Source organism: Seriola aureovittata, chromosome 24 (genome assembly GCF_021018895.1).
Source record: "Seriola aureovittata isolate HTS-2021-v1 ecotype China chromosome 24, ASM2101889v1, whole genome shotgun sequence".
NCBI lineage: Eukaryota > Metazoa > Chordata > Actinopteri > Carangiformes > Carangidae > Seriola > Seriola aureovittata.
In genome coordinates this window covers 6,122,687-6,411,044 of record NC_079387.1, presented here as the reverse complement: position 1 = coordinate 6,411,044, position 288,358 = coordinate 6,122,687, and the positions used below count along the sequence as shown (strand labels likewise).

Here is a 288,358-nt window from a genome sequence, read left to right as displayed (position 1 = left end):
ACTACTTTAGCAGGAATTGTAATGTCTATGGCATTCAAGGTCATTCCTTTAAAACTGTAACTAGTAAAACAGATTTGAAGTTATTGGATAAACTTCCTGAGGCCACGAGAGGTAGTGTCATCAAGCTAATAAGTCACTATTTCTGACATTCCAGGTATACTACGGTCCCAAACTTTCACCGGGCTCTAACTTGGACTTTTAAGTCGAATCATCTAAAGAACTGTATTTGTGGGTTTAATCGTTATACTAACATCGGGGAAAGAGCTGCTTAGAAAACAGGTTGCAAAACAAAATTTAAAAAAAACCCAGAAAATTAAATCTAATGTTCTTTTAGTTACAAGGCAACAGCATGATGGTGCAATTTCACAGAGGCCGAGGGTCATGATGATGTGGCCAGTGGGCAATCCGTCTGGACTGCTTTCTTGTAAACACAAGGGTTAATGGGTTTGTGGCCACACACGCTTACACCCCACTCACACAGACACATACACTACAACTTTGGTCAATGGGGCACTACATCTCAAACTTTGAAAGCATGATAAGACACACTCCTGCCCAGTGATCCATTTATGACCATCCAGATCAAGATTGACAAATAGCTGTCATCTAACCGTATCATTGTTTCATTAGTCACCAGAGACAGTTCAAAGAAAGAGTTTTGAAGATCTAAACTGGGTACCATCAGATAGGCTTGGTAATGAGGCCTATCTGAAGTAGTGTCTGGCAAACAGCCAGTAAGACTACAGTGAGCAAATAAGACACAGTGGGAGAAGAGTTTGAGACAGTAACCAGATGCTTTTAAAGCGTTCTTAACAAACTGCTCAGTTCCTTTGATTGAAGTTTCCTTTATATAATTAAAGAAAGTCTCTCCTACACAGAGTTACTCCTCCATTTCAAACTTTGGAAACAATGGTCGCCCTCAACCTACACACACAGCCCTTGACCTTCTGCAAAACCTCATCCACCTACCCCAAACTGCTCCCGTTTACCTCATTTCCCAGAAATCTTTGTGTTCGGTCACGGGCCACGAGCGGTAAAATATAAACAGAGTGCTTTGTGATGAGTCACAGGGAGTTCCATTGTCATAGCAACTTGCCACTGCAGCAGCAGCAGCAGCAGCTACAGTACTCATAAAGATAGCCAAGAAGCAAAGAAGAGAAAAATACCAGCATTTGTACTGTTAGTTAACATATCCCACAAGTATTTAATTTATGGGTTGCCATCGAAATCAATCTCGTGATTTAGATATTAAATGTGTTTATTTAAAGAGTAAATGCACTTCTGGAAAGCCAACTGGCTACTTTAATGGTGCACATACGATATACTTTTTGACTGTTTGTCCAGGAAAAGTTGAGATTGACACTGTGAGTAAATATTTGGTTTAAATTGAGAGAATTAACTTGTAAGGCAATTACATGGATAATAAAAGATTATGTGTATTTAAAACTATTCTCTAATGTAGGTGTATCCCACTCTGGGTGGCCTATAGCTTCAGGATCGCTCTCCATTAGAAACAACTCTGTGGGTATTGCAAGTGCTTCGCTAGGCTAACATCAAAGGCTTCCATAAGTCAGCTGGTGCTTGGCTTGCTGCTCATCAGACTGGCACAGACTGAGCTTGAACTTCAGAGGCTCTGGCCTCGGTTTCACAAAGAAAGCAATGATGTCAAGATTTCTGGACACATTGCAACATCACACCACTTTGAGGCTTGAGACGAGCTAAAAGCTCTGCTGAAATTTGGAGATGGAGGTGCGATCATAAATCAGAATTCCCTCACACTCTCTCACTCCTGACTAACTTCTAACTGCCTCTTTTTCTCTTCTCCTCTCTCTCTCAGCCTCTCTCGGCCAGAGACGGCACATTTTAAACCCATTAGTGATTGGCCTGCCAGCTGTACATCAGCAGAAAACCATAAATTGTTTTATTGGATGAAGTTTCTGCAAAGTGATGAGCTCAGCGTTACTGTTTCCCGGTATACCACTAGCTTATTGTGTGTGTGAAAGCGTGCCTCTTGTCAAATATTTAAGAAAAAAATTGTGGTTATTTCCAAGACTTTTGACGTTTGCATAATGTCCCTTGTGCATTTGTCACACCTTTCTCCAAATCTGTGTCAGTAGGCTAGGAGCTTTATAGCATTTAGATTAAAATTCTTACACAAATATTTGACTTCTTATTTGTGTGCTTGCAAGAGACCATCCATTATTTCTCTAGACATGTGCTTATTAAGCATGAATATCACTACAGTTCTCAGTAAACGTCTGTGCACCTTAGCTACCTTCTGTGCAAAAAAATGACTGCTTTATAGCATCTCAGCTGCATCTCTCCCCTGCTGCGGGCTGTCTCTCCATCTTTATCTCTGCGCCTGCTCGAAGAAGGAGCAGCTTGTGTGAAGCTGTTGACATTACTACCCATCTCCCACCACCACTCCACCCCCCAACCTCCCTACTCTCACCAGCCCCTCCAAATCACACAACTGTGTGCAGTGCAAACACTTTGGGCCCCCTCGGACTGTGTTGCCAGGGTAACCAAGACCACAACCAGGTATACCTACCATCCTCCTGCTGGCGGTCAGCCCACAGCCCCTCTCTGTGAGTCAGACGCTCTGTAAACGATGCCTCCTTGAGGTCACCATATGTACATGCTGTGTCCAGTAATGTCACGGGCCATGGAGAAAGGGGTCATTGATGTTCACGAGAGGACATGGGGTGTGACAATGGGGGATTTGGGGGGCTCCCCCCTCTCCCTCCCCCTCCCCCTCCACCTTGTTGTTGGTGTTTTCCCTCGTCACCTTGGAAATAGGATTCCTCAAAGATGGGAAAGCTCCAGACCCTTACCCACCTCCTTATTTACACACACCATGTGTCCACTCCTCTGTGGAATAACATTTTGGTGCGTCAGCAGGACTGTGGGCTCCAGGGAGGAATGTTTTCTTGGAGGACAGGTGCGTCACACCTGTATGGCCTGCAGTGTGGACAGGAAATACTCATTCCATTCCCAACCCCCACCTCTCACCCCCCCACCCCCCACTCCCCAACTCTGCAGACCCCACAGTTACTGGTTAGTGGCCACTTTCCATAATAAGAGGCCCTAAATAAAAACCATTTGAGGGTAGTGGGTGTGAACTGGAATATAAAATGAATGTTGCCATTAGTGGACTGTGTATGCCATTCATGGATGTGGAACAATACACAGAGAGATGGAAAAGTACAATTAATTATGCCCAATCTAGCAGACCTAAGATGTCAATGATCAACTTAAACCATTCCATATGAAGGTGCTTTAAAAGCAGACTAAGTCATTTTTGAAAGCAGAACAAAATAACACATGAAATGAAAAGTTTAATTTATAAGCAATAAAATGGATCCTTGCTAATTTCAGTACACTCAGGGGTTTTGCAGCTACAGCCTTATTTGGTCTGGTATGATTTTACTAATGTTAGCAAACTTTAGCTAGATATATCTGTGTAACTGACATTTCTGAGTCAGTTTGTTGACTGTATTACTCTTCTGTATTTGCTCTGCAATGCTACATTTTAGCATTTTAAGATTTGTTGCAGCTTTAAAGCGCCATGATCAAATGGTTTCGCAGGTTGCAGCCTTATTGATCTGGCACGACCGTTAGCTTATGTTGGCTAACATTTGTTAGCATTAGTAAGATCTTGCAAAAATTACATGGGTCAAGATCTCTTTCATTATATTTTCTAGCTTGCACAATGAACCTATCAAGAAACAAACATTTAATTTCCTACATGAAAATTGGCTATAAATGAACTGTTATCAATTGTCATCTTCGTTTTTATTTTAGTGAGGACCATTTCGAACTAAATGGTGAGTAATTTACTACGGCCATTTAAAGCTTCCCGGTTATCAGTAGAAAGAATAATAATTTGTAAGAAAAAGAATAAACTAAGTGCACTTTTTTCATTTTCTTTCTAATCATCAATCTAATCCTTGCTTTCCAGTCAGCCTTGTTTATGCACATAAACAATAATGATTTGCCTCTTCAGAAAAAATTGATTCAGTCCTAAGTTTCCATACCAATCTTTTAAGGTGGCCTTGATAGAGTGTTTTCACAATGATTTAGATTTGTGGATTTTGAAGACTGGGTCAGAGTTTGAACTTGCACATACAATCCTTCATTCTTACATGGACTTTCACTTATGTCCAATTAAGGCCGTACCTATAGACTTACAGTAGTATTGACTGCTAACAACTGTCTGACTTCTCCTGTCTCCTGGAGTGTCTCCACATAGCCGATTTGCATCATTTAAAATAAGTAGGTGGGTGACGGTGAAGGTCTGTGATGGGGGGGGGGATTTTTGCCACTGAGGGTGCAGCGTTGAGCCTGTTCTACCACTTATCCTTCCAGAATGTGATCCAAGAAATACAAACTAAACTGCACTTAAAATACTTCATGAAAGACATTATTCTTATCCCGAGGTGACGTCTATTTCAAGGCAAATTCATAAAATATGAATACTATGGGAGCTTTAAATCTGTGTAAATCTGTTAAAATGGATGCTTAGGAATTCTCCTTTAGTGTTATTGCTGAAGTGTGGGGTAGAACTGCAACTATAAATCAGTTGTTCTTCTCATTTTGCTACCATAAGTCTTTAATCATTTAATTAAATAACCACCAATAATACCACCCTAATGGCTTTGCATTTTGAGTAGTATGGACTTTATGTCAAAGTAAAGCCATATTCTCCTGCATTATGTCTTTCTACTCTTAAAAAGGCAGTGTTTCCTTGGTGCAGCTTGAGGTGAACCCATCCTTTTAGGGTATGTAGACACAGAGAGATGTTCCTTCAAAATCATAACACGTTTGTGTGCTGGGATGGATGCATACAGAGAGAGAGAGAGAGCCGGGAGTAGGTAATGAATCAGCTGAGATTTATGAGAAGCATACGTACAATCTGGAGCGGAGCAGTTTGTGATTTAGGAGTGCAGAAAGAAAGTAACTCTGATCTGTTCCTCATCAATACATGATTACATCTCCCTCCACTCCACAAACAGTACAATATGTGTAGCCCCTCCACATTTCATAATCTTCTCCCTCTCTCTCACACACATAGTGCTGACGGTCAGTCATTTCTTTGACGTGGATGGAGAATGGTGGAGGGGGCTGAGGGATGCCTGGGAGTGATAACATGATTACTGCAAAGCAGAACAAGATCAAACTGTACTTGTAGAGGGAAAAAACAAAGAGGAACACCAAGGGTGAGGGGAGCAGGCTGAATAAAGAGTAAAAGTGATAAAGAGTGAACAAGTGAGAGAAGATGGTTAGAGAATCTCACCACAGAGAGGGAGAAAGGCATAAAAGGAAAAAGAAGAAAAAGATGAAGGCAGGCAGTCGAAGGGAATGTGGTGTTGGAAAAAAAGCTGACCACAACACATGCGATTGCACATTACATGTCCGAGAACACGCCTGAAATATGGGCACTGAACTCACTGGAGACATAACAACTGCTGGACGTCAAATCCACAGCGCCGAAACACACTGACACATGAACACAACCATATGTCGAAGTTAGACGGGAGAAAACAATGTGCCGCTCGCCACGAGATATGCAGCTGAGGCGGTTAGGTAACCAAAGGTCAACCGCAGCTTTCATGTCTGATTTGTCACACGGTTAGTCATAATCTCACACGCATGTAAATGATTATTGCCCAATGAAGAGACATTCGGTGATGTCAGAGGCGTAAGTTGGTGACGTGGAACTATATGGCTGGAGTCAGGCAGTCAACACTTGACGGCAAACTGCTGGGAAGAGGCAGATGGATTTTGTAATGGTGTTTGCTTTCCTCCAAATTATCGAGGGTGGTAGTAATTAAAACAAGGAGTTTTCCTTTTTTTGAGGGAAAGAATTAAGGTGATAGACATAATGTTTTTATTGTTATGTTTTTGTTTGTGCATCTTCTGTTGATTGTGCAATCCAGAGAGGTCTCAAAGGAATAATCTTCTGATTTGGGAATATTTACATGGACAGGAAGGCAGCTGCAAGACAACTCAACACAAAAGAACAAATGAGTATCACAAAGAGAAGAGCATCATCAAATGAGGCTCATTGCTTCACAATTAACTCTCCAACAATGCACCCAGAGCATAAACACACACAGTAAAACACGAAACCACAAGACTGTGTGCCAGCGAGGCCTCATCCCAACAGTGACGGCTGCTAGTGTTTTTAAAGGAGCTCAGTGCCGCTAACTGTCAATGGCGCGTTAAACAAGAACAGTTATCAGGGTTAAATCTCAAGCTGAAATGGAGGGGAAAGGAGTCCTTGAGATCCAAGGGAAGAGTATAAACGACAGGGAGAGGAGGAAATGGTGTTCCAAGCTTAAAAAAGGGAGTCACATTTTTCTTTTACTGTCCTCATGCTTCTAATTATTAATGAGTCGGATCACTGGAAGACAATGTGAGACGTTGAGAAAGAGATTTTCTGTCACAGAATTTAATTATGCTTAGCACGACTTTTGCACCATGGTTGTTGCTATATAAAAATAAACAACTGTCTTTGTATTTTAAATAATTACCATAATAAGCCAGAGTTAGTTTTGCTTTGTGGGAAATGGTGATTAATTAATGGTGATAATAATAAATTCATAATACAAGTTATTTTTTATGGTATTTACAGATAGTTTATGAGACTGCAAAGCTGCTTTAATTAGTTTTTTGTGTCAACAATTCTTCCCATCACTACTTGTATGTGAAACAAGTAATTTTTACAGATCAACCCACAGATAATCGTCACCCAACTCAGCAGTTTCCCTCAGCTCTGCAGAGCATGGATGAAGTTAGCAGCTAGTTAGTAGAGAGTTTTAAGGTACTTCACTTGAAAATTTCCAATTTTATGCTACTGTATGAAATTGAAATGTGAAGACTCTTTGCCCTTTTTTTTGCCTGTAATTATACAATATGTTGACCCCCATACTGTATGTTTACAGTATTTATTTAGTGCTGTGGGTCGATTAACCTCTTAAAAATGCCACAGTAACGTTCATAGTCATGGATTTCAAAAATGCCTGTGAAGTTTTGAAACATTTTCATTGTTGATTTGCCCCTTGTCATACCCCGCTGCATTTATTTATAGTAGAGTGTGCCTAATCTAGCATGAAGACTTAATCCAGATGTAGGATTATCTGGAGGAAATGTGTTGTAATTCTCACAATCTCCACTGCCATCTCAAGGCAAACACTCGCCTCGAGCATACATTTTCTCTTAGGTCAGGTTCTGTGTATGTAAAGCTACTGAGAATAGGACTGGCCGTCTCGGGTCACTGGTCAGGTAACATGGCAGCAATTTACACTATAGTTTAAGGACAAATACCTCTGGTTTGAGTTACAATGTATGTTAGGCTCTCATACCATGTGTGCAGACACGTGTGAATGTAAGATATATGTTAGCCGTTAAAATGTCTTAACACCAGAAATTCACTTCTGATTGAAGAGAGTCCTGAATATCTGATTCTAATGAAGTTGTAATAATCAGAAGGTTTATTGATGACTAAGAAAGAGACAGTTTGTCCCAGCTGCTATTCTGTGATATGACAGAGAGGCAGCATCATGGACTTGGAACTGCAGAAGTATTGAGCTGTTGAAGGAGTACGCCAAACTCACCTGATATATGACACAACAGTATCGGTACCAAAATGACCTCTGGTAGACGGTAGATAGTACATGATATGTAATGTAATTGTAGCTGAGTAGTATTATTATAAAAGAAAAATAGCAGGTCTAGGGGGTGTTTAATATCATACCGCATATTCCCAGCATCCTGTATTGGATGGGCAGTTATTATATAGAGGCTACACCAAAACAAGTTCTGATAATAAATCATGCTGTATCATTAACCTGTTGTGTTCACACTTTAATCACTCATGATTCATCTAAGACAGTCCAACCTATATATCTCCCAGACTTTTGTACCACCAGTACTATCAACCTGCCATATGTTTATCTGCTTTGACAGAATTAGGATCAAAGTTTTCTCCAATTCCCTCCCTCTACTTAGCAGAAATCAGCAACTGTTAGCATGCTAACACACTAAACTGAGATGTTAAACATTATACCTTCTTAACATCAGCATGTTAACATGCTGATGATAACATTTAGCTCACTGTGCCTTAGTACAGCATCACTACAAACAAAATATTGGCATTTTGTTTCAGATGTCTATACAAAAACAAAGCCAAAGCCACAAGAACAATTGTGAGAGGTGATATGTCTGAGTGATTTGATGAAGTTTGATGATAAACATCTTCCATGTAAAGGAGCTGACCTCTGTGTCAGTTTTAGGCCTGTTCACCTTAAGAGCAGCTTTAAACCTTCTGCTTACAATCAACAGTCTTGCGACATCTATATTACGTGAAATAGCAGAAATGCTTTGGTTCTCAGTGATAGAGTGGTAATTCACTGATTGGAGCTGCTAGGAAAAACTGTGCCAAAGCACACGCAAGAACACACACACTTAGAGGTAATCATTATAAGAGCTGAAACCCTTACTGCTAAAATAAACAAATTACACCACTACAGCCACTTCCGCTCAGAAGGCCGTAACGGAAATGCATCAAGCTGAGCGGGGCAACAGCCCCACAAATTAATGACTCATTTATTCCAGCTCTCCCTCCAGTGACGTGCATTTGTCTTGTTGATGATCGCTGGTTCTGTCCAGGAATTATGTCGTCATGATGTGGTGCGCAACATAAAAAAACGATCCAGTGGCATTTCCAGTCAAGTGTTTTGCTTCAGTTTCCCCTGAATAAAAGTGCACTGTGAGAAATGTTAACCTCAAGACAAACAGTAGAAATCTTTTTGTTTCCCTTGTATTTTACAAAAAATACGACTCTGAGAAGACTAAACGGTGTGTTAAGATTAAGGTGGTATTTTTTCATTATAAAGTTTGCATTGTGTAAGTGCCGAATCCTAAAATGGTGACACCCTCGAGAGAAGAAAGATATATGAATATAAGGCAGGCTAAGTGTTGCATCAGTTTGGCAGCAAATAATTCATCATTACTGGTGAAATACAGAGAAATCTTGAAAGTCCAGATTTTGCCAGTTTCAGTCTCGCGCTCTCTTTCCCATCCTCTTTGATTTGCTGAGGGGTATTTGACAGCAGGTCGACAGGGTCGGCTACAGACGTGGTCAGGGTGGTGCGGAGGGTCGTGATGATGTCCATATAGACTTCCCAGCACTCGAGGAGGCAGTGTGGCGCCACGTTCAAAGTGTTCGCTTGTTGGTGTGGAATGTTTGGCGGGCGAGGTGAGTCCGTTTGAAGTGTGTGTATGTGTGTGTGTGTGTGTGTGTGTTTCACCGAGTAAAAATAGCCGGTGCAGGTCCAGGTGGGCGTGTCTGTTTGACACCACAGTGGCCTGGGTTATGTGCATACTGGCCAGACATACTGGCCTTGCAGCCAGGTGCACCAGCCAGCTCGCAGGAGGGATCATGGGAAACAGTTTAGATACAGATGGCACATCCAGGGCACAGCTACCTGCTGGACGCTTATCAGTCTCACCCACATCTGTTAACATCACACAGGGAGCGAGTCAAAGTCTGCCAAATACGTAAAATTCAACATGGCTAACGTTCTTCCAGGATGGCACACATACCTTTTTTATTTTTACCTCAACAAATTTTACTATTACCATTTTTTAAGGCTCATCTTTAACTGTTTAACTTGTTTTTATTGTTCATCTTTGATCCAGTACTTTACTTGTTATGTGAAGGATTTTGGATGTGAAAGATATTTTCATTTTAAATAGTTACATAATAACTCCAATGCACATTTGAATTTCTAAGTCAAGTCAATATGAACAAAGTCTTAATTTATCTCGAGAACAAAGAATGACCAGAAAGCATGGGCTTAGGTTGCACACAGGTACTATAAACTCAGGGGGAATCGAGCCTATCCCTGGGCAGAAGTGAGCAGTGAGGAGCTGATGGGAGAGGAGCAGTGTTAGGCAAACAGTAGCTTGGTATCCAGGTAACGCCAGGGGAAAGGGGTCGACAGGGACTGTGAGGCCCTGCTGCTACAGGATGATTTCATGTGGAACCCCTTGTTAACGAAGGACAGTTACCATGGGTTCATTCCACACTAATAACCACACATTGTATTCCCACATACTGCATGCACGCACATTCACACAAACATGCACGAACATGTGTACTGATGCAAACACGTGCGCGGGCTCTGCTGATACAAATATGCACGTCTCAATCCCGCAAACCCCTCGAGTCATATCTAGGTGCCTCATTGAAAACAAACAGTCCAGGCCATTCAATTGGCAGATTCAAATTTACCTTGGACAGCAGCTGTTTGAGCTGCGCCAACTTTAGCACTTTGTCATGAGAATCGTCAACATGGCTCAAAAAGAATACAAGAAGCAGCATTCTCTATCTGCCTCTTGTGTGTGTGTGTGTGTGTGTGTGTGTGTGTGCGCACGCACGTACGTCTAAACGCTGGCGTGAGTGTGGGTGTGTTGGAGTGTGTGAACAGTCGACAGGCCCACTGGGCAATGCACACCAGTTTCTGGGAAGGGGTGGACCTGGAGTGTAGGCTCTGTATGTATAGTACATATAGCCACACAGGCTAACTCACTGTGCAAGCACATACACTTGTATCTGTATGTAAGTGTTTGCATGTGTCTTTGAATGCATGCTCACATGCATGCATGGGTATCTCTTTTGCCTTTTTATGGTACTTTTAATACGCTTTAATTTAATTGAATTTTTTATGTATCTACTGTTTATTGATCATAAGAAAACAATAGAAAAGTAATAAGTGTTATACCAGCATATTTAAACTGTAAATATATATTCAGGGAGGTTTTCAATACTTTATGTCAGCAGTCTAATCCCTGCACAGAGCATTGTGTGGGCTAGCATTAAATGGGAACACTATGTCAGTAGCAGAGCTTGAGCTTATCGTTGTTGTATAAACTTGGAGAAGTACATCATTTGCTTGACTGAACTTTTGGACAGAACCAATCCAGGATTTACTCTTTGACCTCAGATAGTGCATGGCTCCGTATTTTTAATCCCACCGACCAATTATGCTTGTTCATGCTCTATTGTGCTTGCACACACAAACAAAGGCATGTACACAAATACAAGCACAGACTCAGTGGAAGCTTATCACTGTCATCTAAGTGACTCTGAAATTTCACAGAGCTTCACCTGGTGCAGTGACATCACAGCTGTGCGGTGTCTGTCTGTGTATATAACACATCTGGGGTCAAAAGGTCAAACAGTAGTTCCCAGCTCTAATGCTAAGTACCAAGTGGCCCAGTTGCCAAAGAGGGGTTCCAGTTTTCTTAGGTCAAGGGTCAGAGGTCAAACATCTTGATTACATCATCTTGGGCAGATGCTCCTCCAACCACCCAAAACACACTCGCATAACATTTAACTGTCTCCATGGTGACGCTGTGTCCGTGCACACAGCGTACAATCACACATACTTTCCAAGTACCTTGTTAAAGCAGCAGTGCTACCCCATACCTCCATTACTACCATCGTGCGCTCTGAAAACAATAAGGATGGAAGGGGCCCATCTCCATTTGAGCCTTTACCATGGCAACACCAGCATTTGTCCGCTAAGCATACCAAAACATTTGGCTGAAATTCCTGCCACATTCCTCCTGCCAATCAAAGAGAAGAGAAGCAGAAATTACAGAAAGAGAGAATAGTATGAAATATCTCCAATGGTTCGTGCTTTGGTTTATTGATGGAAAACACTGCAGTTTCAAACATTTCACAGATTTATTTTGGCAACGTAGGCGTTTATCATGTATCCCATAAAATATGTGTTTATGTATGTAACCAGCTGGGTTGGGGTGAGGGTAAGATGAGTTGTAAATGGATACGTTAAAACAAATGGCATAAAAATAACACGAAAAGGGTGATGTAAAAGGGGCCCAAATGGCTTATTCATTGCCTCAACCTAAATAATATAAAACTTTATTCACACTATCACTATTTATCCAAGAACTTCCTCCTGAACCTGAAAGACCATCCCATCCCAACTCAAGGTCATTTTACAGTGTGTGATGAAAGCACGATGAAAGAGTTCAAAGGTTACGGTGTTGCAGTCCAGGGGTCAGGAGCTGCTGGGAAATGGGATGGGCAAACCGCTGTCGGACATCTCGGCGCTACTACTCTTCGCACATTCCTCCCGTGCCACTTTCTGTCCATCATGATAGACGTTGGGAATGTGAAAAAGGGAGTTGTTGCTATCTCCATGGCAACAGGGGTATGATGTCAAAACACTGAAGCGTCAGATGCCACATTTTGCCTGTGGACGTCTACCTTCAACCAGTGATGTTTGAAATTCAAACAAGCGGACTTTGTTTCAGTCTCCATTTGAATTGTAAATTTTCTATCAACTTGTCGCTTTAGATCTACATCTCCATCTTCTCAGCAGTTATTGGGACTTGTCTGCTCAGGAACCATGAGGATCAAACTAGCCCAGACATGTTTCATAGCATGTGTGTTGTTATTATATGTAGCATTCATTACCTTGTAGTAAACTCATTGGACAGGAGTGGTCTATGTGCCAACTATAAAAAAAATCACTGGGTCAAAATTTGGGTGAATACTCCACCAACACAATTCTGTGTTAACTTTATCCAGTACCAGTGAGTGCAAACTCCCACAAGACAATGGGTTGTTGTTGTTGTTGTTGTTGTTGTTGTTGTTTTTGTAGTGTTGTTTTTGACATTACTTTGTCATTTTGGACAAATATTAATACATTTGAGCTTGTTGTGTCTAACATTGGATGGAAATAACCATATGTTAGCTTATGTATATAACAGTAATAGCAAAAGTAACATTGAGTCAAAACAACTCATTGTTATGATGTTAAGTTATCCTGATGTTGCATTGATACTATGCCAACCCAAAGTAGATCAATTTTCATTTGTGTCTCTAAAGAGCCAGAATACGTCTGTGTAGAGATGTTTCTGTTTTGCTCATGTTCAATGCAAAAGTGAATTGACATGTAGCCCAGCGTGTCTGCTGCCTTTTGCGCTTGAACTTTTCCATATCTCCTTGTGCTGGAGGTGATGGAGGTCTGGTCTTAAGCCAGCACTATAGAATATGCAGCCACACCAACTCAATGTGTTACTCCCTGGTCACTGCTTATTAAGCAGACATGGTAAAATCTAGCAGGGCCCTAGCAAAGTCAAGGTAAGGCCCTTGACTCCCGAGGGAGCCATCCATGCTGCAACAGTTTAGACCGTCATCCACTAAAGCCATATGTTTTTTTTTTTTTTATCTCCCGCTGATGAGGGACTAGAGGAGCTCAGAAAGACAAGGAGGAAGAGAGCTCCTTTGAGCGTCAGGAGACGAGTTGGGAGGAGATGAAAGGAGGAGCGAGGAAGAAAGAGGGGCCACACGTTCATCAGTCTCAGCCTCCGTGATCACAGGGCCCCGCGGCAAAACCACCGAACAATGGCCCCTGTGTGTACGCGTTATATGTGTGTGTGTATCATCTCAGATAAGGCAGCCGACTCTCCGTTTCTCCTCATCTCCTCTCTCTTCTGCCTCTTTCCTCCTCCTCTTTTCTCTTTGTCTCCCGTGCTTCAGAGGCCTCTCCCGAGATGAAAGGGAGAGGAGATAAGGGCAGGTAGGAGAGTGCAGGAAGGGAAAAACAGCAGAGAGGGAAGTGATAAGGAGGGAAACAATGAAGGCTTTGATAGCATGTGAGCTACTGTTTGCATAAGTGTGTGTGTGTGTGTGTATGTATATATTTGGGCATGTAACTGCAACTATATGCCCTGCAGAGATGTGAATAATCTTATATTTTGGAGGCAGAGACCCTGTTCTTTCACCTATAGCAGGTTAAAGCTGCATTAATGAATTGATAGGTGAAGGAGAGGTGAAGATATGAAAACGTGACTTCCTGTCGACCCCTCGCTTTATCCCTATTAGCCTCTTTTTCCCTTTTTTTTTTATTAGCACTCACTCATCCTTTTAAGCCAGTATTTGTCTTTTAGCCAGTTATTACCTTGCACAAGAAGAATCCAGCTAACACACACACATTAACTCACCTGTTTCTCCCATTTGAGGCGCTGCAGCCGTTTAGCTGCCCTGGCCTTCCTCTCGTGTCCCCACTGGGTGTGGTTTTCCAATCTGTCCTGCTTTAGTCATTACAGCCTCACCCACCCAAACTCAGGCCAAACATCCACCTGCCACCACCTTGTGTTAGGATGTGTGTGGGTTTTTTGGCCTCACATGTGTGAGAAGATGCCCGACTTTCCCAGAAGGGTCATTAAAATTTTATCTCATTCGAATGTGAGTGAGAAGGAGTGAGCGTGGGTGATTGAATGTATGTGTGTAGGAGGAAGAATGCCTGGGATTCACAAAAGCTACAGCTGCTGGCCAAAAGTTTGAAAAAAGAAGGTGGAATTGAACAAAACAACCGAAGAGGAGGCTCGTCATAATCACATTTCCTTGACTAATGCTCAAATCCACGTGATGATGTGTACATCCCTAAGTCTGGTTTGTTCAAGAAGACAATGGCATCTCTATTATATTAGCGTGTGTGTGTGTGTGTGTGTGTGTGTGTGTGTGTGTGTGTGTGTGTGTGCGTTACAGGTGGGATACACACTGCTAGACATTCCTGAGGATATGGAGGCAGAGGAGCCTCAGGGTTAGAGCTGACTCTGGGAGATGAGGAGAGTGCACAATGTTCTTTAACAGATATTTACTCATATGGAATAAAGGGAAATGACGGCTGATGTGAAGAAATAAGCAATTTAACTTTTTCAAAAGTTCCTCCCTTTAAAACTGTAAACAACACAACCCGTAAGCACAGATTCCTCTCCTTCTGTTTTGTTTTACTCTGCTAAACTTTGAGTTCAGTGACAGAGAATAAAGGGGGAGAAACACACACTCAGGCTGAGTGGTGAAAGCAAAGTAAAGCAAGGCCTCTGGACTAAATTTTCACCACTGGCTGCCCTACTTTCAGGCATCAAGCTCCTTTTTGCCTCCTGGTGTTTGCTGACCTGCACAGCAGTGTTCACTGCCTTTGTGCAAAGCAAACCCCTGCAGCTCCTCTACTGGCCTGCAGGAGGCAGCATGAGCAAAGAGATGCTGCATGATGCTGGCTGTCAGTGTTTGGTTGCTGTTGAGCAGGTGGCGCTCTCTGCGTAGGAGCGATAGTGGTAGTTTGTCTGCAGTTTGGCTGATTGGAGGAAATATATAGAATTTCTAGCATCATTTTACCCTCAGTAGTAGTATAATAAAGCATATTTGTTCAGCAGAAAAGTTATATACACACATAATAGACATGATATATGTGTGTTAGTTATACCTTAATATCTGCTTTAGTGCGACCTAAAATCTGCAGCTCTTTAGCAATGAATGTACAAACTCGGATGGAGGTTCATACCAGGCGAGGACATCAAGCTGTGGTGTGAATGGATTCATTTGAAATAAAACATATTTTTATCAGGTGATAAATGAGCATCTATACCTTGGTTTTTAGGAGGTTTCCAGTACTGTATGTGCAGTTTAGGCCACACACAGCTGCATGAGGGGAATAAGATTTACAGCGCATCAAAGAAAACCTGGTATGATTCAACCTAATGAATCAGATCAGTGCTAAGCAGCTCCAGCTGTTACCTGCATCTCTGCCCAAAGTGGCTATCGATGCATTTACCAATTCAATTTATCCTTAATCTATGTGTGGGACTCGTATGATAGAGCTCAACCACCAAATGAAATTAAGTAAAATGCCACAGTTAAATCACACTTTCATGCCAGATAAGATCAAATTTCTTTATAGGAATTATTCTTATATGAGGCCCAACGTTTGGTACTTCATTGAATTTTCTGGTTTCACTCACTCGATTGCACCCTTAAGTTGCAGAAGTGCAGCCGTTACTGTCTCCATGAAATATGCTCTCTCCTTTAGTAGCATGACTTCTTTCCTCTTCCTTCTCTGCCGTTCTTCTCATATCTATCATTCCTGATCATCCTCAGCCTTACTGTTGCTAACTCTGTGACCTTCCTTCCCTCCATCCTCCCAAAGCCAGAGACTCTTCCTGTGTGAACTCTTCTGTTCTTTTATCAGCGCCTCTTCCTATTGTCCTATCTTCTGCGCTGTCTGCTTTTGCTCTGAATTTGACTTTCTGGAAGCTCTGCACTCCTATGGACTTGTTTTCTCTCAGTTTAATGTGCATATTTCACTACAGAAGACAATAGGTCAAATTTAGCCTAATTAAACACAGACACCTTAAAAGTGTCCCTCAACATGTGAAAAACACATTGTTTATCTTTTCAGCAGTAAGAGCGAGGTTTGTTTGGTAAGAAATAGACTACAAATGAAATTAGCACATTAAATTCTAAAGCATCCATCTCTTTCTGTTCTGGTGTGACCTGCTGGTTGAGTCATATGAGGACGTCTTGGCAGCAGATCCCATTTCCAGCCCAGTTTCTTCTTAGAGACATAAATTCTCATGTGGCAAACAAACACTGCAAAGTACTAACATTGCATTCAGCGATCACTCAAGCTCACTGATTGTACACATGTAGGCTGAGCCATAAAGTAGGTTAAACTTCCAATGAAGGTAAAATTTAAACTATGCTCTCTTGAGTTTGATGTGTGCTGCAACTGTTGTCTGGTTTATACAAATGTTAAACAATGAAAGCAACAATATCATGCACTTTCTTCACTGTTTGTCAGTTCAAAATATCGAAAGGTGAAAGGCCTGGGAGTTGCATTAAAAGTATCTAGTTTATTAATTGTATGCACTTTCATCATCTGTCACGGCAAACACTTTGTTAAGTGGGGGACTCAGCCCACTGACGAGCTGAGCATCGGACAATGCTAACAAGCTCCCTGCAAAATAGATCTGCTGACAGCTGCACTATGTGACCAGTATGTGGTTTGTGAGACATGCTGGCTCTTAGTGTGATTTATTTGAAGAATGCAAGAGTTCATTGAGTGCTTTTGCATCATGATTACACTAATAAAACTTTTGTCTTGCGCTGATGACGGACAGAGGAGGAGAAGAAAGAGGAAAGGGAAGATAAAAGAGGGAGAGGAAGGGAAGAAATCATTTTCGGGCACACACAGGGGTTCTTAATCTCTTTGTAGATTAATGCAAACAGGAGACAAAGAGAGGTTTAACCTCAGCTGACTGAACTCATTGGACTTCCTGTGACTGCTGCCTCACTGGCCTAGTGACAGACATACACTCTGCAGACTTTGGTGTGGACTTTCCACTGTTTTGCATGCCAGCGCACACATGCAAACCAGCAAGAATGGATCAGGATACAATTAGCCTGCATCAGAAGAGCTTTATTCATGGCGGTAGGTTTAGCACACAAATGCAAACTGCTTGTTGACTCCAAACATTTCGCACTTCTGCCTGATCATTTCTGTGGTATTTCTGCCATGTTGAGCAAGCAACACCTAACAACACTTTATTTTGTTCCCTGGTGCTTCATCCACATGGCTTATCTAATGTGTTAAAAAATAGTTTTCCCAGGGCTAACTGTCAGATGCTCACCACATGTTAATGTTAAAAAAAGAGAGTTTTTCCATCCCTGGCCTATAGGTGGAGCTCTTCACATATACACATACAAAATGATAAAGGAGGTGTGAGAATGGCAAGGTCAAGGGAAGAAAGAAAGAAGGATATAATACACACACACACACACTTCCTTTGGTCTTCCATTTTTGACCTCACTCCACACTCACAATCCATCATCTGATATTAACCACTGCCTCATCTTGGCCACAGAAACCCGTAGAGAAAGTCTTACAGTATCACTTTTTGTTTGGAGCCTACAATGGCCCAAAGAGTCATGAAAGCTCATCATTGTGCATTGTGATGACTGTCAAGAGACACCACTCCACTGAGCACGCCACTCAGGCCTACAGCATAATGCTGTGTCTCATCACCGTCCCACAGTTCATCACGGTGACGTAGCCTTGCAGCGCTGGAGCAGTCCACAGCCGTGATGTATTCCTCAGTAAGTCATGCCAACGTCTCCCGTGTGACACCCGCCTCTGGGTGTCCATTATCTGTTGGGGTGATGACAGTGTCCCTCCTTCCCCTCCCAGGGGACCAGTGACATAATGGGAATCCCCGCCATGCCAAGACAGGATGACCCAAAAGCTGACATCAGACAGCAAAGAGGGAGCAGAGGAGGATGAATGAGATTCCCTCTTGGTTGTCATGGTGCTGTCCAAGTGGGTGGAAAGGTTTACAGTGATTTCCTTAGATTTTAAGACATGTGACAAACGATTAATGATGGCAGGAGGATGCCAGAATCCCTTTTTTACTCTTAGAGCCCCAATACTGATAAATAGGGCTGTAATCAACATTTCATTATCAATTAATCTGGCATCATTTCCTCTAATAATGTTCATCTTTAAAAAGTCAGAAGTGAGTAAATTATAATTTCCTAGACCCAAAATAGACATATTTAAATGATTTGTGTTTTTTCAAGTCGGAAAAGAAAATATATTCTATTTAGAATAAAATAAAACAGAGAAAAGCAGCAAGTGATGATATGGGGAAAGTTGCTCTTGAAGTCAACAGAAGCAGGAAAAGTCGCAAATAATGTCCGTAAAACTTTCACTGTGGCTGCACGTCACCTCTGCACAGCAAGTGTGTTGTTGTCTGTTTGCTTCTTTGTTCTTCTCGTTTTGAATGTGGTCGGCACAAGTGGAAGTGATTGGGTCAGCGATACCACTGACTAATGCAACAGTTGTCAAAATAGAAGTGTGAGAATTTGGCAGTGTTTCAGATTTGGAGAGGGACACACTAGGTAATTGAGGATGGACCTTAGGCAGGCTACTCAGTCAATATGATGGCTTTGTCCTTTTTGGACTCTCAGTTATTAATGCAGTTATTTTAGGACCTTAGATTACATTTCGGCACACATGACATCAGTTTCTCAATGTACCCAGTGATCAGAAGATGCAATGCTGTAAAAGTTGACCAAATATTCAACATTAAGAAAGTCAGGCAGACATGAGTTTTTGGAGGTGAAATAGTTTGGCCGTAGTTTATGTTGGTGTGATGGATTGCATTCTTCTAAGGTATTGATGTAATATCGTCCACACCCGCCTTGTGTTTTGCAACGTACTTTAAAGAGTAAGAGGAAGAGAAACACAGACTGACTTCTGCTTTTTGGGATTATAAACCCAAAGTTTGGGCACTCTGTTTTTAAAGAAAGCCCACACAGACACATCTACACACAGAATCACTGCGTGATGTATGGATGAAAGTGAACCGCATCTTGTTGTGAAGGGCATGTAAAACACCCTGGCACGCAGATTCCATCTGTTGCAGTGCCAACAAATACGCAGTCATATACATGAGACATGACCCTCAGACATAAACATCCCTCTATGCACACACCCCACCTCAGTCACACTCACACACACTGAAGCGGAAGAGAGCAGCAGTGTGAGGAGTGGGCTGCCTTGGCATTGAGAGCAGCAGCTGTGAAAACAGGCAGTATGTGATGTCAGAGCAGCTAGGGACTGGGTAGCAAGGCCACTTTGAAGTGTTTTGGGCTTTAAGGCAGTCTTGAGAGAGGGAGGTGGATTTCCAAAGTCCAAAGAGTGTGTGTGTGTGTGTGTGTGTGTGTGTGTGTGTGTGTGTGTGTGTGTGTGTGTGTGTGTGTGTGTGTGTCAGACACAAGATGGCAATATGAGGAGTCAAGTGAGCCTAATCTCTCCAGACAAAAAGAGAGAGGGAAAAAATATTGGAGGTGAAGAAAAGTATTTCTAGGTAAATTCCCTGCATTGCGATGGACAGTTTGACCTCCAGACAGGTCCCGAGTGCTGCAGGTGCAATGTTACCCTCTCCCCCCCTTCCCTTCCTCTCTCACTCTCTCCATCCCTTCATCACCCCCACCCCCCCTCCTTGTGCAGGGAAAGCACAGCGGAGGGCAGCGGGGGCACAGTGCCAGATGTGCCAAGTCATACCAGCAGACAGGCTCAGGATCAAAGAGCAGGGGGTCCAGGAGGGGAAGTATATGTGTGTGTGTGTGTGTGAGTGTGTGTGTGTGCTCAGTAAGAGCAGGTGGGAGTTTGGAAGGAAGAAATGCAGCGTGCAGCAGACCTCTGTTCTCATGCTTACACTTTTTCTTTATATATGCAGCTAAAATGGAAATGTTTCAACATTTCTCAAACTGCAATTAAAAGTGCCCACTACAGCTTCAAGAACAAACTTTGCCACCCTGGCTCACTGCGCACTCATCGTATTTTCCGTTCCATTACTCGATGTTAATGAATATCGGATAATTCCAGACTGAGGCTTGATCCTGACTCCGACTGCTGACTGAACAAAGTTCAGAGACTGGGCATTGGCCTAGTTGGCTGATAAACCAGTGTGAAATCCGCCTGCATGCTGGTGATTTCATCCAAGTGGGGTTTTGTAAGGTGCCATGTCTGGCCTCCTCCTCATCATAGTCCCTACAAAATAGAAACTGTCTGGGATTCTATAGGAATTAAATAAACTCAGGAGAGACTGATGTATTTGGACATTAGTGTAAGGTTTTTTTCTACACCCATCAGCCATATTGGATTTACTCTTCATACCATCTCAGTTATAGGTGCCATGTGGAGTTTTCTTGTAAACAAACATTAGGTTTGGTTTGCAGTCTCTTTTACTTGTTGTTTTTACTACTTTTGTTGGGGCGTGGCCACGTGTCCTACCACCTTCAGCTGTCAATCAGTGAATTAGAATGACCTTGTTACATGACCCTGCTCCATAGGGTTTCTAGTGGCCAAGTTATATGAGGGTCAAGGTATTTATATACTGAATAGTGTTAGTGAATAGAAATAAGCAAAACAATCTGACAGATTATAAAGGAATGGGAAATGGTATTTGCCGTCTTTCCAAGAGCTAGATGAGAAGATTGGTACCACTCTCATACCTGCACAGTGAATACATTCTGCATGTAGCTGGAGCCAGCAGGCCGTATAAACAGAACCCTGTTCATGTCCACTTTATCAGGGCCTTTGGTTGTAGTTATGTTGCTATGTTCCCAGATGTCAGTAGTTACTTTGAGGAATACAGTGTTACCATGACCAACTGGAAAAACACATTAATAAGGCTAAGGTTTGTCTTTTAAGAGCGCTGCCATGAAATCAGAGTTTAATACACTTAAGTCAAACATATTTTTGCATGTAAGTCACTTTCACATAGCCTTTCTATCATCCTTGTACCTGACATTGTGCTTGTTCTTGAGTAGCTCTGCCTTATCTCTGTTTCACCATCTCAATCCCCGCTGTCATTTTTGTCTTAAACAAGTAATCTCACTTAAATCCTCTTGGAATGTCCTTCATGGAAACCCTCAAACAAATCTGTGTCCCGCATGTGACACAAAACCTGATAAGATGCCAAAACTTTCTGCATCCAGAACGAACCACAGCCCTCTGGGCCATTCATGAGGCCCGAGCTGTTGACCTGACAACCTTTACTAGAAGGTGGGCGGACGTTTTCCAGCACGTTGACAGAAATACAGCCCTGCAGTCACCTTTTTCCCACCCCTGGCAGCTATCAATAAACGTCAAAACAAATCATCCCCCTTTCTCTCCATGTGACAGTCGAAAAATGTGTTCACCGCTGCATTCCTCGAGTTGTGCTTTTTACGCCTGCAACTGAAGAGCCTGCTGTAACTTGATAGAGACACTAAATGAGTAAAATACTTTCTGAGGTATTTTCTTTATGTTCTGGGCTGAGGATATGGCAAACATGTGGTTGTGCCGGATCTGCCCGGGGCAGATTTTTTAAAAGTTTTGTTTCATAACACTGATACCACTTATTTACAACACTTCACTGACAGGTGAAGACAAGACATTCTTTGTCAGTTGAGGCAGATGAATGTGCAACAGGTTGACAGAAAACATCACTGAAAAATGTGTTACATCTACTGTGATATATATATATATATATATATATATATACATATATATATATATAAACGACAGTGATGATACAGTAGTTTGTATTTGTTTATGACAGTGAAAGGCAGAAGAAGAGAGATGAGGCATATACAAAATGTAAAAAATAGACTGATAAGACATCAAGACATTTCACTTTCATGCAGTGTTTTAACCTGTAAACATCCAAATAAAGGAGGGTTTGTCGACCCCAGCTGTCGCTTTGATAAACAAAAAACTGAAAAAAGACGTGTTTTTGAAAATAGATCAAATCCAGATTGTAAAAGATAACATATGTATGTGTATAAGGGCAAGAGAGTTTGGGAATAATGTGGTAATATTATGATGAAAAAGTAGTAATTTCATGAAAATAATTAGAAAAGTCAAGAAATAAGTTGTAATGTTTCAAGAGTTGTAATTTTAGTTGTTATTTTATGATTAAAAAGTTGACATTTGAAGAAAAAAGTCCTAATATTTGAAGATAAAGTTGAATATTTTAAGACAGATATCATAATATTATGAGACAAAAGTCTGACAAAGCTTGAATCAAATCCAGAAACAGAGCAAGATTCGTCTTTTACCACTGTTTATTTATTTAATAGGACACAGCTGATTGGGTAACAGGATTATTGATGGCAACAGTGAGACTCCCTGTAGTCTAAGATATTCGGATTTGGCCTTAATCAGAGTAAGTTACGCTGTTTCTGTAGCTGTAGGATACTGAAACTGGCATGTGGCCTGGAAACAAACTAATGAAAATCCTTGGATTAGAAAAATCTGCCAAATGAAGTCAACTAATAATGATGAACCCATCACCCAGATGCCTTTGAGGCAAACCTGGGAACCCCCAGTGACTGTGGGTTTAAATGAGTTGGACGGGGCGGGGAGGCAAAAATCATTTCCCCAGTTCAGCACGGGTGAAATAAAACAGGTGACGTACACTAAAGCAAAAGTGATTGACAAATAGCAGAACACATATGGAGAAAGGCCTGTAATTTTTAGCATTAGCGTCCATTACTTTCAAATAGGTGCTGAGACCACACACCTGGCTGAGAGCAGTAAACTTTCTCCTCTTTGACCCAGTGTTTCGCTCTCATTCACATTCCTGTTCTGTTTATGTCACTTTGCTGACAACTTTAATTTCATCAAACAGGTATCTGTCATTGTGCTGCTCACCTTTCCTCTCCTCCTTCCTCTCACATTCCTCCATTCATCTTTCAGGGCTTCATTCTTATGCATCTGTCTTCCTTTCATTCTTAACCCGCTGCCACAATCTGCCTTCAATGTTTCATCTCATACTATCCCTCATCTTCTACAGATCTGTCACCGGGGCACTGCTCTCCTTTTCCCTGCAAACCCCAAACCTCATCATGATCTTGTGTGTCTCTTAGCAGAAGAGTAGGTGTTTTTCTCGCCCCAGCCTGTTAGAGAGTGAAAGACGGATCGTTGCCATTTTCCTGTGTTTCCAGCTGCATGTCTGGCATGTCAATCTGTCAGCCACCAGGATCTGATGGGAGCAGCCAGAGCTTGGGGGAAGGGGATCCACTCAGTGACCCTGGATTATCCATTGTAGGCTTCCAACTTTCTGTCAGAGACTTGGTTTTTAGTTTTACCCGATTTGGATGTTTCACAAATTCATAAATCCACTTGTCCCTTCAGTAGCCAGTAGACAATTTTTACAACTCTCTGAAACCAATAATTTGACAAGCGAGAAAAGGATGACTGGGTGTGAACTCTCCAGTTTTATTCTTTACACAACTAATTTCATTTGAATGATTGCTGGTTTTCCAATCCACCAAAGTAGCTATTCAGATCAGGCCTAGCTACTTTTGCCATTTCAAAGCTCTTAAGATGTCAACACAGAATTATTATTAGAATATTGTAATCACTATATATTGGCTTACCTGTTTTAATTAGCTTTTACGCACTGCTTCCTGTTTCTATTGTTATTGTGTGTTGCTGATGTCCGAGTGTGTCTTTTTTCCAGACTACAAGCCAAATTTCCCATAAAGATTTTGTTCCGTTAGCTTCATATGCTAATCATTATGCTGTGATACATAAAGAAATATAAACCTCACATTTTCATTTGCTGATGTGCTCAGCTGTTTTACTGTGTAGCAAAGCCCCAAACCCAAAATTAGTGTTGGCTGATACAACAACTCCAGATTATGTTGTCAGTTTGACAGCAGCTACGACATTAGTCAAAGTCCCTTATTTGTGTCACACCACTGCTACAGCCCGATAAATTTGTGCTTAACAGGTGGAGAAGAGACAAAGAAATATAGATGAAAGAAAGGAAAGGTAGACATAGAGTTCAGGGAAGGTGAGAGCAGTTGTAGGTCATCCAGGCATTGCTCCTCTCCATCTTGGAGACAGACAGATGTAATGGACACTGGCTGTCACCGCTGACAAAGCACGGGTTTGGAGAAATGGCTCTGAACTGTAAGGTTGAAGGCTCAAATGACAGTAATGTCAATAATTAGAGCTTTTACTCTTTTGAAGGTCACGAGGTGCTCGACTGATTGTGTGAGTAGGGAGAGTGTGTGCACGTATCTCTGCGTGATCCATAAATTGGTGTGTATGTCTGCCTGTGTATGTGTGGGTGGCTTACTTCTGTATTGTTTCTGACTTCATGTCTGGTCTGTGGAGAAAAAAAGTGGACTTTTTCTGCGTGCAGCAGCTGCTCAGACAGTCAGTCAGTTCATCAGGTCAACATGGCAGTCAGTTAATCAGTCAGCGCAGGGTCTCAGAAACTTGATTTAATTTGCTGTTCTGTAGTTGGAACATTTGAGTAATGATATCTAAGATCTGGCTCTATGCCACCGACAGCTGCTCTGTGTAGGGACAACAGCCCATACATTTTGTCACACAGGGCTTTGTCATTTGTGTCCTATATATGTGTGTGTGTGTGTGTGTGTGTGTGTGTGTGTGTGTCTGCGATCTAAACTCTCTGCTTTCTCTCTTACACACACTTACTCCATAACACTTCTCAGACCACCATTTAATATTTTCTTGATTGAAACGAAACTGTTTCAGGATCTTATTTTACTGTTTGAGTACCAAGTGGGCCAAGGATCTGTGGTGAAATACATTGGTAAAGAAATGCATGGTTTCTCCATGTATCTATCTTTCTCGGACAGAAGGTTGTGATTACTCCAGATGACAGGCCAGTCATGCCCAATCAGCTGTATGCTTCAATCCATGTTATTGCCCTCATACTTGCACATGTTCCCTGCAGTTGGGAAATACTGCTGTGAAAGCAAAAACCAAGCAGAAGTGGTTGATGTGGTCAGAAACGTTTGGAAGTATGTTTCTGCGGGGATTCATTTATCAGGGGCACACAGGAACCACGATTCCTGCCCTACATCCGGATGTTGTGTTTTGATTTGGCCGCAGCGTATCAATTTGTCAAGTGTGAGGTCAAAATTGGAGAGAGTCCAAGTGCTGCAGCTGTGACGGACTGAGAGGTAAGGAATGACTTTCTAACCAAGGAAGGTTTCGTGCTCACGGGATGGAGAAGGAAATTTTACTTGGAGAAATTATTGTCTGTGGTTTGACCCTCGTAGGCCTCTGTAGCGTTTGTTTGAAACGGCAGTTATTTTAAAGTCTGTTCTTTTGTTGTGCTTTGGATAAACAAATAAGATAAATGCTTAAAATGGAATATAAAATCTTTCTTTTATTTTCCCTGTGACAGACAGATGACCTGTCGAGGGTGTTCCTGCCATAGCCATTTTAGCCATAGCCATTTTAGTGTGGATAAATACCTAAGTAGAAAGACAGCGTGGTGCAGCTTAATTAAGTCTGCAAGGTTTGCAATTAAACAAAGATTTAAAAGATCAAACTGGTCTGAGATGTAACTTTTGTCTCATTGACATGCACCTGAATTAGATGCATGTGTAATGTGTACAAAAAAAATTTACTGTCAAGAAATTTGAAAATTAAAGCCATCATAATAATAATAATGATCTTGCAAATAGTTCAGTTTTCAGCTTCGTACTCTACCAGCAAATCTCCTGACATAAAAACATTGTTTGTCAGTGTCTTCAAAACAACATGAAGGTTTTTTCCCTGCTACTTCACTTAAATTTTGGTTAAATTCTGGCAACTACAACAACTTGACTGAAGTTATGGAAAGATTGTTTGGATGCTGTAAAGAAATCAAAGTTGACTGCTGGTAGGAGAAGGAATGTGAAACACTGTCAAATATTTTGTACACCCAACCATCCACCTAGGTTACTTGTCAGGAAAATGGGAACACAGGTCATTCTAGGTGTTTGAGCAAATATCTACTGCTAACAGCATCAGACAGAGCTATGGAGGCATAAGCTGTTTAGTTGCTGTGTAATGAGGCAGGAACACACTACGCAACACGAGGCCCAGATGATTCAGGTGACAGCACAGAGTACGGACCAAGTCATTCTGCTGAGAAACAACCGCCTCTGACCCCAGCTGAGATCTAACTAGCTACAGTTTGTCACCAGTTCCCCTGCAGACTCACTCACACATATACACACAAGAACAAGCACACACATCCACAAATACACACCAGACAGACATCGTCTGACTGCTCACAGGTCAGAGCTGGGCCAAAGCCTGTTATGACGCAAAGCTTTCTGGGAATTGTGTCTTCCACTCTTTACCCCTAATTGCCTTGTTTACTTTTCCAGGTTGACTTCAAGTGGTTTTGTGACTAAAAGCTTTTTCAGAATGACTGATGTCTCCGACAGGACATGAGTGGGATTAAAAGACACTTTGGCCACCGCGGCAAGGATGAATAAATTCCTGTAGATTGGTTATGAGAAAAATATCACTGCCCTCTACAAAGTCTTTTAAATTGTCAAAGAAAGTGACACACGCTGCTGCCAGAGCTAAAGAGGAGCAGATCAGGAAAGACACTGGAAAGGATTCTTGTTGTGACTAAAATTAAGTTTTCTTGTCAAAGTATTGTCAGTAATTACACATTCAAAAAGGTTTTGGGTTTGTGTTTGTGTAGGGAGCTACGTGGGTAATGACATTTGAGAGACTAATGGGTTGTTATGAAAAACACACACACACACACACACACACACACACACATGCCTTTGAGCTGGTGTATGTCATCAGAAAAAATATGGAAAGTATGCTTAGGGGAAAATATGACTGCAACTGTTTTTGTGTGTGTATGTGTGTGTGTGTGTGTGTGTGTGTGTGTGTGTGTGTGTGTGCATATAAATCTTCATCCACATCCATGTGTGTTTTCTTTCTATTTATGCCAAATAAGTCAAAGGGTAAAATATGTTTCTTTCAGGACCAAGGTGTAGGTAGTTTATCTTAGTTCTTACTGAACAGGTAAACACACATAAATCAAAACCTACAGGTAGTGTGTGCGTGTGTGCACGCACACGCGCGTGTGTGTGTATATGTGTGTGTGTGTGTGTGTGTGTGTGTTGTGTGTGTGTGTGTGTGTGTGTGTGTGTGTGTGTGTGTGTGTCTTGTGGTCCCCCTCTTTCCCTCAATGTGGAAAGACTTGTTTCCAGGACACTTCAGAGGACACTACAGATTATTGGTTTTGGAACGATCCCCAGTTCGTCTCAACAGCCTTTAATGTGAAGCTGTAAAACAAATGGAAAAGAGCAGAGTGAGAATCTGAATATTTTTCTTCACTGCAGAGGTCGTCACCTTTCTCTGAGAAAACTTTTGTTGATGTCAGTTATTTGAAGCTGAGGCACAGTTTCTTACTTTGACTAGTGCTGGCAAGAGATTAACTAATAAATGTTTTCTACTCTCTCCTTTTCAAGTTCAGCATGTACTGTTATGTACTGCTTCCAGGAAATAACCACAGCCTAGCCTTCTCCTACCCACACAGCTTTCACACACTAACAAACTACCTGCCAGAAACTGGAAGTGCGGCAAACAAAGTTAGTGATATAGTGGAGCAGCTAAAGCGCCGGATATTTTCCACAGGATTTGGTGGAGAACAAAACAAAAGTAGAGTGAGGATTTGACTCGTGTTCATGAAGTGGAAACAAACACGGGTCAAGACAAAGGCTAGTGTTACTCTGTGTCTGCTGGATGTGTAATAAGGCAGATACTTGTTAACGTGTTAACTTTAAAGGTAATAATAGGTCAGTTTTGTGTTCAGAGCTCATTCTGCTGCCCCCAAGCAGTAAAAAAAAAGGACTTGAAGGGTAATAAAGCATTAATTTATTCACTTCCAAAAGTGCCCAAAGCCTAAACTGGAAAGTTTAGAAATTATATGTTCTGAAAAAACATTCTCAGTGAGCCAGGTGCAGAAAACTCTGACAAAGAAATAAGTAAACTTTGGCACAGTCTGTTTTAGTCAGCGGTGATGGTAAACCACTTGGAAACAGTTTGAACTTCAGTAACAATTAATCATATTATGTGACGTTAGTAAGCTGTTTACTTACCCAGACAATGTGATCACTTTATACCAAAGGATACCAGAAAGATGAGAGAAGTGGAAGATCTAATGTTACAAAATCCAGCTGTTTTCTGGACGTTATGTTTGTATCGGCTCATCAGTCTCTGTGGGTGGAGTTTTCAGCAAATCTCTGACATGTCAATTAGGGGGAGAGGGACACAGCACTTCAGGCAGCCCCTGTTCTCGATTCAAGCAGATGAAATTAATGTATAGTGTGTTCGTACGTACATTAACTTAAATTATTATGTCTCCTTGCTTATTTTTCCCAACCTGACTGTAACAGCTAGTGAGTGTAACTGAGCCGGGTCTCCGGGAATCATGGGCAACCTGTGGATTCCCTTAGCTTGACAGCCCCATTGCACATGTGCTACCTGGAGCAGCACATAATCACAAAAACACATGTGAGGCAGAGCTGTAGCAAGAGGCTGTGTGTGTGTGTGTGTGTGTGTGTGTGTGTGTGTGTGTGTGTGTGTGTGTGTGTGTGTGTGTGTGTGTGTGTGTGTGTGTGTGTGTGTGTGTGTGTGTGTGTGTGTGTGTTTGAGCAAATGAGAAACAGACTGAGGTGACAAACACATTCTGTTTAACCCATGTGCTTTAATCCCCAGGTCTGCACTTTGTCTAGTATATGGCATTTGTTTTGGTCTGCACACAAGCAAGTAAATAAGCCACGTCTAATATCTGCCATCGTTCAGCAGACTGACCTGGTTCACACAATGCTCTGCTCAACCAAACACACGTGGAGCTTGAGGGGGACAAAGGAAAAGGCAGGAATGCCTTCACGTGCGTATATATCTCAGCTGATGAGAAACACATGCCTGCTATAGCTTAGGATGGACACACTGCAGGTTTTTTTCCTGGATAATAACTCTGCCATATTGTGTGGAAGTAGAGAAGTGGCTTGATTTGATTAAAATAAAACCATAGAAGAAACATTTTGCTAGCTGGACTCTAGCAGTGATGTGACCTTGTGAAATCTACAGCCAAGAGAAAAATAAAGTGATGCATGATTATTACATATGTCTTCATATGGTATCCAAGCTGTGGTTAGGGCTGGTTTGAGTCCTGCAGTGTGAGTCTGGCCTCTCTGCCTTTCACTGTGGCCTCGCAGCTTGGAGCCGGGTCTGCTACGAGGACTGTCGGCTCGGATCTGCTGTGCAGTCACATTCCCCAGACTGCAGACACACACACAGAGAGGCTAAAGAGTGGGTCAGTAGGACAATGCTGTGTGTGTGTGTGTTTGTCTGGGTTTCAGTTTTATTTTGATCTGTAACCCCACTGGGGATCTGATATCCTGCAGGATACAGGGGATGGATGATTGCACAGTTGGCACAGTTTTTAATGGGGATTTTTCATTGGGCTTCATGATAGGATGTAGAAAAAGAGGCTAAACCATTCAACATGTTCAACATGCATCATTATAAGCATTCACATCCACACTTTATGACATGTTGTCAAGAGAGCCTCTCAGGTACATACACATTCCACATTAGCCCACACAGTATCACTTTTATCTGGCAAAGACTAACGCTCTCTGACATTTGAGGCCCCTGAGGTGAATCAACAAGTAAACCAACACTAACGGCAGCCAATCCCTTGTGCCGCTTTGGCAACCGTTAAGTGTATTAATTTACAGCAAAACTTTCCATGAGGTATGTGAAATAAGATGCCCTTTGGATACACTAGAGGAGCCCAGAGCACCGGTCTGATGGAAGAGGATGATTGAAGAAAAATAGCTTGAAATGGGGAAATCTCACATTTACCCACATGGCAGTACCTTTTCTACTGTGACAGCATCACATGCTGGACTGTGGGTGGACTGTACTGTCCTGTGGTCACTGACTAAACGCCACACGTCTGGCGAAAAGTTGCGTGGCAGGAAATGTGACAGCCTTGAATCATCATCTTCCATAGAAAAATTCCCTCCATCCTCTTTTGCAAAATTTATATTTCAAAAACTCCCTTGCTTTACAAAAAATTAGGTCTTGTGTTATCTTATTTTGCACTCACAATGTCTTCCTTTAGGAAAGTCTTCTTTCAAGAATATAATGTTTGCTCTTAAGAAAATAACGTCTCTTCTATGGAAAAATAATTCCCTGTTTTTGAAAGCTTCCACAGAAAGCCAGTCACACACAGCAACAAAGGAAGTTGACACTTGAAAGGAGATAAATCTATGCGGGTTTGCCAAAAAGTTTAAAACAACACAGTTGAGAGATGCTGACAAAGAGCTTTGACAAAAAGGCCTGCTGGGTATGCACACCGTTTCTCTGTTTGTGTATCCACGTGCGTCAGAAACGACCTATGTTCCTTTTCAACAAATTCAAATTGAATGTCATGTCTTTATCAGCCTGTCCATGAAATGAGCTGCTCTCTCTGTTTGTATTCATATCAGTTGTTTTCATTCAATTCTGCTGTGCCTTGAGGCTGTAACAGAGCACTGGATGAACTTCCATATGCAACCATTTTTAGTGTTTGTGCGTGGGGGCTGCATGCATATGTGCATGTGTCTCCTCAGGCTCCTCATATACAGTTTATCTTTAACACTGTACTGTATGTGAAATGATCCATGAAGCTGCAGGATCAGCTCCAGACTGAAACATAAGAAACCGGTGTGGGCACGTTGTAGGCGAGGGGAACAGTGTATGGTTTAAGCTTTTCTTTAGTCGACCGTCCTTCTGAAATGAAACTTCCAAAACATTTGTTTATTTGGTTTCACTGGTGCAGTTTGGAAGCTGGCTGCCTTCCAGCTGCTGAAACCATCAGACTGTTGCACTTAAAATGAGACTGTATAACACGTTCTTCCTCTTCAAAAAGAAAAGTTAAACTCATAAGCAATAAAAATCACCCTTACTCAGTTCAATACACTGAGGGGTTTTGCTGCTACAGCCTTACTTGACCTACAGTGACCAGTAGCTTATGGTGGCTAATGCTAGCAAAGTAAATATCTGAATAAATGAGAGGAGAAACAATGTGGTGTCACAAGAAAGTTAATGTTGTAATCTGTATAAGCCACGACATGTCCAGAGTGACAGTGATTGTGTGATATCTATCTATACAGTCATTTGTAACCATAATATGATGAATCCATAGTAGCTTTGTGTGATCTGAAAATGATTTAGTAATCAGCTTCAGTGTGTCTGCTGACACACCATGACCAGGATACATGCTCATCAACACATGCAAATACTTCTAGGCACTGTTGCACACACACACATACACTTAGCGTGGAACTGAAAGTACATTTGCCAGGATGTGTCAGTGTGTGTTTATCCTGCAGTTAGTGGGCTGTGAAACCTGAATGAAATTCCCTGCTGTGTGGAGGAACAAGGGCTTTTGCAGATTGTAGTCTGACATGCGAGGCGGCGCTGCTGTATTAGTCACTTTAAACCCGAGTATACTTGTGATATTTGTTTATTAAATCCACGTAGTGTACGTTGGACATTGAGGTGGATATTTGCTGTCTACACACCAGAACAGACAAACCATCCATGGTGGATGACTTTTTCATGCAGAGAGTTCAAAGGTCAAATTCAGTTGCCTCTCTGTGTGTAAGGAAAATACATTTGAGAAGGCTCCACAGGGGACATGTTGGCTCTTGGCTGGTTAGTTTTCGCTTGAGGGAGAGATTCGGATGGAATAAGAAGAGGAGAAGCTGTATGTCAGACTCTGCTTGCCTTCTTTCCTTTTGTGTTTTTCTTTTTCTCTGATCTCTTCCTCCTCTGTCTCCTCTCTTCAAATCAATACCAAAAACAACACACAAACAGCTCAGGCAGCTGTTCAAAGTGAAATAAACCAATGTGGCCTGAAGATATTAGTTGTTACCCCAACACAGCCTGAGCCAGTGACATTCTTTTCCATAAGACACGAGGCGATATATCAACTTGTGGAGCGTTTTCTGGGGCAAGGGAAGAATAGCTCGTGACTCTTTGACACTTTTATGGTCAAGCCTGATGGACTGAGCCATATAAACATGATCCAGTTCAATATCTTACAAATTGTCACACGAGAGGCGAGTATGTGTGAGTGGGTTTGCGAGTGTGTGTAGAGCCGTCCAGATGGACAGAACAGAAACGTCTGTTCCTCAAACAAACTTTCCATCACATGCTGTCCACAGGAGTGTGACTTGGCCGCACGGCTGTGGACCACACTGTCAGCTGTTTGACTCGCACTTATTTCTCTCTCTACCTGTTATTTTTTTAATGTGTTGAGCCAATTTTTACTGGATGTGTGACAGCAGACCTCGCCAGAATAATTTGTTATTGTCCAGTGTGTCACATATCTCCTGTCTGCTTTATTTTTATACACACACTATCATATTCCTGTAAAGATCCTGTTCTGTATACACGGTTTATGTGCACCATAAATACTTAAGTATTTCTGCTTGTCTTGTCTCTTGATAACGTAGATTGCAATGTTGAATTTGGATAAAGTATCTCAATGTTTGATGTTTAGTTTTCTACTAAATATACAGTGTTAAAAAATTGTGGAAGTAAGCCACGTGCACAGACCTTCATCCTTAGAGTTAAACAAGTGTTTTAGTGACTAAACATGAAGGGGTACCCCTGAGATTACTAGATTCTATTAGGGAATTTGCAAGAAACAGATTTTAAAATCAATGGTCTCAATCAAAGCAGCAAAGGTCAAGGTTTGGTTTCTTAGTACCAAGCAAGCTCCAAAAACATTATATCCTACATCTCCCACAATGCAACTTAATAATGCTTTCGTTAGGCCCCCCTGCCCCCTGAGTGTCTTTAAAACTCTGCCCCAAGTTTGTAAAGCAGGCTGTTGAAATAATCCTGATGACATCACCATCATCATAATTGGGGTTATTTTCTCAGACTTGATAAATGTCTGTTTTCACAAGTTAACTTATACTCCCCATTACTAGTAAACCGAAACCTTTATGTGTAAAATTGGTGGACTTCCCCTTTAACCATGCATTTATCATACCTCTAACAGACTGTGGTTGACATATGTGAATATTGAGGAAATAAATAATCAGATAATGGTCCATATATCACCACATTTCCCTGTAGCATCCAGTTTCTGAAAACTTTACATTTTGGATGCTTTTTTGCAAGACACTTGGCAAATCCACCCCCCCACAAACCATTCACTCCCTTCCTTCCCAGCTGAGCCCCACCCTGGCAGGGTAAATGTGGGGGTAAGGCCTCCCTGGAGCTCCTCACCACCAGCTCTGGTCACCAGCAGGTCAGCCTCACCACCAGACCCAGGTCAAGGGCTTTAATGGGCCCATCCAAGCCTTGAAAAACAGCCTGAGGGCTGGAGAGAGAGCCTGGGAATCTGGCCTGTACCTGCTGCAGAACAAATGGAAAGACAGATGGAAAAAGAGAGACAAAGTGAACCTGACATTTTTACAAGTCACTTAATCTAATATTCTGTCCTCAGGACTTGTTTCTTCAGCAAGTGAAAAAATGATAATGGAGTGAGATAATTGTACTTAGTTCCAATACAAATCTTGTTTCAAGAATTAGTTTCAAAGCAATATTTTTCTTTATGTGATCCTCCTGATAGGGTTTGATAGAATTTTGGTGTTGGCGTTTGTTTTCAGTTATTTAGTTTTACTGAAAGAGAAACTCCCATGAAGCGGTATTTGTTTACACATTTAAAGAAGAATGTGTTTTCAGTCTGAAAGAATTTAAGTACATGTCTTGGGATGGAAATTGTCTGGCAGAGCAGAAACACAGAGAAATCAAACTCATTGCATATGTGTGTTTCAATGTGCTCATATGAATGTCTGCAGTCAGACTGAGTTGGCCATGCCTTCTGTATTTTGTCCCAGTTTGGATGCATTTCGTTCCCGCTAGGAATGCAAGAGGAGGCTTGTGATGAATTTTTCATCACACAGTAGCTTTTTGCCCGATTTTGTAAATGGCAGTAAATTCCCCTGGTTTCGTCAATGAGTGCCATGTTTTCGGCGGGCTAGAGGTCAGAGATGCAGTGGGCTTGAGAGTGGCTGGAAAAATGTGCACTTTCAAAGTTATTGAGTAATGTTCTCCCCTAATAAAAAAAGTTCTCTTATTATTAAAGAGACCCAGTCCGAATCAAACATGGACCTGCGGATAATTGGATCTGATGTAAAATGCAGTCGTTCTTGCATTTGACAGTTCACATTCTTTGTCTGGCCTCAAATCAAAATTTTCAGCCCTCAGGAAATACAACTAAACCCAAACTGGACTAAATGTGAATTTTGACCTAGTCCAACTTGGGTCTAGTGTTGGGTATTGGCCACTAGGAAACAAGTGGACCACTGAATACATGGATAACTGGACAACACTGCAGCTTATGATGTAAATACATTGCTAACATTTAGTATCAACTAGTATCAACCTCTACTACAGAGAAAAATTCCTCTCAAGATTCAAAGTACCAGAAACGTGTTAGATGTTGTCCTATATAAATGAAAGCTAAGATAAAACTAACCCTCCTATGTCTTTGCAGAAATTCTTGGATAAAATATAAAACACATTAGTGCTCTTATGTTGTTTTCTTAATCCTAAGAAGTTCACATTTTATCAGAAGCTGCATCTTCAGTTAAAAAGGTATAGGTCCGGCCTTATGGCAGAAAACATTTTGGCTTCTATGTCAGTGCTTTCTCCTCAAAGGAATGCACTTTGTCAACATTCCTGGTTAATTAAGGGTTAAATAAGGGGGTCTGTTAAAAAGAGGAGTTTAAGCTCAAAATAGAATATTTCCAAGAGGTTCTCCATAACACATGCTAAAGTGGCGACAAAGTATTTCTTATCAGGTGTACTTTTCTTCCATGGGTAGTCATGTGTGTTCAAACAAACTTAAAAAAACATCATTCATCCTCTATACTCAATAAAAAAAGAAAGCAGCAGTCCAGCAGACAGGAATGTCTTATTTTGTTAAATTTGTGGAAACCCAGCCTTCCATGTCACTGCTCAGATAAATCTTATCATGCTACTTATGTTGAGAAATCATGTAATAGCTAAAAGATGGATCGCTTTTATGTAGCTTACCAGCACTTATTCACAGAAAACATACCTTAGAGACAAATGTGACTATGCATGTGCACACACCCATGCATGTACTCAGGGTCATACCTACAAAACACACCCTCAAATTACTGTTTGGCTTAGCAAGCAGGAAGTAGGTAAGCCCACTCAATCTGACTGTTGTCATGGCAACGGCCAATTGGAGCTGGGGGTTAATGAGAGAGTCAGTAACCTGTCTAGCCAAGTGGGATTGTCAGTCATTCTCTGGTTGGCAGGAATGCAAAGAATGTGGGTAAAGCAGCGGTGGACAGTCTGAGAAAACTAAATTAGGAAAAAAAGAGAAGAGGTAGGATGGAAGGAGGAGAAGTAGAAGAAGAAGAGAGGAGGAAGTGAAGGAGGGGAGCCAAGGCTGGAAAGCACCTGAAGTGTTAGTCAGGGGAGGAAGAGGAGGAGGAGGGCTGGTTGCAGCTGCAATAACACTGTCTGGCAGTCTGAGGGGGAGCTGCTAGGCTTACAGCACACTGCACACACACACACACACACACACACACACACACACACACACACACACACACACACATATACACTTCATGTGCATGATTATCCATATGCTTTAAAAACATTTTCTCATCCGCCAAGACTTTCTTGTGTCATACTGTGTGTGTGTGCACCTTAGAAAACACATTAATCAGCAGCTACCTCCTCTCTCTTAACAAAATGCAGGAAAAATTACTGTACATGTCATTATAGGTGTATATGCACTTGCAGGCCCAGGTCAGCTAGTGCAGCCAGCCACAGGCATGGCCACAGCCGGCGATCCACACCCCCACATCTGGCTGCCTGGGATCTGGCTTTGGCCTCTGTTCGCAGCCTGTGGTGGTCTGCTCTGGGCCTGGGTTTCCCAAAAGCATCTCCCCTTGCGTCTTGTCCTCGTGTCCAGTGAAACACAGCTGGACTCCTTGTCGAGATGCCTGTTGGGAAAGAGGTTGCGGGTCTCGCTCTGAGAAGCCGTGGCCCGCGTGAGGACACAGTGTGCTGTTTACCTTGGTCACTTCACAAATAAACAAGATCATGAATCTTGAGTGTTTGCGGTCATGGTGGTAGCAACAACGGCATAGATGTAGACAAGTTAGGCTAGAAAAGTCACAGTTCAAAGAAAAGTTTCAGTATGTGCCGGTTGAGACATACAGACTTTGCTTGGAGTCAGCGGCTACAGCACATTTCATAAAACCGTGGTTTACAGAAAAAAGACTATTTTCTGTACCACTGCGGTTTGAATGTGACATGTTTTCACTCTGGTGAGGAAATGACATCATCTGACTCTCATGACTTTACTCTCCTTGTGAGTTCACTCACATTTTACACTTTACTACTCTGGAGAATCAACCTGCTCCCATGGAGTGGAAAATAATAGATTTTCTGTACTGAATCTTTGTGTGCGTGTTGATTTTGAAACATTGACATATGTATGTCTGCCACATGTGTCAAAGTTACACAAGTGGCCACTTAACCTCGGATTCTGGTTCTACATGTACCATAACAGGTACCGTTTTGCATATTGACCATATTTGGGAGCATCAGGAGAAGCAAGCAGCAAGGCATTTCAGTTAACCCTCTGGTTTCTTTTCTTACTAATTCATGACGCTCATGGTTTTCAGTTAAAACAGCCCTGCAAAAAATAAGTGAATAAAAATAGCAGGGGAGGAAAACTCTGACCACAGCAGTTTAATGTAAATAAGATTTGTTTTCAACATCAACTTCCAGTTACACAGTAGAACGTAAAGAAAACAATAGTAAAAATGCTAATTTAGGTGCTAATTACACACAGAGTTCCTCTGTATATCTGTCCAAGGCTTTTGGTATCACAGTATTTTGTCAGTTAAGCTGCTTTCTATATGTTTTGATGCATATTACATTCACAGTGTATACAGGTAATTTGCATCACCAAATGTGCATCTGCAACTATCTTCACAAACAGTTAAGATAAAGTGAAAACAACAAATATCTTGTAACATGAAACCAACTAATCCTAGGTGCGTTGTCACATTTCCTGATTATACTATTTTTTGCGCCTCTTTTGTTTTTAGGTCTGTGTACTCCAATAGAAGAAGATGTGTTTGTTTCTAATTGTTTACTGCAAACACGTTGCCACCCCATAGTTGAGAGGAGGAAGTGAGAAAGAGTAAAAAAAAAAATAGCAGAAAGCAGATAAAACAAAGATGAAAGCGGCTCTAGGCGCAGGAGGGAAAACACTTTGGGGAGGTATGTTTATGAACACAGCTTAAGATCATAATCGTGAAAACACAAGCTCAGAGGAAGGCCTGAGTCTGCTGAAAGCACCGAGGCGAGCTGCTGGGAGGGGAAAAGCTGCTCCTGCTTTAACACTGAACTCTGCTCCTGCTGCCACTTTTCTGTGAGCTCAGCAGATGTCTCCCACTGATGACACACACAGATCCGAGTGTTTGCCCATTAGTTGGCTTCAGATCAGTGTTGGGCTTTGTCAGAGACAGAATAGAAAAACAAAAGAGTGTTTGAACATGGTTCATGTGATACTTTATATGTTCGAATATTTTATACAACATGTGAGGAGCAGCAGGAAAACTGTGGCTGGACTGATCAGCTCTGGTGCATACGGGGGCCTAATTGTCCCTGGCCAAAAATTTGATATCTTCCTCGAGAACTTCCGCTTTTGGACATTTTATTTATACAAATGTCAAAGATGACATTTGAGGAGGTTACAGTTCTGTTCATGTTGAGATCATGGCTGTGGCGATAACGTAGATGATAACGTGTCAGGTGGACAAGCTGTACGAGGTTCTCCTCACAACTTTCTGCCGTCATTGTGGTGATGCAGAACGTAACTTTCTGTCACTGCCTGCACTAGTCTTGTGCTGAATTGCATCTTACAAATATGTAAAATTAATTCCTGAGGATCTCTAGGGTCGCATGTGTTGTTTCAGAAAGCAATGAGCAACAACCTGTTTTGTTGTTCTAGGTGTTAGGGCTTGGTACATGGCGTAGTTGCTTTCAACGGTCAATATGTAAACCACTCACATGATTACTTTGTCTTAAATATTACATTTTTATGGCTTTAGACTTTTATTGCATTCACACTGTAAGTACAGCACCAGAGTTTTGATGAATGCGTCACTGTGGAACATGCTACACAACTCTTATGTTGCTTTTCCTGTCGCAGGAAATATAACTGTAGATTAACCAAGGAGTAATTTCTTCCTGGAAGCATTATCAACATTAGCCCTAGTAAACACTTTCCATCCATGCCTCAGTTCCTAGTCAGGGTAGTGACAGCGGTATCCCAGCATGCATTGGGCAAGAGGCAGGGAAATACCCTGGATAGGCTGCAAGTCTGTTTGCAGGGTTGACAACTTTGCCAGGATAAAAATACACTCTAACTAACAGACAACAATGCCGTCCATGTTAGCTGGCTGCCGTAGTTTACAAGCAGTCTGTTTCCCACCATGGAAAAGTTTTGCAGCCGCTCGGAGGCCAATCTGGGCCCTGTAAACAGGCTACTTATTCAGATTATTTACAGGGAGCATTAAATCATAAGAGGGCTCTTCCTGTGTGCAGGATACACACTGTGTCTATAACCACACTGACTCTCAACCCGTGTCCACCTCCCTTGTTGAGCAGCTTTTTTGTCCTCTGAGGGGCTGCTCCCATGAAATGTTCTACGATAATAACGTGGCGACTGCAAATTCAGTTCCTCTCATAAAAGTCTAATTGCTTCTCCTGGTACTTCCGTGCGACCCCCTCCCCCAACCGCCAGACAATCGCACACACACATGTTATGTAGCGGCTATAATTCTATGAGCCGCTGAGAGTATGAGGTTGGGTCCTCAGGTTCATAGTTCTGTGACGCGCCAGGAGGGTATGAAGCAAGATACGCTGAGATCCAAAATACTTTCGTTGCATTTATTGCGTAAAAAGAGTACAGAGCTATCACAGCGTAGCGAGGATGGATGTATGAAAAAATGATAATAACAGATTAAACAGATACAAAAGTGAGATTAATGGATAAATGGATAAAGTTTAGCGTTTGCGGTCAACAAAAATTATGGCTACTACCCAACCCTGACTCTCTCATTCATCTGATCACCTGGTAAGTGCACACCTTTATACACACACCTACTCCCACCTGAACCACTCCCTCTGCCTCACACACACACACCCACACACACTGTGCTCCTCCTCGGTTACCTATGTCTCCTATACACCAGCCCCTGAATTATTAAGTCTCACATAATAATTCACATTTCAAACACAATAGGGGACATAATAAATCACATCAATTCCAAAATGCAATAAAGAATGTCTAAACTGCTCAAGTCCATGAATAAACCATTACACAGAATATTCCTTCTTCTGGTCATCTCTATGACCGATTAGTGAAAAGTCCGGCTCACATCTAATAACACAAAGTCCCTGTAGAGATCAGCAACGTCCTCATGCTGCCTCCTCCTTCTCCAGCAACAAACACACCTTGGATATGGGTCTGTCCAAGCAACTGGTTTTTGTCTTAATCCGGATTTGACGCACAAACCCCTTGCGATCTGGAAAGGTCTGCAAGACACGTCCCATAATCCAAGAATTACGAGGTGCGGTACTGTCCATAAGCAAAACTAGATCTCCTATGACAAGGTTTCTCTGCACCCCAGTCCATCTCTGTCGTTCCTGTAACAGAGGCAGGTACTCCTTTGTCCAGCGCTTCCAGAAAAGGTCAGATATGTACTGGACTTGTCTCCATCTTCTCTGTGCATACAGGTCTGCTACTTGGAACTCCCCAGGTGGTAATGAAGGCTGGTTTTTAAGCAGTAACAGATGGTTCGGTGTCAGCGCTTCCAGGTCGTTAGGATCCGTGGAAGCCTTGGTGATGGGCCTGCTGTTAATAATGGCCTCCACTTCACAGAGAACTGTGTGGAGTCCTTCCTCATCCAATCGTTGTACCTTGAGAATGGAGTTCAAGACCTTCTTCACCGATCTGATCAGCCTTTCCCATGCTCCTCCATGATGTGATCCAGCAGGGGGATTGAACGTCCACTTGATGCCCTTTTGAAGTAACACATCATGGATCTGTGCCTGGTTCCATTGAGCAATTGCTGTCTTTAGCTCACGCTCTGCTCCCACAAAATTTGTCCCATTATCAGAACGCAGCTCACGGACCTGTCCTCTTCTGGAGATAAAACGCCTTAGGGCATTTATAAAGGAGTCGGTGTCCAGAGCAGGTGCCACCTCAATGTGAATAGCTCTCAATACAAGACAGGTAAACAAGACACCATACCTTTTCACCATACTCCTCCTACTCCTCACTTCAATGGGTCCAAAATAGTCAACCCCCACACAGGTGAAAGGAGGTTCATCAGGCCTGAGTCGTTCTGTGGGCAAATCTGCCATCTGCTGGTAAACTGGAGTGGCATTAAGTCTTCTGCAGATGGTGCACTTGGACAGAACCCTCCTAATGGCAGTGCTTGCTCCTGTCATCCAGTATTTCTCCCTGAGCTTGGACAACATATGGTTACGACCACTGTGTCCTACCTCTTGATGTATATTTCTCAGCAACAGGGTAGAAATATGAAGATCTTTTGACAGAATGACAGGATGCTTAGACTCCAAAGGCAGTGCTGCTTTACTGAGCCGTCCTCCCACACGCAGGACTCCATCCTCCAGCTTTGGACACAACTTATACAGGTGACTACCTTTCTTGACATTTTGCCCCTTTTCCAGACACGAAAGCTCCTCCAAAAACTTTCTCCTCTGGCAAAACTGGATTATGGTCAGCTCAGCCTTGTCCATGTCCTCCACGGTAAGAGCTCTCAGGACAGCTGCGCCTTTAAACATGCACCGTTCCTGATTCTCACTTCTTTGTTGCTTCCTGCTCTGTTCACTCTGATTGGGTGTTAGCTCCTTTTTCTTCCTGATACAGGATAACAACCATTCCTTGTATTTCAGCCACCATGCCACAGCTTTCTTTAGTCTGACCCATGAAGAATAATGATGGATCAGGTGAGTAGTGGGATCCTCTCCAGCTTGTACAGCATTGACAACAACACATTTCTTCACCTCTGGATCATCGTTGGAGAGATGGCTCACAGGCTCAGGATTCACAGGCCATTCTGATACAGGTTGGCAAAGAAACCGAGGTCCCATTAACCAGAGTCTGTCCTTCAGAAACGCCTCCACTCTGACCCCTCTAGATGCTGCGTCTGCTGGATTTGAAGATGTATCCACGTACCTCCACTGAGCAGGGTGAGATGATTTCAGTATCTCTGAAACACGATTGGCAACAAACACCTTGAATCTGGAGCTTTCATTGTTGATATATTTCAACACAGACACACTATCAGTCCAAAACACAGATTCCTGAAGACTCATGTGTAGCTCTTTCTTCCACAGGCAATCCATGCGGCTGGCCATTGTTGCAGCAATCAGTTCCATTCTTGGAATTGTAACTGTCTTCAGTGGGGCCACACGAGCCTTTCCCATGATAAAAGCACTGTGCATTTGAAGGTGCTCATCCTGCAACAACAGGTAAGTGACTGTACCATAGCCTTCCTCACAAGCATCGCAGAAATGGTGTAGTTGTGCACTAACAACGTCTCCAAACTCCAGAGGTTTTAAACATCTGGGCAGCTCAAAGTTGTCCAGTAAGTGGAGCCCTTGCATCCACTTCAGCCACTCTTTAGAGACATTCTCTGGTATGGGGTCATCCCAACCAACTCCTCTTCTGCACAAATCCCTCAACATCCTTTTTGCTGTGAGAACAAGGGGACTTAACATGCCCAGAGGGTCATAAATAGAACTCACTGTCGACAGGATGCCTCTGCGGTTGAGTGGTCTGTCCTTACACACCAACTTGAATTTAAAGGTGTCTGATGTGATACACCACTCTACACCCAGCACTCTTTCAATGGACGCAAACTCCCAATCCAAGTCCAACTGCCTCACGCCTTTAGCTCTGCGGGACTCTGGGATGGCCTTAAGAACTTCAGGTCTATTACTGTGCCACTTGGTCAAACAGAATCCTCCTTTAGTGCACAGAGATATGAGGTCATGACAGAGGGTCAGCGCTTCCTCCTCTGTTGCAACTGACACCAAACAGTCATCCACATAAAAACAGTGGTGCAGCTTATCCAACGTCTCCTCCTTATGTTCATGTCCAAAATCCTCTGCACATTTCCGGAGGGCAAAGTTGGCGCAGCTAGGGGATGATGTTGCTCCAAAAAGGTGTACCTTCATCCTGTACTCACATGGTGCTTGGCTCAGGTCTCCTTGTGGCCACCAGAGGAATCGTAGCAGGTCGGCATCATCTGGGGGCACTTGCACTTGGTGAAACATAGCTTCTATATCAGCCATGATGACCACAGGTTCCCTCCTGAACCTGGTCACAACTCCAATCAGTGAGCTTGTTAGATCGGGCCCTTGCAACAGCTCTTCATTCAGGGATTGTCCTTTGTAACTGGCACCACAATCAAACACAACTCTAAGTTTTCCCTTTGTTGGGTGGTGGACACCATGGTGTGGTATATACCAGACCCTGCCATCTCTTCTTTCCAGCTCTGCATCAGGAACCTTTTCAGCATAGCCTTTACTTAGTAGATCATTGATGAAGGTGTTATACTCCCTGTGAAACACTGGATCCCTCTGGAGCCTCCTCTTCAGATGGTTTTGACGCTGTTCCACTACTTTCCTGTTATTTGGCATGCTGACATTTGAATTTTTCAAAGGTAGGGCCACCTGATAGTGCCCATCAACATGCTTGGCTGACTTTGTGACCATGTCCATGAACCTCAGGTCTTCTCTGGACGGACCCACTTGTTCCTCCACAGGAGACTCTGGAAAATCCATCTTGAATTGCTGTTGCCACAGTTCATCCAAATTTACAATGGACACACGATTCACAGTTACTGGCTGCTCACAGTAATCGGCCTCTCCACTGTTTCCTGTCAGTGGTCCGTTAACTGTCCAACCCAGCACCGTCCTTATGGCGTAGGGTCCATTATTCTCACTACGGATGACTTCCAGCGGTTCCATGGCTTTTGGGACATTTGTTCCTATTAATAGCTCAATTCCAGCCTCAATCTGTGGTAAGGAGATATGTCTTAAGTATGGCCACCTTGTCAGATCCTTATTTGCAGGTATATTTGATTTGTGGACTGGCATTGACAACTGAGTGTAAGCCTTTGGCAACTCTATGAAGCTATCATCTTCTAGTGCTGCCACCTCCAGCTCTGGCACAATGTAGCTGCTGACCACCTTCTCCTGCCCCATGGTCCTGAGAAGAATGTTGGCTCTCTTCCCAGACAAATTGAGTTTCTGCATCAGACTCTCAGTACAAAACACTGCAGTACTTCCCTGGTCCAGAAAAGCATATGTTAGAATAATTCTATTGCCCTTCTTCGTCTTAACTTGAATTGGCACAATAGGAAGCTTACAATTCATCTCACCAGCCCCTGTAAGCCCACTGGAAACCAAGGTGCCGTCCACCGTAACTTGGACACCTCTCTCAGCAGGTTCTACAGTTGCAAAACTGTCCTTATGGAGCACAGTTGGGTGTTTTTGGCCACACTTTGAGCAGGAAACCTTCCTTTGGCAATTTTTGCTGACGTGCCCCACACACAGGCAGCGAAAACAAGCACCGTTTTCCTTCAGGAAGTCAATTTTCTCCTTGTGTGCCATTTTTTCCAGCCGTGCACACACATCCAATGTGTGTCCTCCAGTGCAGCAGAGACAGATCTTTTTGGCTGGTGATTTTATATCCGTAGCATTGCTCACATGTTGGGCTGTTCTCTCCACACGATTTACTGTGGTTGCGAAGCTGGTTCCTCTGATGCTGGAGCGAGGGTGAGGTGTGTGTTTCATTTGTTTGGTTGGTATAGCAGAGTCCTGAATGTTTCCAAACACAGGGTCAGTCACAATTCTTACTTGTTTTTCAACAAAGTTGGCAATGTCCATAAACCTTGCTCTTCTGTCAAACCTTTCCTGCAGGTCACATACGTGGCACCTCCAGCGGTCTCTGAGTTTGTATGGCAGTTTTTTGATTATTTCCAACATATTTGTCGGTGTGTCTAGATCATTTAAATACTGCACATCCTCCATAGCGTTGCAGCATCCACGCAGAAAGAGGCCATACTCCTGGAGGGCGTTCACATCATCTGTTTTAATAATGGGCCATAACAAAGCTCTCTCCATGTATGCTGCTGCCACCCTTTGCTCATTGCCATAGTGCTCTTTCAATAGAGCCTTCGCCTTCACATATCCTCTGTCTGAATCAATGTACTGACAGCTCCTCACCAGCTCTTTTGCACGTCCTTTGGTGTACTGTTCAAGGAAGTAGAGTCTGTCACAGTTGCTGTTGGTGTTTCGCTCAACTCCATTTTCAAAAGCTTTGATAAAAGAATGGTATTTAAGTGGATTACCATCAAACATGGGAATTTCTCTTTTAGGGAGTGCTGAGAGGCATTGTTGTTGCAATAAGAGTGTTGTAATTTCGTTTTGTTTCCTCATTATGTCCAGCACACTGTCATTTTGTGATGTGCCAGTTTGTGTAACATTGGTCACAGGATTTTCAGGAGCCATTAGGTAACGTTGGAGCGTGTAAGAAGGACCTGGGGGATGTTTTATGTCAGATGAGTGAGCGACTTTAGACTTCACAGCTGTCTGTATAGTTTCAACTGCATTAGGCTTTACTTTATCAGGCAATGATGGGAAAAATTCAGTGGCATTGACATTAAGTTGTTTTCTTGAGTGTGAATTTTCATAATATGAATTCATCCCATCTGTAACCTTTGACCTTGATTTACTGATAATACTTCTTTGTGATTTTATAACACTTAATTTTGCCATTTCCTCTGTAATTTCATTCTCTAGTAAAAGCTGTTCTCTTCTCTTGCGTAGCTGTAATTCTTCTTCATCCAATGCGTGTTTCTCAATTAATGCCTTTCGTTTTGCTGTCAAAATTGCAAGATTTGTTTCTGTTTTTAAGCGAGCAGATGAGCTTGAAGATGAGGAATAGTGTGAGCGTGATCTCTTTGTTGCATTTGAGATGCTGTCACAGGGCAAAAGTTCATCCTGAGGGTCTTGCACAGTAGACACAGGCACTGGAGGGTCAGCTGCAGGGACTTGCACTACCTGGTTCATTTCCTTTGATGGTTGCTCAGAAGTATTTGTCTGAAGTTGTAACTTATCTGAGTTTTCATGCAAATTTTCCTGTTTCCATTTTTCCACTTGTTCCTTGAATGCATCACTGTATTCCATAATGCTGCAAAACCAGTCATTGTGTTTTTTATGTTCATCATCAGGTAGTAGTGGCAGTAATTCATTATGCAGGTCAGTGGCCTTTTTACACAGTGCATTCATGTTGTTCAGATGTGAAAGAATTTCAGTCACGTCTTCTTTTGATTTCATGTGCGCCTTTATTTGCGGAATAAGCGCTTTGATTTTATTAACGGCACTTTTGCGCTCATGCTGCAGCCGGTCGATTTTATTTTCCAAAGCTTTAGGCGTCATTTTAATGTCTCTTTTTTCCTTTTCCATGTTCGAACATTCAGCAGCAGCGTTTATTTGACTCATTTCCATTAAATTGTATTTTGAATTAAACAAGACAGTCTCAATTCATCAAAAGCGCATCCAGATTCCGTCCGTAGACATTGCCTTTAAGTTCATTGACAGAACATCCACTTAATACATTGTCCTCATTTGATTCAATGCATTCCAATTGTAGCAGATTCCTCAATCCACGAACATACAGGTTCAAACATACCTGTTCCTAGGTGTATAGATGACGTAGCGTGGCACTTAGCTGTGGCTCCTTTGTTCTCGGCTAGTCGTTGTGCGCACGACTTGGTTCTTTGATGCATCTGGATGTTTTTCATTAAACGCCTTTTTTGTTGACAAAATGTAGCGGCTATAATTCTATGAGCCGCTGAGAGTATGAGGTTGGGTCCTCAGGTTCATAGTTCTGTGACGCGCCAGGAGGGTATGAAGCAAGATACGCTGAGATCCAAAATACTTTCGTTGCATTTATTGCGTAAAAAGAGTACAGAGCTATCACAGCGTAGCGAGGATGGATGTATGAAAAAATGATAATAACAGATTAAACAGATACAAAAGTGAGATTAATGGATAAATGGATAAAGTTTAGCGTTTGCGGTCAACAAAAATTATGGCTACTACCCAACCCTGACTCTCTCATTCATCTGATCACCTGGTAAGTGCACACCTTTATACACACACCTACTCCCACCTGAACCACTCCCTCTGCCTCACACACACACACCCACACACACTGTGCTCCTCCTCGGTTACCTATGTCTCCTATAGTTAAATTGTCACACCACAGGGCCAAATGGAAACACCTTTAAGATGAGTTTGTCATAGCTGCTGGCACGGACACCGGAGCACAGGGCCACGTCCACAGAGCATTTAACATGGAGAATCTTCCCTTCATAAACCTAAACAAGACCCCAAATACCAGTAATTAACAAGGTCCAAAAATTGCACCACACCGACTCAGCTCTAGAATATGCAAAATGACATAACAGCGTGTTTACACTGCCCTGGCCATCGTGAAGGAAAGTCATTTACTAATAAAAGACTTTTCAGTTATGGCTGACATGTCACCATGAAAAGACAGATTTATTCCAGAGTCCTTTGGGGTTCAACATGTCACCAGTGCCGTAGTGCAGTAGCTTAAAAACAAACCAGACTTACAGAGCTACCTTTATGCTGCGCCAACAGCCACTGGAAGCCAGTGAAGGACTGGGGGAATTGTGCCTTCATCATCGAAGGAAAAAAGCTGCATTATGACTGCAAAGATGAATTGTATATGTATTGTTGCAGCTCATAATCGTAAAAGTACATATGTTTGAAGTCTTTATGTGGCCACAGGTGTGACCAACAACTCAACTGACAATGCCTTGAAAATGAATAAAGAAAACCACAGACTGAGAGTAAACAGAAAAAAAAAATGCTCAAACAACATCTGCCCCAAATTCAAACAGCCTGCTTGTGTTTCTGTCACTTACATGAAACAACAAATTGAAGTGTGCTTGATGCAAATTTTCTACACTAGAAATGACTCAAGCAAGCGCTTGTTTCAAGTTAGAGGACTTCATTACCCACAAGGCCTGCAAAGTACAGGCACACTCATGTTTTATGCTGCATTCACAAAATGTCTATGTTTAAAGCCATGCTAGTAGTTCTGTGGGGTTAACACGCTACACTAAAATAGCTTGCCTTACCTTGGCTGAAATGCATGAAACAATAAGGGCTGTTTTTCCCCTTTGAGTATAAACTCATATTAGATCTTCAAGTAAGGGAACAGCAAGGGCAGATTTGTGCAATCTTGAACCATTATGATTTAATAAAATTTAATTGGCATATGCTTAAAAGGCAAAGATGATCTAATATATTTCTCTGAGTGCTGGACGTAAGCTCCTCTGACATTACTCTGGTGCATTAATTTAATAGCAGCAGTAAATTAAGGTTCATTTTTTAAAGTATAAAATTCTGTTGAGTAAGTTACAACATTCACTGTTGTATTATCTCAAGAGAAGCTCACGGAGCTCACAGGCTGACATCATTAGACGGTAATTACACTTTAAAAGCATTTTTTTTGTCATGGCTTATAGTCATTATGGGAATGTTGCTCATCGTGGTATTAACAGTGACTAAAACTGACTGTTTCATGTACAATCACAGAGAACCCACTACATTCCTCTGTGAAACATGAGAGTGAAGGAGTTAGAAAAGTTAACAAATAACGCCACAGCCCACACCTGACAGAGGAGCTGAAAGGAAGGACCACACAGTTTGCGGCCCGAGAAACTGGGCTACAAGATCTATTAACACAACAAACCACTGGGTGTAATTTCCCCACAGATGAGCCAGCCTCTCACTGCCAGGGAATGTCCTGTGGATGTCAGAAATAAACCTCAGAAACGCTCTGAGCCTGTGGGGCAGGTGAGGGGTTTCACGGCATCAGTTAGTGAGCAATGGGACGGAGAGAGGAGCTCGGGAGAAAGGTGTTAGCTTGTAATTGGTGTGGTTTATCAGACAAAACCAAACAAAGGCTGACAGTTTGGCTAAGCCTTTCTGAACTGTCCTGAAACCAAGACTATTATGAAAATACTGTCCATCCTGGTCTTGGATTCTCCCATTAGTTTCATTTCTGGTCTTACTCCTACTTCACCATGGAACAGAAGATGGACGAGATAATTATTATCAGATTTACCCCAAATTATAGAAGATTGTCATTAGCGTTGTATACTTCAAAATCTAGTTTGTAGTTATTGTCATTGGAAACAACATAAACTGTTAATTCAGATAAAGCTCACTGAAGCACAAGGCTACCAGAATGACAGCTGTCAACCCATTTAAGTTTAGTTTGTCAGCATGCTAACATTTACCAGTTTAATCCTAAACATACATTCAGGTGAAGCGCTACAAGCCAAAATGTTTGAGTGTTTCGTCACCATGGTTCTGAAATCTTTTAGTTTAGTTTTTCACCTGGTGCATGATGGGGAAGAGCTCGCTGCCATCAACCAACATTTTTGTTACACTCAGAAAGCCTGAACACAGTCCATATTGAGTAGACAAAGGGTGTGTGTTGGTGGATGTGGATAAGTAATACGTCTTGAATTTGATGGTGTCAAGCCATTTGAAATTCTCTACAGTGACTGTTTATTTCAGTTTATTTCTCTAACAGTTTATTACCAGTAAGACCTACAGGACAGTGTGAGTATTTTGGTATGAGGATTTAAACACTGGACAGTCCTTATGAAAGCCTGCTGTCTTGTCCTGTGGTTGTTTGATGGCTCATTCAGTAAAGACACAGCCGTTTAGTAGGGATAGTGTTACTGATAAACTGAAAGAAAAGTCAGTCTGGTTTCTGTTATGCTGTACAGTGACCTCTGAACTCACGAGGCCTCAAACATGAACCTGAAGCACATGGTTTGTATTTTGCTTCTTCTGTTATCGTTCATACATCATATGGGGGGGGGGGGGGGTTGCTGAAGTATTCCTTACACAGAAACTCCTGGGAAAGATTGAACTTTTCATTAGAAATATGGATTGTACACGAGGACATGTTTTCAGCACAAGTTTGGAAGTTGACTGGTGGGTCTATTTTTGTAATACATCAGGCCTATCAGCACTGCTCCAGCTTGCAGATGCCCAGAAGGTATTGTCCCATAGTTCCTAGAAAAGAATACGTAGAACAAATGGGAAAAGCATGAGCGAAACCCTCCAACCACAAGCTATCACTTCAACATCATGGAAGTACTTAGAATGTGCAATAAAACAGGAGAGAGGCGAATGAGAAAAAAATGAAGGATGGTGCAGATAAAGAAGAAAGCTTTTGAAAAGTTCTGACCAAAGTCGGATCAAGGGCCCAACATCTTAGGATTTTAAATGTGTATTTCAATTGTGACTCAAGAAAGTTTGATTTACTATCTCATAATTTTGAATTTTGACTTACTCTAAGAAAATTTGGATTCATAATTATTCTCATGATTGATGACATGCAATTAGCTCTCAAAAATTTGACAAATAGTCATAATCTTTACCTTAACTTGTCAAACCTTTGTGGACTTGGTAGATGTTAAATGTGTCAAGTCATTTTTTAACTTTTAAATTACAGGTGTTCATATAATACTGGAGAAAAACAGTGTGTGAGTCCTTGTTTCTAAATGTGTTCATCACAACAACCGGAGGCTAAGCTCTTTCTGTTGGCATTTCAGGTTTTACCCATTTAATTGTGTGTCAGGAAATAAAGTAAAACCTTAAAAGTCCCTGACACCTCAAGATTTTCCACATCACCTTGGTATTTCAACACCAGCTTTGAGCTGGGTGTTTCAAAGCCATGCACCAAGGGTGAGATCATCCTGAAGTTACTGCACTTATTGCAGCGGGACAAACTTATTACACATGTGGGCCACAAGATTAATGCTGTATCTATGGTGTGTGGGCGTCCCAGGAGATATGCAAAAACTGTGTCGATAATCTTCTCCCACAAGATGTCACATTCACATTATTGTTGAATTATGTGGAGCGCTCAAAACACATGCACACAATGCTCAGATTTTGATGAACTGCCCCTTTAAAGAGGCCACACAGAGGTTTTTATTTATGACAGGTAACAGCGGACTGTGTCCAAACACTTGACTTTGTTCCTGCTTGCTTCCTGCTGTTAATAACACCCAACCCTGCCAACAAACTAGCTGCTCGTTGAAAAGAAACCCACGTCAGACGGCCAGGATGCTGTCCGGCCAGCTCCAGCCAAACAGTAAAGATAAAAGGTCAGCTGCCAGTGTCAGGGTTAATGCCAAGATCAGACACCAAGCAGCTGGGGTTAAGTCAACATTTGTTTGTCTGCGCTCGACCTCAGTCTTAACTGATTCGGTCCAGACTGTGCTTGGCACCAGTCAATTGTAACTACATAAGATATATCACTGCATGGAAGAGAGAGGTACAATACAGAAACAGTGATTAGTTTCTACCCAGACGTATAATAACATACAAGGGGACAATAAAGAAGTAAAGGAAATGGATGCAAAACATCATACAGCATCTAGCTGTAGAAAAAAACTGGCTGACAATCAGAGAGAGAACAATGGCGTAACCAAATCCTTCTATTTATTATCATTAATTGCTTCCTCTGTGGATTCAAAGTCACTCAGCCATCAGGGTATAATGGGATAAACATTTCTGTTTTTCTGTTTTATGCACCTGCTGGTTTTGGCTTTGTCCTGTGGGAGGTTGCCCATTAGACCAGATTAGATTACACACACTCACACACACATGCACGCATACCTCCGAATCTCAGTCATTAGTCACTGTGGTATCATTTTCAGCTCTCAGAGTGAGTCTGGACACTCCTCAGCCCAACAAGGGAAAATATCAGGGACAAAACACAAACCTTTGGCTTTAATCCTGATGGATAATGTGGAGGAGCTGTGAGAATAAATCAGAATGTAGTAATGACATTTACACAACTATCCAAAGACTGTGCATTTAGTCTTGCTAGCTATGAGTTATGAAGTGATTCAATTTCATTATTTTGTCTTCACTTAATTCCTGATGAGAGCTTCATTTTTTATAGGAAGCTCAGTGTGGGGCAGAGAGCAGAGAGTGGGATTATGCTGCATAACACAAGTCAATGATCTGGTGATGCTTGTCACACAAACTGACACAAAGATCGGTCTGCTTGAGTTAGAAATGTTTCATCATGAGTCAAAGACTTGCATGTTTCCCAGAGTTTAATGATTGTGCGTCATAAACGTACATAGATGAGCTATTCTACTCACTGACCAATGGGACAAAACATTCACGTGAGTAATATACAACGCACACCTCACACACTAATACCCATTGCGCAAATTGCCTCGTTTTCACCCGCCACTTCCTCCAGCTCCCTCCAACTGCTTCGCCCTCTGTTAACAGCGAACAATCAATCAGGGTCATTTCCTGTGCAGAGTGGATGTCCTGTCTCACAGGATGTGGCTTAAGAGGGTCACGGGCACCAGAGACTCAGTGGGCAGGAGCAGCAAACCCCCGGCATTTCATGTCAGGAAATCTCTACATGCCTACTAAATACTGTACTGTATGTATGTGAGTAATGTATAGGCAGGCACCTGAGTGCAATAAGGAAATTAGTTCTAGTTCATATAAACAGCGTATGGAGCTGCTAAGTGCAAGTTTAATGGGATGGGAAATTTGTGTGGTTGGTGCTCGTTATCTGAACTTATACCACACTTCTCTTTCTCTCTCTCTTTCTTGCAATAATGTGCCTATCTGGCTCGTTCCAAGGCCCTGTTTCCCAGCTAACTCCCAGTAATACCAGGATGAGAGAATGGAAACTGCATATTAGCGCGTGTGGGTGCAGGCGGCGCCTTCAGCATGCGTGTGTTTGCGAGACGCAGAGCAGTACGAGGCCGTGTGATGCCAGCGTCGACCACATATTCACACACACATGCAACACAGCCGGAGCTAACTGTCAAATTCGGCAGCTACTGGCTTTCGGAGCATCTTATAAACATTGCATTCCTCTGCTGCCACTGACAAACCTGAGGAGCGCCGGATTCCACAGGAGTCCTGCTATAAACACACTGTAAAAATTAGCAGAAGATGCTCATCAGGCGAGCCAGATCTCAACTGGGGTTAACTGAATTTGAGCTCTTTACGTTGGTGGTCTGTAGCAAATTGCATCCCTGTAAATGCTGCTGAAATGGAAAAGATTCAGGGATTCAGTTTAGTAAAGACGTTGAGACAACTTTCACACCTCAGGAGGATGTCTGCCTCGTATACAGGTGAAAGAAGTCAAGTTTTTTTAAATAGAAGTACACACTGGTGTCTGACTCCAAATGAAGATCAAAGAACGAGGATAACATTAGTTTCACAACGCACTTTGACTCCTTTTTTTTATTATTATTGCAGTTTAACCAAAAGAAGAGCTTCTTCTCAAACAAATGGTTTAGATCAAGCCGTGGAAATGTAATAATGTAATGATGAGTGAATTTACACCCTTTCCGAAATACTTCACAACCTTTCAGGGAGAGCAAAGGACGAACCGGTTCTGGGAGGAAAAACAGTAACAGTGGAGCGATTCACATAAAGCCAAAAAGGTGGTTTTTAATGTGGAGATTTGTGTAGTTTAGAATGGGGCTGGGCTCAGTAGCAAGATGCCATATGTGTCCCAGGTTAACCCAATGCTGGGCTGGGAGGGCTGGTTTCCCGGAGGTATTTCCACAATAAATTTGTTACTGTCAGTGGAATTGAAACACAATTATCATGATGAACTTCAACCGTCTTTTTCCTGCAGACAGTAAACATAACATTAACTGAAAAAATCAGGCCTGGAAATCCTTTAATTTTTCATGCTATACCAGCTATACCTGCTATTCCCCCATCTGCCCCCCTGGTTCCCTCAGTGTTCCTGCTGCAGTCACCACCTGATCATCATCTGCCATCATACCTGTCTCTCATCCCCCCTGATTTGTCTGCTAAAATACACCCCCCCCCCCCACCGTAGATCATCTTTGTGTAAAGATTTCCAGCCAGTTTTCCGACCAGTAAATCTGTCTTCCTGCTTAGTTTCTTGCCCTCAGCCTGTGTTTCAGTGCCAACTTTTGGTGCTTTACAGTTTGAAATGGACACATTATGGTAGGTAAAAAAAAAAAAAAAAAACGTATTGAGGTTTGTCAACCAGCCATGGAAATAATAACGTAAAACTGGATTTTAAGAGAGGCTCCCCCACTAAAAGAGTAAGGTAAAAATAGCTCTCTATTCTATTAATTACAGAAAGTGAAGATTTCTATCCAGTGCCAATATTAGTGTCCATGCATGAGGTAGTACAACTTCATCATATTCCCATAACCTTAAACATACCATAGTTACCATGTGAAGGTATAGTAGAAAGTGATAATTTAATTGTGCTTCAGTTGTGCATATTCACTATCACTACAAACTCATTTCCACACCTTGACTGAGAGTAATAACGTGATGCTTGGAACATAGTTTTACAACAATTTAATTTAAATTTTTCCTTCCATATTGCACTTCACTTCATGTCACCTTAAAGTCAACTGAACCTAAACTGCACCAACATGCTTCTGCAACAACAACACATTTGAGTTACTTATTCAAAAAAGTTGATGTGCAGTTTTTTCAGCCGTGTGGGTGCAGCTAATGAAGACACTGACAGTCAGTCCTACGCAGGCGAGTGAGTCAGCTGCGTGCTGATTAAGGGATCCGCTAACACAGGAGCCATCAATCAAATGCGGGATCACTCCTACTCTCACCCCACAGAACACGGCTGTTTATTCAGCTGCTGGCTCGGCGCCTCGGACAGGGACCCCTGCTCCTGTCCTGGCTATCTAGCGGAGCTGCACATAGAAAGAGGGAAGAAGGGAAATTTAATCCATGCACTGTTACATTGCCAATTTAAGCTCAGTTTATAGTCATATGTTTAAAAAATTACAGCTAAGAAACTGTGTCGCGACCTTGTCTCTGTTCCAGACATACAAAATAAACAATACGTGCATAACCTTTTGGGATGTTTCTATGCACTGCTGCCAGCAAGAAAAAAAAATAGAGTTCAGTGAGCTCTGGGAAAGTTGGAAAGAGAATGGTCAGGTTCTCAACTCACCCACTTCAATGGGGATTTGCAGCTCAGCACCCAGAAGAATAGACATATGGCTTAGTGGTTTGGAGCCGAAATAAGTCGGAAGTAATCGAGACTGAAATGAATAGAGAGAGAATGAAAAAACCAGAGATAGAGATGACGGATATAGAGAACAGAGAAGTAAACCAAGCAGGAGATTCATTTTTATTCACTTGGCTTCTCTTTGACAAGGTTAGCACCATCGAGAGTAAAAACTCCCGCTAAATGAGTCGTATCTGAGAAAGTATATAAATTACAAATATGAAGAAGATACTACAAGTGGAGAAAAATTGAGCCAAAGAGCTGGGAGAGACCAGGACTTCTCGGTTTGCATGTCTGCAGGGAGGCCTAACGGACTTATGTAAGAGAGCAGCTGCAGCAGGCAGGACACAAAGCCAGCTACTCCCATGGAATCCCCCAAACTCCTTCAACTAACACCGCGGTCAGCTCTCAGCTCACTCCTGGACCCCAGGGAGCCCATCTCACTGGGCAAGGAGTGTAAAGTTTTATTGAAGTGACTTAAAACTCTAAAATAATATCCTTCCACTGATTAGTGCAGTGGCTGTCAATCAAACAATCCAAGTTTCCGGACTAGAGAGACGCAAGAGGAAGCTGTAACTGTAATCCCACCCAACAATTAGGAACTAAATACAATAGAGACACTTAACATTCCTTCCATTTACAGCTAAACTGCATTATGAATGCCAGCCTAATGTAGACTTTAATAAATGTAACAAAGAAAGATTTACAGTTTATTTATTTTTCTTCTCTATAATATCTCACACACACACACACACAGGTAGATAAAGGTCATCAGAGATAAATGCACTTAAACACACTGGACAGGCTTGACATAAAGAGCAGTGTCAGCAAGTTCTCAGTTTGAGGCTTTGTTGTGTCTTTGCACACCCCAACTATGAAAAGCCGTCTCCCTACAGCCAGCAGACAGACTGATGAGAGGTATTCTCAAATCCCAAACCACCCTGAACACACACACATACACACACACACACACCATGCACACACATACATATAAAAACACTTGGACGCACACTTTTCCCAGCCTCTAGTGGGAATAGAGCAGTAGTCTGACATCACTCATGTTACACATTGAGACAGACAGGTTGTCCCACAGGATTAGTCAGGCCTTTCCCACACACACACACACACACATACACTGACATCAACTGGTGCCAGCCATGGCCACACTGTGTGTGTGTGTGTGTGTGTGTGTGTGTGTGTGTGCACGAGTGTGTGTGTGCGTGTGTGTCTGTAGAAATGTTGTCGTGTGCAGTACATTTTTGTGCATATTCATGTTGGTTTTGCCATCAGTGAGAAGGTCAGAGAGGCCACCGCTTGCTGGTTCTGTGAGTCAGAACAGCACCTAAAATACTTAGTTGTGTCCAAACTGGCTTCATGGAAAAGTACTGAAAACTAGCCAACACTGAAGTTTCTTGGATGCCTTTGGGTAGGATTTACCTTTTTTTTTTTTTTTTTTAAATGAGCAACAAAAACAAAAGCAAATTCTTCTTCTCTTTGATCATTTCTGTTTCTGTTGACTTGCTGTTTAAAATAAAATTTAAAAGTTAAAAGTTGAATTCAGAGGTAATAGAAAACATAATATTATGAAAATATACTCTCAGGGCAAATTCAAAGTGCCATTTTCCTATAATACCACTTGGTGGCTGCTGTTAAGTAAAAATTGTGTTGTCGAGAAAAGAACCGATTCACCCAGCATTATTTCTCACTTTTATCAACTGTAATCGATCGGTTTTGGTTTTATTATTTTATTATTCTATTTCATGTTGCGTTGCTCTGCAGCACCACATACACAACTGTATTTCTACTGTCCCTCAGGCTTTGATTATATATTTATGCTCTCCCACTGACATGAGTAAACAAACAACATGATGACATAGACATATGTTTTCAGAAATGTAATGAACTGAGCTCAGATTTCAGTTCAGGGACCTCTATCTCCCTCCAGTCTCTCTTTCCTCTCTCCATCACTCTTTTAGTTTTTTTTCCTTTCTCTATCTTCAATGTCTGGAGAACAGATCAGACACTGAGAGTATAGCCAGTGGAAAGAGGTCACACGTCTTTCTCTTGTATTATTCTCCTCATATTTTCCATCACTCAATACAAACATCTAACCCACCTCATGTAGTGACTACTGCTTGGGGGAATATACAGTTTCTGGATGCAACATTCACTCAGTCAGTGGACTGACCTCACTGACTGTCTGTCTGGCTCAGCACTTTGTTTTGGTCGGCACCGGCCCGGAAGGATCAGATTGAACATAGACCCAAAAGACATAGAAGCAGCTGCTCTTGTGGTTTATGTTAAAGAGTGTGTACGTACACCAAGGAGCAACCAGACCTGATTGCACTGTGCAGTTGTAGCGAATATGTCATGAGGATTATTAAGCCAAAGCACCTGTCATTTCAGTGTTTTGCTGACATCATTATAACCAGGTTGTAACAATGTTTCCCATTCACTTTGTGGCTTGTTTATGTGGAAAGATCCATAGAAGTTCATGTTTGAATTGGATGTCCCTCTAGGAATTTTAAATCTATATCCGCCCCCAAACATGTACGCCTTAATCAAAGGTGCTGAAAGACTAGGTTTATGTGTGTGTGTGTGTGTGTGTGTGTGTGTGTATGTGTGTGTGTGTGTGTGTGTGTGTGTGTGTGTGTGTGTGTGTGTTGTAGGTGGGTGTAGGAGTAAGTTGTAGGAATTAATGGGGCTTTGCTGACAGACAGGGAGGAATCTCTGTCAGGGCCTGAATGGGGAGGAGGAGGATAGAGACTAAATACCTGCACATACATTAGAAAAACATGTCCAAGACAGACACAGATAGAGATATATAATAAATATACACATGCATAAGACACAAATATGATCTGATCTCAGCAGTTAATCACTAGAGTGACAGTGCAACAGAACGTAAGCATGCAGACGATCGTTCAGATTGCACAAAAAAACATTGAGTTTGGCAGCGATTCAGAGGCTTTGTGGCTTGTTAAAGAGTAACTCCAGTGATTTAGTGTTGCAGACAGATTAAAAGAGAATATATCAAAAGAGATGTCCTAACTAAACTCCAAAAACACTGAATCCTACATTTCCCATAATGCAGCATGATAGCAGTTTTACATTTGATCCCCCTGGCCTGCTACATTCCAGTTTATACAGGCTTTCTTCTAAAAATTTGAAGCCTCAAACACAAGCCCAGAAATACCCTGATGACGTTATTGTGACATCATCGAGTTTATATCCTCACTTCGTTTAGTTGCTCAGTTGGTAATATGAGACCAGAACAATAAAAATATGACCCAATTTTTTACTAACCAAAGAAGAAGAAAACGACAGAATGCTCCTTTAACACCCAAATGCCCCAGTCCCTAACAGTAGGAGTGCTGAAGCAGGACATTGTTGGGAATATCACCTGTGGTCATTTGACTTTTCCTTATGAGATGAAACAGAGTGTCCAGTGTACACACACATTCACATCCACACATCCTCAATTGTAAACACATTCACTCTTAAGAAGTGCCAGCCACAACTAACCTCTCACCTCTTAACAATCTGTCGGGACACTCCCTGCTTGATTAGACTTCCCGCTGCACAGGAAAATGGACAGAAATATGACAATGGAAAAGTTCAAGTCAAAAGGATAAGAGAGAAAGGGAAAAGTAGGAGAAGAGAGTTTTGGAATCAGTGTGAGCGCACGCTGCGCAGTACACGGGCAAGTCAGCAGGTGTGCCCTCTTCACTCGTCTTACACGCACTTTCTGTTGAGGAATATGGGTCACAAAAACACATTCCAGCCTCTGAACGTTCATTCGATCTCTTTGAAAGCAGATGAGAGGGAAGGAGAGGGGAAAGTAAGAACACTTGACTTCAAAACAGCTTAAGAAATGGGGAGAAAGGAGGAGGAGGAGAAGAAAGGTAGACAGGTCAAGAACGAGCAAAGATAAGGCAAGAGTGAGGTAGTAAATCATTAACACTGTCTTTTTAAACATGATTTCAGCAACAGTTTTCACTTGCACAGCTTCTGTAATCCTTAAATAAATTATACCCGACTCCCGCGGAGCATCAAGATCTTGAGCAGAAGTGATGTGGACTCCTGCTGTTTTCAGAGCATTGTTCTGTAGTTCACAGTGAATGACCTCAGATGATGGATCTGACTCTGTGACAGATGACAAATTCCATTACATTCCCATTTTTCCGTGGTATTTAAATAGTTAGGATTCAACAGTGTGTGGTGAATTCTCAGTTTTTCCACCTGCAGGGTGTGTGTGTGTGCATGTGTGTGTGTGTGTGTGTGTGTGCATGTGTGTGTGTGTGCATGTGTGTGTGTGTGCATGTGTGTGTGTGTGTGTGTGTACTGTATGTTTTTAACCTCTCGGACCAGGCACGTGTTGTTGAACACAGGTTACCTTTTCAGCACTTATACTCTATGTATGATTTATTTATACACACACACATGTACACGTGACTTCATGAGTCAGTGTTTCAAGCTCCTTCGGGTAAAACATCTTGTGTCTGTGTCTTCACACTCACGTGTATTTAAGGTTAGCGTCCTCAAAACATCCCCATTGAAATCAGTGTCATTTTAAAAGCTTTTCAGTCTTTTCTTATGAGTGTTTGAGCTGCATCGCTGCTGACACTTTACAAAACAGGACTTTGTCGTGGCTTCATCCACAAATGCCTTCTGACATGTGTAAGAGTGTACGAGACGCTCAGCCGATGTAGAAGTGCGACGGCATGTCAGAGCTGATAAAGACATGTGCAGAGCGCACCATGTGACCTGCACATATGCACAGCCGTTGACGTTGTTGATGTTAAATGTCTTGCTGACATGAACCATGTTGCTGCCCTGGTGTTTGGTTTGTACCGTATGTAATGAGATAATGATTACATGTCTGGGTCTGCGTGTGTGTGCGCTTCTGTAGTCACTGAATGGCACGAGCTGAGTCAGAGATTGTGTGTGTATTTGCATTAAGTTTGTCATGTCGTTCCCTCATCCTGTGATTTCCTGTTTTGAGCACAGTTTTTAAATGCCATCCAATAGGATGTTTTGGGCTGTTCTGGTCATTCTGGTGCTATATTGGCAGGCTGGCCGCTGCCCGCGGGCACTGACCTACTTCTCCAAAAGCTCACTGTCCTGGGCTGCTCACAATGATTTATCTGTGTCCAGAGTGTGCACGGAGCCTGTGGGTTGTATGCGTGAGTGTGTCAGTCTGTCAGTGTGTCAGTGTGTCAGAGTGCACCGGGCCGTTTTCACAGGGGTGAATGACACAGTTTGCCAACGGCTCTAGCGACTTCCTCTCATCAATCTTCCTCATCCACACTTGGAGAGTGTGTTGACAGATGCAACAGAGAGAACCCTCTGTTTACGCACTTGTTACAGGGGTCCTCTCTACACCACACCCTCCATAGTGTACCGTACTGTAACTCAGCCAGACAGGACCCTCACAGGAAGTCGACCTTTGACCCCAAGGTCATTGACCGTGTGACCCAGACACACAACAACAGGAAGCGCTCTTTTTTTTTTTTCTCTGCTAAATCAGGCCAACAGACGCTGATCCTGCACGCTCGTCTACACATGCCAGTGACCACGGCACGACATCACTACCCAGGCACACAACCTCACCACCAGCTGGCCACAAGAAAACACAAACAACCTGGTCCACAATCTGGGTACCTTATTATCAACCTCTGCATTGCCCGCAGGCTTCTTTTCTGTATCAGTATCATGTTTTTGCCTTTTGGAAATCCAAAGAATGCTTGAATAAATACAACCAGGCCCCAACATCTAAAGCCGAATCGACTTTTGACCTGCAAGTCCAATAACATTCTTTCAAGTGGAGAAGCCAAGTCCATAAGTGGAATTCCCACTTAACCCAAAATAAACAGTCAGAGTCAAGGGCTGGCACACTGATGGACAGGAGGCCAGGCAGCTGATAGGGTGATCCACATGAGGGAAAGCACCCAAACACCCCTGTGCGAGGACATGGCATTGTGTTTTTATGTTTTTTTCCCAAAAAAATATATATCAAATGTCGAGGCTGAGGCGCTGACACAAGGGAAAAATAGACCATGCTTAATTGAAGTAGAATGTTTAAGCATTGCAATTTGCTTCGGTCCAAGAAGGGATCCAAACGGGTGTGTTTAGTTAATTCTGCCATTCGTCCAGGGGGTATTAGCCGGGTGGGAACACGATCCTGGAAGCTGGGGAGCATCAGAAGCCATTAAAGGGAGGTGAGGAAAAACAGAGCACAGCCTCTGGACAGTATCACTGTGAGTCCAGGGAGGAGAGGAATGAGAGGTTATGGTGGGGGTGAAAAAGGAGTGTATCCTCAATGACACGCTGAACCGGAGAGGACATATTTAACGTTTAAAAGATAAATTTAGCATTCGAAAGCAGACGTATTAAATAATACAAACACCTTAACTTTAAAACATTTCAGGAGCTCTCTGAGGACTGCCGACTGTTAAACTGCGAAATGTAGAGTTCATTTTTGAAGCGAGGCGGAACCGGCACTCGCGGTGAAGTCATGGTTGCTTCCAGGATGAGGACATGCGAACAGCTGCGGCCGCTGACCTCGTCCTCTGGCCCTCGCTGCTGCAGGAGCGCTTACACAATCCCAACGTAATGTTGCGAGAACGCTGGTTTGGCACCCCGAGCTGACATTGCCACACGCTAATGAAATGAAAAAGGGAAAGAATTCATATGTGTGTGAGTAAGGAAGCATACACATACATGCGTACTTCAAGAAAACGAAGGGTATTATGGGAAACGGCAGCGTAAATCACCTTCAGTTGACCACTAACTATCAAAGTCACAAAACCACCTTTCATCGTCGCTTCAAACGAGACCAACGTAACCAACCTGACTCATCGCAGAACCGCTAAAGATGGAAAGCTCTCTCTCTGTCATTCTGTTACCAGCATCCCGCTTTACAACCCCGTCTGCCCTTGCTGAAAGTTCCACTGTCAGCGCTTTGATAGACACACATAGACACACACGAGCATGCAGAGTGCAGATCGTCTCCAGATGTCTAATTGGAGAGAGACATAAATAGGGTAACAATGGCGAAGGGAAAAGTCACGGAGTCAAGCTGAATCAGATGAGAGGCTCGTGGCTGTCTGTCTGTATGGATTACACATTACTCACACACATGTACACATTTATACTAATGCACAAGCACGCTTACTGTACAGATTGTTGAGTCTGACTTCATATATAATCAGTCATGTAGGAGGTGACCTAATCCTAGAAATTTCCGGTGCTGCCTGTTGACTTCAGTATCAAAAGCAGAGGTAGTTTATTTAGGCATGCTGCAATGTCTTAAAATTTGCAAAGTAAATCATGTTGATTACATTTTGGTGTCTAAATACATACAGTATGTCTAAATTAGGGAGCAAAGTGGAAGATTAAAAGTCATGAAGTGGAATAACTTATGTAAAGTAGGTCTACTAAAATCTTACCAAAGGATTGTGCTTGAAAGCCTGATGAAAAGGTGGTTTTTATAGAATGTATTCATCTTAATTGAATATAGGGATTATGTATGAAGTGTCAAACACTAAAATTCAGCTAATCTGCATCATTGGGTCTCTGCAGGTCTGGTTTGATCAGATATGATTGACAATGAACAAACAACCTACCAACTGTCATAAGATAACCTTTGCCCAACTGAGCCCCGCCCACTTCCAACCAGATGAAAACAGCACAGTCAGAAATCTTTAGGGGGATATAACCAAAGCTTTTCTAACTTTGGCAGAAAATCTTTTGTGCATATACAACAACATTGCTCAATAGTTGCTCAATACACACATTTGTGTAAGGAACCTTTAAATTTCATGTTTGGGAATGACAATTTCTCGGTCTTACATTACATACACACATCCACCCTGACCTTGTGCCTGTGACTTCTGTACACCCAGATTTTATTTTCTTAACATTTATTATAGAGAAGAAAAAAAAACTCCTGGGGTCCAGCGAGTTCATCACACTGAGGGTAAAAAATATAAGTGGAGTCACTGAGAACTTTGCAACACAAAATGTTTGTACTGGATTTGCTACTGAGGGTAGCTCAGGCAGCAACATTTACTCCAAATCACGTTGCAGAACAAATTAGTTGTCCATGGGCAAGACAGGAAGACATTTAACTTATTCTTCATCCACTAATTTCACATACACACACAGAGACATTGAAACCCTGTCCGACGGTGATGTTGAGGACCATTCAGAGGTCAGTGTGAAGGGTTATCTCTGGAACCAGCCGACTAATGTCAGAGGGAGGTTCTCACAGATCCTATCTCGATGGGAGACAATGAACTCTCCCAGAGCTCTCCATTAAAGACCCACATGGCTGGACTTTCTCCTCCCATGTCAGACTCCCTCCTATTAAATGTGATTACAAATGGTTGCTGCTTTTAGAGGCCTCCTCCCAGATACCTCATCGCCCCATTCAAATTTCTATGAAAACAATCTGGCAGACCAAACCATGGTCGGTCTAGGACTGAGCTGTGTGTACTGATGCACAGTTCTAACTCATTTCCAATGCTTTAATCACAAATTATTTGCAATATGTGGCATTTTAAAAATTCGTTCCTTCATTTTTCTGTCTTAGAAATTTAAGTTCAATTTAAAAACACACAATTAAAAACAATTTAGAAAATGATCGCAGCGCTGGCTCGTACCTTTTGCTTATATTTGGACTATGGACTGTACCTTGGATTGTATCGTGGCTTGATGTGTTACAGGCAGTGTTGGGCAAGTTGCTTGAAAAATGCAAAGTAATTAGCTAAATAAGTTGTTATGTTACTGTCATTACTCACCTCAGCTCCAAGTCCAAGTCGTAGAAAGAGAACACGCAATCTGCAGTTTGGACATATTTGGTGACCACCAACAGCTTGCTTAATGGTATCCATGGTGACTGCACACAGCTCACACATCCTCCAGCTCTGAACAAAGTTAGGACTTAGATAAAGGAAATGTAGCACTAGTGTCAGGCAGAAGTGTGTGCTACCTGTTGCAGTCACAGTGGATCACATGACATATTTTTTGTATCGCACTTTGATTTTGATATTGGGTCAATAGTTTATGGAGCTGAATCAACAGCTGTAACACACTCCAGCTGTGTTTCCCTCTCAGCTGAATACCGACAGATGTTGTATTTTCATGTCCCATGCCATCCCACTTTTAAAAGTGGATCATGCCAGTGAAAAACAGACAGGATAACTGACAGCCACATGGAGCTGGGAAGACATGATGAATAGATGAAATAAAGAAGAGGCTCTTGGCTAATGGGAGCAGGATGTTTTTCTGACAGGCAGATGGAGAGAAGAGAGAGACAGAAGTTGAGGGCAGATAAAGATAGACTTCTTCCTCTGACCATGATGTGGCGAGACAAATAGAGAGAGTGAGAGAGATGAGAGGACGGACAACCTGCCAGCTGAGTGTCATCTGGAAAACGTTTGGTCCCCACTTGACAGATGCGGTGTAGCATCTGAGGAGAGGAGCGGAGAGGAGGAGAGGAAATTGGAGAAAGGAAAGAGAAGAATATAGGATATGGAGAACGAAAGAGAAGATAAAAGGAGGAAGAAAGAGAAGAGGATAGACCGCTATCACATCCTATTGTATGTATCACCGTTATTATCCATGGATGAGAATAAAAGCATTCCTGTGACCACCGTGGCCTCTTAAATGTGAGTGGCCTGTTAATCCTCAGTTTATTGACACCAGGTGCTGGGGTGGGAAAGGTTTATGGTGTGTCCTGTTTGTAGCCTCACTTACACAAGATATGATATTGTATGTACTGTTAATACAACAGTATGCTCCCTGTTAATGTGTTGACTGTTTTTCTGTTGAATAAATCAAATAATTTAGCCTCTAAAATATCAGTAAATAGTGAAAAATGCTGCACAACAATTTCTCAAGATGATGTTTTAAGCCAAAATATATTCAGTTTACAATGATATGACACTGAGAAAAACAGCAACATCTTCACATACGAGAGGCTGGAACTATGGACGGACAAATGTGCCTGACAAAGCACATTAGTAGTTTTTTTAATGGGCAGACATGAAAAACTGTTAATTTTGATCATTAAAAACTGTTAAGTCAAGGCCAGGCTGACTGTAAGCTTACTCTTTGTATAATCAGCACAGTATGTTGCTGAGTATTGAAACCCAGTCCTCTCCATCTCCCACCTGTTCCTAATCTCACCGGTCACACCATCTCACATCTCTGCTCCGATGACCAAACTGCGTGACCAATCAGCAGCCATGAAACAGTACCCATGAGTGACATCTCCATGGCCATCATCATCATCATCATCATCATCTTCATCATCACTGGAACCTTAAAGCAGAGAGACATTCTTTTGGCATTCGGGACATACCACCGGGCAGGAGCAGTGAACACCCTGCACGCCACATTTTTCAGCGACTTCCCAGAAGACAAAACCAGAACCACATGGCGGGGTTTTTCTAAGAAACTGCCCTGTGGCAGGTTTGGAATGATATTCCAAAAAAACATATACATCTTTCACTGTCTTCTGTGCTGTGAGTCAGGCTCAAACATACCCGTAAATATTATGTATATATATATATACTGTTGCTTTTATTGAAGTCGAATGTAATTAGTGAAAACATCAGCTCAACTCCCCATGAGAGTGACAGATGAATGATTTTAAATACTTTAACAACCTCATGTCTCGTGCATGAGCTCTGCTAATGAATTCAAGAATACTAATGTTGAATGGCATGTTATGCTTATACTGAATCCTATGACCAAAAGAGGGATTTCCAAGTGGTCTCGATTGGTGATTTCTGCAGCTCTGGAGCTGAGGGACTTGTTCTTCGTGAGGCGTGACTGCACTGTTTCTGTTAACAGAGGCGATTCCTCGGAACGATGGAAGAGTGCTACCTTCCCGGACTCAGATCAAACACAATGTGGGTGTATTGATATTGGCCCGGTGAGTGTGAGAAAGAGGAAGCTGCTCCTGTCACTGGGGGAGAAGAGCAATGTGTACAGTATGTGTTTCCATAGGTGTGTGTGTGTGTATGACCGCAGAAGGATCTCCCTGGCTGCAGCTAAAGGATCCTTCAGCGGGGGGGACCCTCCCTTCCAAGCTTTCCGCTTCCTCACCCCACACCCTCCAGAACCACCCAGGTCTCTCTGGTTCTGTCACCCAGAGACGGGCAGAGCTCCCTCATTGTTGCCGTGTTTTTCCATCACAGTTCTTCCTCTGAGAGCGTCATGGCCAGGAAAGCATCGCATCGAATGTATCGATGGTGATGTGCTTTGAGTATGTGTGCTCTCGTACGTGTTTTCATGCCTGTGTGTGAGGGTGTGTTAACTTCCATCACTGCCCAATGACAGGAAGAGTATTTCGTCAAGTGTGAACAGTCATTAACCCTTGTCCCTCCCTATTGTTCAAGTTCACACGCTGATATGCGGTGACGTGGCAATTGTTTTCTTAAAGGAAATCGGATATGGATATGACTTCATAGTGTGTGTTTTTGAGTGTGTGCATGATTGCTGACTCATTCATTACATTTTCTCCTTGGAAAGTCTTGCCGTCTTGAGCCAAATCATATTTATCTTCCTTTATTTGCCTGTTTTTTTTCCCAGAAACAAAGGCTCAAATTTGCATTTTGCACCAACCTAATTTCACTTTTTTGAGCATGCATGTGTCTTTTCTTTCCCACTGAGTGACTGATTCATGTCTTGAAGGCAGTTGGAGCAACAATGTAGGTGGCTGTAGACTGATGGATGATCCAGGGCGCTCTGTATATTTTTCAGAAAACCCCAAAGGGGAATAAAGACGCTGTCAGACTTTCACGTCTGCTTTCTCACACCACACGTGCCAGCTTAGGAGGATTGCGTGTGTGTGTGTGTGTGTGTGTGTGTGTGTGTGTGTGTGTGTGTGTGTGTGTGTGTGTGTGTGTGTGTGTGTGTGTGTGTGTGTGTGTGTGTGTGTGTGTGTATACACATATGCTTGAGTGTGAATGTGTGTTCCACGCTGTAGGACTTGTAGCCGCTTAACATTCCACCTCTCACGCCCATGGAAACCAAGGCCGAACTTTATTTTCTCTCTGTTTTATGGACACCACTCACACAGGACACTTAATGTAAACTTATGTAAATCTCATTCAAGAGAAATGGATTGTTTCAAATTATCCTCTGTATTTAAAAAGGCCTGTAAAACATAAAATTTGAATTATCTTAACAGCAAATCTGAGCAACTTCTTGTCTGATTTTGGATTAATGGAAAATTCCAGTATGTAATTGCAGAGAATAAATGGAAAATTTCATGCACGACGGCAGTTTGTAGTATATGTTGCACTGTGTCCATTCTTTAACTAGTAACAGTAATTTGATCAATTAGTTTAATGTGTAAGTTCATCTTTGCCGCAGTGAGCCAACAAAACAGGAAAACAGCCTCCCTTCACCCATCCATCTTTCTGCTCCACAGTCTGCTGAGCTCTACACACAAAGACAGGCTGGGGTCAAGGGTCAAGCAGACACACATCATCACACACGTACTTTTCATCCATAATAACACACTAGGCGCAAAACAGTGCAAATCCCCCGCAGACTTTAAACAAAACTTCCCCACTGACCATCTTGTCTTTTGATAACACGACCGATGAGTGATTTGTGTGTGTGTGTGTGTGTGTGTGTGTGTGTGTGTGTGTGTGTGTCTGTCTGTCTGTCTGTCTGTCTGTCTGTCTGTCTGTCTGTCTGCAGTGTTTACCAAGGGGGCTGACTGTTCACATGGCTCGTCAGGTGATGTATGTTACCGGCTACCTGCAGAGCAGCTGTAGACTGTTTTGAAGTGCAGGTCTGGCTCCAGAGTCTGAGGTAAACACTCATTCTGGGGAGAGGGAATAAACCCAGACACATCACACGGACCTGAAATACACACAAGCTCATCACTTTCACACAGTGAATTTGGTAACCTGGGGCCTGTTACATAAAAGCTACCCTGGCAAATATTAGTAGCGTCACATTTTGAATATCGTGAAAAACTGCAGATAAATTTGCAAAAGTCTCATGGTGCCCTTCAATGCTTATGTATGGGTGCCAATTCTTTTAGGTAGTGAGACGTCAAAATTCATGTTTTTCACAATGATCAAAAGAATATATGCTGACCGGTTCATTGTGGTTGCATTATGGGTAATGTAGGCACCAGGTTTTGACAAGGAAGAGCAACACATGGACTTAAAAAGCATTGGGGTTTGGTCAAATATTGAAAAAGTCAATCATAATCTTCAATCAAGTGTTTTAGTAGCTAAAATCCATAAGACCACATGCAGGTTGCCTTATCATGACCAGCCAGTAATACAGCCAGTAATCCAGGCAGAAACTTCAATATACCTTCTCCAAAGCCTGTTTGGCAAAGCAAATGAGTTGTATTGTATATGAACAAACACACGTGTACAATCATATCCCCACCCTGCCTTCCTCTGTCAGTGAAGTCATAAAACTACAATTTAAAGCCTCTAACTTTTTTTCATGACGTTAAAAGTGCAAGTGATGGAAGATATATTGTGGAACTAGGTTTCCACTTCACTGTCAATACATCAAGACATTTGTCACAGCATGCTGAAAAGGGTGTGTGAGGAGAGGGGAATAGATATTTATGGGTGTGTATGAGCATCATGAGGGCAACGTAATATAAAGTGACAAGATGAAGAGGGTTGTTTTGAGTGAAGCGAGTGCTGCTTGGCTAATGAAATTGGAGGAGTTAGGGCGCTGTGTTGTTCTCTACTAAATATCCATGCTGCTGTACAACCTGAAGAACTCTGCATTCATCGTGTTTTCAACTCAGTTTGACAAAAATTAAAACACTGAGGGTGGCAGTTTGGAAAAGAGGATTGCCAAGATAATAGCAACATTTCCTTTTTGCAGCACATAGCCAAGCTTAAGGTATAAGAAGCATGCCTGTTGAGATGAATGCACGCACACACACACACGTCTTCACACACATGCTCAAAATTGCACCAGACTCATTCGGTTGCTGCTGGTGTGACTTTGTTCCAAAAGAAGCGGGGCCAACAGCCAAAGAACATAGTTGCAGACTGTGTAGAAAGAGCAGCATGTGTGTGTGTGTGTGTGTGTGTGTGTGTGTGTGTGTGTGTGTGTGTGTGTGTGTGTGTGTGTGTGTGTGTGTGTGTGTGTGTGTGTGTGTGTGTGTGTGTGTGTGTGTGTGTGTGTGTGTGTGTGTGTGTGTGTGTGTGTACCTGATTGCAGGAGCATGAATAAGCATTTCGTGTGCGTGCCTTTGAATCAGAGATCACACACACACATTGGCGGTGCAGTGCAGTGCAGCAGGTCAGGAGTGTGTGTGTGGGCCCGGCGCTGGACGGCTGAATAATAATGTCAACGGGTTGATGTGGTGGGGCCTGTCAAGAGAGCGCTGTAGGTTCGCACCGTCAGCTGTGCTTCATCAGGGAAACCCTCACCGCCAAACCTCCCTTCTTCCTCCTCGGCTCAGACGCTCCACCTCTACCACTCAGTATTTTCAAACCGGCTCTTTCTCCCCTGTGATCCTCCATCTGTTTCCCCTCGCCTCCACACTATCAGCTCTCTGCTTCTTCCCCCTTTTTATCAGTTCTTTTCTGTCGCGACGGTCAAGTTTCTAGCACTCCCTCCTCTCTGACATTTCCACTTTTGTCTTTCAACAAGTTAATTAAAAGTCATGGAACATCAAAATATTCATCCCCTATCCGTCACTATCTTCCTGTGTCCTCAATACATTTCTGGTATCCATATCAACCTTTGGCAAACACTCCAACGTGATGCATCCTCCCTGCAGTGCTGGGATCTGGACGGCGAGTATGTACAGTACATATGAGTCAAACTTTTTTTTTTTTTTTTTTTTTGGGGGGGGGGGGGGGGGGGGGTGAAGGCCCAGTCCTCATTTCCCAGAGGATGTCGAAGGCTGTTTTTCTCACGGTGGTCTGGGTTGAGTAGTAAGCTGGCATGGCTTGGCATGGATTGGCAAAGGAAGTGGCTGCCTGAACCCCGCAAGGGATTCCGGCCAGTTCCATTTCCTGTCAAACATCCTCCCAGAGGAAAAGAGCTCCAGGACATCAGAGACAAAACCCACAGGGGTAAAAACAGAGAGTACAGCTGGACTCAAGACAAACATTTTATTCAACTTCATACCCAAAATCTTCTGATCATTGCCTGAGGGAAATACAGGCCATGTGCGTAAGTTACGCCTTCTGGTATCTCGCCATGGAGAATGAAAAAATAATTAATTCAGCATTTCCAATGGACAGGGCCAGAGGACCAACTTTACATGACATGGACCCTTGCAGCCTTCAAGGAAGTGAAAACTGGCCTTTACTCTGTGACTACGCTGTTTTTGTAGGTGAAAATTTAAATGAAATAATGTTGACACTTGTTTTTCTGTTCATTTTCCTGACATGCAACCTCTTGTTGCCAAAAATAATAACTCAAAAGCAGAAATAACAGGAGCATGATGTTGTTATCACCTGACTGTGACACTGGTGCTCATTTGTGACACCAGAGACTAAGATTTTTACTTACTAGACTGTCGCTTGGTTAGGCTAAAGAAAAATTGGTTTGCACAATGTGTCGTCCAACCACATCATAAGACATTTGTGTCTATGTTGTTTATAGCTGTTCTGAAAGGCCACACTCACAGATGGGGAGGAAAGCTGCGATTATAGCCAGGATGGAGATGTGATAATTGTTTGAATCAGGTGAAAATGGCGCGCATTATCAGTCTCTCCTGGAAGGCGTCCATGTCGTTGTGCTCGGTTGTATACACGAAAAGCGACAGAAAAAAGTTGTCACAACTGAAAAACAAAACTAGAGAGAGGAGTTCAAACACTGGCTTCTCTCTCACCTCCGCACAGCTGGCAAATTACGGCATGAAGTGGGTGTGAATGGCGGCTTGTCGGTTTTGGAAAGTTACAGAAATTGTCAGACGTAGCTCTCTCAGTGCTGATGTCAGAAAAAATGCGGGAAAGGAGGGGACTTCCGAAGCTGCTCAACCATCTTACAAAGGCTTCAGGTGGAGGATACTGGCTGTAGGACGTTCTCCCCTCCAAGAGCGAATGAGAAAATAGTGTGACATAGTTGAGCCACAAAGTGAACTGTAGGCTGAAGCTGGGGCGGTTGGACAGGCCATCATAACATTGGACCGCCTGAATGCCAACATCGGTTTCTTCAAACCATGACCATGATCGTTCCCTAACCTTAACTGAGCGGTTATTTTAACCAACTACAATCTTTCTCACTAACCAAGTGTTTTTTTGCCTAATCTCTAACCAAACCTTAATGTAACCCATAATGTTCTCAGATCAGAAAAGTATTAAGTTGAAGAGAGTTTTAATTTTAAAACATAATACAAAACCTTTCCAAAACACCCATTGAACTTTGGGATATACTAACTCAATTTAAAAAAAACTCTACATCTGTAATAAAAGGCCAATATGAGGTTGACATCTCGTCTTAAGTTACTCTTGTTTTTCTGGAGTAACATGTTGTGCTCCCTTCAGGTGTATTCATGGTATTCATTATGTTTTTTCAAGGGCTCATAGCGCTCAAGGGCCAAAATCTTCTCTATCAGATAATTACACCACGAATTCTAATTGCTGATAACCTGATGCATCTCTAGATGTTTGCTCCGCCCGGGTTGGTGGTATTTTTGTGGGGTATGCTCCACTATCTCCTACCACTGTCTGGCTCTCTGTCTCCTAAGCTCATGTTTTTTGATTGCGGGCCAGGCGAGACACAGGGCAGAGTTTGCCTCTGTGGTTTTCAGTCATGCATTCTCTCACACGGCATTCCAGACAGATCTCCTTACATCCACACTTTTTGTCTTTTTTCTCTCTCTCTCTCTCCCTCTCTCTCTCTCTCTCTCTCTCTCTCCCTCTCTGTCTCCCTCTCTCTATCCCTCTTTCCTTTCTCTTGTCTCTGAGGGCAGCATACCACAAAACCACTGGCTGCCACAAACCTACAAAGTAACTTGTTTTTCTGACTGCATGAGGAAAATCATGTTCACATTCAACGCAGCTTGACTCTACAAATCATGTTTATGGAGTGACACAAAGATCCCAATTAAGACATCCACCATTTCAAATCTGTGCAACCTCCATTCGCAACATGATTTTCTGAAATTACGGGCTTCGTTTGGAGTAAAACTTTTCGCCTGTAGGCTGAAGGGCCGACACCACAGAGCACAAGGGATCCACAGATTCACGAGGAAAGCCATCTTTGGTTTTATGACGTGCTAATGTCGAGGAATGTTATTCAACTGGCTATTAAGAGCTTAGATAGGAGAGAGACCCTTGAGTTCAGGAAAAGAAAAAACAAGACTCCTGAATAGAAACCATGAGGAGTAGGATGTCGGGAAAGGTCACGCCCTTCTGTTCTATTAGCCTAGAATATCATCAGATTACTAGCTGAAGGGTTTAGCACAAAAACTCATCTGACCTCTTGAGGGTCAAGTTCATTCTCTTGATGTATTGCTTTATTTTGAGGGCATTCCTTTCAGTGAAGACAATCACCACTGGTTTTTGTCAAGAAAAACAAGACAAAGCAGCTGTACAGGGAAACTTCCTGCTTTTGTTTGATAGATTTGAGCTCACAGCATCACGTGGAATCCAAAAGAAGAACATTAGAAACATTTGTCCGATCAACAGGCTGTCAAATCTAGAGTTGTTGTGTTTAGACAGTTCCAGTTTTCCTGTCCTTGAAGAGTGCCTACACTTTGGCGAGAGAACGGCGTCAGAGGACATCGGATGCCTATTGTGTCTGAGGGGCAATTCATCACAAGGGGAAGGTAATGAAAAGCCTGGAGGGGACGTGAGGAGTGACTGTAAATCTAGTCAGGCTGCAATGACCTGCGGGCCAGAGCACTAACTCAGTGTGGACGTGCCTGTCTGTCAAAGTTTGTAAAAGTGTGTGTGTGCGTGTGTGTGTGTGTGTGTGTGTGTGTGTGTACAATATGTTTGTAACTTTTGTACTTTTAAGTAAATGATTTCCTGCTAATAGCATTATTACATTTCCCTCTGCTTGTGTTGTACGTGCATTTTGATCTGCATACTGTAGGTCTGCATTGTTTACATCCATGTTTGCTAGCTTGTGGTCTGTTTATGCTTACTCTTTGGCACATTGCTACACGTGTCATCATGTAACCTGCACAAACTTTTGACCAACACAATAGCAAAACCGGTGCGCTTGCATGCGTACATGTGTGTTCTTGTACACTATACAAACAAAACATTTTAAAAACATTGCTACTCAGTAATAGTTGACAAAAATTGAACCAGGTACCTTTAAGTTGCAGCATTAAGGATTAATACTGTACTGTCTTTCTGCAGTTGGTCTTAATGAGCCATTTTACTGTTGTGTTATGAAGTGTGTGTGACTTAGCATCTGTGAGCTTTTGATTGCTGGAATATGTTACAGTATTTTGACTGTATCATCATTTGTATCCTCCACATTGAATGATTATAGCCTATGATATTTGATCCTTATGTGGTGGTTGCTCAGGTGTTTCCATTGTATTCTGAAGATATGATGATGATGATGATGAGGATGATGATGAAGTGTTTTCAGCCTGACTCACTCACTCTATGTTGTTTCCGTGATGTCTGATGAGCATCCGTGCAGTGAGATGTTGCTCCAGCAACAAAGAGATTTATAATGCAGACAGTGTGCAGGAGGGTACTGTTTTATTACGTAGCTCCTTTCGAAATGAAACACTCGGGCTTTTCATGAATCACAACTCTGGCTTGGATTAGGGCAAAAGGACAGAAACCACACAGAGGCTTTTATAAATGAGGTCCCAGCAGAGAACAGTGAGGTTATAAACCTAGATTTGGACCAGAGGAGTGGACCCTCCCTTTAGTCCTCAGAAATGTTTCTTCTGACTGCTTGCTGCGTTGACATACTGTGATTACATTGTGGGTCACAAATCCTGTTTTTCTTCTTCTGTTCAGCCAAGTCTTGAAAAACTTTTGCAGTATAAAGTCAGTAAGACATGCAAAGGATTAAAAATGTCCCTCATACAGTCAAGAAAGTCAGCTTCGCCTCTGCCAAAAAACCATAAACACATGCCTCATTCCATGACACCACCACCCACCCCTCTCTCCTCATAATCCGCAGACTTTTCCAGAAGAATGTTAACACACTGGAGTCGTGTTCTGGCAGCAGGACCGCAGTTGTTGATCACAGCCCTTTTGTTTACTGCTCCGGAATCCCTATATGTCATTACGAGACGAGGCTCAGCTCCTCACAGGAGCCCTATGCGCTGTCAGATTCCTCCTACCACCTACTCTATTAAATAAGTGGTTGTTGAAAGGTAGAGGGTGTAATAAAGGGATCTAAGCTCTTGTTTCTTCAGACGAGGGCTTGTAAATATTTCACCATGAGCAAATGACTTCTGAGGGCAGTTTACAGGTGTGCATTCATGAGAGTGGTGTTTTAACAGAAAGCAAACATGAATAGAAAGCTGATGATGTGACAAATTCAAATATTACACAGATTAGACAGAGACAATGTTAAAGTTATAAACTTTAAAGGAATAATTCAGTATTTTTGGGAAAACTAGTAATGCAACTTATTTTTTTTTTTCCTGGAAACAGAAGCTTAACTGGGCTTTATCTGTGCTGGCTTTCTGTACTGCACATTCTTCGGCTGCTTGAATAATGACTTCCAGCAACAATGGTGCTAGCTAGGCATTTAAAACTGACCATTTTTTTTTGTCTATTCTGTCATTAAATTTGCATGCAAGACGTTTGTATACTCACAGCTGTGCGTGTCAGACCAAGCTGTAACTTAACAAAGCACCTGTAGGCCCTCGGGTTCTTGTTCGCTCCTCACTCCGGCCGACAGTGTCAGACTAACCCATCAGATAAAGAGAGATGTGACAGCATGTCGGACCGTAGTAAACGCTCGGAGCAAAGATGCCTGGAATGCATTTCCCCTTGTCAGCGGGGGACAGGGTGTGGGTATAATTACACCAAAAAATGACTGTATCTCCCTTAAATAATACAGTAATTACAACTGACAGTTCAGCACAGACGCATGTGTTTTGTTTCAATGTGTCTCTTCTTTTATCCAACCACTTTTTTAAAATATTAATTTGATGGAAAATAAACTAGTTTATGGGCGCCAGTGAAACTGGAGTGAAGAATATGGATCCGTTTTTGTCCATTCATCACGTGTGACATCATCACCATTGCTAATTAAATTTTACCAATATTTAGAGCAATGATTGTATGTTCAAGATCATACTCACAGGCTCAGGGAAGGTGTTTGTTGATAATTTGTTCCATATGTCAAATTGTCAGATGAGTTAATGGTTTCTCCTCTGGGAAGATTTTAATTTTTGGAAATTATTTATTATACGAAAGGAGAGCGCCACACATGATCAAAACAGGATGACACACGTTGTGTGTTATTGATTATTCAGAGGCCCACATGTTTTGTATTGTCTAAGCAGTGACAGCAAATCTGACTTCTATTTCATCTGAAAACAGTAAGCAGCAGCAACAGTTATTCATAGGCCTCAAAATATAGTTTCGCAGACATTCCCTGTGGTGTGGGAAGGGTTGACATTGCTTTGTTTGGGATTGATATGATTTTTATCAAGCTCTACAGTAGAAACTTTATATCCACTGTATGAAGAAAACTATTTTAACCGCACACTAACTGTCATATTTTCCTCCTTTCTTTCCTTTTTGCCTTTTTATTGACCAACCCAGTTTTATTTTTCCCTTCCATCAGCCTCTGCGACCACAACACTGTCAAATATGACTCTCCATCACTAACTATCCATCCTCATTCCAGCTGTGTCACCCTGGAGAACCAGAGAGCAGGACAACGGAAAACATGGAGGCTGATACAGTTCAATACTGGTTTCAGAGAATGTTGATAATAATTGCGATAATGAGTAATTTGTTAATTTTGGAATTGGGCACCCTAAGTGCGAATGTCTGGCATCCAAGTGTGCATCACCCATTGTGTAAATAACATGACTTCATTGCCTGAAAAAACAGAAAAATCCATTTTATTACTGGCAACTTACAGTGGGTGTGCAAACAGCTGTTAAAAAAGACAACCACAAATTACAGCCTCAAATATCACAGTATAGACAGATTAAAGCAATTTTCTGTTGCATAGCTAACAGGTTATTTCAGCTGCAGCCATTTTGCAAGAAGCTGTCGTCATGCGAAAAATTAGCCTCTTTGGGCAAGTTGAGGAAATACCTTCCTCAAGGACATGTGTCTGTGTTGCACAAAAGTCTAACCTCTGCTTCAGTGACTGGGAAAGTCCCAAATAATTTAATGTTGAGACAACATAACCAGACTATACAAGATACCAACTCAGAGCAGAGGTCACTTGATGTGGTCCAACTGAGGAGCAAAGAGGGGAGAGGAAAGTCCTCTTTTGGAAGGCTTTGAATGCAGCTCTATTAGTTTTAGACACTCTTGATAAAACACTGATGAAAGTAAATCATTAAACTTACATACACTATACATAATGTTTTACCTTCAAATCCGCCAGATGCGTCTATGTCATGTTGTTATTGTAGCATGTCTCTCCTCTGCCGTAAAGTCTGATATATAGTGTGTTGGTCACATGATCCTGTTGTGTTGTGTTATTGAGAGAACCTGAAAAAGCTTGATGCAAAACATTGTGCAGAAATAAAGAAAAGTTGAACTTCTACAGTAGCACCAGTGGAAGACACCTTCAAAATAAAATTCAAAATAGAGCCACAAATGAATGAAGACAGAAGAAAAGAAAGGCTACATAACCAGAGAGAGATGCAGAGGCAGCGGCGGAGACAGAGCACAGTAGAAAGCTGGTTATTAGAGCATGTTGGTCTTGTTTTGATGGGGCCCTGCTCTCTTAATGACAGACTGCCTTGGCTGCTATCAGTCGGCATCTCTCTCTTTCTCTCTCTCCCTCTCTGGCTCTCCCAGAGAGAAAACCACTGAGGTGAAACAGATACAGGCCTAATTGGGGTTTTACAATCACGTACACAGTGTGCAGTATGCATACACCCACACAGAGAGCTCCACATTGCACTCGAGCCTCAGGTTGACAGGTTTCCCCTCTGAGTGCCGGACAGCAGGACATTAAGATGACGCATGAGCCTTTAGGTGCTAGTTTTGGCTTCCCCTGGCCAGCTGACCTATATGAGAGATGATTGCTTGGCAGAGTAATATCTGAATTTAGCTGACAAAGTAAAATGTCCACCTGCAGGTCAAAGTTGGCACTTAATGTATTGGCCCGAATACAGGGTGAGCCTAACAAGGACTGCGCTAACAAAACACTTTCAGGGCTGACTATGTAACTCTGACTAACACACTGTAAACAGACTTGAAAACAGTAGCTAGCCTAGCAAAATTAAGGCTACAAACAATCCATAATTCAACACTCTTTGTAAAACACTGTTCCTCTCTCAATGCGTTATTGTCTAGTCCCCAAAGACGACCCTCAAAAAAATATTGTCTTATATCCAGGCCAATACATTAATCTGTCAAATAATTTTGCACATACATTCATGTTCACCAGAGGATGAAACCAGTGACTTTGGGGATCCTATGACTTTTTCTGAAGTGCCACCATGAGGTTGAGGAAATTATTTTCACAACTAATGGATGGATTGCCATGAAATTTGATTTACACATTCATGTGTCGTTCAGGATAAATTGTAATCTCTTTGGTGATCCTCTCTCTTTTAATCTAGTGCTGTCATGAGGTCAAATTTTAAGGTCTTGGTCATGGATTAAAAGAAAAACTTTCTGGTAGTGTTCACGCCAATATTTCAGGCTGTTGCAATCAAATCTCAGTTGGCCCCAGTTCAAGTCCCGCATCGGACATCCTTTGCTGCATGTCATTCCCCCTCTCTCTGCCTCCCCATTCCCTGTCTCTCTACTGTACTATTGAATAAAGGCATAAAAAAGCCCAAAAAATATACTAAGAAAAAAAAAAGAAGTGTCAAGAGGGAGAGACACCACCAGCAACATAACTGAGAATTGCTTTAACAGAGAGTGAAGTAAACAGGTGTGTTATTGTAGAGCTGTTTTCTCTCGCACGTACAGGTAAAGACAGGTAAATAAAATGCATTGCTCTCTGATAAAAGGCAAGTCTTTCTTGTTGATCTGGTGTCAGACTAATGGCAGAGAGCTTTGGTTCCCATGCAGGTGGAGCCAAAAATGCCTTGATGTGGAATAGTATGCAAAGTGAAGTCATAGAGAGTTCAGAAAAGATTAAACAAAGTTAAAGATTTAACACAAAATGAAAAAATGGGAAAGAACAACCAGATGTTGCAACACTGGGAAATAAAAGTTGAAGTAGAATCACATTATTGGCTGACAGTAAAAGTTTGGGATGTTCTGTGTTTGTCAGTTTACTGTGGTATTTTTATTAATCTATGACACTTAGAGCTGTGCAGTCTGTTGCTGCAAGTTTATATTTATAATTCATATGTACAGTATGATCAGTTCTAGCAGATTCATTTCATACCATTTTTTAACAAAAGCCATCCCATTGACATTATGGAGGCATAACGACAGTGTTGTCAGCTTCTCCTCCTTTATATGACGCACCTGTGATGGCATCAGTACTGTCAGTGCACATTACTACATCTGTCATTCAGGAAGAGACTGTTGAAGAGCGGTTCTGTAAGCCCCAAAGGTGAGGGAGGGACTTATTTTTGCTTTGTGTGAGAGTCTATGTCCATTCATTCATTAACACTCACAGTTCAGCTTTGAACCGTAAACCCACCCCCAGAAAAAAAAATCCAGCTCACCTGGATATCCAAAGCTTATCAACTCCTCCCACCTGAACCGTCTATATTTTTTTATTGGTCTTTGAGAAAACAGTCTGCACTGACTCATTTCATTCAGAGGACTACAGAGAGAACATCACTTACTGCTGGTAGGTGCACAATATCTATATAAGTGTGCAAGTGTGTATGTGAGTGTGTTTTCTGTTTTTATCGGTTTTATTCAGATGTTTTCAGTGTGACAGGAATATGATAAATTTCAACAAGTTCAACAAGTAAATGAGATGTGTTGACACAATATCTGGAGTCTTTGTTTGCAATGTAATATAATGTAATATAATTTATTTAATCCAAACACTGATACAGGTAAAGTGAGGTAAAGTTAGTTTGTCTTGCTGTGCGAAGTTTGACATACAACAGCGCAAACTGGAAACTGCAGAAAGCTGAGTCATTCATGTAAAGCAGGCTTGTTTTCCTGTGTGTGTGGCTTTTCTGTCCCACTGCTGTATCCTATTTTTGTGGTTGTATCACTTCCGTGATCTCCCAACTTACAACCCCACACCTGCATGACACAGCAAAATGTCACTTAAATCAGATTGTCTGCAACAGCTATGTGATACAGTTATGGAAAAATAAAAGCTTGAAAAAAGTCCTCTGAAGGTCCAAGTTTGACTCTCAGGGGTAATTAAAGCACTGGTTGAACACCCCCATCAGTCCAGAATTTATGTTAGATATTATTTATTTGGCTCTGTTTTTCCAAGTCTGAATCTTTAACCATGTACTGTCGGTACTGGCTTAATAAATTAACAAATATTAAACTGCAGTTCAGTCAGAGAGTGCTTTGACCAATCATGCAGCAGTGATAAACACACATGGGTCGATTTCAACAGTCAGACATGCGCTTCGTGTAATTTAAAACAGATCAAATTCAATGGTGGTTTTAGGTTTTAGGTAGTTTTTTGTTTGTTTCTGACTGCTAGTGGTCGTACTAGCAACATGGCGCTAGTGTCACGATCACCCTTGCTACTGTCCAAAGGAAGAAACAACCGTGAGAATCCCAGTTTGCACTAGATCCCTGGCTGTATTAATAAGTTATCTACCAGCGGAAAGCTACTGGTAGGTACTGTGGAAACAAAACCCCTATCCTCTTTCTGTTTCGGTTGCACAGTGGCAGGTGCACTATTGTTTGCTAATGCTGGCATATGTTTGGTAGATACTTCCCAATATCAGACATTTCATAGTGATGCTTTTATCAACAGTCCAGTGTTGATTTGTAGTGCAGCGGTGATTTGTTAATATTACAGGCTCAATAACTTATTTATGCCCAGACAAGGGAGAAGTAACATAACCAATGTACTTTCATGATTCCTGTCGATCATCAACCTACAATGTCTGTAGAATCAGTAAATAATTTATTTAAAAAACACTTTAAAGAAGGCTGTTGTGTCTGGTGGTCTATGGGAGGAGCCACTGTCTGTCCCCTGAATGTGAGCATAGTATTGGCTATGACCTGAAGCAGACTGGGTCTCGAAATAAACCTTTGTTTAAGAGAAAAAAGTAAATTTCATGACCGAGTTCTGTTTTAAAAACTCAGCAGTTTTATTGCTTCTATTAATGTTGAAAATGTTGCCCTACACTCAGATCATCTGCGGGTCATCCAGTTCAGTCTCAGCCACACATTAGACAGAGTTAAACATGAAACCCATATTACACAAAACAAACCAACAGACAGTTACTAAATGTTCAATGTTGTAAATCTAGTAACCAGTGAACACTGCTCACAGCTACGAGCCATTGTTGTTGCGCAGTTTTGCCAACAGTATGGTTGCTACACTATATATACAGTATATATAGATATATACATGTGCATACAGTAAGTCATTTATTCACCCACTTCACCTCTCTGTGCTACTATAGTGTGATGTCATTTGTGTTACAGCACAAGTGTTTTATTTGTGGTCCCTATTTAGCTGCATGGACTTTGTAAAGCCTGCCAAAGTTGACCACGGATGTTTCCAACCCTTTCTTGTGATCCGACCACACTGCTGAGGCAGCTACTTGGATTTGGCAAATGCAGTTTTCTGTCATCACCATGTGGTAGGAGTTTGGCCTGTTTTGATAGGTTGTTGGCAGGAGAATTAAACAGAATAACTGAAACCAGTAACGAGGGCCCAGTTTTCCCCCAACAGCACTGAACAGTCGCCAAGGTCTGTGTAGTTCCTCTGCATGTCAATGAGACAGAGACAAACCTGATGCTGCAGTATCTTTATGAATCATGTCTTTGTACAAATCAGCTAAGTTAGCTGCAGTGGGCTTGGTAAGCTAAAGAGTTGTGCAACAGAATAAATTGTTTTGTCTTTCCATTATGGAAACAGTACGTGGTCACGTCATTGGAGATGTATTAAAGATGCTATCTGGCTAGCTCGTCATGGTGCTCTGTTATTGAGTATCCTGGCCTGCACTGATTCATATCCTAGCAATAATATGATGAATTATCTGCCTAATGATCATACTTGTTCTAGTGTCTTTTCAGTATCTGTGGAGAATAACAGATGAACAAATCTTCTTTGCCAACAAGGAGCTGCATCTTATACAGGGCTGTAGCCAGGGCATTAGGAAGGTCAAGAGTCCAGAGTCCCCCCGAGTCCCCCAGTGCAGTCCCACCCAAGCCCAGTTTTTTCACCAGCCCCCAAAAGGTCTGTAAAAAAGATTCATAATACAGCCCATGATTTACAGTACAGTGTAATTTTATTGTATGAATCAGGTACTGATAAAATACTTCACAGTTCCTACTGGTACATAAATGAAATTCTATCACATATGGAGTGCAGCAATTTACTCATAGGTGACTTGACCAGTTTGCCTCCCAGCTCATGTTGTTTGAGTTGACTACAGTGTAGTTTCTGTTCCTTATAACAATGGATGAAGGACGTTAAGGCGGTAAGGTTGGATTTCCCCAACAGAAAATCTGGTTTCCATTTGACAAAACTTTTATGGAGAAGAATCCTGACTGGCTTTTACAGTATGTCCAGTCACAGTGTAGCAACAATAAAAATAAACATTATACACATTTATTTTAATTTTTGTTTTTGACCTTATAATTTTGACAATAATAAATGTCAGAATCAGAGTTTAGACTGGAAACTCCTAACATTCTCTCATACAGTAAAGAAGACATGACCTTGGTGTCTTCACTGATAACTACGGCTGTGATTTTTCATCCCTCACCTCACTTGGTGTTCAGTTTATCGCATCAAATTGTTCCAACATACCAACACAACATGGTAGTTCTTTCCGAATGTTCATGTCTGAACACTGTGCCATGTTTTCCAGTAAACCTGCCGGTCAGAGAGTCAAGGGGCCCCTCGACAAATCCCCAGTGGAGCAGTGTGGCCCTCAGCGCCCCTTGACCAATGTACTTAACCTCAATTACGTCTCTCTGCATCCAAGCGTATGCAGTGGCCATCTATGGAATGCAAAACCTTGCCAGTCAGAGCTGCCAAGTCAGCAAAGAACGCAGTCATAAAATAATCAAATCAGGTTATAATGGAAGCGATGGCCTGTGATGATATAATTACATTGCAGGTACCCCACGACTTTGTCATGTGCACAACAATGGAGATATGTGGGTACCAGTCACTGATGATTAATCAAATTATTATTTTTGTGGGCTTAAAATAGCTGCTTCCATCCAGTGAATTCATTAACTTGCCTTCAAAGTTGGACTCCTGCAGAGTTTCCTTCATGTCTTTAATTCTCCACGGGGATGAAAAACAGGAGTCTTTCTATTTGCTGTCAGTGGTGGCGGAAAGGGGGCTTATTATTTCATGTTCTGAAATAATCCAGCACCACATTCCTGCCTGGGGCAACCTCAACCCAGAGTGTGAAGGTCTGGGAACCTCAACCAGATTAGATGTTTAAATCACTGTACAGCTGAGTAGCTGGCTGGAGGCTTGGCTCCCACACTCACTCAAAATGTATCTGATCACCACATGAGTCTGTACAGCACTGGAAAGTTTCACTGTATCAAACACTATACTTGTATCTTATATAATATCTCGTAAGATATAATGTGCAATCGGTTTAGCTTCCGCGTTGTGCAATGGGTTTAGCTACCGTGTTGTCACACTGGTAAACCAAGATGTTAAGATTGTTTGTTTTAAACATAGAGACCACTGTTCTTACTGCTTGTGGATTGATGCTAAATGTAAAGTGACCCCACTTATAAAAGACCCATGATGTGATCTTTTAGCCCCTGGCTTCAGGCTCAGTGAGCTGCAGGAATCTGGGTTTGTTTAGCTTGCCTTGATTCGCCCGAGAGCCTGGTTCATCACAAGCAAAGGCTGGATGGGAGAGGGAGACGCAGGGTTGTACTCACTTTTCTGTAAAATGATCCGGACGAACAGGGTCTTAATTAATCCACCTCATTAAGGTGCTACATTGGAGGCTTAGTGAGAATCCACATCCACACAAACAGAGGTAAGTTCAGCATGAGGACAGGCCGAGTGAGGCTTTCTTTAGAATCACATCCTCTAAAAAGGGAAATCTATTTGTATAATTTTATCTGTGTAACTATATGTGATTATAATAACTTGGTGCATTGTTTCCTAGAAACAAGTGGGGCTCATTCCAGGAAGCCACGTCTTCAAATCTTACTAGTCTCAATTCAAACAGAAACATCTGCAGTTTCAGAAAACATTGACCTCTCATGAATTCAGGCTTATTTGGTTTATGCAGGCAAGACAAGCTCTTAAAAACATTTGTAGGTTCCTTAAACATAAATTGAATATACTGTGATTACTGTGCTTACAGAAGGTTGGTTACTTGATTATGATAATGCAACCACCAAAATCTGGATCCATGGGGTGGATTAAAAGTGCAGGATTCAGCATGCAAGCAGGAGCTGGATTCTTGGTGTATTTTGTTTGTTTTAGTTTTAGAGGTTTGTTTAAGCTTGATATGATGCTCTGTTCAGTATTTTGATGCCCTCCTTTGTTCCAGTGATAGGTTGGAGGATGTGTTGGCTAAATCATTAAACAAACAGCTTAGCATTTGGGAAATATTTGATTGGAAGATTGGTGCCACTTTCACACACATGCTAACTATGCAGCTAGAGCCAGAAGACTGTTAGCTTTACATAAAGACTGCAAGCAGAGGTTAATACCTTGCTTTGTTTGAGATCCCTGGTCTTCACCACAAACTATCCCAGACAGAGATGCAAAGCAACCATAAAAAGACACAAAATGATTCTAAACGCCCACAAAGACATGCAAAAAAGCAATAAAGAGACAAAACATCTGCTAAGAAATGCCAAACAACCAGGAAGAGTCACAAAACAACTGGAACGAGTTCCTAAACTGACACAAAAAAACAAAATAACTGTAAAGAAGCACAAAATGACCACACAGCTTGTGGTCATTTGGTTTCTCATTCAATGTGTGTCTTGTTGCCATGTAGGACAGTGAGGGGGCCTTTTGCATGTCTGTGCCCAGGGGCACGTTCGGCCACAGTCCATCCATGGTTAGCATGCATTTCCACAGACAGAGAGAGGAAATTAACTGTACACAGTCACAGTGTTCAATAACTACTTATGCTACTTGACTGTAGGAGGATTGAAATCATTTATTGTTGTAGAGAGCAAATACCTCAGAGAAGATATGAGATGAGTGTAATAGGGGCATCTTTCCATTCGTCACAGCTCAGATTGTTGACTGCTGTAAGCCCTGTAAAGACAGCATAGGTTGCGCTTTGTTTGCATTTAAACATGGCAAAAAAATACCTGTAGACAGACACTTAGACCTCTGTTTGTCAAAGTCTAGTGTTTCATAATGTAGAGGAAGGGATTTGGATATTTTGAGGCCACAAATCTCTGACAGCAGCACTAACCCCTCACGGGACTACCCAGTGTGGTTAAGAGACTTTTGTAGGGAATTGCCCCTCAAAACATTCCCATAAAATGTCCAGGAAAAATTATCAGCACCAAATATCTCACCTACCACAAGTCTCAGGGGAGCCCTGTGCAGTGTGGACATAAGGCCAGAGGTTACATTTAAATGACTCCTCTTTTACAAGGTATGTTTTTCACACAGGTTGAAGAGGAAGGGGGTTAAGCCACAGGAATGTTTACCAATTTAGGACATGGAAAGCAGAGTATAGGAAAGAGGTAAGGAGTTGGAGGTCTGATGGTGACCACATCAGGGCCTCCTCTTTCAAAGGGTTCAAACAAGGCAAGAAGAACATGTTGATTTCTTATGGTGTTTGACCTGAATATCGAGGCAGCAGATTAACATGTCTGGACTGAGTGCACAAAAAAAATTTGAATCGTCCTCCAAATACTGAATAACATTCACCTTTCTGGTCTGATAGTTGGCAGACTGTAATCAAATAGAAGGTCTTATGTTGTCAAACATTCACACTGCCAAAATGGGGCATAAAAAAGAATTCTATTAACACATAATCATATTTCACTCAGGTCAAGTCATTAAATCTCTTGTTAAGTTTTGGTTCAGCTTTTCATTAATTAGTTGAATATAAACAGAAATCAAAGGAGAGGAGCTTTTAGAGCAGCTCTTCTGGAGTGTGCCTGTATTTCTCCAAACCACACTAATCCTGCATAAGTAGCGTGCTTGTCCAGCCCTGTCACTTTAGACATGTGGCTGGCACCCAGGTTGGCTTACCATGAAGAAGCAGGCAAGTGTTAGGTATCCGTTCTGCTGGCCTAACATCAGGAGCCATCCCTGTTAGATGGCACAGTGATCCTGAGACCTTCTGCTTGACAGATGATCTTTTTAACCAATCCCAAAATTTGCAGACATCAGTTGCACACACTAGCAAAGATAGGGGGCTGAAATTTAAACTCAGTACCCAGGATTTGTTTAGCATGATGCAATTAAACTGCACAAGGTTACCATCAACTCAGCTGGTGTATAAAGCCTAATGTCAACAGGCTACAACAGGGGAAAGATTTAATTCTGGTGAGTGCAGCTTTCTCTCATATCTAACACCTGACTCAAATTTCTGCATTTGGTTGATTTTTTTGTGAATAATGAAGCCCTTGTTTATGCTGCATGTGTCTAATATTAGCACCTATTTTTCTGTGTGCTGTGGTTGCACATTTGCATGCGATCTACTCTCTTCCTGTTTATAGGAAGAAATCAGCAGATGCAATCAAAGCTGAATTCAGGTTCCTATTAAAAGTTTTGAAAACTTTGCAGTTATACAACAGGATAGGCACAGGCTAGGAGAATTTCACAGTGCCTACCACTGTATATCAGTGACCCACTGCCCTGGATGCCAGACACCAATAAAAGCAGCCATAAAGCATGCAGAGATTGTGTGCAGCTATGCCTGGTCTGAGTTACACGCCGTGGCACCACATTTACAGGGGCTGCAGGTTTGTCAGGGCAGAACAATGGCGACTGTATTGAAGGACCCTTAATGTTTGGGGGTTTTATTTGGCCCCTGGGAAGCAAAGTAGAGTCTGCAGTCCGAGAGGAGATCTGCAGGCTGTGTGTGTATACATGTGTGTAAATTGTACAAGTGTAATTGAGGAATTAGTGCATTGTATATGATTGCAAGACTTTTTACCATTTCCTGACTCTTGACCCCTGACTTCTTGATTTTCTTGGGGCATTTCCTCTCATGAGGCAGAGTGAAGTGAATTGTGACATAAACACATATAGGTCCTTAATTTCAGACTTAGGCTGTTGATAGAAATATAAAAATAGTGCTTTTTCATAACTCAGTTACTCTTTTCTTAGTGTGATGGGTGTGTATTGCGTGTATTGTGCTAACAAGGTATGATTGTGACATTTGCAGTTGCAGAATTTACACCAATTCTATTACAGGTTTAAACATTAAAACTAATTTAAAACTGCAATGTACAGCAGTCGATATCCAATGTTGTAGCTGTGTTTATTAACTGCTAATTGTTTATCATATGTTTTGTGGTGCTTTGTTGATTTGTGTAATCACTGCCTTTGCTAATGTGATGTGATTGTGATCTATTTAACACAATGTTAACAATGTTATCTAAACTTTTTTCAGCAACATAACCAAGACCACAGTCTGGCAGAAATGTCATTGGTTCCAGTGCTACTCAGATGTATTTACTTGGAGCTGAGCATCCTGCTGGTCTGAACATGCTGTATCAAACTGTCTCTGACTCATTACAAGCAACTTTTTCTCAGAAAGTCTGTCAGCAGAAACGGAACTTGAACAGAAACTCTCTTGAACTTAATCTGACTCAAATAGGAAAGAGAAAAAAAACAGGTAGCGTAGGTTTCACTGAACCTGAATATTGAAAAAAAATAGTAATGCAGCAGATGAGTTAATAAAGATGGCAAATACAGATGGTGAGAGTGGAGATTCTTGGTGATTGTTTTTTTTTGTGGGTGGGTAAATTAAATGTTCATCCTTCAAACTTGAAACCATGCATAGTAGTAATGAGGAGAGATGTGGTAATTGGATAACAATATATTACAGGCTGAAACGCAGGAATGCATGTGTGCATATATCTGCAGGTCAGAGTACAATGTCCTCCCTTTTTGTATGTGATTTACACACCAAGTAATGTAACCTAATATGTCTAAGCATTAGAATACAATTTTGTGAATGAAGTCCCTGGAGCAGAGTGTTTCTTTACTGTGGCTATAAATGCTCAGCTGAATGAACACAGGCAATGACACAGCCCATTAAATGCGCTGCGAGCTGCGTGAGGTGGCCTAAATGGTTAAGACGCCAAGACCATTTACAGGACAGAGTCCACAATGGAGCTAAAGGCTGGTGCTCTCAAGTTTAAGCAATTATGTATATGGATAATAGGAAAACATAACAAAAGTGGTTTTGTATTTGGTTTAACAGTGAGATGTACTTGTGGATATATATATCACACTGATAATCATAATGGATTAATTGGTTTGTTATTTCTGTCATAACACAATATGTACTTGCAAAAATATACATTGGACAAAATAATCCAAAACAGAATACAAATTCAGTAGAGAACGGGGAAAGTAGCCTATTATATATGCAAAAATAACTTAAAAGTAGTAAATCTTGAAGGATGACTGGTTAGTGTCTGCTAATCTTGACTGGAATTTTATTTTTATAATTTGTATTATTTTTCATTGCAAATTAGTCAAGGCTATAAATGTATGTAAGGCATTGGATAATTCAGTTAATTTTCATGCATCTGTCCATGTGAAAGAAGAGGTGTGTCCTTAAGATGATGGCATCCCAATTTAAGTAGGGGCCAGAGTGGCAGCAGGTTAAAAATTGAAAGGAAGCAGGATCATGCATCCTAGATGCTGAAATCATGGCAAAGTTAATGTTATATTTTATCCTATCAGTAGTAGCTATGCAAAACCACTTATGAATAATGTTGATCCAGTCCATAGATAATATATACTGTTAATAGCCTATTGGAGTATTTCAAAATAACACAAATACAGCAATTCCCTTTTTTGTTGTTTTGTAACATTAACTAACACTGCAATGCCCATAATGCCTTGTGCTTCATTTTGTTCATTCCTGCTACAAAAACCATGCGCCAAGCTAGTCCCAAATATAGTTCCTCTATGGGCGCACTAGCCGGCAGCCCCCTCATACACGGCTGCTCTTAGCCGGAACAAACCATTCGACCACCCGGAGACGGGGGTGGTCGCCGTGTAGACAACTCCAGGAAACGCAGAGGTAGGCTGAGTAATGTCGAATTCTCTGCAATTTTTCATTTCATATCGCGTACCGAGCGAGGATTAATCCACAGTCTCGGCGAAAATTATTGTAGGTATCAATTTTAAAGCATCGTGAGACCTCCCCACGCCTCTGCTGTCAAATTCGGCGCTGATAGCGTACAGTTATCCTGGAAGCGTTTCATGTGTAGCATAATATGTAGAGATAACCAAACCTACGAGTAAAACCCGTGTTGCTACAATGTTGCTATCCCCTTGTTTATTTTAGTTTCATTAGCGCACCAGTGACAGTGAAAGGTGGTTTATTAAAGGCTTCTTACATCAGTAGTATGTGGTCACATGGCACAGCAGCAGGGGACAATGTGGAGGGAGAGTGGGACTCAAGTTTCTCAAGGTTATGTAAGATTATGTATCAGTTAGAAAAGACAAATCACACCCAAGCATGAGTGTTCTCCTATGCCTGAAAGAAATCCCCCCCCAATAAACAGCATAAAATGACCATAATAAAAGTGTGGAAAGATTGTAAACTCACCTAGTTGAATTACAATACACAGAGTTCCCTATGTAAACATTGTAGAAATATGATGGAGACTTGGACATAAGAGACAAAAGTATGCTGTTAGTTAAACAGATCTTAAGCCTTGCACTTTGTTACGAAACAAAAAGTCCTCAGCCAGATGCACAAGTCGAAATTTGGCCGAATTTAGGCCTTGAGTATGCTGCAGAGTACAGATAACGAACACACACCCACAAAAGTTCGTCCTTGAGACACACATCACAGATAAGTGAGGTAGCAAGACCAACTGTCAGAAAAGACACCCGCATTCTGGTATTTCAATCCCAGCTGCGAAGATGTGAGTGAACCTTGCTTTGTGCTCTACTTTTTTGACGTTTGTCCTCCTCTAACTGGTTCAGCATCCATGGCTTTTTACACCGTTGTATCACTCTGTTTAGTTTCTCTTTTCCCATCTTTCCTCTTAATCCGTTGTGTTTATCCTTCCTCAGGGGTGTATGTGTGTCTCTTCCTGAACCCGTGATGGCGGACCAAGTACCTCAACAGCAGGGGGACCCTCTGCTCAGCAAGTTCTACCAGGGGAGCCTCCCTAATGGGAAAGAAGCCACCAAAGATAGCCTGCATGCCAGAGGCCAGTGGGCTAGTAAGGCTGAGTTCCTCCTGGCTGTGGCGGGGCAGATCATAGGCCTGGGCAACGTCTGGAGGTTCCCTTACCTCTGCTACAAGAACGGAGGAGGTAAAGCATGTGGGAGCAGGGGAGAGGGGAAGAATGGAGACAGTTAATGAAAAATTGTCTTACCCCCCTCTCTTGGCTTCCTGTCTGTCATCCACCTTTATCTTTGCCTCCTTTTTCTCACCTCTATTTATTTTTATACATATACATTTAGGTGCTAATTTGGGATTATTACTTGGTTATCGAGTTCATATTACAATGGACACTGGGGTAAATGCCTTTTTTAGGTTTAGAGTGTAATCTGTGAAGATTCTCACAAGCATAGCGACTGATGTGTATGTGTTTCCAGGTGTGTTCTTTGTACCTTACCTGTTGTTCCTGGTGCTGTGCGGCGTTCCCCTGTTCCTCCTGGAGACCTCGCTGGGACAGTACACCAGCCTGGGAGGTGTCAGCGCCTGGAGGTCTATCTGTCCTTTATTTGGAGGTAAACTTATCTAATTGTCACATGTGTAACAGAATCATAATATGCGGCTGCAACTAATGATAATCATATTATTGATTAATGTGCCGATTAATTTCTCAAATAATTGGGGAGTGATGATAATAATGTAGATGTGGGGTGAAGGTGGGGTGTATGAAAAGATCTACCACCAACCCATGACACTGCTCCTTTGTAGATGCTTCAGAGTACAACATTGTATCTTAATGTCTGACTTGAAGAGAAAAGAGAGGGATTGTCACATAAAATATTTTCAAAAATTGACAGAAAGTTGACATATAACGAGATACCAGAATGAATAACAAGGACACAGGACAAAACAAGGTGATTATCATACGCAAGTTATATATTTACAAAAACACATAATAACACATTGGTTATGGAAAAATTAAACATACATAGAGACAGCTGCAGTGTGATTATTTATGGCTTTTTAAGTCTAAAACTGACTTTCTCTCTCTTCTACTTTCTCCTTTACTTCCCTTTGTCTTTCTTCCTAATCTTCCTCTGTACTGGCGCAAGTATTCAAAGCATTCCTGTGTCCACATCAATACAAAACCCATATAAACAGTGTGTCCGCAATCAGAAAATTTGGCACTCCCTGCTAGCTGCATGTCATATTGAATCTCAGCTTGTGTATTAAAGCAACTTTGCAGTGCAGAAGGCAACACGCTCTCCGCCTGCCAATAAAAACACACACTTGAGGTTGTATGTCTTTCATGCTATCCTGCCAGCCAAACAAACGGTCACGGTTAAGCATTAACTTAACACACAATTACACCAGCAGGACAGAGCCTGCCCTCATCAATGTGCTGTTTTTTCTAACCCTAACTCTAAGAGGAATAAAACACTGTGTGTAAGTTATTTAAGTTGGATAATCCAAACTTGTCAGGACTGGAAAACAGGTTCAGACAATGAAACAAATAGACCTGAGCAGATTCCACGTGTTAACAGTTTTGTTTCGGATATCCCGCTGGAACGCCCATACGTTCCCGTTGAGGACTTTGATCTCTCAATCTGCTTGGCTGTTTTATTTATAGATGCAAATAGATGTGAATGCAAACAGCAGCAGTCAGTGTCCACGCTGCCTTGTGGCTGAGCAACACACATAATAGATACTGTGAATCTTTGACTGACTGAACTGTGACTGCTTGATCTTTAAGAAGGAGTAACTTAGTTATGTGGCTACAGAAGCCAAGCCATAAAAACAGACATTATATATTTTTTTTCAAGGGATGTGACATGACCACATTTATCTTCTAGGGGGGCAGGACATGTTTCCCAACTTCACCTTTACTTACACATATGCAACTTACAAGCACAAAATTGAAAAAGGAGTTTTCCTTCATATCACATGATCTATGACACAGCAAAATCTACGTACTTACAAAGATCATGTGTGAACTGCTGCAAAATGGACCTTGTGGTGAAGATTGTTGGGGCTTCGGGGCAGTGCTTTGTCTGGCAGCCTAGGCTGCAGAATAGTTTCAGTGTTTGCTCAAGGACACTTCAGCAGGGTGGAGTGTTGAAGTTTCATTTACTTCACCCACCCTGCAGTGTGACCAGCGACCTTCTATGAACACATGCTTCTAGTATGAAGTCGACCATGTCAGATACTCAGACAATGAAATGCTTCTGTGGGAATTCCTCACTGGTCTGTGTATTTGATGATCTATCATCAGATAAAGGCCTGAATTTCATTAGAAGATGCTACAAACAGCTATTTGTCTACGCAAACAGCCTACACTCTCTAACCCACTCAAGGCCTCATAAGACCATCATTCATTCCTGATGAAGATGTACTGGATGTGGGCTGCAAGTTGAGTGTCTCAGTAAATGGATGCTTTCATATGCAACTCGAGAGACTTGGAACAGACGATGGATATTTGTGCATGAATGCTTTGAAGATTTAACATAACAATAAGAGCTGCTTGTTTAAAGCCTGACACCCAGTCTCTGCCTGTCCTCTCACGTTTCTGCAGGGCTTGGTTATGCCAGCCAGGTGATGATCCTGCATGGCTGCGTGTACTACATCGTCATCCTGGCCTGGGCTCTCTTCTACCTCTCCTACAGCTTCCAGGCAGAGCTGCCCTGGTCGCACTGTAACAACACGTGGAACACAGGTCAGTAAAGACAGGAAATTAGTCGTGTCTGTCGATGCAATTTTGGCCTGCTGTGTAAAACTTTTAAGGGTTAACTCGGATCTATTGTGTGTGTCTGCAGAGGCATGTGTATTATTTGACCACCACAACCAGACAGCTAATATGAGCAGCCTGCCGGGGAACGCATCTTCCTCCGTCATGGAGTTTTGGGAGTGAGTGCCTTGGTTTCTCATTGGTCATTTTTCAGGATATTTATCATGCAGTTCAGAATACCACCTGATGTAAGGCATTAACAGCAGTGCGTGTGTGCGTATGTGTGTGTGTCTTGTAGACGAGAGGTGCTCCGCCTCTCCAACAATTTGGACGAGCTGGGCCCAATCAACTGGAAGCTGGCTCTGTGTCTGGCCATCGTCTGGCTCGTTTGCTACTTCTGTGTCTGGAAGGGAGTCAAGTCCACCGGAAAGGTGAGCAGAAAAACATCATGCAAGCATCACGCAGCATGATGCCTTCACTGACCTCCCCTTCCCGAAACAAATGAATCCTTTCCAGCCTTCGGAGCAAAAGACCCTCCTTATAACTCCAGAACTTGCCTGAGAATCTTGATGTTTTTAAGTTTCCTTTAGTATCAAAGTAATTCAGTGATGTGCATCTGTACATCTATGGGTACATTACAAACAGCAACTGCTAATAGCTGAATAGCTTGACAAAATGTTTACCCTAAGGTCCTTTCATTTAAAATAAGCCAGGCCATATCCTGGTGAAGTGACTTAGGTCGATCTTGTGTTTTTTTGAAACAACAAAATCCTGAGGGATGGCAGGGCTAGAGACAGAACATAAATCTTCTTCTTTCATATGGCCAGCAAATGAAATAAGGGGCTGGGCACTGGATTAATTTTGTTGTGTCACCACCACTGTCTGTCAACAGGTTTAAGACTCCAACTTTCCAGGGTTCCCTCTTTTACTATTTAATCCCTGTTTGAGGACATCACAGACATGTCCTTCCTGTTTTCTCTGTCTCTGTTCCGTCCTCACCACATCCCAGCATGCTGTGTGTACATTCTAGGTGGTGTACCTGACAGCCACCTTCCCATATGTCATGCTGTTTGTGCTGCTGGTGCGCGGTGCCACCCTGCCTGGAGCGACCCAGGGAATCATCTACTACCTCAAACCCAACCACACTCGCCTGGCAGACCCACAGGTACAAACACACACACTCACACTTCAGATGACTATGCAGTCATTCTTTAAGGCGATATAGCAGCTCCGAAAAGTGATACAGAACTGGAGGTGGTTGTTCTCAACAACTATTTAGCACAAGAAGAAAACAGTTTTATTAGGAGCAATAAACTAGGCCAGTAGTCAAAAGGTCAGTATTAACTGACTGGATTTTATTAGACACACATTGTCCTTTCATTGTAGATAATATGTAACATCAGTGTCGTTGCCTTGTGCGCATGTCTTTTTCAAATTGTGTAAATATAAATGGACAGTTGTTAAACTCTTAGATACTGAGTCTAACCACCGCTGTCACTATACAGCCTGCTGGGATGTTGGAGGGTTGATTTATATATTCTGGCTTTTACAAAACTTTAGTGCACATTATTTTTAAAGATTTGTCCATAAGTTTACATGTTATCACCAAACACGTTGTTCCTTTACAGAAAAGCCACTTTTTGGATCTTGAAAACACATTCACTGAAATGCTGCCTCTCATCTCTCCTTTCATTTTCTCCTCCTTCCCTCCCTCTCTCTCTCTCTCTCTCTCTGTGTGAAGGTATGGATGGATGCAGGTACCCAGATATTTTTCTCTTATGGAATCTGTTTGGGAAGTCTGACAGCTCTGGGCAGTTACAACAAATACAACAACGATTGCTATAAGTGAGACCCCTACCTACACTAACGCACAACTACAGCACACACCACACAACCACAGCAAACTCCTGAGGCTCCACTTCAGACAAACCGTGTTCACTTGAAATGTAAGATGTGAGTTCCCGCTGGTCAGATGGCTTCCAGAAGGAATGGCTGGAATGGACAGAGAAAACACACTGATACAGCCACACCTTAAAGAAAAGCCCTCGTTACCATGTTTCCCACAGTCTAGGACTCTAGCACACACACACACACACACACACACACACACACACACACACACACACAAAGCCAAGCACTTCACTCTTGGCTTGTATTTACAGTAACAAGCCACAGCTCCACAACACAAGGCCAGAGACCAAGGATCAAGACCTCACTGTGTGTCCTGCTTTGTGTTCTGTTTTAGTTCATTTCTCAAGTTCAAGTTCTGTCCTGCCATAAAGTCAAAGTCTGCCATATGTGTCTGTGTGTCCTTCCAGGGACTCTTTCCTGCTCTGCCTCCTGAACAGCACCACCAGTTTCCTGGCTGGTTTTGCCATCTTCTCGGTGCTGGGCTTCATGGCTGAGGAGCAGGGCGTGGACATATCCACTGTGGCCCAGTCAGGTGAAACAGGGTTTTGAGATGGAAGTGAGGAGATGTTTGGTGAAAATCTTTTAGCAGCGCCAATAGAGCTTTCCTCCCTAAACACTGCTACAAACGAACAAGACACAACCAACAGTGTCCACATCCCCCAAGCTTAGCACCGCTTCGTTTGAGGGGACAGGCAAATGAATTTCACTGTGCATCGTGATGTTCTATATTTGTGTTTTTGTGATCTAATCCCATGAACAGACCAAAACCAAGAGAGTGAATTGATTTTTACTGAAAAGTCTGTGTAGTCAGCTCCTGCAATAGCCTATGCTCCTGTGCCACAGAGCCCCATTATTGTCCAAAAACTACTAATCTGTATTAATCCGCTTCTGAAAATAGTCCCGAACGAATGCACAATTTACTCCTGTTTGAGTAACGTTTGCTAAAAACTACAGTGCCCGGCTGTTATAGGAAATTACCCAGCCTTTTTAAATAGAGATATCACATATAATTAAATATGTGTCACCCATTCATTCCTATGTGAACTTGTGTTCACATAGGAATGAATGGGCACCCACAGACAGGGGAGGGAAGTTGGAAAGTCTTAAGAGACAGACAAAGGCATCTGTGGTTTTGGTCTCAACCTTTAAAATAACTGATTTTAAATAAAATGACAAAACACCACAATTATGACCTACTTGAGCTGAAAATCTATGTTTTATACATATATATATATATATATATATATATATATGTCTGTTATACTTTGTTATGTTTTTTATTCTTATATAATATGATAAGAATTAGAAATAGGATTTGACTGGATAAGCAGAATCAGAATCCATAAAATTAATCCAGTGCCCAGCTGTTTATGTTTGAATTGTTCTTCATGTGATGGTATGTCCTCTCAGGGCCTGGCCTTGCCTTCATCGCCTACCCAAGAGCTGTAGCCATGATGCCCATACCCCAGCTCTGGGCTGTCTGCTTCTTCCTCATGATCATCATGCTGGGGCTGGACACACAGGTAGACGCACACCGACTGACTTTGATGAATTACTTTTGATGGAATTGATGTTTTATGTGTACTATGATATGAAACTGACAGCACACACACTGACCCTGTCTCCCCTCTGTCACTCAGTTTGTGAGTCTGGAGGCCCTGATGACGTCGGTGACTGACCTCTACCCTCACCTGATCAGACGAGGTCACAGACGAGAGCTGCTGCTGCTGTTTGTCTGCGTCGTCTGCTTCCTGATGGGACTGGTCATGGTCACGCCGGTAGGTCACGCTCAGGACGGACGGATGTGTGTGTAGGTGGACATGATCTTCCAGCCTGTTTGGTTTTAATAATGGAGTTTTCTCTGTTTTGTGTGCATGTTTGTCTCCACGGCGATGCAGGGAGGTCTGTATGTGTTCCAGATCTATGATCACTTCTCCTGCAGCGGAGCCAGCCTGCTGCTCCTCTCCATATTCCAGTCTCTGGCCATCGGCTGGGTCTACGGTACGAATCCCAGCTCCTCTCCTCTACTTATCTTTCCTTTTTTGTCTTTCTTTTACTTATTTCCTCCACCTTATTTCTCTCCTCTCCTCTCCTTTAATCTAAGACCAATTTTGCAAGGAGAAAATATCCAACCAACCCAATCCACTACGTGTCTGACTTTAATTACATTCCTTTGGAACTCATTAGTCAGACATTAGGACTCCACAATCTGCCAAATTAGAAAACACCTAAATAAATCTGAATGTTGTCAATCTATATAGAAAATATAAAAAAGAAGAGCGCCAGCACTTTTTTTTTTTATCACTAATGAAAGAAAAATCTGATAAACACACTCAGAGTCATCCAGTCCACTTCCTCCCCTCCTCCTGCATTCCACGTGGAGTCAGTAGACAGTATATTAACATGGCTGCAGCTACCCACTGTTGTAAGGAGACTGGCTCCTAGCCAGGCCCCTGTCTGTCTCCTCCGGGCCCTAAATCAGCCCCTGGGCCCCGTCGCCTCTCAGTCTCAGTCTGGCGGCCCCCAGGAAGCCCCTATCCCAGCCAGACCTGAGGCTCTAAAGCATTTACAAAAAGATTGTCTGTTTAAGTGTGAGATGGGTGGAATGTAACGTGTACGTACATCAGGACAACACATATGAATGCAACTGCGTTTAGACTATCAACTTTGTATATGGCAAAGAATTAAGAGTCATAAAAGCTGTGAGTAGCACCATTGTAGGTGATAACAACTGTCAGAGTAGGTTAACAGAGAGTGTGTGTTAGTGTGTATGTGTGCATATGAATACCGAGGAAGCCTGTTTTTACAGCTCTCCCAGCAGTAGGTGAGTGCAGCGGCAGAGTTGAGGAGAGGGGTTTTAAGTGGACTGGGTAACACAGGGGTCAGGACTCCACTCCACCTTTCTCCCCTTTTTTTTGTAACTGTGGGATTTCACAGTTTTTTTAAGGACTCTAACAAACACTAACACTCTTCTCTCCATGGTTACGCGGTCCTGAAGGAGTTAGAAAATACATAGAAATCATAGAAAATACACGATAACTTGTCGTTTTAAATACTGACAGACGATATTTTTATGTATATACTGTATAATGATAAAAGTAGAATGCCACAGATTATTTTATAGTTAATTTTCCCTTTGACATTCGGGAGTTGAACTACATCTTTTCCTATGGTCTGTTACCACAACTGCTGCTGTTTCTAGCAGCAGTAGCAGCTCTACTACCCATGGCAGCGATGGCATGGCATTTCAAGTATTAGATCTGGTGACATGGAAACATCACTAATATGGATTCCAGTAGGTTAAGCAGTCAGACAGTCAGGCCATAAATAACTAATATGTTCTACCGTCTTATCATAACTACTCCCTGGGAAGTGAAAGCAAATGTTGATGTTATTATTATTCCAAAAACTGTTTAATAGATGTAAAGTAGATGTTTATTTGATATTTACAAAAGGAATTTGTGCTTTCACTTCCAATCTGCCTATGACTTCTACCACTACTACTACTCTGCTTACATCTAATGTTACTACCATTGTCACTACTTACTTGTACTGTTACCACTTTATAATTAAATCTTATTACCAGTTGTCCCACTGTCACTGTTGTTGCTCATCCTGGTCCTGCTGCTACATAATATAAACATTAAAACAATGTTTTCTTATTCAGGACATTTTTGTAGTATTTTCCTCTGTAGTGGTGAATTCAAAGGCAAAAAAAAACAAAATGAAATTCTCACCTAAGATGGCCATCGCCACCAAAAACAACAAGCCAGTCATAAACCCAACTGTGATGTCAAACCAGACCTCAACCACTCATGCTGCTCTTGTTTTGGCCACAGGAGCCGAGCGCTTCAGTGCCAACATCAGGGATATGACGGGCTACAGTCCCCTGCCTGTCTTCAAGCTGTGCTGGAAATACTTGACCCCAGCTGTGTGCACTGTGAGTGACCCCTCCCCGCTGACCGGCTTTCACACTGTTTAGTGTCCTCTTGCTGTGAAATAGTACATGCATAAACGCATGTTTGGGATTTGGTACAAATTCCTCCTCCTCTCTGTCAATCAGTCAACCTCCGTGTTCATCACGTGTCCATCAATGTGTCTAAATTTGTATGTTGTACCATGTGTGTGTCCTGAAACCAGCGAACTTCTCTGAACACATTGAACACACAGACATCTTTCATATTTTAGCTGTGGAGGTGAACAGGAGGCAAAATATATGTATGTATGTCATGTAATGCATTAAATATGTAATGTCCTGTTTACTGACACAGTCCTCTTTCCGTCTGTCCCCTTCAGGCCACCTTTGTATTCTCCCTGGTTTGTTGGTCTCCGTTGAGCCTGGGGAATGGCCTGGTCGCTCCTGTCTGGGCCACCACGCTGGGCTGGCTCCTTACCTTATCGTCCGTCTCCCTGCTTCCCATCTGGGCCATTTACGCCCTGGTCACCACCCCGGGAACCCTGCCGCAGGTTACACCAGCACTCTCTTCAGTCTGTTTAGTATCATGTGCTGCTGATAGTGTGTTATTAACCTAGAGACGTTTAAAAAAGTTCTCTCAGATAATGAAACAGAAAAAAACTTAAAAACCAGACACAGAAAGAAAGAGTTGTTCAGAGTGATAAGGATGTGAAGATGATAAAATACTTAAGTGTGACCTTTTTGACCCTGCAGCGTTTCCAGCGTCTGTGCAGCCCTGCCAAAAACTGTTCAACAGCCCTCAACCACATCACCACCAACAACGCAGCGCTGCCCTACAGCCCCACCCTGCCTCTCACCGAGAAGCCAAAGGAGCCGATCACTGACATCATCCAGGATCACATGACCTGATGATAGTCTACGATGATGTAACATTTAATGCTGCTCAGCCAATCAGATGTGGCAAAGGGGAGGGTCGAGGTTGGAGGTAATGCTGCAGAGTCCCAAATGAGGGCCTGGAATTCATTTTTAATTATAGACTAAAAAGATCCTTCACTTGTGGCCTTTTTTACCTGAATGTGGAGATGTAACCTCAGCAGCAGCGCTATCCCACACTTCGTTATTTCATTTACATCAGGCCATTACCGTCAATTCATATCAGGTGATCATGTCATATTTACATCCACATTATCTTGAATTAATGACTAATGAAAAAGAAAAGAGTAATAAACTCCACTCCCAAGGGCCACTTATTCACTTATTTTCCATTAATCTGAGTACTTCAAGGACGTCTTTTACATGTAGGCTTAAAAATATTTGAAAGCTCCAGAACAAGCGCATAAGTGGACCTTGAGTGGAGATTGTTTTAGGCATGAATATGTTAATCACTAAAAATGTTAAAGTTAAATGTGTATATTTATCAGTAAAACACTGCCTATGATTAAAATGCTGCGTCTGCCTGCTGGTAAATTTTACGAGGGCCGCCTGAACGCTAGTTATTTTCGCTCTCTGTGGAGTTGGAACGTCCCACTTGGGAAGGAGGTGTAGGCTCAGTCTCCTTCAGAGGGTCCAGTCCTGGATTGGGACACAGCTTGCTTTACCTTTAAGACCTTCCCCACCCTGTTACTACACAACGTTTGCACACAACTGTTACTGGCTACCAGAGTTGGTTATTGTAAAACAGCACACACTCCTTCAACTCAAGAATTTTATCTGCTGCATCTGTTTTATTCATTTGTTTGTGGACCATGTGATCACAGCCCCTTTAGCCATCCAAGGCAGCATCAGTTGTCATTATATAGCCCATAAATCTACTCTCTATGAGAGATCGCTGCTTGTATTAGCATGTGTGCTTAGCTTTGATTCTCTATTTAAAATGTCTTTCTTGTTGTGTTTAGGTGCAGGTATCATCTGCAATGACTCTATGAGTCAGACTTGTTTTATTCAGTGATTTGTCTTTGCCCTCTGTGATCGCTGTGTCATGGAGTTTGAATAGTTCATACAACGCCTTACACTCAGAACTGTGTTAATCCAAGTTGCATTATTCAAATGCCACTTTTTACTGCCAATATATCAAGTGCTCAACTTGATGTCATGGTTAACTCTTTATCACTGAGAGGCAGTAACTGTTTTCATCCATTAGACATACTGTATCTGTCTCTGAAAAAAAGGGCAGGAAAGTTGTTTATACTTATGATAATTGTCTCAAAGGTTTCACATGCAGTTTCTGCAAAAATAAAAGACATTATATCTTTGAACTATAACAAATATAGCACTCATCAAGCTGAGAAACATGCAATCAACGTATCTGAATCAACATATATTAATACAATATTACAAAACTGCTGTTGATACTGCTGCTGTATAGACAAACAATGAATGATTTTTTTATTCTGTGCACCAAATGTTTATCCTAAAAGTACATTTTATTAAGAAACTAACTTTATATTTAAACTGCAAAATAACTCATGCCACTCCAGTATGATTGTCTTTGGAGGTGACTTTACAGTGTCATTTACTGTAACATGCAGGAGAAGTAGACATTAATAAATTACACCTATGCAGTGTAAAGATGTTTATATTTTTCAAAAGAAGATACAGTATGTGAATGTTCATAAAAATGCGTTAAATTCATTATGTTTCTCATATGCATCACTTTCAGTACAGTCACTACAGACTTTTACAATGTCAGAGAAGGAAGACATTTTGAATAATTTAATTTACTTTCTTTTTTTTTATCACTGTGGTGTCTTCGGTGTCTCAGTGGGAAAATCACCATTAGCTCACTGTACTTGCAAGCCGAGGACAGAATGTACTCTTCACTGGGAAAACTTAAGGCTGAGGAACATTTCTTGAGCAAGTGTGTTGTGTTGAATATGTTTGAAGATAAACAAGTTAAAGTTCCTTATGCAAACTTGAATCTGCAGTTTTTTCAGACCTAGATCAGAGTTTTTGATTTTTTTTTTTTTTTTTTTTCAAATGACAAAAAAAAAAACAAAGTGTTATATCCATCTGGTGTCTTTTGAGAGGATTTACTGTGTTATCATCTCTGTTTACAGGTGTATACTTGTGCCTCTTTGTTTTAAAACTGGCTACTTTTGTATGTGTATCATTATTTTCTTTTCTAAATGAACATATGTGTGTTGACTGTGTTCATTTCGTTGAATGTGTGTGTGCAGGTGTGTGTTTGTGTTTGCTACAGCACACCTGTGGTCGAGGCTAGCTGTCACTCGGGAGACGATGCTCTCTCCCTCTGCGCCATGGTAACAGATGCTAAGAACACACCTGGTTTCTACGCAGGGAGGAAGAGAGGAAAAGAAGGAGAGAAAAGAGAGATGCAGGAAAGATGCGCACACACACACTCCATCAGCCGTCACAAGAACAAACATTGTGGTGGCTGTTTCCTTCATCTGAGGCATTTTCAGCGTGATGGGAATTACTGGTTTAACATCCATGAAGGGAGAGAAGGAAAGGATGGAGATAGAGCAAGAGAGGGCGGAGTATGAGTGTGTATGTGTGTGTATGTATGTGTGTGTGTGTGTGTGTGTGTGTGTGTGTGTGTGTGTGTGTTTGTGCAGAGGAGGAGAGGGAGTCATGGAGACTAAAGAGGGAGGGAGAGGAGCAGCGCTGGGGGGAATTCTGACACCACCACTTAGATGGAGGTTATGTAAAAGGCTTGGCTTGTCAATTAACTGTATTGGATTCCCTCCTCCCAGCCGCCGTAGGAAGTGGGCTGGTCCCACACACACGTGGCCTGGCACGCGTGGTTCTCACACACATACACATACACACACACACACACACAATTTGTTTTGGTGACGTGCTATACTGTATGCAGCCTGCTTTGCACATGTGATCCGGGTTACTGTCTAATTGTGTGTGTGTGTGTGTGTGTGTGTGTGTGTGTGTGTGTGTGTGTGTGTGTGTGTATAACGGGGGCGGTTTATGTCCATATGGTTGCTTTGGCATACATCTCACTTTCAGATGATGGGGATTAAAAATGATCCAATGGGCTGAGTGTGTGAGACTCAAAGAGGAGAGAGGAAGAGGGAGGGAGAGGAGGACATTGTAGGGATGAGAGCCAAAGTGTGTGTGTGTGTGTGTGTGTGTGTGTGTGTGTGTGTGTGTGTGTGTGTGTGTGTGTGTGTGTGTGTGTGTTTGTGTGTGTGTGTGGTTTCTGTATGTGTATGGCACTGAAAGATGCTGGGGAAAGTTGCCTAATTTTCGCTCAGGCTCAGTGCCACTAGTTTGCAGCTGCAGCACTTTTCACCACATGCATTAACTATTTTTTGTACACACAAACTCAACACACTTATTTTCTTAGTCTCAATACTTTCAAGGACAAAGTACCAGGACACACAAGCACCGACGCTCCGTCTTGACATCACACTGTCCTGATCAAACATCCTCTCTCACACACAGCTCTGGTTTGCTCTGTCTTTATGGTCTTTTTTACTGCAGGTAATACACTTGACAGTTTGGTGTGAAGGAGAAGCAGCCGGCAGCAGGAGGGGGGTGGTTAGGTGGCGGGGGGGGGGGTTTGGTTGGAGGCAAGACTTGAGGACAGGGACAAAAAGAGACGAGTAGTGGGGGTGTGAGGTGCATTGCATAACAGCTGGGTGATTTGGACATGAGGCTCAGCTCGATACTGGATCTACTCTGCAGTGGTCACCGTATTGAAGCTTGTGGGTGTGTGTGTGCTGTGTTTTCATGGCCGTAGCAAAGACTTTATGAACCCTGAGGTCATGAGCCCAAGTCCCACCCAACCACACCCCCTTGGAAAATACTGACAGGACCCCAAGCAGAAAGTATGTAAAAATACTAAGGATGGGACTTCAGCTGTGTTGAGGAACTGTCAAGTGACATTTTTCTGGAGGCTTGTTTGAATACAGCGAATCCTTGGTGTGGGATGCTTCAAGTGTGGATCGTACCACGGTGGGATTTGACGAGGGGGGGGCGAGGCTTACGGTGGCAGCACACCGTGTTCCGTTTTTTGGCCGTGCTTCCACCGTCCACCCACGCTCCCTCTCGCTCACTCCCTGGCTGCATCCCTGCACCACACTATCCACACCGCTCAGTCACGTAGAAGGGGGCTTTGGATTAGCGCACCGCTTTGGGAGAGCACACACAGCCTCTCACCGTTTGGGCGCAACAAAGTTGAAATGTAATATCTGTTCTCAGGTTCTTGTGTGTGTGTGGGTGTGTATCCACAAAGAGAGGCCTCCTTCTTGCGTGCGCACACACACACACACACTCTGAAACCCCCTCTGTGGTGTGCAAAGGTAATAGCTGTTAGGTGACTCAGCAAATGAGCAGTGTTTTGGAACTTTTAAGACATCTTACAAACACACTCTCTTGTTGGCTCTTAGTGTGTGTGTGTGTGTGTGTGTGTGTGTGTGAGAGAGAGAGAGAGAGGCAGTGACTTCAGCCCCAGTCAGGTATGCATTGCTAACCCCCCAACGTGCCCCCACCCACCCACCCTCCAAGTATGACATCCCATTGGCACTACACTTCCCTAAAGGTACAATAAATAATCAAGACAGCTCCCAGGGCAGTTCCAAGCAGTCACACACCTGCAGACTCTCTTTCTCTCTCTCTTTCACACACACACACACACACACACACACTTACACAAACTTACACACTTACACACACTTTTTCCCCTTTACTCTCTTATACCCAAGTGCAGCAGTACAGCACCTACTGTATGCATGTTCACTGATTTCCTAGTCTCCTGCTCTCTCTCGCTCTCCCCCTCTCTCTCTCTCTCTCTCTCTCTCTCTCTGTCTCACACACATACACACACACCATTAAATGTCTCACACAGGGAACGGTGAACTCCCAGAGTTCTTATTCGGGACTGGCCATAAATTATCTATTCCCCTCTAGTTTGCTGAAACTCTCCAGTCAAACCCTGTTGGACTTTTAGCCTTCAATTATTAAAGGAGTCAAAGTGGTAAAAGTGTAAAAATAACAGCCTGGTGTTTAATGGACACATTTTGGACTTGAGATAAATGGTGTTGGTCCTGGGAGTTTTGCAGGTCTTTTGTTTTGTGTCTTTTTCAGAAGGATTTTGATGGACTTGCGAAGCACAACAGGCTCCTCTTTCCTTTGCTGAGGCAGAGGGAAATACTCCAGTGACAGCATTGTTCAGGTTTCTCTCCTCTCCTCCAGCACTTGACTTCACTCGAGGAAGAGAGGCAGAGGGAGAGAGAAAGAGAAGAGGGGGGTGGAGGAGTGGTGATTGAGCGCAAAGGGGGCAGGACTTTTTCTCTCCGGGTCCTATTAAGAGCAAACTTTGTGTTTTTGTTCTCCAAGTTCAGCTCAGTGCTCTGCAGCCTGCACACAGTTCCTCTCTGCGGCTCTTTTTTCTTTTCCATTTTTCCTCAATGGTTTTGTTTCCTCGCCTGTTGGTTACTACTGTGTGTTTTTGCAAGGGGGGTTTGGACACCGGGAGGATGCGCTTTTTGGAGGAACAAATACTCAAAGTTGTGTCTTTGACCGCTCCGGGGTTGTTTTAGTGGATACATATATGTTTGTCGGGCTGGAATGAACAATGGTGCGGCTCCTTGGTGCTCTGGCCGGGGGCATGCTCTGGTTTCGGCTACTGTTGCTGTGCGTGGTGGAGTTGGAGCTGGGAGCCGGGCTCTCTACTTTCCAGGGTTTCTATCTTCCACCTGCGAACGGGTCGCTTCTCACACCTGCCCGGAGGACAGATGGAGTCGTGCGGACCGTTGACCGGATTTACCACGGAGGAGGGAAGGTGGGCTACCTGGTGTACCTGGATGGGAGCCGGTTTCAGCTGGACATGGAGCGGGACGAGTCGGTGCTGTCGCATCACTTCAGCCCCCAGTACGTGCTCGCTATGATGGGGGAGAGCTCCGCGTCTTTGCAGCGGGAGTGCGTGTACCGCGGGACAGTGGACTCCAACCCGGAGTCTCTGGCCGTCTTCAACCTCTGCGGCGGGGGTCTCGAGGGCTTCTTCGCCGTGAACCACGCGCGCTACACCATCACACCTATCATCAGGGCTAAGGGACACGAGCATGACGTGCGCGCCCTGCAGGACAAGGACGCGGAGAGCGCGCTCCATGTGTTCACGCGCGAGAGCTTCAGCTTCGAGGCCATGAGCGAAGGGCGCGAGAGCTGCGGGACGCGCGACGGGCGCAGAGGACGCAGGGATGCGGTGGGGAAACGCCGGCACAGAGGTCGGGGGAAGGGGAGGCTGGACAGAGAGGGGCTCACAGTGGGACACACTGATGACCACAATGCGCGCGGGCGAACATGGTGGAGCCGGCTCATCAAACCTGCCGCTCCAGAGACTGGCACGCGGCGCAAAAGGTCAGTCTCACGCGCCAGGCACGTGGAGCTGCTCCTGGTGGCCGACGAGACCATGATAAAGAAATACGGAAAGGACTTGAACCACTACCTGCTCACACTGGCCTCCATCGCCTCCAAGCTGTACGGGCACGCCAGCATCGAGAACCCCATCCGGCTGTCGGTGGTGAAAGTGACCACGGTGAGTGAGAAGGAGAAAGGGCTGGAGGTGTCCAAGAACGCGGCGGCCACGCTCAAGAGCTTCTGCAAGTGGCAGAACCAACAGAACCCGCTGGACGACGACCACCAGCATCACCACGACGCCGCCATCCTCTTCACCAGGCAGGTAAACAAACCCCCCTCGCTTTGCGAACCTCCACCTGTCCGCTCCTCTCACCTGGCAGGCGCACCGAGGCGCCGGCTCTGCCTGTCCTCTGTCCCACACAGAGGAGGGGAGGCGGCTTAGAGCCCCGGTGTGATGCCAAGGCAGCGCAGTGACGCCACGGTTTGTTTTGATGGTGCACGCGGTTGCAGCTGGTTGAGTGTAAGCTCCTGGCAGGTTGAGCCTGGAGAGGCTCATTGTAAATAGGCTATAAAACACACCCTGTCATGAAAATAACTCACACACGTCACCTTTTCATATTTTATACCTGTAACAGTCTAATTGCTTGTTATTTTTTCCTTGAGCCCGTAGGGAAGCCACACATAAAGCGCTAATCCTGTCTGACTGTGAACCATTCCCCATCAGAATCACAGTCAGTCAGAAGTGAAGACTGCACAACCTGCTCCCTCCATGTCTCTGGTTACCCCCCCCCCCCCCTTTTTTTTTTTTTGTGTGTGTTTTCTGTTCCTGCCCCTCTTCCTTTGTGCTGAATCTTGCGTGCGTAACGCAGCGCAGCGTCAGTGAAACAGCCATAAAAAGTGTATTTCCTGCGCCTGGTGTTTTTCTAGGCAGACTCCTCTGTCTCCAGCCTCCCCCTCCCAGTCCCCTGACAGCCCAAAAGCCTGTGTGATCTGAGGCGCGTGCCCACTCACGTGCACGCACATTCTTCCCAGGGTAGGAGGTTTGAAATCAGCTGCTGGGTGCATTGCAGAAATATCCCTAAAACTCCCTTGAAACTGTTGTTAATTAGGTAGCTATCCCAGCCTTTCACTTTTTCTCTCTCTCTCTCTGTCTCTCTCTCACCAGTCTGCACATTTTTTCCCAGTTACTTCTCCAGAGTCTGTCAGCTGGGGCTGGGAGCTGTCAGAAAAACAAACACATCCACCCTGTGAGAAGCCTTACGTTTACCGAGACCACACTCATTTATCCCTTCTTTCATCGTCCCCTCCCCCCTCCTTCTTCCTCCTCCTTCTCTCCCGGCCTGGTCCAAAGCCACAGGGCAGCAGCAGATCTACATGCATTTTTCACCCCTCCGGGTGTGGCTTCATGGTGGTTAGCTCCAGTTGACGTGTCAGATAGCTTCGCCTTGGACTGCGGTGTGTTCAAGACATGCAAGGTTTTGTCATGGCTCGGGCGAAGCAGCAAGCACCGGAGGTATTACCCCGGATCTTCTGGTGCTGGTGCCAAATTGGCACCGTCATGCATTGGCACGGCAGCCGGTAGTGCATACCTGAGGTTGGCATGTTGGCAAAGTGGCACAGCACTTTTGTGCCAACCACCTCGTGGCTCCTTACTACCCTCGTTGCCACTACACCTGCACAGGCAGGACTGGAAGAAGAAATGCCATCATCAGTTGGGTTTGGCAGGGTGAGCAGGGTCAGGCGGGCAGAGAAATAGTAATCCGGATGCCTCTGAGACAGCGTCAGGACAGGAGGGCTGAGGCAAAATGGACAGGAAGCTCTAATGAAACATAACAGGCAGTGTGCTGTGGATTTTTCTTTATTCTACTTGGTCCTTCATGTTTGCATCCCATCATAAACAGCCAATATTAACAAGACACTTAATCTGTGTCTCACCTGTCGCAGCACTTGCATTATTCAAAACCTGTCTCCTGACCGTCATTCACGCACATCTCACCTTCACTCTTGAACCTGGGAGTCATACTGTAGATGTAACCTGTCACCGGATTGTTATAACCCATGTAACACAGTACAGACCTCTGGGAAACATGGTGTGTGTGTGATCCCCCTGTGTTGCATTTCTTTAGAACAAATGAGCTTAATTGCAGCTGAATTCGGTCAACGTGCAGAGGACTTGAGTTTAGGGTCGTGACCTTAGTACTGTAGAGGTGAGTGTTTAAGCCAAAAAGAGCAGCCACTGCCTTACTTAAAGTCTGACCTCTGAACTCTTTGGCTATTAAAGGCCATTATCAGGACTCTGTGTTTTTGGCTGAGTGCGTAAATTGCTGTTTCTTTACCTTGTTGATCATTATAGTGCGCAGACAAGCAGGGCCGAGGTTTGTTTACATCTAAACACTTCGTGCCATTGAAAGAAGGTGGAGTTTAAAACAAACACATTCTTGCAAGAGTCCTTTTCTTGAGGAATTTGTATCCACTCATGGCAGCTAAGGACAAATTGTGGTAGGTGAAGATGCTGACATTTTGAAAAATGCTTATTTTAGCTCTATTCTTTATGAGAACCACACTTTCATTTAGCCATTAATCATTTTGCCAGGAAAGATCCCCATACGATGTCAAGAGCTGCACAAAAGTCGTCATTTTACAAACAGGATAGAGCCATTAATGTTTCCACTGAGAGAATGCCAGCGAGGAAATAACTTTGTTTGGCTCAGGTACCTCAGACCTCACTGCTGTCTGAGTTGAAAAAGAAAAGACGTGTGATGTACGAGGCACAGTAATGTGTTCACTATTTTTTTCAGGAAAATAACTTTGGTTGTGGCCCCAATGGAGACTTAACAAAGAAAGGCAGACTTGGCAGTGCTGTAGATTCAGTTCAGATGTGTAATAGGAGATGGTCTGCATGGTAGTCCATTGTACTGAATGTCAGAGGTAACCAAATAGTAGTATAAGTCCTCTTTCCTCTTTGTATTTGGAGCGGCTGTGGAGTAAATCCTGATTATTGTAGTCTGCTGAACTAGAACTGAAGCTCATTGAAGACTTAGTGACTGTGAAGTCAGACCACATCGGGGCGGGAGGGGTGCAGCAGGGGTGCGCGGGGTTGGAGGGAACTCGTCCCTTTGTGGTCGGCTCCAATTACTCCAACACCCCGTACCCGCAGTGAGCTGACCCGTGTGGCGCTGTCACCCGGTCCTGCACATACCAGCACCAGAACAAAACAACAGGCACATTGAGGGGACTCCTCTGAGAGTGCATCTGTGTATATGGGAACATTAAATGTTATGCATGGCTGTGTTTACTTGTTGTGAGCTGGGACAGTGGACAAAGCCCCACTGTAAGGTGCCAGAGAGCTGTAGGGCTGTGCAGATATTGACATACACATGTGTTCATGCTTTTACAGCAACAGCTCAAATATTTGGATTGATGTTTCTAGCAGGAACTTGTGACGCCATTGATATTGAACTGTTGACCTTTTCACCCGGCCTGGTGTTTGGTCACTTTCACTGAGCTCAGGTCAAATGTATACTCAATACAAAATAATCAAATAATCAAAGTGATGTTAAAAAAAAAAAGGATTTATTAACATTGTCAAATCCGAACAAAAACTTTAGTAACAAATCTTGTTTGTTTTTTATTACAAGTTCTTAGTGTAAATAGAAAACTGTAAAACAACAACATAAAGAGATTATTATGTAATGGTGATGGATGCAAAACGCACACTGATGTAGACACAGCATGTACCTGTACTCCATACATTTCCAACACATGTATGTTTAACACATAGTTACATCATTTACCAGTTTGAACTCCTTTCCTGAGCACTTGTCTCCTCTCCTCTCCTCTCCTCTCCTCTCCTCTCCTCTCTGTACATTAAAGTGTACATTTCCCAGCCCTCGCCCCCGTCACAGCTACTCCCTCTATTTGTTTTAACTGTTCTTGATATTTCACACATGCTGTATTTCGTCTGGTGTATGTTGACAACCTGCAGACAGCTCATGGATCCCAAACCCTCCACCCTGGCCCCGGGTCTGTCGACATACACAACTGGCCAGAGTTCAGTCTGGTCCTGTGACAACACATGAACCTCGCCCTCTTCACACTGTGATGCACCGGTGGCTTTTAAGCTGCACTCCTGTTTACAATCATGGTCTGAAGTTTCCTATGAGCGCTGACCTCGCGCTGGTTCATGTTGGTTCGTATCCTACAGTCGTTGGAGTCGTATCTGTACGGGCTAGAAAACCAAAACAATGACGCTAAAATGCTCCATAGAGCTGAGGGGGAACTGCACAGTGGGGTCAATTATCTGTGGGTTCGTAACCATGAGCAACACTTTTCACATACAAGTAGTCATGTGATCCACTGTTGATATAAAAAATATTGATTATAGGGACTTTAAGTACAGTTGTTGAGTAAATTACTTTCCACCAACGTATAAGAACCAGGTAGTGTCCCATGCAGATGACATGTCTGTTATTCACCTGTGGATCATCATGTCTCACGTCATTTGACAGCCTGTCCGTCACTGGTAGAAAACTGTTTTTTTTTTTTTGTTGCATTTGATCAGCAGCTTTGTTGAAATGAGCCTGCAGTGTGTTTTAGTTTGTGTGTGTGTGTGTGTGTGTGTGTCTGGCTGGCTGGCTGGCTGTTTATTTAACACTCACCTTGGCCTAGATTGCAAGTGGTCTCTGATCTGTCTCCTAACCTTGACAACCTGCTTGCCACCTGTTCTTCTGTTATTTCTGCCAATATTTCTGTAACTCCTTGCTCTCCCAGGTCTTCTCTTTAATTTCCGGCGCCCCCCTCCCCACCCTTTCTCCTCGGCATCTGTTTCCTTCTCTTTCCCTTCCTTTCTTTTTTTTTTTTTTCTTTACTTGCCTCTCAGAGGTCTTTGGATGAAAACAAAGGACAACAATATATAGATAGGGATGTGACTTTTCAGGAATTTTTCACACGTCACTTTTTAATTTCTAACAGAGATTCCCATTTTTCTCCTCTTCACCCACGTGTTTACTGTTAGTCTGTGCTGTACCAGTGAAAGCTGTGTATATAAGAAAGAGCGAAACAAAAACTGTTCTCAGACCAGAGCCTGGGAGGGGATGAATGAATAAATAAATGAAATGGAGGGAGGTGTTAAGGGTGTCGAGGTGAAAGAGTGTGGGAAACGGGGAAAGAGAAACAGATCAAATATGAAAGTAAACTTCTCTATACGTTCTCACTGTCTGATTCAAAACAAACAGGCTTTCTTCTATAGTTTTCAAGCTGGTCTGCGCACGGAGAAATAAAGACAAACTCAAGCATAGTTTGGCTCTCGGCTCAGCAGCCATTCATTCAGTCAGACTGAGCCTTTGTGTGCTTCTCATGTATCCAACAGTCGACTCGCAAAAGCAGGCACACTCCTCCTGTACTCTGTGTGTGTGTGTGTGTGTGTGTCTGTCTGTCTGTCTGTCTGTCTGTCTGTCTGTCTGTCTGTCTGCCAAATAAGTGATGTATATGCTCTGTATGTGCAAGTAAACACCTGCTCATTTACATGTACATTCTTAAAGTTACAGTGTGTTCATGAGTGTGTATCTGCGTGTGTGTTTGTGTGTGTGTGTGTGTGTGTGTGTGTGTGTGTGTGTGTGTGTGTGTGTGTGTGTGTGTGTGTGTGTGTGTGTGTGTGTGTGTGTGTGTGTGTGTGTGTGCGTGAGGTGGCCCTGCCCAGTCAGTCATGTGTGTGAGTGCAGAACACAAGGCAGTTTGTTCCAAACCGATCGGCCTGGAACGGGTAAACACCCTCCCCAGAGTGCTTCACACACATGACCCAGCAGGCCCTGTCAGCACCACTTAACATGACGATTCATCCTCTCTACAGGATGTGTGTGTGTGTGTGTGTGTGTGTGTGTGTGTGTGTGTGTGTGTGTGTGTGTGTGTGTGTGTGTGTGCGCGTGTGTGTGTGTGCGTGTGTGTGTGTGCGCGCGTGTGTGTGCACGAATGCTTGCCATCATACATCTGTGCACTGAATGTACATGCACATCAGATTGCACTGTGAGTGTGCATGTACATGCACGCGGGCGCATGTGCAGGCGCGTGTGCGCTGATGTGACAGTATGATTAACTGATTGATCTGTGCGCTCAGCGGGGTCAGGCTGAGCCCCCCGAGGCCTCATCTGCATGGACATGTGTGGGAATCAAAACAAAGATCAATACTGTGCACTCTGGCACCCTGCGACGGAGACAGAGAGATAGTGGAGGCACAGGAAGGAAGTGGGCATTAAAAGCAGTGGATGAAAAATTAAAGGGCCACTGTGCCAATTTTACATACAGAGAGCTGGGATCATTGGGATCGTGTCTTTGAATAAAACTATTGAGATAAACGCTGAAATGAACTGGTTTCCCCCTCCTCTCTGGATTAGTTTCAACTTACAGTGTTTCCTTTGTGCAGGACCTCTGCGGCCACCACTCCTGTGACACCCTGGGCATGGCGGACGTGGGCACCATCTGCTCTCCAGAAAGAAGCTGCGCCGTCATCGAGGATGACGGGCTTCACGCCGCGTTTACTGTCGCGCATGAGATAGGTAGGCATGGATACACACACCAGCATACAAACAATGAGGCAGACCAGCCAGGGCAAGCACACTCACATCTGTTGGCACATCTCCCTCTCACTGATGAATATCACCAGAGTGTTGTGTGATGTCATACACTTGTTTTCTCATCTCATTCTCGCAGCACGTGCAAAAGTCCTGTCGTTTCAAATTTCCCCTGAAAAAATGGCCTCTCTCTCTCTCTCTCTCTCTCTCCCTCCCTCTCTCTCTCTCTCTCTCTCTCTCTCTGCCCCAGGTCACCTGCTCGGTTTGTCCCACGACGACTCCAAGTTCTGCGAGGAGCGCTTCGGAGTGAACAGCGACAAGCGGCTCATGTCATCCATCCTCACCTCCATCGACGCCTCCAAACCCTGGAGCCGCTGCACCTCGGCAACCATCACTGACTTCTTTGACGATGGCAACGGTGAGCGTGGGAGAAAGAGTCCGTGCTTGTGCTTTTGCAAACATTTGTTAATTGTGAGAACGTTTCCAGGCCAGTAGAGGTTTTGTTTTCTCCATCTACAAATCACCTCCATGTGAATTTGACTTCCCTCCTGCAGCACGTATCACTGAGAGCTGTTTACTACCAAACAAAACTGTAATCTCTAATTTACAATCCTGTTAACTTCTTCAAGAGTGTAGCTGCAGTTCAGCCAAAGACAAATCACTGGCAGGAAATCAAGATGAGTCAGACTTTGCATTTTGTGAAGCACTTTCATTCATGTCGACCATAAAGCATTGTTGTTGACGTTTTGCTAAGCAGTTCCATCGCTGCTGGCATAAGTCATGTAGCAACAGCATCGGTTTCAGTCTGCTGCCGCTCCAGAACTTTTATTGAGTGATAAGTCACACTGGTTTGTCAAAAGACTAAAATAGACTTTCAACACCAGTGATAGGCAGCCATGGAGCACCAAGACTCTGCAGGTCGTGGACCCTTTTTTCAAATTTCCTTCTTCTTCTTCTTCTTCTTCTTCTTCATCTTCTCTGCCACAGCCGAGTGTCTCCTCGATTCTCCTCGCCAGCCCCTTCTTGGCCCCGAGGAGCTCCCAGGGCAGAGCTACGACGCCGTCCGTCAGTGTCGCCTGGCCTTCGGCCCAGAGTACACAGTCTGCCCGGGCATGGACGTATGTTCTCGGCTGTGGTGCGCCGTGATTCGCCAGGGACAGATGGTGTGTCTGACCAAGAAGCTGCCGGCCGTGGAGGGAACGCCCTGCGGGAAGGGACGCATCTGCCTGCAGGGGAAGTGTGTGGACAAGACCCGCAAGAGGCACTACTCGGTAAGACAACTCCTGGAGACAAGGGAGACAAAAATGGCAAAAATCTAAAATAGATTCCTTTTTATAGCTCAAAAACTGATATTTTAAGCTCTCATTGTTTCCACATTGTACAAACTCATCTGTTGAAAAAGATGAAGCAGAGACGGAGACACTTGAAGTGAAAAATGTCACAGGTTCCTTATGTGGCTCCACTGTGTGGTCTGCTTTATTTAGGTCTCTGCTGATCTGTGCTGTTTGTTCTCTTGGCCTCACTTAAACAGATCTAAATTGAATTTGGCCTTAATGACTTCAAGCACCAAATCTGTTCTTGGCAGAGTGTCGACACTGTGTGTGTGTGTGTGTGCGTGTGCGTGTGTGTCACGGAGAGAAAAAAGAGTGAAAGTCAAAATGAATGGGGAAAGAGGGAAAGAATATTTTCTTTGTGTTTATTTGTCACATGACATTTGATGAGTCTGACATGATCCTTGGCGGCCGACTGAGCGCGTGGATCCAACTTCTGCCTCGCTTCATTTTCTCTGCCCTGCATGACGACCAGTTTGCCGCTGAGAGCAATGTTAACCCCCCCCCCCTCCATTTTGGACTTCACAGTCTTTTAACCTCCCTATATTTCTTGCAGTATGATTGCAGATTAAGTAGCTTTTACTGTGGAAAGAAGTTCAGTAGCAGTGGAACTAAATGAACAGACTGTTTCCAAAGAAACTTTGCAGAGCTTCAGGATCATTAAATCAACTTTGTCTCATAAAATGTCAAAAGCTACTTATTCAGTCATTTTTTTTATACAGTTGGTTGGAAAAAACAAAAATTAGTTACCTCGAGAATTTCATTCAGGCTCTTCCTCGGGGGAAGCATGTGAGCTGCAGCTTTAAACAGACTTTAGTTATTATCACATGAGGTTAACCTCGTTCTTTTTCTGTCCGTCTCTTTCCACAGCCACAATGCGTGCCACATTTTTCTTTATCACAAATCTGTCTCTTTCCCTGTGACACGTGGCTTGGCCAGCAACCACTCTGACTTCCAACATGTCTGATAAGTACTAATTGTCGTCTTTCATCCCCCTCTACTCTCTGATCTCTCCTCTGCTGTCATTTCCCCCGACCCTTATCTCCTCTTTCATCTTCCCTCTCCTCTCTTTTTCTTTTTCACCCCTCCCTCTCTCAGGCTTCCAACCATGGCAGCTGGAGCTCTTGGGGTCCTTGGGGTGCGTGCTCCAGAACGTGCGGAGGTGGGGTGCAGTTCGCCCAGCGTCTGTGCAACAACCCGCCGCCACGGAACAACGGGCGCTACTGCACCGGGAAGAGAGCCATCTATCGGTCCTGCAACGTCACACCGTGCCCGGCATCGAGTGAGTGTAACACCCTGAGGATACACGCTTGATCATGATAACATTCTCGTAATATTTCAAGCTAAAAAATATAGAGTCCATCATTTCACACTTCTTGTAATTGATCTTTTCTCTAGATAAGAATTTCCGTCAGGAGCAATGTGAGGTGCGCAACGGTCCCCAGACGGATCCTAAAGGGGTGAAGACCTTTGTGGAGTGGGTGCCGAAATACGCCGGAGTTCTCCCTAAAGATGTGTGCAAGCTGACCTGCAGAGCCAAAGGAACAGGATACTATGTGGTGTTCTCTCAGAGGGTGAGTTAATAAGAAAGAAAAGGGTTCTGTGTATTTGATGGAAAACAAAACAAGGTGTTGGATGATGGTGATATCGTGACTCTGTGTTCAGGTGGCAGACGGAACAGAGTGTCGTCCTTACAGCAGCTCAGTGTGTGTGAAGGGGAAATGTGTGCGGACGGGATGCGACGGCATTATCGGCTCCAAGCTGCAGTTTGACAAGTGTGGTATCTGTGGAGGAGACAGCACGGGATGTATACGTGTAGTGGGCAACTTCACAAAGAAGAGGTAAGAGAAAGAGATGCTCACATATTATAATCATCAGCTGGCACGCAGACAAAGAGAATACTGTCTCATGTACTGATTGATCCGATCTTCCCTCTCCTTTCTCTCTCACCAAACAGTAAGGGCTACACTGACGTAGTGAAGATCCCCGCAGGCTCCACCCATGTAAAGGTTCGTCAACACAAGGCCAAGGACCAGACCCGCTACACCGCCTACCTGGCTCTCCGACGACCCAATGGCGAGTACCTCCTAAACGGCAAGTTCATGATCTCCACCTCCGAGACAATCATCCCATTCAATGGTTCTGTGCTGAACTACAGTGGGTGGAGCCAAAGGGACGAATGGCTTCACAGCATGGGCCCCGGGGCCCTCCAAGAAGCCTTGGTGGTTCAGATTCTAGCGACAGACGCCAAAAAGCCCCTGGATGTTCGTTATAGCTTCTTCATGCCTCGCCGGACGGCCCCACAGCAGCCGTCAGCTCCACTCAACCCCAACCCAAAGTCAACCCCTGCACAGAGCACTACAACGGTCTCAACCACGACAAGAACCACCACCACCTCCATCACCAGTAGCACCACTACATCCTCCTCTGCTCCCATCGTCCTGGTTCCAGGGCCGCCTACAGCTGCAGGTCCCTCAACCACTCCCCCAGGGCCCCAGTGGGTAACAGGCTCCTGGATGACCTGCTCCAGGACATGTGACACTGGCTGGCAGAGCCGGACAGTGCAGTGTAAGGACCAGGACGGGAAACTGTCCAAAGGATGCATGCTGGGCTCCCGGCCCTCCGCCTTCAAACACTGTCTGGTGAAGAAATGTTGAGGAGGAAGGAGAAGAGAAACAATGTGTAGGAAGAAGTTGTAATCTGTACTTCTGATAAAGGTCTCCAGTGCTGGATGTAGGACCAAGGAGTGGACCAATGAACAGACTAAGACATAGACCTTAAGCAGGACTGTGAATGTTGGCGGAAAGCGCCTGGACCAGTCATACAGAGACTCACAGACATGTAGCTGACTATGAGCCAGAGGAATGTCCTGGATTCATAGTAGCGATACAGAGCTGGAGTAAATTGGAGGACAGTTCCCGTGTGATAGTGACAAGTACTGCCCTGGCATAGCCAAGAACTTGAGTTGCATGTCATTTCCACATAGACAATAACTGGTTGTCTTTACATCGGTCCTCCAAACCCTGGAGGCTTAGTGTGTGTTGCCCTGTAACGGCATGCATGTTGTGTCTTTTTTATGCTATTTCATGTGTTCTAATCACTGTGGGTATTTGAAAGTCATGCCATCATTTCTGCCCGCATGGTCGTCCTGTTCCACGCCGGCTTCTGTAACGGGGACATTTTATTGACTTAGCAGCTCGTAAAGTTTGTTACAGGAAGAATGTTGAAAATGTGAAATCACTGGATGGTAGGCAGTCTTTATAGCAATCTTCATAGCAACCGCTAAGTAACAAAAACATCAACAAAGGTCTCTTCCATCATATAATCCATCAGGTTTTTTATTTTTACATTAAACCAACTTGAGAGCTACTGATGGCCAAAGAGTATATTAGAGCATCATCTCTGCTAAGATTTCCTACCAATATTCTCTCTGTAAATATTCTACGAGCCACTCTGTGTCTGAAATGTGCACATTACAGGAGACGGAGATGCGTATGCTGGTCCTGGATCAGGGCTATCCTCGTGCCCCGACTATAAGCGTTCTGTGTCTTTATTTGACTGATCTGTCCAGCTGAAAACTGGGAAGCAGCATCACCCATAGTGATGAACATTAAGTCATTAACATCCATAAGAAAGTGTAAGTTTATGAATACAATTCCACAGCTGAGGATGCATGAGGGAGGGGGATTTCATGACCAAGAATGAATGGGTAAACCCAGACATTTGGTTTATGGGCAACGCATTAAAAAAAGCTGGGAAGCTAATCAGTCGTACCAAGGTCCGGTCAGTCTCATGTCCTCTCTATGGAAGAACGTTTACCCCACGCACAGAGGTATTAGATACACCTGTACAGCGAAGAAACAGCAGCATGGTGTGATGAGATAGAGAGGGAGAGTACGGTGGCCTTCAGAGGACAAACCTTACAACAGTTAAATCGACAAAGGGGCAAAGTAACCACGACACTCCTTAACATTTATGGAGGGTAATGATGAATCAGATTTGGTGGCGATGCTTGATTTTTGTGTGCGTGTGCGTGTGTGTGTGTGTGTGTGTGCGCGCGAACACATTCATGCACCCAGACCTGTGTTTAAAGCACATACAGTACGTACCGTGAACATGTGTTCTGTTCTACTGTGTCTTCTTAACTCTCAGTTCCACTCGTATCAATCATTGTGCTGGTGCTGGGAGGTTTACAGTCCTCATGTTTGTGTGTTTTTTTTTGTTTTGTTGTGGCAGTCAATGTCTGTTTGTCTGTTTATCTGTTTAGGAAACAATGCTAATATGACAATGTGTGCCCTGGATACTTGCAACGACAGCAAGAGAGATACTAATGCAGTCATTACTGTCCTTTTGCAATTCAATTCTTTCTCTTTTTTTTTTCTTTTCATCACTCATTCTCTATTTTACTCATACATCCTGTATTTGCAATTTATTATTTCAACCTGTCTCCAACCCTGATGGGTGGAGTTTGCCAAAATACAACAATTCAGATTGTGCCACAGAATGGCTCATTAGGGCAGCGATGGTATTGTGACATTTGGCTGAGGATGTTTAAGGGTCAGGTCACCCAGGAAATTAATTTTCTCACTTACTCACTTTGAGACATCCAACTCCACCTTAACAAATGACTGGGAGTTCATTCTTGCTGCTCACAGCTTTGAAAACTTACTTTTAATAATTCACCAGAACTTGTTTCTCCAAAAACAATCCCTGAGTTACAGACAATCCACAGACCTCACTGTCAACACTTTGTACTGGAACTACTTTCTACAGAGGAAATAGTCCCTGTGACGACTGGGGAACTCTGAAAGAAACGGATTGACATATTAAAAATGTGCTGAGACTTAGACGGGGAGATTGACACCACTGTGGCGTCTGTCCCTTGAATATGAAGCAGCCTACCCTCACCTCTGAGGTTAACTGCTCAGCACATCATAAACACTAAAAAACGAAGCACAAACACAACAATTTACCCCTGTTTCCAGTCTTAATGCTAAGCTAAGCTAACAGGCTGCTGCAAATAGCAATCTGCGTTAGCGTGTGCGACTGTGAGAAAATATGCTTTTTTTTAATTTGGGTGAACTGACCCTTAAAAATCCTCCACCCAACCAAACAGTATCATCCATCTTTAGCAGCAGCAGCTTAACCAGCGATGCCTTCAGAGTGTAGATAACATGAATATGCCTCAAGGCCAGGCTTCTTTTTAAGACAACATATGAAAGAAAAAAAAAAACTCTCCTGAATGGTAATTAAGCCTCAGCGCAACAAAGTCCTGTTGAGTTCATACCTAATGGACTCAGAAATACCTTCCTGTAATTGTGTGAAACTTTCCGGTGCCCTTCCTATTTTCCTGTGTGGCAAACCTCACCCATCTGGCACCTGTGCAGGAGAAAACAAACCCTGAGAAACATTTTCAGATACTACTCGACCCGGGTCAACATACCACTCACAAAGTGTTCTCTCTTCTTGCCTCACACGTTCAGATTTATTTACACAATGTAGACATTTTTGTACATGAATAGATCTTTCATATATGTGTTTGTATTCAACCATATTTACACAGAAATGTACACATACAGACACACACCATTGAAACTATCCATCAGTCACACAGTTTTTGAGTATCTCAGACACACACACTCCACACACACACACACTCACACACTCACACATATACATACACACAACTTACTCTGACTCTTCCAGTGGGGAAACCCCTCTCGCTGAACGACAGAAACACAGCACTGAACTTGTAATTTATTGTTTGTACAACTGGTATGTGTGAATAAAAAAACAATGAGATGAGTTTTATTTATTATACTAATTTTGTATCAAATTACTATTTAACTTAGGAATATGACTGTGCAGAATCATTCCTTTGTAAGAATATAGTGTTTCTTTTCTAGTCATCCACATGAATATATGTACATAAAATCTATATATTTAAATGTCTTTGTTTCTGTGTCGTTTATATTGTCATTGCATTAAAACATTCATATTTAATTTTTATCACATGCATTTGAGTTTCAAATCAGTCAAGAAACTTCATTTGACTTCCCAGTAAACCTGCCTGCAATGGTGTCATTTAAGAAGACGATTAAGGCATATAAAATAAAATAAAACATTGAAATTAAACACTCATATCTGAGACAATGACTCCAACTGCATTAATCACTGTGTAATAGTAGGCTGACACTCAGGGGTCATCATTAACTTTATCAGACCCCATGGAAATAAGATAAATTCCAAAGCACCGAAGAGAAAACAGGCAAAAATATCAATAAATAAAAGGTGCTTCTCATTTTACAGTAACAACCTTATTGTTGATTGCAGGTTAACCTATAAAAAATACAACATATTTAATTATCTGGTCATATGACTTGGATGTAAAATATTCATCTGAAAAGTAATTGTCAGATAAATGTGCAACATTTTCCAGCTTTGCCACATCCAAACATCTCCCGCTTCTCATCTCCTGAAGTGTAGCCCATGATCACTCATTGATCCACACAGCAGGTTACAGTGCTGTGCCAAGCTCGCCTCCCGGCGGCCACTGGCTCCCGGCTTGTACCGCCTCATGACGAACCGTAAAACCATGCGTGATTCAAAGGCGCCACCTGTCGGCTGAGTGTGTCATTGCTCCATCAAGTGCTGGGAAATCTCCGCTGCACTCCGGGGATTTTCCTCAACACGTGTCTACCATCTGCTGGGAAATCATGAAATTACAACGCTTCACTTTTATGACCTGTTGCTCTTAAGGTGGACTTCCACAATTTGCTCCCTCAGAGACGGATGAGTGATGTTTGCGTCAGTAAGTGAAAAGTAGATGATGCCAATAGGCACCTTCGTTGAAAAATGAAACCGATTATATAACAATTAAGTCTTCGTTATTGTAATATTGTTATATGATATTCTTATATGTTGACCATTGTTTTATCATTGTTTATACAGATGTGAAGTTTTATATCAGTTCTTTTCTCTAAATGAATGAGGTTTTTCTTCGCTGTGAATGGACTTCCAGTTGTTTGTGATGTGCCTCAGTGCGCTGTTGATAATAGGATATCTGCTTTGCCAGTTACTTTTAATGAAACTCCAGCGTAAACTCTTCCTGCCTGTTGCAGAGGAGGAATAGTCCGAGCGGGCGGGGGAAGAGGCCGGAGGACAGGGGCTCTCTCTGCCTCGGTTTGAGCGCAGGGGCGCCGGATGGAGCAGCCGCTCCACCTTAAGACCTCAGCGGCCCCTCTCTGCTCCCTCTCCCCGGGGAGGAGAGCTGCGGAACCCGGCCACAGCGCACCACAGCCGGCTTGGCACGGAGGAGGTGAGTACGGCTCCTGGAGCCCTGGCCAGCACGATATGGTTACCATTCCCCGACCTGCTGCCATCTCCCTTCTCCAGTTGCACTGACACTACAACACTGCTCCACATCAGCCACTGCTGCCTGTCACACTGATCTGTGTTTATAGGCTGACGTTTAATAAGCTCAGAAAGTTAGAAAGTAGAGCCCAGCATCAGAGTCCCAAGTCAGAAGTTTGGTTTTTATTTAGGCCACTCATATAAATAGACTTTATGTAAGGTCTGTGAGTGAAATGATCCACCAGGCTGTATGATCAGTGTTAATGGAATATGTTCAGTAAAAATCATCGGGGCTGTGGTTGTATATGTTCATATTGTCACAGACAAACACAGAGAAGCAGAACAGTCTCTCTGCCCAAAGCTCTACACGCATTATGATTGATTATTATGGCAACGCTCCAGGTCGCTGGTGCGTTTTCGTTGCGCACGGGATTTGGCCCCTCTCAGATCAAAGGGCCCTCAGGAAAGGGGTGGTCCCGGGCAGGGGGATATATAGGAGGGACCGGCTCTGTTCTGACTGCAAGGCAAGAGCAGAGAACAGACAAGACGGGCCAGCAGAGCAAAAGCCTGCCCCGAACTCAAAGAGCTAAAACTGAGACATCTGCTGGGTTTGAAGAGGGAGAGACCTGTTGGAATTTACTGCTGAGATCCAGCTTTGATTTTCATTTAATGAAAGGACTTTTTGCAACAAGTCAGACCTGCACATAACTTTAAATGAGTTTTGCACTGGATTTGATCCCTTTTTAGATTTTTATGCGTGTGGACAGTTTTGTGGAAGTTCGTGGGTTTTGTAGCTTATAGTGGAAAAGCTTTTGAAAGGATTTACTTGCTTCCTCGTAGAGACTTTATTGTCAGTTTCTCTTCGCTTGTCGGATTTCACAGTTACATGATGTGGTTTTTACGCGTTTCCATTGGTTTAATTCTGTGCGTCGCCGCGGCGCACAGCGCCTGGGAGGAGAGCACCGTGGTGCCGGTCAGACTAGACCCTACAGCCCGGTCGGAGAGCGAAACCGAACCGTGGCGGACTCTCTCCGAAGAGGAGAAGGAGAAGGAGGCGGAGATGAGGGTGTACCGGTTGGACGTATTTGGTAATGAGCTGGTCTTGCAGCTAGAACCCGACCAGACCTTCTTGGCTCCGGGTTTCGTCTTCCACATTGTGGGTAGTCCCGAATCCGAACCGACGCTGGAACCCAAGAGCGGAGCAGAGCCGGGCTGTTTCTACTCGGGCACGGTGAACGGAGAGGAGAGCTCCGCCGCTGCGCTCAACCTGTGCCACGGACTCAGGGGCGGATTCTACTTTCACGGTGAAGAGTACTTCATTCAGCCCCTCAACTCCAGCGAATTCCTGGGCACCGAGGATGATGTCCACACGATCCGCCGCAGAGGTCGGGCAGCTTTGGCTGAGGAGGGGAGCTCCAAGTGCGGGGTCAACGAGGACGAGGAGAGGGTGCCAAAGAATCTGGAGAAAGACGCAAAGCACGGAGCCGCTAACGCAGACCAGACAGGTAAGGCTGCAGAAACACTCCACACATGCACACTCTATCACAGGCGCTCTGTCTGTCATCTTATATTAGACGGAGCCCGAAGTCTCAGACCTGAGACACAGTCAGAGGAAACAGTGAGGGAGTGATTGATTTACTCTAGAGACTGTCGTGAGATGCTCCAGCTGATCTCCAGCTGTATACAAACAGCCAGATAAGTTATCTCAAGCAGCCTGTAAGAGGTGAATATGTGGAACAAACTGCTGCAGGCTGGGGGTGCTCGTGCGCCAGGGTGCGCGGTATACGTAATGTACTCAGCTACCTTTTTTGACAGCCGTCTAGAGGAGGAGAAGAGGAAGGGAGGGCTGGGGTGGAGGGGAGAGGAGAGGAGGGGGAGCAAACTTCTCCAAGGGGAAAGAGGAGGAGGAGGAGTGACGGAGGGAGGGGAGGGGAGCAGCGGGGCTGGGGCCAGCCAGAGCCCGGCGGTGCTGAGACGTGGAAACTCGCCTCCTGGTACTACTAGCACCGGCAGACATTTTTCTCCAGAAAGGATTTTCTCCCTTCACCCTTTATTCTCACAAGCATAGTTTTCCACCAGAAAAGGTCATTTGGGGAATGTGGACCCTGAGGAGGAGGAGCCGCCGGTGGTGTGACGCTGAGTCACGGCAGCCAGGCTCCCCCAGGCACATCCGGAGCCTCTATCCCTCTGAAAAAAACAGCCTTTGTAGCTGCTGTTTAGAAGACTGGCAGAGTTTTGCAGTGCGCAGACTGTTCCAGACAAAATAACAAATGTCTCATAAGTTACAGTGCAGTGAATTTAGGACTGAAATCTGATCAGTCACATGACCCGTGAGGTCAGTTTGGTCTGACCTCTGTCTCTTCTCTCCCCTCAGCCCACCACAGGACCAGGCGTTTTGTTTCCACCCCTCGCTACCTGGAGATCATGCTGGTGGCTGACCAGTCCATGGCTGAGTTCCACGGCGCTGGGCTCAAACCCTACCTCCTGACAGTCATGGCAGTGGCATCCCGCCTGTACCGCCACCCTACCATCCACAACTCCATCAGCCTGGCGGTGGTGAAGCTGCTGGTGGTGTACGAGGAGGAGCGTGGACCTCAGGTGTCATCGAACGCCGCTATGACCCTCCGCAACTTCTGCCAGTGGCAGCGGCAGCACAACCCGCCAAGCGACCGCCACCCTGAGCACTATGACACCGCTGTGCTCTTCACCAGAACAGTAAGTTGCTGTGGAGGAAGAGGAAGTGTGAAACATGATAGAAAAAGAGTAAGAAAAGCAGCTTTCAAGAGAATCCAGATGTTAATATTCCCCTGTCTGTCTCCTCAGGATCTGTGTGGGGCTCACTCATGTGACACTCTGGGCATGGCTGATGTTGGCACAGTGTGCGACCCTGACAGAAGCTGCTCCATTATTGAGGATGATGGGCTTCAAGCAGCATTCACCGTGGCACATGAACTGGGTAAGTAGGAAGAAGTCGATGTTCTCGTGTGTGAGAATGTTATAAATGACACACAGATACTCCAGGTTTGAGGACAGAGGTGCTGACGAACAGTTATTTCATCTCTGTCCTCCAGGTCATGTCTTCAATATGCCTCATGATGATGCCCAGCTGTGCTCCGGGGTCAACGGTGCCCACTGGGGCTCTCACATGATGGCCTCCACCCTTTCCAACCTGGATCAGCAGCAGCCATGGTCCCCCTGCTCCGCCCTCATGGTCACCACCTTCCTGGACAACGGCCATGGTCAGTGCCTGCTGGATAAGCCGGTCAAACCGCAGCCGCTCCCCCAGCCCCTCCCCGGGACGGTCTACGACGCCGACCATCAGTGCCGACTGACCTTTGGCGAAGACTCCCAGCACTGCCCCGACCTGAGCACCACGTGCGCAGCTCTGTGGTGCACTGTGACGACATCCAATGGTTTGCTGGTGTGCCAGACCAAGAACTTCCCCTGGGCTGATGGTACGTCATGTGGCCATGACAGCTACTGCCTGGCTGGACATTGTCTCACGAAGAGCCAAGCTGCTAAACACCAGGTAGGAACCACACCCAATGTAACCACACTTCAAAACACTGCCTTATCCAAAAGAATATTAAAATGGTAATGTTTATGTCCCTGGTGCTTTCAGACTCCTGTCAATGGTGGCTGGGGAGTGTGGGGTCCCTGGGGCGACTGCTCTCGGACCTGTGGTGGGGGAGTGCAGTACTCCTTCCGTGCCTGCGACAACCCATTGCCCAAGAACGGGGGCAAGTACTGTGAGGGCAAGAGGATCCAATACCGCTCCTGTAACACAGAAGCCTGCCCCGACACCAATGGTAAGAGATTCTTAACAACTGAGACCTGCTCTCCTCTTTCCTTATGTTTTGATGTACCTTGCACACTGGTGTGAAAGTTAGCCTGCAGGCCCGAGTGGACCAGCAGTAAACCTGACCTCTGCCTGTCTGTTTCTCAGGCCTGTCGTTCCGTGAGGAACAGTGCCTGGCCCACAACGACATGTCGGCCCAAGTGTCGCTGGGTTCAGGAGAGGGTGTTGAGTGGGTGCCTAAGTATGCTGGAGTTTCACCCAAAGACCGCTGCAAGCTGGTGTGCCGGGCCAAGGGAACTGGATACTTCTTTGTCCTCAAATCTAAGGTGAGAGTTGCCAGATGCTATATTATCTGAATAAACTCTGTGTTTTTATGACTCTGGTTTAGAGTAGTGTTAAAAGATTCTCAGGGTCTCGGCTGAAAGGCTCATAAAAGTGTCTTCACTTGTGCAGACCTGCAAGTTGAAGCATCAGCTATTGTAATTTCTCTCAGCCCTCAGGCTACAGCCTTGCTGTGGAAAAGACTTTTACTTTTTACCTTTTGACACACTTATGTAACACTTTTACTAGACAGCACCCTAAAGTTGCATTTGTGTGTCTCTGTTGCCCCCAGGTGGCTGACGGCACACCCTGCAGCCCAGACTCCACCTCAGTTTGTGTTCAAGGCCAGTGTGTCAAGGCGGGATGTGACCGTGTCATCGGCTCTAACCAGCGCTTTGATAAGTGTGGTGTGTGTGGTGGAGACGGCTCTACCTGCAAGAAAGTGTCTGGCGCTCTGGAGCGTGCCAGGTAAACAGCTGACAGCGTTTCTGCTCTACTAAACCTGACAGTCTCATAATATACAGTGTAACCTCATCGCATGTTTGTCACAGTGACTGAGCTTGACCACCATCTGTCTCTGTTTCAGGCCTGGTTACCAGGATGTTGTAACTATCCCTGCTGGTGCCACCCACCTGGACGTTAAGCAACGTGCCCCGGGCAACGGTCGTCATGATAACAGCTACCTGGCGGTGCGTCGTCAGGATGGAACCTATCTGTTAAACGGTGATTACAAACTGATGACCATGGAGACGGACATTCCTCTGCGAGGGGCACTGCTGCGCTACAGTGGCTCCGCCGCCACCCTGGAGCGTATCCGGAGCTTCGCCCCACTCCCCGAGGCCCTCACCATCCAGGTGCTGTCTGTAGGGGAGGCCCCAAGGCCCCGGGTTAAGTACAGCTACTTTGCCCCTAGGCCCAACAATGCTGCTTCCTCCAACAACAGTGGAGGCCGCCGCCAGTCCATCAATGCTATCCGAGAGGTGGGTGGAGCCGAGTGGACCCTGAGGGAGTGGGGTCCATGCTCCCAGACCTGTGGGGGAGGAATGCAGCAGAGAGAGGTGGTGTGTCTGGACCCCCAGGGTCGTCTCTCCAGAGATTGTCCAGAGGAGCTGCGCCCCTTAGCCTCACGGTCCTGCGCCTCCCAGCCCTGCCCCTCCTGGCTTCTCGGAGAGTGGTCTATGTGCTCCAAGACCTGTGGCCGAGGCTTCCGCAAACGCCAGCTGCGCTGCATCGGCCACGACGGGCGCACGCTTACCCATGACAGCTGTGACCCCAAAGACCGGCCGCGACCCCTGCTGGAACTGTGCAATCAGGGTGCCTGTTAAGAACTGCTTCACAAATCTAACCTCCTGTCATCCACCCAGCTTTCAGAGAGAAATCAGATAAACACTCTGATCTTCACTGCCTCCTTTTTTTCCTGCAAACAATCTAAAGAGGCTGATGAATGTTTACATCCAGAGCCAGACTGCTGCAGGTTTCCATGGGTTCCAGGTAGTCTAACAGTCCCACACGTCAACGGCTCCACAATGACTGTGACTGTAACTGACTCTCATCCATTGAACCACAGTGGCACCGCCACCTAAACGCAGCAACAAAGACTGATTACAGCTTGCTGCCCGTCTGTCCTCAGCACAGCAGTGGCACATTTCGCCTCCCATAAAGGAGAAGAAAGCATGGACATTCCTGATTTCCTAAAAAAAAAAAAAAAAAAGCATGCTGCTTACCGTGCCAATGTCATGCTTGAGTGTGTGTGTGTGTGTGTGTGTGTGTGTGTGTGTGTGTGTGTGTGTGTGTGTGTGTGATGTGAGACAGCGTGTGTGTGTGTGTGTGTGTGTGTGTGTGTGTGTGTATCAAATTTTTAATGCATGTATATGATGTTTGTCCAAGCTGGGCTGGACAGACACATAAGGGTTGGGGTGGGGGAGGTTATTGCAGAGTATATAAAGAAACAAATGAAAGAGAATAGCTCATATTCTACTTGCTCACCCCATCAGGTATGGAAAATAAGATAGCTCATAGTCATAGTGTTTATGTTCAACCTTGCCGGTCTACGTTTATTTATCACAAACCTGTAGCACTTCAGCTTTGTTTTTACCAGTGGCACATTGTAACACCCAGTCGTCTCTAAATGCCTCAGTACACCGTACTTTGTCCTTTAGCCATATCTTTCCCTCGTCTACACAACCTTCAGTGAGGGAACTCTTTAAAGACCAAAGAAGAGTGTGTGAGTGTGTGTGTGTGTGAGCATGAGGAATGTGTGAGTGTGTGGAGACCTAAAGAGGGACTTGTCTCCTGCTACTACTTCATAAGTAAGTCTCTCCTGCCTTCTGCGAAGGCACTTTGTTTTTGTTTTTCTATCAAGTTTTGTTTCTCTTTTGTACAGAATATCCAAACATTATTTATTTTTGTACAGCCTGTTAAATATAATCATGTGGCTTTTTTAATATTATTTTTTATTTGTTATTGAGATCACAGAAGGAAGTAGAATATATAGAGTATTTATACAGTGTTATATATATATGGTCCTAGGTTCATGAATAAAGTATCACATTGACTTGTGCAGCTAATTTCTCCAGAGTGGTTTGTCTTTTTGAACCTGGAACATGAACTGATCATTGACCCTGTGACACGATGAATTCCACAGCCCCTGACCCTAAATTTAACCACCACAGCTACATGTCAGCCCCCCCGACCTAACTCTACCCCTAACCTTAAAACCCAGTCGCCTCCGAACAGAAGACTGACCAAAAATGTCCTCACATACACTTCCTCATGATGTGAATGCATTGTGTGTAATTCAGGTTCTGTCCACTAGATGGGCGAGTTTCCTGTCATCCAATTTGGATAGCCAATTACTCCACAGTCTTTAAACAGTGCAGTTAAAGGGCAGTAACTCCAGTTATGGCCAGATTAAACTGCTAGAGGGCAACAATGAGCTGCTCGGCCCCAACCATCCTTTTTTGGGGGGCCCCTGAACTCTGGAGCCGAAGGGTAGTTTCCTGCTTTAGTAATCCATCCTCTGGGTTTTAAGGACATAATCTAATGTTCTTTTATTATCATTAATCTTATGTTTTGAGCCTTTTTTAAAACTGGTTTTATTCGTTTGTCTGAAGTATATGTGCATTTACAGTTGTAGGAAAAAAGCTTCATTACAAAGGGAAGAAGTATAAAAATATAAATTGCCCTACCACGGTCCTTTGTTTGTTCACTGATGAGTCACTGCTATAGTTGGACTGGTAACACAGTTATTCCCACATGACATGAGCTCCACTTCATGCTTATATATGAGTGAACACAACACAAAATGTGAGCTCAGTATTAGAATACATGCATCACGCTGAATCAGCCAGACTACTGAACAACTGCCTTACTTCCACCTCTAAAACTGTCTAATCAATCGTAATCAATACACTGATACACTATTTTAAATTCAACAAACAAGCAGCCATTTCAAACAGAGCTGCAGCTTTATTTAGAAAACTGAACAAGTCACTGAAATAACCCTTAGAAAGTCAATATATGTTCGCTATAGCTTACACCCCTACCTGACTCTCTTCTCTTTGATATCGCAGCCAGACGTCTCCCATGAACTTTCTGGTCCCCAGCTGAGACCAGAAAGTCCCGTGGCGTTGTTACTAAAAACTGGAGCCTGTGTGGCACTTCCTGTTTGGCCCTGAGGAAGATGATCCCCTGCCTTGTCGGCTCCCATACAGCACAAAGGAAATCATTATCCTGTAATTATAGATGGTTAAGAAGAAAATTGGCCATCTCTGTAATCTGCGTAATAACATAATGTGCAACCAGACTCTGTAAGCCTAAACAACTGGGGCGGGCAGGGATGTATACTTCATGTTTTTTTTTTCTGACTTCACAATTGACAAAGAAAAAGCCAAACTAGGGAAGAAAAATGTCAACATTAATATGTCCTCCTGTAACGAAACAACTTTCTTACCTGCTTGTTTTTTCATGTCTCAGTGTCACATCATTACAGCTTAAAAGAAACATCTGGAAGGCATTATGAATCACTGCTGCTCAATGTGGGTGGCATTTCCGAGAGCTAAATTATCTTCCTCCTTTTGCCACCCTTGGTTGCCCGCAAAGGTTTGTTTGAATTATGGCAAATTTGATCCAGTTTTCAAACTTCCAAAGAAACAGCATTCATGTTTCCAAATGTATCAGTGCAAAGAGGAAAAGTTGATTGTATTACAGAAGTCCAGGCATTTATTTCTACATATATTACTTAAGCAGTCAGGACATTGTGGTTTCAGCCTTTACTGCAAAGCTGCTGTGGTTTCCGACTTTTACATAAAGACATATAAAAGGTTGCAAAGATATCTTCATAAAATATGATCATGATTTTGCCACAGTCGCAGCAGGGTCATATATTATTCTTATAATCGACACCACTTTTGGACGGTGAACTTTGGCTAATGTTAACAGCCTTCCAGGGGCCATTCCAAAAGTATAATTTAGCTCTTTAATGATCAATTTTATGGCTGTAGTTAAGTCACCACAGGTTGGCACAAGTGGCGTTTTTGATCCAAAGTATTCCCAGCACAGAGTGAGGTGTGTGTGTGTGTGTGTGTGTGTGTGTGTGTGTGTGTACATGTTGCTGGACAAAAATATTCTGGGTATCATTAGCTTCTTCATCTAGTGGAGGATAATGTCCTCTGGGCATGGTCAGACTCTGCTTGGGGGGGCTCCACACAAAAAAAGCCCAAGGATATCACATATTAACTCTGTGCAATGAGTAGGCCACAACTGCTGGGCCCCAGAGTTGCTGTGTGGTCATTGGATTGGATCTGTTGAAGTATGTTATTTATACTCAAAACTGAAAGGACAAATCAGTTGAATCAATGTGCTGCACAGTGAGCCTGAGGCTCAGCGGGGGCCTGCGGAGTTCTGTGGCCCAAGGACAGTAGGTTTTACTCAGATGGTAATTCAGAGTATCCATGTATCAAACCCCATAGTGTCCTATCATTACCCCTTGGCCCTCTCTGCCCCATTTAGAGATGGGTATGGCCATCTGGCTTTTCCTGCACCCTCCAGAGTTAAGAATAATTTATTTGTATTTGTTTATTTATTCAAAACTACAAAGAGTCTGTCTAATCTTATCAAGTGTGTGTCTAATGTGCCTGTTGAGGGGGGGTGGGGGGTTCACATGATAAGTGTGTGAAGCAGAAGCGTTAACAGGATGAAGTTTTCAGGTTACAACATCCGTGACATTTAGAACCCGAGCACAGATTTGGGCCGCTCGTGTTGTTTTGGTGTCTGAAAATAGCCCCGAGTGTCGTGGTGTTGTCAGACAGGTGTGGAGCGGCTTGCTGCGCCGCCGTGGGTCATTACAGCTCGACTCAGGAGAAGTCGTGATGTGACGGGAGCGTGTGAAGCAGGGGGGGCTCTGTCCTGGAGGTGCGTGAGGTACGTGCGCGTACATAGAAACCCATGCGCACAGGTTTTTTCTCTTGTCAAGCCTAACAGACAAAACTAAAATAAGATCGGAAAAGAGATAATTAAACCTTCAAAATAAAAGCTTAAACAAAGTCCATTATGACTGTTATTATTAATACTTCATTTGTTACTAATAGGCTAATTGGTGTCCTACTACTATGACTTCCCTGTATTTACACATCTACTAGGCTGTTTCAAAGAGGTAGTTATGGAAGCTTTTTCCGAGCATGACCATATTTTCCAGTATAAATAAGCGGAAGAAAAGAGAGAAAAAACAACAACACTTGTATGTAATATTTAACAACATCTAACAGCAACAATGAACTAATACCATCATTTAAAACAAAAAATAAACACATGCACGAAAACAAAAGTGTGTGTTATAATTGATCAATATTATAAAGCAAGAGATAAATAAAAGAGACTAAAAAGAATTTAATGACGTATCAATTTATCTGATTACACTGTTTAGGCATCAATGAGTGTTATATTTTGAAATTGTCGACCAGAAGTCTTTTCTTTAATATAATGGCTGACTCTCTCTCTCTCTCTCTCTCTCTCAGTGTAAACTCAACAGGGTAAGGAAGGTTGAGCAAACGGGGGGACGGCGGGGGAGGGGAAAGGAATAAAAAGCTAGCGGCAGTCAGTCAGAGGTGTGGAGACAGGACGGACGGAAGAAAGACAGGAAAGACGCGCGGTCCGCACGTGGAGGAACAAACGGAGCTTCACTTTCGGAGGAGACACACTGGAAAATAACCCCAAGTCCCCAGGAGTAGTTCGCTGCTGCTTCCTGTCTGTGAGTGAGATACAACAATGCTCCACGAGGAGCCTCATAGGTGACTGTTGGAGACACAGGGAAGACGCGCTTTCTCGTATCTTCGGTCACTGGTGAAGAAAAAGAAGGCAGAAAGAGGGCGCGCGGGGAGAGAGAGGGGGTCATGGAAAACCTCTGGAGGAGGAGGAGGACGCAGGCGCTCAGATGGAAATGGTTGAGAAACTCGCTGCTGCTCTGTTTATTCACCGGTGAGTTTTTAGTTTCATCACTTTAAATCCTCTTCCACCTTTTCAAGCACCTACATGTTGAATGCTCTCCTTTTAATTATGCTTTAATGGCTCTTCTGTATGAGTAGTTCATGATGTGGCTCCTCCAGATTCAGATGAAATGGTAAAGTGTTGGGAAACAACAGAAGGTCAGGGAAGTCTTTAAAAGGTTTTAATGTAGGAACCCACCACTGGAGATGACAGACAACACATGAAAACTGCTGGAAACTTTTCATCTGAGTCAAGGCTGTGGTACAGTGGTGTGGGGGTGTGGGGGTGTGGGGGTGTGGGGGTGTGGGGGTGTGTGTGTGTGTGTGTGTGTGTGTGTGTGTGTGTGTGTGTGTGTGTGTGTGTGAAAAGGGGTGGGGGTGAAGGACATAGTGCCATTGTCTCCCAGCGTGTGGAGAGACAGGAGCCAGGACCTCTGAGGACCACCCAGACAGAGCAGAGCAGAAGTCTGCTGATGGGACCTCCCCACAGCTATTTACATGGAAATATCACGGCTTTTAAGCAGGGAGGTGGTGTTACATTAAAAAGGTGGGTTGGCTGCGAACTCCATTATAAAACAAACAGCCATCAAAACCTGCTCATATCATAAAAATATATTTTCTTTTATTTCCCCTTGGTGAATTTAAGTTGCAAAGACTCCCTTCTAGGAAAAGTGTTCTCTGCTGCCCCCCCCCCTTCACTAACTAAAAGCCAGCACTCTCTTTCCTTAGTTTTCTACCTGTATGTGAACCAGTGTCTGGAAATGTGCCTAAATGCCTCCAGGCACACATCATTTCAGTGTGAGTGATTGCTGAGAGAAAGCAGACACACACATGTGCACACAGCTTGTTTTCTTTCAGTGTCCTTCATTTGAAGTGTGTCTGTTACTGTGAAAGACCTCAATCTTCTAGGTGACGGTGAGAAACGCAAAACTCACAGTTCATGAGGGGGTGGGGGCCTTCAGATGAAGAGGGCTCGTGTCATGGCAGCAGGTTGAGACGAGTACACAGAGAGGCACAGCTGTGTGTACAATGCTGTTGAATGCAGAGGCTTTGGCTGAGCGGGGTGAAGGTGAACTGCATTAATCACACAAACACACACAAGTATAGATCCTGCAAATACCATGTCTGCTCGCAGCAGGAACTCCAGCGTCAGGTGTAAAATTATCATGCTGCATCATGAATTGTGCCAGTGTACAAGTGGTTAATGTTGGCGCTTCAACCGTTCTAATTTGACCCCCGCTCAGATAACATGCCAGTCATTCTAATGACTTCCTACTCAAGAAGTAATTAATTCATTTGCTGGATCACTGCGGCTCACGATCTGTGCACAGTTTTCGCACTGTCTGTCTCCGGGCACAGTTTTAAAGTAGCCTCCATCCTCTCCTCGGCAGCTCTCACTGTTTCTGTTAAAGGACGACTCCAGAAATTTAGTGTTACCATTCAGAAAGACTGGAGACTCACAGGAATGTGCGAAGTTGGAGAAAGAGAGGCTGAGTTTTATTCACCTTTAGTCTTTAGTATGGGTCAAGCTCCAAAAACAGAGGATCCTACAATTCCCATAATGCAACTCTACATATGCTATTCAAAAATCCATGCCCCCAGGTTGTAACCAATGCTTTCTGTTTTCGTTGTGTTCATTAGGTCTGCAAAACACAGTTATTTTCATCATCAATTTATTTTCTCAGTACATCAATTCAATGTTTGGAAAAAATGACAGAAAATTGTAAAAAAAAAAAATAGCCATTAACACAAAATCAACATCAAATTAATTAATTTCTTTGTGCAACGAACAGAAACCCAAATATATCCTGTTTTCACATTTCAAAATGTTGAAATGGTGTAGATGTGTTAATCGATTTTAACGCCAATATGATCATTTGTTCCTTGGTCCAAGCCTGATCAATCCACCCAAGTTTCTTCATGGTTAGAGAAACCAAACAGCAAATGAGCAAAATCTGTCACATAAAGATTTAAAAGCGGAACCAAACACGGCTCAAACTCATTAATAATGACATCTCATCTTAAGAAACATGCTAATTCTTCAGGCTGTGTCATGCATTCGTCTGTCAGATTCAGCCAGTTTGCTGCCTACAGTGCTTGATTCAGCTGGTCGCCCATGTGGGCTGATTTGCTGCCTCAGTCAGCCCGGACATGGAAAAATAAATCATGCATGTCGACTATTAACGCAGCGAGATGCTGCATAGCAATCACATGGCAACGGCTGCTTGTTGCCATGTGATTGCTTGCTTGTTCCATATTATATATTAAAGGTGATCAGAAAACTCTTGGGTCCATTTTTAATCTGAATTTGAGAAAAGAAGAAAATCACAAAAATTGCAGATGTAATTTAAGCCTTTGTGTTTCTGAGGGAAACTCCTGTGTTTGAAAGAAGAAATGGAAAGCTTCCTCTCAGTGCTGTAAGTGGAGACTTATTTAAATCTCCTAGCGGCTGTAATTTGTGTCCTGACGGATATTTAAAAAATCTTAAATACGGTAATACAGGCTAGCAGGGGTGGCTGGGTTTATTAGAACGAAATCCAGTGTCCCTGTGTGAGTTCACCACAGATCTTTTTTTATTTTATTTCCCCCGGAACACGCCACAGGTATTGATAGTTTCTTTTTAAAAGTGTTTCTCCAGTTCTCTGAGCTCATAATAAATCAACTGTCTTGATGCTTTTAAACTCTTTGAAGTTATAAATAGAGGCTGCTGGTAGAAGTTGTGTGCTTTGAGGTTGGTTCATGAAAGATTTCATTATAGCATTCAAGTTTAATTTTTCATCGAGGGGAAAGGTTTAAAAAGTTCCACATATAACAAGACCCGACTTAATAGTTTCTTTTATTATTGGCACATAAAACATGAAATATGTCTGTGCTGTGGAGTTTAGGTTTTTTCCTACAACCTTGTTCAGCTGAAAAACAGCATTATCCTGGATTATTTCACTGAAGAGCTTATGTGTGTGTTGCAGGAGGCGCTGAGGCCCAGTGTGAAGGCTGTATAGAGTATTGCTGCGATGGATCGCCGCCTTTCTGCTGCTCCTACTACGCCTATGTGGGGGACGTCCTCTCGTAAGTTAACGCACAGACACGAGAAGCTAATTAAGACCGCGGAGATATCACGGCTGTCATGTCAGCTGATGTGTTATTCACTGTCGAGAGAGAAACTTCAACATTTCCAATAATTCTAAGTGGCAACTTCCTGTGGTCACCTCAGCTCACCTCTTTGTGTCTAAGTACAGCTCAGCACACAACACAAGTATTGCCTTTGACAAATCAGTTTGTCAATCACCTTCATGAGGATAAAATGGTGGATGACGCAAGGTCTCAGTGCAGCTGCCCACACATTACCGAAAAGCCCAAGTCACCTTCATCAAATGGATTCTTTTTTTTGCATTTTCAGCTCTGTAACAGATATGGAAATGTCAAAAAACAACCCATATATGGTGCGATTGGCTATTGAAAGCAAAGAGAGCAGTGTTACCTCATCTAAGGTGTAACAATCTATTCAGCCACTCTTCTCACCAATTATTTTCTCTTTTTTCACCAACCTCCATTAAACTTAGAGAGGGGGGTGAGAGAAGAGCTTTTCTGATTCTTCTCAATTCAGTGTAAAACTTGATCTGCACACACCTGTAGGTTTGGTGCCGTTCTGTTTCTGTGGGCAAGCGTCAAGTGAGAGATAACGACTAACTCACATACCAGCTGTCTTTTAATGTGCCAGAAGAGTCTTTAGAAGATCTGACCTTTTGACCTCTTCCTGACTTGATTCAGCACAGCTGCTTTAACACTTTCACCTAGTTCTCAGACTTCTGTTTCCTTCGAGAAAAGCTGTGTCTGTTTACACAAGCTATACAATATTGGTGATCTGTGTGTATTTGGAATCTCTTGTTGCAGGATTGTATATTTACACTAATATTTTTAGGGCAACATCTTGAATGACTTGTAAAAAGTCAGTGTGCTGCTCTCGAAAACAGCGAGGGCTGAATCCGACATGTTGACTAATGCTGACTATGAAGACGTAACAAACCTGTTAATGATGCCTGTTTTTCTATTTCACAGTGCCAATTCACAGACTCCTCTGCAGTGCAACACACCACACACACCAGCGCACACACGCTCTGTCACACTGCCACACATTTTGCGTGCACACACACACACACACATCACACAACTGAGTTATATCAGATGCTGCAGTCCATCTCCATGGCAGAAACTTAGAAGTATTGGTAGCATGTCTGCTTGAGACAGCTGCCTCCTCTCACACTTGCCTGGGTGGCTCACAATGTGTTTTCGTTTGTGTGTGTGTGTGTGTGTGTGTGTGTTTTCCAGGGGCACTGCCATCTCCGGTATCGTTTTTGGCGTGGTGTTTTTGATGGGGGCAGTGGCGGCCTTGTTCCTGTGCGTGTGCATGTGCATGAAGAATGGGCGGGGCGCACGGGTCGGAGTGTTCAGCACCTCCTACATCAACACTGTGACCCAGGGCTATCCAGGTGGGGCTAAAGGAACACACACACACACACACACACACACACACACACACACTTTTAAAGGATATACACAAGCCAAAAGTTTCCCATTATAGTCGATTTGTTAACAAAACATATTCATAATAATCACTTTTCTGATTTATTTAGCATTAATTATCTATTATTATGGGCAAAGTGTTGGTTATAACAAGTGTGACTTATTAAAGGAGCTGTGTGTAAGTTTTGCTGTCACTACATAACCAGCGTCAGCATTAACAGCTGTTTACCTAACAGTCCAAAAGAAAGATAGTGAGTTCGGTGGAAAGCAACCCTCTTGTTTTGATTAGCTTAATCAATAGTGAAAGTAATCATTAGTTGCAGCCCTACTTTGTAGAGTACGACTTATCAGAGACATTTATTAGTGGCTTTGTTGTGACTAACTACATTTTACACACAGAGTGGAGCATTACACATGTTCTGTTACAGTGAAACCTTATCTTCTGACCTCAGGCGATCAGAAAAAAGAGAAAACAACCGATGTTTTCAAAAAAAAAAAACATAGGTGTAAGGTGTCATGGGGTTCGCTTTGGCCTTGAGCATCTTTCTGGACTAGTAACACCACGAGAGAGCTGATTGTTCTCAGAATGTAAAGGCTTCAGACCATCGTCACTGAACCATGAGCTCTGTTCAGGCATAACTGCCTTTTTGAAATTCACATAAAAACAGCTCATTTCCCTGCTTTTGTTCCCACTGCCTCCTACTTCAGCGTCTCCTCCACTCTCGCCGTTTCACATCTGCTATACCCTGTTCCCGCTTGAAGGGATGAAACGGCCACAGTGTTTCCATGTTTTCCTTGCAGGTACTTTTGTCGGCACATCAGAGTCAGTACTGTGCGACTCCCTCCAGCCCCAGGAACGTTGTTTTTTTCTGGGTCTCATCATTTATTTATCCCGTTTCATTCTCCTCGGTGTATCGCCTTCATGCTACGCTGGACCGCTACTCTTCGCTCTGACCCGCAGCTCTGATCATGTTTCATAAACACGCTCAAACATACAAAGCGATGCAGTATGAATGAAAATGTATGTAGGTACAGTGATATGAATTATTTTGGATCTTGACACTAGATGTGAGGTGCTGCTGTGCTGTTATTTTCCCGCACCACCACCACAAACATGAGTTGATGTATATTTCCTCATGATCTTACCTGAGCTTCACAACAGTTTTCAGATCAGCAGTGGACACTGTAACACAGCTTCTCCTTTAACATGACAGACTGTGAGTTACTGATAATAATAGTGATAGAAATGTGAGGTTTTGCTGATGTGACCCTTCAGTTTGGAGAAGGATTTGACCACCTACATTCATCTTTTCTTTCATCCCGACTGATTTGATTTTTCTGTGGATAATGTAAGCACTGATGCATTGTGGTCAATAAAACTACTCCGTGGTGCAAGATTTTTGACCTTCTCCAGTGTCTTCCTCAAGAGGGTACAGTTCCTTAGTTCAACCACTAGAGGGCGTAACTACTCCATCGAACTCCTTGTGAAATGGGGGCAGGTATCCTGAGCTTAAGGCCTCATTCACCTTCAAACACACCAAACAACATGAAGTTTGGAAGAAAAAAAATGCTTTAAATCTAACAAATGCTTCTTTATTTCTTTCTGTTTCTTGAACTTAGGTCCTCCACCTCCGTACTCCTACGACTACGAGATGTACCCTTCCTCCCTGCACCCTCCGCCTTACACCCCAACTCAGCCCCGACCTGCAAACTACTCCCCTCCTCCTCCTTACCCTGGCTGCACCCGCAAGTGAATCCCTGCTGCACAGATCATCCTCCGGCCAGCTCAAAGGGAAACTGTCATGGCCCTGTTTCTCAGACCTGGAGATGGCTGAACACCTCTGGCCTCTGCAGCACTGGTGTTGCTTATTTGGGTTGAAGACAATTCTAGGGATTAAAATAAAAAAAAATCCACATTAAAACAAAAAGGGAGGCCCAGTGCAATTTTGTTCAGCTGGAGTCTGGACCGAATGGTGGGGGGGGGGAAATGATAATTTAACAAGCTGTGGGTCTGGATGTCTAACGAGGGCCACAACACGTGCATGTCCTGATAACTGTTAGCAGCCCTGCTAGCCTGCAGCTGGTACTTTTTTCCCCACTAATAACCAATATCCTTATCCGTTCCCGCCTGTGCACATCAAAGGCAGCGTGCCACTTTGATGAAGGTGAAGACTACTTTTGTCAGCGTGGAGGGGAACCTCGCAGGAGAAAAAGTCTTTCCAGAAGACAATGTAGTTTTTAAAGCCATGATTTATGCCAGTGAATGAGGTGGAAGTCAATGATTAAAGGTGTTTTAAAGAAGTCAGAGCTGTCATGTGTACAAAGACTTGACCATAATGCATAATATTACTGACCTTACAGGCGTGGACAACTTGAAAGGAGTGGGTTGTTGCCTTACTTGAAGCAATGTGAGGGTGAAAACTGAACTGGGGGGTCACATTACGTTCAGCTGAACCAAAATGGATTCTCTTTGAAAATGAAAAATTGTAAACCTTTTGCCTTTTGTGAGATTCTTGAAAATTGTGAAGCATTCATCATTTGAACTGTTTGTAATTGCACGTGAATTGACCTGATTCATGTGATGGGTGACTGTGAATGATGGAAGAGATTTAACTGTATTAATCATGTGTCAGGTAAATCATTTTTCAAGTGTTTCCTTACTGTGTCAGCGGCTGTATTGTAAATTAAAGATGTAATTAAAACGTGACTTTAAAAAAAAAAAAAAAACATTAACGTCTACAGTCTGTATTTATTCACGTGAATATTTAACAGTGTACGCGTGCGTGTACTTAGAAGATAAAAATGTGTGTGTCACAAGAATAAAGTGTGAGCGATAAACTGTGTGTGTGTGTGTGTGTGTGTGTGTGTGTGTGTGTGGTGTGTGTGTGTGTGTGTGTGTGTGTGTGTGTGTGTGTGTGTGTGTTAATCCCACTCCGCTGTGGTCAGGTGATCCTGGGGCTGAGCAGCTGTGCAGCCTCGGTATCACTCACCATCAGACAACGGGAGTCACCGGCGCTGCTGAACACACTCGGTTTCTCACCCGACGCAAACGTTAAACTGGTCGGTGAAACGCTGCTTGTAGGAGCGTCGTGTCAGCGAAACGACATGGGGGACCGAGTGGCTTTACTGCTGCTGGCGGTAGCGGCTTCGGCTCTGGCTGCCGAGGTAAGAAAAATCCCGTTTTTTTGTGTGAGAGAATTTGTAATATTTTCCACCATATTGTTGCAGTCAGCAGAGTCAAGGTAGCCACAACAAAACCGGAAGAGGAGCACTTGTACCTTCAGAATTAAAGCTTACAATACGTTTGAGGGGGTGAGCAAGGAGATAATTCATAACCAGGCAATTTAAATTTTATCAAATGAAGTAACTAAATTGTATAAAACAATAAATAAACAATGACTATACGACATTTAACGTATCTATCTACTGTTGCTTGTACCATTCGCTGTACCAGTTATGGTAACGATGCGAAATTTACTTATGTAAAAACAAAAATATAATTTTCATGAGAATATAAACCACTCGTAATGTTCAGGTTGGTACATCTGACACTCACATCAAGTGTACATGAATAAAAAAAAAACTGCAATTTGTTTGCCTGTCGTTTTATGTTTAAGGTTTTAACCGGAAGTGTCGTTGAAAAACCTAGCTAGTTGGCAGTGATTGTTAACACTCTATAATATACTGTTTATAAACCAGATAATACGCACTGTTTTTCACAATATTTCGAAACCAGTTGGATATTTTGTTAGCATTTACCATTGTTTTATTCGTAGTTATTTCCCCAGAAGCACGAAACGTTGATAAATAACACGTATTTAATTTAAATACCCCCGTTTCGAGGCACTCCGTAATGTCTTTTCTCGGGCTAAGTCTCCCTTTAAGCCTATGGTAACTGATTTATTGAGACTATGTGACAATAGAGAGAATGTCCGACACCCCTGATTTAAAGCTGCACCCACAATTTGTCCTTTTTCTTTTGTCAAAACGAGAAGCAACTTGCGTTTCTCTGATTTAAAATGTTACACAAGTTGGGTTTGTCAACAAATTATTCACCCTCAGTAATACTGCGCAATGTTACTGGATGTTGCTGTTATCAAAAGGTTATTTACTGGTCATTAAGGGTAATTCAATCTGGTTAAAGTCGTTACAGTAACTAAATGACAAGCGTATTGTTTCATTTTCCATATCCCGAGGGCTAATATTAAGGGAGTGGGCGTGTTTTGGGAATGATAATGAGTCAATAAAGCGTCTTGTTGTGTCGTAATAAATACTTGACGCCTGATTCTGTTTTAAACAAAATAAATGAACCCGTGAAAATGACCCTATCCATGGAAAACTAACATTATTAACGCTCTCCCACATATTTCAGTCAGATGGTAGAGAATAGAGAAGTAAGATGGCGGCGGTGCACTGCAGCATTTATCGAGGGTCGGGAAACTGGGAAGCCAACAGGAGCTTCGATCATCATTGCTGCTTATTCACACTCGTTTTGTATCTATTGTGCAGCTTCGTGTGATGATAAACACATTGTAAATATGTGATATTCTTAATATTGCCTTAACAGTGGACCTAGTTTCACATAATCACTGCTCATCCATTTTTCAAGCGTCTTCACCAAGAATATCGCTTTGTGAATAGCCTATACACTGCAAAAAATATCTGTTTTTAACATATCCTTTTCTTGATATTGTAGTAATATGTCACGAATATGTGCAATTTAAAAAAAATAAATCAAAATCAGCCATTTACAGCACATAGACGTCTTATAATGTCACATCATCATTCTCAGTTGTGTAATTATTTCCATACTGTGGACCAGTAAAGCTTTACTTCCCCTTTTTTGTAAGGCAGGCTACTAAAATGTGTGTTAAGAAAATTCCCCAAACAAGTGAAGCAACGTTTGACTCAAGGGGATTTCCCCAAATGGGAAGTCTTTTTTTTCACTTCTTTTAATGACTGATTGTACCACTAATAGGTCATGCTACTGATGTGACTTTACTTAGGCTGGATATTATTTACAGTGTGGCCATGTTGGGAGATAAATTACACATTCCTATGACCACCAGTAGCCACATTGTTTCACATGGGACCTGCAATTGTGGCTGAGGAGCAGCTGCAGTGTTGGGATCTCCAATTGGAGCAATTATAGCTTTAAACACGATAAAGGTGTTATTGAGATAGATCAATATTGCCAGACAATGGCTGTTATACTCCTTTCAGGCCTCATTGTTTTGCTGTCTTGGACATTTTTGAATCTGTTTCCTTGAGATGAATCAGGTGAGATGTGGCAGCTGACCTTCTTGATTTCCTGCACGTAGTCTAGAATCAGTGCAGTTGGAATGAATAGTTTGGGCTCCACATCAAGCAAACCATCTGCTTTGTTCGTAATCCATTGCTTACATTGCTTAAGACAATCTTTACCCTTTAAACCCTGTATTTACATTATCAACATCAAAGGCAGAAGTGATGAAATGCGATAGAAGACAGAAGAAAGAAGAAAAAGCTTAAAATTTGAGGATTAATATCAGCAAGATTAAATCAGACTTGAAAATGAGATGTTGCAAGTTTTTGATCTTGTTAGGGCTTGTTAATAGTGTTCATTACTGCCCCATGCAAACACACACTTCCAAACACACAGCTCTAGGAAGCTGTTTTTTCCTGATGGGCCCGCCCTATACACGCAGGCTGTGGTGTGGAGCGTGGGAGTTGGATGCCAGCCTTTGTGTATTTGTAAATCCTTGGGAAATGGCTCTTGGATGGGTGCAGGCAGTCTGTTTGTGTGCATACTGCAGTCTTTCAGCCTGGGGCGGACTAGCCCTCTCCCCTTATTAGTGAGCCTTAATGCCATTATGCCTGTTGGCACTGCCAGCGTTTCTCTCACTGGCACCTTCTCTGCTGCTCACGCTGCAGTTTCAATCCACTGAAGGAGAAATCCTCCGACACTGATATATCTCCTCTTGCTTTCCACTTTCTTACTTTGCTTTTTATTGTATCCACTTTCACCTTCCTCACCTGTACTTCTCCTCCAGTTTGTAATTTTACAGAATGGCATCCGACAACCCCCAGAGAAAGACTGAACTCTGTGCTTAACCCAGGACTCCCGCAGCACTTGTAGGTAGAAAAAGCAACAACAAAAGTGGTGTGAGACTGTTTGCAGTTGAGAAACCTCTTCATCAAAATTCAGTATGTCTTATGGCTGTGCTGTTTGCAGGTCAGCTGAGGCAAACATCAGTGAATAATTCATCCATCTTGTAATATCACATCTAGGTAATCTTTTTAAGCAGAAGAAGACAGAAGTTCAGCAGTTCTGGCTTTTCAAATGAGAATATTTTCTGGCTTTCTTAGTACATGATCTGCACACACATAACATAACTTTGGATTTTGAACCATTGGTTGGACAAGATAAGATATTTTAAGACGATTACCTAATTAAATTGTTACATTAATTGATAATGAAAATAATTGGAGCCCTAGTCACATCAACTGTATTTGGCCTCCTCTTGGTAAACAGTGAATATTGTCCTCATCTCTCTTTCCAGCTCTCCCTGTTTTATTGTCTCATTTTCTGCTTTTAATCTTTCATGTCCAACCAGTGGTGCAAAGAGTTGGCTATAAAATTTCCTTGTTCAAACAGCGCACATTGTCCATCTTGGTTGTGTCAACAACAACGACACCGCAGCGCTCCCAATTAATGTTCCCCCTGCATCCCCCTCTGTCTGTCCTGGAGAAAAGAATTCCTGACCTTTTGATACTGTTGTCTCTATTGTCATGGTGCCTGGAAATGGTAGGACGCTGATGTGCTTGCTGTCTTTTGGAGCTGTCTTTCCACTGCTTCTCTTCTGACACCCTAGATAACACACAGGTTTCCCCAGTGGTGATGTCAATCAGCTGTTCATCAAATCTGAGAGCTTCTTAACTTTCTTTTTTGTCTCTGTTATCGTCATTCTCACAGTCCTGAGTCGTCTGTGTGCGTTCATGTTTTCCTACTGACATGTAGCATCCCCTCTTTTAAAAGTATGGTAGGAATCAGGTCAGGCTGATTTCAGCGGTAACAGACCAGTGCGTAGCTCAAAGGCCGGCTTTGTGCAGTGCAACCTGGCCTCTCAATGAAACACTGTGAATAAATACCAGAAGGTTTGCTTAGATCCAATAAGCATCTAATAGCATCAGAATTAACCTGAGGTTCCTCTTCTGTCGACTGAGGAGAAGATTCAGATTCAGAGTCAAGGTCTGAATGGAGCTGTTGCTTATAGGTGTTTAATACTCGAGTGCAAGCAGCACAGACTAAAGTCTGACATGTTGGTCAACGAGGAGGTGCATCAGACACTGCTTTGACAAGTATCGATGACCAGATCAGGATCAGGTCAAGAACCCTAGTGACTGACTGTCATGAAGAGCTTACCAGTGTCAGGCAGATGTCGCCAAGTTGCAAAGAGAAAACCTTTAAATGGGTGTCTGTTCAGTTATGTTATAGTCTAGTTGCATTAATGTGGCTTCATTGCCAAGACAATGTAGATTATAATAATGTGGCGTTGCAAGTCCTTTTGAAAAGCCTCCTCTTCATCTTGTTCACCTCTTCCTCTCATAATTAGCTCTAATAGTTCAAACATGTACGCAGCGCTAGCTTTATTACTTCGTATCCTTCAGGGAACACAACCTTCCCCCTCCCACTTCTCGACTCTCCCACCAGGCAGCACCATTCATCACCATTGAACTGTTATTTCCTTCAGTAAATATCAGCAGTGCGCCATGAAGACACACTCTTCATTTCACCACTGCTGAGTAAGCAGCTGTTGATACACAATCTGAATAATAAGCCGAGAAACCAGTTGCCCTGACCTGTGCAATTACTCAGCAGCAGCAGCGGCAGCACCGGGTACATCCAGCTTTCACTACATCAGTGAGGAAGCTGCACAAAGCCTCCATCTGGAAGCATCTTCCTGCTATCGCTTGTCAAGGCATCAATGCTGCAGTGCTTTTATAGCCACACCTCCATTATAAGTGCTGTTGGCATCGTGTGTTGTACATGTCCTGTAGATATGTTTTGGTGTGTGCGTGTGAATGACCTATTAAAATATAATCAATAGTGTGATAATCTGACCGAGGCCAAGTTATTAAATTCTTGTGTGTATGTGTAGATTCACGCCCGTCTGACTAACCGATGTTCAGTTAGTCATCACACGTCGTGACTCAGACCCGCCCGGCACGTAACGGTGTAACCTTGTGTCCTCTCTGTTGGATTGTGTAATGGACCAAAGAAACACCAGCACACCTCTAAGCTCCAATCAAAAAGAGGTGAGCCGAGCAGAAGTCCAGCCCCTACTTTAGTCCCAGGGAGTTTTGACATTTATTCTCTGTCCTGTGCAGTAACGACTGATATGAAGTGGCTCCACAGACTCAGTCTAGAGATACTTAGGTGAATTTGGTACTTGGATCCTAAAAACAACATGCAGCAAAGTGGGTTAGAAAATGCATCTCTGTGATTGTCCTGGTGGATCAGTGGCTAAGATGCAATTTGCATGAAGACCATTAACCACTGTTTCCTGTCGGCCTATTGGTTGTCAATAAAAAAGGTAAAATAGAATTTAAAAAATGGATGTATTTGGACAGGATTTACAAATTAAAAGTCCTATGGTATCTATCTATCACACCCACAGTATAAAAAATTATATTGTTATTGGCTGTTATTGGATTAAATATTCACTCAGCTCTTGGTCTATGAACTGAATTTAAAATTAAAAGAAAATGTAATATGTATTTGATTTAAAAATGTATCTCATCTCCACAGTTTAATGTGACTAATCCAAATATAAGCTGTTCACAAACACAAGTCTTCCAAATGAACCACAGAAATACTTTGTGGAACCACAGTGGAGCTCGAATCGCTGTGGTCATTTTTCCTCCTCTACTTTCCATCATTCTCATATTTTCAACCTTTCAGCACTCATATTTTTTTTTCCATTAGCACACATCCATAAAATGCATGTGTATTAAGAAACCACTTTGCCTCAGTATATCTTTGATTTGTGCAGAGGTTGCTGACTCATTATTTTAAAGATGGGGAATCTTTCTGTGAAAATGTCTTCTTAATGATGAAGCTCTTTCGTTTCCCCGCCTCTGTCAACACAAAAATACCCACGAGGGTCCTTGTTTTCTGAGGTCATACTTCTCGACTCACAGAAGTGATCTCATCCTCTCATCCTCTCACATTGCTCTTATCATGTCTCCACTCACTGTCCTGGGTGTTCAGGGTTGCCATAGCAGTGGAGTCTTCCCTAGGTGCCTGGTACTTGCACTATAATTAGGTCACTGTGTGTTATTTCTGTCGTTCTTCTCACTCATTTCTCCTTCTCTCCATTTTTATACCATTTTCCACCGGAATAGTTTCTCACTCTTCCTTTTTTTTTTTTCCTGAAAGGCTGTGTCATCCACAGAGTATGTTACTGATGTGCGGCATGCCCTCGGCTTGAGATTCACAGTTCAGAGGGTATGTGAAACCCCTTAGAGTCAGGCGACACACCATCAGTTGTAGATGACAAGCTCTCTTGGAGTCCAAGTGTGAAATTGCAACACTTGTTTAAAATGCCAAGTTCTGCGTGAGTGTGTGTGTGTGTGTGTGTGTGTGTGTGTGTGGGTGTGGCTGGAAGCGTGGTGATGGTGGTGGTTGCAAATGACAGCGACGAGAGATGGAGAGTTTCTCCAGATAGTGGATGGATGTTCTTAACTGTGCTCTGCTATATCTGGATCTGTTTCCTGTTTGGTCTCCATGATAGAAGCAGACTTCCTGCGTTTGTTCAGTAGAAGTGATGCAGATTTAGCCAAGTGCGTGTGTGTGTGAGACTAGGAGCCATTGTGTAGGAAAGCCCTTATGTTTGAATTGACGGTTAGCTTTGTGGGAAACTCCAAGTCACTTAAATTTCCGTTTGTGAAATTGAAATTTATCATCTTGTTAAGCTGATATTAATCATAATTATCCAATATAAGTTCGTGTAAGTTAAGTCATTTAACGTATAATTAAATTAAAGTTTTAGCAGGAAAACAGGACCCTTTCGAGATAGTAAATTTCCACTGGTGATTGTTTTCCTTCAGGAAATACTGACTGTTTACCTGCCGGGCATGTGTGGAGGTGGTGCTCATAATCACTAATGATGATTCCAGATACACACCCATCAGCCCCAGGGCCCTGATTCACAAATGACTCTAACAACACTGATGAAGGATGACGTCAGCTCTCAATCAGCCATAAAATGATTTTCTTTGTAGTTGTAAACAGGGTTATTAGACTTCTCGTTTGCACATGCTTAGTTTCAGCAGGGTGTAAATGAAATGTGGCTTTGTTTAGAATGGAAGAAAATTGTAGCACTTAGATTCATTTAGCCTGCCCTGCAGTTAATGCCAGTGAACACACAAAAATGCACGTTGTGTATTTTATGCTTTTGCAGCATGCGTCTGATGCAGATGACAAATTATGAAAGACATGTTTTGATCAAATCCTGCTGGGTGAGGAGGATGCTGTTGCTACAGATGCTGAAACTGACGTGTTGATACGCATGCATCCAGCCAGCCTGTCACCAAAGAAGGCGCTAGCGGTGCTGAGTGTTGTTGGCTTCTTGTTTTTGTGACATGGCCTGTTGAGGAAAGATGACACAGAATGATGCAGAAAGGACAATACTGGGGTTTTAATGGAAAATTTGGATGTGTACAAAGTCAAGTCCGGAAATTTAGAAACGGTGACTGAAATACTGTTTTATCTCAGACATTCATTGCATGAAGATGTTTTTTTTTTTCTCCACATAAATAAACCTTACAACAAAAGGAAAGGAAGTGCATGATTACAATAGCTGAATCATGAGAGTTGTTTTACATCAGAACCATGTGGAGATGTTGATGCATCTTTCATTTTAGGCAAAAAACAACCCTTATTAACATAATTTTTTGGGTGAGATCGTTAACAGATTTGCATAATTTTGTATCTGAGTAGTTTGTGGTGTGATCATTGAGTGTATCTTCAGTCCGTGTGTGTGTGTGTGTGTGTGTGTGTGTGTGTGTGTGTGTGTGTGTGTGTGTGTGTGTGTGCGCACACGGGTGATCACAGCTCCATCTGTGTATGCTGGCGGTCCACTGCAGCGTGATTCCCATCTGCTTACCAGTGAGGTCAGAGCTAGTTTAACATGCCGGTACTGAATGACCCGCCCATTGCCCTGGATTAATGTTTACATGTTAGGCACACAAAAACACCTGCATGCACACGCAGCTACGTGCAGGTTACTCACACACACACACACACACACACACACACACACACACACTTCCTGACGAAAGCAAACTAACCTGATGATGAAATTCCTATTCCTGGGTGACTTGGATAATGATGTTACCTCAGGTTGCCACAGCGATGACAGAGGGAGGTTATAACAAGCAGGTCCTGAGAGGCTGAGAGCAGACTCCGTTTCCATGGTGATAATTACTAAGGAAACCAAGAGTCCCTCCATCAAGTCTAGACAAATTAAGTGGGCAGAAGTCAGAACAATTTCTCTTACACACTTCTAATCAGATTTTAAACAGATTTGTCTGAGATGCTAATTCCAGAGGAACCCCCGAAAGAAAAGCTTAATCGCATTGAATATGAATGAAGATAATTCTTCAAACAAACTTATATTCTCCTCACAGAGTCAGCTTCTGATGATGAGGACTGCTGGGATAAGCTGTGAGTTAACCAAAAAAAAAAAGGAGGACAAGACAGAATGCACCAAATTGGTGTGGCAGATTTTGTGTCAGTTTGACCTTTTAAGCCCAAAAAAGTTAGGAAATCAATATTTATCCCAGACTGACTTAGATCTATTGATTTTAAGAAATGCCTGAATGAACATGATTCGATGGAGTCTGCTTTTCTTGAGGTGCTTTAGTTTTATAACCTGATTCAGCTCACTTTACTCCAGTTTAAGCTATTGAGCCAGGCAATCATTCCCACCCAACAGCCATTTTTATTCTTTCTGTAAGGGGCCAGAGGTTTTTTTCTCTTTTTCTTTTTTTACATCTGGTCTGTAATTGAACTTTTGGTCGACACGGAGTGTGAAGGGAAAGGAAGAGGGTCTGGCTGCCCTGTAATCAGTTAAACACATTACCCACTAGTTCTGCTTCCCAAACATCAAGTGCAGATAGTATTACACACACACACACACACACCAGAGTGGGATGTTGTTGCACGCACACCTTTAAGTCTAGTCAAAGACGATCTGAGGGTTTTAAGTAACAGCAGGGCCTGCCAAGGTGATTATACAGTGCATGCGTATGGGCATGCACGTGCCATGTGCACTGCTGTGTGCGAGATCGTTGAGCGCCTCTGTCACCTCGCCAGTCTTATCCAATACAGCCGTCACATATCCTCCCCAGCTAAGCAAACAAAATTCCCACAGTGATGCATCTTGTAAACAACCCACGGACCGTCGCACTTCTGCTCGTTTCCACCACAATTGTTTGATTAATGACTCCAAGGAACTCAATATAAGTTTACTGTATCGTATAACACATTATCCCACTCATAAATGACAATAAAGTCTTTATTTGCATTGGGTTACGCTGCATTTGCAGGTGATGACTCGTCTTTCTCGTCTACGTAGTGAATGTGTATGAGAGCCGTTGTTAACCGTCGCTAACACTTACCAGTTGGGGAGAATAAAGCCTTGTCTTGTTTGCTACTGGCTTGGACATAGCCAAAGATGCCTGTAAAAGATGTGTACGAGAGAGAGAGAGTGAGTGTGTGTGTGTGTGTGTGTGTGTGTGTGTGTATATAGAGCTCTTGCTCTCCAGGGAGCCTCCCCCTGGGATGAGAGCTGATCTAAGACACCCTCCCTCCTTATCCCACCCCTACACCACCTTCACCCAACTCCCCATGGCAGGCCTGGGCAACTCAGATAAGACTGTACAATTAATAGCACCGCAGGACCAGCGCCCAAGGGGACACTTCAAAGATTGTTTATGTGTGTGTGTGTGTGTTTAAGAAAGGATTTATTGCAGTTTGTATGCATGTGATGCAATATTTCTTTTTCTGATAACCCCTCATTTAAATGTAATGGGTAATAAACCCTTTTCCTTTTTTTCCCCTGCTCTTTATTGCTGCTGATCACATCTCTGAAAGCAGCAGCCATGAGCGGATTCGCTCACACATATCAGTACAAGTCCCTTTACACAATGACTTTGAGATGGGAATGGCTAGGCAATTTACATAAAGGGGAAGAAGAGTTATGTCTTTGAAAGTCCCGCATGTAAAGTGCTGTGCAGCTGCACAGATTGATGAGAATGTTCGCTCCTCTGAGAGCCGAGTGGCAGATAGTGGAGTTTGCGCCTAATTTGTGTTTTCTGCTGAAGTCGAGATAGTTAAAAGGGACACGCAATTTTTTTTTTTTTTTACTACTTGGGTTTTATTCCTATCATTCATGATAATGTCGTACTCTAAGATAATTTTTGAAGTGTGGGAACTTTGCTACAACAAAGGGCTAGAATTTATGATTATTCTCATTTTTGATTTATCTGTGTATTTTTTTTCCTCTATTAAGTGATATTATAATTAATCATTCTGTCTTTAAAATGTCAGAAGTATATTTAAAAATGCTGAAATAACAGATTGCTGTCACATACAGCAAAGAAACACAAATCTTCACGGTTCAGAAGCTGGAACTTAGGAATGTTTGGCATTTTTGCTCCAAAATGACTAATGACAAATCCATTGTCATAATATTTGCAGATTAATTTAACTGTTGATCCACTAATCCATTACTGCCCTAACCATTCCAGCTCTAACCCACTTTATTTTAATTTAAGCCACAAGTGAGTGCACCTGACAAATAATGTTTAGAAGTACAAAAATCTGACTTAAGTTGTCGGCGTGATCCTTTAAGTCAGAGCATATGACAGTCAGACACATGGTGATGAAGCAGTGATCACGCTGCTTGTGTCTCAAGTTTGCCTGGATGTGATTTGGGTCATGGTTTCCAGCTGTGGAAATAGGTCACCTGTCTGAGATGGGAAGTGTGATTCGAATAACTGTGTGTGTGTGTGTGTGTGTGTGTGTGTGTGTTTGTGTGTGTGTGTGTGTGTGTGTGTGATTTTGTCGCTGCTGCAGTGAGATCGTCATCATCCTCACCATAAACCTCCTTGGTGTAGCAAACCACTTTATCAAATTGCAGTAGCAAATAATCTCACTTTAATCGCTTTACTACTCCAAACTTGTATTTTATTGTATTACATTATTAGATTGTTGGTTTGTCTGTTTGTGTCTGTAGTGCTTTTCTGTCTTTTATGTTCCTCCCTCAGGGTAAAACAGACTCCATCTCATCCTGAAATTATTATGGCGATGTTGAATGCGTTTTATGGTTTATAAACCAGCATTGCATGTCAAGCTTTAACAACTTGGACATGGGCTATGTGCAACTTAATTTTGTGGCCCTATATGGGTCAGCAGGCTCAGTAGCTTAAGTCTGTATTTTATTTCTGCGACTGACTCTTCCTGCAAATAGCACAGAAACAACATTACCCGGGTACAATTCACTTTATTTATTATGACTTTGCTAGCTTCCTAAACTGCAGCTTTGGTTTTTTTTTGTCAAACTATATATTATCAGCTCGTATGATCCTTAAAAGTAGAAAGAAGCTGGAGGACATTTTGATGACTGCTTCAGTTACATCACTTGTAATTTTCTGCTGGCAGAAGAAGCATGCCAAGCAATATGCGACCAGCGTGTCTGCCGACTTTAATTGAACTAACTTCTCGGGGTCACTCTCATACAGCATCAGCCTCCATTCCCCTGGCTTACTCCCTGTCGTTACGGTGATGGCTATCATGCCAGATTGAGAGCAAAGGGGGATATTTCTCCTGACCAGGCTGCCGTCCTAATCCTCAGTGCCCAGATTACTGCTCCCTCCCCTGCAGGATGACCGGCTGGCAGACTGGCAGGACAGTGATCCAGGGCTGAGATAGGATAAAGACGGACAGACAGAGGGGGAGAGAGAGAGAGAGAGAGAGAGAAGGGAAGCCTGGTTTCTCCTTCTATGATATACATTTGTCTGACACGTTGCCGCTGATGTGTTTCCATTTGTCCGTCTGCCTTTTTTTTTTAGTCCATCTGTTGCTTGCTTAGAGAAGATCCCAGCTTCCCAGCATTGTTACCGGAGCCAGAAGAATCCAAAAAAAGAAAACAACCCTTCTACTCTTATCTTTTATTTTTGGGGGGATTTGCAAAAATGCAAATTGTATGCAATCTGTTATTTCTCCAGTTGTTTGAAGATGTGGAAGGGAAGTGTAAAGATCATTTCTACCCACAGTACAATCAGTGATGTTACTGTTTGTCTGGAGGAGCTTTTCAGAATTGTCCTGTAACCGCTGTTGAACTTTGCTGACAGAAGAAGCAGACATCCTTTCTCTCTAAACTACATCTCTCTGAAACCTGAATTTCCCATCTTTTCTCTATTAAGCCTTCCCTGATTTCCTTCAGCAGCTCTCTCTGTCTCTGGCCCTCCAGCCCGACATCCTTGCTGTTTTACAAAGCGCTTGACCTTCTGCTCGAACCCCGAAGGCTTATTGTCCAATTCATCTGTTTTCCAATCTCTCCCTGCCTCTCACCATTGTGGTTATTGTTCTTTCTCTCACTTTCTCCTCCCGCTCCTGCCTTTGCCATCATCCTGGGACTCAGATTTATAAGCTTGCAGCAAAGGCTTGGCTACTCTCCCCCTCCTCCTCCCCCTCCTCCTCCTCCTCATCTTCCTCCTCCTGTTCCTCCTTGAGTAGAAGACAGAGCGGTGAAGAGATAGCAGTGGAGACAGTAAAAGGCAGGAAGGGAGAGGAGAGTGCGATTGGCTAGGATATGATTTGCCAGCCAAAAGAGGATGACACAAAAAATTTGAATGTCATCGAGCAGTTGGCACGGATTTGCCTACCTATGCCCCAAGCAGAGAGGAAGTTGGTTTATCTTTTTCAATAAGCGACAGGGAGAGGCCAGAGGCTGGGCTGATAAGGTCAGAGTGAAACTGGGCACCCAAAAAGTGAGTTAATTAAAAGATAGTACCCATGCAAATGACTTCTTAAAGATTATTTAAAAAACTTTCTGCTCTCAGGTTGCCTTGGGTTTTACTATTAATGAGTAGGATGGGATTTGATCTATGCCCGTTAGCACTCCTCACTCACAGATGGTCGTGTGGGAATCGACGAACAGAGACCCCTAAATAACCCCACATGGTGCAGATGGCTCTGTGTCAAGACTGACGACCACCAGTGTTACGTTGCCATGTGCTGGAGCTGAGGAGGGCTGGGGGCAGGAGGATTTTACACCCTAATGTGTGTGCGTGTGTGTGCGTGTGTGCGTGTGTGCGTGTGTGTGTGCGTGTGTGTGTGCGTGTGTGTGCGTGTGTGTGTGTGTGTGTGCGTGTGTGTGTGTGTGTGTGTGTGTGTGTGTGCGCATGTGCACACAAGTCTGTGCGTGGGGGATTTACTGATTTCCGTGCTACAGCTTGCGGCTCGTCACGTTGACCTGTGAGGAGTGTGAACTTTGTAAATGCATATTTGACCCATGGAAGTGAAACCTCAGATCTGTGTGTGTGTGTGTGTGTGTGTGTGCGCGTGCTTCCTTTTACCTTCATTTGACTACAGTGTATGGCTGAACCTCCAAGAACTAGTTACTACACATTTTTGACACTTAATGTGTAATTCAGTGGAAGTGATGTGACACATGGAGGTAAAAGGCCTGAGACAAATCAAATGTTTGCAGATAGTAGATAAATCAGAATATCTCATGAGGATATAAAAAAAATCAACCATTAACAGATCTAATTACATTGCTAGGAAAGTGCAGTATAAACTTTGTCATAGTTCCAATGAACCAATAAACCTGTCCTAATACTGAGCGAGTGATCTATCATCTGGCAAGTTATGACTTCACAGGCTGTGTAACGTGCATGTCTGCAACCAGAGATGTCACTATATCAATCTGTCACACTAAATATAAAGATGAGTTCAAATATTTCTGGAATTTAGTGATAACATCCCTGATGTCCGTAGTTAGCAGGAAATGCTAACTGACAGCAATAGAATAGAATAGGGTGTATATTTTCTACTCCTTAAAGTTTCAATATCAAATGAATAAATAAGATATTAAGAAAGAATAATATAAATAGTGAAATAATCTTTTCTAAACCCAGTTCAATATTGCTGTAAATTAATATTGCATCTTTTCACAGTAAGAGCATTTAGTAAACAAAAAGTAATTAATTTTAATTTCAAAAAGTTTATTTTTCTTAACTTTTTATTTAACAAATTCATTTAGTATTTCTCAATTAAATGGCTTTTGCTTTGGTCAGAATGAGAGGACAGCCAATCACATCACTGGCTCTGCCCTGTTTGTCTTTATTGTCAGGTTAAGACTTTGACCTTATTTTATTATAAGCACTTTGTTTATATTTAGAGATACCACGTTGATATAGTTACGAAGTTATTACCCATAATCCAGCCTGATGTTTATTTGTCTAGTTAATGGCCTGAGTGTGATTTGGGACAGTATCACACCTGCCTTTAAAGCAACACAGTAGTGCCACAATAAATTCATTGTTTGTGGATCTTCTTAATATTTTGCACCAGTCACAAGCTCTACCAGCCGCTATCCATTCACCTGTAGAGCTGCACTTTAAAATGTAGTGCTAAGCAGTGAAGCAACAGCACTTAACAAAAATCCCCCCCACAGCCTCAAACTGACCATTACAAGCTTCACAAATGTTGACTTTCTGGTGCACATTAGACAGCATTACATTGTACAGGTGTTGATTTTATTACATTCACCTCATGTTTGAGTAACTGGCAAGCTTTTCTCTTCTGCTTAGTCTGGACTCTCTGGGTGCAGTCAAGTGTAAATAGAAAAGGAACAGCTGCAGAGAGTACTGTCTTCTTCTGCCAAGAGTGTAAATGCAGCCAATGTGTATAAATGGAATATAATGCAAGCTGATAAAGTCCATCTCTCCACTGGAACACCAGATACATGGCAGCTAAATCAATCCAAACATTTGAATTTTCAACTTCAAATTTAATCCAAATTGATTGCCCCCACCAGCTATTCTCATATTGGAAGAGGACTTTATGCCCCCGGCTGCTTGGAGAAAACCAAGTCTGGAAGAAAAAATATGCTATCCATCTCACAAAACAGCATTTGTTTGCCTGCCAGGGCCTTCAAAACCATTAACAAGATTAGGGAGCACACAATGGCAACAGTCCCTCTCCTCCCTCCCTCCATCTCCTTCTCTTTCCCCCGCCGTATTCCCTCCCATTTTGTTCTAGCTCATTTGCCAGTACAATGCAGACATTCAGTGGTTTGTCTGCACCTCCTCTCCTCGGGGAGCCTCGGCACAAAACCTCCTTATGAAGGCAGACACACACGCAGAGACGCAAATCAACACACAGGAGCGTAAATTAACACAAAAATTCATACATTCACGCCAAAGGCAGACTCTCTCTGTCTTACACACACACACACACACACACACATACACACACACACACACACACACACACACACACACACACACACACACACACACACACACACACACACACACACACACACACACACACACACCTTTGCTCACACACACTCCCCTTGCCTCCAGCCAACCTGCTCTTATGCTCAAATGTGCTGCACTAACAGAGAGAAATGAAGCAAAAACAAATCAACTGAGGGTTATATAAACACTATACTGCCCTGGAAAATACTTCAAAACAGCCTTTATGGGCAGAGAGATGTACACTGTTCCCATAAATGGTGTTGCACAGGGCAGTTGAGTGGGTGTGTGTGCTTGTGCATGAACATCATAGAAAACAGAGGGTGCAGTGGATTGCTCCGGGCCTGTTGTTTGAGGCAATTTATTCCTCTGAAGCTATTGATTTTTGATGTCCATCTTTTTTTGCACATTTGAAAAAAGTCCAATGGAAAATATGAACAGAGGCACTGTGTATGCCTGAGCAAGAGTTTGATTATAAGAACACAGAAATCAAACCCAAAGTGATGATGAAATTGAGGAAGGAAAATTACCCTCTTTTTGCGAACACCCCGTCTTTGGCTGCCCCCCCCCCCCCCCCCCCCCCCCCCCCAGCCCTCTCCCGCTCCTCTCGTCTTAAACCAGCTCACCTCATTTCATCGAACACACTAATCTCCTCTCCTCTCCCGGCCCCCCTCTATCCAAGTAATAAAATTTAATTGCATCCGTCTTGCATTTTTCAGCGCAAGTGCTCAAGGAGTTTAACATGAGTGGTAAGTCTCATTAAATCTCTCTGTCTTTTTCTCCCTTTCTTTCACATCTGCCCCCCACCTCTAGGTGCCTACAGATGTTTCTATGGGTCTGTTGGCAGAGCCCCAGGTGGCCATGTTTTGCGGTAAACTCAACATGCACATCAACGTGCAGAGCGGCAAGTGGGAGCCAGACCCCTCAGGCACCAAGAGCTGCATCAGCACCAAGGAGGGCATCCTGGAGTACTGCCAGGAGGTAAAATTTGGGGAGTGTGTGTGTGTGTGTGTGTGTGTGTGTGTGTGTGTGTGTGTGTGTGTGTGTGTGTGTGTGTGTGTGTGTGTGTGTGTGTGTGTGTGTGTGTGTGTGTGTGTGTGTGTGTGTGTGTGTGTGTAGGATAGTGGAAGCCGCTCACCTTCGTTCCTATATGTACAACAATTTATTTCCCCTGCTGAATCATTTAAGTCTGAGGTTACAAGATGATAAAGTCCACCTTTAAAGCTGATGTGAATCTTCATTGTATGTATTGTAGTAAAACGTAGCAGCCGGAAGGCGTGAAGTTAAGGTGGGGAATATAGATATTGAATGTCAGGATAATTTTAAAACAATAATAATATGAAGGTGAAATTTCAAGGGGCTTCATTTTTTTTTTAATAATAATTCATCATGGCTTGAAAATGTCTCTAATTTGGCCACTTTCTTAAGCTGTTATTACCCAGTATTTATTTTGCTTTGTGTTAGCAATAAGCCTGGATGATACATTTTTACACTCATGATATTGTAGTTTGATTTTTGATCGGTCAATTTAGCCATTAAGCTGACACTCTGAGAAAATTACAATGATTGAGCAGGCAGGAGAGTAGTTTCTTTATTGGAAACACTTTAGAGGAGTTCATTTGGATTGTATTTTTTTCATTTTCTAGAACTTACCATTTTATTTTGGTATGTTTGTGCAAGTGAGAATATTTATCAAACGTATGAAGCAAAAGATGCATTCAATTAAAGATTCCTGAAAATGTGAATAGTATGAACCAACCCCAAAGCACAAAGGATTGTGTTTATTAGGGGCCAGTCTGAGATATTTGTTTTTGTTGGGTTTTAAGAATATAGAGCACAGTCATTTCCATCATGATTGTGTTGCAGAGTCTGCAGCAGATTTGTTTTTATTCACCGAAATCCCCAATTTGGCAGGATGACATGATGCCAAAACTCTGCTCAGTAAACAAGCTGCTTAAGTCCATGTGACTTTACTTTACAAGCCTGGGTTAGGTTATTATTAGGTGAAAGCTAACCAGACCAAACGCAGCAATACAACACAGTGAACTTCACTGTTGTAGATGCATAATAAGATTTCTCTGAAAGGCATTTCAGACGGGCTCAAAAGACGATAAGTTCATCCCTCCTGTGTTCGCACGAATAACAAGTCCAGCGATAATAAGCAAATATTTACCAAATCAGTTTCCCACTTGGCAAATGTAAGAAGGAACAAGAAGTTTATGGAATTATTATTTTTTCCTCAGCCTGGTGGGAGGCATGAAGGGAGAGAAAATAGAAGAGGAGGTGTCATGGAGAAGGGCGAGGGGAGGGGTATTTGGAGAGAGATGACACATTGAATATTGTGCAGAGGCAGATGTCATGCATGGCTGAGGGGAACATAGAAGTAAACACAGCGGAGCCTGCCAAGCAGAAACGGCATCAATGAGCACCGCAGTAATGCAAGGATCAGAATGTTTCAGAAAACCAGGGTTCCTTAAATGTTTTCCCATATTTCTCAATAGAATAAGAAAGCAAGAGCAAAGCTGCCCTCAGAGTGAGAGGACCAGAGGAAGTTGCACAAGGAAAGAATGCAAAAAAGAGAAGGCTGCAGGGCAAACGTACTGTATTAAAAAATGAGCAGTGTAGGACACAGGGAGGGTGAATGCAAGATTTCCTGGAGCTGTAGGTGATGGACAGAGGCTACCACTGTTCACGAAGAGGAAAACCTATTCTTCTCTCTTTCGCCTTTGTTGTGCTCTGACACTGTTACAATATACAATACTCTGTGTGTGTGTGTGTGTGTGTGTGTGTGTGTGTGTGTGTAGGTGTACCCAGAGCTCCAGATTACCAACGTGGTGGAGGCCAACCAGCCAGTCAGCATCCAGAACTGGTGCAAGAAGGGGCGCAAGCAGTGTCGCAGTCACATGCACATCGTTGTGCCCTACCGCTGCCTGGGTGAGTCCAATGTGTGTTTTTACTGACGCACACGGTTTCCAGTGCCTGTGCGGAAACATTTCTAGAAAGTAGTTTTCATTTTTAGGAATTAAAAGCAGGAGAGGAAAAGAGATTTTGCTCAGGTTACTCCATGGGTTACCGTAGCAACGAAGGAGTCAGCTATGCTCTGTTGGAGTGTGGTGCTTCAAATGTGTCTACAGTCAGTCAGAAGGGTGGGCTCAAGCTGCCTGGTGTGTGTGTGTGTGTGTGTGTGTGTGTGTGTGTGTGTGTGTGTGTGTATTTGTGTGTGTGTGTGTGTGTGTGTGTGTGTGTGTGTGTGTGTGTGTGTGTGTGCGCGTGTGCGCATGGGAATTAAAAATCTGGATATTGGTTCTGCTGCAGTGGGAGAGTTTGTGAGCGACGCCCTGCTCGTTCCTGACAAGTGCAAGTTCCTGCACCAGGAGCGCATGGACCAGTGTGAGAGCCACCTGCACTGGCACACTGTAGCCAAGGAGGTGAGTATACACACACACACACACACACACACACACACACATACACCCTATGGCAATGTTTAGCACAAATATATACTGATCTCCTCTCCTCGTTCCTGTCTACTCCTCTCTGTCTTTCTGTAGTCCTGTGGAGATCGTACCATGAATCTCCATGATTATGGGATGCTGTTGCCGTGCGGCATCGACCGTTTCCGAGGAGTGGAGTTTGTGTGCTGTCCCGCTGAGGCGGAGCGTGACGCCGACAGTGCTGAGCAGGATGCTGATGATTCTGATGTCTGGTGGGGTGGAGCAGAGACTGACTACTCTGACAACAGGTACACACACACACACACACACACACACACACACAGATAAATGAGGGCAAGGCAGCAGCAAAGTAATACATCAGCGCTCAGATGATCATAGTTGCTGCCACTTTCATTTTCAACATTGCGTTGAGGATAAAATTTCTCTCCTTGAAAGCAAACTGCAGGTTGGTTGTAATTTAGAGTCTCTGCCCCTCCCTCCTTCTCATTCATCCTCCTTGTCTTGCTCATCCCTCTTTCTCTGACACCTTTCCTTCCTGAAATTGTTCTTGTTGACTCCATATGTCTCTCCACTCCCCCCTCACCTTCATCTTTTCTCCCTTCCTTTTTTCTACCATCCCTCCTTCTCTCCCAGTATGGTGCGGGAGCCGGAGCCAGTGGAGCAGCAAGAGGAAACCAGGCCATCTGTGGTAGAGGAGGAAGAGGAAGAGGAAGAGGAGGAGGTGACGCCCGAGGAAGAAGACGAGGAGGAAGAGGAGGAGGAGGACCTACTGGACAACGACCAGGACGGAGACGGAGAGGAGGACGAAGAGGTGGTGGAGGAAGAGGAGGAGGAGGAGGAGGGAGACGACGACATTGTCGACACGCTCGACGACAACGATGATGCCGACGAGCCCACCACCAACGTTGCCATGACGACCACCACCACCACCACCACTGAATCTGTGGAAGAAGTTGTCAGGGGTGAGTAATATTTTCTGATGTGGGTGTGTGTGTGTAGTTTTGGTTCACATCTTCCATTTTTATATATGGTTATTTTTGTTTGGTTTCATTAACAGAATATCACTGATGAGGTTTCTTTGCATTTAGATTAATGTGGAACAACCTCAGTGGTGCAACACACAAAATGTGTTTTCCCCATTTTCTATGCTTTGCTAAACACAATTGAACTTCATGTTCCTCAACAATTAATTTCCTGCTGTCATTTTTCTAATTGTGCTCATTTGTCATTTCACAGCTTTCATTAGCTACGTTCCATTAGGATCAGAATTGGTTGTAACAGCTTTGTTTCTTTATTTCAGTGTTAAATTGTTCTTAAATTCAATTCCAAGCAGCATTAATAATGCTGAAAGCCTGTTATGTAACATTAAGTATTTTATTTCTATGTGTCCATGTTTTATAGGTGATCACCTGAGATCTTTACAAAGACTTTGACAAAAAGATGATGTGCTTACATGGTGTATGGTGAGCTCGTGAATGATGACAAGTGTGTGTGTGTGTGTGTGTGTGTCCTCCAAGATGTGTGCTGGGCCAATGCAGAGACAGGTCCATGCCGGGCCATGCTGCCCCGCTGGTACTTTGACCGACAGGAGGGCCGCTGTGCTCAGTTTATCTACGGCGGCTGTGGAGGCAACAGGAATAACTTTGAGTCAGAGGAGTACTGCCTGTCTGTCTGCAGCAGTGTCAGTAAGTCCGGCCGACAGCAGCTAACCTCGACCAGCAGAAAGCTGGTCTGAATGGCAGTTGTTTCCATCTCCGGTGTGTCTCTAACCCTCACGTTTACTCGCTGTCTCTCCGAGCTGTCCCCTAGGTATTAACAGCTGCTCAAAGGTTTCTTGCTTGGTGTGCTTCTCTGCCAGTTGATCCCTACCTGTCAGCTCCATTCCTGGCTAACACTCACTTTTCCTCACTACCTGTGCGCCTGTGTGTATGTGTGTGTCTGACAACCACAAAATATGTTTTCACCAAAAACAGGCTTTAACCTTCCCATAATCCTTTGTGGATTCTTGAAGCCACTAACCTGACGACCTGTGCGATCACTGCTGCCTTTGCTTTCACACTCAGGGCACTTTGTACCTTCTAGCGTGAGACGTTTTGTGAAGCATTTACATTTAACTTTGAGCCATGGTGCATCTAGTTGTGTTTTGGAAGATGTCGAGAGCCGGTGAGGTGTGTTTAGCAGTGTGTTCGAGCCATGACAATAAACAGAAACTGCATGCCTTTTCAGAATCCTCAGTGAAGAGCCTCTTAGGTTTGATATTTCCAAATATCAGATTAAAGTTGAATCTACTTATTTCTATAAAAAATGACTTGGTGAAACACGGTGCCAAAAGCAAATGCTCCAATAACAACAGTTAGATACATAGGGTTCATTTTCATGGACAATTTGCTATAGAGGCTGAATGATTTTTCTTTACATTACCATGGTTACAGAGCTGATGCCCTTTAGAGCATGTGGGATAACTACTCTAATTTCAGTGATTACAGCCAATTTCATGGGCATCATCTTATATATTACTTTAACATGAATATGAGCTGTAAAACCATCCAGGCAGGAATTATTTTGCAATGATCCTCACCTCGCTGCACATTATCCTCTACATCCCTGACACATTGTAGGCTTGCTTACATTATTCCATCCTTGTCACCTAGGAAATATGTTCCGGTTAATTCATTCAATTTACTTAAATCGGGTGTCAAATTACCCTGCTGCAGTTTTGAAAATGTGCAGCGTCTCCAAGGCAGCGGTAAGGAAAAACTCATCAATACATCATTACATACTCTCAGAGCACACCTGCCTTCTATATCACGTTGTGATGATTGATTATCAGTGGCAGAACTGAAAATGGGGCTGATTGCTTGATGATTTTCACACCTTGTTAAAAAGTTTGTCCATTGGAATTTCACAGTAATGGAGACTTCTCACCTCTCTCTGTTGAGCTAGACGTGATTGTTCACTCAAAAACTGAACTGATTGGATTTTAAACAGTAACTCACTCCAGCTTTGCCCAGCCAATTTTCCCCCTGGCATTTTTTTTTTTCATTGCCAGAAGATTGTGTGTGTGTGTGTGTGTGTGTGTGTGTGTGTGTGTGTGTGTGTGTGTGTGTGTGTGTGTGTGTGTGTGTGTGTGTGTGTGTGTGTGTGTGTGTGTGTGTGTGTGTGTGTGTGTGTGGTGTGTGTGTGTGTGTGTGTGTGTGTGTGTGTGTGTGCGCAGATGGGGCTTGTGCCTTATAGTGGGGAGCGGAAGGCAGTTTAAGCGTTTGGCTCTGATGCTGATTTCAGCGTTGTGTAAGGTTCAGTGACCTTGCGCGATACAAGTGTGTGTGTGTGTGTGTGTGTGTGTGTGTGTGTGTGTGTGTGTGTTACTCTGTGTGTCTGTGTGTGTGTGTGCGTCTCAGTCACGAAGTGCATGATCTGCCCTGCAGCGAAACGGAGTCATGCTATCTCCATCTCCCTATATTTGGATCTAGTTTTATCCTCAGTGTGTGTGTATATAAGTACATGAGTTTGTGTGCATGTGTGTGTTGATATAGGTTTTCTGCTCACAGTCGAGGTGAGAAAGTGCTGCAGTCCCTCCCCCAGTGCCAGCACAGGCACACACGGACATACACACACTGTACTTGCATGTGTGGCCAATTAATATTCACTCACAGTCAGTCTTGTGCAAATGGCATTTTGTCAAATGGCTGTTTTTTTTCTAAGTATAAAGCTTATATAATCACAGTAATTTTGACACAGCAAATGTCACTTTTCTGTCGTTGTTCTCTGTCTGCGTTTGTTCTAACATTACATTGATTCATCATTTGTGCAGTTAATGAAAGCTCTCCTGTTGGTCAGCAACAAGAGCAGCTTGTGTGGAATAAACAGAGGAACTTTGTAGATAACATACGCAGTAATGGCCACAAGGGTTAAATGTCTCCTTCAAAAGCCCAGGCTGTGCCCAAAATCTCTCCCTTGTTGACACTCACTATTCCCTGCCTAATAAACACTCAATAGTGGGAGGTAAATTGATATTTCTGCCAGTTTAGATTCTGAATTGCTCCATCACTGACAGGTCTAGTCTCACAAAACTGTAGTTTACACATCTATCATAAGGGCAGACATTGCACTGTGACATTTCTAGCAAAAGGTAATATACATACCACGGAGGCCAAATTGTTCAACCCATTCTGTGACTTTTGGGAGGCACTCCCATAAAATGGTGCAAAATAAATGTACTGAACTAGGGAGCAAATAGGACATTTGCAAGGAAACAAATTGTCAATAAGGGAAAAATATGTCTCAGTGCTTTTGATTTGTGAAAAGTGTACAGTGCAGAAACACTACAGCTGTGAATGTTTAGCAGCAATGACAATAAAATTGGAATGGTTTAACCAAAGGAATTAGTGGATTGCTCCTTTAAATACAGTGTACAGGAGTGAATGTTGAGATGGAAGCAGGACACTTGTAACCCTGGGTAAATTAAACTAAAAATCTATCCACATGATGCTGATGAGTTTATGTTTTTTTCTTTAAATCTTTTTCTTTAAATTATTTTGAGGAACACTCGGCTCAGGTCAAAGTGAATAACATCTTCCCATTGTTTTCGTGTCTTGTGCAGTCACGCACTCTCATCACACGTAACCAGTTTCACATGATGTGCGACCTTCATGCAAGCACACACACTCGCACACAAACACACACTACCAGCCACTTTTGATAACACACTTATGAAAGATAATCAACTTTCCGCTGATTAAATCTAGCTTTCACGCAATATAATGATATGATCCACTTACATTTCTGGCTGATACGTCGACCACAATTCAGTCTGTGCTTCTGAGCCCACAGGATAAGTTCCAGCGTCAGTGTTTTGGCAGGGGAGCCATATCACGCTTTGAATGAAGTTATATAAATGAGAGAGAGTTTTTGTCTCTTGTTTCTTTGTCTCTACAAAGGACTGCAGGTCATCTGAGACATTCACTTGTTTGCTTTTGGAGGGCGCTGGCTTCCAGCTACAGCTACTATCTTGTTTCCTTCCTCTATCGGTCTCATATTAACCCTATTAACCCATTTCGGGCTGTGTGTTTTGTGTTCATTCGTGCTGAGGCAATGCAGCCAGTCCCCGGTCAACCACATGAAAGTGTGCAATAAAAAGATGCTCCACTGGAAGTCTCTTCACCTCCCCGCCTCCTCTTTTTCTCCCTCTACCTCCATGTCATGCAGTACCCACAGCCACACCCAGCTCCCCTGACGCTGTGGACCACTACCTGGAGACACCTAACGACGAAAACGAACACGCCCACTTCCAGAAGGCCAAAGAGAGCCTGGAGGCCAAGCACCGTGAGAGGATGTCCCAGGTACTGACAGAGAGGGAAGGAAAGATTTATTTTTTAACATTAAATGTTATTTTATTATTTAACAGGCTTAAAGTTGATCAGCAGTCACCACATGTGTGTGGATGAGTAATGGTGGCTGTGCAGGGAGAACAGAAAGGAGGATTTTCTTTGGAGCAGGGAGACGACAAAGATATTTCTATGAATAGAAAATAAAGGGAAAAGAGGTGTGGCAAGTAAAATGAATAGGTGCGTCTGTTAATCCCTCCCGGGTAAGCCGACTGAACCATTTCTATTTTAATTGTATTCTTTAATCAAGCGGCTCGCTCTCCGGCGGAGGGCCAGATGGTCCTCGGCAACGTCACAGCTTTTTCAAAGCTCCAGACAAGAACACTGACACCCTTCTACTGCACTTAGAGCAACGTTTTTGTTGCTCGAAGAGCGCCGCTCTGGTTAGGTCTGCTACTTGTTGTTGCTTGGAGAGCTACAGACGCAGCATCATCCGATTTCACACAGTTGACTTCACCCTTACAGATACTGTGAGGCCACGTCTTTTGGAAAAGGCCTGAGCTGAATGAAAAAAGTGAGTCGGGGGGAAAAAAACTACAGAGGATGTACAATCATCTTTCCAAAGAAGAAGAGACCAAACAGGGAACAGAAACTGTTTATTTCAGACTTCAGAATATAACCCCCCCAATGTGATTTACCAAAAAAAAACTCCCTCATATCAACACGATCTGAAGGGATTATTTACACAGACTGGAACAATCAAATGTTTACCCTCTGCATTCTAGATGCTATCGTTTCATAGCCATGTAAAACGTCATATTTTCCTCCATTTAGACAGCCGTGAAAAGATCAGATCTGTGCCACAAAGAGCAATGATATGTTTCACTCAAGTGTAAAATCGACCCGGGATAGAACATCTGAAAAGATAAAGTTGATCGACAAGTCTAATTAATGTTTTCCCATCCTTTTCTTGTGCTCAGGTGATGAGAGAGTGGGAGGAGGCTGAGAGGGAAGCCAAGAATCTTCCACGTGCTGACAAGAAAGCCGTCATCCAGGTAAGACATTTACAAAACCAGTTTTAGTTTTTTTATTTATTTTTTTTTTGGTGCCCTTTCATTGCTCTGATGTTGTGTTTATGCCTGCAGCGTTTCCAGGAGAAGGTGGAGGCGCTGGAGCAGGAGGCGGCCAGCGAGCGCCAGCAGCTGGTGGAGACCCACATGGCCCGGGTGGAGGCTCTGCTCAACGACCGCCGCCGCCTGGCTCTGGAGAGCTACCTGACCGCCCTGCAGCAGGACCCACCCCGGGTACGCTTCATACGCAGTGCAGCAGCGTTCTCCTTCCCTGTAGCTTTGATTTTCTCGCAGAGCTTATATTGTCCTGCCATTCCTCTTCATCAAGATATTTCTTGTTCTATTTTCTTTTGAAATGAGATGTTGTAATGACTCCCTTTAGCTGACCTGCCGTGTTTTTGTCCAAAAGTTGAACACATTTAAAGGCTGAACTTGTACATTGAATAATAATAGACATTCACAGAGAATGAATGGAGAATAAAAATGTACTGATGAATACTTATGGATTTGTATCACAGCTGGTTTGTTTTCTGATGCAGCCTGTATATAAATACATCACACTGTCCTTCCTCTACTCTTAACTATCTGTCTCTTCCTCTCCCACGTCTTACGTAGCCTCGCCACGTCTTCAGCCTGTTGAAGAAGTACGTGCGTGCCGAGCAGAAGGATAGGCAGCACACTCTCAAACACTTTGAACACGTCCGCATGGTGGATCCCAAGAAGGCAGCCCAGATTAGACCTCAGGTAATCTTACCCTCATTTAAAGCAGTAGTTATAGATCTATACATTATGACTTTGCTTTTTATATACTATATAAATACAATTTTGTATTGTAACACTGTTTGCGTTAGGAGAAGAAAAGCTATTGCAAGTTTTGTGTGTGTGTGTGTGTGTATGATAGGTGCTGACCCATCTGCGTGTCATTGAGGAGCGTATGAACCAGTCTCTGGGACTTCTCTACAAGGTGCCTGGCGTGGCCGACGACATCCAGGACCAAGTTGGTGAGTTTGTCATTTTGAGACTCTGGTCAAAAATAGAATCCAGTTAACATTAGAAACTAAAAAGCATAAACCCCAGCCTTTAAAACGTGCAGGCAAATATAATATAACCATAGAAGAGAAGCCAAGAAAGATGGACAGGGGTTTTTAGCCGAGAGATAATGGAGACAAGAAAATAAAAGTCATTGCATCTTGTTAATATGAATTTTCAATGTCTTCAGTTCAGTGTGTGAGTGCTGACCCTGGCATCAGAGAGAGAGAAAGATAGAGGATGACACACTGTCCTGATTGTGCTACATGTAACAGAGAGATTGAATGCTCCAAATTCCAGCCCCCAAAAATACAATTTTTTTTTTGTTGATAAGGGCATTGGAGCCATTTGGCCTAATTCTTCAGTCAAATGAAACTGTTTGCCGAGAAGATAAATCCCCTTCCCCTCCCTCCATCCTGCCCCTGCGTTTGTTAGGTTTTTGGGTTTATTGGAGTTGCGTGCGTCACGCAGCCATCTGTGTCTCTGTCTCAGAGACTGTCACAGCCTGTGCTGCCCAGCAAAACACACACACACACACACAAACACAGGAACACACATATACAGAAGTAAGAGCACCATCCAGTCATTACTAGGCAGCGGGTCGATAAGAAAAATTGAGCTAAACGTGTCTTGGAGGCTGTTCATCCCTTCTGATAGAGAAACATTTGCATGGGGTGTAGTATTTCCTTTTAGTAGAAATTATAAACACACTGACAACTTTAAAATTTCACTTTTCCTATTTTTATTCTAATTACCAAAGAAATGTTTCCTTCTTTTATCATCAGCAATATTTTCATCATACAGTGCATTTAATGATGAAACTAACTGAAAGCAACTAAATACAAGAAGTTGGATAATAGTTGGATAAATGAAGTGACACTCCCTTCCACATCTGTCCCTCTTCTGTCCCTCCTTCCTTTTGTCTTCTTTGTCTCCTCGATCACGTCCATCCAGAGCTCCTGCAGAGGGAGCAGGCGGAGATGGCCCAGCAGCTGGCCAACCTGCAGACAGACGTGAGGGTGAGCTACGGCAACGACGCCCTGATGCCCGACCAGGAGCTGGGAGACGGCCAGACCGACCTCTTGCCCCAGGAAGACACTCTAGGCCTGGCAGGAGTTGGTTTCATCCACCCTGAGATCTTCAACCAGCCCAACACTGAGAACCAGGGTACTCACTGACGCACTGGACTGTTGATAACACTGATAACATTGTCAAAGAGCAGCAGCTACACTTTGGTTGCTTCAAGGTTGATTAAAGTTACACCCAAACAAGGCAACATTCTGCTTTTGGCCCCTGTGGCATGAAGAACATTGCTTACCTTTTTGACTTTTTGCACAATTGTCAAAACTCAATTGTGAGAAACTTTCTCTCTCTCTCTCTCTCTCTCCCTCTAGTTGAGCCAGTGGACTCTCGCCCTAATCTTGACAGAGGCATTCCCACACGACCAGGTTGGTGCCATTGTTGAAGAAGTGCTGTGATTTTAACTTTTGATATGCTGTTAGAAATGAGATGGTTGGGGTTTACGGCCCATAATATCCTGTTGACTCTGTCACACCCTGCCTACCAGGTTGCCAGATTACCACCTCTATAAGTGTTTACAAGCACTTTATTCAAAGGCCCTTATCAGTGTTTGCATATAGGTAAAGATGGCTCTTGTTGAAGGCATGCACCCTCTGGTGGCAGTACCGGAGGCCCTGTTGTACCCGTTTCTCTGCCACATATGAAATATAAATCTAGATATATAGAAAAGTATTGTAGTACTTTTCTAGTAGCAGGAGTATATTATTATTTATTAACCATTAATAAATCTGTTGGTTACAGTTTCTAGGCCCACAATAAAACGTGCCTTTTTAGGAAGGAGTACCAGTATATGTGCTTCATTATCAATGCTTGTTATATGCCAATAAATCACATTATCTGGTTTCCTAATGATCATTGTCTTGAGAACATATGCAGGTCATAATAGATAATCAATCAAACACCACTAAGTTCATGGCTACAATTCTGTGTTCATTTTATTAACAACTTTGTAACAGTAGCTTCCAGTAAGAAAAAATATTTATTCAGGTTAAGTCAGGTCTCCTCTTCAAATCCATGATAAGACTTGCAGTAAAGTCAGGAAAATGTTTCCCCACTATCTCTGCCTCTCTCAGCCATTATTTGCACACAGCCAACTCCGCTTGACCTCCATTAAGGCACCAGCTGCAGGTGTTAGGAGATTTGTGATGCTGCTGCAGAGTCTATGCATCCTGCATATGCTGTACTATATTAGTGATATTCATTCCATGCTGTTACACCCAGTGCTCTGCTGTCCTTCCTGCTTGAGCGAGTGAGCTTGATTTGAGCAAGTTTGTGTGTGAGGGAGAGAAAGCAGCTGAGTGTCACCATCTATAATAGATAGTACTTTTCCTTCCCTTGCCAGTGACTGGAATGAAGATGGAAGCTATTCCTGAGCTGCGGATGGAGACAGAGGACAGACAGAGCACTGAATATGAAGTTCACCACCAGAAACTGGTAAGCCAACACACACACACACAAACAGCGCAGATGTGCAGACTCATTTGAAACTCACTGATTTGAGTAGATACACAGGTTAATTATTAAACACAGAGAAATAGACACATGAACAATGAAGATGCATTTACTGACGCATGCAAACTTGCACTCTCATCCACACACACACACACACACACACACACACACACACACACACACACACACACACACACACACACACACACACACACACACACACACACACACACACACACACACACACACACACACACACACAGACAGACAGTCAGGTCCATGTTTCTACTTCCTTGTCCTTCTTGTAAACTCCCAAGGTTGTCACCATGGAGACAGGTGTCCATGGAGACACCACGATAGTGCATGCGTCACGCTTGCTTGCTCTAAAATCCACTGTCCTCTGATCAGAGTTAAGTTTTGTGCAGTTTATATCTGTAAGTATTTCACTGGTCAGCTACAGGTTATTGTGCTAAACATAATAAGGCTCCAACCCAGTTCTGCATTCATTCATTAATCTCATCCAATATTGTAATACCAGCACAAAAACCTCAATCCATCCTCAGTCAAATTATAATCCAAACACTTTATTCCTCTCACCTAAAGGCTTTAATCCCTTAATCCCTACATTTTATTACATATCACATTTCTTACATTGACAAGGAGCAGTCAGTGTGTCAGGCTGCCTCCTTGACTCAGCTTGATATTCACTGTTACCCCCAATCAGCGTCCTGTGGGATTATTGTGGAGGAGGCTCACCAGCCTGAAATTAAGCCCCCACTCATTGACACAAGCAGGCATATTGAAATGTCAAGATGCTTTAGTTGTGTTGTGAAGTTTGTGCCGATTGACAGGAACGTCCACATAGTTGGAGACATCAGGACTTGTTTTTCTCCCTTCAAAAATCGCCATTTGCTTCTATTTATTCTTTTACTGTAAGAAGAGCAGCAGGATCTGCAACAGAGAATCTGAAGCCTTCATCTGGTTGTGGGAATTTCTTTAAATCGTTAGTATTGTGTTGTGTTCGAGCTGAGTCATGCTGCATCACTGCTTCTCTGTGTTAAGCTCTGTTTTCTGTAAATCACCTGACAGCCACTGGAAGAAATTAAAGTCTACACCAGCAAAATACCCCTTAAAAATAAGTCAATTTACAGTGTTTGTCATGTTTATGTGTGTTTCTGTAACGTCTTTGTTAAGCAGCAGCACAGCAGTTGTTTTTTAAGCTAAATTCAACTCTGTAATGATCTGATGATGTAATGACTGTAGAGTTTTAAAAATGACAAAGACAAATACATGATGTAATTAGACAAAGCAAGTGCTGCAGAACAACTTGTAAATGTGTAAATGAAAATGAGGAAGAAACAGAAGTAAATGAGCTGCAGGTAGCAGCAGCTACAAGAGATTATTGTCTCCCTGAGGGAAGTGACATCAAAACCAAACCAAGCACAGTTAACTCTCCCGCTGTATTGAAAACTAAAGCTGCTCTCATTATTCAACAGTGTCACAAACACACAACGACACAATTAGAAGTCCTTTAGACATGATGATTTTAAAATCATCCAGGTTTCAACTCTGCCGGATGTGATTGGTTGTTGCCATGTGACTGACGGATCATCTGTCTGCCCTTCAGGTCTTCTTTGCAGAGGACGTCGGCTCCAACAAGGGTGCTATCATCGGCCTGATGGTTGGAGGTGTCGTCATAGCGACCGTGATCGTCATCACCTTGGTGATGCTGAGGAAGAAGCAGTACACCTCCATCCACCACGGAGTCATCGAGGTGAGAAACAGCTGACCTGTGTTTGTGTGAGCTGTGTACAAGCTGTTCTGCATGGCAGTCAATCTGCTGCGTGAGCGTCATGCTGCGCATGCACGTGTCAGTTCAAGCTGCCTGTCACTACAGCACTTATACTGATGTAGGTGTAGATTTGTATTATTGTTTCATTTAAGTCTAAAAAAGTATAGCAGGAATGGTACACTGAGGAAGAAAATACTCACTAAATATAATTAGATTAAGGCCAATTAATTTTGTTCTGTGCTTTTTTAATTATCCTCATTTATCCTTTCACAACTTTCATTAGCCGTTTAATCAAAAGAATACGTTAGTTGGGTCAGCCTTGTTTCTTTATTTATGTGCACTTTATGAGTGTTCATGTGTGTAACCCCCCACCTGCTCTCTGGCTCACCTCCAGGTGGACGCTGCCGTCACCCCCGAGGAGCGCCACCTGTCTAAGATGCAGCAGAACGGCTACGAGAACCCAACCTACAAGTTCTTTGAGCAGCTGCAGAACTGAGGAGAATGTCACATGTACATACACACTCTCATACACACAACACACACACACACAGATGTAAACACACACACACACACACATGAACATCTCCTCCCACAGATCATGCACCCCCCACCCCCCATCCACCCCCCGTCCATCCCCCCACCCTCTCCGACTAGTCCCACGTCTCTAAAAGGCAGTGTGGCTAACATCATGGAGTGACTGAAATAGTCAGTTACGAGCATAAGGAGCGACTGTAGCCAGGGGTTTTCTTTCATTCTCGCCTGGGCGGACACTGTGGCCAAGCCAGTTTGCACCAAGTTTGTTCACTTTATTGGAGCAAGACCCCTTTTAATTAAAAAATAAAAAGGGTGTTTTATATGTTGCTCCGTCTGGGCCTGCTGATGTATGGAAAAAGGCCCCGCCCAGTGCATCAAAACAAACCCACCCATAGGGGAAAGAAGTGGGTTCTCTCCACACTGATTCAGGGCCAGTGTATAGTTGGGGTTTCTTTTTGGCTTGGGAAAGTTTTAGTTGTGGATTTAGTGTAGGCAAATCTGACCACTGATCAGTAGGATAAGAGGCACACGCTGAACCTGGGCCTCGTTTACAAGAACTGGTTGCCTGCAGATGAATCAATCAGTCATTTCAAAACATTATTCAACATGTAGACATATTCATTTGTTTCTATCATGTTCTTTGTAATGATCATAGAATGAAATATATTTAAATCAAGCAACAGGACTTTTGTAAACGAGGCCCAGTGATTCCCCTCCTACTGCACCACTACTGCACTCACTCTACAGTCTACACTGGAGTATAAGTGAGCCTCCTCTCCCTCCCCTCCTCCTTCTTCATCCCTCCCTCCATCCTCTTTTCTTTGTGCATTCTTACGACAGCTGGGCTGTGTTAAGTCACACAAGGCTCTTAAGGATATTTGGAAATGCTGATGATAATGAATATGTTGATGACGACAGTAGTAACTATGTATTCTGAATGAGCTGTTTTTATTTTAGAGTTTTTCTCTATCGTTTCCAGTTTTGTTTTTCAAAAAAGAATGAAAACGGAGAAAAAAAAAAAATCAGCCAATGTAAAGTCCTTTTTTTAAATTGCGTGTAATGTTGCTGAAGTAATGCTCAAGTCTTAGCTGTTCCTATGTAGTGCATGACAACAATGACAACAGGATTTGGAAAAACAAAAAAAAACAAAAAAAAAAAAACCAAGATCTTAACGCTGCTCTCTCTTGAGATCCTTTCTCACGTATAGATTGTCATTCTAGCAAGATTGTACATTTAGTATCTTCTCGTGATCACGTGACTTCAAACAATGATGAAAAATATATATAAATCTAGATGAACAGGCTCTGCTTTGATATCATGTAAAATACACATTTAAATGAGATCTGTGATTTTGGAATTTAAGTGTGTTTGTCATTTCTCTTATTATTATTTTTTTAATACCATGCTACGTTCCTGAAGCTACAGGAGGGGGGCTGGCTTCATCTCTATTTGTATTTGATTCTCATTCACTGAAATATATTGTGTTAAAAACCCTCATGCATCGGGGCTTTCAGACATTACCCTATTTAATTTTTGCTTTTTTTTTGTTGGGTTCATGTTATTTGTGTTTTCTGAAAAGGGCCTGTTATGGGGGTGAGGGTTATAGGGAGCGGGAAGGGAGATGGAAAAATGTGTGAAGTCGGGATGGGGGAGGGGATTGGATTATCTCTGCGTGTGTGTGCTTTTGTCATTTTCAGTCTGGTGTTTCGTCCAGTTGTAAGCCGACGCGGTTTCTCTTTCGTTTTGTAATCATTTTGCTTTCTGCTGTTAGAACAGGTGAAGTGCTGAGAGGAGGAGGAGGAGGAGGAGGAGGAGGAGGGGGAGGAGGAAGGAGGAAGGAGAGTGAGGTAGAGAGGAAATGACTTGCAGTTCCGGATGGATAGCCAGCCAGGCAGGCAGTCTGTATATATAATGGATTTTCACTTCCCCCAGTACCTCCCTTCCCCTCCCGCCCTCCTTCGTCTTCCTGTCCCTTCAGGCATGCTCACCTCTCTGCCATCAACGCACACTTGACTCCTCAGAGGCACAGCACTGGAGTCTGTATATAGATAATAGGCGTTCACCGTCGAGAGCTGAGAGCGAGTCGGGGCAAGGATGTTAAAGCAGGGATCAAATATTAGTCCAAGGTAAATTCAAGCTTGTAGGCAAGAATCCCCCCGTTCATCTTCATACAGTCAGCTCATGTTAAAGATTTGTCATCATCTCAACATTACAGAAAGAAATACAGCGTGACCTCTCACTCTGTTGATGCATCTAATGGAGTAAGATCTGTGAAGAAATGATGAGTATATATATATGGAGGGTGCAGTGGGGTGGGTCCGTGGTTTTCAGAGGGTGCTCATTCGAAGCCCAACAGAGGGCAGTAGAGTAGAAGAGGAAGCAGGATTTTCTTTCTATCTTTTTCTGTGGGTTATATATTGGTTTTGTTTTCCACTGTGTAATATTGTGCAGGCCATTTGCATTGACTGGGAAAACGCTTTCTACACTGTATTCCATAATAAAGTTTTGAATGTACATACAGATACTATGTCTTTCTTTGTGTTTTATGCAGAATTCAGATCTTCATGTGTCCTGTGTTATTCTAATAATCTGTGCTATAGGTTAAATTATTTTGCATTACACTGAATACAAGGTGGACCACATCCATCCAGGGGTAAATAAAATACCTGTAGGGCTTGTTCTGCAGGGGTGGAAAAAGTACTCAGATCCTTTACTTTAGGTGAAGTGCTGATACCACAGTGTAAATCCTACTTAAGTAAAGGTACAGATGTATAATCGGTAAAATATACTTAAAGTATCAAAATTAAAAATATTTGTTTTGCAGTAGTTTCGCCTTGAAAGTTCATGGACTGGCCTGGGCTTGAACCCATGGCCTCAAAATTCCTGTGCATCTAACCCATTGAGCCACCAAGCCAGACAAAACAAGTGTCTTTCTCAAAGCTTTTCAGTCTTTCCTCTGGGTGTTGTTCTGAAAAGTATTAAGATCAAGTGAGAATCAAACCCACAACCTCTCAGTCTGTAGAGTAGCCCTCCAACCCAGCCACTTGGTCAGAGGTGAAAAGAATCATCTTTCTCAGCACTTCTAAGTCCTGTTAGAGCTTAACCACCAATCTTAGACTCCTTAGAAGAAAGATTATTACACCTTGAGCTACTAGGCCAGAGACAATTAAATGATCTTTTCATTGTTTTTCAGTCTTTCCTCTCAGTGTCGGCCCTTAAAAGTTCATATGATTGGCTGACATCGCAACATACAACCTGCACAACTGCTGTTTTTTGGGCAGCAGCCAAACACCCCTCTGTTCTCTACCCCGCTTAGTACGATCCGGGTTCCCCCTCCTATAAATCAAATTGGATTCTACCGCCTCCTGTTTGACAGTCTGACCTTTCACCTTGGTTTGGAGGGAGCACGGGCTACAAACATTTGGGTAAGTTCAATTCATTGAAATATCACTAAACAACTATGAAAATAAGTAACATCAAATGCCTTTGTGTAGCTCTGCCATTAACTTCCATGTCATGTCAAAGGAAATCAGAAGTGAGTAGTCTCAAATTCAAAATAACCAAATTATTCACAGTTAGCTAATTTGGCAGGCTGAGTTAGCCCCACATGCTCAAGCTTCCGTGTTGACTTTCAAACATCCTAACTGGTGATATCATTGATAGGAAATATTGGAAAAGGCAAAGAAAACTCAAAACAAAGGGTCCAGAGGGAAGGACGGTCTGCAGTTCTTTAGTCAGGAATTTGACACCACATTTCATTGGTGTTTGTGTTTGTGTGCACTTCAGGTCTTCTCTGGCCCGTTTTCTCTCTTCAGTCAGCAGCCTGGACAGAAAACGTGTATAAATAACATTGACAAAAGGAAGATGTCATGATGAGCATCTCTGCTCAAAACATGGATAAAAATGAATAAAATCAAAAATGATTTACTTTGTCAGCATCTATTAAAGTATCTTACTGGTCTCGACATTGAACACCTGTAGCAGCCCTCAGACAACAAACATTTTCATAGACTGTAAAAAGTATATCTAAGGAGGCATGACAGGTAACTACATTACACAATTCACAATAGTGCTTATTTACCAAAGGTAATGACGAGACAGTATACTATGTTGTTGTTGTTGTTAGAAATCAGTGTTTGTGTAGTTATTGGTTGTTTTATTTTTGGAGCCTCTTTGTGTTTCTTCAAACATCCGGTGGAAGTTTAAGGGCACAACATTGTTTGTTTGTTTACTTACTAAAACATCAAAATGTAAAAATGTCCTGTATCAACATGTCTTTGTCTTCGTGTGTGTGTGTGTGTGTCAGGGCTTGAGGCCGGAGAGGTGGGGCTCGTGCTGACCTACGCCGTGACGCTGATAGGAAACTTCCAGTGGAGCGTGAGGCAGAGCGCGGAGGTGGAGAACATGGTGAGGACGGAGCCGCCGGTCCGGGGGGGTCGAGTCAGAGCCGGAGGCCGGAGGCCGGAGGCCGGAGGGTCGGTGCGGGGACTCAATCAACCTCTTTATGTCCTCAGATGACCTCGGTGGAGCGGGTGGTGGAGCGCACAGAGCTGAAGAGCGAGGCACCCTGGGAGACCCAGAAGCGTCCTCCTGCCGACTGGCCCAGCCGAGGACCGGTGACCTTCAACCGGGTGAACTCAAGAGACATCAGCGCCACTCTCCAACCGCACGAGAAGGTGAGACGTGACGGCCGGTTTCGAGCTCGTGAGTTTACGCACATGATGTCAGTGCATGTGCCGGTTTCATGTCCGTGTGTTCCCGCTGCGTCAGGTCGGGATCGTGGGGAGAACGGGCGCCGGGAAAAGCTCCCTGGTGTCGGCCTTGTTCCGCCTGGCTGAGCCGCAGGGAGAGATCCACATAGACGGCGTCCTGACGTCAGAGGTCGACCTTCACGGGTTTTGAATGTTTTCAACATGCTTGTTAGAATTGAGCAATGTTATTATTGAAGTGACTCCGTGTAATCAGCTGTTTTACTGAGGTGTGACTGTACAAGTGTCTGTATTTATTTATGTGTGGACTCCTACATGTATTTCACGGCTGTGATAGAAAGTTGATCTAGAATTGTTGAACTCAGTCAGTGTGTGTGATCTGAATCCATTTTATCAGGGACTTTTTAGAGCATGGACTCTTTTTAATCCACAGGGCCAGACTGGATGTTCAGGACAACAGTAGACCTGGTCTCACCCAGCGTCTGGTTTCAGCTGGGACAGTGAAGCTGAGACACATAGTGGACGCTGCAGGTCCAGGACTCTACAACAAAGAGGCAGTAGCTTCTCTACTGGGCCTGAGGTCACATCGTCACACCAGAGACATTTTAAACACATGGACTAAAAGACTGAGTGAAGAAGAATCAGGAATGATACAGGACTATTGTTCTGGAATAGACACTCCTGATGGAACGGACCCTTTTCCTGAACTGGGTCTTAAAATAGACCACACTGGACTGACTGGACCACTGTTGGTCTATAAACATGCTGCACCTGCAGACCTCTACATGCTCAATGGGAAAGCTCTGTATAAATACTGTGTACAAGCTTTAAACAAGAGAAAGTTGAGTGGTAGAACAGACAATGTGTGGAGAAGGGAATTAAAGGTGCAGGATCGCTGTAAACCGGTGTGGAGGCTGTTTTATAAACCGCCTTTAAACGAGGTCAGGTGATCTGCAGTGGAGAATCCTGCAGGGAGCGCTGGCTGTCAACAGCTTGGTCTATAAGATCAACCCCACAGTGTCTTTTAAATGTCCTTTCTGTCAGGAAACAGAAACTGTTTTTCACTCTTTCCTAAAATTTAAAAGACTTGAAGTTCTGTTTGAGACTCTGAAAACTTTGTTTTTAAACTGTGGTGAGAGTTTGTGTGAAACTGCTTTTATTTTTGGTGCTGGCTACAAAAAAGAAAATGCAAAGAAGTGGCAGCTGTTGAACTTTGTAGTGGGACAGGCTAAACTGTCCATTTATAAAAGCAGGAAGAACAAAGTAGAAGGTGTTTCAGGTGGGGAGCTGCTGTCAGTGTTTAAGTCGTTGGTGAAAGCCAGAATCACAGCAGACTTCAGATTTTACTTACTCATGAATAATGTTGATGGGTTTCTGTCTCAGTGGTGTTTCACTGCAGCTCTCTGTTCTATTGTTGAGGGGAAGCTGATTTTTAACTCTGTGTTTTTATGAGATTTTTATAAACCATGTTGGTTGTTTTGTCTGAGGATTATGTTCTGTTGATATTGTTCTATTTATTAGAAAATAAATGTGTTTTCTAAAAATCAAAAAAAAAAATCTCTCTGTCTCTCTCTCTGTCTCTCTGTCTCTCTCTGTTTCTCTGTCTCTGTGTCTCTCTCTGTCTCTCTGTCTCTCTCTGTTTCTCTGTCTCTGTGTCTCTCTCTGTCTCTCTGTCTCTGTCTGTTTCTCTGTCTCTGTGTCTCTCTCTGTCTCTCTGTCTCTCGTCTCTCTCTGTTTCTCTGTCTCTGTGTCTCTCTCTGTCTCTCTGTCTCTGTCTGTTTCTCTGTCTCTGTGTCTCTCTCTGTCTCTGTGTCTCTCTCTGTCTCTCTGTCTCTGTCTCTCTCGCTCTCTGTCTCTCTCTCTGTCTCTGTCTGTCTCTCTCTCTCTCTCTCTCTCTCTCTCTCTCTCTCTCTCTCTCTCTCTCTCTCTCTCTCTCTCTCTCTCTCTCTGTCTGGGCAGCTTTCAGCTCCTGCACCAAGAAGCAGCTGTACCTCAGCTGCATCAAGGTGCTGAACCTCCGCTCTCTGGATGGAGTCCGGGAGTCCAGGTGGACAGAGGTATTTGGCTCAGACTCTTGTAATGACAGTGGCTTTACTGCGGTGTAATGCAGCTGTTATTGAAGTGAAGGATGTTTGGGATGCGAAGGAAGCGCAGCTTGTGGTTTCAGCGCGTCTGTCGCTCCGTGTGCTGTAGGACCCGGTGCTGTTCACCGACACCGTGAGGAAGAACCTGGATCCTTTCAGGCAGCATGCCGATGAAGAGCTGTGGAGGGCCCTGGAGGCGAGTATCCGATCAGAGCTGCGTCAGTCTTGAGCTACTAGGCCAGAGACAATGAAATTATCTTTTCAAAGTTTTTCAGTCTGTCCTCTCATTGTTGGCCATATGATTCATATGATTGGCTGAGATTTCAACATACAATCTGTGCAACTGCTGTTTTGGGCAGCAGCCAAACACCCCTCTGTTCTCTACCCCGCTTAGTATAATCCGGGATCCCCCTTGTATAAATCCAATTGGATTCGTCCACCTCCTGTTTGACAGTCTGACCTTTCACCTCGGCTTGGAGGCAGCACGGACGGGACCACATGCTACAAACATTCCGGTAAGTTCAATTCATTGAAATATCACTAAACAACTATGAAAATAAGTAACATCAAATGCCTTTGTGTAGCTCTGCCATTAACTTCCAAGTCATGTCAAAGAAAATCACAACTTAGTGCTCTCAAATTCTAAATAACCAAATTATTCACACTTAGCTAACTTAGCAAGCCCAGTTCACCACACATGCTCTGATAAGACTATGCAGAAAACACTGTGTATCTTTGCTTGTGCATGAGTCCACTTTACATGTGTGGGAACATTAACTCCTATTTCATGTGGCAGCTCTTCAATCTTTCTCACTCAGAACAGAACATCAGTCATGTCGCTTCACTCTTATCTGTATATTTCACCCATGCAGCTCAAATTAAAAAAATTATACAGCCAAAGGCAATAAAAATAACACTTCTTTCTAAAAATTACCAATGACAAAATATCAGATTACAATTACAATCGGAATGTACAGGACTTACACTTTGACTCAAACGGGGACAGGACAAAATTCACACCACTCATTTCATTTTATTCTAAACTTTTATACATTCTCATTCATCTTCAGAGGAAAAGTCTCTCTACAAGCTTTCTTATGTCTTAAATTCAGCCCGTCGCCGCTTTGTCTGCTTTTTTCTTCTCTGTATTTTCACAACATGGAAGGAAGTGTGCTGCATATGGACTCTGCTCGCTCTCTTCTCTGCATGCTGACCACTTGGAACTTCAACATCAAATCACAAACGCTACCAGATCACATCACAGCCGGCTCAAATGTCAGGCAGAGTACCCGCCCTCCCTCATCTCAGCCCACAGAGTCTGTCTGTCACTACATGTGCCTGTGTCTTCTTTTAATGCAGATGTCCCGCCACCAGGAGACCAGGACCAGGACCGGGACCGGCACCGGCCGGCACACCGCTCCAACTCCAGCTCTTCACTCCTTGCGCTCACATGTCCATCACACCGGAAGCTGGCGGCCACCCATCACAAAAGGTAATGGCACTCTCATTATATCGGGATCACAAAACAAACATGCTTTATTCAATTTTTTATATTATTCATTGCAATTAATCAGCAAAACTCTCGCTATTTAGCAAAAATATCATTTGGCCATTCATACCAGTGTGTCATATGTAAACCTTATATCCATTTTCATTTTTCACAGAAGGATCACGGCGCAGTCGGCAGGCCTCAGCTCTGACCGCCGCCTGGAACACACATCACGTACGTCACATTTTTACAAACTTCATATCAGTTACTCTGCAATCAACTTTTACAATCTTTACATTTATACTCTATATTCTTGCTCTTTGCTTACATGCCTCTTTTAGACTAAGTCTTTTTGCTCATTTACACACATGCAGCTGGAACCTCCACCTCCTCTTTGGCGCTCCGCCCTTCTACGTCCAACTGACTGGCCCGGACCAGACCGTACCGGATCGGACCAGACCGGACCGGACCGGATCGGACCAGACCGGACCGGACCGGACCGGACGCCGCGGGACACACACACACACACATTTCCAATCTTATATAACATCTTATTTATATGTGTAAAGTACATTATTTTTTTTTAATTGTAAACCACTATTGTAGATTAGTTACACCTGTTTGGGATTCTTCAGTAGTGGGAACTCCACAGATACACTTGTGTCTTAACATATTTCAAATGTCATGCAGTAAGAAGCTGCTTTAAATTTGCAAACAAATACATCAAAAAAGTCTTAGAAAACTACTTGTTGTCATATAGCAGGCTTTTACCATCCTGTGAGACACTAGTCAAATGCTGCTCATTACATGTCGTGTAGCGTAGTGGTCTAAGCAGGCGCCCGTTTTTACATGCTACAGTCCTCGCTGCAGTCGGCACGGGTTCGAGTCCCGCATCGGATGGCCTTTCGCTGCATGTTATTCCCCGTTTCCTGTCACTCGCCATTGTACTGTCCATTAAAGGCATAAAAAGCCCTAAAAATATACTTTAAGAATGAAAGTGTGCCCTGACATGTTAAACACAAGATGTAATCAATGTGGTGATATGTATATAAGCAATAAAAACAAAATTAACAAAATTAACTCTATCTACTAAAATTAACTCTATCTACTCTCCTACACCCCCCTCTCTCTACTCTCCTACACCCCCCTCTCTCTACTCTCTTCTCGCTTCCCTCTTCTCGCGGCGCGCTTCGCGCGAAGACAGTTGCGACGCGCTTCGCGCGTCGCTGTGACGCGCTTCGCGCGTCACCAGATACTCTCTTCTTGCGACGCGGCTACTCGCGACGCGCTTCGCGCGTCGCGCTTCGCGCGTCGCCTCTACTCCTACACCCCCTTCGCACCCCCCTCTGGCCCCCCCCTGCTCCCCCCCTTCGCACCCCCCCTCGCACCCCCCTCTGGCCCCCCGCTCCCCCCCTTCGCTCCCCCCCGGCCCCACGGCTCTCTCGCGCCCCCTGCTCCCTCACGCACCCCCCCCCCCCTTTATCCCCCCCCCCCCCCATTATTGGAAATTTTAGCAAACTGCCAGCCAATTATTGTTATATATTGTATAACCCTCTGTTTGCATCTCTCTGTGAAGCACACCTGGCTCCTTCCCGCTGCAGATCCCCAGCCACCGTGGGGATTCGAACCAGCCGTCACCGCACCTGCACGACCTTCGTGACACACACCAAACCACCACGCTACCGAGCACCCTTCGCTGTCGGAACTACTCTCGGAGCGCTTTTCACTCTTCACTCTGGGTCTTGGGCCTCATAAATTAGTCAGAATCATAAATAAGTCTCACGGGAATCGAACCCATGACTTTGAGGTTCCCAAGCAGTCCTCTAAGAGCCTGAGCTATTTGGTCACACAAATGTCGCCTTTCTTTCTCACATTTCATGCCATTATCTGGCTGTTGGACTTCATAAATACACTGAGTCTCATAAGAAGTGAGGTCAGACAAGATTTGAACACTCAACCTCTGGGTCTACAGAGTAACGCCCTAACCCCTTGAGCCACTGACTCAGATGCAAACACAGCATCTTTCTCATCCTCTTCCAGTCTGTCCTCTGTGTGTTGGTCCCAAAAAGTAGTAAGATCGAATGAGATTTGAACTCCTCACCTCAGAGTCTATAGAGTAGCCCTCTAACCCCTTGAGCCACTGACTTAGATGCAAAAACAGCATCTTTTTCATCTTCTTTCACTCTGTCCTCTGTGTGATTACATTTTCTTCTTCAGCCAACATGCAGGAGAAATCCTTGAAGGGCTCAGATACAAAATAAAAAATTGAACTCATTTTGCTTTTAACTACTGTTTCTGATAAACAAGAATGGACTTCAAACATCAACTTAAGTTATTGTTATAATGAGAATAAGGTTAAATGATGTTCACAAGAAACACAAAAACCACACAAAGCTGTGCAAGCAACCAGATACATTTAATTGGATAATTGCTTTGTTTCTTTTTCTTTCTCCTCCGTACTGAGGAAACATCAGCTCTGTGGGGTAAAGTTATGTGGAATATTTCTCTATGACCTGTAAATCTGGCGCTTTAGTATTTTAGTACATTCATTTTTTTTGGATGTAAATCTGTAATCTGAGAACTGGATCAATCCACTGAATTTTACAAATGGTTTACTTTATAGGGATTTAGGAAAATGTACAGTATTGTATAAGTTGTTTCATATTATCAAAGCAGTACAATTTAAATTAAAAAAATATAACTCTCTGTCTCTCTCTCTCTCTATATATATATAATGATTTTAAATGTTTTAATACAGAATTAAAGTTAAAAACTCCTTTAAATGTTTTCCTCTCTCTGACGTCAAAGACTAAATGTGAATATTTGCCAGCATGTCGAACACGTCCTGTCCAACACGTGCGCATTCGACTACTATATTACTATGTGATTTATACATTTTTTAAATCCATAATCAATAATTACTAACATCAGAACGAGTGTATTATATGTAATTAGAATATGTACATACATTGAAGGCAGGTGAATGTCATCTCATTGTCAGCCCTCAAAGTTCATGTGATTGGCTGATTTCAACATACAACCTGTACAACTGCTGTTTTGGGCAGCAGCCAAACACCCCTCTGTTCTCTCCTCCGCTTGGTACGATCCGGGTTCCCCCTTGTATAAATCAAATTGGATCCATCCACCTCCTGTTGGACAGTCTGACCTTTCACCTCGGCTTGGCGGCAGCACGGACGGGACCACATGCTACAAACGTTCCTGGTAACTTCAATTCAATTCAATATCACTGAACAACTAGCAAGAATAACTAACATCAAATGCCTTTGTGTTCTTCCATTAACTTCCAAGCAGCTCAAATGAAACAGTTTCTTGAGTTCTTCTCATTGCAATGTACAGGACTTACACTTTGACTTTGTGCTTGTGTCTTCTTTGAATGCAGATGTCCCGCCACCAGGAGACCAGGACCAGGACCGGCACGCCGCTCCAACTCCGGCTCTTCACTCCTTGCGCTCACATGTCCATCACACCGGAAGCTGGCGGCCACCCATCACAAAAGGTAATGGCACTCATTATATCGGGATCACAAAACAAACATGCTCTATTCAATTTTTTATATTATTCATTGCAATTAATCAGCAAAACTCTCGCTATTTAGCAAAAATATCATTTGGCCATTCATACCAGTGTGTCATATGTAAACCTTATATCCATTTTCATTGATCACAGAAGGATCACGGCGCAGTCGGCAGGCCTCAGCTCTGACCGCCGCCTGGAACACACATCACGTACGTCACATTTTTACAAACTTCATATCAGTTACTCTGCAATCAATCCTACTTTTACAATCTTTACATTTATACTCTATATTCTTGCTCTTTGCTTACATGCCTCTTTTAGATTAAGTCTTTTTGCTCATTTACACACATGCAGCTGGAACCTCCACCTCCTCTTTGGCGCTCCGCCCTTCCACGTCCAACTGACTGGCCCGGACCAGACCGTACCGGATCGGACCAGACCGGACCGGACGCCGCGGGACACACATCTGCTGGTGACTATTGCTTATATACATATCACCACATTGATTAGATCTTGTGTTTAACTGAGTTCCCCTCTTAAGATACACACCCAATTAAAACTCATCCTTCACAACAGGCCTCTGTTTGTTTCAGCAGCTGGAAACAAAGTGAGTGTGTTCATCCTGCTTGAAACGAGCGCTGGTGCCGTCACATCAGTGTGGAGGCTGATCGTGTTTTGTCTGGTTTAGGCCGACGCTCAAGGGAGTGAAGTTCTACAAACACAAACTGCGGCGTTTGGAAGGATTAAACAAACACACTAACACAAGGTAGGAACATTTCTATTGACATCACAACAGCAGGGAATCTGTTTGGAGTTTGGGTATTAAAAAAAACCCAATATTTGATTTTTGTAATTATCAATTTCTTTCTTTTTCCTTTTCATGTCTTTGCAGATGGTCTAAAGAAGACAACACGACAGAGCAGTGAACACACCACCGATCAAGCCGGAGAAGCTGGTCTCTGTGACCACTATCACTATGTAAGCTCATCGTCTGTGACATGTTCTGAGTTTGTTTTCTGAAATCTACTTTCCGAACATCACTTCCTTTGTATTCCAGCTATTGACAGAGGTCAGCGTCGTCGTGACCAATCCGAGCGCTCCGTTACGGCTGCACGGACGGAAAGCCGCCGCCTTTGGTTCGGATCAGGCTGACTTTGATAGTCTGCTCCCCGCTCTGGAGGTCTGGGCGCAGCAGCTCCAGCTGCTGGAGGTAAACACTGTTTATCTGCAGCTTCCAGAAATACTCGGTTTATTGTAAATTAAGACAAAGAAAAGCTACAAATTCTCACATTTCAGGAGCTGATTGGTAACTTCAATTCAATATCACGAAAAATATCACGAAACAACTAGCAAAAATAACTAACATCAAATGCCTTTGTGTTCTTCCATTAACTTCCAAGCAGCTCAAATGAAACAGTTTCTTGAGTTCTTCTCGTTGGGATGTACAGGACTTACACTTTGACTTTGTGCTTGTGTCTTCTTTGAATGCAGATGTCCCGCCACCAGGAGACCAGGACCAGGACCGGCACGCCGCTCCAACTCCGGCTCTTCACTCCTTGCGCTCACATGTCCATCACACCGGAAGCTGGCGGCCACCCATCACAAAAGGTAATGGCGCTCTCATTATATCGGGATCACAAAACAAACATGCTCTATTCAATTTTTTATATTATTCATTGCAATTAATCAGCAAAACTCTTGCTATTTAGCAAAAATATCATTTGGCCATTCATACCAGTGTGTCATATGTAAACCTTATATCCATTTTCATTTTTCACAGAAGGATCACGGCGCAGTCGGCAGGCCTCAGCTCTGACCGCCGCCTGGAACACACATCACGTACGTCACATTTTTACAAACTTCATATCAGTTACTCTGCAATCAACTTTTACAATCTTTACATTAATACTGTATATTCTTGCTCTTTGCTTACATGCCTCTTTTAGACTAAGTCTTTTTGCTCATTTACACACATGCAGCTGGAACCCTCCACCTCCTCTTTGGCGCTCCGCCCTCCCAGGTCCAACTGACCAGACCGGACGCCGCGGGACACACATCTGCTGGTGACTATTGCTTATATACATATCACCACATTGATTAGATCTTGTGTTAAACTGAGTTCCCCTCTTAAGATACACACCCAATTAAAACTCATCCTTCACATCAGGCCTCTGTGCCTGAGTGATCTGCTGGACTCTGCTGGTCCTCCTCATGCCATTGCAACAAACTATTGCACAAGCAAAGATGCACACTGTTTTCTGCAAAGCCTTAACTGTCAGAAAATATAATGTTTTGTCAATGTCATTTATACAAGTCTGTCTTGTGTCCAGGCTCCTGAATGAACAGAGAAAAGGGCCTGGAGAAGACCTCAAGTGCACACAAACACAATTGTGGTTTAAAGTTTTCTACCTAAAGCACCACAGGCTGTCTTCCCCTCTTTGTTTGGATTTTTCTTTGCCTTTTCCTACATTTTATATCAATGATATCACCAGTGAACATGTTTCAAAGTCAACAGAGAAATTCAAATTAAATTACTACTACTATGATTTCCTTTGACATGACTTGGGAGTTAATGGAAGAGCTACACAAAGACATTAAATGTTACTTATTTTCACAGTTGTTTAGTGATATTTCATTGAATTGAACTTACCCAATTGTTTGTAGCATGTGCTCCCTCCAAGCCAAGGTGAAAGGTCAGACTTTCAAACAGGAGGTGGGAGAATCCAATTGGATTTTTAGAAGGGGAAACTCAGATCGTACTAACTCATCCTTCACAACAGGCCTCTGTTCTTACATATATTAACATACAATGCAGTCGGATGTCGGTTTGGCGCTCAGAGTCGTAGGAAAGGTCAGCGGACTGCGTCTTCTGGCCATTGTACACGTAACAGCCCCCCACTCCCTCCATCTCAGAGGCGACTGCAGCGTAGATGGTGGTGGATGCTCCCTCTGCCGGAGTCTGAGGAGGACAAACATGAAGAAAAAGGACTTTACAACCTGTTAGAAAATCAGCATGTGAATGAGTCTGGGCCAGTCGGCAGGAGGACGCTTCTGGGTCTCCCAGGGTGCCTCGCTCTTCAGCTCTGTGCGCTCCACCACCCGCTCCACCGAGGTCATCTGAGGACATAAAGAGGTTGATTGAGTCCCCGCACCGACCCTCCGGCCTCCGGCTCTGACTCGACCCCCCCGGACCGGCGGCTCCGTCCTCACCATGTTCTCCACCTCCGCGCTCTGCCTCACGCTCCACTGGAAGTTTCCTATCAGCGTCACGGCGTAGGTCAGCACGAGCCCCACCTCTCCGGCCTCAAGCCCTGACACACACACATGAAGACAAAGACATGTTGATACAGGACATTTTTACATTTTGATGTTTTAGTAAGTAAACAAACAAACAATGTTGTGCCCTTAAACTTCCACCGGATGTTTGAAGAAACACAAAGAGGCTCCAAAAATAAAACAACCAATAACTACACAAACACTGATTTCTAACAACAACAACAACAACAACAACATAGTATACTGTCTCGTCATTACCTTTGGTAAATAAGCACTATTGTGAATTGTGTAATGTAGTTACCTGTCATGCCTCCTTAGATATACTTTTTACAGTCTATGAAAATGTTTGTTGTCTGAGGGCTGCTACAGGTGTTCAATGTTGAGACCAGACATGACATGGAAGTTAATGGCAGAGCTACACAAAGGCATTTGATGTTACTTATTTTCATAGTTGTTTAGTGATATTTCAATGAATTGAACTTACCCAAATGTTTGTAGCATGTGCTCCCATCCGTGCTCCCTCCAAACCAAGGTGAAAGGTCACACTGTCAAACGGGAGGCGGTAGAATCCAATTTGATTTATAGAAGGGGGAACCCGGATCGTACTAAGCGGGGTAGAGAACAGAGGGGTGTTTGGCTGTAGTAAGTTGTACAGGCTGTATGTTGAGATGTCAGCCATCAATTTTGAAGGCATGGGTTCAAGCCAAGACTCTCGTTCAAATCCAGTCGTTGCCAATTTCGAGTGCCCCAAAGGGATGGGAAAGGATTACTTTAACATAAAATGAAATATATTTAGCTAGTAATCTAAATTCTGTAATAGTTCAATATAGTATTGTAGTATCGTAGTAAAGCAACAGCAGAAATATCAAAAAACGACATGCTATAAGGCACAAAAATGTAAACGAATGACACATAGTAAGGTATAAAAATATATTTAAAAAAACGACATAGTATAGTATGAAATAAAAATGTCATAAAACATCATAGTATAATAAGCCACAAAAATGCCTTAGTATATTCTGGCATTTTTTAATGATTTGTAGATTTTATACGGACCTTGCACAGAGTCATGATCAGTGGGCGGGATCTGTCTGCGAGGATGACCCAATTGTACGCAGCGCAGCGCGTACAACGTTTTGACGTCCACGAACTTCAGCACCGTCAATCTCCCTTTTCCCACAATCCACAGCGGTTCCTCCACATTTGGATCTTGTTCTCTTGAGTGTCAAACCCAAGGTGAGTGTTGAGTTTTTAAAGAAATGTGTTTATAATTTCACCCTTATCTGTCATTATTATGTATGCTTATAAACACATGCTCGTTTCTCCGGCGAGTGCAACGTTTAGCAGGAGACCGTGAAGGACAACAATCGACGGAGGATAGTGTTTGTATGCTGTGTCGCGTCAGCTAAAGCTAGCTAAGCTGACTTTAGCAGTCGTTTGATTGGGTGTAAGTCGCAAACATGTCGCTAATTAACAACAGCAACCAGAGTGAAACCGACCTTATTTAAAGTCTTTGTCGTATTAGTCAATTAAGGCGACAATTACATTGAAGTCATTTTAAAAATTAAGATAGTTAACTCAATGTCAGTTAGTTACGGTCGACTGTAGCTAACGTATGCTAATTAAAATGTAGCAAGTGGTAACGTTTATTTAAGGTCAGGTTGTACGTTCAGTAGGTGACAGAGCTACAGACATTTGAACGCTTAAGCATTTAAGGCTTAATGCAGGTTGTAGTTTACACCCGCTGCACATCATATTATTAGTCATTACCCCCTAATGCAACAAAGGTGATCCTTGGCCATTACAGAGGCAGGACAACAACTTCATGTTCTCAGAGCAGCCTATAACCTGAGGCCTCTTTTCTCCTTCAGATGGCACTTCACCGGTTATTCCAGCTGTCCTCTGTACTGCGCTCCGCCGTGAGCCTGACCCTCCGCAGGAACATCGGCATCTCCGCTGTCCTCTTCAACCGGGCCAAGGAGCTAGACCCCGTCCAGAAACTGTTCCTGGACAAGATCCGTGACTACAACACCAAGAGCAAGTCAGTTCATAATACTCAACTCCTGTCATGAACCTCCCATACCTAATTTAGAAGTGGTGTTTAGATTTCCATGGCTGATCAGAGTCGAGATTTAAAAGATAATCAAAAAAGGCTTCCAGCTCAGAGTTCAGTCAATAGTGAAATATTTACCTCTAAAATAGAGAAGCTGATTTTTTTTAGCTTCTTAAATGCAGATTCAGATCTCAATCAATCCTCTCCATTTAAATTGTATCTAAATATATCCGCCACTCACCTCTCAACCATTATTTGATGCCTTGGCTCTCCCAGGACTTCTGGTGGCATTGTGGATGCAGGACCCGCTTACCAGAAGAACCTGTCTGAAGAGGTAACCAAACTGCAGAGGCTATATGGCGGAGGAGACCTCACCAAGTTCCCAGACTTCAAATTCACAGGTTAGTTAAAACTTAAGTAAGCTTCTTAACTGTCAAAAACAAGGCAGTTTGCATTCAAGACTGTCCATTAACAAAAGTCATTCATTTTGATCAGCTGCATTATTGAAATGACAATTAGAAGTGCCTGTAATGGCAGGGCTGTTTTTAATGACACAACTTAAATGGATTTTTTGCTTTTACATGATTTAACAGCCCCCTCATAAATATTTACTTCTTTGCCACTGGAGAGAATGAGATGCACTGTGATTTTGAGCTTTGTGTCTATATTTAGTGCATGGACAGTGACGCTTGTCAAAGAAGGATGAGTCTCTTAGCAGCTTTCATCTTGAGCTTCGCAGTATTGTTGTTGAAACTTCAATTAGCTAGTTGTTTTACATTGCTGTAGTTCTTGTCTTTGTATGGAATCTAATCTCAAGTATTGTCACATGTACAGCTGCAATATGTCTCACTTCAAAACTCACAGGGAATTACATGCAGCAACTATCACTAATGGTTCTTTGTTTTGTTGTGTTTTTCTCCAGAGCCCAAGTTCGATGAAGGCGCCAAGTGAATGCTGTCCATGTTGTATATCTCCTACATGTCACCAATACGTTGTATTTAATAAAAAGATAGTGGAATGAACTGTGGTGCACTGCCCATCAATGAGGTTGATTCTGCAGCACCTGAACATTTGTTATAATTTAGTGATGCTACAACAATAACTGTATCCAAATACATTATACAAATATTTTTAATGGTCAGTCATTAAAATATTTCTCACATTATACACGTGTAATCATGGTCATTTTACTTGTCCCATATCTGAATAATCCTGTAAAAATATTTTCAGATATTAGATATAGACTATCAGATGAACTATGCTTAATTTGCATATTAAACGGTTGTAATTTAGATTAAAATATCTGAAATTCCCTGATAAATAACTGAGTCACATGTCAGCTGACTGAGATGGGAAGTGGCTGTAACTCTGAGTTGGACTTGAGCGGTCTATAGTACGACGAGGTCAGAGATGACTCGAAGCCTTTCCAAGATGAATATTTGAAACCCAAAACGGCATCAAAGGGTAAATTTCTATCTGACCTGATGCCTAAAGTTTTAGATTGTGCAGCTGAGCTTTAATGTTAAACTCAAAAATGTACCAAGATTTTAGCTCACTGTGCAGCTGTGCATCACTGCCCCCAGAGTATAGATCCTTGCTCTAATGCACCAAACTAAAGCTGTCTGTCAACCTGTTTCTGATGCTACATGCCTGCCTCAAGAAATGCACTTGAAAGATTTATGTACTGTCTGGCTTGCAGAGCCACAAAGCTTCAGTATTTCCCTCTGTGGGAATACTGAAGTGGCTTTCACATGCAGATGAAAAAGATTGTTTCAGGAATAAGGTAATAACAAACAAGCAAGTCACAAAAACAAACACTTAACCAGATCTAGTTTGATTAATCAGTTCTCCACCTAATTAGATTGACATTATCATCAGGGATCATAATGATAATTGTTATTTTGATAGTGCTGTAATTGCAGTGGTGGAAGATTCAGCTCTCTTACATGAGTACTATTAGTAATACCACAGTGTAAAAGTATTAGAATCAAAATATAAAAGCACAAAAGTATTAATTTTGCAGAATGGCCTATTTCAGACTGTATTATTGGATTGTAATTATTGATTCATTATTTGAACATTAATGTTGCAGCTGTTAAAGGTTGGACTAATTTTTTATACTTCTGGGTAGCTTGTAGATTTCCCCCCCAGAGATCTATGAAATATTATTTGTGGATTATAATTTCTATTATTTGAATTTTAAAGGAACTAGTAACTAAAGTTATCATCTCTGTTAATAGTAAAAACTTGTACTTCTGTACAAAGTAGCAGAAAATGGAAATACTCAAGTAAAATACAAATACCTTGTACTTGTACTTAAGTACCATAACAGCAGTATGATTTTGAATAGAAAAACTTTATTACTGATACACCATTCAAATAAAACTCTGAACAATCCATTCACACACTGTCTAAAATCAGACACTCCATTTTTGATAAACATTGATAAACAGTGGCACAAAAATATAAAGACAGAAAAAAGTAAGGCAAGTTCTTTACAAAAAACTGTGATCCATAGATAAATGACAGACAAATTAAAAAGGCACAAGGTATATATATTTATATTTATATATAAAAAAACCATGCAGGCACATTAGGATGGAATGGGGTTGGTCTCAATAGAATTGGTAGGAGTGGCTTCTTGTTCTCCTGGACTGGCTTTGTCTGGTATTGTGTTTACTAAAATCATGAGGATCTTTTGTGGCTCTGTGGCCCTTGGGAAGCTGGGGCCCCAGTGTCACAGAAGACAAAGTGTGGGCTGAGGTAAACTGCATTTATGTTTGAATAGATTGAAATGCCTTCCCTATTGCTTTAAAGAGAAATCCCTTGTGATGATTCAATTTTTTTTTAAATCCCTTAAATTAAATGATCAGTCTTTGGTAAAAGAAAATGAAGTAAATAATTGGCCTGCAGAGGGAATCAAAGTGTGTGAAAGTCTCCACTAGTCCCTGGGTGATCAGAAAAGAAACTGGAGTTTCAACATCTGACCACCAGGGGGGAGCAGAGCGCCATGAAACTTTACTTAATCCCACAAGAGCAGAAAACGTCAATGACAGATGCGAACCACACAGCAAAGCAAGAGAGTAAGAAGCCTTGCAAATTTGCTTGTCATAACCCATTCAAAAGGAGTGGTAGAGGAAGAAGATTGAAATTAGCATGTAGCGTAAGATCAAGAGCTTGTTCAGAGTCCAGAGAGAAAAAATAAATTCAGAGAATCCAGTGTTGGCACCATATCACAAGGGTGGTGATGTACTCTCAAAGAAAGGCCAGCTTCTCAGAGCATGAATGATTGGGTGTGTTTAAAATCCTGGGGCTGTGGGACACAGAAAAAGAGGTATTAGTGTGTAACTATTTTCTTGCTCTTGTTTCAGAGTTATGGCCCTGAGGTGACTGTGATGTGATTTCAATCAAAAACACGGCAACATTCGTTAGGGAAATGTGAAATGCTGGTGCTTAAGTCAGCGTTTCTCCCCTGTCACTGCTCAGTACCCAATGTAGAAATGTAGGGAGGAAGAGAACAAAGAAGAAACACTTACTTCTTGGGGCGGAGGGATATAGTTGACATTGGACCTGAAAGACAAAGGCATGGTAAGTGCATCAGACAGTTTGACACAGTCACAAAGAAGAGAAGAAACTCGAGGCGGACAGCTGTATCCTGAGTCATATCTTGCCCTGCATAAATAATGCACATCATACATGGCAAACCTCCCATTGGGTAAAAAGGAAAGTCAGACAGAATGAAGCAGGAGAGAGCAGTGTTAGTCAAACAGTCATCTTTCCTATTCTGGATACAAATGTACTTCAGATTTGTCAGTGTTTACAGTAAGTGGTCCTTTGCTGGTCTGTATATACAAGCTAAAATAATTTGACTCTTGTAATCAACTGAAACCCAATTTGTGAGATTGAACCACTATTGCATACTTAAAGACATCTTGATAAATACACTTGGCCTACTGTCCTGTCAGGCAAAAAGTGTAGACTCCAGGAAGTCACTGCACAGCTTCAGGAAATATTTAAAAACACATAACTCCCCATAAAACTGTAATTTGTCAACTTTCACTTCAGTTTTTGAATAGATTAAACAGATAAAATATAATGTGCTAATTAGTTAACTTTAGAGGTGTTTTACATTCAGATAGAGCCAGGCTAGCTGTTTCCCCCCGTTTCCAGTATTTATGCTAAGCTAAGGTAAGCGTCCTCTGGCTGCAGCAGACAGATTTGGGAGTCATATCAATCTTCTCATCTCACTACTCGCCTCACTCTCAGCAAGCAAGTTATTAGGCTTATTTTCAACAAGTTAAATTCAATGTTGAAATATAAATAGCACCAAATGCTATAAATTCAGTGCTATTTAAATGTTGAAAATAAGCCTATTCATGTGCCTGCTGAGAGTGAGATCAGAAGATTGACACCAATCCTAAATCTGTCTACTAAATATGAAGCTACAGCCAGGAAATGGCTCTATGTATGGGTAAAAAAAAAAATCTGCTTACCAGCACCTCTAATGCCTTTTTATTAGCACGTCATATCTTGTTTGTTTAATCTATTCAAAAACTAAAGTGAAAGTTGACAAATTACAGTTTTATGGGGGGATATGTGTTGAATAATTTCTTGATGGGGACTGTTATTTGCTCTCATCTGTCTGTTGACTTGTCTATGCATCACACTCACGTGTCCTCTGTTCTGTGCAGGGTTTGGCTGCTGATGTGGGCTGCACCATGACACTGGGAGATCCAAAAGGACCTGTAGGGGCCAGCGTGTTGGCTTTAAAAAGGGTCAACAAGAGGGTGTCACTTCAGACTCACACTGCACACCATGCTTTCATGAAATGGGGGGCGGTCATTCATATGGAATATTAAAATATTCATAAAGGTGTGCTTGAACATTTAGATATGCTGCTGTAATCCTAGATCTATACACTTTGTACATGTACTCTGTGTTTTGAAGGTTTGTGTATTCAGGTCATTGCTTGCAGGTTTATGAATACTTTGCAAGTCTGTGCATTCAGATCCATGAAGATTCAAGCTTTATTTTACAAGCTGCAAGAAGAAAAATAATGCACAAGCATGTGTCTGTGCATGTGTTGCTAAAGGTTAGCCACAAGGGAGAGAGGGTGGGATCTTCAGCTTCCCTCTGTGACTTTGGAAATGCTACAAACAACACAGTTGGCTAGACAACACTGTCAGTCACCTACCGGTCAGTTCACACTCAGTAGGGCTCCCAGGTTTGCATCACGTGAGCTGGGAGCCTTCCTGTGTGCAAACTGACCGGTAGGTGACTGACAGTGTTGTCTAGCCAACTGTGTTGTTTGTAGCATTTCCAAAGTCACAGAGGGAAGCTGAAGATCCCGCCCTCTCCCTCTCCTGGACACGTGCTTGTGCATGATTTTTCTTCTCGCAGCTCGTGTAATTAAGCTTGAACACATGGATCTGAATGGACAAACTTGTGAAGCACATTTCACAGACAGAAACCTGCAACCAATGACTTGAATGTACAAACCAAATGCAAAGTGGGTTTATAGAACTAAGATTACAGTGACAAAGCTATTTGTTTCAAGCACACCTTCATGAATGATCTAATATTTCATAATTTAGCGGCAATGCTGTAAAGACATGCAGCCAATCATAAAGCTGCAGAGCTCAACAAAATGCTAAGGTGAGCAGGTCAAGTGGTGAGCCAACACATGCAGCAATCCAACACCCAAATATTAAAAATCTAAGCCCTGTGTAACAGATTTCTACTGCAGCTGTGAGTGTATCCTCTAGCTAAACATTTAACAAAGCTTCAGTTTAGGCCCCTTAAAGATCTCTACAGTTGATTAAAGCAATATATTTATAGAAGAAAATAAAATTTGTATTATGAAAAAAACTTGTCAGTGTCTTCTTTGAAATATAAATTATTAACAACTATAGTGAAAACAAATGTACATTCTCCAAACATGTCTTTAAAACACTGAGCAGAGGAAGCTATGTCTAGGTAATGTAACCATCAGAGCCACATATATTGCACGCAAGTCTTATTTGAGTTTTTAGGGCATCAAAACCTGGCAACAAATGTCCCAAATTTTCATCGTATTTCACAACAACCATTAGCAACCACTACAACAGTTTAGCATGATATAACATTAATCTGTCTCCCTCTGTCCTCTAGACCGTTTCTCTCTAAAAGGCAGAGCTGCATCCTAGATCTGCATTCCCACTCTGTTAACTTGTGCCTACTATTGGTGCATCAGAAATCATGTCACATTGTCTTTGAGTCTTTGTGAAGAAGCCTGCTCTATAAATAGGAAGTTGACACTGACAGCTCCAGTTAGCTCAGTGGGATAAGCATCAGACTTTAACCTAGACAAAGAGCTTTCGCATCAGCTTCAAGGAGAGCTCCACGCTGACTCTCCATCAAAGGCTGCGCAGTAACAAGCCAGTAATCAAATAACATAAAGTCAAGTGAGTTAGGCCAGTCACATGGGGACATGCATTTATGTCTCTGTGGTTTCTGGCTCAACAGCCAGTCAAGCATCAAAACATCCTGACGCCCACTCTGGTGTGTTTGCAGGACAGGGACTATTGGTGTGTGTGTAAATGTACTGCACTAACAGCCCTGTGTTATGCCACCATCTCATCCTCCAATCTCCTCAATATCTAAATAATCCATTTCAAATTAACCACCCAATCAGTTTAATTGCCTGCAATTCAATCTGCTGCCAATATTTTTCTCCGTGCTGATTAACAGCCAGTAATTATTCCATAATTATGTTGCACCGATTATTTCTCCTCCTTTAATTGTCAGCATCTTTTTTGATCATCTGTCTGCGCTACATTTTGACATGATTTCAACAGAGGTACATCTGCCAGAAAGTGGCGATTTAAAAAAAAAAAAAACCCCAACCCTTTCCCAATGGTTTTTACATCTGTTGGCGCCAATCACTGGATGAGTAAAAACACTGGCACTGCTGTGGCTCAAAAACACACACATTTAGACACACACACAGCCACAGCTGTCACTCCATACAGTCCTGAGTCAGCACGCAGACACGCAGTCTAAGTGCAACAACGACCCACCCACCCACTCTCCTCAATCCTCAGTGTGTAGAGTATTAGACTGTTTGTTCACATCAATGTTAATGTAATCACAGAGCTCTTACCTTCCTCTGTGTCCTGCTGATGGATGAGTCAGGAGCACCGTGCAAAAAAAAAAGAGTGAAAGTCAGTTTTTTTGGAGAGAATAAAAACAATATCTCCATTAACTGATGCACTGTTCATGCAAGAAGACAAAATGGTTATTAGAGTTAAAAAAAAAAAAAACACGGCAAACAAATGAACGAAAGTGGAACTTACGGCTGAAGAAGCCATTGCGATGCAAGAAGAGTCCTCCACAGCCGCAGACCACGATGACCAGGCAGACCACCACCACCGTTGCCACGACTGCTGTGATGTTGACATCCTCTGGAAGTGGGAGGGAGAATGAAAGACAGAGTTATGATCCATTTCCAATATGAAGTGGTTAATATTTAATAAATACTCCAAACAGCGGTAACTGTTAAACCTGCAAACATTAACATAAAAAGCAAAGCCATATTTAATGTAACTCAGTCTAAAGCCTTTTCCTGTACTCCTGGAATACTTCCTTTAATTTATTAAGTGCATAAAATGGTTGCTCGCATTAACCTAGAGCACATTATAGAATTTATTAGCAAGCTGACGACCGTTCCATACATAACAGGCTCATTTTAAACCACGTAATTTGTCCTTGAATGTCACACTTTAAATAGTTTGTGATGGTGTTTCACATTTCCTCTCCACTGCATCTCTGATTTTCTCCAGTGCTGAAGGGTGTGGGGGAAGAGGCCAGAGGAAGTGTGGAGAAAAAAAAGTAAAACACACACTCACCTATTGCCATGTGCTTGCCCTCACACATCTTGGCCGGCCCCACCCTGTTGGATGCCTGGCAGCTGTACCGGCCGGTGTCCTCTTTGGCTACAGATTTGAACTCCTGCAAAAGAGACAGAGGGTGGAGGAAAACTTTTATACCTGTTTTTAGAAAGTGCGTCTTTAAATGGCCTGAGTTAAAGCATTTATTCTGCTAAAGTGTCCTTGAGCGGTCCTCAGAAACGCTACCTACTGTAAAACCAGAAGAAGAAGCACTTTACACAAAACTCAACAGAAGCATCTCTGTGTTTGCTTCTTTAAATAACACGTTACTGCAGGGAGACACACGCCAACCTTTCTTGTTGTCCTTATTCACTCACTCACACTCACACTCACTCACACACACACACACACACACACTCACACTCACACACACACACACACACACACTCACACTCACACTCACACACACACACACACACACACACACACACACACACACACACACACACACACACACACACACACATACACACACCAGTATTCCTGTTTGCATGTCGATTAAATAGGTGGCGTTGGCCTGGCGGGGCACACTGATTGGCTGGTTGTTCTTGAACCAGGAGTATGTAGCAGGCGGGATGCTCTGTTGGTCTCTACAGCGCAGCTGCACCACTGAGCCCGTCACTGCTGAACTGGGGATCTCACAGGACGGGGTGTGGGGGGGCACTGGAGGAAAGGACAAAGTAAGAAATTAGAGAAACAAAAAGAAAAACCTCAAGCATCTCAGCCATTTCTGCACCAGAGGTTTTCAGTCATACCAAGGACTATCAGTGTCACGTTGGTCTCGCCCAGGCTGACAGAGTCAAGAGGAGCACTGATCTCACAACGGTACTCCCCGGCATCCTCCTGAGTCACCTTTTTCAGCGTCACTGTGGCCCCTTCAATGGTCGCCCGATCTTCAAAAGGACCTGAAGCGAAAGAACAGAAAGTCAGGAAGAGGAGGAAATGTCCTCTCTGGCTGTGGCAGCTGCTGCAGTGCATGTGCAGTTGGCATGTTTTCATCTATAATTTACCTTTCTGCCATTTAAGAATAGTAGCGCAATATAGACTTTATCATACAATATTAAGATACATCTGTCTTATAGCTCTATCCATTCTGATGCCTGCATTTGTATTGATGTATCATCTGATATTAATTACACCTCAGCAATACAAATTAAATAAAAATGAATAATACGTGTAAAAAATATGTTTTTGAGAGAATTTGAAAGAGAAAAATATTTAATGCTATGAAAACTGAACAGCTGCTTCACAGCAAAAACCTCTTAGCAAAGCAAGCAGGGGTCTTTTACTGTGAAGCAGCAACAGGAAGTGCAGAGTGATGTTAATGGAAAGTTATTTAGAATTTGTTCTGATCTGCTTATGAACCTCTCACACTTCAACTTTTCAGGCACTCAGACACAGCCTTGTTTCCAGGTTTCCCCCCCTCCAAGGACCCTGAAACTAACTGGAACTGGGAGGCTGCAGGGAACATTTACAGCCTGTATCAGCGAGCATGTTGCCCTGGAGCGCCCTGACTGGTGAATCTAGCCGAGAGAAAGTTTCGTGGGACGTGACTTTTAATGAATTTACTTGTTGCCAGCAGCTCTGCCTAAGAAATTGCCTCAAATTGTGAAAGCGCTGCCTCTTTATTTACGTCACTTTTTACACTAACTTCAGATGTGAAGTGGAGCTGCTAGTGAAGCGGAGGTGATGGTGGTTTCAAAGCCTTGACATATTTCAGAAAACTTGTCAGGGTAACTATGCTGTCTTTAAAAGAGACTGTATGATTCATTATTTATTTGTGCCATTAAATCCACATCCTAAACCACAAAATGTGAAGGATCAAGGATAAAAGACAAGTTAAGATTTTATACCTTGACACCACTGACAAAGACTGAGCTAAAACATCTCTTACATTAGAGCCATCATTCCAGTCTTATCTAAAGTATCAGAGTGGTGTTTTCTCTCATCCTATGTGGCAAACCCCTCTCCAGCTGGCACTGCAAGCTGATTAAAACAAATGCCCTGTTTGTCACCAAGGGGATAAGGAGAGGCAGACTGCTTTCTCACCTCTGAAGTGTCCATCATAGTACATAAAGGAAACATCTTTCCCCTTCTTCTTCCACTCGATGCGTGGGTTCTGGTCCCTCTCCGTGCGGAACATGCAGGACAGCACCGCATCTGAAATAGGAACGTGTGACCGGTGAGATATTTATGGCAACAACAGCGAAAAAAACCTTGGTCATTTTTTTTAACTACTTGGGTCTATTTATAGCGTCATGGTTTATTCTGTCAGAGAGAATCTGAGAGTGAGAGGAGGCGGCACAGAGATGAGCTGCTTCTTTCTGCCTCACCTGTGAACTCGCGCGCCTCCACCTTGTAGCTGGTGGTCGACACGGTAACAGGAACAGAGGGGGAACCTGGTGGTGGTGGAGAAGGAGAGGGGAGAGAGAGGGGGAGAATTAAAAAAAAAAGAATTAAAAAATAGTGGGGTGAAAGCAGTTCATAACGCAATATCGCTCGTCATCCATTAGGGGGCAAGGTGAATTGGGTGAAGTGCTCCACATTGCCCGCCAACTGCAAGAGGAGAATACTTAATGGCTGTCTTTGGTCTGTCTGTCCGACTGTCTGAGCCGAATACACGAGTCTGAGGCAGACTGAGGCTTTCTCCAGGAGATCCGAGGTAAGGGCAGGATTACTGCCTCCTTGGCTTTAATCCTGTGGGGTTAAGGAGCAGCCCGCCGTATGTTTATGAAGGCGCAGGTTAGGACAAGGTCACCAAGCATCTCACCAGCAGCTTGTCCAGATTAACCTGATGTATGAGGGGCATTGACAAGAAGCAGGCGGCACACTATCCCGTGTTTGTTTCCCCCACTGCCTGTGTGTCACTGATACACGCATCCAAACAGGAAGGGGAAACAGGAGCGCCCTTTCCTGTGTGCTGATTGGTTTAGGGGATGGATTATTGTCTGGTCGTCCTGTTGTTAAACGCAGGTGGAATAGGGGTGAAGGTTACCTGAGGGAGAAACGGGTGAGAAATATGCACATGGCAAGAACATTAAACACTCTCAGGATGAAAGCCTAACTTCTCCCTAAGGTCTGCAAATTAAGAAAAAGGGGAACATTTTTGAAATGGGATAATAAATGTTGAATGGGCCTCAGGGATTCTTCCTCAGAACATTAAGGGCAAAGAAAAACTTCCAGCAAACTTCTAATTTGGTGAAATGAAGGCGTCACCTTCACATATTCTTGAAAGCAAAAGGCTGAGTAACTTCATTTCCTCCTGCACACACACACTGACTCACAAGCATTGCTGTAAATGGTTTCGAAATACAGATTAAAATCTAGCAATCCCAAACCTAAAAACACATACACTTGAATTAGTCAGCCCCACCATTTCCTGTTTGTCAGTGGCATCCGGTGTCAGCCCATTGTTTCTGCATTACTATGAGTTACAGAAGATTTCTCCTGTGAAGCGAGGGGGGGTCGTGGAAGAATGAACGGCAAGCTGAAACAAAGGGCAGGAAGTGTTAGAAAGAACAGGAAGGCGGCCATGTTGGATGGCCATACAAACTGTAGTTTATAAGCAGACCCAAAAGGTCTCTATTGCTCTTATTTCCTTCGATAGCAGCTATTTTTAATTTGGCTTTTAAATAAACAAAAGCCTATACAATAATAATGTCATCTGCCAAATGCAGCATAACGCACACTCAAGTTTTTTAAAAGCTTTTCTTGAAGTTGGCTCAATTTACACCAGCTTCAAACTTTGAGCTAAGTGAATTAAAACTGCACGCTCTCCCTCCCGACGCTCTCGCTTTGCCATGTGTCGACTTGCAGCACTGTAACAGGATTATCATCGTTGCCTTGGCTTGTGTACCTCGACACCCTCTGAGGAGCATTGTCTCACCGAAGGATGAACAAGACGAGGGAGGGAGATACAATGAGATTAAAAAGAGACGAGAATAAACGACAAAGGAGAGATGAGCAGCCCTAAGAATAGAATACAAATGAAATAGAGTGGAGGAGAGCGGGGCGGAGAGGGGGACTGGGTGGAGGTTGGTGGAGGGCGGACGAGAGACCCGCAGAAGCATGAATAAAAGAGAGAGTGGGATTGAAGGCGAGGGAAATCCTCTCAGACAGTGGGACTGTGAATGGAAGAAGCTCTTGTCACATAGTGTGAGACCAGGCCTGGCGCCACCTTGAAGGGTGTCTCTTTGAGAAACAGGAAATGTAGCAGGGGTGACAACGTGCCTGCACTTCACCAGCGCACTGACTGACACACGCACACACGTAAAAGCAAAAAAAAAGAAAAGAGCAAAGAGTCTCTGTGTGCAAGTACCCGCTGCCACTGTGTGTTCTACTACTATGAACACTGTCAGCTTCAATGGCCTCAATTAACTACAGAGGCGTCGAGGCAGACAATGAACACATGGCCTGTTCAGATCATTTCACAACTGCATGGTGGGTAATGTTCACATGCTGTAAAGCTTTATAAACAAAAAAAAAGCCTGCTGTCCAAGAAGTGAACAGAGACAAGTATCTGCTCGCATGCAAGAGCTGCACCACCGAGCACTGGATGTCACTTCAGTGTTGTGTCCGTGTTGATGCTCAGATGTAGCTCAGTTATCCTGGCTGCAGTAAATACACACCTGAATGTCTCACAGGTCTGCACAGAGAAAGGTGTTGCGGGTAGATGTAGAAGCTGAGAAATCTTAACGAGCTGTGTTGACCTAAGCGTCAATGTTGAGAGGCTGTTTGCTGAATAGTAGAAAACAGCCACAACTGACACCTGTGCAGCCTGACGTGGATGTCACTAATCTTAGGCCTCATTTTAGCAAAAGTGCTACATTTGCTGATAGAGAGCTAAATTATATAGCGTCACCCTGTAGCTAAGCTGACTCGGGCCGATTACCAGTCCAGGTTGGCTGTGAGGACTGATTATGAGCCGTATCTGGCCCGCATTTGGCTGCCAGACTTGGTTTATGTGCCAGTAGTCCGGACTGATTAGGGCTGAGCTCAGCTCCAGTTAGCAGCACCCAGGCCAGAGGTGGGCCACTTTAAATTATCCCAAGATTCAGGAGTGAGTCCAGCAAACAGGCATGCTGGACTGGTGGCTTAATCAAGTCGTATAACGTCAGTTTAACTATATTTAACACATCAGACACAAACTGAAATAGATCTTAGAAAATTGCTTTAATGAACTTAGTGAAGTTTTTCATGTGCTTAGTAGAAGCAAGTCTCCGGTTGGATCAAATATGGCCACCATGGCGATTAAAACACTTCTGATAGGGGCTTGTTGTGCCTCTGACAGACAGAAACATGTAGACAAAGGCGTCAAAACAGACAAGCGCACATGTACACACACACACGCACGCACACACACACGTCGTGAGGCATGAGTGGCATTAACATCAACCAAACACTGCGACAGCTTAAAAACTCACACAGGGGCAGCCACCCCCTTGCATGAGCAAAAATAGAAAGATGGCACGCTCACTCCTTGGCACGCAGCTTTACTCTCATTACGTGGTCCGTACAGAGTGTTACAGAGAGGGTGGGTGTTGCCAGGACTGTGCCGAGGTCAAAGGCATGGCGCAGTAATAATTAAGGCACTTATTCAAATTAACAGAGAACAAATGAAAGGAGAGGGGAGATGGACCCATAGGAAATGTCCTGTCTGCCTGTGTGATACAGATAAGGTGATTGTGGGCGGCACACACGTTTCAAGGCTGTGGGGGTACAGAGCAAAACAGGGCGAGGACAGAGTGTGTGTGTGTGTGTGTGTGTTCTCTGTTTGAACAAAGCCTCTCTGTATGACTGTAACCCTGTGAGCAACAGCTGTCTCAGTCAGGCACGGTGTGTGTGTGTGTGTGTGTGAGATTGAGATGGGGGAAGTTGGATCTCTTGCCACAGAGACCCACCCAAAGCCTTTCCTCCTGGACGTTTCCTTAAACAATAGAGCCCACAATCTGCAGCAGAGGACATCTGATGCTGCTCTGTTCAACAGTTGACATCTATCACTGAGCCGGATGATGAGTGATTTCTGTCAGTGTCCACAGCGGGACTTGACACACACACACCTCTACGAACTCATGACCTGGTGGCCTGACAGGTGGCAAAACGTGTACAACACAGAGTAAAATGTGCGTCACTCACTCTCACTGTCTAATCCCATCCATCCCACACTGTTACTGCTCCCCTGGTGTCCTAAGACCGCTCACACTGCTCTCTCTTTTCCTGCACGTCACACAGGTTTCCATGCAGGAGGGTCAGGGAAAGTCTAAAGACAGATTTTTATTTTTTACTGTTTTGTTTACAACCCTTCAGTGTCCTGCAATGAAAACACCTTGTCACATAGAAAAAAAAACAGCTTGATGTATCTGGTGGTAATCCAACCGCTGACCTCATGCAAGGATCCACAACCTTTTCTGCCAAAAACCTGGGCCCACCCGCCGCCACCATGCCGCCTACACCTTTAGGTGGCACCCTGCCAAGCACAACTTTTGGGCCAACTTGTAGGAATTCAGCCTGACTGCATCAGCAGCCCACTCCCACAGACTGTAATGAAACCATGGAATAAAACTCAACAACAAAATAAGACTACAAAAAAGATTCCTTTAGCTTCTAAAATGAACTTAAAGATTTTATAATTTTCTGAAACAACAGTGAGGAAACATCCAACAACCCTTAAGAAAATGTAACTTCACAAAACTACTTTTTGGAAAAAAATAAATGTCTCTCCACTTTGAAAGGATTCACCACTTGTTTAAAAATTAAACATGAAATCACTCTAAATAAAAAGTTCAAGATCGGTTAAAATACATTCAAGCTTAATCATCAATTTCCTGAGTTTTATCTGGCGAGGAGAGAGAGAGAAACCAAGAACAAACAGAGCAACTGTTGGTTCGTCTGGATGAATAGTTTCCATTTGCCACTTACATTGCATCAGTAAAATAACAATAGGAAGATACAGGGACGTCCCCTCCATTATCGTCCACAACTCTGGCTGAGTCTGGTCTTCCCTGGACGGAGCGAGGAGGCAGATTCCGAGCCTCAGCTTTCTTCTCGCACTTGTTCACAACTCTCCAATAATTCATCCAGCTTCCAGGGAGTAAACTGCTCTCCGGGGCAAAGCGACCGGACTGCCCCGGCGCGGCGCGGCGCGGCGCGGAGCGGCACGGCACGGAGCAGCTGGCAGGCGAGCTGATGAGCGGGACGCACAGCCGGGACTGATAAAGGCTGGAGACACCGGTGTCCTGGACTGATGAGTCTGGCTGGGGACGGCGTGCCTCGGTTACTCTCAGAGACGTGAATGAATGTCCTCTCTCCTCTCGTTGTGCGGCTTCGGCTCTGGCTGAGGTTGGAGATGGAGGTGGAGGGAGGGCGGGGTGTGCTTTCAGACGAGCAGAGCGGCGGAGCGCCGAGAGCGCAGCGCCGTGTCCAAGACGCGCACTGCACTGCCAAATGGCCACATAACGGGAGTCAACTGGGTATGGCAACAAGGTGTGGCAGCCATCATACCTCAGCCGGAGTGGGACCTGGTTTGACCCCAAAGCTTTTTTTTTTTTTTCCTCCAATATTATTGGAGGGCATAGATTGAGGCCAAATATCGTTTTAAGCGACATCTGGAGCTTTAAATCCAGATTTCCCTCCAAAGTGACGCCTGCTGACCCGTTTCTAATCATTTCACAACTGCTTTACAAGTCAACAAGGCAACATGAAACACTATTCATCTTTCCTCATGTCCTCTGGGGGATGAGAATCCAAGTAACAGTTATATCCTGATGAGGCACCTTTTACAGCCTATTGTACCTGCTGTTAAAAATGGCTTCATTAAAGGATGAAAAATCATTTATTAATACTTTACAGATTAATTAATAACATCAACGTTTGGGCTGCCAGGTTGTGAAAATACCCCTCTAATCCTTAACCCTTTGGTAAAGGCTCAGACATTTATATTACATCTCTATTACCTAAATGAAAAAGATAAACACCACACAAAACCTGGTTATGTGTTCTTCATTTACTGTATGGCTTATAGCTGACGTATGACAAATGATTTATTAATTGATAAAAAAAAACTATAAACCTTTTATAAAGGGTGCCTTCAGTAGGAAGTGTTCCCAGTATGATATGAACTGACAAGAGAGAGCTCTGCTGAAAAGGAGCTGTATTAAAGTGTAGGAGGATTTTTGATGTAAACTGAGCAAAGATTTTCAAAAAGCTACAGCTAGCACTTCAGTGAGCCTCTAAATTTCAGAGCTGAAAGTTGAATTATCCAAAAACAACATCCTGCCCTCATTAAATCATCACTTTCCATATAAGTACTGGTGGTAGAGGTTACAGTACACAGAGTAAATTTGAGTTCTTCTGGGTTTAAGTATTCTGACTTCTCCGATTCAAAAGAGCAAAAAGGATGACAAAACCGTGTTTAGCCTTGGATGAAGATGCCGTGCTCAGAGTCCAAAAGAATTAAAGGCTTATGAGATGAAGGGAGGCTCGACGCACTGAGGGCCAAAAACAGAAAATGTATTCAGCTCCTGATCTTTGTCTCGATAACAGAAAATGTAGGAGGCTAATGATAATTACTTCCAAAGAAATGGATATTCTATCGTGTCGTGGGAGGAAGAGGCTCCTCTGACAGTTGTTATAAGTTATTCACTGATCAATTATCACAATTGTGCCGTTAGCAGAAAAAAACCTTCAGAGAAGCAAAACTGTGGGAACGTTTTTGGAAGAGTTTGGGCCTTTTTTCTTGATTTGTCGATCCATCCAGTTGTGCGGGGGATGCGGTTGTAATACGGATTTTATTCTAAGATACATGAGCTGGCTTATGGGTTTTCTTTTAATGGTTTCTACTCTTAATGCGACCATCTAATATTTCAACTCTATGGATTTTTATCACGTCATTTTTGGATTATTAATGCAGCTACATTCTTGTTCTGTTTATCTTTTAAAGTGTGGACTGCAGTGAACAGTTTGATTTATTTGTAGGTGCTGCAATCTCGTTTGACTGTATCATACACAGGATTACATGTGATTTACCCATTAATTAAATTGTAAACTATAAATAAGATTAGAACTGGTGTAGTCATAAAATTTGGGGTGGTAGTAAATGAATCTGTGCTTTCAGGGATTTGTAATGAGGAATACATGATGATCAGTTACATTTCTTTATAAGAAGCTCAGCACTGATTAGTGACAAATATGAAACTAATTGCACAGAGATGAGAGAAAACACACCACCAATTATTTCATTAACCCAAGTCCTGCAGATCAATAACTCAATTACGATTGACTAAGTCAAGCCAATCCTTTATTTTTATAACACATGAGAAGATATGTCAAGGCACTTTAAGGCACTAAGCGACTGCTGGACTGAACACCGGACTGGCCAACGTTAAAACTCTGCCTCAACCTCTGACAAACACTTTGACTGTATGAAATAAAATGAGGGAACCTCTGGGGGGAATATGCTGCCGGCCTCGTACAGCACGAGCTCTTCAGCATAAATTGAGAACAGAAACACATTATAAATTCATTTCTAGGAATGCATTATTCCACAGTGTTTTAGTAGCTATTCAAATTTAATCATGTTTGAGCAGCAGCGTCGCAGGCGCAGCACTCATTCCTAAACATCTCTTGAGCGCTACACAGCGAGAAATTCAGGGCACCGACTCAAACATCTCAATTGGCTCTGGTGGTGCGAGTGGCTGTAAGTCCGAGGCATATGTGCCTGGGTGTGTCTCACACATTGTCTGTGTGTGTTGGGGTGGGGGTAGTGGTAGTGGTGGTGGTGGTAGGATGCTTGAGTGGGAGCAACAGCTGCACAGCGGCAAACTTTTCTGGGTTTGCTTAATCTTCAGTTGCTGCCGATGGAGATTAAATGCTTAAATGTTTCTCGTGATTGAGCAACAACATTACTACGCTCCTCGAGTGATCTGAACTTTAGAAGAGTTTTTACTCTGTTTTATGCTACCTGTCTTTCACTTGTCTTGTTTGTCCAGAGACGCACACTGAGGGCCGGAGGCTCGAATATCAAACAGGGGTCTGCAACATACGCGTGGGGGAAGGGAAAGGAGTGAAAGTCTGTGGGAGCTGCTCAATTTTCTTTATGTCATCGGTGGTCATTAAACATTACCAGCTGTCTGCAACCACCTGTACAATGACACAAATGGTGAGCTAAACGTACCATGATTTAAAAACTGCTGGTACCACTTTCAAACAAGATGTCTTTAAGATGTGGCTAATGATTTATTAATGATTAAAAGAATAAGTCCACATTTTTCACAAACTTTTCTTCTACTTCTCTGTGTCTCAGTGCTCATCTAAGTCTCAGCGAGGAAAGAAATAAGCACAAACATTTCCCACGATGCTGACCTAATGTCCTAATGCTTTATAGATAAGTTCTACGCCGTACCCTTGTCCAGTGTTTATCCTGCCGAAAGAGAGGAGACACAAAGTGTGATATGGATCGTCTGAAAGCACCTGCTGTCTCCAGACATTTAGATTAAGGAGGTCACTTAAAACGTCTGATAGCAGCAGTCTGCACATTCTTATGATCAACAATGATTTTGATAAACTTTTTTTTTTTTTTTATCACGCAGCTGAGCTGACTCGTGTCTCAACACAAGGGCTGCAGCCAAAATGTATTTTCATTTTTATTAGTTACCAGATAATTTCCTGATTTATAGATGAATCATTCAGTTTATATAAAATGTGAGAAAATAGAAAAATGCTTGTCAGATTCTGCTAAAGTCTAAGGTGTCATCTCTAGATTGTTTGTCTGAATAACAAGTATTAATATACAATTACACTATTCATTCATTAACATGTTAATAGAATTGAGGCTTTGTTTATGATGTAACATGATAACAACCGACAACCTGGACAGCTGCTGTTATTGATGGCTTATGACTCATTAATGAAACATTTGGAAATATTAACCATTAATTACAACCTGAAGCTTTTTACAAAGAGTGTGTCTTATTAGAAAGTGGTACCAAACTATTTTCGCCTGCGATTCAAACTTACAGTTACGGAATGTCAACACACTACAGATAGTCTGTGGCAGGGATGAGGTTACAAGAGAGACGGGCGATCTGTGGCAGAAACCAGGAGTGTTGTCCCCAACGTGTCAAAGCGCTGGGAATCCTGGAAGAAAAACGTAAAAAGAAACCTTGAATCCTCAGGCTTGCTCACACTTTGTCACACTTGCCTCTGAACACACTCTGAGGATTGAGAGCCACCTGTTTGACGAGTGATAGACTAAACAGCTGCGCTGCTGCCTGACCTTCAGCCAACACACACACTCCGCTTTTTTTGTTGAGCAAATTGCTGACACAGACAAACACACGTCCGCATCTCCATTTTCCTGCTTCTCGCTCACTCCTACACTCCCACAATGGACTGAACAGTTATAAACCCAGGCAGCCCAGAGGGAGTGTTAAAATCTTCCTTTCAGCACATACACAACTCAAGAAAGATGCATGTGTTTTGTACAATAATAGGGTCAAGGGTCATGAGTACTCTCAATGTACAATGATTTTTGTAAGAAAGAGATAAGTGGAAGTGATTTGTCACATATTTTTACACATTTATTGAACAAATAATACAATCAGATACATGTCAAAGTGTATTTGTGTGTGTGGAAGGTTACGCAGAGGTGGTTACTGGCTGGTCAGAGGTGGAGGGGGGGGTGGGGTCACTTCCTCGGGTCTTGGCACTTCCACCTGTGTAAAAAGAGAAAAGCCATGTTAGATTATGTTAACAGTTACTTTAATAATCATTACATCCTCTCTCAAACCCCTTTGCTGTCTTTGGTGAACGCTGGATTAAGTAGAAATGGCTTAAAGATAATCTTTAAAAGGACATTTCCACAGAGATGTCGGAGGGGTGTGGGGGCATGATGCGCCCCACAGGGAAAAATTGGGAGAATCTGTTTGCAGTGTGGGCGGCCGTGTATGAGCGCCAGCTGGAGGCAGACGGGGGACATGCTTCCCTACTGCCTGCAGCCGGCTCAAAAACATGCTCACCCACGCCTCGCTGCTTTTATAAACCTGTTTCTTTGCCGTGGCACATGCAGGCGGTGGACAAAACAACAACCTTTGAGATTTACAATTTAACGCATTTGAACAACAAAGCATTAAAAATATAAAGCTGAATCAAAAGCCCTATAAAACTGTCTCATAAAAAGCTGCTGTGTTGAAGGGCGACTGTACAGAAGCGCATTAGATCGTGAGGCGATCCTGTTGTTTTGTCGAACCCTTGGATCTAAACTTGCAGGGGAAACGCATACATTATATATAATCCAATCTTAATAAACAGCAATATGATATTTATCAATTTGAAACGTCTAATTCAACTTAAAGATTCAGTGTTTCTATATTTTGTCACTCCATTAATACAAACCAGCTGTGGTAATTCAAGAATGTTGATATTTCCCTTCTCTTTTCTTAACTTACTTGAAGGAGGAAACAATGGTAAACTTTTAAATTATAAGAGTTCACTGCCTGATATACTAAACTCCCACACAGTTTTCTTGTGCACTGAAGGATTATTACTGACATTTTGGAAATGCTAACTTTCAAATTTACTTTCCAAATAAAGTGGTTTAGATGGTTTAGATAATCTGAGTAAACTGTCGGTTTGTTTACAAACCGACTGATCGCCTGACTGATGGTGTTTCTTGTTGGACTTTGTTGTAGAAATATAGTCATTACTTTAGTGAGCAGAGTTTAATCGTGAAAGCTAGAAATTATGGAAAATATGAAAATAAGACCCAAGTTACAACAAACTAAATAATCCTGTATAAGCTTGATTCTCCACTGGGTATTTGCCTTTAGGCAGACTCACTCTTGGGGTGTTTTATCTCAATTGACCAAAGAGACTTGACCATAGTAGCAGCAAAGAGTAGTTAACACAGTCACAAGAGCTTTAAAAATACAATGTTGATATACTGACTTTAATTGTGCACACACTTGAAAAGGTAAAAAAGTGTTGCATTCTGGGTATGAGGCTGCTAGCAAAGTTGTTCCTCATCTTCATCCCTGCATCAGTGTTTTACTGATAACCCCAAACACACTTCATAATTACACTGTACTGTGTGGGTTGTAATCTAAAGCGTTAGCAAACATTTTTAAATGCAGTGTTTGAATACCTGGTATCAAGGCAGCCTTTCCAAATGAAGTTTCTGTTGTAAATTACTCCAAGTCCAGGGTGCACGGCACGAAAATGTAGTTTGTCCAAGTTCATAAAAGATTCTAGTGGAGTTCATCGACAACGGGTTTCAACATATCTTCAGTGAAGCGTATGAGCCAAAACTACAAGTTCAAGACTCAAGTTGTAATAAACTGGAATAATACGCAGAAAATAAAATACTGTACAATGAGCCTGTGTCTCAAAGTGTGTTTATAATCCAGCCCTGCAGCTGTTTGATATTGTAGCTTGATGTCTCTCACAGTTTTGTTCTGCCACATGAAAGAGAGACAGAAACACTGAACATGACAAAAACAAGCCAGCGTCTAGTGGTTTTATAGAAAGAGAGAAAACATTCATATGGGCTTTAATGATCTCCGCCTGCCAGTGTGTGCTCTTGAAGGAAATTATGTGCATTGGTCTTGGTTTGCCTACGTATACTCAAATCGCTGCTGTACAAATGTCCTTCAGATGGGTTTTACATCCTCTACTGATCAGTGGTGGTGATGCTCTGTAAACACACGGGACAAGAAGGACAAGAACTCTGCCCACTATTCACATCATATGCAAACTCAGAGCAAACATTATGGTGTCAGGTGATAATATGGAAGAGTGTCCTCTCACTATAAAACTGATGTCCACCCGCCTCTGCAGCAGCTCTGCATGCCAATCCTGTGCTTGTAAAACCCCCAGAAAGACATGATCCAAGACACTATTAATGTCTGTCCAACTCTGATGTTCATACCTTTGTCTTAAATAAAGTGCTATTTCAATTCCCTGGATAACCGAATCTCTGAAAATAAAATGTAGGCCACAGAGCACAGTATGTCATCAGTTGCCAAATCAAGTGTGTCTATTAATGAGTACATCTTTTTTTTTTTCATTACGCAATCAGGGATGCACAGAGAATGCCAGAAAGGCTGCAGCAAAATATATTTCGCCTAGATGGCTCCATCCAAAATTAACTCGTAGCCTAGTTTGAATTTGAAGAATTTATGCTTCTCCTTTAGAGCTCGAGTCAAACTTGGTTATGCTCAGACAGAGAAGATTCAACTTCGCATCAATCCGAGTGTCACTGTGTACAACATCTAGAATGAGATGCCTTGAACCTAGAGAAATTTAAAAATACTTTTCCCTTGGATCTCGAGTTAGTGACTGTGTCTTTGATGTCGAGTTCAAAAAACGGCAGTTTGTCCTTCATGACGAGGATGAAACCTGGTTTTCCTGAAGACTACAGCTCACGCTGCATCTCCTCTCTCCGTTTCGTGCCAGAATATAAATGCAAAGCAATAAAAATAGCCATGTTAAATTCTAACCCCTGGATACTTTGTCAAATCTGAAGTGGTGGCTGTGGCCAGGGAGCAGGCTGGCAGAACGTGGAACAGACAAAAATTTGGACAAGTATCCAGCATCTAGACCAGACCAAGGCCCCAAAACACTCACAGCCCTCCTTCTGTGAGCTGGCCTCAGCGCTTCAGCTTTGATGTCACTGCTGTTGAATGAAATACTGAGATATTTGTTGTTCTTACCAGTTTCTCTGCCCGCTGCCTCAGTTTCCTCCACACCGTGTGGTGAGCCTGCAGAGAGGAGAGAAAACGTGACTTGCAGGCACATGTAGACACCAATAAAGTACTTTTACTGCATCATACACTTCTGTGCAATTATAAAGGACAAGCATTAATAATAAAAACAATAATCTCAAGGGAAGGCATTGCAGACTGAATCACTTTTTGTTCGTAAAATAAATTGACTATTCTTGGTGGTAATGAAGCCTGTTCTTGCTTAAAGTGATGGTGCCAATAGATGACATTTAAATTGATATTCACCTTTAATAAAACTCAACCAAAATCCATACTGAAGAATCTTTAAGTAGGTTAGAATGAATATGGTTTCACTGATAAGGCGACATTAATCAAGATTTTAAAATACAACTAACAAACCTTCTGGTATGTAGGTGTACAAAAAGTTATGGAAAAACAAGAGACACACAGAAAGCGTTGCCAGCTCAACTTTCTGAGAAATCCTCTGTATATTCAAAAGCTGTTCTGTCATCATATTCCACACACACATCCCTACCTGCAGCTGCAGAGGCAGGGAGAGGCCCTGTGCTCGACGCTGGAGGCCAATGGGTCCCTGTCCCAGGCCGTGGAGGGCCGTCACCTCGTACTGGGAGCACAGGCCTGTCCTGGCCACCAGAGGTCCCCCACTCAGCAGTACATGGTCACCGCATCTACAAAGGAAGGAAGTGGGAGGTTAGGTGAGAGATACACATTTCTTTAGATGTACAGAAATATAACAAGAACCTGACACTACTCTGGGAATATGTAGGCAGAAATAAAGTTCTGAACCAAGATGTCTGCATGTCACCTGTAGAGCATCACTGTGCCTTTGGGATTTTGTGCTGCCTTCTGTTCCACCTCTTCCTGTTTATACCTGGGAGAGACAGAGAGAGAGAGTTCATCGCTGTGGTTGACAACAACAGTCACCATGTGTTTTAAGAGCATACTGTGGTGGGAGAAAGAGAAGAACACAAAGATATAAGACAGAAGGTCTGAAGTATGAAGTGAGCAAAAAGGAACAAAGAGTAGTGAAAAGAGATATGTAGGCGTATCAGAAGTGAACAGCATGAGCAAGAACAGGAGTGAGTTTACCTGCTGTGTGAGAAGACCTCCAGCGCCACAGAGGGCGCGACCTCCAGAGGCTCCCAGGCCAGATCCTGGTGGATCAGCTGCTGAGCGCCTCGGGTCAGAGAGCGCAACGACTCCTGGAGAGAAAAGCAGTCATTTTGGTTTACAAGCACAACTGTTACACTCACATAGGATCAGGTAGAGTAAGAGACCCAGGTGTCCTGTAATCAAAGATGTAAAGCAACAAAAGCTCTGAGTCATTCCTCCTCTGCAACTGCTGGTGACAAATAGAAGCTTCACTTCAAAGGTGATAATAAAAATTCACACTGCAATAAATCACCAGCTGCCGCTTTTCCTCACACACAAACATGAAAATAAAAATTTAAACCCTAAAGATACAAACACTCCTTTTTTTTTTTACCAAAATACAAACAGAGATGGAATCAGACATGGTTTAAATTAAGTTGTTAGCACAACAACAGAACAAACAAACAATGGCTGCAGGAGTGGTCTATTTTTTTGTTGTGGTATTTTCTCAACATATGTAGTGTAAAGTTAGTCTTTACTGCAATAAACTTTTATTTTTCAAATGCATTTATATCTTAAAACAAAGCTCTAGTACCAGCTGATGGAAACAGAAATTCTTCATATCTTATTGTTCCATAAAGGAAAAGGTTTCTTTAGAAAGTTGATGGGAACAAGCTCAGTAATGACTGCAGAAGTTTTATACACACCTCAGAGGGAGACCATGAATCCAGCTGAGGGTCGAGTGCCACATCACAGCAGAAGGCTCCTGAAACGACTGCAGGGAAACAGATGAAGAGGAAACAAATTAGCAGAGCTCAACTGAAACCTATGACCTCTTGTCAAAATACAAAACTTACTTTTCAATTAAGTAAACTAAAAAAAAAAACCTGAGGGGAATTATGTTCGATTCAAATTAAAACAATTATTGTCCAGTTACACAGTAATACAACGCTACCTGTTTTTAATTATATTCTAGTCAGTCTGAGAACAAGCACCAGACACTGCATCTGACTGAAGCTCTTTATTCTGTCTGGGAAAATAGCTGATTTACTGAGCTACTGGTCTGTGATGCCTGGTCAGACATGAAGAGGAGCTCCCTCTACCTGGGACCTCTGGTGTGCTGAGCAGCTCCACAGTATAGTTATCCTTGAAGGCGTTCTCCAGCACCTGACCCAGCAAGGCAGCACAGGAGCGCCAATAGGCCTGGGACAATGAGAGGACACGATTAGTGTCTATCCTAAGACAGTCACTCTTTTCATGATGTCCACTAATTGATTTAAAAAAAAAAAACTGTGTTTCCTGTTAAGTGGGGACAAGCCAAGAAGGTTGGTAACAATCTCCAGGATACTATTTCTAAGAACGTGTACATCAAGAGAAGTGGACTGAGCAGGAAGGAGTATTAAAGAAGGCATTTGTAGTATTTTACATGTATATTTGTTGAAATTGAGACTAAAGACAAATCGACAGTAAAAAACAAATACAAAAGGTTCTGATTTCAACCAGTTTATCAGTTTGCAGAATACTCACACCATTCTCTTGTTATAGAGTTGTAAAGTTACCTGGTTGACCAGTGTTGGGTCATTGTCTTTAAATGTGAGCAGGGTGAGTGAGCACGAGTGGGTGAGGGGCTGGTGGAGAGGCCACAGTTCCCCGTCTACCAGGGCCAGAACTGAACTGGTCACATGATACTCTGTCAAGTCTGAGGGAAACACAGGGGAGTTCATTTAAGTACAAAAACTGGTATTTACTTATAGTGAAACAACTTATAATAAATTATTAATACATGCAAATGTGTGTCCCTTTCACTCACGTCTGGCACAGCTCAGTGGAGTGGACATCCCCCTGTTCATGATGAGCATCGTACCATCCAGCCCCGGGCCCTGCATGGACACCTCTATCTTCTCGATGCGAGGGTACAGAGCTCTCTGCCTCGCCTGCTCTCTGGAGAAGACGGCGTTGCGCTGGCTGTGGACCTCGGCAGCTGGTGGACGCACAGCCGCTGCAGTAGATGCATAACCTTCGGAGGGGAGGGAGGTGGGGGACAGGAGGAGCCAAAATAAACAAAATGGGACAACAGAAGACTTGCTAATGTCTAAAGTTTGTGTGAGACGTTATGGGCACCAAACAAGCTGCTGACTTGCATTATGGGAAGTGTAGTGTTTTTGGATTTAGACCCATAGAGGAGGCTTAAGTAAGGAGATAATTGCTTTAACTCCCTAAATGCCAGCATATATCGTTTAACCACACATTTAAAAGCAATAATTTCAGTCATATCTTAGAAAAAGAAGTGCATTCACAGCCTTGTTTAGTTTACATGTGTGAGAGTCTTTATATACTGTCACTAACACTATCTAAGGTCATGTTAGTTACTACACAGGTAGTCAAATTGAAGATGAGATTTTGTAGATAATTTTCATGCACAGTTAAACAACAACAATTTAATATATCACACGACATTTCTCAATTTTTAGTCGGTAATAGCTTTGTCATTTTCTCTTGTGGCAGTAGGAAATAGCACAGGTGCATCTTATAACACTGATTAGCAGAGCTCGTGGACTTATGGATGCTAGGTCATTGGGATTCCTTACCGGGACATTTCATGTTACTTATATTTAATATCATTAATTACACATATACATGTCCTGCCATGTCAAGTTAAAACGTGTGCTACGAAAGAGATATTCTATAGACACTGCTGCAATATGTAGCTAAAAGCTGCCGTTACAACGTCGCTAGCTCACAAGCTAATGCTAACCGATTAACAGTTACTTACGGCGCTGGAGAAGTCGACACACGGTCCTGGTCGCCATTGAGACAAATATTTCTACAACAACATTAAAAAAAAACAAGGGGAAATAGAGACAGAAGCACAAATTGATAAATGTCCGTTACAATCTGCAGTGGCTGAAGGACGCCATGCCTGCTTCGTGTGTAAAGTATATTTAGGTCCGGGTAGGAACTGTCAAAAGCTACAGGGTTCCATGTGACCTACAAAATGAACTGCGGTTCTAGTTTATGACAGCAGGTGTCGCTGTTGGTAGTCGTTTCAATGAGGCTTACATAAAGGAAGCCCTGCAATAATTATTGTATTCTGCAGAGAAAAAAAAAAAAATCACGATCTGTATTAGCACCATTTTTTAAGCAAGGCAGTTCCTAACAACATAATAGATCTTTCTACAATAATTATTTGATGTTGCTATAGGCTATTGTACTAAAGTTTTGGAATTTATAGCATCTCTCCACAATTTATTTCTGAATGACCTCACTCTCTCTTTCATAAGTGTTAAAAGACTGTTGCTTTGTGTTGAATCCAAAGTTATTATCTTGGCTCTGAAGTCTCACATATCCTCAATTTCATTCTCTAATGGACTCTAATGGCACTCAGAATTTGACAAATGTTTGTTGGATTTTTCAGGACCAGAATCAGCAGTTAAGTGTTGGCACTAATGGCAGAAGCAGGAGCAGCAGGACACTGAGGCAGGGAACACAGCCGCAGGACCAAAACATTATAAATCATCTCGACGCAGGCCGTGATGGAGCCAGATTACTGCTAAATAGCGAAGCTGAAAGGCTATTTTCACAATGAGTACAAATCTCATGACCTGTGGAGGTTAAAGTAAAATAAGAGAGGTAACTATGGCACTTAGGATGAACTGCTTTTACAAAACACTTAAATTAAAGGAAATATGAGGAGTCTCTTTCTCATGAGATTCAGTGAGTGACTTCAAATGTTCAACAATAAATAAGCATGACAAATTTGTGCATAAAGATTTATTTTTGTTCAAAATAAGTGTTTCTGACATTGAACCACTAACATGTCTGATGTGATTTAAGATAAATGAACTACACACTGACACTGATGTTCACTTCATACAATGTAACAAGGCATTTGTATCATCTGTAAGGTGTAAAGACAATTGTCCGTACATTTTAATGACTGATTGATTGACTGATCGGTTGATTGATTGATGCTGTCTCTTTGGGTGAGATTGATTGTACTCAATGTCAGTGTGACAGTACAACTTTCATGCACACATCATCCACAGTATGTCAACATTTGGGATCTTCTGAATGAATTTCCCCAAAGGTGCAGTTTCCTTTTTAGACATTCGTTCATCTGTTCATTCATTCATAGTTAGGCGGGCCTGCTGTATAATGAACTTCCAGTACGACTCCTTCACAGTGGTGACATCCCTTCAGATACTTGGTGACTGGTCTTGCACTGTCAAAAAGTCCCAAAAGTGCAAAAAGAAAAACACAAGCAGAAGAAAACAGGGCCAATAAAACTGCTGAGCACACCGCCATCCCCGCTTAGACCTATGGCTGGTTTCCCAAAAGCATTTAGCACTATGATCTGCTTTGTCAATGGCTTTTAAGATGGTTTTGGCACCGTGCTGCCTTTGGGAAACCCCCGAAAACTCAATCTTGTTAATCAGGAGGATGGTGATGGATGTGGGAGGTCAAGTGTTGTTTTTTTCTTTCACGGGAATATCCACCCTGTGTCGGAGGAGTGATGAATGTTGACATTTAATTTTCTTTAACTGGCATTGTCTACTTCTGCTACGTGATTTCCTACATTTCCCAGAATGCTTCATAACCAACTCAAAGGCCTGAACTCTTACATACAGAAAGCAGGTAGAAATAGTGAAAGCAAGAGTGGATGTTTGCTTTGAACCCCTCCATCTTCAATCTATCTAACATGAATTAATTTGCATCCTAATTTCTACTCTCCTCCCATCCATCACCCCCCTACCCCCCCAGCAGACGGATCAGCTGCTACTGTATGCTGCAGGTGGGGCAGCAGGTCTCTCTCCGGTCCGGCAGAGGGCAGAAGTCCATCTGCCTGACAATCTCGGCGAAAAGCTCATCCACCATGGTCTTGCTCTTGGCAGACGTCTCCATGAAAGGGCAGCCCCAGTCCTCAGCCAGCGCCTGGCCTTCGCTGGGGGACACTTCCCTCTCCTCCTCCAGGTCCACCTTGTTACCCACCAGCACCACCGGCACCTGCTGGTACCTGGAAGTAAGAGAGAAAGTGATATCAGAGGAGTGTGCATCTGAAATTTGCTGCCTTCTCCCCCACTGGGAAGGTTTTGTTAAGGACTGAGACGACAGGAACTTCCTGATACCTAAGGGAGAAAACCAGAGGGAAAAACTCAGTGACAGTGTGTGCGTGTGTGTGTGTACATTGTTGGCCTACATACTGTATTTGTTAGATGCTGAAACAATAAGGCTTTTGAACAATGCACAATGGAGTGAGAGGCGAGGGATAAACACTACATTCAGTCCAAGCTTCCCAGGAGGCCTCCATCATTCCCTGGGTGTCTAATATCAGTAGGCGGTCCCATTAGAAAACTGTCATCGCAAAAAGAATAACTGCCTCTTTTGAACGCTGTGAAGCTCTATGTATTCCTGGATACATGCGTTGGCATTGCATGCAAACTGCAACATGTAATGGCTTCCAATTCTTGCTTAAAATCATTAGCTCTCCACTTTGCATCCTTTCCATCATGCACTAAGCATGTCTTAACGGATGAAAAGCTTTCTTCCCCAGCGTGTGGCTGACGATCCCAGTCCTCCTCCCTATGAGCCATCAATACAAGGAAACCAGGCTGGGGAGAGTAATGGAACAGGTTATTGAATAATTGAATAAAGCTAATGTGCTGCTCTCACATGGGAGGACATGAACATTGGCCTCGTACCTTAGAAACAACAATTTTTTACTTCATATTTAGATTTGGCAACTGTGTACTCCAGAAAATATCATAATATCACAGCAGCTTTTTAGTTGAGAGGAAGGGTTAACACCTACAATTCAATAAGCAGGTCCTTAAAGGGACGTTTCACTCCAATCACATAGAAACACAGAGGTAAAAAAACAAAACAAAACAATACTTAGCATAGCATTTAGCAGCAAAGATATATCAGATATTTTTTTCTCAGGAGTTGGTGGAGACGAAAAGAAACCGAGTTTAAAGGAGAGTGAACGTGTGACTTCCATTCGTCAGGTGGCCACAAGCACAACTCTAATTAAATGCTAATGTTGCTTTATAAGATTAACGCCCATGGTTTTTGGAATGAGGCAATTAACGGTCACATAAAGGTGTAACGTTTGAATGTCCTTTGTACATTTTTTTTCTGTCTCACAAACACTTAGTTGCCAAGTAAAAACAGTTACTTGTATATTACAGTATAGTAAATCCATATATTTCATTTCAGTTAGACGCCCTTCATGTTTCCTCTTATTAAATAACTACAGAATGTCAATTATAGACAGTATATATTCTCACAACAGGTAATGGCACAGACCACCTAATAGCCTCTACCATCAGTCACTCCTAAGTGCATTCAGAGCCTGACTTATTGATCTGCTGGTGCTATTGAGAAATGGGCTCTTATCTACAAATTGGTGGCCTGCTGCCACGCTGCTCAGCTGGGAGAAGAACTGAGGCGTGGAAAAGACCTGGCAAACGTCTCACTGTGCTAAAGAGGGCCAGAGAGCTGGAGGCAATGAGTGTAGGCAGCAGAGAGGTGGAGAAATGCGCATAGAGAGTGTCCTATAATGGGAAGTCCCGGCGTGAAGGACACGGAAGCACCTGCTGCACCTGCTGAAGTGCCCTTGAGCGAGACAGCGAGACCGTAGAGGTTTCAAGGATGCAGCTCTGTGGCTGAGCTTGACCTCTGACAACCCCCCCCACATCCCCCCCGAGGAATTCACCATGGAGAAAAAGCTTCCCAAAAAGTGCAAATGCTTAAAAAATTATGTCAGCAATTCCTGCCCTAATTGGTCGACAAACATGCGTTGAGACGAAAAGCTGGGAAAACTTGCTCACAAAGGCTCAAATGCCAAAGACTTCCCGGCAGCTTGACATTTTCCCCCCACAGCCACTTCACTGCACAACACACACACACACACACACACCCACACATACATACATACAAACAGCAGCTGACCTCAGCAGGACAAGCATGGCGCGTGTGTTTGGAAAGCTGGAGTCTGGAGGGTGTGAAGTGTGAACAAGGAGAGCACCATGCAGACAAATTCAATCTGACAGCGTTGCAGGATAAACTCTATATATAACTACAAAGACACAGGGAGAACCAGCATCTCCAGGGTGGGGTTTGGAGTTTGTGTAGATCGTCTGTTGCAGCATCAAACTACCGCTCCCTCCTCGCCAGATGAGGAGAAAGTGAAACTGCTCGACACAGCATGAAGAAAAGTTGGCCCACAGGGATTTACAGGCTGATATCATTATTCAGAGTATTATTGAAGAATATGTCAGTCGCGTCAGTGTTTGCAGTATATTACACTTTTGTTTAAGAAATAAAATGATAATTTGTGTGGATCTTCCAGGGTATGTACCTTTATTTCTAAAGGTTGGGACTTTACTCTGTAGCATTCCTCCTATTCTTTATGATAAATGCTTTTATTTTGAAACTCTAAAGCTGCACTAAAAACAAAATTCTACATTAACGATCAAACAAACGACTATTTACTATGAAAATGGTCGCTCACAGAGACAAACCAACAGCTCCATGCTGCTTTAAAAACAGCCCCTTTAACCTTTTTAGCTCATTGTTTTGGTTAGCTGTCTTGATTGACTCTCCCAGCTCTCATCAGCCTCACTTCCTGCAGCAGCTGCAGTAATTGCTGGACTCCAAATAAATGCTAATGTTGCTTCACATTTACCAGATGTTTACATAGGCAGCTACTTTTTAACATGTTCAGCATATCAAGTTATCATCTTTTTCTGCTGCCCCCAAGTGGCCAAAAACTGCCGCTGTAAGTACATCATGCATTAAGACATTTCTTGCAATGGCCAGAAACCCAGTAAGAAGTGTCCTCTTGGCTGCTGTGGCTTTTAAATTGCTGGCTACCGGTGTTTATTCTCTGCTGTAGTGTTTTTAACTGCACATACTGTATGAATATAAAGCAGGAGAAAATCACAAACATTTCTAACTTGTTATTGGTCCAACACCAGAGTTGGCAGCCGTGCACTATGGGAATTATCAGCACACTTGGAATGTGTTTGGATTGCTTGGCTGAAAGTCCCAGCTGTATGAAAATGCAGCTTTTTGTTCTCAAAATGCAGTGGGAGAGATGTCGCAGTGGATTTAAGGAACAGACAACAGCAGGTGGCAGACAGCTTGTGAAATTATACAGAGATATGGATATTAAAATCTTTGGTGACTTCTAAAGTATTGCTGTAAAAAAAAAAAAAAAACGGGATACTACAAATTGCAGAGCTCCATCATCTGTACGTCCATTTGTGAAAAGACACAGGTCATAATGATGCTTCCTCATAATGCATGAGTAACTGTTGCTGATGTACGTTTGACCTTTAGAACACACAAATCTACTACTGTCATTAGCCTCTGCAGGGTGTTATTCCAGCTGTTGGGAAAAAAGGCAAACACACAAACCCTCCCACACACAGAGAAGCAGTGTTTATAACTCCCCAAAAAAAAAAAAGAAAAAAGGATGGCCTCCACATTTTCCACTTATCCTCGGGGTACAACAGCCTCATTAAGGCTCCCCGCTGTGCTAAATCGCTATAGTGACTTCACTTACCTATTTTCACGAGGCCCACAGCACCGGCAAACACATACAAATTACAAAAGAACAGTCAGGCATCTCCAACATGAAGCCCTCCAACCCTGCAGCCGCCTCTTTGCTCTCCGCATCTGCTGTTAATTAGCGGTTGGAGCAGCTACACTGTGTGACACAGCTCAACGCGCTGTATCTGCTTGTACGACCGGACAGAAAAATCACAGAACCTATAGCGCCTACGCGGGTCTTAACTCCCAAAGGGTGTTGCTGCTGCAGAACAAAGCTTCTATAACTAATTTTTTCTGTAGCACCCCGGCTACATGAAGAGGAGAGAGAGGAAACAAAATAACAAACCACAAACATTCCTGTGATAAACAGACAAAGAGAGGGCCTGCACAGCAGATGGAAAAGGTCTTTAGAGCCTTTTTTTATTTATTTTTTTATGATGAAACCCCAAGCTTCATTTTCATCTTTTATGGTGCAGCCCGGTTCCTCTCATTTTCTTTCGTTCAGATGCAAACACCGTATAGGGGGTATGGGAGTTAAGTCCTCATTAGTTTTATACCTGCTGCTCTCAGCAGTTAAATGAAGGCAAGAATCCAAAGTGAGAAATAAAAATGGGTTTTTAAAAAAAGTAACAAACTCAAATGAGAACACAAGGAAACTTAAATGTTATTAATGGTCAAAACTCTCTTTTCTAGTGCGTTTTACGGCTGGAAGCAGAAGTTCATCGGGATTTAAAGATTTTTCTGCAAGGATGACTCAGTGCCATCCTAACTTCGGATTCATCACTTGTGACGAGAAACAAAACATTGCTCCGTAGCACTGCTAGTGGTCAAAAACTTGACATGGAGGACTTTAACTTTTCAAAATGATCATGATTCAACAGTTATCTCTGCAAGTCAGCTGGGCAGCTGGATCACTCACATCCACGTGACATTTTCATGCCAATTCCTGTTGGCCCTCTCTGGGAAAAGGAAGATGAACCCCTCATTATTATTCCTGCCTACAAAGCTCTCATTAGTTTGACTGGTTTCCCAACCAAACTAATAATTTCTCAACACCAGACCGACTTGATCTGAAAAGTGGTGTACAGCTGTGCAGGAAATACACCCATGTCAGTCGTCCAGTCAACTTCCTGTTATAACAAATTACATTTGTAACTGATGTTGTCACTGTTTAAACGCTCCCTCGGGGCCTGGAATCTTAAAGTGATAATCATCTAAATGTGGGAAATCCCAGATAAAGATCAAAGAAAAGTCATTTTTTCCTAAGAGGTCACAAAATAAATCGGAGTTGTTATGAGATGATAAACAGCTCGGAAATAAGAAAAAAAACATCCTTGCTGCACAAATTATACTTATTTTTCAGAGTTTTCTCTGACCTACCTTTGCTTTTTTATTGAGATACATTTACCTTTTTGGTCTTCTACAACCGTCTGGGAAATGAACACTTTTACTTCACTTTTAAGAACTGCTGTAAAACAAGTCAGTTGTGAATGTGATAGATGGTGGTGTATCATGAGAACACTTATGCAAGCATAAGTGCAGTAAATATGTTCAGCACTTTACACTCCAACAATGAGCACTTTACCAGTGGCTCTCCTTAGCTCACATTTTCAACCAAGCAGGCCGCTTTAACAACTCTCTCCTTCCTGATGACAAAACACTAAAAGCCAGAGGTCAGGAAGTTGCTTTCCCCCCCGGGAAACGTAGTTTTGGTCTTTCCACCTTATTCCCACTCAGCCTTGCGTGATGCTCACCTCCTGCTATTAGACACAGCACCAGTGCAGCGTGAAAACGCAGCTCGGGTGCTTTGAACGTGCTCCCTCCTCCTCCTCCCTCCCGCCGACAGAACTATAAATGTTTGCATGCATGCGAGGAGATTATTGGGCGACACCCTGATGTTGTTTTCACTGATAGCAATTGGCATGGGGGTGATATGGTCAGTCTATGGAGAGTAAAATCACAAATCAGAGATGGTGTATTCTTACTCAAATATACATTGAACATCTGCATGATGAAAAGCATCTAATACAGATTTCCTTTGACATTCCTTCTACTGAATGGAAAAAATGAAGCATTCTGGTCATTGCAATACACAGCTAACGTGCCAATAAGTGTATTACGCAGTTACATGCCACATTTCCTGTTGTATTTTAGCTAGTAATCATTTTTAATATGACAAAATTATTTAAATTAAGCTCATATCAGCTGCCTAAAACTATTAAAAGCACAACATAATGTTGAGTTAAATTCTAATCAACAGTAGAGTCGGATGAGAAGACCTGTAGCTGGAGCTAGCAGTAGGTTAGCTGAGCTTAGTAGAAACACAGCAAACAGGCGGAAGCCAAGAAGGCCAAGAAGAAATAGTCTGGCACAGCGCCTCTTTATAGCTGCTAGTAGCCAGATTTTATTTCCTTTGGACGGGGCCAAGTTAGCTGTTTCCCCTTGTTCCCATTCTTTCTGCTAAGTCAAGATAACTGGCTTCATATTATACAGACATGTGAGTGGTATCGGTCCTCTCATCTAACCGTCGACAAGAAAGAAAATTAGCGCATTTCTCAAAATGTGTCTTTCCTGCTTCTCACCGCACCTCCTCGTGCATGTAAATCAACCCGGTGAAGCTGATATGTGGACTTGTGCACAGCAGGAATAGCCCGTCTCAGCAAGAGACCATGGCTTCAAGCCACCTGCACCACACAGTGACATATAGGATCTCACTTCTTTCCCATGCTTCCCCCCACGGAGAGCCCTGCATAAGCATTCTGGTTTATATGACTCCCTAATGGAGGCCTGATGTCTTCTTGGCTTCCAACCCAACACAATCCCATTAAGTTCTGGTGAGTGGGCACATGCTATATCTCTTTGTGGTTCTTGTTGCTGCTGCTGGATCAGCAAGAAGTTTGGGAGGAGGGAGGCTGATCTCCTGGAGACAGCTAATGGAGAACAGGAGTTAATTGTATTGCTTGTTTTTATTAAAGATGGCACCCGGTGAATGAGGTTTGTGTGTGTTTAAATGACCAACTGAGCCTGTTCCTGCTGTCCTTAAATAAACTGATTTGAATGCACTGTACAAGCTAGAGCTTGTGATAATATACAGCAAAGTCAACAACAAGGACAGTTTGGGGTGAAAGAAAAATGTTGTTTCACTTTACATGCAACCACTGAATGAAACTGGTGTGTCAACTTAAATTTGAGGAGCAAGGAGATGAAATGTCAGTGGAAGCGTGGGTGTTTAATTGAGCTGGAACTGTCAATTGAAGTGGAACCCCTGAAAGAACTGAAATACAATGTCAGAGCAAGCACTTAAGGCATTGTGAGAAAACTGTGTATTCAACAGTGGAAGGTGTGGGACTTACAAGAGCTCAGGAAGTTAGTGTTAGTCAAAGTGCAAATACCGAAAAGAGAAAAAGGAGATGAAAACAGCATAAATGGGAGTTTACATGTAACAACTGAAAGAGGTTGAATTTTTATTTGAAGAATCTAAAATCACCTTTATGTAATTGACAGCGTATAAACTACATTTTATAATGACACTGATGAAGAAACTGTATCTAATTATTACGGGGCACATACCTGATCCACATATTTACTGAGTTTGGTCTGTTAAATGAGAAGAGGATTATCGGTCAGTAGTAACCCAGAAGTAGGGAAGCGTTAAAGAGAGAATTTAAATACGCCTGTTAGGTCATGTTGATTATTATTATTATTTTTTGTTTGTTTTTGTTTGTTGGGAAATAAAGTGAGTCAAACTGAGTGAGGGAGGTTATTATTGTACAAGGGTGATATTATGAAATTTATATTATGTTATTATGATATTTAATTCAAGATTACATAAGAGAGAAAATCACCAAATCCTCAAACTTGAGAAGCTGGAACCAGCGAAAGTTTGGTATTTCTTGCTTTGCACGAAAACCCAAAAATAATTAACATTTTGTCAAATTATTTGTGTGTGAATTTGAACGTATCAGTTTACTCCATCCTTGATAAACATCTTTGTTTATCTAAACAAGATGCTTCTATAGTAACCAATGATTAGACCAATTTTAAAATAATAACGCACATGTTTAAGCGCAGTTTACTCGCAGGTTTGCACATACAGTAACAATCCCTACTTCAAACGCAGAGCAGTGTGAAATAAAACAATGAATTATTTATAGATATACACTTGAGGAAAGTGGTGGTTGGTGCAGTGTAGGCAGCTGCTTTGGGTGGCGGCTGGCTAGAGGCGACAGAACACAGTTTTATCCATCATTATATTATTCATTTCAAAGGAGTTCCCTCATGCATTCGTCCCTGTTGTGCCTCGTCAGCTGTGACGCGCTCCCCACTTCCACCCGGCCTGTGACGTCTGTGCCACAGGAGCATTCACTTCACTCCGGGAGATGGAGCTGAAAAGCACTGCACCAAACTACACAGATTAAATTATAAATTATTATTACACAATATGCAGTTAGGTAAATAAATGTGTCGCGGCCTTGCTGTGTAATGTTGAATAATCTACGTTTTCTGTGTCATTTTACTGATGAAAAGCTGCAATTTGCACAAAAGAGAAGCCGGAAAGAAGCAACACAAAAGAAAAAATCTTCAGAGTTAGAGTTGTGGGACAACTCCTACTTGCAAGACTGACTAACTATAACTGAATTATCTTTTCAATTTTCCACGAGGGCGGAGAGAATGTAGAGTAGTTGTGAACGTTGGTCATATTGTTGTGAGAAAATACTTCTATCGCAGCTTTTTTGCGGCCTATCCCCAATCGTGGGGGTCCAGAGGAAACAACAGGGACATAATATAATGATCAATAAGTGGTCAGTAAGTGGCCAAATGTTCTCAAACAACATCCCCAAATTTAGTCATTTGTAACTATACTTAAATTGAACTTTTTTTTAATTTGGCCTTTATTTTGAAAGCTGACTCATTTCCTGAATCAGAAAATGAGAGAAGAAAAGACTGATGGTGCAACAAGATTCTCCAGCGTGACTCAAACTGGGGACACTATGATTACATGATCAGAGGCATCTTAAACCCGAGGCTACCAAGTCCAGCTTTGATCTTTAACATCATGAATTAAAACTGAAATTTAGGATCATTAATCACAGATATAAATGCTTCAACAAAAGTGATTTCTAAAGCAATTATCCCTTAGCCTTTGCCACTGGTGTGACTTCATCATATCTGTCCTGTAGCGTCTTGACATGGAACCAAAACTATCAGATGACATCAATTCAAGCCCTCATAATGCGAGGCTTTCGCTAGCTAACAGATTCTTAATTTGCAGCCTGTGGCCATGGATTCACAGTCATTGTCATTAAACAAATGAAGAGAGGCTCTAAGTCAAAAAACAAACAACATGTCACTACCAAAAGGACAGATCCCAGCTTTTCTTCCACTCTCTCTCACTCTCCCAGCCATGAGATGAGCTCAGTGGGTTTGTTGAGTAATGGACTGAGCTGATCAAAGCCATCCCGAGTTAGTCATCTGTGAGAAACAGAGAGTATCAAACCCAGTCAGAGGCCGGCGGGTTGATATATGACAGGTGAGCCGCAGCTGGACTCTTATGAAGAACATGTGCGCTTGGCTGCAGCTTCTCACGAAGCGCTGGAGGAAGAGCGAGGAAGAGGAGGGAGATGAGAGGATGTGAGTGTGAGATAATTCCTGTGTAAAAAAATAAATAAATCATAGTTTTTGGTGCTTTGGAGGGAAGGTTCATTGACTTTTAGAGGCCCTTCAGATGATGCAGGGGGTACACCAGCAATATTACAAATAGCTCAATGACACTGTTTTATTTCACAATAAATTAATAAGGAAATGAAGGAGGAAGTGGCAATATAGACCCCACAAGTTGATTGTGGGGTCTATATTGCCACTTCCTCCAATAGGATGTGGCTGTTTAAGGGGCCTAAAACATATTGAGTCACCTCTTGTCTATTGCATATATTTAGACTGTAATTGTGTTTTGGACATTGAAGTGGACAGTGTCTCACCTTTTGACCCTGATGATCTGGTCTCTCATGGGCTTGATGTCCTGAAAACTTTGCTGATTGACCAGACTGTAGACCAGGATGAAGCCTTGGCCGTTCCTGATGTAAAGGTCCCTCATTGAGGCGAACTGCTCGGTGCCGGCTGTGTCTAGGATCTCCAGCACCGACGGAGAGGAGTCCACCTCGATCTCCTTCCTGTAAAAATCTTCAATGGTCGGGTCGTACTTCTCTATAAATGTCCCGGTGACAAACTGGACCGTGAGCGCGGACTTCCCCACCCCGCCGCTGCCCAGCACCACCACCTTATACTCCCGCATAGCGCTCCTGTGGAGTTAAATCCGGCATGCAGAAAATAAAGTCTTCAGCGGCGGATAAAAGAAACGCATCCCCATGCACAGGAGCTGGGGCTCAGACTACAGGCATGACACAGTAACAGCCTCCGGTAAATGAGATGCTCTTGCAGTTATAGGCGGGCAAATTGAGATGATGCTGGAGCATTTAGCCCTGAGATGCACGGCCACAGCCTCTACTGAAATATTCCCACGCTATCTTGAAGGGACACCATTCCAGAGGCATCCATAATGCAATAAGGCGTCGTTGTGGTAAAAATAAGATTGGCTATTATTAGCAACAACTAGACGGCACATCTTCTTATGTGCCGACAAAACAGAAGGCTAGCACTACATTTCTCTGCACAGTGGGGTACAGTAGACTTAAAGGCAAAGAGCCTATTTATCCTTAAGCAGACAACAGTGCTGGGAATCCACGCCTCTGGAATCGGTGCATCCACTGGATGTTACTATTTCCTGGAAGTATGAGAGGTGATTAGTGCCACACTGTAGGGAGGAGAAGAAAAGGATAGGCATGTTTGTAACAAAGAGAATCATCTTCATCGTGATGGAAATATCAAATAAGCTTCTCATTATAAGAAAACTGCTATTGCTCCTTATTTCAGAAACAGCATGGCAAACTAGTCTCTGCAGAATGCTCTCAGTAAAGTCTGCTACAACACAATGCACATTTCAAACATGTCATCCAAATAAAACAGCAAAATGACCTGGATCAAGTGCACGCTCCTATCAGCGTGGACACCATTTACTTGGTTTGGATTTTAGAAAGATTGTAGCTTGAGTTGAGATAAAACTTGGTCAAGGTCAGCGAATGATCATGGGTCACGGTTAAGACGCTGATGTTCACTGTACAAAACTGGAGCGTATTTTTGTTGCCCATTCGACCACCCCAACCTTCTCCCGCTGTGAGCTATGTGGCTCTGTGATTACATCACAGTTTCTTCCTTTGCTCCTGATCATGGAGCCACAATTACGGTACAAGAGGTCTTTGTCACTGGAGTGTAAACATATTTGCTGAAACAACTGATGATGTCATTTTTCTTGGGAGGATAGTCTCCACAGTTGCCGTGGAAACAGGGTTAAGCACCCATTAGATGATGGGAGTTGTTCCAGACAAGTCTCTTGCATCTGCAAATCAGCAAGGTCATTAGTCCTTAGTCTCAACACGCCTTTGTGTGACAGGGTGCTCCCCTTTAACTTCGTATCTAGAGCTCTTGACCTTGTCTGGAACACATCCGGAATCAAAATATTTTCTTTGTCAGGCTTCTAGTGTGCAAATACATGTGATTATATGTAAGTGGCAAAATATAGCAATACATTTGTTATAGGCTTTCAGAGAAGGTGGTTTATAAAATTTTACAGTTAATTGTGTCATCAGTCAGGTGAAGGGTTTTAAAATCATTAGTGATCTTGTAATTGTGCAACTGCGCACTGCTATACCCACTGTAGTAAACATACAGAATAACAAAGAGATGTGAAACACTGCAACCATTAATTTCATATGCTTGGGAGCGCTGACATTTATTGATAATGGTGGATTCAGACACTGCAGCTGCCCGGCAACAGACACAAAGATAATGTTCAAAATAGTGACTTAAATGAAAAATGCAGCTGCTAGAGCTGTAATAGGGAAATTAGTTGACATTAACATTGGGGTATTAATGACTCCTCATATTTTTTTTTGACTTCATGAAATGCCTCACTGCAGTAACAGGAAATGACATAGAAAATAAATAATGGAAAACGTTTACTTCTTTAGTCTTAACATCATGTTTATCGTCTGTGGCAAAATCCTACTTGTGGAGAGCTCAGACTTACATTAATGAAAGCAGCATTAAAATCTGGTCATTTATTTTTGTGTATTTGTGAAGCTTTAGCCACAACCCTAAAGACTGCTCTAATGAGCCTTTATTCTGCTGCTGTATTTACTTTAATGGCAGTTTCCAAAGTGGACCTCGGATACCAAGGGGACTTATACACTATACATTACATCTATGGCACATTGAAGAGCAAATGTCTCTAGGATGTCTTCAAATACACATGATGCATATATATATAGATGATGTAAAATACTACACAAACAGGTCCTGTACGTGACATAAATAAAAGATCCAGACAAAACAGTTCCTTTGATTTTCTTTATTTCTTTCTTTCAATAGATTTTACACTATCTTGCTGGAACCAAAGAAACATTTGACTATAGAAACATAAAATAGCACAAAATATATGCAAAAAGAATACATTGAAAAATGATTACATTGAAACTATAAATCCGATGAGGGTCTTCTTGTCAATTAATCTTTATGTTTTTACTTTGTTGTTAGGGTACACTGCAACAACGATGGCACAGGCAGTCACAAGTCATAACCTGCAGTCTCCAGTGTAGTGCCCTCTGCTGGCTAAAGCTGTGAATTACACGCTCCAAACAGTTCCATTGTAAGGCAATGGGACGAAAAGATGTCACTACAGATTTGGGAGACCAGAAGTAAAGATCAGTGACTGGTCTCTCTGTTGCAGTCACCCATTTTGGCCTTGTGATGCGCACATTAAAACCTTAAAAAATGATTTTAGATATAAAGATATATATTTGAAATGAAACTGAGGAGGGATTTGAGAAGAGAGACCCGTTCAAGCCTCTTTCATAAATTTCATAAGAGCTCTTAAAAACATAAAACCTTAAGCACGATGGACTCAAGATAAGGCAAAGTGTTTGGATAAGCTGAGTCTGCTCAGTTGACCAACTGCTCAGAAAGTGCTTACATTTTTCTTTTTACCATCAGTCAATCATTGCCGACACATTTCAAAAAACATTACATCTCAAGAGGATTCCATACACAAGGGCATCGTGGGTCACCTAATGAGGACATTTTGTGTACAGACATTTTTTTTTTTCACTAGAAACATTCAGTACGTTATCATTTAGTAAGAAAAGAAAATATTGTTTTCCCATGCAACATGTTGAATTAAAGTTATTTACCGGTAGTATCTGCTTTTGATTGATAAACAGATTTACTGTACTAGCAGGAAATGAAAAACAGATCACATCTTTAAAGAATATGAAAAGTGCAATCCTTAACTCTAGTGATACATACGCCTCGAATAAAATGTCTCAGTGTGGAACCTAAAGGTCCTTTGTCGGGGGAAGAGCTGTACATCTGAACTTATTAATTTATAGATTATTTAGTTCTTATATATATATTTATATATAATCTATGTAACATTGATGACTTTAAATCTATTTAAGTGTTACAGTCACAGCACTATGGAGGCTGTTATTCGCTAATGAAAATATTAGGTCATTGTCATAATCTCAGTGAAGAATAAGAAATGTTCATATCTTCTTTACAATCTACCTTGTGTACAGTGTTCTAGCAAAAAGAAACAAAAATCAACTTAACAATGTCATTTACAAAAATACCGAACTTTAGTAATTGCAACATTTGGTTGCCACAGCAACAACTTAATATTGTTATGAAATACTATTTTACTAGAGTGAAAAGTACATCTTTTTTGAAATTTTCTTCTCTTTTTTTGGTAAAATGTCATCTATACAATAAACATTTTTTTTCCAACAACACAAGCAACTCTATAACTATGCTCATTACTGCAACACCGTGATCTTTTTATCGATGAGAAGGCAAGAAAGATCCAGTAGCTTTCTATTGGTGAGTAGAATTTTAAACCCCACCCCTCAGACGTGTGCGACTTCTCATTCGCTGACCTGACAGGTTAGACCTTTAAATGACCAACCGTGCAGAATGTAGCACAGCTCAATAAATTACATTCATTTCAAAATAGAATAGTTTACAACATTGTTTTTGACTAAAATTTGACCAAGAGTAACATAAGATAAATTACAACAAAATAGAACTTTTACCACCTTCCACAAATATTACACACAAATCATAATGCATGTGAAGACAATCAAAGTGAATGAAACCAAAATGTGAAACCGGAGTGAAACACTCTTGTTCCAAAGGTATGCCTGTGGATTGTCAATGTTAATCAAGCACCATGAAATTACATCTGAATTTTGAAAAATGGAAAATAAGATTTAGTATCATGAGTTCAAACACGCTGTTTGTAAAATGAAATGACTAAAGAGGGTTGGTCTAAAATAATACAATAACTTTTGATGATCTTGACTGAAAAACAACTGATTGTTCTGGGAGATGGAGGTGGTGGAGGGTTTTAGGGGAATTCAAACATACCTTGATAGTAGACACAACACAAATTTTAAATAACTTCGAATACATTTCTAGAACTATGAATATAAACTCTCAAAATAAGAGACACTTTACATACATTACACAGTTTACAATACATTTTTTTCTCACTCACGTTCCTCATGTAAACTACTCAAACCATGGTAAGAAACAATGGTACACCATGAAAGTCACCAAACATTCTACAAAGCTATTTTTGATTTGTCGTTTCTTTAACTTCTTTTGTTTCGATAAAGTCACTTGTGATGTTAATGAACGGTTACTAGAAAAACTGATTCCAGTAACGATTCGCAAAATGTGATGTCTTTCCCGAAAAAGTCCCATGTAGCTTCTGACAGCCAGTGTGTTGTGTCTGTGACTTTTAGTGATACACTCTGGATGCATGTGTTGTTGATGAGCATTTTTTAGGCACTTCTACAGTTTTCTAAAATGGAACAGGATTATCGGTGATAGTAGGGTTGGACAGGACAACCGACGGTCACAGATAGCCCTCCAGTCGAAGTTCAAGTTATCTTTTTGCTTGACGAGCGTCGTCAAATGCACCGTTTTTTGTTTAGTCTTAGCACTTAAATCCCTCACCCACCCCTCAAAAAACTCTCCCACCAGGCCTGGTGTTGTCATCACCTGCTAGACCTCGCTTCAAGTCCCAGTCTGCCGGCAGACCATCAGTCTCCAGATACGAACACACATGCACACACACACAAGGCTTGGTATGTCTGGAACAAACCCTCAAGCTTTGTTAAGCCCTTGGCACAGACCCGAGCCTTTAGGCTTTGTGGTAATGGCCACGACTATCTTCTGTCAACACTGGGCACTGTCTTTCCCTGTCCTGACTGCATGCAAAAATCCGTGCACAATCTATCCCACCACTCCTCCTAAACAAAGCACCCAAACAAATAAAGGGTGCGTTCTGAGCAGCTTTCGCAATGGCAAAAAAAAAAAAAGAAAAGATTTTGTCTGGGTGTTAAAATGTGGCCCTGCGCTCTGGCAGGTTGATTCCATTGACCTCTTCCAAGCCGCAACTTTGGCAAGATGTTTCCGGAGATGAAAAGTTGGCAGGGGGGGAGGGGAGGATAAGCTTCATCATGGCATCTTAACAGCATCTGGGGCAGATGAGGGTCACAGACGAACCCTCGCCGGGACAGTCACATTAAGAAAACATGAGCCTGTCTGCCCCAAGGACATTCAACTTTGTAGAGAGAAAAAAGCAAAGACCGCGAGATGAAAACCCTCTTCAAAGCGCCGAGTGCGTTGGTGTGGTTGTGCACGGGTTTTCTGTGACTTCCTGTTTTCCCACTTCCAGATTGAGCACTATATTTCTCATATAATGCAAATCACGCATCTTTTTTTTACTAACCAAAGGGATGAACATTGTGCAGAGGTTTTTAGAATAAATATGAAAGAGAGGGGATCCACGGTACTTTGGGAGAACAGTTGTTAAAATGACCTCTATATTGTGTGTCTGCTATGTATGTCGCACTATACATAAGAATATTTTTGAATTTTTCATGTTAATTATTTTTTCTAGCAATACATACAGTATATATATCTTTTTTTTCTGTGTGTGTTACACCGGCACTGCAGTTCTTACGGTTAAATTGAAGTGTTTACACTCTTAGCATGCAGGTTGCTGGACCTCTATGGGAGAGGTAAGGTAGTATTTACACAGGGGCTGTTTTAGGTTTCCCAGTGCAGCTTCGTGACACTCCGTTCCCTTCCTGAAACTTATTTCAGGATGATCTGGAGGAGAGAGACAGGGAGATAAAAAGAAGGAAGGGAGGGGAGAAAACGTTTAGTTTACCTGTAAGAGACAAACTTCATTTACTCACATGTATAATGTAAAGCAAAATACTCAAAATCTGCATTACCACAAGTTTGACACAGTTAGATTTCAACTGACTTTGATTAATGTAAACACATAAGAATATACTTAACATAAATAGACAAAACTGATGCTTTTATTGTGTCTGGCGTCTCCTTAAGATCTGGATCAAATGGTATTTGTCTTTTTTTCTTCCTACTCAAAACCTCAGTATGCTTCAAACGAAGTGCTGTCGGATAGTACCATAAGAAACATCCTGTACGATGGCCGAACGTGTGCAATAATTTTCTCCAACAACTTTGCCCACTTTACGTTGGAATTGGCAAGGTGTGTGGAGGTGTGAAAATAGGCAGAATTCAAGCTTTTCTTCGGGCTACATTTTGTTGCATTTTCCCGTTGATTTGGTTTGTTTTTGTTCAGACAAAAATTCAAGCAATGCATCACTAAAGGCCATGTGAGAATATTTACCCCACCCATTGGTTAAATGTGTTTGGGGAGAAAGCGATCAAAGAAGAAAGTCCTGAAGAAGGTCCTGTGTTGCCCGAATATCATGAAGACAATTTGTTGGTAGTCCAGGTCAGACCTCGATTCCTTCTCCAGCTAGCTGCTAGTAATGATTTTGCAAGTGACTATGAGAACTGTTTAGCTAAAACTGGCAGAGAAAAAAAAAATGCTCCAGAATTCATTTGCAACTGGAGTGAGACCACTTCTTCTAAAGGGTTTCAGTGCAGTTGCTTTGGTCCACACCTGATTGCTGTGTAGAAACAACGCATGTTTGAAAATGTCCTTAAGATCAAAGTCACACAACTTCAGTCATTTTTTTTTTTGTGTGTTCCACTGAGTTCAACCACCATGAACGCCTTGGAAGAAACACAAAAGACACCAAGTATTTGGAGAGAGACTGAGGACAGTGTGCTGCAGCCAGGAGAAGGCCATGACCACGTGCTATTTGCCCCACATCCAAATGATTTTTCAAAAGGTATAATCACTTTTGCTTTTCATCATGGTCGGATAACACATTATACAGCTGGTTTGGCATACTGACACCTACAGGCCTTAGGTAGGAAGAGTTTACCACGACAACCATGTTCCTCACCAACTAAGACAATTGCCTTAGTTGTTGTGGTAATGCCACCTGCCTGGTGTTCCATACAGATAAGAGAAAAAGTTATTTGCAAATAGCATTTGACCCAGGTCTGGTCACATCTGTGTGTATTCTCCCATTAGGAGATAAAGACTAATCAACCACACAACAAAGAGTAAGAAAGAAGAAGAAGAAGAAGAGAGAGAGATTTGTCTATAGGGGAAAGACAGGTAGAAGAGCTGCTGGCTGCCATCATGTGGTTGCCACTGGCAGCAAGCCAACGCAGAACAAAGACACATGGTGCTTGTTAACAGACAATAGATAGCCAGCAAAGGACAGAAGCCACTGGTCACATCACACATCACAGAAGGTCACCACAGGTGGAGAGTGTGTGATGTGCACAGACTGAGAGGACAGCCTGTTCCATAGTGCAGTATGAAAATAGGAGAAAAATCTATATAAATATTACTGGGTGCCAGAGGGGTAGGATCAACCAGATAAGACGGTACACTCCACCCGTCTGGTATCACAGGTGGCTGAAAACAAACGCCAAGAATTGTTTGCGGGTCCTATTTGTCTAGGATTTGGTGCAGTGATACTTGCAGCATTTTGAAGTAGGAAAATAGCACTCACCACCATTAGATGGCCGAGGATGATGTGACTAATTGGATAATCAAATATGATAAGGTGTGTAATATCACATTATTATTCTAATTGCATTGGATCTTAGTGACCGAGTGTGTTAATTTCAATAACTGTGATAAGAAAAATAACAGGTTTCCCCCACAGGACGGTCCTGTAGCTGAAGACCTGCTCTATATAACAACCTCTGTCATCTTTCCATCACTGCAGTAGCCAGACTGATCACATATAGCCTGCAGAGTGTGTATGTAACACCATATTCAGACAGTAGAGGGCGCTGCAACGTTACAATCTCCAGTAAAAGCAGTGACGTTACCAGACACCCCAGCACTGTTAGCACATGGTTAATATGCACTGAGGCATGGAATGATGTGATTGGTTCCTCCTTGTCATGTCACAATAACAGTTCAGAGGGTCACGAGTTGACCATATTCTGAACCTATCCTGTACCTCTATGAATGTGTATTATCCACTTTTTATCTCGTTCTATCTAAAGACACAGATGCCTTCCACTGACAGGTTTGATTCTTTTGGCTCTAACATTATGATGTCCAGTTTATTCCCCAGTTCTGTCCATCTTGTTTTGGCCAAGCCTATGGGTGTAAGAAGCTACATCATAATTATGGATGTGCTAATAGCTGATACTAACAAGCTAGCACGACTCCATACTCAAAGTTTGGGACTGATAGATTGTTCTTCGTTTTAACATCTGCAGCATGTGGCCTTAAATTAAAAAAAAATGAAATGAAATCATAACCTGGGGATGACTTTACTAAACGAGGCGTGCACTGTATGCAGTACAGCTGGTGAATATAATTGTTAACTGTGTCCGAGCAGGAGGAATCTTTATGCAGGGCGGGGTGGGTGGGGAGAAGGGGGGGGCGCGCGCGCAGACGGAGACAGACAGCGAGGGCTGACGTCAGTGTTTCTCTGGCTCCTTGTCCCACATGCATCTTTAAAGAGCAGCTCTGCTTCCTGCTGCTACTGCTGCTGCATGCCAATTACAGGAAGAGATGGTGACTCACAGGAAGTGGATACACTGATGGCCTATGAGGAGCAATAAAGCACGAGGTACTTGGGCCAGAGCCTATGTTAATGATGGAAGGGGGGATGTTGGAGTAATGATTAATGATCATTTTTCAAAATGAACCTGTCATTTCTTTTTTGTTTTTTACACCCAGTACCTCCATTCTCATTTTTTCGTTCCAGATGGGACATAGGAAATGTTTTTAAAGGTATTTTTAGAGACTTCAATTTTCTAAAATTGTTTCCTTTAAAAAGAATTGATTGTCATTCTCACTTAAGTCGGTATTTAAATAGTTTCTCTGGACATTGAGGCAGCACGACCAAAGACTGAAAGAAGAGCAGTGAGAGGAAATGGTACAAAAAGAGATTCAAAATTGGGATACTGGTCCCTACTACTAGCACAAGTCACCTTATAATTACTGTGTGTTTAATTTTACACTGTACATTTATTTAAAAAATGAAAGAAACACAGACAAAGAGACTGTATATTTGAGTGTCATGAACATCCTTGTAAATTCAGACAATTCCTACATGTTGTGGACGCACTTGTTAAAAATGACATGATTGTTTTCCGGTTACATTTCCACCTTCATCTGTGTGTCCTTAAAGCACCTCTATACAGGACTACTAGTAAATGACTGCCAGCTGTGTAAGGCCAGAGTGCCAGCATTGTGCTGAAATTTCCAGGTTTAAAATGGGGCACACATGCGTCACTCTGGCATTCAAACCTGGCTTTGCTTCCCTTGCTCCTGCTGACACGCAGCAACAGGAGAGCCGCCGATCAGAGGCCATTTTTAGACAACTTCTGTGATAATTTTTCCTGTGTCTGTCTCTCCCTGACAAGCCCACTTGTAACTCAGATTTATTCTCCCTTTTATCCTGCAACTAGCAAAGGTGAAAAGGTGAAATTGGGGAGTGGGGGGGTGGGGGTGGGTAGTGGAAACAGGAAAAGATCCAACATGGTGGCTGTTACGAATCAGCTGCAAGTGCTGAAGAAATAGTCTGTATGTGTTTGCTTGAATGTGTGTGTTTGCATAGCACACAAGCAGTACAGATGATGCCCCTACTGCAGATGGAGAGGCTTATTTGACAACAACAAGAAAAGTGGAAAATAAAACTTAAAACAGAACATGCAAAACAAAACCAGGAAGTAGTGCAACACAACACAACTACTACTTTGCAAATGTGGGAGCTCTGAAGAAGTGCTTGTTGGGAGTGCTTTATGGGGCTGTTTTACAAAAATTACACTGCACTGGCACCTGCTTCCTCAGGTAGCCCCTCTGCTTTAAATTCTCTTGAAAACACCCACTTGTGAGCTCGTCCAGTGCAGGGAAAAGCATGGATGGGGAGGGGCTGGGCGTGGGCTGTGGCTCAGCTGCAGGTTATTGCAGCTCACTGTTAGAAGGCAGGACTTATTCAGAGCTCCAGGGACTGATGAAAGAAAGCTTTAAAAGGAGCAAACCTGATTGGCTGGTGCTGTTGCTGCGTAGGGGACACTTGTGGCAGGAGTTGTTGCTGCAGAGACAGTAGCAGGCGTAGCACTGTACATCATTGGGACTTTGTTTTGAGGGTGGGAAAGGGGAGGTGGGGGGAGGGGAATGGGGGAGAGGGAAGGAGGTGGTAGCAATGGACAGGTAGGTGGAGCATTATGGTAACCATGGCAACAGTTGTTGTTGTTGTTGTGTGTGTATGTGTGGGTGTGTCGACGGTATTTGTAGTTGTTGTTGTAGTTGTTGTTGTTGTTGTTGTTGTTGTTGTTGTTGAGGTGGTGGTGGTGGCGGATGTTACAGAGAGCCAGCAAGCCATCGTTAGGGTTACACCGGCAGATGGCATGCAACCATTCACAATGCAAAGCAAGGAGGACAGAAAGAAAGAAAGAAAAAGAGAGCATGGGAGAAAAAATAACAAAAAAAAAACAAGAGGAGAGAAGCTGATTACAATCACAAGTAAGGAAATTTATATGGAAAATCAGTTTGCTGTTTTTCCCAGAGAAGTTAAGGAGCACAAGACACCAATTACAATGAATCAATGACATTTTTGGCAACAGGGATGGGAATTAAATTTTTTTAGTCCATGTGGGCTGACATGATGAACAGTAGGACGATGCCAAAAACCCAGGCGGCTACTTCACTGTGAATGCCAAAAAACATGCTACTCTGAAGGATTGTGGTTCATACTATGTTGAAAATCATTATTCTCAGTCATCAATTCACCGATGTAGGACCTGCTGTTTAGCCGACTGGGACTTTTTGTAATTCCCATCCCCTCATTGCAGAGACAAGCTCCAGTTACGTGTAATTTCTCTGGGAAAACTGATTTAAATTTCCTGATCAACACAGCACAGCAAACAGACAGTGGCTATCCTACAGCTTAAGAACAAACAGATCAGTCTATAGTATTTTATCTACACAAATATTTTAATCATAAACAGTCATTAGCAAGAAAGTCAGTAGGGAAACAAGAACTGAAAACAACTCTTCCAGGTGATACAAAATGGACATGAAAAGACTTTCACATTAAATCTCATCTTAAAGAAATGGGACAGTTTAACGAGAATTCCTTGAACACATTTTAAAAAGTTTCGTCACCACTGCAGGAAGTGATGCAGTGAAGCGATTACCTTTTGTTTCACCTGCAAGGGCTGCAGCTATTGCCCACTCCTCCCACTCCACCCACCCCCAACACTCCCACCTACATCAAACAGTGTGTGTGTGTGTGAGAGAGCAAAGGGAAGGTCGAGACCTACCAAGACTGCTAGCAGGAGTCATGCACAAGACTGACCCTGTTGTGTTCATGCAGAGAAAGACAGAGAGAGAGAGGGAGACAGAGAGGGAGAGAGAAGAGGAAATAAATGGGTTAATTGAGAGGGAGGAGAACAACAAGGTTACACAAGACAAAACAAAAGACAGCTCAGATGCTACTGTTACTGTTGTGCTGTCAGGCAGTTATGAATGCAGTACACGCTAGCAAGCAGAGGAATTCCCTTCATCAGTTATCCTATTAGTGAGAAAATACTGTTTATATACAGCTGTGGCTAAATCAAACATAATTATACCGTAACACCATGAAATAGTGGCCAGGTCCAGCATGTTGCAACGTTAGTTCTTTGGTACATGATATTTACTTTATTTACTAAAAATTCTCTCTCTCCATATTTGGTTTCTCCATTTTTTGTGGACTTTTCTTTACACATGTGAAGGGTCTAAGGTCAGAGAGTGTACAGCCCAATGGGACGACTCCCTGATTCCACTGATTTGTCTGGACCATGTTGGTGCCTGAGATCCAGATATAGTTGCTACATATTTTCTGCCGATCCACAAGCAGCCAAGCTCAGCTTTCAACACTTGTTTGCATCCAAACATTCTTAAAATATTTCCAACTGTTTACTTTCCCATTTTTTTTAAGTCTTCTGTGGCCACAAAAATATCTGCAACTAGCGCATTTATAGATACTATAAAAACTGAACACTAAATAAATAAATACGAAAATCTCTAGCAAAAGAGAGAGAAGACTAAATAATAGAGGAAAGGAAACTAAGGAGGTGACGGAGCCACACAGCAGCATCATGCAGGGTCAGTACAATGATGTGCACAGGCTTCCCTCCAGTCCTGAGTAAAACGGGGATGGGTGGGGTTTACTCCATCAGTAAGCTTCAAATGCTCTCATGTGACTGTGCAACATATTTTGCACAAATTGTCTTTTTCCCACATTATAGAGAAACCCCACTCATCTGAAATGTAGCAGATTAGTGGGGAAAAAAAAAGACTTGCAATCTTTGACCCAAAGCTACTTCCCACACACAGATACAGAGGGAGAGAGGGAGGAGGGGCTGTCAGACATCTCACGCCAGAAGGGACACAAAAAGAGCAGGTAGAAAGCAGAGCGAGGGATAGGAGTCTCAGCCTCATGACTCATGAGTGTGGCTATAGGCTACCGCATTAGCTGCAGTTAACTCATTTAGCAGGTGACCCGAGGGGGCTTGAGCTACTGTTAGTTCCTGCGTGAGGAGTACACACACACACACACAGAGTGTTTGTTTAGGGCCAAAGAACTGAAGACGAATAAAGGAGCAGAGCTGAATTAATTTGGGAAAATTTGAACAAAATTGCTTTTGTAAATGGGATTTTTTCCCAATATCGATGTAAGTCAACAGATTAAATACAGACTGAATAAGCTGCGTTAGCTCCAAAAAATAAGCCATTCGTCCCTCACACTGGAGCCTGAACAAAGTTACAGAGCCTTTGTGTTTGAAACAACTGGGCTTGTTTTGCTCTTTTGATATGCTTGGCAGGTGTATCATTCAGGGGGTAATATATCATATCTTTTATTGCTCTGATCAAAACCTGCACTGTCCTTCCAACTGGCAGGTGTTACCACACACCAAAACAGCGCAGCTCTTTATGTGTGTCATGCAAAGTAATCCCTTTCAAAAGAAAAATATAAACTTTATCAGATGTAACTGATCATGAGAGAATCTCTAGAGAGAATCTTTAGCATGAGAAACTCCAAAAAAACAAGTTTGTGATAGATAAAGGGTTAGCTGAGCCCGTTCTGTGAGTGTATCTTTGCATCTGTGTGCTTGCATGCTCTGCATACCTATGAGTGCTTCTATCTGCATCTGTGTGCTGGGTGTATTGATCGGGAGCTCTTACCTGTGGGAAAGAAAGCGGGCTGCTGGAGCTGTGCGTTGGCCAGCGCCTGCTGGTAGTGCAAAACACTGGGGTTGAACAGGGAGCTTGCTCCGTTGCTCTTCTCAAGTGCTGGTCTCTTTGGTAGGGGCTGCAGGACGCCGTGGGGGAACGCCTAGCCACCGAAAACACACACACGACAAAAGCACAGTAGATTGGAACTGGATACTTACACAAATCAACACTGATATTTTCTAAATCTGTTACTTGTCTATGCACAGCACAACAAGGCAAAATGGAAACTTGCTGTAACTATCACAAGGACAATGAGAAACTACACCATAGCAAGGCATCAACAACACATTAAAGAAAACAGTGTGATAACTGGAATTATTTTAACATTACATGGTAATTGTTAATTTAATAAATGTACAGTACAATCTAGAATTGCCACTGGTGTCATAAATTATAAATATTTATACTTTAAAATGTTTTACAGGGTTTCACAAAAACAAAAGAGCCAACTTAAATTTTGTGAGTGGCTACAGTACAATTAAAGAAGCTACATGCAAAGCAAAAGGTGAAAGGTCAAAGTACCAGGTCTACAGTTGCCTCGAGGGGTCGCTTCATTGCTTTGGCAGTCGACTGAGTCTTTAATTAGCAGGCAGCGAGCACATGATGGCAGTGGGCCAATGGGATTCAAGCGTATTAACATACAGGTAACAGCAAGCAGAGGTGCGTCATGGGGGACAGCATTGCATTGTGGATAGGTGAGAAGGAAAAAAACAAAAACAAAAATAATCTGAATGCAAGTATACCACATACAAAACAATAGGCATGCACATAAACAAAAAACTGTTTTGTTTACTTTAAAGAAACATTGCTACTTTTTGAATTAGTACAAAAGCAAAAAAAAAGCATCTACATTAACCTTTGGTTAAAAAAGCAAGATACTATGATGTACTTCAAAACTACTGGGAAAGCATTTAGTAGTAACGTCAACTACTTCTGAACAAGTAAATCAACTTTTTTAAACATCTACGCAAGAACAAAATGCAGTAAGGTAAACATAAATGATTCAGACTAGAAATACTGGCCTGACACTTGATGTGAGATCTGAACAGAAGCTCTCTTTCAAAGTAGTTCACTACAGTCCTACACACACAACAATCACAGTGCTCCTGGATTACTCTATTTGATGGTGTGAGGTGCCTTTGGGCCTGAGAAATGTCTAAAACACCCACAACAGATTGGGATGTGAGTGCACTCTGGTCAAAGCCCCTCGAATTATTCACCTCAGCGCTCACAACTGGCAGCAAGATCTGGACACATTTGCGTGATCAGATTTTAAACTACAGATAAACACTATTACTAGTAGCAAGAGGCTGTTGAGGTGCTGTCACCCTTGTGGCAGCTACAATAAGTAGTCCAGACAATACTAACAAAAAGTTGTTTAGCAGTCACATCCTTTTCTGTAGCGGTGTCAATTCACATCTAGTTAAAGTTAGGGACAAATCCTCAAACTAAATCTGCATCATGAGGGCATGTGGCCTGTTAGTGTGATCGATGAACTTGGGGAGGTGACACAATGTGAGGCGCAGTTACAGTTCAATCACAGAATGTGGAGCTCTGTTTATTCTTACATTCCTCCTAAACACAACAACATCTTAGTCTAGTCTAGTCTAGAGGCAATTAAATCGCAAATGTTTACAGAACTAAAATTAGTTTGACGCTAGCCCTAATGAGGTAATAATAAAGAGTTATATTTCCAGGATTAGCTTTGGTTAATTTATTGAAAACGACCTTACATTTGATGTCACTGCTGAGAGGAAAAAAAGATGACATGGATGTGATGAGCACAGCACTTAAGGGGTCCATGCACAAGCCTCTTGCTTCATGTATGTGGATTTTCTAATAGTATATAACAGTATACGTCCTATTAAAGAGTGACAATGCATTACTGATGCAGTGTTAACAGACTTAAACATTGTGGTTAGTTAAAATGGAAGATGGCCTATTAAAGTGACATGAAAAGAAAGATGATTGCATTCGACTTGCAATGAGGAAGAAGATCACAGCATGGCAAGCAACACATAATGTGGCACAGTAAAATAACATAATCTCAATAATAGGATTTTCTTACTGTATCAGTTAATGTGTAACCTTATCTACAGCACACTTCAGCTTATTTGTTTTAGATTAAAAAAGTGAATTATGGGTAATGATATTACCTATTTGCAGCAGTGCAGCAATACAGGTTTTATGGGTCTCTGCTTCAGCTTTAGGCTAAGAGCTAAAAGAAAATTGGATTAAAGGTGCTGACTAAACAACTCATTGTCCTAAGGTTAACCCTCCTCACCTCTAGCACAGCTTGTAATTGCTGATGGTAAACTGGGAATTGGGTCATAAAGTTGATAAACTGGGGCATATATGCAACACAGGAGTATGACGCATGGGAGGAAAACACACTAGCAACATATACTAAATATTTGATGATGCATTGTGTACCTGGAGAAGTTGTTGATCTAAGGTAGTTGCTGTAGAACCCTGACAGATATATGAAGTTATAGTGCCTTGGGGTCCTCAGGCTCTCTTTTATTTATGCATGTTTTAATTCTTTGTTTTTTCCTGCTTTAATGCAGCTGCTACCATGTGCACAAATGAAACTAACCTGCAGTCATGGTCACCTTATCATCCACACTGTGGACTTATGGAGGAAGGACAGGGAGAGCAAGCAGCAATGGAGCCAGCCAATGAGAGAGGTATGTGCAGCGCATAAAGCATGCCCATGCCATGGAGGAAACAAGTCAGTCAGCACACTGGCGCAGTATAAGGTGTGCGAGTGCAGCAGCCAAAGGATCATTCAAAAGAAGCCACTCAGAGCCTGGAAGAGGGTGGGGCACAGCCAAGACACACTGCCAAACCCTTCTCACTGTCTGTCTGTCTGCCTGCCTGCCTGTCTTCCTGCCTGCCTGCACTTCCACCTGTCTGTCTATCTCTGTTTCTTCCACAGCCTGTTGGGGGATTTTTCCACCTAAGGCAGAAGAGGGTAAACCCCCACCCGCGATGTTACATCCTCATCCATCCCTGATTCAATTTGCACTGATCTGCAGAGAGCCGCACTTATCATTGAGAGCAGGGGGGGTAGGATGGGGGGTGAGCCAGCACATTGTCTCTATATGAACCAAGGGCATTTGAAAATAAAAAGCATGCTGCAGTGAGATAATAACAGATTGTTCTTGCAGCATTATACTGATGCATTTAGGTCTCACTAAACCCTGTTTATTGTATACAAAGGCCTCACTTTGGGATGACTATTGTTAGTGTACACTGGAGTCCACTAGAAAAAACCAGCAGAGATGGGTATGTGTTTTACAGTAATAAAGCAGTGCTCCACATTTTATGTTAGTGTGGGTGTCATCATCAACAGCATGTGTTTACACTTTGTGTAACTCAAGATGATTTATCATAATATAATGTGTATCCACTGAGCCTGTGTGTGCTTAAGTGTATTTTACAAAATTGCTCAAACGTGATCACTAACTTACACTAATTACACTCATCAGAAAAAGCAGGAATTGTTAGTGTATCATAAAAAGTGTTGGGCTGTGTTTGATCAGCTAACAGTTACAGTGCGTGTTCCTGGACATCCAACAATCTCTGATCTCAAGTTTAGACAATGTGTGCTTCACATACATATTCGTATATGTTGTGTTTACTTGCTACAATAACTTGTTTATTTGATGCCCTATAAAAGCCTCCCATGATACTATAATAAAATGCTAAGCTCTTATTGGAAGGTTCAAGGTATACTGTATATAGGTGCTATAAAATGGCCTTATTGTCTCATCCAGACCTTACAAGCTCTTGCTCTATAAGTACTCTAAACAAGCAGAAACCTTGTGAGATTTGTTTGGTTAATACAAGGACAAGTATGAGTGTGTGTTTCTTGCTCTACCACTGTGTAGGCACAAAGTACAGTGGGTAGGCTGTAGTGCTGTGCTCACCATGGCTGCAGCTGTGGCAGCAGCTTGCGCAGCCACAGCTGTCTGGTTGGCCTGGTGTTGGGCGGCCTTAATCTTGGCCTGCAGGTGGGCCGGGGGGTGGAAGTACTTGCACTTCTCGCGTGAGCAGCGGCTCTTGATGTAGTCCATGCAAACGGTGACCGTGTTGTCGCTGGTGTCGATCATGGGGCTGTCGCTCGGGTGAGCAAAGCGGCAGTCAGTCTCACCGCGTGCACAGTTGCCCCGCTGGAACTCACGGCAAACCTGGGAGCAGGAGAGTCAGGTGGACACACACACACACACACACACACACACACACACACACATACAGGCATACAGATGTGGACAGACACACAGATGCATGCATGCAAAAAGAGAAAACAAAGAAATACACACAGAAACAAACTGTGAATGTGTGAAGCAATATTAGTCAGAATCACAGTATTATTCATGAACAATAAAATATTAAATGCTTTGGCTGAATCCAATTCTTCCTCATACTGCATCCCAACTAGCACAATAACTCAGACAGGTGTCAAAAATATTTGATGCCATTTTGGTATAAATGAGAAACGTCATACACATTTAATTACAGGCCTTTTCACACCGGTCTGATATTTTTGTTTAACAAAAAAACCTATTGTGTTTAAAAATACATATCTAGCATTGTCTAGCATTGATATGACACTATATTATGTCCTTTTTATCCCTCTTTTGTGTGTCAATGACCATTTAAAAAATGTGATTAATTTTCTTTGCTATTGTTCATGTTATGTGTCCAAAACATGGTGTTTGAGCAAAAGACGAGCAGGCAGCAGCAGGTTCATAACTAAAAGATAACATGTGGCATAAAATTGAAGTCAACCTGTGAAATATCTTCTATGTCACTCCTTCTTTGTTTTGTTATTTCACCAATAAATTATATTAAAAAAAATAAAGAATGATATTAAAGAAGGCAGAGACAGGGAAGAAAAAAACACTACCAACAAATGTAACACCCTGTAACAAAACTGCAATGTGTGTCAAACCCAAATGATTGTGGAATCACTGAACCAGTCAGTGTTCAACTGTTCAGAGGCCGGGGCAGAATCACAGGGGGATCTGATTTGACTTGCACTCTGGGACTGAGACACACAGAGTGTAAACACACACACCAAACACACACACACACACACACACACACACACACAACCACTGGTGCACATACACACACGTGTACACACACATGCTGGCTCTGTGTGGGAGTGTATACGTGTCTCAGAGGGATACTGTTTCATTAGCGCCAACTTCCTTCAGTTGCTAAGTGATAGCAATCCCAGAGAAAAACATATACAGGCACACACCTACGCATAACCTCCAGGTCTTCAGGAGATTATTGTTTATCTTTGTAAATGTAGTGGAAAATGAAAACTCCCCCTTATGCATTGTTTCACAATCAGAAAGCTATTCCCATTCATAGCAGTTAGCCAGGGGGCAGATGGAGATGGTTGAAGTAATTGCCCTGTCTAACCGTGGATGTCTAGTAAAGTACTAGTTTGTGTTAGCAAATCCCAATTTAAATCATAATTTTTTCGTATCATATTTCTGATACAAGTCTTAACTATTTCTGTAGGGGATAACACAATCCGGTGTTCAGGGATAACATGCAGGCAACAAACTATCAGGTGAGGATCCTGATTTCTTTTCTTTTCTGAAAACATAATTATGTATTTTTCTGCTTTTACAACCACAGACAAAACTTAGATATCAGGCTCTATGAACAACTACTGCAGTTCTGCAATTCACCAGGCTTTTTATGAAATTGTGACACAATTAGAAGCATGTTGTGAAATTTAAACTGAGTGAAAACATTTCAGCTTTCTGTAAAAATCAAGCCTTTTTACAACCCTGATTTTCTATTTGCTTGTGACAAGGCAACTTCAAAATCTCTTTATTCAAATCATCAATTACTTGCTAAACACTTACTTATCTTTATCCTTGTCTATGTCAGTTTATAGAACAAGTAGTTACATTCAAAGAGTTAATACAAAGGTGAAACATGTGCCTCTATTTTACTTATTGCAATGCTAACTCCTGTGGTAACCAGGAAGGTAGTTAGTCTCTATTGTTTTTTTCTGCATTCACTGCACTATACTGGATGCATCAAGACACTACACGTGTGTGTGTGTGTGTGTGTGTGTGTGTGTGTGTGTGTGTGTGTAACTATTGTATCAGACCTACAATACCCATGAGGCTCCATTGGAAATACTCTGCAGTTATAAATGATACTCATTAGCACCACATATCTATTGCATCTCTTTCACGCCTAAAATCACAGTAAGATGTTTCCATAATTATACTTCACAAAGAGCAAAGAGAACATTAGCTACAACTGGCTGTCATGCTCGTCTTGTCTGAGAGAGAGGGAAGACTGTGATTGGGTGGGTCACCTCCAGCTTGTCGGTACGCAGCAGTTTCTGGCTGGAGGAAGAGCCGGCGGTCACGGAGACAGGCGGGCTGCCGGGGACGATAACGGGCGTGCTGGGCAGGATGTCTGTGGGCACCAGGCCCATGCTGTGGGACATGGGAGTCAGGTAGGGTGTGTAGCTCAAACCTGCGCTGGAGCCCAGGCCCTGGCTGACTGGAAACGTCTGCTGTAGATGGAGCGAAAAAGACAGTTTACCAACATTTATTCTGACAGTTCCTCTAATGTTGTCTCTTTAAAATATTCAAAATTTCTTTCTTGTTTAAACATTTTTCCATTCTTAATTAAAATAGTAGAGACATAAATGGAAGAAATTGTGGAAGGACTAAGATTTAAAATGATGGATGTAGGGAGGGACACTGGGAAGTTGAGGGTGAAAGGCAGGATAAGAGGGTATAGAGATGAAAAGAGGGAGAGAATTTAGAGGAAGGAGACACTAGAGACAAATGAATGGAGGGTGCAGCTTTGTGGAGTGGTAGGTGAGAAAGATGAGAGGGAGAGAGTGTGACAGGTAGAGAGAGAGAGCCGGGGGAGCAGAGAGGGATAGGATTATGAGAAAAGGTGGAGAGAGGAGGAAGTGAGAGTAAGGACATGAGAAATTTTTTTTTTAACCTTTATGTATCCTGGGAAGATTTTGCTGAGCATGCATGTTCTTTTTCAGCTACGCCTAGTCTTACATTGATGCAGTTAAACACGTTCACACCTGGCAGTCGCCCAGTGCACAGTCTACTGCTGACTGCCGAGCAATTCCCAGAGAGCAGTTGGTGTGTTTGTGCTTTGCTCAAGGGCATGTCGACAGCAACTGTGAGAACAAATTCATGATCTTCCTAGAAAGGCATCCTGAGAACAGGCTGATTGGAGAGGATGGATAATAGACGTATCCAACAGAACCATGTAGTAATGTACTGTAACAACTTTAATATTTATTTTCTCAGTGAATGTTAAGTGTAAGTTAAAGATTCTGCCAAGACCACGACACTGAGAAAAATTATATTGGCATGAAGGGTAACTTCATACGGTTTGCACCAACTTTCTAAGTAAATCTATGATCTGAAAATATGACATTGTGCATGTAAAATATCAAATATGCAATAATACAAAATGTTGAATTCACTTGAACTGATTCAGCTTGATGCATAATTGTATTTTAACAGGAACAAAGCCAAACTTTTTACAGTGAAGCATAACAACATGCTATTTTTATAGTGAGTCATGCTGCATTGCCCAGTCAATTCCCACAGCAGTGAGGCCAGCACTAACCACAGGTTGCATGGTGGTGCCAGGGATCATGAACTGCATCTGCTGAGCCAACATGGCGGCCGCTGTCTTCTGCTGGATCAGGTTATTTCGCCCGTTGATCTCAAGCTGGGTCTTCAGGTGAGCGGGTGGGTGGAGGTATTTGCAGTTCTCTCGCGTGCAACGGCCCTGAGCGAAGATAACAGGGGGGAGAGGGAGAGAGAGACACAAACAAACTCATTAACAGTTTTGTCTGAAAACTTGAAGTCTCTGATCAACAGAATGAACTGAAAAGCAGCTATCTTTTCATAATAGACCTAACTGTGAACAGGTTGTGTGTCTGCCCGAGGATGTGGCAGATATGTGGGCATTCATTTTAACACAGACTCCAAAACATCAAGTGCTTGAAGGCAGCATCCATATTCATACTTAGAGAGTGTGGAACATATAAAATTATGAGCGCTACGCATTCAGAATTGCTTGTGCTTGTGGGGGTAGCAGGTAGCTCTCGGCTCTGAGTAGAAACATTGTTATGAAAGATCATTATCAGTCTCTGGTCCTGCCTGGACCATGGACACACTGACAAGCCAGTATTCAGTGCCGACATGGAATTGATCTAGGTAATGGAAAAAAAGGCTTGGTTCTGATTCTAGCTATCTAGCCATCTTGACTAAATCTCTCTAACTTTCTAATGGATAGGTCATCCAGTATTCTCTGTAGAAATGCAAATGCAGGGTTGGTGGGGTCAGACTTACTGATACCCTGGTGGATGAAGACAATTACACGATCAACCCAGAGGCTAATGGCAAACACAATAATCCAATATGGATCCTCACTGAAGAGCTTATTGTGTGGAGAGTGGGTGGAGGAGAGGAGAGAGGTCAGGAGGGAGTGACAAAGTGAAGGGTTGAATACAGTAGTGGGAGATGGGACTGGAGCTGTGGGTAAGATGGAACGTAAAGGTGAGGAGAGGAGCGGTGGAAAAGATGTGGGCAGAGTGGACTGATATGAGTTAGTACAGAGAGGTAAATGGGAGATAACAAGAAAAGGTCAAGAAGACAGAAGGACAGGACATGACATGGCACGTCTTGGTGAATGTGAAAGAGGGCAGAGGGAAGTGAAGCTAAATTAGAATCAGTCGAGCATGAGGAGGTCCAAACAACCCTTAACTCCACGGCACAGAAGAGCCACGACACAGCGGCCTGATTAACAGTGCCGTACAATAATCTCTCTAATTTCCTCTTATAAGGAAATATGACAGCTCTGCCTAGTGTCCATAAAGTGACTGGCCATGACTGAATGTAATTATTCAAGTCCTGAATCAAACAAAATTACAACAAGTCACCAGACAGATCCATGTACAGTATATGTCTCATACACCGTAGCAGTCTGGTGGGTGCAGTGACCTGTATTACATCGGACAGGATATGGGACTGAATGCTGCAGTGATTCGAGAAACTGGCAATGAACCAGAAGAGCAACGCTCGAGTAGAACTGGAGGATATATTAATAATATATCAATATCCTGATATGATGTGATCATCACAATATTGATATTGATGATTATGGTAAAAAAAAATATTGTGATATAGTTGGTTTTGCCAGTATTGCAGTTTGAGCCTGAGCTCTGAAAGTATGAATTGAAAAAGAATCTATAAAATAAGACATTATTCTTGTTCTGATACTATTCTTAGTATAGCACATAACTGGAACACATCCCATGGGTCATGATGCAAACGAACAAAAGCATGATATGGATTATTAGCCCAGAGTGTCACTCACCATGCTACAGGGAATTGAAGTGGCTTCTCAACCTGTTCAACTCTATGTAGCCACACAGAGAGCTTTGCTTTTCTACGTTCAGTGGGCAGGCAAACAGAGAAGAACTTTTAATCAACCACAGCTCAAGGTATAAGACTGGCTCCCAGTGTAAATAATCTACCAATAGAAAATAATCTTCAAGTCTCATCAAAGGAGAAAGTAATAACAATCCTTTCCCCCTGACAGATATTAAAGACACACCACAGAGCATCAAAATTACTGTTGGTTGCAATTACATTTCTTTCAAAGAATTTAAAGCTGCCACAAAGAATAATAGGTCTGCAGACACTATATGCTTCTTTGCAATTGTTGTTTTCACATTAATAAAGACACAAAGATATGAGTTTGGGTGTTTTCCTTGTGAGACACATACGCTGGCAGCACAACTATCAGATAACAGGTTTGACGTTCACGGAGACCCTGGAGCAGTTCTGTAATGGTGAGAGTCATGAGTCAGATAGGACTGACCTCCACACCCTGCTGTTAACGCTGCAGTGAGCCACTCATACCCCCCTACTTCATGGTTCTAATGCACAAAATCACACCTGCCCACTCATATGCATAATAAATCGCACAATCACAACAAGCATTGCCCACACATACTGGCACAAGCATACATGCACACAGATATACACACTGCTGTACACTAACACATTCACAGATCCGTTATGACCCGTCCAGACCAGAGGAATAATGTTAGCACTGAACCCCTAACCAAAAACCTCAGAGGTGTCAAAACTAATTGGAGCTTTATGCACTGCCACGGACACTGGAAGAAGGTGTGTGTATATATGTGTGTCTTGTGTATCTGTGTCCATGAGAGGGAGAGAGAGAGAGAGAGAGAGAATGCGTAGGCAGGTGGAACTGTGTGTGTGCAGGAGAAAGCGTGTGGGCGGATGTGACTCTGTGTGTGAGAGAGGTAGCTGGTGCTGAAGCTGTGCTCTGGACAGCATCCCAAACTGACTCTGCAGGGAAGCACAGCATCACTATCGCGCCCTACGGAGATCACAGACACAGACGGACACAAATAAAGACGCAGGCACACGACGACACACGCACAGACCCTGACCACTCACTTTGTCAGTTATGTGGACTTAAAGTAAAGCCATTACCTCTATTCTTGCTCCATATTCAGTTCATCTATAGCCTTTGAGTGACACATGCTTTTCGCAATTGCTCATCATTACTCTCCATTTAAAGTGATGAGGTAAATGGTGGCGGAGCTACTTGGAAGAGTGTTTCATTACGCACAGGCACTGTCGCACTAAGTGCAGGCCTTGGACTCGTAAAATCTTCCCCTTTCATCCTGTCAAACTTTGTTTGAGAGCCTTTTCTCACTGATGCATTCATGATCCATCATCGCATTGTGCCTGGTCTTCCCATAAATTAGGTTTGATTTGTTTTCGGTCTTCCTTTGTGTCTAGTTTGGAGGTGGAAGAAGCACATGAAGTACCTACGCTAGAGCTGTCATGGTAATGGAAATTCAATGCTATTTAAAAACTGTGGGGAAAAAAATCTATGCAGCATTTAATTATATAAACATTCATTATTTAAAATCTGGATCGGCCTATATCGGTAAAATAAATTGAGCGAGCAATCACACAAATGGGAAGTGCATTTTATAAAGATCTTTCCCAGAAATCGGCCCTATAGTAAGTCTAATACTTACAGAAACATTCGAGAAGAACTCACTCCCACCGAGGATGACAGAACCTATAATTTTAGCTCTACATGAAAAGGTCAAGGATCCTCTCAGGTAGGAATAATGTAGACCTGTGAATTTCTTCTCAAGTGATTATAAGATTCTAACCAAGGTCCTTGAAGTTAGGATTGAAATGGTCATGAATTCTATAATACATCCTGATCAGACAGGATTCATCTCTTTTGATTAACTGATCAAGAACGATTGTGATTGGTGGTTCGCTGTGCATGCATGTCACTCACGAGCAACAAACTCTGTGTATCCAAGTGCCCTTAAATTGGAGTAGATTACATCAGACAGGCTTCTCTTGTAGAATTGTCATGGAAAATGAGAACCATCCCAGTTTTCTTACACATACTGAAAATATGGTTTCAGTTTACGTCTCACTTCAAGTACAAACAGGCACCGCCTCCACTGCCTATTACAGCCAGTGTCAACATTAACAGCGTTAATCCTCAGGATCCTCAGACAAATAACACTGACTAAGGTGAAGCAGCAGTCCAAAGACAAGTTTCAGGTTAAAGAGCTCACAATACATCTGTGTCTCGACCGTAACTACGGTGAGCTGCTTAATGTGTAAAATGTATGGTGCTGTGCCTTTTACCAACCAGTGTTAACAAAAGTTAACTTTAGTTACCACTGAAGCGATGTTTCACATACAGCAGCTTTGAAAAGAAAGCGTGAAGCAGATTCAGCAAAGACTGTGAAGTCACGTGAATGTGTATTCAGCACACAAAATAGGTTTAAAACTAAATTAATAAATTCAGTGAGAAATAGAAACCTCACCAGTTTGACGCTCATTTCAGAGGTTGCCCCTCCCCGAGAACATTTCGAGTTTTAGAAAAATAAAGTTGTTATGAAGTGGAAAGAAACAAAGCACAGTAAAGGGAAAGAATAGAGCATGGAGACAAACGAGAAGAGGGAGCCACTGAAAAAAAGACTACCTGATGCAGCTCAAAGAGATGACCACTAAGAGAGGAGAAACTAATTACAGCAATGTATATAGCTCAGAGAATCCCATAATTTAGAGGAGAACAAGAACATGCAATCTGAGGTAAGAATAGGACTAGATCTAGTACTATCTGGATTGTACACAGCTGTATTGCTATTTTGATTGCCAATGCTGGTGAGAACACGGTCTAACATTTTAACATGTAGAAGTGTCACATTCTGTACGCCAAGGGTCTTTTACTAGCGTACACTCTTGGAAGTCTCAGCGCCGAATAGTGAAGAGGACATGGATTTGCTATAAATATGGCAAAAGGACATCTGAATGGCTGATATCCCTTGGTGGGTGTTAAAACATTAGGCTGCACACAAAAGAGGAGATCAGTTCATTTAGAAGAATTTCAGCTTAGCTCAGGCTGGAGATGTGAGGTGAGTCCAAGGCTATATTCTGGATAATCCTATCCTGGAAAAGACATTCCAGTTATTCACAGCTGTCATCGAGCAACAATGTTTATTAAAAACCTACACTCCCTCACACAAAAATAATGATGCATTCATTAAACTCAGGGAAGTGTTAATTTATTGGTACTGTGCACAGCAGTTAAAAAGCTTTCACCCACATCACGTCTCTCTGATTAGGGGTGAAAATCTAACATCTGCTTTATAGCAGGACCAATTCTTGCTTTAATAAAACACAGTAAGGCCAACTGCAAAAACTGTGTAGTGATGGCTGCACATAGCAATTACAGTACCTTTGGAGAGTATTATTAATACTAATGATCATCAACAAAGGGTCCAGGCTGCAGCTTGAGATAATGTTTCCCTGCCACACTTGTGGATTCAAAGCACATAAGATGAGGTAAGCTTTGTGGCGAGGCAGCACAGCATCAAATAAAAAAACAAGAGGCATGCTTATGGCTCATGGTTTACACAAAGGGGTGGTCCACAGACAGCAATGACGGTGCTAAAAAACAGCCTGTGAGGCTGATGACAATTCTGTGCCATCATTTGGTTTCAGACCTCTATCCTTCTGAGACAGTGACAGACACGTGCAAACGCACAAACACCCACACAGAAAGACACACACACGCGGATTGAGCGCACTGTGCCTTCTGTCTATGCCACCCACTCGGTGCAGAGCATAAATCCATTCATTGCGGGCATTGCCTCCGAGCAGCCGTCTATGAAAAGGATCTTTGAAAACACCAAGGCACCTCTGTGATTCACGCACCAGCCGCCGGTGTGTAGCCATAGTTACACAGTGAAATTATACCTTTCAGCAGGGTCGCTCACATGGCAGCCTCTTATTGTAGGCTGCACCGTTGCACTTGTGTGTATGAAATGCTATGATCCATGCTCTGGGATACACTAATAACTGCTTTGATTCAGATTGGATAATTATCTCCTTGTGTCTCACTGAAAAACGAACAACAGTGAAGGAGAGATCAAAGTAAAATTATCAGTTGTTTTCACTTGACACAGATCCTCTGTCCAAGAGTTTATAAAATGAGACACTACTGCTGGCAAGTTGTTCAAATCCCCACGGCAAATATTTCCATATAGTAGTAACATCAATAAAAATGTGTTCCACATTAGGGTTGATCCAGAGGGGAAGGGGATAAAAGCAGCTAATTTCATAAACAGATTAGGATTACATTCAATTCACCCACTGAGATTTCTTCAATTGTTTTGAGTTCTTGTAATACAGCCTCATTAAGTACAACCAGAAATCTTTTCTGGAAGAAAACATCATCATAATTTATAAAACAGGAGTCATTTTTGCAAATTGTTCCTTTTCCTTTGATTTGTGCTGTCCTTGATAGTGGCTGATATTGATATTTGGATCATACACTAAATGGCAGTTAGTCCATCTGTATTAGCTGATCAACAGAGAATAATCAACAATTTTCAAAATAAATGAATCGTTTCAGCAATCTGTTGAATATCTTTGCATTTTGGGCTGTTGATCAGACTAAACTGGAAGTCGACTTGTGCACTGAGAAATTGTGACGTGCATTTTTCACTATTTTCTAACATTCATTCACTAAATAATGGCTATATTAATTGAAAAAATAATCTACAGATGAATCTATAATGAAATCCATAATCGTTGTTGTCAACAAAAGGAAGGAAAATTAATTTTTCTCAGCGTTCCAATGATCACACTCCAAATCAGACACAGGCACGCAATGTTCAGTTGACAAAACTTTAGCAAAAGGAGAGAAAAACACAAGGCAAACATTTACCACAGCAAACACACAGGCATGAGAACACAAAAAACCCAATTCACCCAAACAAAGCGACAGGTTCCTGAGGAGGGTACAACATTTCTCCTGCCCAAACATAACAGAACTATCGCACTGCAACACTCCAGCTAAACAGAGGCAGGGCTAAACAGGAAGAAAAACACTTCAAGGGAAAACATCCTTTAGCCACATACAGTCTAAACTCACAGCGACCCACTTCTTTGTTGTAATTTTGTTCTCGTCTAATAGTGTTTTCAGTGTCTTTCCACTGTCAACAGACGTCATGGTAAGAATGAATGAATGTTCATAAGGATAACCAGACACAGACGGACAAGGAGTATCTGACAATCTTGTGAGTCAGCTGTACCCTGTGACTGCCTGATTCAGTGCTAATGTTACATTTATTTACTTCTATTGCCCCACAACAGTTGTGATATAAAGCAATAAAAATCTGCCTGAAAGTAAAAGCAAAAACATATTTCCTTTAATTCCTATGACAATTACTACTGCAATTACAGCAAGACAGTCACTACATTGAAACAACAGCTATTATTAAACTACAACCCCTGCTGGAGTCTTAGAAACATAATTAGCTCCACCCTCCATAAAATAAAATAAATTCACAGTGAACACTGGGCCAAACGGTACATGTATAACTGGCATTAGCATCCCCTGCCTGGGATTTACCCTGCCAGCTTCATCAGTGGCAGAAACTCTTTTCCCGACCCCCCACCTCCTTCATCAGCCTGGCTGAATGGTCAGAGTGATGACCGTTGTGTGTCTGTGGGTGGCACAGACACAGAGGGCCAGTCTTCCACCCCCTCTGCAGAATAGCGCTTCAGTTGTGGGCCCCTCCGTTCACCACTGTAACATTTGCATTTTGCCCTCAATGGGTGCTCTATCCTCAGGCCTGCTGGAGACAGAGAGTGGCTGCCTATAGGATGCAGTTGACAGAAGAGCTGTAAATGCCCTCGTAAAGGCGACTGGAAACTTGCCTTTATATTACACCCCTGTGGTTCCAATCACCCGTTATAGGGAGGCTAGTGCCCTGGGGTTTATCCAAGATGGATACAGTCAAAATGAGCAATTGCTTTTCTTTCTCACATCAACACTTCAAACCAAGAAACAATATCGATGAATTACCTAATGCCAAATCTGGAGAATCTGGGATGTGTGTGTGCATTAAGCCCCCTTTTCTTCAGTGGAACAGAGAAGCTGGGTAGGCTTTCCATCTAAGACCCCATAATGTCTTTCTAACGCAAGCTGAGTGCTCACTGACGTGATCATTGACAGTGTGACTGACAGTATTGGCAATCCAGAAAAACCAATCAGGGAGGAAGATCATGGAGAAACAGCTTAAAAGATGTACAGTCAGCAGTGCACCGTAAAGCGGCTTCTTATGAGGGCTGATTGTACCACTGAGGCTTCAGAGGCAGTGGAACACTAAAGGTCAGAGAAATGGGATTGTGACTTCAAGTGTTGCTTGTCCAAATCTTCAGGCAATCTAGTTCATTCTAGTGAAAAACACAGCACATTGTATATTCCATCTTAAAGTAGAGTACCCACATAGGCATCTACTACTGCAGGTCTTGTTTGTAGTAGTTGATTTTGGGTGGTTCAGCATATCACAAAGCATCTGGTTGTACGCTACAGACAAACTGCAACAAAGTCTTCCCCGCGTTTATCCGATTGTCCTTCTCAGCTCGAGAGGAGGAGGGCCGCTGTGAGAAACTGACACTAATTTTTCTGACATGAAGCCTGTGATATGTGTAATCCCCTTAGAGCATAACCGAAGAACCTGTTGTATCCCCGCTGACCGCTGAAGGAGGGGGGTGGACAGGCGCTCACTCGTTCTCCTTGTCTTTCAATGTTCCCTGATATCTCTTTCCATTCTATCTCCCTCACTGCCTTGTCCTCGCAGCGTGGCATTTACATCCTGCCGTTAATGCTGTGTCATTTGCATTGTTATGTATATGCACGGCTCATGCTCATCCTGTAGCTGGGTGTTCTGTTTACAGATATTCATATTTGTGGATATAAATATCCAAAAAAGAGAATTTCTGGGCCTGCATCACCAACTGGAACTGATGCTGCAATCATCAGTTCCAGGAAGTAATGCCTCACCTCCACATTTCAAAAAGATGAAACATAAAAATTGCCTTTTCTTTTCCTTAACATTTTAGTTTTAACCCTAAATTTACTGCACGTTACACTTTCCCAAAGGAGGTTACTATTGAAAAGAATGGTTCTTCTTGTTCACAATGTCTGCCTTTCTTTCTCTCCTTTCTCAGTTTACTCTGATAGACTCTCTTTTCCAGGGGCACTAACAGCTGGTTATGGGTCAGCCTTTAGCAGGTCACAAGGAAACCACTTTGGGGAAAGCCCCCTGCTATGAGACGCCAACAGGACAGATACTCCAGGGCTCAGAAGATGTAAAAAGAAAAAAAGCAGACCCAATGATCCCAGCACCCGGTAGCGTAGCGAGGCGATGAATGCACATGGACAGGGCTTCCCTTCATCCTCAAACACAGAGAATGCTCCCTGTTACGGATCCTGTTTTGTTTTTTGGGTTCTAATGGATCCGTTTGGACTAATGGGTCTGTTTGAAGCAGCGTGGCTCCAGGACACCAGGAAACACTGAAAATCCATTATGAAATGATAGCCAAAGCCTTTTTGCTTACATGTGGGCTGGTAATGGAGAACAGCAATCAATGGTGAACAGTGGGTAAGAACAAGTAATTTAAATGTAGGGGTGTGGAGGTAAGTCAGCTCCCATCTCGTATTCAGCTCTGATTATACTGTGATAAGGTGTATTTGGCCTGGCTATTAGACAACAGCACAATTAACAATAATGCCAGTGAATACAAACAAGAAAATACCCTCAGTACAAAGGACAGAGACCAGGTAATTTGGAAACAATAGTCTGATTTCCTTTTTCTCCTCTAAAATACACACACACACACACACACACACACACACACACACAACACACACACACACACACACACACACACACACACACATAAGACTGTGTTGCCTCAGCAGTAATTAAGTGTCTTTGTTTCACCAGCTGTAATCCCACAGATGGAGGAGTGGTACTGCTGCTGACACGCCTGAGATTACCCAAGGAGAGAGAGAGAGAGAGAGAGAGAGAGAGAGAGAGAGAGAGAGAGAGAGAGAGGAGAGCTAGGAAGAGATACACACAGACTTTGGGAGAGTGGGATAAAGGTGAGACAAAAAAAAGTGTTTTTTTTTTTGTGCTTGTTTGTCCTGGGACGCTTGGATAATAGGAATCTTTCTCCCACATGCCCCAAAAGTAAACACTCCCACCACCATGTAAGATGTAAAATAAAGCTGATCATGTGTCCACACCAAAGTGTTTTAATCAATGAATGTGCCCATTAATCTTGTTTTAACTGACATAATTTTAACATTTCAGAAATCATTACAAAGTCCACTTCAATCAGTAAAGGGGACTTTGTAAAAAGCCTCATTAAACTCTGTAAGTGATTTTCTACACTAGTGCACCTAAACTGTCTGCAGGGTAAAGACAATATTCTTTAAAGAGCTGTGATACATACTTACATGCAAGTTACAAAGCAACTTTTTGTTCATTTGTCATTTTGTATTCATTCAGTCATGCAGGAGAAAAAAGGCGCTGTAAAAGTTCCAGCCACAAATTAAGGTTATCAGCATTCAGATGATGGCTGTGATAACTACCCACACTGGATGTGCATGTTTCATTGCTGTAAATGTTTTTTGAGAGGTGATGGTCAAAGTGCGACGGCAGTGGCATTGCTGTGGGGCACCTGCAGAGTCCAGGTCCCTGCTGATAATCCAGCTGGAGGCTGGAGCCCTGCTTCAGTTAATCTGATCATCTGTGACCTGCTGAGACATGAAACCCACCCTCTAGAGCTCCTCTAATCTGCACGCACACACACAAACACACGTCCACATAAACACATCGAGGGACACAGGCATACGGCTCTCAGGTACACACTCATGCCACATGCATACAGCACATTTGAAGTGAAGCAACTGTCTCACTTTCCCACACTTCTGCAAATACACACCCTGAAGAGGCCCAGCTATGACAATGCCACCTCTCAGTCTGTTGATAGGTGAGTCATAGCTGAAAGACTGAAGCACTAAACTGCTTTCGACAAGCTGTCATCTCCCTATGCTGAGAAGACACATCTTGTCAGCTTTAGATTGATATGACAGCAGTCCTATAGCCATAACAGTGAAAGACTGCATAGAAATAGGTTACATGATGTTGACGCCCTAGTTTGAAAGGAACTGTGCCACAGCCCCAAGAGGAAACAGCAGAAAGCCAGTGGGCCTTATTTTAATATCCTAATTTTACATTTGTTAACAGATACCTCAGTTTCAATCGCTCTCTAGCGATCAAAGCCACTGCTACTCTGCAGTGCTCCAAAAATAACACAAATCCACTACAAATGCTAATGAGAGAAGTTAAGCAAACAATGCAAGAAAATAAAAAAGACTAGCCTACATCTTCTTTCCCCCGCTGACACTATCGACCGCATGTCAGAGCGTGTTGAGGAGTTGTGTAAATCCATAAAACAGATAAAGGAGGATAATGAGATGGAAGGGAGAGAGCAGATCTATTCATCAAAGCCTCTTTCTAACACACTCAGCAGATAGGGCAGAAATGTTGTATGGCTGCTTATGCTCCAGTTTGGAGATTAAAGCTTTGGTTGCTGACAAAAAAAGTTGAGGGGTATAGGTATATAACTCAAACGACAGAGAACCTGGAGAGCTAAGTTACCCAAGAAAGAATTTACAAGCACACTAGTTTTCTTTTTAGGAATTTTATCTTGTATCTTTGATCATATTCAACATATAATGCTTCACAGTTACTCATATCCCTGTAGACATAATGAGAGAGACAAGTCATACATTCATTTGAAGTTAAAGAGTGAGCAGGAAAAAAAAGTTGTTTACATGCTGCAGTATGCTGTACCAATCAATATATGACTTGCTAATGCAAAAACCTGGTAATCTCTGGGAAACCACCAATGTAATGTCTACAGTTTTCTAACAGGCCTGTGCAATTTCACTTTACTACGTGCAACCAAAGGGGAAAAAGGCGCACCATCGCCTGGATCGACATGTTGTTTGTTGGTTGTGATGATGAGGCCTCTGAGGAAGCTCTCTCCCGTGGGTTGAGGAGACTCGTCCACATGGAGATGATGAAAACAGTCCTCATAAGGTCAAGAACACCGAGATAGAGAGGGCTGAAGGAGTGCTTATACTTGGTTAAAGTAATAAGTGCCCTTTGGTCAAAGAGATGAGATCAATAAAACCAGGTTACAGTGACTCAAACAGCCTTTGAGCTGCAGGGTGTGTTTTTATCTTCAAATTGTCTGATGCAGGTAAACATATTGATCACTCTATTCACCCATGTTATCATCCTGTACTTTTTCCCGTTTTCTCTAAAGTAAGTGAATGAGTGAAAGAGAGTGAGAGGCAGACTGAACCCCAGTCAGAGCTATAGAAATGCAAACAGAACAGGATTAGAGAGAACTTTTCACAGGCAACATCTGTTTGCTCATCAATCATGAAATGCCTTTTTTGGTAGTACAGCTACAGTGTCAGTAGTGTCTGTGCTTGAGCCATATGATCATTAAAACTGATGCTCTTCCTACCATAGATGTTTTAATGGCGCCAATTTATATCCCCCACTGGTACCACTTCTATTTCCCTCTCATCCTCCTCTCCCTCATCTCCTCCTCATTCCCTCACCCACCATGGGTTCGCCCTACTCTGTGACGGTGCGCGTTGCCAATTAGTGTCCCCCACCTGTCGCCGTGGGTCACTGGTGCAGGCATCTGCTGGGTGTGAAAATTGGGCATCTCACTTTCGCCCATGAACTTTGCATGCCCCTCCCTGTAGGCCCAAGCAAACGCATATATACACACAGAGAGGCACAGATATGCTGCCATGACCTAAAGTTGACCTTTATGGTATGGCCACCCTGGGTGTGACACAAATAACACCTCTAGCTTGAACTTTGACAGCTTGAATTCTCATTCTCAGTGGCGACATCATGATGTTTCCAGATCTTAGACATAAACTGGTAGGTACAATGTTAATATTTGTGATGACCAAAACTATGCCAATTATAAGACAAGTTTTATTGATGTGGGCATTTGTATTGAGCTCAGCCAAACAAAAGAGGCCTCAATAGAGCATCATTTAAGAACTAGTATCAGATCTGAATTAGCAGAGCGTGCTTTGGTATGAAAACATTTACAACAATACCCAGCTTTCTCTCTTACCAGACAGCTATAAGCCTTTCATTCACTAATGCAAGAGTCACACTGACTCCAAGACTTTCATCCAGACAAGCTCTATCAAATTACTCCAAATTGGAGCAGCTACACTCAAGCCTATTAAGCCTGATGTTTTTGAGAAAAGTTAGACTGGAACAAATTCTCTACTATAACGTCATGGCACTGACTGCAACAGCAGTATTGTTTTGGGTAATCAGCCATTTTAGATCAGACCACTGAATCAGTCCTTATCCATAATCTAATGAGGCAAATGACTGCCTCTTCATTATGTGTGCTGTGCTGCAGGTACTGCAGCAGACTGCACAGGGGAGTGTTTCACAAGAAATTATGGCAGGTTCCACTTTTACCGCTCAGTCCATCACTGCCACTTGTCAAGCCTGAATATCATACGAATCAGAACCATTGTAGGAGAAAAAAAGAGTTCACAGTGTGCACTTCAACATGTTTTTTAGAAGGCAAGCCCATGTCAATCACTGTCACTGCTGTTTATATTCATTTTATTAACACAGAATAATTCTGATGCTGACATACCAACATATAGTCTTAGATATTTTCCCCACTGACACATCTTCACATGGGATTGGGATGTCATGCTAGGTCTGGTTCACAACAGCCTGTTTGACACAGACCAATAGTCATTTAGACAAAAAAGTGGAGGGAAGCCATTCTGGTGTAGGGCCCCTAAAGATTGCATTTCTGTTGCCTCATTAGATGGAGCCAATTAAGAAGATCTCTGTCTCATTATAAAGGCTGGCCCCTGGGAGACAGCTGGGCCTGTCTGTCTAACTGTTTGTAGCTCCCCAGGTGTGTGTGTGTATGTGTAAGTGCATGCACATGTGAGCTGTGGGTGGCTGGATGGGAATTGTGGAGTATCTTGAGCTGTGTGTCTTTGTAAGTTTGTCCATTGTATAATCAAAGGAGAACTAAAAGAAGCCTGGGGGAGCAGTCAACACATTTCCAGAGCAACTATTAATTTCTATGTTTAATGTGGGCCACAGAAAAAGCCATGTGCAATACACAGAACATACTGTGGCGAGCAATAGGCATCTCTGTTCCTTCCAGGAAAAACACAAGGATGAAGCTATTGATTTTCCAAAAATGATGTACATTTTTATATGTAAGGTGTGATTCAGCTGAACAAAGCAGAGAAATGAATCCCCTGATGACTGATGATGAAACTACGTATCAATAATTAATGAAACCAATACTAAAGGTCAAGCACACAAGCCTCCTGCCTGACTCGCCATAGATCTGCCTTCAGCTTTACTGCAGAGGTGCTCATAGCAGCAATGACTACTGCAGCAGTAAGGCAGTTTGAGTCCAGCTGGCTTTGAAATCACCAAATGTGAGGATGGCATTGATTCTGCAGCACTGATTTAAGTTGTTTTTTACAGGGAGAGAGAAAAAATTGCAGAGAATCTTGTACTTTATCAGCACTGTGGGCAGCAGAGCGAGATGGAAAAAAAAAAGGATGACTCAGAGGTAGTGGGTGGATTGAGACCAGGTGAGACACTGGTACAGCAGATGGGCAGATTCTCAGTGCTCAGTCTCTCCATCATGTTGCAGGCGGCTCATTGGGTGACGAACTCCTACTATTCAATCTGATACTAAACAACAGTAGTGCCATACGTCTTCTGTCTTATAGAGAAGAGATAATGGAGTGCAAGCTCAAAACTGGAACTCCGTTACATGATAAAAACAGGGGTTGCATATTAGCAGAGTGATGTAGAGAGTAGGCGGATTACCCTACATATGTAAGGCGTTTAAGACCCACTACTGCTGTGTGTCTGACCAATACATTGAGAGCCTGAATAAAAACAGCTGATATTCTGTAACTAAATCCATGTTTTGACTTGAATGAAATGAGTCATTTGATATTATAAATACTCTGCGTAACGTAACATGTATTTTTGTAAATATATTTAAAAACAATTATTCCTAAATGCAGTTTAATATGTAAGTTCATGCCTGATATTTTGGTTTATTAAAGCTACATGCTGCTTGTTTTCCTCTTTCTGATGTCTTGAATATCCTCACTTGAAAACACAAAACTGCCTTCACATTTACAGTATGTACCACTACACAACTATTCTCAATTGGTTCTATGTACTATTTTAGTTTGGTTGCCCACATAAAGAGCAAAATCCCTGTTGCAAGAAGACAACATTTGCTACCAAAAGACTCCATAAACACTGTAAACCAACTGCACCAACAGCAGCTCCCAAGTGAATGAACTGAGGTTTCACACATTCTCAAAAAAACAGGTAAAAGTAGGAAACAAGACATAAACAACTGACTCTGAGGAGTCAAAAAAAGTACAGTAGTATTACAGTAGTACTGCGTTTTCCTCTTTTCCTGTAATATTTGAATATTCTGAGCATAGTGTCTACAGTTGGCTTCGACCAATTCTGCAGCAAGACCCAGAGGGGGACAGTGAAATGTGGGTATCAGAGCAGACTCTCTCACTCCCACACACTCACACACACACTGACACACAGATGTGGGTCAGAGCAGTGGCCCAATTAAAATGCCAACCCTACTGCATCAACTTCTCTGATCAACAGCAGCACAGTGCAGTACTGTCGTTACTGTCTGCAGTAACATCAATAACCTTTGAAGCTATCTGTCACAAGTTCAATCAATTTATGCAAAATGACAACACTAACATGTAAATGTCACATCACAGGAAGACAGAAAATGAAAAGATCTAGTGAAACAGTAATATCACAGGAGACCTGTTGGTTTCAACAGGTTTAGATCTAGCTATGAAACTCAACTTTCTTCATAGCTCAAGTGCATCTGATACAAATCATGTTGACACTGAACTATTTCTGAGGTTTAATGGTGGCTAAACTGCCTTCATTTACACAAAATAAAAGTTTTTATGGTTTTTCTTATCAGTATGAAAAATTTCCTGTGACTACATAGGACTGACTGACAAACTGGGCTTGGGTCATGAGACTTCCTCCTCCTTCTCTCTTATCTCTTTCCATCCTTGGAACCTTTTTCAGATCAGTTTGACTGGGGCTGTGGGCTGTAGGGGGTGAAATCACATGGATCAAATTAAATTTGGCACAGTTTGCACAGGGAAGACAGTGAGCGTGCGTGCGTGCGTCTGTGTATGAAGAGGCCTGTTTAACCAATGGTAGCGGTGGGGGTCTCCTAGGGGCTCATCAAAGCATGCTGCATCCACTGCAGCCCCACGTTAAGCTCAAGTCAGTGCCTCATTGTGTCTATGTGAATGACCCTGGGGGAACACCAACTCCCACAGCGCTGCATACATTCCCCTCCACGTTTGCTCTGCCCAGGGTGTGGCCCAGTTCGAGAGGATTACGCGGAGGAATGCAGCCGAGCCCATCTTTTAAAACAAGGGAGGAAAGGGGGGCTGAGGCCACGGGCATAAAGTTCATGTTCACTGAGGCTTCCTAAAGATCCAAAAAACCGCAAATGCAATAAGCCCAGAGGGATGAAGTTACAGTTAAATCAGAGGAATTTCTAAACTTCAAAAAGGTATCTGTTAACATTTAAGTTTCACTGTCTGGTGTCTGTCAGGACTAGCGGCTATAGAGTAACAGATTAACTCAAGGTCACAGACACTTTCCCGCTGAATCTTAATACAATTAGTTTTAAAAAGTTGCTCTGACTCCCAGCTTGACTTGACCTGTCACCTGCAGACAGACTTTATTTCTTTACTCCTTTGGCTGAATCACTGGTTCTCCTCCTGCACATTATTCCCCTAGCCATTCAAATATTACCAGCTTCCCTTCTTTCTATGTTCCCTCGCTTCTCTATTTACTGGTCTCAGCCATCCCACGACCCCAAAAAACATGTGTGCTCTTTGGAAGCAGAGTCCGGATTAAGATGTTCTTACCAAGTGAGGGAAAACAGGGCACCTCATCCCCAGGGGGACTGTGCAGAGTCTGTGATACAAATGCGAAACACTCCACACACCTGAAAGTACCTTCTATTGTTTCTCCTGCTTCACCACTTTCTTTCTGACAGCCGCAACTTGACGAAATGTGATAGTACCAGGATGCAACACACTATCCCCCACCTCTCAGACTATTGAAGCTCGATCAGGCGTGGAGGTACCTGGTAAAATCTGACTAGTACAAAAAATGGGGGGAGTAAAATCTAAACAGCCCAACCATGTGATCTGTTCTGTAAAGGTTTGTCAGGGTACTACTAACTAAATTTTCTGAAGTGTATAAAAAATTTAATTTAAATGACAATCTCTCCAAATGCTGCTTATTTTTAGACTTATTTTTTGCTTTGTTGACAGCCTACCTGTTTTATGACATATTTGTGCAATGACAAGCAGTCAAAAACATAAATTGAGACAAACGCTCTGGACATGAGCAGTCTATTACTGCAGAGTGAAGAAATATAACTCAGCCAGCTTGGTCAGAGACAGGACTAAAGAGAACAAACTGGAAAAGCAGAGAAATTAACAAAAGGCTACTGTCAGAGGCACAGCCAATGTGACATCATCACATGACTGGTGTGATTGCATTTACCCCATTACCGTAAGTATTCTCGTTCATTTCCAACAGCACCCTCCTCCCCTCATCTTCACCACCACTATGTTACGGTTTCCATGGTCACAGTGAAACAAGTACCAAAGAGCTTAAAGGAAATGGCATCAGATGTGACACATTATCTGTGGCACTGCTGGAGACACAGTGCTGCCTGTATTGATTATCTATCAACGTCTGCAGTGAATGAACTGATGGTAATATACCTCCACATTTAAATAATTTAAATCATCTACCTGCATGGAGGTCACCTCATGTTGCCACACTGTTTAAACAACTACAATCTACATCCTGAAAAGACATGTCAATTCCACGTCGTGCCTGGCAGCCACCAAACCTGTCTGTGCATGTTTGGTTTGCATGTAATTTTCCTACTTCAAAAGATGAAGCAGAGACAAACAAAAATGTTGAGAAAGTCATAAACAAACATACCAACACAAAGAAGAGCTGAGTGGTGCCAGGCTCCACAGCCATATTGGAAGTGTAATTGAAAAAACAGTTGACATATCTAAGCAATTCCCACAGCTACTCCTGTTGCTGAGGTCAACACTGTCAAATTTTGATGTCACGTCTCAATGGAAATGGATGATACCTGGTGAGATATTTCATGACTACCTACCAAATGTGACTACGGCTTTAGATGGACAGAGATGAGGCAGCTTGTCCTATTTTGAGAGATGACAAATGTAGCATGGAGACACTATTTCTAAAGCCTTCAGTGTTGAGCAGGGGGACAAAAAATAATCCCCTAGACATTAAACTATAGACATGCTGATGGCAGCGCAGCGGAGTCAGGATGCTGCAAGCTTTATGATCGAGAAAGCATGTGGTAACAGAACAGGAATGATTCCTCATTGTCATTCGTCCCATGCAAAGCACACTAACAGAAAATGCAAAACCAGATATTTGAGTTCCCAGATCATCCGTCTGCTCCAGATGAATGGAACTAGTGCAAGTGACTCTTTGGCTGCTTCCCAAACTAACTACACCCATCTCTGTCCTTATCAGAAATCAGAGGGGCCTGGTTGCTCTCTAGGTCTCATCAGTAAGGACGGATGCACACACTGGAGCTATAACTTAATTATGCTCTCAAATGTAATTTATACCCAAAAAATATATGAAGTGCTTATCTCTTCTCTACCTCTTGCCACAAGCAATGACAGCAGCCTTTCTAAGGAGTCCCACTGCATTGTGTTTAAAATTAATAATACCTTTTAAAAGCTGCGTAGCAGAAGATGATTGCAAAGTGTTTACCAATCAGAGACACCTGTAATTTACATAATCTCATGTAAAAGATTTTCTTTTTAATTGTGTAGCCCAAACACTCAGGTAATCATAGGCCAAAAGTCACAAGTGATTATGTGGCTCTACTTGGCACAGCATATATCCAAAATAAACCCTGGTGTGAAAACAAGCAGTAAAATCGTTTATTTTGCCAGTGGACTGCAAAATTTGAGATTTTACTATATGGGAGTTCAACAAGGAGCAACTGTCCTCACATGGATGTTTTTACCAACTCAAGACAAAACAGTCAAATTCTCCACAGACTCAGCATGTTTTTTTTGACAAGACAGAATTACACCATTACTCCTCTCCTGAGCCATACCTTTCACATGTTTATGAAAACAACCCTTCTGATCACTTGCCATGTCACGCCTGGCAGCACACAACCCTGGCATGATAACCCTATCGGATGAGAAGACTCAGGAAGATGATATGGGCGTAATTGGGTGGAAATCAGCCTGCCGTGGAGCGAAACACATTTCCTAATGCATAATAAAGCATTCATTCTCTTAGCTGTCACGAGGAAAGTCTTTGTGAGAGAGGAGGCGAGTTGGAGTTAAAAGTACAGAGAATCCTGTATTCTTGTTCTGTCACTGGGTCGTATGGTGAAAAGAGGGGGTGGGGGGAGGGAGAGGGAAAGAGTGACTGCAATTAGATATAGACTTGTCTATATGTTGAACAATTTCGCTGACAGGCTTGTCCAGCGACAAAATTCCTAGATAAACAATATTATAAGAAACCTATAGTATGCAGTGGCAGGGTCAAAGGCACAAAGCCCAGACAGCAGATGGAACAAATATTCCTTTGTTCTTAGGATGCTGTTGCGTGGTATATATTATAATAGAAAAAGAAAAAAATGCAATAGCAATATCATCAAATGCCTCTATATCCTTACCCCACTCAGAACTGGCTGGCAATCATGATGAGAATGACTGGTTGGCCTTTTCAAGGAACAGCGAAATCATGTCATGTGCCATGGATCCATGTCAAGGCTTTCTTTGCATGATACAACAACACATCGATTCTGACTGGAGTCAGCTGTTTGCTCGTTAAACCATAATGGCATAATATCTCGCAAAATCTGGCAGCTGGGAAGCAGTGTCACTCAGTGGCTGACTGCAAGCAATAACTCAGCAACTCATGAGTTCAGTCTCACTGAAGAAAACAGCTGTAGCACCCTAAACACGGCTTGTTTTCATAGTGTCAAATAAATAATTGAACATGAGCAACTTGTATTGAAGAGCGCTTTTACACACGCTGGAAAGCTTGCCATGTCTGTCAGGAAGAAGAGGGTCACAATTCAGGGTTGTCCCCAGCAAACCAGCACTTTTCAATTTTAAGGTGTAACAAAGTGTACGACGTCAGAATTAGAGAACAGCTCTTCACAAGTTGCGGATCTAGCCTGTCTTTTGTCACTGACCTAATACAAACTGTGAAATTCACTCTCCACACTGCATTGCTGTACAAGTGAAATGCAGCTACAGCGTATATTTAAAAAAAGAAAAACTCCTCACAGTTACAGTGTTCTGCTCTAGTTTCTTTGGCTATTTATCACTGTCACAGCTGTTGTTTTGTTTTTTTCCACTCAGCTTGAAAATAATAGGTTGCTCTTGGACTCAGTCATCTTATTTGCAGCATGTGGGGGCTTGTGTGAAGCGCCCTTGTTATAATTGAGGAGACTTTCAATGTGTCTGGTGTTAAGCTAATTTGAGATATTTTACCACAATGAAAAAAACAAATAAAAAAGCAAACTGTGCAATAGTAAGTGTATCAAACATATCAATATAACTGTGACATAACTCCTCATAAGAGGTGTCTACAGATAAACTACAGGCCTTTATTAAAGAAATAAATACTTCAATGTGGCTTTAAGGCTGCATATCAACCCAGTGTAGTCAATCATAACAATTCTATCCATTTAGAGATTCTGCTCTTCAGTTGACAAAAAGCATATTAACCACATCTTAAAGAAGCAATGCTTATTCCTCTTCTATGAGAACCAAACATTACAGAGCAAACTCTGGCTGATGATGTTGTTTGTTGGTTGTGTTTGACAGCTGACATGCACCCAGGAATAGAAGCCCTGGAACGACTTAAGGCGATCAGATGTTCCCCCACAAGTACAGATGATGGACAAGGCATGGTAACATTAGAAGAACTTACCGTATAAAAAACCAAACACACATGCACACACACACACACACACACACACACACACACACACACACACACACACACACACAAACACACACACCTGTGGTGACAGTGAACATGACAACAAACCTCTCTGGCCTTTAGCTTCATAGGTCAGACTGGTCTGCTAACTGCAGCACAGCATGGAGACCTGACACACATGCTAATTTGAGCAGACAACCTACACCCACCAACCATTAGGAACCACAACGCTGTTAACATTTTACGTCAGATTCTCTACTGGTATTGCAGGGATGTAATCCAATTATTATTTGCTTTATCGTTTAACCATGTGGTTATGTAAAGAGAAATAAATGAACAAGTAGAAACCAGGATGATTTTTGCAGTGTTACCTATATGCCAGGGAAACATGACAAGAAATTAACCTCATGAAAAGGTAGGTATAGATTCCACAATCTATTTGTATCCAATACTAAGTAGAGGACAGAGTAAAAGTCATAACATCCCAACACATGAGAGCAGTTCCATACGGTATTTAAAAATCCTTACCTTTAATGAGTCAAAACAGGCGATCACCCTCCCATTCTCCACTTGGCAGCTTTTGGGTGGGTGGGCAAATTTGCATTCCTCATCACTGCGTGAACAAGTCCCTCTCTGAAACTGCCGGCACACTTCCAGGGTCAGCCATTTTGTGTCCCGTATCGAAGCAATGTTTAGAGCCATGTCAGCAGTGCTGGCTGTGGAGCTGGGGTGGAGTGGAGCCACTTGGTTTAAGGAGGAGATTATCCTCTGAGGAGTTGTTTCAGTGTTCCAATAAAAAAAAATAAAACCCACAACAACTAAAACTAATGGAACATGTAGATATAAGTGATCTGCCTCAGGTCAGTGGATGAGGTTTGTCCTTGTGGACAAGAAAGTGGAGGTAATGGACTGGCAAAGTCTCTGTGACCGAAGCATGGGACTGCACTGCTGTTGATGAGTTTGTCAGTCAAACAGCTAATTGTTCATCAATCAGTAAGTCTCAGGTGCAGACCTCTGACGATGCAGAGGGGGCATGCTCGGAAACAATCTCTACTGGTTGTACCAATGTCCCAAAAATGTCCTTTGTATAAAAGATGATATCTGTTCAAGGGTGGCTGTTGGAGAGCAGAAGTGGTGCTATTTTGAGGTGCGATGGCACAGTTTAGGACAACACAACGTTTGTGGCTTTCTATTATTTAAAAGTCTTCAATACCTACTCTCTCTGAGCTTTGGCACCTTGGCCAGCAGTGCAGTAGCTCCACCTCTTCACTTGGGGTTTCTTCTCTCTGAGCACAGGTAAGAATAACCCAAAGGGTTAGCGGTGTTTGCAGCTGAGCTATATCCTGTCACGACTGCAGAGGGAGAAATCTGAAGCTCTTCAGAAACGCCCAGGGATCATCAAGAAGGGATGTCGTCTCACAAGGCACTTTCTGTCAGTGATCTGAAAAGGAGAAGAGAAAAGAGACACAGAGAGAGACAAGAAACAAACAGATTGAGGTTATTTTCAGAGTGAGAAAATGGCTTGCTAAATATCAGCAGGCGTTAACAGTGTTTGTGTATGAATGTCAGTCTGAATTTGGGTGCACACTGCCCCAGAGGGCTGCTAGTTCTAAAGGGTACAGGGCTGATGAACCAGAGAAAAGGCAGTTGTGAGGTTATTCAGAAGCCACTTGAGTTTAAGTCCCCCAGTCACTGCTGTGTGCTATTGTACCGGGTGACTACAAGCCCGGTGGCTCTCCAACATATTGCATACAAAGCGGTGAATGGCAAAAGCTTCTGTGCTATGAGACAGTGGACAAGAGCATCGACTCAGAGCAGAGATAGAAAAAAGCCCCAGGGTGCAACCCGCCCTGTAGAGCCATGCACTGAGGGATGGTGCAGCCAATAGAAAACCGCGCAGCGCAGCACTATTCCGGGCAGCCGTCCAGCAGCCAGAGAGGGACCGAGACAGATGCATATGCCAGTGCCAGACACGATTATGACGCTGCCCAGTGTCCTGCAATATTCACTGGTCTCCCACCGTCCAAATTAGATACCGGCTCATTGACGGCGGCCTGGCAATTTAAATTCACGAGGGGAATGCGTGTATGTGCGTCTTGCCTCATCCTGTAAAGGCACTGGTCTCTGTCTGGTTGTTGTCTAGGGACAGAGGGGGGACAATTGGTGGAGCTACAATCTGAGGAAGTGACCTTTAGTTTGAGCGTAAGAAATCCATTACTAAGCTACTGCGCAGGGAGCTCTTTTCTTGGCACATCTGGAAATATTTTTCTGCTAACTGAGGGAGGGGGATAGGGAACACCAGACTGAAGAAGGACATGGAGAAGGGTTGTAAAAACCTACAGCTCTAGCTAAAAGATTCCCCTTTAATGATTTAAACATATAAACCTATCTATGGAAAACACCAAAATAATGTTAAGATGTTGAGAACAACCTCTAAAGGCACATGACAAACTCCACTTGGTGTTAATGAAGGCAAGTTGAGACTGACTCGAAATATTATGCTACTGTTAAGGGAAGAAGGAATCCCTTTACAAATTCCCTGCACAAGCAGAAACCCTAACACAGTTGTCATATTGGTGAACAGTCATTCAGGTCCTGTCAGATTTGGGTATTTTTGCCTGCTGTCCTGCAGAACTAAGCATCTTCCTTCTTCTTGGTCTGTTAGTTGAACTTGGACTCATTAATTGGAGACTTCTGAATTCTGTGAGTAGTTTTGTCTGAAGGCTGAAACATCAAGGAGAGATACTCAACGGTGGCATAAGGACAAGACCATGTACGCAAAAGAAAAAATGGCCAAAGTCTTTCAGAACCTGTTTTTTTTTTTTTGACATGTAAAGCACAAATTAGCAGAAAGATGTTTCCCCTTGAAATCACCCACCAACCTTATACTGTTCCAAGCCTATGAATCCAGACCATTGTCTAGCTAATCATATTGTCCCACTTTAGTGCTGATCATGTGAAATGAGATGAGAAGCTTCCTGGCCCGATCGTACTGACGCCCAGGCTCCACTCTCCAAAGCAGGATTTAATTTCACACCATCTCCCCAGGGAGAGAGCCAATCGCTGCAGAAGAGACAGTCAGGTAAGAATCATGTCAGATCTGACCTTTAACAATTAATCCCTTCTTATTTTTAGAAGCCATAAGAAGTCTGTGATCAAGCTAACCTACTTTGTCATAATGTGTGAAGGGACGGCGGCGCCATTTCTCTGTGAAATGACTTGGCCGCAAATGGAGCAAGTTGTGCTAAAATAGTTGGATACCACATGCATCAGTCATTTCTATTTTTTGTGGAGAAAGCAGAGGTTTACCGCACTGAAAGCTTTCATGATATCAAGTAGGCCCACAATGTGGATAAGGGCTGGTTGGGATCATCAAGGGGCTCAACAGGCAACATTCAAACACTGTTTGTCATGAAAGATATTCAAAACAAATGTTGAGGACTGGAGATCACTAAGACCCTCATGTGGGTGATGGTATGATAAAAATCATGCACGAACATGATCGCACGTCTGCTCCCATACTGGATAGGCTCCTGTATGTTTGTTCAATATGGCCAGGGAATTTAACTGCTGCCCAAGCCAACATTTTTTGTCATAATTTTGGTTTGCTGTGATGCAGAAAAATCAGCATTGAAACTAGGCCCAAATCAATTCAATCAATGATTATCAATTCAATCATGAACATGTTCAAAGAGCAAAGATTGACACACAGAGAAATGGCACTGCGATAGCATGTGTATCTAATGCTAGCCTCTAGAAACATGCCACGACTCCTGCTGGAAAGCAAACTGCCATCCTGGGGGGAAAACTGTTACCTTTGTCATATAACAACATCCCATCCTAAGCGCATGGGAAACTCAAACACACAGTGGAAGAAAATGGCTTTGCAATAATGACTGCTTTGGAAAACTCTCACTGAGGTTAGAGGCAGGGCATGCAGTTTTGGTTTTGTCGGGTTTGACGTGTCCTTCTTCTGCTACATGCAAACTGGCTTAGTTTACACTAAGCTTGGCAGTCGCACTTCGGAGACAATGCTACTGGTATGAAGGGACGGAAACACAGATGGCTGGCAGGTAGGAAGGGACCATACAGCACCATATGTTTTTACCTCAGAGATTCGCCCTCCTGTATACCCTCATGGCTGAACCAGGCTCTGTTTTTGCAATTTTAAGTCCTTCCAGGGTTAGAAATGTGAAGATCAGATTTCTACAAAAATAGAGCCTGAGCGAAGGACTAGTCTAGTAATCTGGCTCTGACAACACAGGAATATATTGTGTTTCAAGGTATTGTAATAAAATAGTTGTTAATATCGCTGTTCACTTTGGCAACTGAATCTTTAATCCTGATAGTGTCGTCCTTTATGTTTTCAGCAATTCAGTACCACATGTAGAATAAAACCTAAAAGCCAAAACCGTCACATCAGTGTATCTCCTGTTTAGCTTTAATTCCTGAGTTCCTATAAGACGGCTGTGTCCCCTCTGTGTCCTCAGTACAAACAGTGAACAGACAGGGTGACCTGATAAAGCAGGGCAGAGATGTGAAGAAAAGCACCACAGTACTAGACTTTATGGATTACTGACGCTTACTAAGGCCAGCTGGCAGGGGCATTATCTTGGTCAGTCTGCTTAATTGAATGAGAGTCAGCAGGACTGGGGCGTCTCGAGTGAAAGTCATTGGCTTGACCTCTGAATACCACGTATGTAACCCATTAGTCTGGTATCTGTGTGCTCTGGCTGCGCGGTGCAGTTATCTTAGCTGCTTGTATTTGTTCAGCAGAGACGATAAGCTACCTGGTTTCCATCGGTCGTAAGCCTTGTGACAACGTTTACTGTGGCATCAGCCAGGTGTTGCCAGCAAAATAAAGTACAAATACAAACGACTATGACAGACAAGAGCATGAGCTGGGTACCTGAGTGACTGCATTTCCATTTATTACCATTTTATGCTGGCAAGCCACAGTTGTATGGTCATTTGCATGGTCAAGAGGAACAAGTGGCCAATGTTTTTCAAGGCTGTGGAGAGAGGGCCTCATTGTAGAGGGGAAATAGGAAAATGTTCAGTTTCCAGTGAGTAATGGAAAATTAGTGCAGGTTTTATCAAAATGTCCTCCATCCTTAGCAAACTAACCTAGCTTTCAGTGTGACATCACCGCTTGCAAAATGTTCCTTTGCATCTTCCAGAGAGGATCAGAGCAGGGCCCTGCAGCCTAATTCGTATTTAATACTATGGGCGCTATGACGCTTATGAAATTGTCTTTGGCATAAGCTATGGCTCCTTGAGTTCAATATTATCAGGTACCATTAGCGATAAGGACGGGTGAGTGAGCTCAGCAGAGTCTATAGCAGGACTAAGCTACTGTTCCGAGGCAACGCAAGAAGCATTTCACAGAGTCAGCAGATAGGTGTGCTCCATATCATAATAGCCTTAACTAAACCACAGTGACCCAAATGGCCCTGCTCATGGTATAGGACTGGGCTTTCCTCTCCTGATAAGTGGCCTATTTCATAACACAGAACAAATGATAGTTCATTTCCATCATTTGCTAAGTTTTTAAGCATTTAACTGAAAACAGATAAGAGTCTCAATATCATTTATTGATATCAACCCCTGCACTCAGTAAATGGAATTGTTTTCCTGTGTAACTATTCTCATCTGCTCCCTGCTTAGCCACAGGACTCAAGCAAGTCATCAGCTAATTACAGTACAGTTGGCAGCCAGAGGTGAATAGTGCTGTTCAGATAAACATGATGATTAACAGGATACCCAAGCATACTGCATGTAAAAGTCTGAAGTGACAACTGAAGAAGCACTATAGGTACAGTGTAACTGTTGTGATGAGTTCCACTGACACTTTCTACTGTATATCCTAAAATCAAGGATAGAAAACACTATATTAGATTAAAGCTCTTATGCAGTGAAATATTAAGTATAACACATCAAATGAATGGGAATCTTAAGCCACCAAATTACAGCACTTGAAAACATAAGAGCTAAATGATTCAGCAAACTCACCCTTGTGTCACAGAGCAATCACACTCCCTCTTTCATGCAGAAGATGTCTGAAAAACCTGCTAACCACTAAATCCTTTTAATACCATCTCGAGGTACAATTTGCATGAGAGTCAATTTCTGAGAAGGGGATATCTGGCTCAAAGGTTCTTGCAGACGTATCCTATTCTTTTCTCAACAGGAAGGGCTGAACTGAAGTTCCATTTTAGAAAACACCCACTTCCCCTTGATCCATGGCCAGACGTATGACACCACCCTGGCCTTTTCCATGCAGGCGATGATGACCACTGCTTGAGTGCACCAGGCAAAGCGCCTAGCACAAAACTAAATCTAGATAGACAGCGGAAAGCTAAAGACACGTCACCCGTGCCCCATCTAACTCAAAAGGTTAATTATGATGTGGGCCTTATTAGAACTGTGAAGTTCCAGCTTATTCAGGCCATCAGCTATTTGTATCCACATGCATAAAGAGTGTCGAAACATCAGACCCTCTTCTGTACAAACAACCTTTGCCTGTAGTTAGCCCTTCTTATTTGGAAAATTTGCGCACTGAGAGTTACCAGGAAAAACTTTGGGGGAAACACACAAAGCAAGCAGTGTCAGGGCAGATGCCACACAACACAAGTTTTTCTCTACAGAGTGAAAAATATGTTGCCCATGTGGCAAAAAGAACTCCTGACATTTGCACTGAGGACGGAGCGAGTCAACAGCTGTGATAATGCCTCTCCCTTAGAAGCCGAAAGAGAAAGTCCATTACAGTGCTGGAAACTGCAACATGGATAGTTACTGCATGGTGGAAAGCTCCCATTACTCCTTTGCGTTTATACCACTCTATCTAAATTTTCTTCGTTTCTTCCCTCGTTTCAGCCTCACACTCTTTCTCTAGCACAGATAAAATATTCCCTCTCCTCCCTCCCCACCCAGACTGGTATGCAGCACACTGCAGCAAAACTCCAGAAAAAAAAATTTCAAAAAAAAAAAAGAAAAAGACAGAAAAAGCCAGCCAATATGAAGGTTCTTTCCCACCTCATTTCACTGTGTCCCGTAGCTCTGCTGTGTGCCTCTGTCTGTCTGCTGTCCCGTACATAGGAGGCACCCGGTGCTTCTGTGACACTGAGCTACAATACAGCTCTCCCTTCAGCCTCAGCGACTGGAGTTAATGACCATGTGAAGTGTTGTCATTCCTCACGAGCTGCCGAGTGCTGCAGCCGGAGGTCCATGCCTAGACAGGGATTTTCTCTCGATGTCTCTCTTTCTCTCTCTCTCTCAGCCACGGAGCAAGCAAGCGAGCGAGGCAGGCAGGCAGGAAGCAGAAGAGTGTCTACTCCAACTATCTAGCTGAAACACTTCCAGCCACCACCACCCCCCCACACCCCTAAAGCCAGCCCCTTCCTGCCCACCAGCTTGTGGCAAGGCCCTGCCCCTAACAGCTCCAACCAATAGAGAGACTGCTTCTCTGAATCATAGCCCTCTATTGGAACAGAGCATCCTAACTGAAGGGGCGAAAACTGCACTTACAGTAACAAACCCTGAATGCTGAGCTTAAAAGGTATTTCCCCAATTTCATGCCCTGTTAAACTAGATATCACATAATTAATTCTTTTTCCACTCTTCCCCTGGTGAACTTGATTCTATTTCAATTCATATCAGCGCCAATGAACTGTTTTCAAAAAAAACAAGCTCAAGAATATAAAGTCTAGAAATATTTGTCATACAACAAAGTTATATCAGTAAGCAATAATCAAAGAATTGCTGCAGTTTCATAATGAAATCAGCCCCGTCCTTCTCTACGTTCTATGATCACATTTAACACCATCCCCCCAGGAAACAGGAGGACTGCACCACCTCCCCCTCCCGACTCACCTCTACTTCCACTCAGAATCCGTCCTCTAAACTCATCTACCCCACCACCCAGACACCCCTCTCCTCCTCCTCCTCTCTTACATTCAGTATATCATGTCTTCTTCTCCGCCAACCTATCCTCATCCCCTACCTGTATGTTTTCCCCATTTCTGTAAGATGTCTTTCAAGCTCTATTTCAATCTAATTCCTTAGTTTACTGGACTGGAAAATTGCACAGTAGTGAACATTTCTGTTATTGTTATTGCATCAGAATGTGTTTGGAAAAAAAGACTGGTTATGGCTGGGATTTGGGAGTCTTGGTCTGTCTCCTACCCCACCCATCCTCTCCCCTCCACCCAGCTGATGACATGCTGGTTGGCATCACATGAGCCGTGAAACCGGAGCGTCACAGAACTGATGAGTCAGAGATCCAGCTTCATGACTTTTCGATCCAGATTCAATAGAACAGCTGTACCGTCTGTCTCTGTGCCTCTGTCTCTCCCTGTGTCTGTCTCTCTTTCTCTCTGCCTCTGTCTCATACAAAGGCTGTGAATGACGCGGCAGCCTGGGTGTTTCGTTGACATCAGTGAAGCTAAACATGATTTACAGTTCCATGATAAACAAACCTATTTACTGTCTGATTATGCTTTGGTAGCTATATATAATCTGCTTCACAGGCAATAGATTTATCTTTGGGGAGATGGGGGTTGGGGGGGATTAATCTCACTAGCATGAAAAATTGTCTACCTCAGCAAATGACACTGAATACTGACGTCATCTTAGGCATCAGGGCACCTGTAGGGAAATAACACAGACAAGTACTCTTCCATTAGATAAAGCATGAACAGAGAAGCGAGGGATCTCAGCCTTTGTCAAAAGCAGAAGTGTCAATTTACACCTTCCATGAATGCAGTCTCACTACACTATCATGTACACAGAGGCAAGAGATTAAAGGAGGAGGAGTGCTTCTCAACAGCAACAACTAAATATTACTGCAAGAAGAAACTTGACTGGTATGATTGCAATAAACAACTAAATATCTTATCATTCATCCTAAACAACGGCAGTTGTACAGGTCAGTATGCTCCATCACTGCTGATGGATGAAACTTATCAATCTCTCATTTGTCTGCAACTGACTTCTCAATAACCACATTACTGAATAACTGTCAATATCTGCATAACAAACCCTGCTTGTAGCTAATTTCCACCGGCAGACCTCAGATAGCCTACCTCCTAAATAGATTTGTCCGACAGGAAAACAAACAAAAGCCTGGCAGACAAACAAGCCGAGCCACTTCCTTCCCACATGGTATCCCCTCCCCACTTATTATCCCTGTCCTGTTTGACCCCAAACGGCTTGGCTCACTCACACACAACCAGATTTCGGATTCTGTTGCCCAAAGCGGCTTCATTTTCAAACACAAAAGGAGAATTTTGAAACAATGGCTAATTACAGCAAATGAAGATTGATGGGTTAAAACTGTTTGAAAATGCTCCCCAGCATAGAATATTGTTTGTATTCTGTGTTATTACTATTACTACTGGATAGTTAAACACGACAGGGAAAGAGAAAAAAAACAGGGCTCAGAAATAGGGCACCGAAGACAGATCAATGAAAAGGCAGCTGTCTTTTTCTATTATTAGCCATAATCAAATATCAAGCGGCAGAGAGTTGTGCTTCCTTCTATTTGTAACTTATTCTGATAGGGCTGTCACACACTAAGTCCACAAGTGCTGAATGGATGCGTAGGCAAGTGGTGGTCAACCAGTTTGTTTTGGAGCAAGTTCAAGGCTGTGCATTGAGACTGTGTTCAAAAGTTAAAATAAAAGAGAAGACTAAAATCAACCAGTGAATACTAGATACCCTACATTAAAATTCCTACTGGCTTTGGATCAAACTATCTATTTTAGAATTTTGGAATTTGTAGAATAATCTGATGCTAATTTGACCCTGTATAAAATCTATTTTCGTACTTCTGATTATAAAAAAAACCCTATTTCCTAGCTGTTATATTGTACAGTGGATTACTGTGCTGTGGATTGCAGTGTGTGGCACTGCTCTAATAACCTTAATGAACACAATATATATTTATATTCCATATAAATGGCAAGCCGAGGTCCACTTTACAGTATTACACTGATAGCTCATTTGAACTTAATGTCTCCAGTCTGCCTCACTGCTCTTCCAATGGTGTAATTTTATTCTAGATGTCAATTTGCATTTACAGAAGGACAAATTACAGTAGATGACCTAGCAACTAGCCTAATCAAAACCCATTAACCTTACCCAGGTGTAAAGACTATTGCTCAGCCAACCTGCAGTAGATGAAATGTGCCTCAGTTAACATCTCATAAGAGCAGCTTTATTGCTTCTTGTACCCAGCAATTAAATCTAACAGCACATTAATAAAGGTGTTTTTGCATTAGCATTTGAAAGTAATAACATGTTACATTTAGTTCGTAGTACACTGGAATATACATGCACTTTGTGACAGTGATGCCAACGCCATTGGTGAATACTGGTGGCTGTCTATCATAAGTGGAATTAATAATGAATTAGTTACTATCAGAACCTAGCCCCGACAGATTTTATTAGGTCATTAGCTACTTCACTAATAGCAAACAGAATGTCCCAGAAAGCATTACAATGAACCGTGCAGGAGAAACACACGGGGGACCACGACGACGTAATGCATATTGATTTAATCTTTGATTTTATGGAGCAGCTTTCACTTGTTTTCATTAGCTTTCTCGGCAGTGATTAGGAGCTAGCATAGCAACCCAGTCACCAACGACCAACGTTTCAACAACATTAAGAACGTTTTCAGGCACCTTTACTGTCCAAAAAAGCTGCCATATTCCGTATAACGCCGTAACAAGTGTGTAAAGAAACGCCAGAACCAAAGGGTGCTAGCTGCTAAGCTAACTACCTGCAGCTTACCTGATGACGAACCTGTCACATCCAGCTGCACTTCAGCCGCCACCGCCGCTTCTCGAAAGCGCTATTTCGGCTGGAAGGGGACTCACGGTTCGGAACAGGACGGCAGAAAATGGACTTCGACTGAGACTTCTCACTATTTCTTTTCAGCAGCAAACTTTTCCGCTTTCGAAATGTATTTCAGTGAAAGGCTGAAGTACGCTATCACTCGCTACACGCTAGCTCGCTAACTACTTTTAAGGCTAGGGTAGGAAGCAACAAGCGATTTTGACAGTTGGAGGAAATGTTGAATGAGCTTCGCTAGGGGGTTAGTTCTAAGGTATAAATATTAGTACCGGATTTAATAACAATTATTTGAGCTATTGTAAACTGCAACTACAATATATACTGCATGCAGTTATAATGTGTTGGTAAATGTCGTTCAATTAAATCAAGGATATCTACTTCTATTCGATAAACAACACAATTTCCCACCTACAGTAAATATGGTACAGTCCAGAGGAACCAAGGGTAAAGGGGTGGTTGTTACCTAGGAAACAACAGTGAATCTCCCTCGGGGAAAAGATGTGGCCACTGATTTATGAACCAGTGCCCGTCTGTCTGTCAAAGTAGCCTGCCATCGACAAGATGAAGACATTAAGGACATTTGACAAAATGTACTGCGCTGTCTTCTCTGAGATACTACAGGTTATCTCCCTATGTTCAACACTTCTATGTGACGAATGTACAGTAACCTCCTCCTAGTCTGAATTTCTAGTTAAATAATGAAAATTGATGTATTTTTTATTATTGTAACTTAACTGTTTTGATGCAAGAGTGATTTAATATGTTTGGCTAAAATAATGTAGATTTCTTTTGTGACACAATCTAAACTACCCATTATACAAAGGATATCGATTTTTATAACTATCATGACAGATTTATTGTATGTTATATATGTATCATATGTATTGATTTGTTGTTATTACTATTTAAAATCTGTCAATACAAATGTAACAGCAAAATGACAATAAAAGCTAATCATACACAATAAATCAGCACATCATCACCACTTGATGCTTTACAGAGAAGCATGCACATCTCCAGCATTTTGCAGCCTAGTTGCGTACAGCTGGGTGGATTTAGCAGTCTGTGACACACAGAGACCCGTTGTCAGCAAGGAGCGCAACGAGTCAACAAGGAGCAAGTCACAAATATCCCCGGAATGAGCAGAGAGGCACAAATTTAGCCCCACTGACTGCTGCCCACGCCATGTGCTGCCTATTGAGCACATGAACAATGAACATAGCCATTATAGACTGCTCTGTCAGGGCCAAGGTCTGCTTCAGTGGAATGCCACTGGGAATGAAGGCATCACAGTTAGTGAGGACACAGGCCTTTAGCAGTGTCAGGGATGAAGACGTAATTAGTCGGCAAGGGGGTAGTGTAAATTATGATATTTCATCAAGCACAACAGTTTGAAACACAGACATTTATGGGCTCAATTTACTATTTATCATATTGAATTTCAAAAATATAGAAGTACCCTGCAGGTCGACTGGTGAAGGTAACTGTTGACAGATGTTACTGTTATTGAATCACCTCTTGTCAGACTCAGTCATAGCATAATTCATCTTGTGACATTTGACACCCATCATGTTGATGGCAACGTAAAAGTTCAGGTTTACTAAACATAATCCCAGACAGACCAACAGACAAGGTCTCACAGAGAACGACAGAAGAAAAAAATCTTTTTATTTTTTCCTGAAATACTGAGATCCCAGCCTGCATGTTCTTTTCAGCATTTATTAATTGAAAAATGTTTGAGCCGTTAGTCATTTTTTATCTTTCTATATTGGATGCAAGTCTTTAATTCGAATATAGCAAAAAAGTTAAATACAACACAGCCAAAGCGGCAGGGCTATGGAGAAAAACGGTATTTTCAAGACGTAAGTGATTATGAAAAACTGCTCACATAGGTCAAGCTCATCCCCCCAAGGGCCAACGTATTGATCCCAATGCAGAGGAGGCATTTGTAAAAACGCTGCTGCCGGCATACTTCTAAAAGTCCCTGAACGCCCACACACTTGCAAACAAAACGCACAAGCACATACTAGGCTTCACAAATATATACAGTACAGGCTGCTAAAAAATGATCAATTTAACAACTCATTTTCTTTATTTGACTTGTTTGAAATTAACTTTGAGGCTGATACACTGAGGTAGGTGTAGAGTTGAGATATATGTGTTATTTTTCTTCCACGTATGACTGTGTTTTGAGTATGAATAGCAGACTTATTTTGGACATCATCTCTAAAAAGTTTATTTAGAAACAGGTGGCAGTATCTTAAAGGACAGACAGATCCTCTCTTCTTCTGCAAACTCATTATAACTGGATTCATAACAAGTCTTAAAACAAGTTGATTTGCATACAAAACAACTTCAATTGTGTCATCTCAATTTTAAGACTGAATACCATGCTTATTGCTGCTTAAGATGGGCATAGACACTCATGAAACACACATTGGAGCACAAAACATATTTCCAAAACACACACCAAAGCAGATGTCCGCGTTTGTGTGTGTCTTGTGCTCATTAATGGGTTTTTGACTCTACATTTGTTGCCGTAGCAGTCTGCAGAGTGGACCTCAGGATCAGCTGAGGGGGCGTCAGGCAGAAAAACAACCGCATTATATACAGAACACCACTGTTAGTTTCTCTTGAACACAGAATGAACTAACACAGAATGAAGAGATCACAGCAGGAAAACAGTTTGCCCCGCAGACAGAAGACAGAAAACAGGCACTCAGATGGGCAAAAACACGACACAAACAAACATGCACTGGGGCCAAAGCTTTGACTCTGAGGTCCTTTTTCATACACCCACACACACCTACACACAGTGGGCAAAGCTCTCACGTCAAGGACAGTATTGATCTTGGAAATCTCTGTACACTAAATGAGAACACACCTGATTATGAAAGCTTTTAACCCAAATGCTTAATGCAGCACAGGTTTAATGGAAAGAGCTTACGGCTGACACAAAGCTCAGTGGAGAGGGAGGGAGTGAGTGTGTGTGCGTGTGACCACTTTCACCATGTTTCATTCAATTTGATTGATTGTAGGGAGATCACTTGGGCATTTTACTCCCACTATGACTTTGATGAGCATTTTACTAATCACAAGGCCTTAGTAATGATGGATTGAAGGAGGTGCCACTGTCATTAAACAAACTGATCCCCAAATGCTTGCATGCACACTGCAGTGGGTGAGCTGATTCAAGATGCTGAGAGTATCCACTTTTAGGCAGACTCATTTGTCCACTGAGAAAAGACTAGTTATGCATCATCATAAATCATCTGCTGCAGCTATTTGTTCATAATGCTCCATCCATTCCGCCAGGATGCGTTTTTCAGCATAAAGGAAGGTTCTGTATAATCCATACTGGATCATATGTGAGTCAATTGGTGCAGTTGTTTAATAATGTATCGGTTGTTCAGATATAAGAATGCTATGTTTTTGGGTCGTGTGCAGTGGGTTTTTAGAGCTTTTTCACTAAAAGCAGCTGCCTGCTGTGAGAGTGAACCACAACAGTGAAGCTGCAGAGCCGACGGATAAACGGTGAGCTGCAGATTCAGGTGTTCAACACTGTTTTCTCATTTGTCATTTCATATGTTGTTATTATAAAAAAAAATGTATTTGTAATTGCTTTAAATAAAAGTATGTCAGTGTTATCAGCAGGTGAGATGTGGTTGAAGCCAGTGGAAAAAGCAAGTAAGTGAACTTTGAGTTAAAGGAGTAGCTTGACATTTTGAGAAATATGATTATTGATATGATCATTCACCTTTTTGCAGAGAGTCGGATGAGAAGATTGATACATCCCCCCGTACAATATGATGCCATAACCAGGAGCTGGTTAGCTTAGCTTAGCATAAAGACTGGAAATAGAGGGAAACAGCTAGCCTGGCTCTGTCCACCAAATCACCAACATGCAAACTCCACACAGAGAGAGGTGCTAACCACTGCACTGCTGTGCTGCCCAACCCACGCCCACAGATCCGTAAAATAACAGATGATGGATGCTCTGTTTGTGCAAGTTCATTACCAACATACAGCGTGTAGATTTTAGGGAAAACATACTTTACTCAGTGTCTCAGAAATGTGTGTTCTACTCATGAACTCACAGTAGAAATGAGAGAAATTCAAGATAAAATTGAGTGTTATGCATCAGCCCAACGACATTTGGATTTGCATAATTTTTTACTACAGTTGTCTTATGTTGTAGGTGTTTCGCAATTTAAATATCCAATTATAAATGGTGGCATTTCTGAAAAGAAAACATACTGGCAATAATTGTGAGAGATGAGATGAAAATCTTGGAAATGGCATATTACTATGACAACACAGCTATTGTCTTGTCAAGGTTGCAGTGTGTGGAGTTCAGTGGCAACAAGACGAGACCCTGGCTGTTGTTCTCCACCAGGAATGATTGAAATAAATCCTCTATTTTCTACAAGCCATTATTTACCACTAAAATCGAGCGGACTCGTTCCCTGAAATTGCACAGCCCAAAAATCAATATGGCGTTCCCTTACTACAGTCCAAAGTGCTTCCAAATACAGTAAAGGAATTTATATTATTCATGAGCTGCAGGTTCACACAAGGCCAGCAGCTCAGCCCAGACTCCTTAATGGCTGAACCACCCTTCATCACGGCCGAACCCGCCCTGTGATCCCAACTTGGCAGTCACTTAGACCAAAGGATTGAGACTCCTTTGAAATATTCAATAATGCATTAAGGATCAGAGAGAAGTCAGCTAATTATGTTCACACACATACTCTCTCTCCCTCTCTGTTTCTCTTTTACATACACGCGCATACACACACACGCACTCATAAACACACAGAGTGAATCTGGAGGTAGTAATTAAGTATTTTGCATTCCAACAAGCTGTAATGATGTCAGGATTTTTGTGAATGAAAAATGAGTGTTTGGATACAGCCTGCGATGACATGCTATTCAGCGTCTCTCTCTTCCGGTGTGTGTATGTCAAGGCTGGTGGATGTAGTATTAAGAAAAAGAACATGTGTATGTGTGTTTTTCATGCTTGGGTGTATGTGTTTCCCTCAGAGTAAGAGACAATAATAACCCATCTCAAGGCGACCCATCAGCCTGAAATATTGATGCCTCTGCTGCAAGGCTGCTGGCTGCCGCAGCAGGTTACAAGGACACTTCCAGTGCCTCATAGAACAGCAGGCAACCCCCTCCATTAGCAGAGAGATGCTGACCTCCCAGACTGTGCAGCAAACCATGGTTGCCCCTGCTCTGTCAAAGTCTGTCTGGCTTCTTTAAGAGTATAGTGCTGACATATGACCTCATTGAAAGATTTTAACATTTCAATCCATTTCTTTTCAGGCTAATGGTGCGTTCAAGTGGTGTTCAACAAACTAAGAGAATGGGCTTTCCCAGAGAGGTAGAAGAAAACAGTGCGGCCTGCACAGGGAAGTCTTCAAACTATATAAAGAAAACTAGGTATCCCAGTTTCTGTTGGTTAGATTATCAAAGTAAATCAGAGAAGGCAGCCAGACTTTCATGAACGTATCATTGTCTCCCTTCAAGGTGTCTTTTATTTTGTCCAACTCAAATTGTACAAGCCAGCCCGTACCTACTGCATGAAGAAGAAGAGCGTACTTGTGCTAAAACTGCACCCCACATATCATTAGAAAGAGGTGTGCCAAGATCTTGATCCCAGAGGGTGCTAAGGCTAGCCACAGGCTGAGGATTCATATTGGCTTGTATATCATAGATCCCTGTGATGGCGCCTTTGAGACTAGCATCTGTGGCTTAAAGAATATTTATTGCTGTTGCCGGGGTTATCTCAGGGAAAGGGTAGCTTGTAGCTCTTCTGCACAAAATACCTAATCTGTAAATGATGGTAGAAATGAGAGTGGGGGAGGTTAAGATTTTCTGCCAGTTGATTGAATGACGCAAATACCCCAACGAGGTATAAATCTCAAATTCCGTTCCCATGCCATGCACGAAAAGACAGAGCTGAGATGGCTGGGAGAGGTGGTTTGACATAATAGTTGCCATTAAGAAGGCTTTTTGTTGTTATCAAATTGTTTCCTAAATGGAGACCATATTCTGATTGTGTGAGCTACAGCCGGTGTGTTGTGTGATGTACCATTTCCCAGAGGTACATGGGGAATAGAGTATAGGATGATCATGACTTTAATACTTGATCAACAGATACTCTATTTCAAGCTGACGCAACACTGGACCTGATGATGATTTTCAGTATTTGAAATGACAGGCCAAAGATGCTCATGCTCACACACACGCCACTCTTAAATTTTCTACACTCACATCCTCTCTCTCTCTCTCTCTCTCTCTCTCTCTCTCTCTCTCTCTCTCTCTCTCTCTCTGTTTACCGCTCTCCATCCAGCTCAGTGGATCAAACGGGCGTTCAAGCTTTCATTCTACAGCTAAATGGATCACACACGCCTTGTTTTCTCTGTAATTATCGATTTCTAAGTGGCCTTCCTAGCATCATCAGTCAGACCCTCCTTCAAGTACAGCAATTATTATATTAATGTAACCATGGTGATTTATTTGCTGTGTGATTTGCAGTGGAAATGTATTTAGGGATGAGAGTGGGCGGAGGATCAGCATGTGTGTGTTTGTGTGAGTGCGTTTGTGCACGACTAGTGTGGCTAAATCAATTAATCACCTTTGCCAGCACACACCCTTGCACACTCACATGTATACTCTGACCCCTGAGCCTGAGACACGGTCCTGACTATAGCTGAAGTGTATTCACACAGGGCTCTGACTCTTATTCTGCTAAACTGTCTGATTTTATTATGAAATGTTCTATATCACTGGTGCAAAAGCTTGTCGTCCAAAACGCCAATAATGGGTTGACTGCTCCATCTAGTGGCCACGGCTGGTGGAGTGCAATGCACCTGGAAGTCTAATTTTCCAACCACAGAACATGACTGTGTTTTTAAATCAACTGTGATTAAAAAAAAAAAAGAAAAAAGAAAAAGAGAATACACATAAATACAAGTGAATGTCACATATTTTCAAGAGCTGACAGGCCACACAACACACACCTCCCACACCGCCCCCCCCCCCATCATTCTGGCAGATAATCGTACTTTTACTAATGTTCTGGAAACGACATGGTATCTTGCCCTTAGAGAAGCAGCTTCATGACCTTTAAATCAGCCACAGGAACGTACCTGACAAATGTAAATGTCACTAAAAGCAATCATCAGGCTCCGAGGCTCTATTGTTCTTCAGCAACCTAATCTACAGGGGGCAGTTTAATCTTAGAAACTACAGCCTTTCTATTCCAACAAATTACTGCACTTTCTCCTGTCCTTAATAAGTACTTGTATTATATAGTCTATCGTTAATACCTACTAAGAGCAGAGGTTGAATAATAACAAGCATGAACACATCAATATATCGTGATAATCGGTGTAAGATTCTACATAAGATTCATATCAGCAGACACACATTACAGTGTTGCTTCATCCTAACTAATGCTGTAGGGTTCGAGGGGTGTCTGGGGCAATATTGGTATTTGTGATTTTGTACAATAATATTGACTTTGCTTGACTTGACATTGAATCAGACTTATGCACACACACAGTCCTTATGGTGGAAGGTCATTTAAAGCTCACAAAAAGCACAATGCCAAACATTAAACACCATGAGCCCTCCCCAAAACCCTGCACCTCATCCATTTCATGGTGTGTAGCGTGTCCTACCACAGACTGCCACCGGAGTGCAGCAGTGCACAGGGAATAGCTTCCATCTTGCACAGTCACAGCAGAAAGAAGATGTGAGCAAAGCTTATACAGTCCTGTCCTGTTAACGTCCACTACTTAGAGAATGAGAAAAGCTGGATGACTCTGTAGGTCACAGATGTTATACCAGCACACATACACTCATATCATTCAACGTCTGCATTTGATTCAGCATGCCTCATAAGCCATGTGAATATCCCTTCTAGCACTTTACTGACTGCTGCTGGCTGCAGGTGGCAATGTTGCTCTGTGAGAAAAGCTGGACAACACGCCATACATCCTTCCTTTTGTGAGCCCTTTATTTATTTATTTATTTTGGCTTCTTTTGTTCTTTTGATGAATGAAAAAAAAAACAGTATAATAGAGACTTTATAGAGGCACACATCATCAAAAAGCTAACAGCGGCTATTCCTGACAAACTGTTCTTGCCCTGTGTAGACTAGAGATCAGCAGTGAGATGTTGGAAATTAAGAATACATTTGTCATTGTCATGCATTCAGGCTCTTGTTATAGGGTTCATTAAGAAAACAAAATAAATCTAAGGCTCTCCAGTGCATGAAAACAGTATATTTGGCTTCTTGAAATTGGGTTACAGATAAAAAAAAATGTGGCCCCTGCCCACAGCAGCTACAGGTGTCAAAACAGACATGTAGGAAGGCAATGGTGTAGAGATGAGTAATGGCACATACATCTCTCAAACAGGTTTAAAGCAACGTGGAAAATCCTGTTTTCTTTCTTCCTAAGGTGGAAATTTCCGCAACACAGCGGATTTACCAACTGCTGAAAGATATAGGCCCCAGCGCCAAAGATAAGCAGGAAAGAGGGATCATGTATGGATGGTGTGGCGGGGACACACACGTCTCACGCACACGGAGGGAAATGACTCTCCGGGGATTGAAAACCAGGAGGATGGATTGGAGAGAAAAACAGGATTCTGTCTCTGTATGAGGCAAAGGCAAAACCAAAATAGAGGTGCTGACAGCTTCCTCCATCCAGACCCAGTGGGAGCGCTTATCCAGTTTTGCGTTATGAGATAAGAGGGGGATTTATTTATTCAGGTTGATAGCTCTGGCAAACTTTGAATGATAAAGGAGTGTGTTTGTATGCTGTGTGTTCATCCACTCTCGGCGTGCCAATCGGGATTAAAGGTCGTGGTCTGTAGGACAAATATGTATATATTAGAACCCATAAATGAGAGGTGTGGGTTTCTTCATTTTCTATTATCCCTTTGTCTGTGGTCTTGTTCCCCTTTCATGCACCTGAGAGCTGTGATCAAACATTGTTCAGCACATTCCCATTAAAGCACATGAAAAACACCCCAAGAAAAAAAAAAAAAATCCAGATCAAACACAAAGGCCAGAATATTTTCATCCATTGTCTACCGAAAAGACCCACATCTAAAGCAGGAATAAACGGAAGGGGGGGGCCTTTTGTTGTGGTTATCCTCCTGGTAGTTAAAAGGAAGGTGTTGGGTTCACTATGGGATGGATCTGATGTTATTTCAGTCAGAAAAGACATCTGTTCTGCACTAAGTCACATCCGTGTTAACTTCCCTGGTGCAGATGCTTCCCAGCGTGGTGATTTATGCGTCTCATGTGCTGGGTGTTTGGGTCGGAGAGGTTCTGTGTGGTGCTGTTGGCACAGCTGATGAGGAGCCATGGGAGCACAGGCCTCCAAGAAACACTTTATTTTCATTTTGGGAGCTGTTGCATTTGGCTCGTGTGACACGTCCACTCATGGTTAAGAGGAATGCTGTTTTGGAACAACTTAACTTGTGAGAAATGAAACCGCAGCTTTAAGAAATGGTTTCAGCAAATGAATCCTTCCAGAGCTCTCTGTATTTTTGCAATCTTCGGCTGTGAAAGGTCGTCCAGAGGTAGAAGACCGGGATTATGAGATCTGCAAGCAGGCTGCGGTTTTGTTATGAATAATATTCTGTATGCATTAAATCCTATGTTTATAACCCGGCTTATTATAACAAATCAGTGTATTTCAGGTATTATTTCAAAGCTTTTTTTCATGCAAAGTGAATCAGACTTGTTCTACTTTCTAGAGCATTAGCCCCACACCATAGAGAACCTTCTACTACTTACAGGATATATATAATACAGAAAGAGGCCCACGCCCACATGAAGGACTAGATAATATGGCTGCAAACAGTATCATGATGTTAAAGGGGAGCCAGTTTTACACATAATGGTCAGTTTA

The 288,358-nt window shown here is 42.7% G+C and overlaps 12 protein-coding genes and 1 long non-coding RNA gene across 29 annotated transcripts; 8 read left to right on the top strand and 5 right to left on the bottom strand.

Moving 5' to 3' along the window:
- Nucleotides 1–78,173: 78,173 nt before the first annotated feature.
- LOC130165509 (sodium- and chloride-dependent GABA transporter 2-like) lies at nucleotides 78,174–100,778 on the top strand. 4 transcript variants are annotated; one of them, XM_056370838.1, is made up of 16 exons: nucleotides 78,174–78,441; nucleotides 80,812–80,985; nucleotides 88,987–89,231; nucleotides 89,518–89,652; nucleotides 91,650–91,790; nucleotides 91,891–91,981; nucleotides 92,101–92,233; nucleotides 92,833–92,967; nucleotides 93,544–93,647; nucleotides 94,121–94,245; nucleotides 95,124–95,236; nucleotides 95,354–95,491; nucleotides 95,612–95,714; nucleotides 97,553–97,653; nucleotides 98,010–98,180; nucleotides 98,383–100,778. In XM_056370838.1, the coding sequence occupies exons 3-16, from the start codon at nucleotides 89,018–89,020 to the stop codon at nucleotides 98,536–98,538; spliced, it is 1,860 nt and encodes a 619-aa protein (XP_056226813.1). In that variant the 5' UTR covers nucleotides 78,174–78,441; nucleotides 80,812–80,985; nucleotides 88,987–89,017; the 3' UTR covers nucleotides 98,539–100,778. The 4 variants fall into 4 exon arrangements, with proteins under 4 accessions (XP_056226813.1, XP_056226815.1, XP_056226814.1 ...); XM_056370840.1 differs by lacking the exon at nucleotides 80,812–80,985; XM_056370839.1 differs by lacking the exons at nucleotides 78,174–78,441; nucleotides 80,812–80,985 and adding an exon at nucleotides 87,876–87,982.
- Nucleotides 100,779–103,230: 2,452 nt separating this feature from the next.
- Nucleotides 103,231–118,809, top strand: LOC130165248 (A disintegrin and metalloproteinase with thrombospondin motifs 5). Its single transcript, XM_056370346.1, has 8 exons — nucleotides 103,231–105,286; nucleotides 111,383–111,515; nucleotides 111,781–111,948; nucleotides 112,518–112,801; nucleotides 113,960–114,143; nucleotides 114,260–114,435; nucleotides 114,527–114,702; nucleotides 114,819–118,809. The coding sequence occupies exons 1-8, from the start codon at nucleotides 104,183–104,185 to the stop codon at nucleotides 115,516–115,518; spliced, it is 2,925 nt and encodes a 974-aa protein (XP_056226321.1). The 5' UTR covers nucleotides 103,231–104,182; the 3' UTR covers nucleotides 115,519–118,809.
- A 1,915-nt stretch (nucleotides 118,810–120,724) lies between these two features.
- On the top strand, nucleotides 120,725–126,896 carry adamts1 (ADAM metallopeptidase with thrombospondin type 1 motif, 1). The gene is made up of 8 exons (XM_056370347.1): nucleotides 120,725–121,719; nucleotides 122,589–122,929; nucleotides 123,038–123,170; nucleotides 123,286–123,743; nucleotides 123,837–124,023; nucleotides 124,161–124,339; nucleotides 124,627–124,802; nucleotides 124,921–126,896. Exons 1-8 carry the CDS (start codon nucleotides 121,101–121,103, stop codon nucleotides 125,657–125,659), a joined length of 2,832 nt encoding a protein of 943 aa, XP_056226322.1. The 5' UTR covers nucleotides 120,725–121,100; the 3' UTR covers nucleotides 125,660–126,896.
- Nucleotides 126,897–130,385: 3,489 nt separating this feature from the next.
- Nucleotides 130,386–138,066, top strand: cyyr1 (cysteine/tyrosine-rich 1). The gene is made up of 4 exons (XM_056370029.1): nucleotides 130,386–130,808; nucleotides 133,783–133,882; nucleotides 135,143–135,303; nucleotides 136,958–138,066. Exons 1-4 carry the CDS (start codon nucleotides 130,724–130,726, stop codon nucleotides 137,089–137,091), a joined length of 480 nt encoding a protein of 159 aa, XP_056226004.1. The 5' UTR covers nucleotides 130,386–130,723; the 3' UTR covers nucleotides 137,092–138,066.
- A 247-nt stretch (nucleotides 138,067–138,313) lies between these two features.
- Nucleotides 138,314–172,135, top strand: appa (amyloid beta (A4) precursor protein a). Of its 2 annotated transcripts, XM_056370302.1 has the most exons (17): nucleotides 138,314–138,502; nucleotides 154,691–154,858; nucleotides 156,682–156,811; nucleotides 157,193–157,305; nucleotides 157,429–157,619; nucleotides 157,966–158,294; nucleotides 158,850–159,017; nucleotides 162,538–162,671; nucleotides 163,637–163,711; nucleotides 163,802–163,960; nucleotides 164,342–164,470; nucleotides 164,628–164,727; nucleotides 165,710–165,922; nucleotides 166,150–166,203; nucleotides 167,178–167,269; nucleotides 168,915–169,061; nucleotides 169,474–172,135. In XM_056370302.1, exons 1-17 carry the CDS (start codon nucleotides 138,443–138,445, stop codon nucleotides 169,573–169,575), a joined length of 2,364 nt encoding a protein of 787 aa, XP_056226277.1. In that variant the 5' UTR covers nucleotides 138,314–138,442; the 3' UTR covers nucleotides 169,576–172,135. The 2 variants fall into 2 exon arrangements, with proteins under 2 accessions (XP_056226277.1, XP_056226278.1); XM_056370303.1 differs by lacking the exon at nucleotides 158,850–159,017.
- A 1,296-nt stretch (nucleotides 172,136–173,431) lies between these two features.
- LOC130165178 (ATP-binding cassette sub-family C member 4-like) lies at nucleotides 173,432–175,883 on the top strand. The gene is made up of 3 exons (XM_056370184.1): nucleotides 173,432–174,020; nucleotides 174,128–174,289; nucleotides 174,384–175,883. Exons 1-3 carry the CDS (start codon nucleotides 174,018–174,020, stop codon nucleotides 174,513–174,515), a joined length of 297 nt encoding a protein of 98 aa, XP_056226159.1. The 5' UTR covers nucleotides 173,432–174,017; the 3' UTR covers nucleotides 174,516–175,883.
- A 4,409-nt stretch (nucleotides 175,884–180,292) lies between these two features.
- On the bottom strand, nucleotides 180,293–182,198 carry LOC130165179 (uncharacterized). Its single transcript, XR_008826749.1, has 2 exons — nucleotides 181,538–182,198; nucleotides 180,293–181,389 (listed from the first exon to the last, which is right to left on the bottom strand). It is a non-coding gene; the product is annotated as an uncharacterized LOC130165179 (long non-coding RNA).
- A 114-nt stretch (nucleotides 182,199–182,312) lies between these two features.
- LOC130165645 (uncharacterized) lies at nucleotides 182,313–185,029 on the top strand. Its single transcript, XM_056371092.1, has 7 exons — nucleotides 182,313–182,327; nucleotides 182,416–182,425; nucleotides 182,528–182,642; nucleotides 182,924–183,040; nucleotides 183,213–183,271; nucleotides 183,412–183,495; nucleotides 184,248–185,029. The coding sequence occupies exons 1-7, from the start codon at nucleotides 182,313–182,315 to the stop codon at nucleotides 184,559–184,561; spliced, it is 714 nt and encodes a 237-aa protein (XP_056227067.1). The 3' UTR covers nucleotides 184,562–185,029.
- A 758-nt stretch (nucleotides 185,030–185,787) lies between these two features.
- atp5pf (ATP synthase peripheral stalk subunit F6) lies at nucleotides 185,788–187,926 on the top strand. The gene is made up of 4 exons (XM_056370183.1): nucleotides 185,788–185,944; nucleotides 186,580–186,749; nucleotides 187,038–187,162; nucleotides 187,684–187,926. Exons 2-4 carry the CDS (start codon nucleotides 186,580–186,582, stop codon nucleotides 187,710–187,712), a joined length of 324 nt encoding a protein of 107 aa, XP_056226158.1. The 5' UTR covers nucleotides 185,788–185,944; the 3' UTR covers nucleotides 187,713–187,926.
- A 1,172-nt stretch (nucleotides 187,927–189,098) lies between these two features.
- Nucleotides 189,099–202,308, bottom strand: jam2a (junctional adhesion molecule 2a). Its single transcript, XM_056370181.1, is given in 12 exon segments — nucleotides 189,099–190,074; nucleotides 190,298–190,331; nucleotides 191,433–191,504; nucleotides 193,903–193,918; nucleotides 194,096–194,203; nucleotides 194,648–194,750; nucleotides 195,165–195,352; nucleotides 195,445–195,594; nucleotides 196,739–196,849; nucleotides 197,023–197,088; nucleotides 201,608–201,701; nucleotides 201,703–202,308. Coding segments are annotated over 12 exon segments (1,572 nt in total). The 5' UTR covers nucleotides 202,294–202,308; the 3' UTR covers nucleotides 189,099–190,035.
- Nucleotides 202,309–206,240: 3,932 nt separating this feature from the next.
- On the bottom strand, nucleotides 206,241–213,469 carry mrpl39 (mitochondrial ribosomal protein L39). Its single transcript, XM_056370510.1, has 10 exons — nucleotides 213,293–213,469; nucleotides 212,330–212,536; nucleotides 212,079–212,218; nucleotides 211,623–211,722; nucleotides 211,227–211,294; nucleotides 210,517–210,629; nucleotides 210,233–210,298; nucleotides 209,942–210,095; nucleotides 209,395–209,442; nucleotides 206,241–206,400 (listed from the first exon to the last, which is right to left on the bottom strand). Exons 1-10 carry the CDS (start codon nucleotides 213,327–213,329, stop codon nucleotides 206,338–206,340), a joined length of 996 nt encoding a protein of 331 aa, XP_056226485.1. The 5' UTR covers nucleotides 213,330–213,469; the 3' UTR covers nucleotides 206,241–206,337.
- Nucleotides 213,470–214,281: 812 nt separating this feature from the next.
- Nucleotides 214,282–225,852, bottom strand: LOC130165326 (ras-related protein Rap-2a-like). Its single transcript, XM_056370511.1, has 2 exons — nucleotides 225,054–225,852; nucleotides 214,282–215,533 (listed from the first exon to the last, which is right to left on the bottom strand). Exons 1-2 carry the CDS (start codon nucleotides 225,365–225,367, stop codon nucleotides 215,296–215,298), a joined length of 552 nt encoding a protein of 183 aa, XP_056226486.1. The 5' UTR covers nucleotides 225,368–225,852; the 3' UTR covers nucleotides 214,282–215,295.
- Nucleotides 225,853–227,524: 1,672 nt separating this feature from the next.
- On the bottom strand, nucleotides 227,525–278,616 carry mbnl2 (muscleblind-like splicing regulator 2). 13 transcript variants are annotated; one of them, XM_056370222.1, is made up of 10 exons: nucleotides 278,358–278,614; nucleotides 268,092–269,004; nucleotides 246,557–246,721; nucleotides 245,262–245,465; nucleotides 242,836–243,096; nucleotides 239,426–239,479; nucleotides 238,853–239,003; nucleotides 236,947–236,982; nucleotides 235,663–235,715; nucleotides 227,525–231,366 (listed from the first exon to the last, which is right to left on the bottom strand). In XM_056370222.1, exons 2-10 carry the CDS (start codon nucleotides 268,263–268,265, stop codon nucleotides 231,352–231,354), a joined length of 1,113 nt encoding a protein of 370 aa, XP_056226197.1. In that variant the 5' UTR covers nucleotides 268,266–269,004; nucleotides 278,358–278,614; the 3' UTR covers nucleotides 227,525–231,351. The 13 variants fall into 13 exon arrangements, with proteins under 13 accessions (XP_056226197.1, XP_056226193.1, XP_056226192.1 ...); XM_056370218.1 differs by having other exon boundaries at nucleotides 235,663–235,757; nucleotides 278,358–278,613; XM_056370217.1 differs by lacking the exon at nucleotides 235,663–235,715 and having other exon boundaries at nucleotides 245,262–245,462; nucleotides 278,358–278,616.
- Between the last annotated feature and the right edge of the window lie 9,742 nt (nucleotides 278,617–288,358).

Coding starts and splice junctions, on each gene's coding strand:
- LOC130165509 (XM_056370837.1), top strand. Junction 97,654..98,009: donor TGACCCCAGCTGTGTGCACT/GTGAGTGACCCC, acceptor TGTCCCCTTCAG/GCCACCTTTGTATTCTCCCT. Junction 98,181..98,382: donor CCCCGGGAACCCTGCCGCAG/GTTACACCAGCA, acceptor TTGACCCTGCAG/CGTTTCCAGCGTCTGTGCAG.
- LOC130165326 (XM_056370511.1), bottom strand. CDS start 225,367: ATGCGGGAGTATAAGGTGGTGGTGCTGGGCAGCGGCGGGGTGGGGAAG. Junction 215,534..225,053: donor CAGATCATCAGGGTCAAAAG/GTGAGACACTGT, acceptor TCTTACTTCCAG/GTACCAGCAGGTGCCGGTGG.
- mrpl39 (XM_056370510.1), bottom strand. CDS start 213,329: ATGGCGACCAGGACCGTGTGTCGACTTCTCCAGCGCC. Junction 209,443..209,941: donor CCCTGCCTCTGCAGCTGCAG/GTAGGGATGTGT, acceptor TCCTCTCTGCAG/GCTCACCACACGGTGTGGAG. Junction 206,401..209,394: donor GGCAGCGGGCAGAGAAACTG/GTAAGAACAACA, acceptor CTTTTTACACAG/GTGGAAGTGCCAAGACCCGA.
- LOC130165248 (XM_056370346.1), top strand. CDS start 104,183: ATGGTGCGGCTCCTTGGTGCTCTGGCCGGGGGCATGCTCTGGTTTCGG. Junction 105,287..111,382: donor CCATCCTCTTCACCAGGCAG/GTAAACAAACCC, acceptor TCCTTTGTGCAG/GACCTCTGCGGCCACCACTC. Junction 114,703..114,818: donor GGCAACTTCACAAAGAAGAG/GTAAGAGAAAGA, acceptor CTCACCAAACAG/TAAGGGCTACACTGACGTAG.
- LOC130165178 (XM_056370184.1), top strand. Junction 174,290..174,383: donor CTCTCCAACCGCACGAGAAG/GTGAGACGTGAC, acceptor CCGCTGCGTCAG/GTCGGGATCGTGGGGAGAAC.
- appa (XM_056370302.1), top strand. CDS start 138,443: ATGGGGGACCGAGTGGCTTTACTGCTGCTGGCGGTAGCGGCTTCGGCT. Junction 165,923..166,149: donor GCCCAACACTGAGAACCAGG/GTACTCACTGAC, acceptor CTCTCCCTCTAG/TTGAGCCAGTGGACTCTCGC. Junction 166,204..167,177: donor AGGCATTCCCACACGACCAG/GTTGGTGCCATT, acceptor TTCCCTTGCCAG/TGACTGGAATGAAGATGGAA.
- LOC130165645 (XM_056371092.1), top strand. Junction 183,041..183,212: donor GCGGCCACCCATCACAAAAG/GTAATGGCGCTC, acceptor CATTTTTCACAG/AAGGATCACGGCGCAGTCGG. Junction 183,496..184,247: donor CGCGGGACACACATCTGCTG/GTGACTATTGCT, acceptor CATACAATGCAG/TCGGATGTCGGTTTGGCGCT.
- cyyr1 (XM_056370029.1), top strand. CDS start 130,724: ATGGAAAACCTCTGGAGGAGGAGGAGGACGCAGGCGCTCAGATGGAAA. Junction 133,883..135,142: donor TATGTGGGGGACGTCCTCTC/GTAAGTTAACGC, acceptor TGTGTTTTCCAG/GGGCACTGCCATCTCCGGTA. Junction 135,304..136,957: donor TGTGACCCAGGGCTATCCAG/GTGGGGCTAAAG, acceptor TCTTGAACTTAG/GTCCTCCACCTCCGTACTCC.
- atp5pf (XM_056370183.1), top strand. CDS start 186,580: ATGGCACTTCACCGGTTATTCCAGCTGTCCTCTGTACTGCGCTCCGCC. Junction 186,750..187,037: donor GACTACAACACCAAGAGCAA/GTCAGTTCATAA, acceptor TGGCTCTCCCAG/GACTTCTGGTGGCATTGTGG. Junction 187,163..187,683: donor CCCAGACTTCAAATTCACAG/GTTAGTTAAAAC, acceptor GTTTTTCTCCAG/AGCCCAAGTTCGATGAAGGC.
- adamts1 (XM_056370347.1), top strand. CDS start 121,101: ATGATGTGGTTTTTACGCGTTTCCATTGGTTTAATTCTGTGCGTCGCC. Junction 123,744..123,836: donor GCCAAGCTGCTAAACACCAG/GTAGGAACCACA, acceptor TGGTGCTTTCAG/ACTCCTGTCAATGGTGGCTG. Junction 124,803..124,920: donor GGCGCTCTGGAGCGTGCCAG/GTAAACAGCTGA, acceptor TCTCTGTTTCAG/GCCTGGTTACCAGGATGTTG.
- mbnl2 (XM_056370214.1), bottom strand. CDS start 268,265: ATGGCTCTAAACATTGCTTCGATACGGGACACAAAATGGCTGACCCTG. Junction 239,480..242,835: donor CTGCCACAGCTGCAGCCATG/GTGAGCACAGCA, acceptor TGCTAATTAAAG/ACTCAGTCGACTGCCAAAGC. Junction 239,004..239,425: donor TCGAGGCAACTGTAGACCTG/GTACTTTGACCT, acceptor TTCGGTGGCTAG/GCGTTCCCCCACGGCGTCCT.